Source organism: Meles meles, chromosome 5, assembly GCF_922984935.1.
Source record: "Meles meles chromosome 5, mMelMel3.1 paternal haplotype, whole genome shotgun sequence".
Taxonomy (NCBI): domain Eukaryota; kingdom Metazoa; phylum Chordata; class Mammalia; order Carnivora; family Mustelidae; genus Meles; species Meles meles.
Genome location: NC_060070.1, coordinates 84,071,421 through 84,359,778, shown reverse-complemented (window position 1 = coordinate 84,359,778; position 288,358 = coordinate 84,071,421). Strand labels below are relative to the sequence as shown.

At 40.3% G+C, this 288,358-nt stretch overlaps 3 protein-coding genes across 6 annotated transcripts; 2 read left to right on the top strand and 1 right to left on the bottom strand.

Annotated features, from left to right (window-relative positions):
- The first annotated feature begins 43,762 nt into the window (after positions 1–43,762).
- VGLL2 (vestigial like family member 2) lies at positions 43,763–50,458 on the top strand. Of its 2 annotated transcripts, XM_046006492.1 has the most exons (4): positions 43,763–43,846; positions 46,081–46,393; positions 48,456–48,983; positions 50,274–50,458. In XM_046006492.1, the coding sequence occupies exons 1-4, from the start codon at positions 43,766–43,768 to the stop codon at positions 50,312–50,314; spliced, it is 963 nt and encodes a 320-aa protein (XP_045862448.1). In that variant the 5' UTR covers positions 43,763–43,765; the 3' UTR covers positions 50,315–50,458. The 2 variants fall into 2 exon arrangements, with proteins under 2 accessions (XP_045862448.1, XP_045862449.1); XM_046006493.1 differs by lacking the exon at positions 48,456–48,983.
- Positions 50,459–64,730: 14,272 nt separating this feature from the next.
- On the bottom strand, positions 64,731–181,926 carry ROS1 (ROS proto-oncogene 1, receptor tyrosine kinase). Of its 2 annotated transcripts, none has more exons than XM_046005080.1 (44): positions 181,247–181,926; positions 174,181–174,225; positions 173,258–173,317; positions 171,448–171,474; positions 166,352–166,412; positions 158,686–158,834; positions 158,334–158,472; positions 154,770–154,971; positions 154,041–154,117; positions 152,465–152,587; positions 152,109–152,293; positions 151,095–151,192; positions 147,619–148,115; positions 146,059–146,271; positions 145,206–145,316; positions 144,064–144,242; positions 142,039–142,230; positions 138,298–138,398; positions 127,416–127,630; positions 126,745–126,905; positions 126,213–126,357; positions 123,090–123,352; positions 120,030–120,093; positions 119,509–119,711; positions 117,753–117,958; positions 116,975–117,261; positions 113,772–113,951; positions 112,477–112,679; positions 110,640–110,784; positions 109,428–109,660; positions 109,164–109,340; positions 104,937–105,105; positions 104,140–104,257; positions 101,061–101,251; positions 99,293–99,376; positions 95,911–96,046; positions 94,251–94,413; positions 92,338–92,402; positions 91,252–91,381; positions 86,009–86,106; positions 85,593–85,796; positions 84,531–84,665; positions 76,803–76,966; positions 64,731–68,001 (listed from the first exon to the last, which is right to left on the bottom strand). In XM_046005080.1, exons 1-44 carry the CDS (start codon positions 181,367–181,369, stop codon positions 67,691–67,693), a joined length of 7,032 nt encoding a protein of 2,343 aa, XP_045861036.1. In that variant the 5' UTR covers positions 181,370–181,926; the 3' UTR covers positions 64,731–67,690. The 2 variants fall into 2 exon arrangements, with proteins under 2 accessions (XP_045861036.1, XP_045861037.1); XM_046005081.1 differs by having other exon boundaries at positions 113,772–113,948.
- Positions 181,927–218,296: 36,370 nt separating this feature from the next.
- Positions 218,297–284,422, top strand: DCBLD1 (discoidin, CUB and LCCL domain containing 1). Of its 2 annotated transcripts, XM_046004382.1 has the most exons (15): positions 218,297–218,541; positions 240,757–240,969; positions 255,860–255,994; positions 257,619–257,670; positions 261,056–261,128; positions 267,819–267,952; positions 273,353–273,393; positions 274,595–274,804; positions 275,363–275,487; positions 275,749–275,896; positions 275,984–276,091; positions 278,008–278,089; positions 278,324–278,373; positions 279,264–279,383; positions 282,472–284,422. In XM_046004382.1, the coding sequence occupies exons 1-15, from the start codon at positions 218,322–218,324 to the stop codon at positions 282,972–282,974; spliced, it is 2,214 nt and encodes a 737-aa protein (XP_045860338.1). In that variant the 5' UTR covers positions 218,297–218,321; the 3' UTR covers positions 282,975–284,422. The 2 variants fall into 2 exon arrangements, with proteins under 2 accessions (XP_045860338.1, XP_045860339.1); XM_046004383.1 differs by lacking the exon at positions 218,297–218,541 and having other exon boundaries at positions 240,831–240,969; positions 255,844–255,994.
- The last annotated feature ends 3,936 nt before the right edge of the window (positions 284,423–288,358 follow it).

The following is a 288,358-nucleotide window of genomic DNA, read 5'->3' as shown; positions in this document are numbered from 1 at the left end:
TGCTGAGCAACAACCTTGTAGCATATGCTGAGAAGCCGCTTTACACATGTCCTCATGTAATTATCTCCCTTTTACAGAAGAGGAAATTGAGACTCAGAGAAGTAAAATAATTGACCACATATCACAGCACAAGTATACAGTTGAGCTGGAATTTGATTCTAGTTCTATTTATTTTCAAGTGACCTTCATGCATCAGAGGTCAGAAGTTATACAAGAAGGGGAGCCTGGGTGGTGCAGTCGGTTTTGTCTTGGTTTTGTCTCCAGTCAAAATCTCAGGGTCTTGAGGTGAGCCCCAAGTCAGGCACCAAGCTCAGTTTAGAGTTTGCTTGAGATTCTCTCTCTCTCTCTCTCTCTCTCTCTTCCCCACCCTCCACTCTGTTCCTCCTGCTGGAATGCTTGCTCTCTCTCTCTCTAATAAATAAATAAATCTTTTTTAAAAAAAGCTGTACAGTCATACACAATTTACTTCCAGTCACTTGATTAAGTAGAACAAAAAGCTAGCACATAAGCATGAATGTGTCCCAATCAAAATACGGGGTCTTATTATCTAAGACAGGCTTAGTGACATCTGTTTCTATCTTTCATAATAGCTTTATTGTGCCATAATTTACATACTACACAATTCACCAATTTAGATTTTATTTATTTATTTGAGAGAAGATAGGGGAGAGCACAGAGGAGAGTGAGAGGGAGAAGCAGACTCCCCGCTGAGCAGAGAGCCCATCCGGACTCAATCTCAGGACTGAGATCATGACCCCAGACAGGAGGCAGATACCAAACTGACTGAGCCACCCAGACACCCACAATTTGCCAATTTAAAATATACAGCTCAATGGTTTTTAGTATACTTACAATTATACATCCATCACACAATCAATTTTAGAACATTTTCATCACCCGAAAAAGAAACCCAATAACCATTAGCAGTCATTCCACATTTCTACACAAATCCCCCAAACCTAGCCATGTATTTCTTTTGTGATTTCATTCCCTGCTGAGTTCATCACTATGCTGCAAATAATATAAACCAAATAAATGGTTGCTCCCTGGGGTTTGAGTGAAAGTAGTCACAGAACATAACTATCGTTTTCATAACAGGTCACCAAGGTACATCAGCGTTTGTAGTAAACTGGGAAATCTTTGTTTCCCCCACTGATAATCCAGGCAAAACTGAGAAATACTCTGAATTAGCGTGAGTTAAAAAGTTGGCTACAGTTGTGCCCTAAATATTCTGTTTAGCAACAACCGCCTGCTCTTCCAATGATGAAAGAGCTGAGTACTGACCCAGTGGAATGTGTGGAGTGCTGGATGTGCAGGGTGCTGGAAGGCAGGAGATTAAGGAGGGCTGGCAAGTGTGGGCTGGAAGCAGAGGACAGCACTGAAAGACATGTGTGTGTCCTATGCAGGGAGGAGAGTGGACCACACATGGGGATTAGAATGACCAAATACAGGGGGCACCTTGGTGGCGCAGTCGGTTAAGAGTCCCACTCTTGGTTTCTGCTTAGATCATGATCTCAGGGTCCTGGGATCAAGCCCAGAGTGGGGCTCCCTGCTCAGTGAGGAGTCTGCTTGAGATTCTTTCTCCCTCTCCCTTTCCAGCTCATACTATCTCTCTCAAGTAAATACATAAATATTAAAAAAAAAAAAAAAGGACCAGGTAGAGTCAAAAATACCTGCTTAATCTTTTGAAAGGCAGACTGGCATTGTGGGAAATAGCCAACCCCTAAGCCACGTATCTGTTCACGACTCCTAACTCTTCATTTCTCACCAACCCTTGTGGAATGTCTAGATTATTTTCATACGTATTGGATCCCACATCTCACTGTGTCATAACTACTCCTGCTGATCTGACATGACCCTGAAAAGTGTCCCTTGTCATTCTGCCTACTCTACCCATCCCCTCCTCCATCTCCTCACCTCTCCGGCACTTTCTTCAGTTACACGGGCATGGTTGCCACAGCAGGCATTTGAGGTCTGACAGGTGACCCTGAGCTGTGGTGCAGGAGCCTCCATTATAGGCAAGTACTCTCTTCAAATGACCTCCTCCCCCTGAGGTGGGAGCCCTGAGAAGACAGTAAACATTGCTTGTAAGCCCATCGCCTCAAGACAACCAACATTAACATTTCAGTGATTTTTCTCCCAGACATTTTTATGACATTTTCTTTCAAACATATGTATATATATATATGTGTGTGTGACTACATACATATAACATATATGTGGATTGTATGTAGCTATAGCTGTATCTACATATTTATAGCTATAGATAGTTCGGTGTCTTTTTTCATTTTAGATTTTATATAATCACCATTTGCTCACATCAGTGAATATTCTTAGAAAAAAGATCTTTTTTTTAAAGATTTTATTTATTTGGTAGAGAGAGATCACAAGTAGGCAGAGAGGCAGGCGGTGGTGGGGGCAGGGAAGCAGTCTCCCTGCCGAGCAGAGAGCCCCATGCAGGGCTTGATCCCAGGACTCTGAGATCATGACCTGAGCCGAAGGCAGAGGCTTAACCCACTGAGCCACCCGGATGCCCTGAAAAAAGATCTTTTAAACAGCTGACTGACATAACTGATTTAAGTCTTTTCCTATTGCCAGACATTTGAGTTGTTTCAGGTTTTTATAAAAATAATACCATAGTAAATACTTTGTATATAAATTTAGCTGTGCATTATATCTATTTTCATATGTGCAGTATGTCTATTTTCTTGTAATAATAACAGCTACCGTTTGCCAGTTTCTTATTCTCTGGGTGACCCTGAGCTAAATGTCTTGTATGTGTATTATCTCATTTAATCTTCACAAATTTCTCTGAGGTAGGTTCTATTATTACCACTGTTTTCCACTGATGAGTGGCATACGGAAGTTGAGTAAGCTGTCCAAACTCACACAAGAAGAAAACAGAGGAGTCAGGATTCAAATGCAAAGAGCTGTATGCCAAGGTCTTCTTTAACTTGAAAGACAAAGACAAAGAATTACATGGAATCCAAGACTTCAGAGATTTTATTTGTGTGTTTGCTATATAAGAATAATTCCTGCAAGTAGTAAATGAAAGTCCGAACAGTACAGAGTGGTATTAAATGGAAAATAAAGGACGTCCACACTCTCCTCCCAAGTCCTACTCCCTATAAGTGGCAGTCAAACCTTCCTCCATCCTCCTCCTCCTCCCCCACCCTCTTCTTTTTGTTGTTATTTTGATGATTAGCACTATAATTTTCAGAAAAGTAGAAGCTTTTGGACAAGTAGTTGATCATTTAATTGCAAAGTCAGTTAACATGCAGAATTATAAATGACACGTATAGACCACCAATGCACACCCAAGGTCTTGTTTTCTATTAGAGGCAAAGCAGCCAATTTGAATGTTATGTGGCCTGTCTTATATCAATCACGACTTGAATGCCTTGGCTATGATTTCTAGTCTTCATTTCTTTAAAGCAGGGTGAAGAGTTAAAGCCACTTACAAAGCAAATGTGTGCAGACTCAGTGTAGATTGCTTTTCATTTTCCTCCAATCTTTTAATATTTCCTTCCCATATCTATTGCAATACCAGTATTTGTAGTGACTTGCCTTTCACAAAGCATTCAACAAAGCATTTTCAATATTCCACTGACTTTTCAGACAAAAACACCTGTTATTTCACACGTATTTTAGTAGTTTACTCTAAATTTAATTAAGTTAATGACAGTATTTACTTGATAATATGCATTTATGTAGTAATTATATTGGTCTTTTTTTTTAACTCTGTAAGACCTTATAAGGCAAAATAAATAAATAAATAAATAAATAAATAAAAATAATAAAATGCCAAAAAAATAATTGTGTTAGTCTGCTAGGGCTGCCATGACAAAAACCACAGACAGAATTAATTAACTAAATAATTAATTAATTAAAATTAAAATTAAATAAAGTAAAAATAAATTTTAAAACTATAGCTGGGGTGGCTTAAATAATAGAGATTTCTCCCACTTCTGGAGGCTGGACGTCCAAAATAAAAGTGTGGTCAGGTTTGGCTTTTGGTGAGACTTCTCGTACTGGCTTAGAGACAGCTGCCTTCTGGCTGTGTCCTCACATGGCCTCTTTTCTGTGTCCATGGAAAGATCTCTGTAGATCTTCTGGCGCCCTTTCCTCTTTCTCTAAGAACACTATTTCTATTGGCTGAGGGCCCCACCCTGATGGCCCCATTTAGGTCATAAATACTTTCCTAAAGGCCCTATCTCCAAATACAGTCACATTGGGGATTAGGGCTTCAACATATGAATTTGGAGGGGGGGACATAATTCCATCCATAACAATAATATACATATTCCACACATAGGTATGGGGTTTTTCTCATCATGTTTCATCCCACCTCTTTCCCTCCCCCCTTTTGCTAGTAATATTATTTCAATTCTCCTTTGTAACTTAACACTTAAATTCTATTCCTTGTTTCATATCTGAGAGAGTATATCTTCCCACCAGAATCCATCAGATGAGCAAATTCATACCACTATCATTGCCTCCACATTTCCCCCACCTCCATGTCCCAACCTCTGAAAGTTATACTGGTAGTTTTACAACGTCTGTGTTTCTAATATTTGTTTTCCAACCTGCAACTATACTAAACTCGTAAGTGTTTTATTTATAAAATGATTCTAAAAATTGGGAGGAAAATAAGCAGTAAGAGTTTGTAAGTATTGAAGTAAAACCAAGAGAGTGGATGGACCCATAAAGAAAGACATGTCACTTATATCTCCATAAATCTGTGTTGCTTTGAGAAGAATCATACAAAATATTACAAGCAAAGGGATTTTCATTTCTTCTATCCATCCAGCTTGACAGAAGAAAGCAACGGATGCTGGTCTGATTCAGATTCTGCTTTGATAACCTCTTTTTATTTTTAAAGCTTCTATGATCCCTTTCTTTTCAATGTTCTAAATTGAATAATGATGTATCTAAAGGTGAATCTTTTTTTCTATCCATCCAGCCAAGTAGTCAGTGGAATATTTTCAATCTAAAGATTTGCACCCTCCAAGGAATTTTTCTTTCCATTTTTTTTTTTTACTTCCTCTTCCCTTTTCTCTCTTTTCTTCCACAGTGAAGGATGACATGGAGCTCAGAGCCATCTAATTATGTGGCTCCTGTGTGCTTTCTAGCCCTGCTCATGCCCAATCCCAGAGGTACTTCTATTTTATCATGAATTCTGTTAGGCATTCCTCACCTTATAATTTGGTGTAGTTGACAAAATGCAATTTAAGAGAGGCAATTTAATGGTGAGGTGTTCCATGCTTCCCAGGGCTCAGTAGCATATCAGAAGTGATTTTAGAAAGATGCCAACATGTTATGTGTCTGTGTTATGATTTTTCTGTTGACATTTGCAATGAACTGTACATGGTATATTTTCCTACCACAGATACATCTAATAGAGTCTGCCAGGTTGTATGGTGTAAGAGGCAGAACTGCTTACAATATGGTCTGAACCTGCTAAAAGTCCTTTTCTGTTCAGGCCCCCACTTGAATTTGGCAGTTTTTTGTGCTATCAATATGTAATTCAGAACAGTATTCACAGTATGGAACTTGCTATCTCCAGAACCTAAAAGGCATTTAAGACAATGTCCTCCCTCCTTAGTGGTAGGAGGTACAAAATGCAATGTTTTTTTCTCTGTCCTGGAGAGGTTGCCCCAGCAAGCCCCATACTGGCCTCCTAAAAACTTCAGTTAGGTAACAGGCCCATGTATCTTCATAGGGTTTATCACTGCCCATCCTCTGGTGCACAGTTGTAGTTGCTGCTTCTTACTGATCTAGTCTGATTAAACTATTATTATCAATGCAGTGAACCATGTAATTTTCTGGGGGATTTGTAGATGGCTCAGATCCCCTCAGACTATATTGTAACAGAAAGCAGAGAATTAACATAGCCTGGGGCTAAGCTATAAATATGTACTATTGTCCTTCCTTATCCTTCTTTTTAAATTAACATATAATGTTAATATGGCATATATGTTATATATGTCATATATATGTTATATATGCCATATATATGTTATATATGTCATATATATGTTATATATGCCATATATATGTTATATGTGCCATATGTCATATATCACAATATATGACCTATTATATGTCATATGTTACTTATGTCATATGTAGCCTATAACATATATGTTATACGTGTCATGTTAACATATGTGTTATATACATATCATGTATTATTTGTTTCATGGGTACAAGTCTGTGATTCTTCAATCTCACACAATTCATAGCACTCACTATAACACATATCCACCCCAGTGTCCAACAGCCTGCCACCCAATCCATCCCACTCCCCTCCACTCCAGCAATCCTCAGTTTGTTTCCTGAGACTGAGTCCCTTATAATTTGTCTTCCTCTCTCGTTTCATCTTATTTTCAGTTTCCCACCCTTCTCCTATGACCTTTTGTCTTATTTCTCAAATTCCTTAAATCGGTGAGATCATGATAATTGTCCCTCTCTGACTGACTTATTTCGCTTAGCATAATACCCTCTAGTTCCATCCACGGCAGTGCAAATGGCAAGATTTGGGGGGTTTTGATGGCTACATAATATTCCATTGTATATATATACCACAACTTCTCTATCCACTCATCTGTTGATGGACATCTAGGTTCTTTCCATAGTTTGGCTATTGTGGACATTGTTGTTATAAATATCCAGGTGCACATGCCCCTTCAGATCACTACATTTGTATCCTTAGGGTAAATACTCAATAGTGCGATTTGCTGGGTGTAGCATAGCTCTGTTTTCAACTTTGAGGAATCTCCATACTTTTCCAGAGTGGCTGCACCAGCTTGAATTCCCACCAGCAGTGTAGGAGGGTTCCCCTTTCTCTGCATCCTCACCAACACCTGTCATTTCCTGACTTCTTAATTTTAGCCATTCTGACCAGTGTGAGGTGGTATCTCACTGTGGTTTTGATTTGTATTTCCCTGATGCCAAGTGATGTTGAGCACTTTTTCATGTATCTGTTGGCCATTTGGATGTCCTCTTTGCAAAATATCTGTTCATGTCTTCTTCTGCCCAAACTGAATTCTTGCATGAGTTCTAGCAGTTTGGGAGTGGGGTCTTTTGGGTTTTCCACATAAAGTATCACAGCATCTGCAAAGAGTGAAAGTTTGACTTCTTCTTTGCAGATTCAAATGCCCTTTATTTCTTTTTTTTATTTTTTTAAGATTTATTTATTCATTTATTAGTCAGAGAGAGAGAGTGAGTGAGCACAGGCAGACAGAGTAGCAGGCAGAGTCAGAGGGCAAAGCAGGCTCCCCGCCGAGCAAGGAGCCTGATGTGGGACTCGATCCCAGGACGCTGGGATCATGACCTGAGCAGAAGGCAGCCACCTAAACAACTGAGCCATCCAGGCGTCCCCCTTTATTTCTTTTTGTTGTCTGATGCTGAGGCTAGGACTTCTAGTACTATGTTAGCAGCAGTGGTGATAGTGGACATCCCTGCCATGTTCCTGATCTTAGGGGAAAAGGTCTCAGTTTTTCCCCATTGAGAATGATATTCGCTATGGGTTTTTCATAGATAGCTTTGGTGATAGGAAGGTATGTATACTCTATCCCTATACTGTGAAGAGTTTTAATCAAGAAAGGATCTTGTGCTTTGTCAAATGCTTTTTCTATTTCTCTATTGAGAGTATCATATAATTCCTGTTCTTTCTTTTATTAATGTAGTGTACCACATTGATTTGCAGATCTTGAACCAAACTTGTAGCGCAGGAATAAAGCCCACTTGGTCATGGTAAATAATTCTTTTAATGTACTGTTGGACCCTATTGGCAAGTATTTTGGTGAAAGTTATTGCATCCAGGTTCATCAGGGATATTGGGCTGTAATTCTCCTTTTTGGTGGAGTCTTTGTCTGGTTTGGGGAGTTTGGATTTCCATTTATTTTTGAAACAGTTTCAGAAGACTAAGTTTTAATTCTTCTTTAAATGTCCGGTAGAATTCCCCTGGGAAGCCTTCTGGCCCTCGGCTCTTGTTTGCTGGGAGATTTCTTATTACTATTTCAATTTCCTTACTGGTTATGGGTCTATTCAGGTCTTCTATTTCTTCCTGGTTCAGTTGTGGTAGTTTATATGTCACCAGGAATGCATCCATTTCTTCCAGATTTTCAAATCTGCTGGCATATAGTTGCTCATAATACATTCTTAAAATTGTTTGTATTTCTTTGGTGTTGGTTGTGATCTCTCCTCTTTCATTCATGATTTTATTAATTTGGGTCCTTTCTTTTTTCTTTTTGATAAGTTTGGCCAGGGGTTTATCAATCTTATTAATTCTTTCAAAGAACCAGCTCCTAGTTTCATTGATTTGTTTTACTGTTCTTTTGGTTTTATTTCATGATTTCTGCTCTGATCTTTATTATTTCCTCTTCTCCTGGTGGCTTTAGGGTTTCTTTGATGTTCTTTCTCCAGCTCCTTTAGGTGAATGGTTAGGTCATATATTTGAGACCTTTCTTGTTTCTTGAGAAAGTCTTGCATTACTATACACTTTCCTCTCAATACCACGTTTGCTGCATCCCAAAGGTTTTGAATAGTTGTGTTTTCATTTTCATTTGTTTCCATGAATTTTTAAAATTCTTCTTTAATTTCCTGGTTGACCCATTCATTCTTTAGTAGGATGCTCTTTAGCTTTCAGGTGTTTGACTTCTTTCCAACTTTCTTGTGATTGAGTTCTAGTTTCAGAGCATTGTGTGAGAATATGCAGGGAATTAACCCAATGTTTTGGTACCTGTTGAGACCTGATTTTGACCCAGGATGTGATCTATTCTGGAGAATGTTCCATGTGCACTAGAGAAGAATGTGTATTCTGCTGCTTTGGGATGGCATGTTCTGAATATATCTGTGATGTCCCTCTGGTCCAGAGTGTCATTTAATGCCTTTATTTTCTTGTTGATCTTTTGCTTAGATGATCTGTCCATTTCAGTGAGGGGGGTATTAAAGTCCCCTACTGTTATTGTATTACTGTTGATGTGTTTCTTTGATTTTCTAATTAAATGGTTTATATAATTGGCTGCTCCCTTGTTAGGGGCATAGATATTTAAAATTGTTAGATCTTCTTGTTGGACAGATACTTTAAGTATGATATAGTGTCCTTCTTCATCTCTTATTAGAGTCTTTGGCTTAAAATCTAATTTGTCTGATATAAAGATAGCCACCCAGCTTTCTTTTGATGTCCATTAGTGTGGTAAATGGTTTTCCACCCCCTCACTTTAAATATGGAGGTGTCTTTAGGTTTAAAATGAGTTTCTTGTTGACAGCATATCAGTGGGTCTTGTTTTTTTTTTTATCCATTTTGATACTCTGTGTCTTCTGATTGGGGCATTTAGCCCATTTACATTCAGGGTAACTATTGAAAGACATGAATTTAGTGCCATTGTATTGCCTGTGAGGTGACTGTTACTGTATATTGTCTCTGTTCTTTTCTGGTCTATTTTACTTTTGGGCTCTCTCTTCGCTTAGAGGATCCCTTTCAATATTTCCTGTAGAGCTGCTTTGATATTTGCAGATTCTTTTAATTTTTATTTGTCCTGGAAGCTTTTTATCTCTCCTTCTATTTTCAGTGATAGCCTAGCTGGATATAGTATTCTTGACTGCATATTTTTCTCCTTTAGTGCTCTGAATATATCATGCCAGTCCTTTCTGGCCTGCCAAGTCTCTGTAGATAGGTCTGCTGCCCATCTAATATTTCTACTGTTGTAGGTATAGATCTCTTATCCTGACCTGCTTGCAGGATTTTCTCTTCATCTCTGAGACTTGTAAGTTTTACTATTGGATGATGGGATGTTGATCTATGTTTATTGATTTTGAGGGGATTCTCTGTGTCTCCTGGATTTTGATGCCTGTTTCCTTCCCCAAATTCGGGAAATTCTCCACTATAATTTGCTCCAACATACCTTCTGCCTCTCTCTCTCTCTTCTTCTTCTGGGATCTCAATTATTCTAATATTGTTAATCTTATGGTATCACTTATCTTTCGAATTCTCCCCTCATGATCCATTAGTTGTTTTTCTCTTTTGCTCAGATTCTTTATTTTCCATCATTTGGTCTTCTATATCACTAATTCTCTCTTCTGTCACTTATCCTAGCAGTAAGAGCCTCCATTTTTTATTGTATCTCTTTAATACCCTTTTTGATTTCAACTTTGTTAGATTTTAGTTCTTTTATTTCTCCAGAAAGGGATTGTCTAGTATAGTCTATGCCTTTTCAAGCCCAACTAGTATCATTATAATCACCATTCTGAACTCTAGTTCTGACATCTTACTAATGTCTGTATTGATTAGGTCCCTGGCAGTTGGTACTTCCTCATTCCTTTTTTTTTTTTTTTAGGTGAGTTTTTCTGTTTTGTCATTTTGTCCAGAGAGGAATAGATGAATGAGAGAACAAAATGCTAATGTAACAATGACCCCAGAAAAATATACATGAAACAAATCAAAAGAGACCCACAACTGGGGACAAAAGAAAGGAAAAAAAAAAAGAATATGATCAGGTTGATGAATAGAACAGATGCATACACTAGATTTTGGTGTATTTTGGTTTGTTAGAAGAAACTGCCTCACAAACTTTTAAAGAAAGAAAAACTTATATATATACAAAGGTAGGGGTAAATATGATAAAGGGATGGAATATGACTTAAAGATGAAAATTTAAAAAGATATTAAAAAAGAAATTGGTAAGATAAGAAGTTGGTTGAAAAAAGAAAGAAAAAAAAATTTTTAAAGGAGTGGGGAGAGAATGTGATCAGGCAGGAGAGTAGAACAAAGCCATTCACTAGATTTAGGGTATATTTTAGTCTATTAGAAAAAAACTGTATTCCAAAATTTTTAAGAAAGAAATATATATATATATATATTAAATACAATGAAGGGATAGAATATGACTGTAAAAATGAAAATTAAAAAAGATTTTTTTAAAAAGGTGTTGACAAGATAAGATGTTGCTTAAAATAGGAAAGAGGAAAAATTTTTTTAAAAATGAAGGAAAAGAAAAAATAAAGAATATTTTAAGAATGCAACTTCCAAAGACTAAAGAATCATGGGGAAAAAAACATGAATCTATGTGCTAGCTCTGGAGCTTTGCAGTTCTCATTGATTGGTAAACTTAATCTTGGCCGGATATTCTTGCTGATCTTCTGGGGGAGGGGCCTGTTGCAGCGATTCTCAAATGTCTTTGCATGAGGAAGAATTGCACTGCCCTTGCCAGGGGCCAGGCTCAGCAATCTGCTTGGTTTTGATCTCAGGGGCTTTTATTCCCTGAACACTTTCCATATAGCTTTGGAAGACTGGAATGAAAATGGCAGCCTCCCAATCTCCGGCCCCATAGGAGCCGAGAGCTCAGGGCTCCACTCCTCAGTGTGCCCTCAAAGAAAAGCAGTCTATTGCTCGCTCCTCCCTGCTCTCTGGCCACAATCCGTGCTCACCCAGCCTGTGACCAAACATTTCTATCTCTGGTGCATGACCCTGTTTGGACTCTCCAAATCCAACAGATTCCTGCACCATGCTCCTGCTCCACTCCTCCCAGTGAAGAAGGGGAGGGTCTCCCCACATCTGCCACTTATGGGGCCCCTGCCCAAAGAACAATGGCCCGACTATGCTGGGGATCAAGGTTTATGGCAACCCTGAGCTGAGAGTCCCCTCCGAGTCTCTGTCTTTGCAGCTGGCTTCCTCACTCCAATACCTGGGAGCCCTGCTGCACGCAGGCATCCTCTGTCCTTTTGTGACCCCAAAGGTCCTGAGACCACAGTGTCCCAGTGAAAGCTACACACACACACACACACACACACACACACACACACACACACACGCTTAGCCACTGGAGGGACGTCCCTCAGTGGAGCAGGCTTTTGAAAGTTCTGATTTTGTGTTCTACTGCTCTATCACTTGCTGGGAGTGGGCTGACAGAAGCTCCTTCCCCCTCATGGTCCATCATTCCGTATATCACCCCAGATTCACTTCTCTACATGTCCTACCTTCCAGAAAGTGGTTGCTTTTCTGTTTATAGAATTGCTGCTATTCTTTTCTTCTCCTGTTGAGTTTATAGATGTTCAGAATGGTTTGATAACCATCTTGTTGAATTCCTGGGACCTGATGAAATTTAGGTCTCCTACTTCTCTGCCATCTTTCTCCTCCTCCTTCTTATCCTCCCTGATAGGGACAGAAAAGATCACAGTCATCAGATCGGTGACCACATACATGTACCTGAGCTGTTTATCTGCAATGGGCACAGATATTACACCTGATATAGCTGCTGTAATCAAGGCCACTAATTGATGAAATTTACTGTTATCTTCCAGAAATCACCTGATTTTTGTGGAAACCAGACTGGTGATCCATCAGGTCTTTAAGGAAGGTGATAATCTCTGCCATTCCCCCTAGACTGAATATTCGTTTTAATTTATTCCCTTGACCAGAGGTTTATTTTTGTTCTGTTGCACTATGATACTCATATCCCACATGCCAAGGAACAATTTCAAATTGTAAATACATTCCAATTATACATCAGGGACAGGAGTGTATATCTGACCTCCACTCTAACAGAGGATCTATCACAATGCTTCTGGTCCCTGGGATCAATAGCACTTAGGAACCCCTGTCCAACAATTCTTGGAAAATGAATTTATTTCCCTTTCCCTGTTGTCTGATTACATGACTAAATAGCCATAGATTCCTTTGAGGAAGAGTTGAGGAACCATATGCTATAATGTTGTAGTCTTTCCTCCTAGAGACCTGACTGCTCCTTCACCCTAATGGAGTCCAGGCCTGAAAACTAGCTTATGGCTAGCAACTGGACAAAGGTTTATAATTTTTAATTGGGCCAATTCCTTCTCCTACTTGATCATCTATTCCCTGATTTATTTTTATCGTATAAATTAACCAGTGTCCTTGGTGGTTGCCCAAATATCTTGCTCCTAGGAACATTGTGCTCTGTGAACCATCTTCATAGTTCTCTTAGGTCAGCCCCCTTCGGCTGCCAGTTTGAACTTGGTGTTCATTGCATGACTAGCACCCACCTTGCATCTGATGGTTAAGTGACACCACCTGACCTCTATTATTTTGGTATCCTGTCATTTCCATCGCCATCAGTGAGTAGAGTTCTGATATCACATCTTCCACCATTGATCTTGGCCTACAAACGACAGCTATAACTGAGATTCTCCTTGATGCTGGTGACCCTCCCACCAATGCAGATCTTACAGCTTCAGTGGCAGCCTACATCCAGGTGGTCAATAAACAGTATATTAAGACTCAGTTTCCTCCCTCCTGAATAATTTTGAATGTCCATCCTAGCTCCAGAGCTCCCTCTAGGATTCACTGAGTTCTTTGTTAACAACTTCATCAATCTACCTTTTCCCTCTGTTTAATCCTGCATTCTTCCATTCACTCCCCTACAGGCACTGACCCTATGAGCACTCTGCAGTAATTTCCTGAATGCAAATCTTTGCCTCAAAATTTTCTTCCCAATGACTGAGGATGCAGACCCTAAAATGAGATTTTGGCACTGAACCAACACTTATTGACTAGCGTAGAGGACCCCATTGTGATTTTGGACAACTGACTCTCTTCACCTGTAGTAAAGCTCAGAGAACTCATCTAAGAGCTATTGGCTGTCAACAATATACTAAAAGTTCGGAGAATAAATGTTTCTGTTCTAGTAGAATAAATCTGGGCAGTACACCAATAGAGTCTACTACCTTTATGTTCTCTAATTACTCCTTTTTCATAGTAGACCACTGTTGTTTTATGTTGCAGTATGTATTTTACTTTTTCACAGAATGCTAGCTAAAATTTTTAAGAATATTCTTGCTGTTCCTTAAATTAACTGTTTCTTTTAATTTCGGTGACCCTAATGGTCCATTTTGGTTTTATCTTTTTTTTTTCTTTAGTATCACTGGTTTTCCTCAAAATATAGTGCTTCTTGGTTGTTTAAGAATGAAATACCATGGCAGCATCTGGCTCTATTAGTCAATGGAGCTTAAGACTCCTGCTCTTGGGAGTTGTGAGTTCCAGCCCCACACTGGGAGTAGAATTTACTTTATGAAAAAAAAAAAAAAAAAGATTGTGTTGATTCGCATGGGAGTCTGCTGCTTTTCTATGTCTGTTTCCCAAGACAGCATGTCTTTCTCCTAATTGGGAGTATTAACCACAAGCCAGTGGTGATATTAACTGGCAGGTTTCTCTTTAGGTGATCTGAAGGGATCCACATGAGCATTCTAGGTGCCTCCATTACAAATGTCAAAACAAGTGCAGGTTTATTCTGGGGCACTATTTGCCACTTAAAACCCTAAATTTTCCCATGTAGAGAACAGTCTTCTGCTTTTATCCTGGGGGTTAATAGTGTTGCTACTCATCACTACACATGTGTAGGGGAGTCCAGAATATTTTTACATATTTTGATACTTACTGCTAAACTATCCTCTATAAAAGTTTGCCAGTTTGGGGCACCTGGGTGGCTCAGAAGGTTATGCCTCTGCTTTCGGCTCTGGTCATGATCTCGGGGTCCTGGGATCATGCCCCACATCAGGCTCTCTGCTCAGCAGGAAGCCTGCTTTCCCCCTCTCTCTGCCTGCCTCTCTGCCTAGTTGTGATCTCTCTCTCTGTCAAATAAATAAATAAAATCTTTTTTGAAAGTTCGCCAATTTATTCCCACCAATTTACCATACTCCTGAAAGAACAAGTATTACTGATTTTTAAATGTTTGCCAGTTCTATAAGTAAAATATTGTATTATCATTTAATTCACATCAAACTTTTTTCATACAATTTTTTAAAGATTTATTTACATGTGTGTGTGAGAGAGAAAGAATGTAAAAGCAGGGGGAGAGGCAGAAGGAGAGGGATAGCAGATGCAGACTCCCTGCTGAATATGAAGCCCAGGCCCTGCCTCAGGGCCAGATCCCAAGACCCTGAGATCAGACCTGAACTGAAAGAAAGAGCTGGATGTTCAACTGATTGAGCCACCCAGGCGCCCCCTTTCACATATTTATGAGGTCCTAGTTGTCAAATCTCTAGGAAGACTAGGAGGAAAAGACAAGCTGCAAAATTCACAGCACTGCATTTTTCTATTCACTTGCACATTTCAGAGAGGACACGGTTAGAAAAAAAAAGTTTATTACTGTGCCATTTTTAAAAATATGCAATTTTTCGCAGACTTATAATCCATTAAAGGGTAAATTAATCCGGTACTGTTTTTACAAGTCAGGTACATTTTGTAACAACTTGTTTCCTGTCTCAAATCCTTAACATTAAGGACATATTTAGGCAGCTGTATGAGTCTATGTCATTTTTCCCAAAATAACACCCTGCCCTAAACCATGCAGACGAATAATAAGGAATTACTGTGCAATGGCACACTGTAAACAGATGCAGTATTTCTGAACGTGACAAGGGATTGACCCATTGAAGGAGCACTGTCATATTCATATGCTCAATCATGGCAGTGCCTAGTTTTTCTTGCAAGCCTAAGCAATGATTTCTTCATTTGTCTGGCAGCCATCAGCCTACCCTGCCCGCAAGCAGGTCCTGCCTTTTCCTATTGGCCAGGAGAGTGATGGACAGAAGCAGCTGCGGCCTCTGGCAGGTCCAGGTTCCACCTTCAGCCTGCGGACATTACTGATTGAAATGCATCGGAGACTGCTCAGCTGTTCATGAAAGAACCCACGGAGAGGGCCAACATGTTGTGCCCTTACACGTGAACTGATTCTAAGAGATCTGGTTCATAGAAAAAAAAAAAATGGTATCCAGCCCTGCCCCCATTCCCCCCCACTACAAACATTTGTGTGCAAACTGGCAATTAGTAGGCCAGCCTTAGTTCCTGAGAAAAAAGTAGGCAAAACGGAAAGGGTTTGACCAAGCATTCTGGAGCTGGACTGGCACTAACCTGTATATAGTATTTCCCAAACAGGTGTATAATTCTTGCCAGGTATGTCTTAGGAACTCGCAGTCACTAAATCTAGAAGTAGAGTAATGTAATCAGGAGGAAGTGGGACAAGAAACAGGCAACATCCACAGTCCTAGGACCTCTCAGGGACCCTAGAACGAAGAGCTTGGTGAATTTTACCCAGCTGCTTTTCTGAGAGTGCAGATTTTGGGGTGTATACTTAACCTCAAATCTTGAGGTGATGACTGTCTGGATACTAATATTTCTTGCCTTGGGCTGAGGAGCTACTGCCTTCTAAAAGCACCAATATTCTGAATCTGAGACCAATATTGACCCCAGGGCACTTCCACGGAACAGCTGACTGGCGTCTATTGAGTATCAATAATCTCCGCAGGCCTAGTGCAGAGCGAGGCTGACAGCAGCACCTGCTGCTCGTCCATCATCCCTTCTGGCCAATAGAAACAGGGAATGGTCCCTGCGGCCTGGGAAGGCTGTCGTTCTCCCTCTCCAGTGGTTGTGCCAGATGAAGAAGTCATTACTACTCAGGGCTGAAAAGAAACCAAGGATGCCTAGAGGGAATAAAAGAATGAGAGAACAGGATACAGTCAGCCAGTTGGTCACTGGGGCACATTACAGCGTCTGGGCACTCTTTCCAGATGCCCTGCATTTTCCAGCATGCAGCCGCTTTCCCCATCCCATCACTGGGGGAGTTCAAGCTTTCAGCATGCTTGTACACTATAGCATTTGGGAGAGTGATAGGGCAATCTTCAGAAAGAGAAAGCACTGTGGCAGCCCCCGGAAGAGATTCGACGTTTCCTCCTCTTTTGAGACTAATTCAAGAAGTTCAGTGAGGAGCCATGGGTCAATGTGTGTCTTCTGTGGTTTCCTTTCATCACTATTTTCATGTCCTGTTTCTCAAAAGCCTTATGGTTATTATTAGTGATAATATCTCCCTTCTGAGCCATGCACAGCATTTACAAGGATTTTTCACATTGATGACTTCACCTGAAACCCTAAGAAATAAGGAAAGTGTGTTGTATCATGCCCACTTTAGAGAAGAAAACCAAAAATATCAAAAAAGGTGTGAGCAGTCCCAGGTAACAGAGCTGAGAAGAGGCCAAGCTGGAACTCGACCTCAGATGTTGTGGTTCCGAGTCCGAGTCCAGGGCCCTTCCCACACTTGTGGCTCACGTTACATCGGCCCTGTCTGCAACTCAAGTAACGCCAGTCAGTTGTGATCCAGAAACAGGGGCAAGGTGAACTACATAGCACCTAAAAGTTTGTCTGGGGTGTGTTTCTGTCATGATGTCATTTCCATAGAAGAAGCCACACCTATGTCACCAGTGTGTGTGGATGTATGTGCACACCCACGTGACAACTTTGTAATGTTCTTATCTCCAGATCAGTGACTCCTGAAATGGAGTCATTAAATAGTTTCGGTGCTTTGATGTAGAACATCACCTCTTATTTGAGATTTGGCATCATTTCCTCAAATCCTTAGGAACTGAAAGGGGACAAAGTAACTGATAAAGTAATTCAGTTGATTTTTTTTTCCCATTTTATTTTTTCAGCGTAACAGTATTCATTCTTTTTGCACAACACCCAGTGCTCCATGCAAAACGTGCCCTCCCCATTACCCACCACCTGTTCCCCCAACCTCCCACCCCTGACCCTTCAAAACCCTCAGGTTGTTTTCCAGAGTTCATAGTCTCTTATGGTTCTCCTCCCCTTCCAAATTTTTTTTTAATAAACATATAATATATTTTTATCCCCAGGGGTACAGGTCTGTGAATCGCCAGGTTTACACACTTCACAGCACTCACGATAGCACATACCCTCCCCAATGTCCATAGCCCCTTCCCCCTCTCCCAATCCACCTCCTCCCAGCAACCCCCAGTTTGTTTTGTGAGATTAAGAGTCATTTATGGTTTGTCTCCCTCCCAATCCCATCTTGTTTCATTTATTCTTCTCCTATCCCCCTAACCCCCCATGTTGCTTCTCCATGTCCTCATATCAGGGAGATCATATGATAGTTGTCTTTCTCTGATTGACTTATTTCACTAAGCATGATACGCTCTAGTTCCATCCACGTCGTCGCAAATTCAGTTGATTTATATTAAAATCTGAAAGGTAGAGTTCCCCATGCTCATGTGTGTGTAGACATTTTTTTACATAGATTTTTAAAACAATGATTCACTTTATTAGCCAGTAAAATACAACCTCTAGCATGTAAGAGTAGAATACATGCAGAAAAACATTAGATATGGCAAAGCATGCACAGCAGAAAGTTAGCTGTCCTCAAACTACTGCCAACTTCCAATAGATGATGTTTCTGTTTCTCTTCTTCAGGATCCCTAATTTTAAATGTTCTTTTCTTTGTCCTCTACCTCTTTTCATTGAAACAGAATATATGACAATAAAATTTTTTCCCTGATCCTTCAAAAAATATGTAAGAAAAAAATTCTGTTGCTAGTTTAAACTAAATAAAGTGAAACAGCATGATCAACCAGCATCTCATTATTTTGAGGACAATCTTTTTGCTGTTTTGACTTTCCACACTCATTAAGAGATTTGGACTAGACACTGAAGCTTGGTTGGACAGACTTTCACAAGCCCTCAGAGTAACTCTTAACAAACTTTAATTCATTAACCCTCAAGTGCATGACACCCCACAAAAACAATCCACAAAGGATATCAGTTAACAAAGAAGAATAACAATTCTTGATCTTTTTTAGATAGCTGTCATAAAGAGTAGGGATATGGGATGAGACCATTAAGAGGGTATAAAAACAGAAATTCTACTAAGATCCTAATTATACTCTCTATTAGAAAAGCAATGAAATCTCTGATCTTTTTCCTAACTTGCTCCCAAGACAGACTTTTTCTTCCACCCTCAAATCCATTTTCCTCTCAAGTTGTAGGAGCTGAAATAAAGAAGGGAGGAATAGGAAAAAGTAGGGAAAAATTAAAAACCAAACACCTGAAGCAGACCATCACCTCTTACAAGCACAAATAAACTATAAAATGTGTTGAACTAATTATATCATTTACTTGCTTATCAAGGAGCAGACAGAAGCAAAATTTTAATCTATTCCTTGAAGTATAATCAAAGGTTGTCTTCATGTTTGATTTTTTAATAAAATTAAGTAGAATTTCTAGAGTAATATGTGATCAATGCCATCCAAATTGCCCATACTAAAAAAGGAAGAAAAACCATTCTATCTATCTATCTACGTGACTTTAATACAAATCACAGTGGGACTGTAAAATTTAAAAAATAATTCACAACACCAACTCCTATATTGCATACAGCACTGGTTCTCAAACTTTATCATGCATCTGAATCACCTAGAAGGCTTACGAAAACAGATCACCAGGTCATACCCCCAGAGCTTTTTGATTCAGTAGGTCTGAGAATTTGCATCTCCAACAAGTTACCAGATTCTGCTGATGTGGCTGGTCTCAGGACCATTCTTTGAATAAAATTGTTATAGACGAATAAAGAAAACAAGAAATAGTAAAGGGCCTTTGGCTTTGGGCCAAAGAAATTTATTGATGAGCTAAAAGAAGTCTCGGAATAGATAGTACATTCATTCAACAAATATTTAAATTTCCCACTATAGGCCAGTAACTCTTCTGGATACTAGAGATACAGTGGTAAACAAAACAGGCAGGATCCCTGTCCTCCTGGGGCTTATGTTCTAATGGAGGAGAAGCATGATAAGCAGGTAGTCAAGAGTATTGTAAAAAGTGAGGGGTGCCTGAGTGGCTCAGTCAGTTAAGCGTCCAACTCTTGCTTTTGGCTCAGATCCTGACGTCATGGGTCCTAGGATCGAGCCCAACCTCAAGCCTGCATGGGACTCTGCCCTCAGCAGTGAGTCCACTTCAGATTTTTCTCCCTCTGCCCCTCCCTCTAGGAGCTCACGTTCCTGTTCTTTCTCTCTCTCTCTCTCTCTCAAATAAATAAACAAAACTTTTTTTTTAATGAAAAATGAAGTGGAATAAATGGACAAAAATGATGGATCTGGTGTTTGGGAAGAACCTCTTTGTCCAAGGGCTTGAATTAAGTGAGGAAGGAAGCTATGACCAGGAAGACTGCAGGCTTATTCTAGGCAGAGGAATAACAAAGTCCAAATACAATGTATCTTGCTATTGCAGCTATGTGTTTCACAACCAACCTTCATTCAACAAAGAAAGTGAATGTCAATGTAGATTATTATATTGTTATTAAAAGAAAAATATCATGTGAACATGATTTAGCCAAATGCTAGAGCTATCAGTATGGTATATACAGAAATCAGTGGAGATTTTCTAGGTTAAGTAGAAAGGATTCCAAAATTTGGTGCGAGAATGCCTAAACATTTAAGATAGGTGAAAGTAATAAAGCAATGAATCACTGTCTAGTGTGAAGATTTCAAAGTGGGATTAATTTAATGAGTAATAAAATGAAAAAAGAAAGTTATAGATAAAATCTGAAAAAGCAAGTGTTACTCATTTTATCTACCTTGTACCAAAAATAAAGCCACATTGAAAAATTAACATTGATTTTATGTATTGTTGAACTATTAGAGAAGAAAACAAGACTACCATAATTAATTGGTGTTTCCTGGGTTTTATACCTAATGTAAATAATAAAGTTTTCTTTTTTTGTAAAGGTTTTGACTAGGGGAAGAATGAAATAATAACTTCAAATTTTAGACATTAATTTTTAAAAGTTGGAGAAGAGAAGCCTAAGATAATGATACTAATGTTAGTGAAGAAAAAGGTGTACAAGCCACAATTTTAGCTGAAAACCAGAAAAGACTCTTTCTGCCAAGTTATAATGCATACTTTGAATTTCTTCCTTAGAGACATGGCCTCAACTATGCAGATAGTAATGACTTTTCTGGAACAATTTAACAATTATAAACAATGTATTCTGGATCCACTCAAAAGAGAACATCTTGATGAAACACACCAAATGTGACTTTAGAACTACTCATGGACACATGACAGGAATCCTGACCAAATGTTGTCAAAGCAATTAAACTTAATTTAGCCTAGATATAAGATGCAGACTGAGAATTAAGCCAAACCACAGAAGATTCTCAGAGAGTGAATCATGGACATTGGCAGGAAATGAAATTAATTTTGAACTTGTAGTAGCCACAGTGATCGGTATGAACTGTTGCTTGCTATTAATAACATTAGCAATATTTATCCCCCCAAAAAACCCACAAAAACCCAAAGATATAATTTTAACAGTTTCACTTTGTAAAGGATTTTTTAACTTTTTAAAAATTTGAAGATAATTAGGGGCACCTGAGTGGCTCAGTTGGTTAAACATCTGCCTTCAGCTCAGGTATTGATCCCAGGGTCCCGGGATTAAGCCCCAGAACGGGCTCCCTGCTCAGGGGGAGCCTGCTTCTCCCTCTCCCTCTGCCTGCCACTCTGCCTACTTGTGCTCTCTATCTCTCGCAAATAAATATATGAAACCTTTAAAAAAAAAATTCAAGGATAATTTTATATATATACATATATATATATGTAATATGTTACAAAAGTAACATTCCAATAAATTATATGGAAATTAAAACACGAATAAAAAGTTCTCACAACTTTAAAGCTGATGATTCACATACAAATAATTTTGAAAAGAATTTCCATTTATACTATTTTCTGGCCATTGTAGGTCAGGTTATAGTTGATCAATATATTGTTTTTCTTTTGCTTTGGAATGTATCAATATTAAAATTTTTTAAAGAAAATAACTTAATAAATATTGTGTTTGACCTAGATATTGCTTTCAAAGGTGACAGATAATTATGATATAAATGATAGTGATTTATATGAAATTAAAATCTCTTAATATTTTCTATAAACAATAATTTCTCATATGCTAACCCATAACAATGTCTGAAGTTGATTTACAAAATTCATGGTTCATTTTCAAAGCTAATTTTTCTTTTAATAATCTTATTGACAATTCCAGTAGATACTGCCTTGGTAGAGCAATTTTTCTCCAAATCAAAATTAATAAAAACTATCAGAGAAGTATAATAACATAAGGAAATCTGTTTAGGTTGACATCATTGTTAACAGAAAATAAATTATGTCAAAATCTTCATGATAACAACATAATTAGGAATTTTGCTGAACGAAAGCAAGAAAAACATATGTTTTGTCATATTTTGCTATGTTGTTACATATCCAAACATCACCAACCCATCAACAGAACGCCAGAATAAATGCAGGAGAATAAACATGTACAAGAATAATTATACGCAGTTGTCACTTATTTTTTTGCCTAATTTAAGCCATATAAATATATGACTTCACATATTTTTTATCTGTCATAAAGTATATTTTCAAGGTCAGATGAGAGCTTATTTGTCAGCTTCCATTTTTAACTCTTAAATGTTCACACAAGTTGTATGTGGGTTTCCATTCATGCTCTAGCCCTGGCCCCCACAAATGTTGAGAACAGACACAATTTTACCCAAAGAAGGGCTGAGCCCTAGGTTTCGCTCTTTCCTTTCTTGCTGCTGTTTTAGACTCAGAGGGATCACATCAATAATCTCCCCGGATTTTTTTTTCTCCTATTTATCTTTCAGATACTGCTTCTCAGACCACCCAATGTTGTGCCCTTCTTGCACCTCTGTACCTATGTTCCCACCCACACTCCCGCTTATCTCAAGGCTCTGGGTCTCAGGCCGGCCACTTGAGAATGCAAGGACGATCATAGTGGGAGTGATGACTCCTGGTTGATGTAATATTGTACACTTCCAGGGTGAAGGCAAGCCATAATTGGGGTGGGGGGAGATTGAGATGATTTTTTTTAAAAGGTGCTAAAGAAGTGAGGGACAGAATGAGAATGGTAAAGGAGCAAATGAGAGAAGGGATTAGTTACAGAGGGAATGACAGGCATTTCTTCCTCTGAAAAATAGTTGATAGGTCAATGATAGATGATAGATTGGTAGATGATGGATAGATAGATAGATGGATAGATAGATAGATGAGGAGGAGGATATAGATAGATACAGATGATAGATAAATGAGCAATTTTGTGATGTGGAAGAGACTAACTCAATTTTCTCAGAAACTCATAAAGGGAAATCATCTACTTGGAGTAACAGGGCAAGTATTAACAGATGCCAATAACACATATTGATAGCCTACTGTGGGCTCTGTATTGTGTTAAGTCCTGGGGTAAAAGTGGCCAGCCAAAGGAGACATGGTCCCCCTCTTATGGAGTCTAAAAGCAAGAAGGAAGCATACACATTGATCAGATGTTCATACCACAGAATATATTATCTCAACTTGAGTTCTGAGATAAAGTCATGCTTCCATGAAAAGAAGGTTAGTGAATTTGAGAATATATGGAAAGGTTTGAAGCAGTCTCAAGTGTAGCACACTATGGAAACTATTAAACTAAGTAAAGATCCAAAGAAAAGCAGGAAGATCAAGGCTCAGCACCATATCTGAGGGCAGCTCACAACTCAGGCCTAAAGGAGACCCACTGTGTGCCTGGGAAATTACCTGTCAGGAAGGAACTATTAACTCATATAATAACTTATATGTATGAAGCTAACAAGGAAGCTACACAAAGAAAGGCTACAAACTGCATGATTCCATTTACATGCTATTTTGGAATGAGCAAACCCACAGGGACAGAAAAGATATCATTGGGTGCCAGAGTCTGGAATTAGGAGGGTTCAGGAGGTGACTACAAAGAAGTGTGAGAGGACTTTTTATGTGAAAAAATTGTTCTTTATTTTGACTGCGGTGAGGTTTATATTCTTGCATGCATTCACAAAAATGTATATAACTATACACCAAGGTAACTTTTCTGTATGCAAATTATACCTTAATTTAAAATTTTATTTTAATATGCCCAAAGAGTTAGAGAAAGAAAGAAAATATGTGCAATCTTGTGATGCTGCATCTTGGTTAGTAATTTTTCTCCAATTTACAGCATCCTCGATTTTGGAGACACTACTCACTGCCTGTGAAATTTAGTTAGATCCTAACTACAAGTTGGAAGTTAAGAGTAAGTGTAAATAGTTATTTTCAGACTCTCTTGACAAACCTCAGCAGACAGAAGGGAAATGCAAATGCAAGTTAGGTCACTCTGGACAGTTTACTTGTTTGTTCCACTCCATTTAAATTTCTTTCTTTTTTTTTATTTATTTGTGAGAGAGAGAGAAAACACAAGCAGGGGGCAGCGAACAGAGAGAGAAGCAGACTGAGCAGGGATCCCCATGTGGGACTCGATCCCAGGACCCCAGGATCATGACCTGAGCCAAAGGCAGATGCTTAACCAACTAAGCCACTCAGGTGTCCCTCCATCTAAATTCTTTTTTTTTTTTTCAAAGATTTTATTTATTTATTTGACAGCGAGAGAGAGATCACAAGTAGGCAGAGGGAGAGAGAGAGGGAAGCAGGCTCCCTGCTGAGCAGAGATCCCGATATGGGACTCGATCCCAGGACTCTGAGATCATGACCTGAGCCGAAGGCAGCGGCTTAACCCACTGAGCCACCCAGGCGCCCCCTCCATCTAAATTCTGAAGTACACTTATGTCTCAGAGATAACCCAGAATAGAAAGGCATCTCACTTGAAGACTTTCTTGTTGGTGTAGAAATGGAATGTAATGTAAGTAAAATGTAATGTAAGTAAAACGTTTTGGAAGTCCTTGTTATGAGACTGAAGAACATAAATGAGCAGTTACTACAAACAGTAACCTAATCTTCTGGCAGTTGTAAAGGAGCTGAACTTTTATAATAAAGTTTTTATGGGAAATGTGTCTGGAATTTGTTGCCATAATAATCCATTGGGATAAATTGGTATGGTGGCCCAATTTAACAACTGTGGGCCCCAACCATGCTATAATTAAACAAAGAACACTTGCTCCTGAAGAAGACAATTATTTTCAGAGAAAACTTCAGACTTTCAGAGGAAAATGTATTTGATTACCTATAGTAAAATAGATTTCCTTCCTTTTCCAGCAGCTGAGGATCATAAGAGTTGAGGGGCAATTATTTTCCCAAGCCTCTTTCCCAAAGAACTTCCAAGTCTACTCATTCTTCCCAGGAAGGAAATCCCTGAATTTTAATAAGCAGGCTTTTTTTTTTTTTCTCAAATTGCTGGATACTTTCCAAGATGACTGACCAGTTAAGATATGGTGAATTACTATCTCTTTTTTCTCCTGTATCTAACTTTTACTAGACACCATATGCAATTAATATCTTCCTATTTTCCCTATATCTGACTTTGGTTAGATTCTTTATACAAATGTGAATTGCCCTATAGCACATATGTGAATTAACTCCATCATAAATAAGAATCCAGATAACAAAAAAAAAAAAAAAGGAAAAAGACAAGCAACACTAGATCCAACCCATGCATTTACTTTCTTTACTGCTATAATTGCCCCAAACTTAAATCTTTTAAAGATGAAAAGATTTAATTTTAAACAGACATATGCAATGTCTTTACATATGCAATGTCTTTCTAAGTGACTTTAGGAATAGGTTTGGCTGCTTTGATATTGACGTCTCAGAGGAATATTTGCTAGGATATAAAAAAAGAACATACTGATTTCTTTATATGGGGCTAGCATAGTCCTGGTAACAGAATCAGCTAAATATAATACAAGACAGAAAAACAGTAATACAATTTTACTCATGAACATAAATGAAAATCCTAAACAAGATATTAGCAACCAAATCCAAAAAAGTATGAGAAAGATGAGACAGCACAACCATTATGGGTTAATATTAGGAAATCAATTAATATAACTCATCACGTTCACAGATTAAGAAGAAAACTTGTCTGGTCATCTTAATGACCTCAGTGTGAGAAGAAAAGCTGCCATAGTTTACAGCTGATTTTACTGTTCACATAGAATATACAAAAGACAATCGATAAATAAATTATTGGTATTGATAAGCAAATTTAGATTTAAAATAATCAACATGCAATTGTACTCTCTTCACTAGCAAAAATAATCAGAAAATGTAATTTTTAAAATACCACTAACAAGAGCAATAGGAAATGTAAAGCACCTAGGAAGGTATCTTGAAAAACCTACATTTTCAAAGACCTAAATGAATAGAGATCTATTTCATGTTCTTTCACAGAAAGACTCATAGCAAAAGGCTACTCTAAAATAGATCTAGAAGATTTTTCAAGGAATCTAGCAAGCTAATTAAAAAATTTAAATGGTAATTCAAAAACCGAAAATAGCTAGCTACTCTAAAGATAAATAAAATCATGCAAGGACACCCTACCATATATAGAGACTTATTATAAAGCATACTTGTTAAGATACTATGGTATTTTCAAAGGAAGAAATAATTTAACAGAAGAGAAATACCAGAAATAAAATCATGCACATATAAAAACTTGATTCTTGTCAGGTATCAGGTAAGTAAGGAAAGAACAGACCATTCAATAAATATTGCTGAGACAATAGATTATACACATAGAAAAATATAAATTAGAATCTCTACTTCACAGGGGTGCTCAGAGGACTCAGTCAATTAAGTGTCTGCCTTTGGCTCAGGTCATGCTCCAGGGTGCTGGGATTGAGCCCCACATTGAGCTCCCTGCTCAGCTGGGAATCTGCTTCTCCCCCTCCCTCTTTGCCCCCCCCCCACTGCTTACTCTCTTTCATTCTATGTCAAATACATAAATAAAATCTTTTTATTTATTTATTTATTTGACAGACAGATATCACAAGGAGGAGAGAGGCAGGCAGAAAGAGGGAAGAGGAAGCAGGCTCCCCACAGAGCAGAAAGCCTGATGTGGGGCTCGATTCCAGGGCCCTGGGATCATGACCTGAGCCAAAGACAGAGACTTCAACCCACTGAGCCACCCAGGCACCCCAGAAATAAAATCTTAAAAAAAAAAATTCCTACCTCACACTCTACTACAAACCATTAAAAATCAATTTCTGGAATTAGACAATAATTGTGAAAAGAAAAATTCAAAACATTAAGTAGATAACATAGAACAATATTGTTATAATCTTGGGAAAGAAAAGAATTCAGTAAGCAAAACGCAACAAAACCAAAAAGGAAAAAAAAATGACAATGTTTTGACATTAAAATTAAGAGCTTCTATTCATTAAAAGAAACTATAAAGGAGCAGAAATACAAGTCACAAATGGGAAAAGATACTTAAATCATCTATAACAAAGGATTAGTATCCAACATGTATGTGAAACCTGTGAATCTGTAAGAAGATAAGCAACCAACTAGGAAAAAACGTGAAAAATACATTACAGACATTTCACAGAAGAGTAAACATTAATAGCTCATTGTCAACAGTGATCAGGAAAATGAAAATGAATATAAATTTCCAACACATACATAACACATTGGCCAATTTCAGAACAATAAGACCATCTGCTGGCAAGAATGTTTAGAGGTGGGAACTTTCTCATCCTCTATTAGTGGGAGTATAAATGATACAATCAATTAGAAAAATATTGTGGGGAGAAAAAAAAAGAAAAACATTGTGGCATTCCTTGGTAAGGTTGAACATGCACAAACCCATGACTAGCAATTTCATTCCCCAAGTGTATACTGTAGAGAGAGTATCCTTGTCCATTTAATACACCAAAAAACAAGTTTATAACTGCATTTTTCAATGTCAAAAATAATTATAAGCAACTCAATTATCCCTTCACAATAGAAGGAGTAAACTATCATTTTATTCCCTGTCCCACACTATTACACAGCAAGGTAGACAGCAGAAAATGAATGGACTACAGCCTTACGTTTCAATATGGATGAATAGCGAAATCATAAATTTGAGGGGAAAAGCAGGTCATGGAAGAATACATTCTTACATTCTATGAATCAATGTACATGAAGTTCACAGACAGACAAAACTAAACATTATATTGTTTAACCCCATCACAAATGGTAAAACTGAGGGAAATGGGTAAAGAAATTCATTAAAACCAGATCCTTTCCTTACTCTGTTAAAGCTCTAAATTTTATAAGCAGTTCTTCATTTCAGTGTCTCAGGATCTAGTTTATGAATTGTATACTTATGCCATGGGACTCTGACCCATAGTATTGTTTACAAAATATAAGGATATGTGGTTCAAAATAAACCTAGGAGAAGTGGCCAGTAGCCTCTAACTTCATGTAGTTGAAGCAGTTTCTAAATTTCAAGTTTCTTATTGTCAGACTCTAATGAGGGCATGCCTTACACACAAGAAAGAAATAAATGCAAAGAATGCTGCTGGGATAAACCTATTAGCACTGGGTGTTACATGCAACTGATGAATCATTGAACACTACACCAAAAACCAATGATGTACTATATGTGGGCTAATCAAACTTTAATTTAAAAAGGATAATAAAAAAATCAGTTAGTACCTTCAAGTTATTTGTACAGGTCGATGTTTATCAAGATAGAAAATATTAGTAGATGTTTAATTCTTAGGCCCTGCTAAGTAAAATAGGAATATTATATAACCACTAAGGTCTTAATTGACCATTTTTGTAGTAATTCCCTAGACAAAACCTAGATCTACAGTAAATCCTTCTTGTGACTCTGAGAAACTCTGCTTACCCATTTTTAAAGAAGAGGTCACAGAACAAGTAACATACGTGTGTGAGTACAGGCTCTCCCACTTTTTGGCTCTGTGACCTCGGAAGGGTTACTGAACTCCTAAACATCAGTTGCCTAACACTTAAATGAAGATAATAACAGGGCTGTTTAGAAAGACTGAGTAAAATACATGTAAAGTGCCAATGAAGCATGAAAAAATGTTACCTATTATTAATGCAATTATTAAAATGCTATTATCAGTAACATCTAAATTAATCTGGAGCCCTTAACATTTAAAATGTCCAAAAGACATTTTTGCTGTTGTTTGAGTTATAAAAGTTTTTCTTATTTGAGCTCATTGACCTAGAAGTTCTTTATGCAAACAAAATAGAGGTACAAATTAATCAACTGATTAACTGGAAAATTCACCTGTTTCTTTTGCTTCCTAAATAATGTGTATGTGCAGGTATAGTTTGAAGTGATAGAGTTTGTTTTCAGAAACTCCAAGGGACACATGCTTTCTGTCCATCTCTCAAAAAGATGCATTTTCAAACTTTAATCAATACTTAGAGAAAAAAATTACTTCATCTTAAGAAAGCACCCAAAACTTGCCTCTAAAGATATGCAATAATTTTTGCATATACATTTGTTGTAAAATATTCCAAAGGACAGAGAAAGAGAAAAACCATAATAAAACACTCTTATACTTACTCCCCAGCCCTAGCAAATTTCATGTATTTGTCTCAGATTCTTTTAAATTATAGAAATTTCCTGTGTACTCTCTTCATTCCCAGATCCCAGTGGTAGCCTTATCCCAAAATTGACACATATCTCTTTTTCTGTTTTCTTGTTATTAGCACCTATATATGAAACCCTAAAAAGCGACAGCATTGTTTCATAGGTCTTTAAGTTCTATAGAAAAAATATCATCCAATTTTGACAACAGTTTGTTGATAATACTGTTAGATTTAACCATGTTGATACCTGTAGTTATAAGTCATCAGTTTTATCTGCTATAGGATATTTCATTGTACTACTATATCACAATTCATTTACTCTTTTCACTTCTGTTTGTTTAGTTTTTATTTTACTTTGGGGGTTTCTCGTTGTTTTTTATATTTTGTTTTGGTTTTGCTGTTTCAAAATACAGTAATACCAGTTTTATTGAGCTTCACTATATTGTGCTTCACAGATACTGCATTTTTTGCAAATTGAAGATCTGTGGCAATCCTGCATCAAGCAAGTCTATAAGCACCATTTTTCCAGCAGCATTTGCTCACTTCAAGTCTTGTGTTATATTTGGGTAATTCTCACAATATTTAAATTTTTTTCATTATTATCATATTTGTTATAGTGATCTGTGATCCATGATCTTTGATATGACTATTGTAATTGTTTTGGGGACAGCACAAACCACATTTATATAAGATGGTGAACTTAATAAATGTTATATACATTCTGACCACTCTGCCAGCTGGTTGTTCCTGTCTTTCTCCCTCTCCTTGGGCCTCCCTATACCCTGGGACACAACAATACTGAAATTAGGCCATTTACTAACCCTACAATGTCCCTGAGTGTTCAAATTAAAGGAAGAGTCACACATCTCTCAAATTCAATCAAAAGCTAGAAATGATTAAATTTAGAGAGGACAGAATGTCAAAAGCCAAGACAGGCCAAAAGCTAGACCTCTTGTACCAAACTGTTAGGCACACTGCAATTCCAAAGGAGAAGTTCTTGAAGGAAATGAAGAGTGCTACCCCAGTGAACACATGGATGACAAGAAAGACAAACAACCTTATTGCTGATGTGAAGAAAATTTTAGTGTCCTGGATAAAAGAATAAACAGCTACAATATTCCCTTAAGCCACAGCCTAATCCAGAGCAAGGCCTTAACTCTAATTCTATGAAGGCTGAGAAAGGTGAGGAATCTGCAGAAGAAAAATTTGAACTTAGCAGAGCTTGGTTCCTGAGATTTAAGGAAAGAAGTCATCTCCATAACACTATCGTACAAGGTGAAGCAGAAAGGGCTGCTGTAGGAGCTGCAAGTTCTCCAGAAGGTCTAACCGAAATCATTAATGAAGCTGACTGCACTAAACAACAGATTTCCAACATAGACAAAACAGCTCTCTACTGAAAGAAGGTGTCATCTGGAAATTTTCATAGCTAGAGAAGTCAATGTCTGGCTTCAAAGCTTCAAAGGACAGGCTGGCTCTCTTGTTAAGGGTTAATGCAGCTAGACACTTGAATGCCAGTGCTCACTTACCTATCTGAAAATCTTAAGGCCCTTAAGAATTATACTAAATCTATTCTGCCTGTACTCTATGAATGGAATAACAAGGCCTGGATAACAGCACATCTGTTTATAACAAAGTTTACGGAATATTTTAAGCCCACTTTTGAGACCTATTGCCCAAAATAGAAAGATTTCTTTCAAAATATTACTGCTCATTGACAATGCATCTGGTAATCCAAGAGCTCTGATGGAGATGTATGGTGAGATTAGGCTGTTTTGGGCTGCTAATATAACACCCATTTTGCAGCCCATGGATCAAAGAGTAATTGCAAATTTCAAGTCTTATTATTTAAGAACTGCATTTCAAAAGGCTACAGCTGCTATTGATAGTGATTCATCTGATAATTGAATAAATTGAACACCCTCTAGAAAGGATTAATTATTCTAAGGTGCTATTAATCTTACATTTGTGATTCCGAGACAGGAATCACGTTGTCTGGAATCACATTGCTGTGATTCCTGTGATCACAAATGTTGTGATTCCGGGACAGGAGCAAGATGGTGGAGGAGTAGGAGACTGAAATATCATCAGGTCCCAGGAGTTTAGCTAGATAGTTATCAAACTATTTTGAACACCTACAAACTCAACAGGAGATAGAAGAGAAGAAGAGGAGCAATTCTAGGAACAGAAAATGGACCACTTTCTGGAAGGTAGAATGTGTGGAGAAGTGAATCTGAAGTGACGGGAAGATAGACCATGGGGGTAGGGCCCAGCCTCCAGGAAGTGAGAGAACAATGGAGCACAAAATCAGAACTTTTAGAAGTCTGCTCCACTGAGGAATGTTGCTCCAGCGGCTAAGCAGTGAGGTGGACACTTTGCAGGGTCAGTGTGGTCTCAGGACTCGCAGGGACACAAAAAGGCCAGGAGTGTCTGAATGTGGCAGAGCTCCCAAGTGTGAGAGTGGGGAAGCCGGTTGTAGAGATGGAGCCTAGAAGTGGGCTTTCAGCTCGAGATTACCTTAAACTGTGATCCAAGGCACAATTGGGCCACTGCTCTTTGAGCAGAGACACCACAAGCAGCAGATCCAGGAAGACTCACTTTCCTCTCCCAGAGGGAGTGGCATGGGAGCATTGCAGGAATCATCTGGGTTTGGAGACTCCAAACGGGGCCATGCACCAGAGATAAAAACACTCGGTCACAGGCCAGGTGAGCTCAGAGTGAAGCCAGAGACTAGGGAGAAGGGAGGGATTGACTATTTTTCTCTGAGGGCGCACTGAGGAGTGGGGCTCCAAGCTCTTGGCTCCTCTGGGCTGGAGATTGGAGGCCACCTTCTTCATTCCCATCCTCCAAAGGTCTATGGAAAGTGTTCAGGAAACAAAAGCTACCAAGAGCAAACCCAGCAGATTACATAGGCTGACCCCTGTCAAGGGTGGTACAATTCTGCCTCGGGCAAGGAATTTAAGAATAACTGCAACAGGTTCCTCCCCCAGAAGATCAGTAAGAACATCCAGCCAAGACCAAGTTCACCAATCAATGAGAACTGTGGAACTCCAGAGCTAGGGGAAAGCAACACATAGAATGCATGGCTTTTTCCCCATGATCCTCTAGTCTTTCAAAGTTAAATTTTTTAATTTTTTTTTCTTATTCTATTTTTAAAAATTTTTCTCTTTCCTATTTTAAAACTTTTTTTAACTATTTTATCTTACCAATACTTTTTTAAAAAAATCTTTTTAATTTACATTGTTACAGTCATATTTTAATGCTTCATTGTATTTAACTATATTTTTTGTATACATATAGTTATTTTTACTTTAAAATTTTGGGATACAATTTCTTCTAATAGATAAAAATATACCCTGAATCTAGCATATGGCTTTTTTCTAGTCTCCAGCCTGATCACATTCTTTGCTCGTTTTTTTCCTTTTTGTTTCAACCAACTTCTTATCCTATTAATTCCTTTTTTAGAATCTTTTTTAATTTTCATCCTTACAGTCATATTCCATCCCTTCATCATGTTTACCCTTATTTGTGTGTGTGTGTGTGTGTGTGTGTGTGTGTGTGTGTGTGTGTGTGTAAGTTTTTCTTTCTTTAAAATTGTGGGAGGTAGTTTCTTGTAACAGACCAAAATACAGCCAAAATCAAATGTGTGGCTCTGATCTAGTCACCAGTCTAATATATATATATATATATATATAACAAGGGAGCAGCCAATTATATAAACCAACAAATAACAAAATCAAAGAAACACATCAACAGTAATACAAAAATCATAGGGGACTTTAACACTCCCCTCACTGAAATGGACAGATCATCTAAGCAAAAAATCAACAAGAAAATAAAGGCATTAAATGACACACTGGAGCAGATGGACATCACAGATATATTCAGAACATGCCACCCCAAAACAACAGAATACACATTCTTCTCTAGTGCACATGGAACATTCTCCAGAAGAGATCACATCCTGGGTCACAAATCAGGTCTCAACCAATACCAAATGATTGAGCTCACTCCCTGCATATTCTCAGACCACAATGCTCTGAAACTAGAACTCCATCACAAAAGAAAGTTGGAAAGAACTCAAACACATGGAAGCTAAAGAGCATCCTTCTAAAGAATGAATGGGTCAACAAGGAAATTTAAGAATAATTTTAAAAATTCACAGAAACAAATGAAAATGAAAACATTAACTCTTCAAAATCTTTGGGACACAGCAAAGGTGGTGCTGAGAGGAAAGTATACAGCAATATAAGCCTTTCTCAAGAAACAAGAAAGGTCTCAAATATATGATCTAACCGTACACCTAAAGGAGCTGGAGAAAGAACAGCAAAGAAACCCTAAAGCCACCAGAAGAAGAGGAAATAATAAAGATCAGAGCAGAAATCATGGAATAGGAACCAAAAGAATAGTGAAACAAATCAATGAAACTAGGAGCCGGTTCTTTGAAATAATTAATAAGATTGATAAACCCCTGGCCAAACTTATCAAAAAGAAAAGCGAAAGGACCCAAATTAATAAAATCATGAATGAAAGAGGAGAGATCATAACCAACACCAAAGAAATACAAATGATTATAAGAACATATTATGAGCAAATATAGGCCAGCAAATTTGACAATCTGGAAGAAATGGATGCATTCCTAGAGACATATAAACTACCACAACTGAACCAGGAAGAAATAGAAAACCTGAACAGGCCCATAACCAGTAAGGAGATTGAAACAATCATCAAAAATCTCCAAACAAACAAAAGCCCAGGGCCAGACGGCTTCCCAGGGGAATTCTACCAAACATTTAAAGAAGAACTAATTCCTATTCTCCTGAAACTGTTCCAAAAAATAGAAATGGAAGGAAAACTTCCAAACTCATTTTAGGAGGCCAGCATCATGTTGATCCCAAAACCAGACAAGGATCCCACCAAAAAAGAGAACTACAGACCAATATCCTTGATGAACACAGATGCAAAAATTCTCAGCAAAATACTAGCCAATAGGATTCAACAGTACATTAAAAGGATTATTCACCACGATCAAGTGGGATTTATTCCAGGGCTGCAAGATTGGTTCAACATCCGCAAATCAATCAATGTGATACAACATAGTAATAAAAGAAAGAACAAGAACCATATGATACTCTCAATAGATGCTGAAAAGCATTTGACAAAGTACAGCATCCCTTCCTGATCAAAACTCTTCAAAGTGTAGGGATAGAGGGCACATACCTCAATATTATCAAAGCCATCTATGAAAAACCCACCGCAAATATCATTCTCAATGGAAAAAAATTGAAAACTTTTCCGTTAAGGTCAGGAACACAGCAGGGATGTCCATTATCACCACTGCTATTCAACATAGTACTAGAAGTCCTAGCCTCAGCAATCAGACAACAAAAAGAAATTAAAGGCATCCAAATCAGCAAAGAAGAAGTCAAACTATCACTCTTCACAGATGATATGATACTATATGTGGAAAACCCAAAAGACTCCACTCCAAAACTGCTAGAACTTGTACAGGAATTCAGTAAAGTGTCAGGATATAAAATCAATGCACAGAAATCAGTTGCATTTCTCTACACCAACAACAAGACAGAAGAAAGAGAAATTAAGGAGTCAACCCCATTTACAATTGCACCCAAAACTATAAGAAACCTAGGAAAAAACCTAACCAAAGAGGCTAAGAATCTATATGCAGAAAACTATAAACTATACTCATGAAAGAAAATGAGGAAGACACAAAGAAATGGAAAAATGTTCCATGCTCCTGGATTGGAAGAATAAATATTGTGAAAATGTCCATGCTACCTAAAACAATCTACACATTTAATGCAATCCCTATCAAAATACCATCCATTTTTTTCAAAGAAATGGAACAAATAATCCTCAAATTTATACGGAACCAGAAAAGACCTCGAATAGCCAAAGGAATATTGAAAAAGAAAGCCAAAGTGGGTGGCATCACCATTCCGGACTTCAAGCTCTATTACAAAGCTGTCATCATCAAGACAGCATGGTACTGGCACAAAAACAGACACATAGATCAATGGAACAGAATAGAGAGCCCAGAAATAGACCCTCAACTCTATGGTCAACTTATCTTCAACAAAGCAGGAAAGAATGTCCAATGGAAAAAAGACAGCCTCTTCAATAAATGGTGCTGGGAAAATTGGACAGCCACATGCAGAAGAATGAAAGTGGACCCCTTCCTTACAACACACACGAAAATAGACTCAAAATGGATGAAGGACCTCAATGTGAGAAAGGAATCCATCAAAATCCTTGAGGAGAACACAGGCAGCAACCTCTTCAACCTCAGCCACAGCAACATCTTCCTAGGAACATCGCCAAAGGCAAGGGAAGCAAGGGCAAAAATGAACTATTGGGATTTCATCAAAATCAAAAGCTTTTGCACAGCAAAGGAAACAGTTAACAAAACCAAAAGACAACTGACAGAATGGGAGAAGATATTTGCAAATGACATATCAGATAAAGGGCTAGTATCCAAAATCTATAAGGAACTTAGCAAACTCAACACCCAAAGAACAAACAATCCAATCAAGAAATGGGCAGAGGACATGAACAGACATTTCTGCAAAGAAGACATCCAGATGGCCAACAGACACATGAAAAGTGCTCCACATCACTCGGCATCAGGGAAATACAAATCAAAACCACAATGAGATATCACTTCACACCAGTCAGAATGGCTAAAATTAACAAGTCAGGAAATGACAGATGCTGGCGAGGATGCGGAGAAAGGGGAACCCTCCTCCACTGTTGGTGGGAATGCAAGTTAGTGCAACCACTCTGGAAAACAGCATGGAGGTTCCTCAAAAAGTTGAAAATAGAGTTACCCTACAACCCAGCAATTGCACTACTGGGTATTTACCCTAAAGATACAAACGTAGTGATCCAAAGCAGCACGTGCACCTGAATGTTTATAGCAGCAATGTCTACAATAGCCAAACTATGGAAAGAACCTAGATGTCCATCACCAGGTGAATGGATAAAGAAGAAGTGGTATATATACACAATGGAATACTATGCAGCCATCAAAAGAAATGAAATCTTGCCATTTGCAACGACGTGGATGGAACTAGAGGGTATCATGCTTAGTGAAATAAGTCTATCAGAGAAAGACAACTATCATATGATCTCCCTGATATAAGGACGTGGAGAAGCAACATGGGGTGTTAGGGGGATAGGAGAAGAATAAATGAAACAAGATGGGATTGGGAGGGAGACAAACCATAAATGACTCTTAATCTCACAAAACAAACTGGGGGTTGCTGGGGGGGAGGTGGGGTTGGGAGAGGGGGAGGGGGTTATGGACATTGGGGAGGGTATGTGTTATCGTGAGTGCTGTGAAGTGTGTAAACCTAGTGATTCACAGACCTGTAACCCTGGGGATAAATATACATTATATGTTTATTTTTAAAAAAAGAAAGAAAGAAAAAAAGATTAGGCTTCTATTCTGCAAGAGTTTGGGAACACAAAAGTATTCATTTTCAAGTAAAATTTATAATGTGCAACTTTTCAAGAAGCATCTTAGGTTGGAAACAACACCCGTTTCAGAAATGCATATAAGTATTGTGCACTATTTTCAAATCAAATGGGAATTTGTTCTGATTACAGAGTTTGGAGCCATAAGTATGCTTAAATAGAGATTGTCTAGTCCAGTTTCTTTCCTGTATAAATGAACAAACTACGGACTGAGGCAGTGACAGCCCTTCACACTATGGGTCAGAACGCTATGTCCTGATATCCAGCCCATCACTCCTTCCAAGCTACTCATCAGCCTTCTCCATTCTTAAGAAAGTCACTAAGATAATGTCATCAGGATGAGGCTGTATTGCTTTCACAGAGACGGCAGGGCAATGCCCCAGGAAATTTGGTCGGTAGGCTGAGTTCCCAAAGTATGTGACCTTTAAAGCTTGATGCACCCAGGAATTAAGAATGCCACTTCATGTGTTGTAAAGGTGGCAATCAGCAGCCTGGGCTTCCACTTTTCCCCTCCTCTTTGGAGAGCTGAAGTTTCCCTCCAGTTTCTCCAGCTACTTAGCTAGATAACTATTTGACAACGTGCACTTTGAAATATCTTCTTTTAGACACCTACTCTTGGGATTTCCCTTCTGATGAAATAACTCTGTCTAGCTTTCAAGCCTACTACCAGGGGGAAAAAAGGATCTTTGTTTCTCTTCAACTTGTTGGTATGGTGCCTTAATTTAATGCTTTATTTTAAGCGTACCTATTTTTCTAGCTGCAGTGGAATCATTACACTGCCTTACTGAAAGGCTGTTTTAACACAACCATTACTAAAAATAATTATAGGCAGTGCCTTGCAATAGCCACTCCCTCAAATACCCAGGGCCAAAACTATATACATTGATGCATATTAGGAGTTCAAATTTATTTTGCCACTCAGTACCCACAGAGAAAAAGAAAGCCACAGGGTAAGAATATGTGTTCATTTTTAACCGTTTCAGAATCACTGTCTTAAAAAATTTACAAAATCAACAGATATTTTTAAGGTCACAACCAGATTCTGAGCATACATACATTTGGAGAAAGAATTAGCTATGCTTAGGGTTATGGGCATTAGTTTACTAATATGGGAAGGAGTTTCCTTGGTGAAGGCCCACTCTGAGACCTGAATTTTTCACTTTGATTTATTCATGGTCATATTTAGCTGGTTTTCATTCCAAATTATCTGGACAACTGCCAGATTTCTACTTTGATTCTCTGTGTAGCAATATTCTGCACGAGACATGTAAGATGATGTACTATTCTATAAATTCAACATTTCAACTTCTAAAAACTTTTTTGAAATTCTTACATAATGTTAGAGGTTAGATTATTTTACAAATTGATCAATTCATACATCTTGTAAAGAAATAAGGAAAAAAATATCAGCTGCTAAAAATTTAAATTTCATAGCTAGCAACTGGAATTTTACTTTAAAATATAATGTAGATGATTTAGAGTATAAACTTAAGAACAAAAATTAAAAATAGAGTGAGCTTTGGAAGCTGTTAAGTGTCCTGGTGTGCCAGCAAACTTCATACTATGTATCGTACCTGAGGCATAGCTAAACCTAATTTATTTATGTCATCATGCAATCTGCTTAAAAATCAGTCACAACAACCAATGAAATTAAGACAGTCAGTGCCAGCCTAGCAGTTTGTGCTAAAAATTCTTCCACACATGCCAAGAGAAACTCCCTATGAGAGAATTTCTAGGAAGCTGTTTCAAGACCTCTTGAAGCATGTGACAAGACGTCACACTCAAATGGATATCCTCACCTTCTGTCTGTTATTGCTGTGGTGTCCTTTTAATCCCCTTAGCATCCTGCTGAAATGAAGTTTATAAACAGAAGTTTGGGAATGGATCAACACCAATACTGTCAAATATCTAAGTCACCAGTTTAAATCCTTCAGTCTACTTCCACCTTCTGAATCTGCAAATTCCTCTATGTCCCTGTATCTCACAAAAGAAGTTTCACAGTTATGTCAGCTTCTAGGATATCACCAGACTATGCGTCTTTAAAAAATAACTCTTTTCACTATTATCAGAAGTTAAAGACAATTAGAGTGACTTTTGCAGCCAAGTAAAGATGAAAACTTCTTCCTATTAAGATAGAATTGATACGTGCTCTCTGACTTAATTCTTTGTGTCCAAGTCAGACAATCAGAGAATGTAAATTTCCTTCGTTTACTCTCTTGTAAAAACATAGCAAGCCAAAATATTTCACACACAGCTATTCCAAATCTCTCTTCTTGCCATTTGTACGTTATCATTTTGAAAAGTATGAATCATATGAATTTGTGTAATGATATCTTTATATCAAGCATTTTAGAGACTCATTAAAAAGAACTTACTTCTAAAAGATGAATGTGGTATTAAATATATCTTTCAATCTTAGAACTGGCCATTGACATCAATAAGAACTTAAGAGAAAACTAAATTCAGAAAGCTGTGATTTCACCTAAGCTGAAGTTGATTTGTATGTAACATGAAAATAGTCTTTAAATTATGGAAGAGGAAATGTTTAATATTGTAGCAATTAAATACATGTCAATAGTTACAAAGTAGTCCCCTCTATTTATTAGGATAGACCATGAAGGTTTTTACTTGAAAACATTAAGAACTATTCTAAGTTTGTATGAAAATAATTGAATTTGGGCTCAGGAGGTTAAGTGTCTGCCTTCAGCTTAGGTCATGATCCCAGGTTCTGGGATGGATCCCACATCAGGCTCTTAAAAAAAAAAAAAAAAAAAAAGGAAAGAAAGAGTTGAATCCTCTTTGTCTTGGTTTTTCACTAAGTTCAACTGGAATTCCTCTACTTAGCTTTTTAGTGAGCTTTAGCACAGAACTGTCTCTTTTTTTCTTTTTTCTTTTTTTTAAATAAAATCACCATTCAGATTCCCTATTAGTTACCAGTGTATCAGTGTTAAATAATACACTGTGCCCCCAAAAAACTTGACATTCGCAGACATCTTTTCAACTAATATTGTTAATATTTAGAATCCACAAAATCTTGTCAGCTGCTCTCAAATTCCAAACACATCTCTGCTCTGTAAAACAGGCCAGGATGGGTTTAGGGGTTAAACAAAAGCCTATGAGATTACCACTGTGTTCATCTCCTTTGGTTGGCAGCATAAAGCAACATAAAATGCCAACAGTCAATGATCCAAATAAATCATGGGAGAGGGAGGGCCTGGGTTGGCTGCAGGTCAGTTCTCCAAATTTGTTCTATTCCGACATCCTTCCTTTAAAGTTGCTTCTTTGCAGTTTCCAGAATAATATGACACAGGTGGATGGAAAAATTCTGAAGGTATTGAAGTCAATTAGCTTAGGAAAATGATAAATAATCCTCCTGAAGACAAAATAAAGTATTTCGTTGTGATATCTTGAAACATGTAATCATTCAAAAGCAATTAACTTCACTTGTTAACTTCAAGAATAAAGGCACCTTTTATTTTCACACTTCTAGATATTGTTAGAATTGCACAGTAGGGGGAAAAAAGAATCAAACCCTAAAACGGGATACTAAAAGGAAATTTTGGTGGAATTAACTACTTTCATTTGGCAAATGCTCAATAAATTGCCATGAAGCTATCATAAAGTGGAAGTCATTTCTAAAAGAATATTCATTTCTAAAAGATATCCCCTCTGCCCCTTTAGGAGGTTAAAAGGCACTTAGAGAGCTGTCATGGTAACCGTGGACCTTTCTGAGAATGTTGATACATTTGTCAGGAGAGCCAAATTCAGGGACCTATAACTGTGTGTAGTCTCTTCTAAAATAACTGGAGGAAAGAGAGAGGAAGGAAGGAAGAGAATTTCCTCCCCAGTTTTCCGCAGTCCATTTCCAAGGCTCTGAATCAAAATCTCCCAACTTCGTTGAGTTCCAGTCCTGGTGTTTGTCACTTCTTTGATGAGTTCATGTCCTGGTGGTTTGAATGTCTTCGAGAGTAGGGGGGGCAGAGGGGATTAAATTTACTTTCCTACGTCAGCATGTAATCAAGACACAATCTCGTCTGATAGAGAAATACCACCTTTGTGTAAAGGACAGCTTTTCAGGTACACGGAAAAAAAATGACCTTGCTCCTATCAGTGGGCGTACTGTAAAGCTTCCGACTCTTCATTTTTCTTCCCTACCTTGGATTTGGGGGGAAGCCACTGTTTTCCTCCCTAAATTCAAATGGATAATTACTGGCCCCAATTCCCTGTGTTCCTTTAAACTCCTGAGCAGCCAGTACCCTTACTTAGCTTGAGCCAGGTTTTCAAAAACTGGTTCAAGTACGGGAGATTGAGAAATGTGAAAAGAAAGGAGCCTTGGGCAACAGGCATCACATTCGCTTCATTGTCTTTGTTGGAAACGTGGGATGTCACCGCTCCCATAATCCTCTTCAAACATAACTACCATTTTGCTGAACCTCGCTGGGTGGGAAGAGGTTGTCCTGATTTTCTCCTGAATTTGTGGGAAAACCAAAGTTCCTCTGGTCCCATGGTCAAAGTCAAGTAAAAATATCAAAGTGAGTGGGTGCAGGGGATAGGAGGTAGACCCGGGAAGGTGAGCCAGGACAAGAATGGAGATGCCCAGCCCTCTCTAGGCGCGCGATCAGGTGCTCACGTCGCAGCGATTTAACCGCGCGGTACTGCGGGCCGCCTGCCAGGACACGGGGCCTGGGTAGCGCGGAAAGGAGTGCGCTGCGGCGAAGGACGCTCGGTCCCCCCGGAAATGCTCTAGCTGGAGGAAGCCAAAGTAGAAACTCTGTGTCCACAGATAGACAGAGGACCTGTGCAGAAGGGGAGAATGTGACCCTCCGTAGTCGCGCCAACTGGCCGTGATCTGGCGTGAGCGCGGCGGCTGCGTGGGGACCTCCGCTCCCGCTCAGAGTTGACTCCGCGAGCTTGGGCCGGCGGAGCCTGAACCAGGTGCAGGGCAGGGCGCAGCGGCCCTCCGCAGCTCCCGCGCACCTAGGCGGCGAGGAAGACTCGGACCTACACGATCATTTCCCGCCTCCAGCAGGGCACATTGTGGCTCTTTGGATGAAGGTTCGCCCTTCAGCCTCCAGAGAAAACAAAGGCGACTCCTCCGAAACACCCTGGGCGGGAGGGTTGAGTTGGGGTCGGGAAGGGTTCTGCTCCACCCGCACGCCTAGATCGCCAAAGGCTCTAGGAGCCGGCAGAGCTCAGCAGGAGGCAACCTGGACCCTAAAAAAGGCTTGCGTAAAACTGGACTGAGTGGTGTCTTTGTTTTGTTTCGTTTTTTAATTTATTTTAACTTTCTTTAAAGTCGACATTGTACTTGAACTCTTCGGTCACTCGGGACACCGCACCATTTATAAACCGAACTGAGAGTTGGAGCCATTATGCATTTATTACTCGGGCAAAACCAAAACCTCAATCTGGAAACAATTTGGCATAAATATTCACGTTTTGAAGACAAATATATCTTTAAAGATTCGTTTGTTGGCAGTTTTACAACCTGGGAATCGATGTCAGAATTTTTGTTGTTTTTAAACTGGGTAATAACTGGAGTTCGTGATGCACGCTGCCTCTTCCTTGGTTCTGGGCTCTCGGTGATCCCAAGTTCTGCCCCCGCCGCCCTCTCAAGTCAGGCCCACCACTATTCCTGTAATGCCCTTTCCACCCCCTGATCCAGCCATACCGACAGTGTTGTCTTGATTCATCCCTAAACTTGCAGGTCGGAGGACTCCACTGTGAAACCCTGCTCCCCAGGAGCTGTGTTAGGAGTGGGCAGTGCTTCGGGAGGGATGAAGAGCGTCGCAGGAAGCCCTTTCGAGCCAGGAGAGCTCTCGGCAGGAAAGAGAACAGCGATGTACGTTTCACAATTGAAACGCAACCTTTCAGCCGTCTAAAATAAAACAAAATCGCAGCTCCCGTTTTACTGGTTGAAGAGGCAGCAAAAGTCCTCTCTGACTTCCTGCATTCCCTAATGACTCCTCTTTCAGTCAATTAGCCCTCGTCCCAGAAAGTTGCCATAACTTAAAAGGACTTCAGGCCGTGGAGACCCCGGGCTGCAAGGGGTTGGGTAGGACATCCCGGACTCCTCGAAAGCAACTCTCACCGGAAGCCGCCGGAGGCAAGGAGCGAACAGCGCCGACCGAGCGAGTTTGGGTGGAGGACTTCCAAGAGAAAGCGTCGGGGTCGAACGCTAAAGAGGCAGGAGGGATCGACCCCACAGAGCGGAATTGAGGTGTGGGAGCTGGCGGCGGGCGGACTGGGTCCGAGGAGGCGCATCAGGGCGGTCATTACCGGCTTCAGCCCTTGCCTTTTCCCCCGCAGAGGAAGCGCCTCCGCGCCCAGCAGGAGTCTCCCGACTCCCTCGACTTCCTGTCTGAGGTGACACGGATACCCTAGAGGATTCCTGGGGAGCGCGCTGTTCCTCCCGACCCTCACCAGAAGCCGAGAGCATTTAATCTGCCCCACCTGGCCACCCCCGGACTCACACACTCTCAACCCTCCAGTCTGAGGCCGAGGCTCTCCCACAGGACCTTTGCCACCACTCACCAAACTTCTTTCTCTCCCCAAGTGCGAGAACCCCCACTTTCCCCCTCCTGCACTCCTTCCTCCCTCTCTGCCTCTTCAGTCTCTGTCTCGGTTTGCTTCCCTGTCCAGCTTTAGCCTGGGAATCCTGCTTCTCTTGGTGCGAAGCCTCAGGGCTCAGGCTCGGAGTTGAGCAGTTCACCGCACCCTTGGCTACCAGCTCGCCGCGGGGCAGCGGGGGGAAACACGCCGGTAGCCCCTCGGGCCCAGTCCCTGGCTCCCCATTGGCCCCCCGGTCCCCGCCCCCTCCGCGGCCCGGAGTGGCGTCAGCACGCCAGTCCAGCGTGGGGTTTAAATGCCCACTAGCTGGAGCCCTGGCGCTTCCGTCCCGGAGCGCGGTCTGGGTTGAAATTGCCGGGGTGGGAGGGGAGCCTGCGAGCGGGATCCCGAGCCGCTGAGCGCGCTGGCCACCGCTCCGTCGCCGATGACTCGGGAGCTCGGGTCCAAGGGCCGCCCATGCAGCATCGCTGCGCTCCACCGACCCAGAGTTGATGAAAAAACACTTAGCAGTCTTCGCAGCGGGGAGCCATGAGCTGTCTGGATGTTATGTACCAAGTCTATGGTCCTCCCCAGCCTTACTTTGCAGCCGCCTACACCCCCTACCACCAGGTAAGTGTCTCTCCCGTGGCCGGGACCTTGGAGACGGGTGGCGCGCCCCTGCTTCCTGAAGCACCGCCTGCACCCCGGGGTCCAGGGCACCTCCGCACTGGTCCGGGGCGTCCTACCAGCGGTGGGAGCCCCGGGGATGCGGGGATTGCCGGCGCTGCCACACGATAGGTTGAGCTAACCCCTAGCTTGTCCACTTGCTCTCTCGCGAAGACAGCTAAACCCTGCTAATGCGTGCCCGGTGCTTCCGGGGAACGATCACACGAGGATCGCGCGAGCGATCTGTCGGACTCCACAGATTCTTCTGTGCGGGCGAGGGGAGATGAGAGCAAAGCTCGCGCAGGGAAATCCAAACTTTGATCTCAAAGGTGAGAATGGCGAGAACAAAACAAAGACCGGTCTCTGCCTTTCTGTCTAAAATACAAAGGCCTGCGTTCTCATCCTTCCAAGTTTATCTAAGGAGTAACATTTTTCCCGTTTCAGTTCTCAAGGGATCAGGCCAACTAATTCCGGAAACAGAGAATTCGTTACAAAGAGAACTGCGTGAAAGCGTGGGTTTTATAATCTTTGCTCTGCAAAGTTCTGGGGATTATTATTGGGGTGCAATTGACCTGGCGGATGCGAGCGTCGGAGATAGTATTTCGCCTTTCTGGAGCCTCAGTGGCTGCATCAGGCTCTCCTGTCATCCACAAACCCACCTGTAAGAAGACCACTTACCCCGTTTTGGCAAACTCTTGAAGTTTCGATTAATTATTCCAATTCCTCTCTTCTCCGGGCTGAGTCTGGTAGACCAGTTTTCCTTTTCGCCTCAAAGCCGATATTGTCGAAACTGAAGACCGTAGTCCAGTAAGAGAATAAGATCACACACCCAGGGAGGCTTAGGAGTCGGAAGCAGGTTCCAAAATGAGGGCCTGGACTCCTCCTGTTCAAGAGAGGCTGAAATACATCCCACCCTCCCCCCACCCGTCCAAGTTTTTGCCAATTTTGACTGCAAATTCAGAATGTCCATTCGAAAATTTCCTGATGCATTAATGATGGCAGGTGTAGGTTTTGCTTTTTGCTTTTTCTTTTTAGCCCCCTCCCCCTTTTAAACTTTCCATCTAGGACTTTGTTTAGTCTCATAATGTTAATTTAGGGAATCACCGGAGTTCCTCATTATAAGCCAAGCGGGGAATGTGGTGGAAGTGGCGATACTTACCACTAAGTAACTCCAGTCTTTTGGCTTCATGGTCTGAGATGGCTCCTTCCCAGGCTGGCACGATTGCAAGGAGGAGAGATGGGTTGGTTTTCTGTTTGGTCCTTTCTCCTCCCTGACCCTGGACCAACCCAACCTATTCCATTCAGTTCTCTGCTCATTTGTGTATGATCAGCCTGCTTCAAGACCATCTCTACCTGCATAAATGTCTTAACCCGGCATTCAGTCTATTGCTCATGTCTAAGAAAATATTTCAGCAGCTACATTTGGTTTTTAAAATTACTACAAGACAGCCACAATTTACCAATCCTTACAACCAAGATCTTCTTCGTTCCTTGTTATTACTTGTTTCCTCAATGTGCCCAGAACTGGTGAGGGTCGAAATGCTCATAGTCCACTGGTTTTTTCTTATTCGAAAGAAGAGCTCTTTAAAGACTGAGATAGACTTTCAAGTGGACAGTTTATGGGCAACCAAACAAATATCAGCTTGCGTTTATTCACATGATCCATATCAGAATGTTACACCACGTTTTTACCCCCACTAGATTCTTTCCTAAATGGAACTATCTCTGACCTCTGTAGCAGTTCTTCCTTAACATTCCTGGCTGCAATGGAGTGGATTTGGGCATTTTCTTGCTCTCTCAGGACAATGCTTAAATCCTGCATCCTGTGCATCTGCCCTGGAATCTTAGGCAGGGGACAGTCAGGCCCTAACTGGACTTGGGTGCCCTTTATCCCTGGAACCTGATTTTAAAAATATATCTGCCCCGAGCCTGGCTCTGTGGTTAAACTCCGCTCCTATCCTGGCATCTTCTGGGACTTTTCCCCTAACATCTTCACAAAGCTTTCCCTGTGGCCTGGCAGCAAGTCTGGGGAGATGGAGACACCAAGAAGGGCAGTTGGCCCGCTCAAGGAGTACAGGGCTTAGGGCCTGGATGACAGTTTCCCCCTGGATACCTTAGGGATCTGAAGGAGTGAAGTGGGAACCCAATTTGCCATCTCTTTTGAAATTGACCTCTCTGTTCTTTCTCTCTTGGAGCAGAAACTAGCCTATTACTCCAAAATGCAGGAAGCCCAAGAGTGCACCGCCAGCCCCAGCAACAGCACGGGCAGTGGCAGCTCCTCCTTTTCCAGCCAAACTCCAGCCAGTATCAAAGAGGAAGAAGGCAGCCCAGAGAAAGAGCGCCCACCCGAGGCCGAGTACATCAACTCCCGCTGCGTCCTCTTCACCTATTTCCAGGGGGACATCAGCTCTGTGGTGGACGAGCACTTCAGTAGGGCCCTGAGCCAGCCTAGCAGCTATTCCCCAAGCTGTACAAGCAGCAAAGCACCCAGGAGCTCCGGGCCCTGGCGGGGTGAGTGAAAGGCCCACTTCTAAGGGCAGATAGAGAGCCCTCTAGGCCTGGGGCCCACCTAGGAAAGGCAGCCAAAACAATACTAGGAGTTAGAGAGGAGGTGAGGACGGGGCTTGTGGAGAGGGTAGGTAAAAGGAAGGAAGGGGAAAAAAATCTCTCCTTGAAGAGGCAGAGCAAAGAAGTGACCTACAAAAACAACTAGCCTTGGAATTGAGAGACCTGCATTTTCCCGATGGCCCTGCATATCCTAGCAATATGACCTTGGGCAAGTCTTTTAACCCTTTTGAGGTCACTCTATTTACTGGTCTCCAAAATTAGAATAATACTCACCCTCTTAACTGTACCTGGAGATGGCTGTCCAGCAAATAGAAAAATGTATGTAAAAGTGCTGTGGGAATGTGAAACTTCCAGCATTGTCCCAAGCCACAAGGAAGGTCTTCACCTACAACAACCTCCAGGGTGCTTAGCAGTTCCTGAAAATTTGCTCAGAGGAAAAAGTCCTAGATTCAACTGGAAGCAAAACCTGCTGTTGAATGTCTCTTAAAACGTATGTATGTATGTGTTTTGCCAGGCTTCAGCTGCTTAGGAAAACTTGATGCAGAAAATGTCTTTCAGTAAGCAAGTAAAGTACCAAAGAAATAAAAATTTAGGTACAGTCAAAACATCTCTAAGGGTTTTCCCCAAACATATCCCCTCTTTTTTGTTCTACCCTTCTCACAAAGCACTGCTTTATCTAGCCTGGGACAATGATTTATTGGTCAAGTCAACTAAATTTCAGATCTGTTCTATTCTGAAATCTCAATCTCCTTTTAGTCCCAGGGCAAGGGTGGGGGTAACTATTTCAGGGTAAACTTTCTCACTAAACTTAATTTTTGATGTGTTGTACTAAGATGAGAAATGAGGATTTTGTAAAAAGAAAACAAATATTACACGGGGAGGTGGGATGACAACCCTCACCCTTCCTTTTTCTAAGAGTGTCTGACAGTTTGTGCCTAAACAAGACCCCAAATCATTAGTTTGGAATACAGAACATTCTTTTTATTCTCCAGTTCCCTAAATATTTTTAATAGGAAGACTGTTTGCTACTTAGAATGCATTTTCAACACATTTTTAATTCTCTAGTATGTGGGAGAGATGCCTTCCCTAGAGGAGGTCCTGGATCAAGTCCCTGGGCATTATATATCTCTTTCCCTCCCTTCCCACTAAACACAATAAATTTGATCTAAATGCTGTTGTTCTCTTAAAATGCTTCCCGGCGCTAGGGGTCAACAGTGATAACTGGCCATAAGAATTACGATTATTCCTGGCGTCCACACTTCAAGGGACAAATATTACTAATTAAAACTTTAAAGATCGTCCCTTTGTGTCCCTCTGCAAATAATACAACTGCCCCTTTAATGTGTCCAGTTTATTCTTTCGCTTGAGTTCTTGGAAAAAAAAATATTTGGAAGAAGGTTTCTAGAAAGGAGGCTAATAATAGCAAGACTTTGAAATATGTCGATGGACTTCCAGTCTATCAGAGGCATCGGAGGGGCACATTTTCTGGAGCGGGGGAGGCTGAAACGAGAGAGCGGGTAGTGAAATCGCTAGGCTGCTGACCAAGAGTGGGAAGAGGTATCTTTACTTGGGAAGAGGATGCGGGCTGGGACAGGGAGGCCGCGTCTACCCCGAGGCCGCTGAGGCAGAGCAACCTGGAGTCGGAGGACGCTCCCTGCGCCCCAAAACTGGAACTGAAGGGAGTGTCTCTCCTTTCTTCCTCTCCCAGTCTGTCCTGGGGTTTCCACACTGGAGACGCGTCGGCAAACTCCGAGGAAGCGGTCCTCCTTCCCAAAGGGTTTCCCCTATTTTGCTGTGCCTCAACCTCGTATTCGCAGGCTGCAGCACCCCCAAAAAGGCGCCACCCCCGAGGCCGGGCTACAGGTCCTCTCCCCGCCACGGCTTTCCCGCAGGTTGCCGGCCCGGCGCGTTCAGCTTTCCCGCGGTGCGGGGTTGGCGCTTCCATCTCCCCCGCGGTGACGCGCTCCTCTCTTCCTTTCCTCCCCTCCGCTTCGCCGGCCTGCAGACGGCTCCTTCCCGATGAGCCAGCGCAGCTTCCCCGCCTCCTTCTGGAACAGCGCGTACCAGGCACCGGTGCCCGCGCCGCTGGGCAGCCCGCTGGCCGCCGCGCACTCGGAGCTGCCCTTCGCCGCTGCGGACCCCTACTCACCGGCCGCGCTGCACAGTCATCTGCACCAGGGCGCGGCCGAGCCCTGGCACCACGCGCATCCGCACCACGCGCACCCGCACCCGCACCACCCGTACGCGCTGGGCAGCGCTCTCGGCGCCCAGGCTGCCGCCTACCCGCGGCCCGCTGCGGTGCACGAGGTCTACGCGCCGCACTTCGACCCGCGCTACGGGCCGCTGCTGATGCCCGCAGCCTCCGGGCGCCCGGCCCGCCTCCCGCCTGCCCCGGCGCCGGCGCCCGGCAGCCCGCCCTGCGAGCTCTCCGCCAAGGGCGAGCCAACCGGCGCCGCGTGGGCCGCGGCCGGAGGACCTTTCGCCAGCCCCGCGGGGGACGTGGCCCAGGGTCTGGGACTCAGCGTGGACTCAGGTAAGCGGGAAAGGGAGCTTAGTCTCCCCGGACCCCTCCTGCCCTGTGTCCGACCCTGGGCTGAGCCCCGGATCCCCCTTAGTTCTCCTTGGAGACCCCAGTGACCTTTCGGCCCAAAGTTCTGCGTGGCAGGGTTGCGCTTCAGCAGGCAGATGACCCAGTGTCATCGGTGTGGGCAGAAAGAGAAACAAAGACACTGCCCTAACCTGGCTAGTAGACATAATAGAGGATTTTTTTTTTCAAATTTAAATAAGCAAGCAAGCAAACAAATAGTTAAAACAGTTCTAGCTCTGCGCTGTTCAATTCTGTAAGCGCTAGCCACACGAACCTGTTGAGCACTTCAAATGTGGCTAGGAAGAATTGGGATGTGCTGTACACGCATACTACACACTGGATTTCAAAACTGTACAAGGAAAAATGTACAATTCATCTCACTAATATTTATGTTGACTGCATGTTGGAATACTTTCGACACATTGCGTATTGAACATATTGGGTTAAATAAAATATATTACTAAGATGAATTCTCACCTGGTTCTTTTTACTTTTTTTCCAATGTGGCTGCTAGAAAATTTAGAATTATGCCTGCGGCTCCCATTGTGTTTTTATTGGACAGCGCTGATCTAGAGTACCTAAAGCTAAAAGTGTAGTTCAAAGTCTTTTACAGCTTGGGGGATGGGGCGGGGGATATTGTGTCCTAGTGACAATTTTAAAGAAAGACAAATGTGCTTCTGATATCAAACTAATTGCCAAGTTAAATAGGTCTCTTAAAATGTAAAAATTAAAGAGAATGACTACATTGAGTTTCTGGCTTAAGGAGTTGAATTTGAAAAGTACATTCTTCTGCTTCTTTTATTTTTAGGGCATAACCAAAAAATGGTTATATTATAAACACAATCATTGGCTTATAGTCTTGCCCATGCACCCTTTCTTCAGGTGAAGATTTGACATTTCTGTTGGCTTTGCTTTTACTTTCATTCATGCCCTTTAAGTGAATTCTGTGACATTCACAATAAAACAGTGGTGTTTGTCTTTCTCTTTCCTTAAATACCTGTGCCTTCCTGCCCCCAACCCCTTCTCTGTCCCTCTCTATTTCTCTTCTCCCTCTTTCTCTCTCTTTCTTTTGTTTTCTCTCTGTTTTCAGGTTTTCAGCGTCAGGACAAAAGCAAGGATCTGCACTGGTTTTAGACTGCCCACCTTGTTCCCTGTAGGTCTCTGCCTAGCGCCAATTGCTGACGCTCAGAGCTGAAATCGAGTGGGTTTGTAATGGCTTCTGATCTTGGTTTGCAGCTCGTCGTTATTCTCTCTGTGGCACATCCCTCCTGAGCTGATCTGATGGCCCCGGGTTTCCCCTTCCCTTTCCCTTCAGACCAGCCATGGAGGTTCAGCATCTGGGCCTCTCACTTCATGGATGAGGATGTGGGGGAAGGCAGAGACTTCAGACATCTCCACGTGTTGGGAAAACCAAAACATGAATCTTCAGAAACTTTGTCTAACTATATTCCTTCTGCGGAAAGTGCAGATCCAAAGACTCTGACTCATGTTTAATGACCTTTGGGCAAATCACTGGAAATACCTGTGGTGAACTCACTTAGGTGATATGTTGTCATAAGTTTTCTTGAAAAGAGGAGGAAAAAAAGAGACTTTCTGGTGTGAATATTTTCTATGCTGATGTGAATTATGTCATTAAGTAGTGTGACCATCGCTCTCCTGATGTCTGTATCCTCACATTTAAAATGTATTTGTATTTGCATCGAAGACTGTGGTAGAGAAGTAAAAGAGGCCAATTCCTTCTTCCTCACCTCAAGGCCTCCAGCTCCCTTCGTGCCCACTCCCTCTCTGCAACACCCACTCCAGACACAAAGATACACTTTTTTCCTTTGGACTGTGAACATGGAAGCCTCAGCCTAAATGTGAGTGGCAAGTGGCTTATCTGGAGCCATCTGCCCAAGTCTTACTGAAATGCAGCTGTTGTAGGACAACTGTTGAAAACTCCAGAAATACATCGACCAAGGTGGCACTTCCCAGTGTTTGGCACGACAATTGCAATTGCACTGGATCTATTTTGTGTGTGTGTGCGTGTGTGTGTGTGTGTGTGTGTAGATATATATCATATTTTTTACGGGGAACATTTTACGATGAAAGAAGAAACCCTTCTCTGCCTTCTCTCCCACAAATTCCATCTCTCCTTTCATCCTCCTCTGGATGGTGGGGCGGAAGCAGCAAGAAACCCTAACCGTCTCCATGAAGAAGAACCAAGAATCAACATAAGGGGAAGAAATGTCCACAGAGTCTCTAATACCTCGTATATTCCTCTCAGTCTCTGTGGTTACCGTTTGGTCACTTTCGTTTTGGACAGGGGAAGGGATCTGTGCGTGGGCAAAGCTGAAGGTGATGAGGAAGAAGAAATGAACAGTAAAGATGTCTCTTTACTACAGGGTCGCTGTGTTATTTCATGAAAAGAAAATAAATGTCTTAGTCTTTCTTGAGTAGAATAAAATAATTTATAGTAGTACAATCTGATGTCAGTAACTAATACTACTTTATGTATATAGTGCTTCTTGTTTTTCCAAAGTGTTTGCCATTCTGTGAAAGCCGTTACCCCTTTTCCACTTGACATCAACCCTGGGAATGAGAAGTTAGGTATCCCACCTCTGTTTCACAAATAAGAAAATTGTGGCCCACAGAAGTCCAGGGCTTACCTGTCACATTTATTATTCTCCAGAAGAGAATTATTGTTGCTTCTTCCATTCTAGACTCTTAAGACAGTAGTCAGTTAAAAAGCATTTTTGAAGTATTTGGTATATTACAGTTTAATAAGCTAGGCTAAGAAAACAAACCTACTATGAAGCAAGAAAAAAGAAAGAGGAGAGAGAGAGATTGATATTTAAGAAATTAGTGGTCTGTTCTCTTAACTTTCTCTTGATGCCAAAATTGTGTTCATTCACTGAAATGCCGGAAAGAAATATTTTGTGTCATGTTCAAATTGCCCTTCTAGACTGTTAAAGCATAAAAATATTAGTTCAAATCTTGACCTTCATTATAACATGAGAAACAAATACAGTTTTTCTTGGATAATAGTCTTAAGAGTTGGGGACAGTAAGGGACCTTACTCGGAGTATGGCTCAGTGGAGGTAGCCATCCCCTCGTTCTATCATCTAGGCAGGTGTGTAGTAGATTATGGCTATTACGAGAACCTGTTACTGGTCTTGCTTCTATGGAAGGTACTCGATGATTATGCTGCATCAGATGTGACAGCACTCGTAATAACTGATGTTAATCGTTCCTCGGGCACTGGTCTGAGGGCTTCGTATGCAGGTTAACTCATTTAAGTCTCACAGCAATTCCATGTGTATTTATTATAACAATCCCCTTCTTAGCCATGAGATAACCGAGGCTCTCAGGGGAGAAATAATTTGCCTAGTCCACAGCCAGTGAGTGGCAGAGCCAGGACGCCAACCCAGGCCACCCGCGTGCAGAGACTGCGCTGTTACCCACCACACAGGCTGCTTGACCTCTTCTGATTCATCTTGGGAGGCTCAACTTTGGGTTTACTTTCTCTTCCACAGTAGATGAAGAAGGACTGGGAAAGAGGCAGGAAGCAAAGGCTGACATACCATAGAACTTACGGAATCCCCAGTCTCCAAGGAACTATCATAGGACATTTTCACACCTTTTCATCAAATGATACTATCTATAGACCATTCAGTCAGATGCACATTTCCATTCTTCTCCAGGAGGGAATTATTACCGCTTCTCTTATTAATTCATTTCAGTATTTAGCAGACTTCACTGCCCTGAAGCTCTTCACACCCAACCGACCGAGTGGTGTAAGAGTTAGCCTGAGGTTTGGACACTGAAGCAATAACTAAAATTAACTCTGGACTTCTCAGTGGATTTTTTTAATCCATGTTCCATTGGCACAGATCACTAGTATATACAAGCATAAATAAAATGTATTAAGTCCCAGCTCGCTTTGGAGAATTTGCCGCTGAGTATGCCATTGAAGAAGAAAGCACGTGGTGTGTTCTTTGCAGGACACTGTCTCCAGACAGTCCCCACTGGGAGACACTCTGTCCGTGCTCCACTGTGTTAGCACTCTCAGGATCTCTGCTCAGAACCCACAGGGAGCATTTGCCCAGCCACAAGGTTCTGACTCCTGAAGCCTCTCCCCTGAGCTGCATCTGACCTGAATATCAGGTTGCAGGTGAGGAGACTCATTCACTGGAACTGGCCTTTGGGGCAGTCCTAACCACACCATCCAGGCTGCTGAGCCGGGCTCCAGAGACCTGGCACATGGGACACTCGGATGACAGCATTTCTCTCCATGTTAGACATTCCCCGAGTAGAAACGCAAGATGTCCTAGAACTGTAATGATTTTGTCTGTGTCATAAAAACATCAGAGAGAACTTGGGTGAATTAAAAATCCTAACAGACATGCTGTAGGCCCCCCAAATTCATGCAAAATATGAATTCCCATGTCTGCCTTGTAATACTCATGAAATGGTGCAGATTAGAGAAGGCCCTGGTCCTTGATAAAAGGTCTTTCAATGAAGAATGACACAGGGAAAGCCCAACATGACATTTTCACATGTGTTCTATCTGTTTGGGGGGCCTGAGAGAAAGAAAAGCTTCTCCTCTACTCATCTCCATGGGCACTGGTGGCCTCCTCATGCAGTGTTCCCTGTGTGCTTGGCCTCAGCTGAGGGAGAGGTGATGAAAAGGGGAGAGACAGCTCTCCGCCACCAAGTAATCCTTCTGCCGATTGCCCTCTGGCTGAGAACTCAGTCACCCAACATCAGGGAACTCTATCTGTTCAACTCCTTTAGTTTAAAAGGAGTTGCCATCCTGTCTCATTTCCCCTTTGAAGTTCTATTTCAATGTGTGGCAAATCCTAGCAATGATTTAAGATTGATCTGAGCCTGGATGGGAAGGAAGGCAGAGGTGGTGGAGGTTAAGAGTTAGATCCCCTGAAGGGAAACTTCTCTTGCCACTCTTTCTGTGTAAGTACTGCTCTTTCTGTGCCCTTTTTTTCAGAGGAAACAACTTTTAAGATCGATTTAACCTCCAATTTGCTCAGAATCATAAACCCTGGGTTTAGGTGTGATCACCCATACCCTTTCTATCAAAATAAACAGGATTTTTTTTTAATACTAAGTGACTAATCACTTTGGGGTTGGAGGAGATAAAAAAAAATAAGACTTAGACAAACTGCTTTTCATATAAATGCTATGTCTATAAATTGCATTTTAAATGTATTCCTACAATGTCAAAGCATGAAAAGAAAATTGAAAGATATCTGAAAAGACTTTAAAATTAAATGAAACCCAAAAAATAGGATTCCTTTATAAAATTGTCTTAACATTCTGTTGACAAGATGCCTGCAAATAATTTACATTTTGATCATACTTATGAAAGTTCATATTCTATATATTCTACTTTCCCAGCAAGATTTTTAGGATTTATTATTATTCATTACCTATTACATAACCCTAAAATTTGGAGTGAAGGAATAAATGTCCTGAAGGGAGTATCATTATTAGATTTGCTGCTTGTACATAACTGAAATTTTTACATTTACACAAACAATGGGGTTAAGCAAACATAAATTTCACATTTCTCAACACCAGCTTTCCCTCATCTCTCATGAATAAATGAAATTCTAATAAGATAAATATGGTGCCTCACAATAGAATCCATCTATAGATGTCTCTCTCTCTCTCTCTCTCTCTCTCTCTGTCTCTCTCTCTCTCTCTCTCCCCCTGATGCAAGCCTAAAGGGAAATCAGAGACACAGTGCCCTCAGACAGACACAGACACAAATGATTATTCTCACTTGACAGACCAACTGTACTGCTCTTTCCTTGTATTTCACTCCAGCCCCAGAGGGCTGGATCAGGAAAGAGACACTTGATAGCTGCTGGTTCCGCGGCTGAAATATTTGTGAAGTTAACGCATAATCTGAAAGCAGAAGCTAATAAATTATAGGGTGCTAATTGGAGCTGGAGTGGAGCTGTCAATCATGTCATCCTAAACACAGAGAGACCCTCATACCCTAAAAAGGCAAAGCAGCCTTGAGGAACAGCTCCCAGTTGTTTGCAGCCTTGACCTGCACTCCAGCAGAAACATGGAGGTCAGGCAGCATGGCCTCTAGCAGAGTCGCCAGAGGTGGTTCTGCTAATCCAAGCTCACTTTAAGAAGAGAGACAGGTTCTCTTTGGGGGGAAAGAGCAGAATATTTTTACTAAAGAATTACTGTTTTGAGAAACATACTGTTAACAGAAATAAATATATCGAATTTACTAGAATAATTATTGCTTTGGTAAAACGTTACCCTTTATTTGGAAATTTTCGCTTTAAAAAACAAGTTTAACTCAATGAGAGAAAAATCTAAAAGTCTCCACAATACTGTCACGTCTACCTCAAGTTATATCATCTCTCTGAGTTTTCTGACGCACTCTTATGGTACCAAGCTCCTCTAGAACAAAGACAAGATGTCCAAATTCCCACTGCTTTACTGGAATTCATTTATCTCCCCCTAGAAAAGCAACAGTAGCATATTTCTTATTCCTTTGTTTTGTTCTTTTTTTTTTTTTTACTTTTTTTTCCCATTTTATTTATTTTTTCAGCGTAACAGTATTCATTGTTTTTGCACAACACCCAGTGCTCCATGCAAAACGTGCCCTCCCCATTACCCACCACCTGTTCCCCCAACCTCCCACCCCTGACCCTTCAAAACCCTCAGGTTGTTTTTCAGAGTCCATAGTCTCTTATGGTTCGCCTCCCCTTCCAAATTTTTTTTTTAATAAACATATAATGTATTTTTATCCCCAGGGGTACAGGTCTGTGAATCGCCAGGTTTACACACTTCACAGCACTCACGATAGCACTTACCCTCCCCAATGTCCATAGCCCCCTCCCCCTCTCCCAATCCCACCTCCCCCCAGCAACCCCCAGTTTGTTTTGTGAGATTAAGAGTCATTTATGGTTTGTCTCCCTCCCAATCCCATCTTGTTTCATTTATTCTTCTCCTATCCCCCTACCCCCCCATGTTGCTTCTCCATGTCCTCATATCAGGGAGATCATATGATAGTTGTCTTTCTCCGATTGACTTATTTCACTAAGCATGATACGCTCTAGTTCCATCCTCCTTTGTTTTGTTCTTATAAACTCCTAGGAATCTCTGATTCTACTTATCTTCCACTGTGTCAAATGGCTGACTTGACTTTGCTCAAACTATGCTCTTTTGTTCCATTTCCTGTCAACACTGTAATTATTACACATGCAATATGTAATTAATATATATTAGAAATTTTCAGTTAAAGGTAAACCCAATTTTTGGGAAACAAAACTAAGGAGTTAAAATTTTTTGATTCTTAATCAGTATTTGCATGACTCTGATGACCAAGTTACTAGGCAGAAATTTTTACCCAGGATTTATTTATAAAGTATATGCTTTGGTCTCTATGTGTATTTACAACTAGTAAAATACTCTCATAATTGGGGAATTTCTTTAGCATACTTATAAATAAAAATAGTTCTCACTCAGGAAAAACAAATCACGTATCTTAAAATTCTACACACACAATGGCTCAAAACAACAATTGTATTTGATGGGAATGTCATAAGTTTGTTTCTTTTCTGGCTAATTCTCACTGCTACAGGCTTGCCCTTATTTTTGGCAACTCAATAACTGGCCCTATGCCAATAACAGCACTATCAAGAAATGGGATGGAAAACAAAAATAAATATTTTGTTGTCGTTGCTGTTTATTTTCACTTGGTACAATCTTATTTCTTTTTTCTTCATCTGCCACATTTTACCCAATATGTAATGCATCCCAGAAAATAATGGATACTTTTTTTTTAAGATTTTATTTATTTATTTGACAGAGAGAGAGATCACAAGTAGGCAGAGAGGCAAGCAGAGAGAGAGGAGGAAGCAGGCTCCCCGCAGAGCAGAGAGCCCGATGCAGGGCTCAATCCCAGGACCCTGAGATCATGACCTGAGCCGAAGGCAGCGGCTTAATCCACTGAGCCACCCAGGCGTCCCAATAATGGATACTTTTTCATCTAGTATCATATGACATTTTTTATATTGTACCTGCTTTCTTAATGGAAGTTTCTGATATCTTTGGAAGCACTGCTGAAAAGTTCTGTATTATTAGTGTTATCCCATCTTGCTTGGTGAAGTGTGAAATCCCGTTTTTACTTCTGACAATTTCTCTTCCATACCCAGAAACTGATAGAAAGGCATTAACAGACTTTTGGTAAGAAACACGGGGAATATAGCTTATGATACTCATTCTTTCCTTATTCAAAGGTTCCTAAAAATAATTTTTTTTGCTTGCACTTTTTTAAAAGAGTAAAAAAAGAGTCTCAGGAAATGTCAGATTTATATCCTGAGGGAAAACCACAATGAAGGTGTATTCATAGGAAACAGTGAAAAGGAACATTATTCACAATTTTATACTTAACCGTTCCAAACTATGTAGTTAACAATAAAAAAAAAAACAACTTGGAATTACTGATACCTTCATCTAGCATTGCCATTTGAGATATCTGGTTATTTGATGTCCAGGGGATGGTGTTATTATAAATAAGACTGAATAATTTAAAAAAAAATCTAACTCTAGCTAAGCCTCATTCACCACTGATACGTAATATTCTTTAGCCCCTTAACTGGATACCAAATACATTGAGGCGGTACCACCAATTATTGTGAAAAACACAGATAGAATATTGCATTAGTGTTTTATATTTTATTATGTGCAAACCAATTTAAAAATATAAGTTGAGCTGAGGTTTGGGTTAAGAGTTAAAAGAAAAACTCTCTGGAAGCCTGCTTTGGTAAAGAAAATCGTCTTATTAAAAGGAGTGGGGAGGGGTTCTCAACTTTTAGTAGGAGGCGGGGAGTGTCAAATATCATTTTCCTGCACTTGTATCCCACTCCTTGTGCTCAAGACATCACTTCAACAATTGGCCTCTCTTCCTGCATCATCAGTTTGCCCGCGCAGCTGGGTCATTCCCACTAATATAAAACAGCCCGCAATATTCCTGCCTTTAAAAACAAAAAACAAAAACAAACTCTCTTGACTTCTCTCCTTCCAGTTGCTTCTCTGTTTCTTTTAAATGACAAAATGCCTTACAGGAGTCATCTTCTTGCTCTCTCCATTTATGTATCCATTTTCCTTTTATCCTCCCTAATTTAGCTTCCACTACACACACACTTGTCACGGCCATTGGTTATCTCTGTATGTCTAAGCCCGAGGATCAGTTCTCAGTATTCCTTGTATCTGTCTCACCAATAGGGGGATACCTCGGTTAAGATCCTCTGATATGCAGATGCCATGACACATACTGTGTACTGGCAGCCTTACCAATATGTTCTAGTAAAGATACTACATCTGGCAGAGCAACTGAATTACAGTTCTATTTGGTTTAACTCATGGTATGCAAGTCATACTCTGGGATCCATGCGGTTTCTGAAGGAACTCTGGTGAATTAAATGGAGATACGATTGAAGTCATGAACCCTACAACATTTAGCTCTTTAATGATGGCACTAACAATTGTCATAAAACCCCTGGGTTTTAATATTATGGTTGACTTTGTTTTGACATGGTTAGGGGAGAAGAGAGGAAGGCAGCAATTTCAGATGTTTACACTTGGCCTGACACCTGTTAAGGAGAGAAGGGACGATTGTGGGGGGGGGGTGTGAAGAGCCTCAGATTACAGTGCAATTCTGGGAAAGTCTCAGCTAAACCAAAAGGGAGCCTCCAAGCCAAAATGGCCTGTGAGGGTGCCTGGGTGGCTCAGTGGGTTAAAGCCTCTGCCTTCAGCTCAGGTCATGATCCCAGGATCCTGGGATCGAGCCCCACATCGGGCTCTCTGCTCAGCAGGGAGCCTGCTTCCCCTCCACTCTCTCTTCCTGCCTCTCTGCCTACTTGTGATCTCTGTCTGTCAAATAAATAAATAAAATCTTTAAAAAAAAAAAGACCTGTTAGTAGCCAATAACATCCACTCGGGTAGGAATGGCCCATTTCTTGTACCTCTTTGCATTCAGTCTTTGGAAGGAAATGGCCCAAGGGAAGCATAACCTGACATAAATATCATAGTAGATCTGGAAATACAGCAGCTGGAGATGTCAATTAGCCATGCTCCCCACAGCAGGTGCTCTAGAAAGATGATCTAAACAGCACACCTCTGTATCCACCACAGGGGACAATATAATTTATAGTCTGAACAAGATCAGTTTTAAGTGTGAAAGGGGCACCGGTAGTAAACCAGGACAAAGGCATAAACTGGGACAATCCTGGGCAAAGTGGTGTATATGGCTACCTTGCCTGTCAATCATATTTGACACAGTTCATAATTCCATCCTTCTTCAAACATCTTGTTCACTTGGTTTCCAGGATTCTACTCTCTTGGTCTTCATAACGCTTTTCTGAGCCCTCCTTCTCAGTCTTTGCTAGTGTTTCCTTAGCTCCCTAATATCTAAACATGGAGTGACTCTGGCCTCATGCTTAGATGTTCTCTGTTATTTATAGGCAGACCTGGTTGAGCTGAGCCCATCTCATGGGTAGTCTCAGCCTTCTGTCCATATGGAAAACCCTTCAGCCTGAAGCCTGGTCCTTCCTCCCTCTCCAAATGCTCATTTAGCGTCTCCCCAAAGATATCTAACAACCATCTCAAAACTAATATCCCAGGGACGCCTCGGTGGCTCAGCCAGTTAAGCATCCACCTTTGGCTCAGGTCATGATCCCAGGGTCTGGGATCAAGTCTCACATCAGGCTCCTTACTCACCGGAGAGTCAGCTTCTTCCTCTGCTCCTCCTCCTGCTCATGCTTCCTTTCCATCTCTCTCAAATACATAAATAAAATCTTAAAAAAAAAACAACGAATATCCCAAACTGACACTGTCATTGCTACCCTGCCTCTCCACATGAATCGTCTCTCCTGTCTTCTGCATCTGAGTAAGTGATAACTTCCATTCTTCCCACTGCTCAGGTTAAAATCTTAATCTTTCTTCTCTCACACCCCATACTTAATTTGTCAGCAAAGTCTCCCAAAAAAACCTCGGAATCAACCACTTTCATCACTTCCACCACTGTTTCCACTTTCACTGTCAAGCCACCATCATCTCTTGCCTGGCTGATTGTAATAACTTCTAGTTGATGTTCTTGCTTCTCCCTCAGCCCCACTCTACTCTCAGGCTCCTCTCCACACAGCTGGAATGATCCTTTCAAAACCCAAGTCACATCATATTTCTTGCTTGTTCAAAACTCTGGTGTTTTCCCATCAGCTTCCTAAGAGCCTACAACGGCCCATATGATGTTAACTACCACTACCACGCTCCCCTCCTTCAATTTTCTCCTGACCATGGTGCTCTTCCTTTCACAGGCCAAGTATACTTCCATCTCAGAGAGGGCTTTTGAACTTGCTTTTCCTTCTACCACAAATACATATGACTATTTTTTTTTCAACTCATTTCGGGTCTTCACTAAATATCTCTTTATCGGTGTGACCTTCCCTGGCTATTGAATGTAAAATAACAATGGTCCTCACTCTCTCTCTCTGTCTCTAGCTATGCCTCATCCCCTGATTCTTGTTTCTATTTATACTCAGCATCCTCTGACACATCATATGTATGTTTGTCACTTAGATATATTGAGTAGATATTTTTTAAGTTCTTATTTACAGGAGGAATGTTCTAGATTTGGGGACTATACTCAAAGATGGACCAAATATGTAATTCTCTGCATAACGACAAAAAAAATGAACTTTTCAAAGACAAACGTGGAAAAGTTAGAATGCGGTCTGCTGCAGCTATGGAGGTATGGCTCAGAATATCTATTCTGATTTTCTTCTGTCTTGACTTCCCTCTCCTGTGGAGAGCAGAAAACTAAAACAAATGTTTCCCCAATTCATGCTCAGCTGGTGATCCAAGTTTGACTTAGGTTCTATATCAGACACAATCACATGAGACTTGAAATTTGAACTGAGATAAATGGGATGATGGGCTTGTATTTTATCAATAGGTATTAACCAAAGGTGGTATAGTTCTGCAGCCTACCTCTGAGGCTTGTTGATTTGGCAGATATGGCTTCTAGTTACTAGAAAAGGTGGCATCATGTGGGACCCTGAAGCTTCCTAATTTTGCACTTGAGGTTTCCTGATTGGAGCATAGTGGTCCTGTTCCAGGACCAATAACTGTAGCTAATTTACCAGCTCTGACTGAGGCAGCCCTATATTTATATACATAATAAGGGAAGCCTCCTGATTTGACAAGATCATGGCAGGAGAAGCAGCTCCTTTGGCAGCCCCGTTCTGCAGTATAGACTTGAAAACAGATTCTGGAATTTCACGCTCAGATTTCTATTCAACCGTCTCAGTAATTCTGGAAAGCTATCTGACAGACTGTAATAAATTCTTTTATTCAAATTGTCTAGAGAGGAATCTGTTCTCTGCATCAGAATATTGACAAATATGAAACCCCAAAAAGAATATACTGAATACAGAAAAAGATATTTTTAAAGGGTATTTTTAAGTATATCAAGTAATTGATTGAATAATAATATTTGACCCTGAGAGTAGGTCTCCTGCTGTGACTTCTCTTTTTTTCACTCCCAGTTATTTTCTGCTTCTTCACTCTATTCCTCTCTGTTGCTTTGCCATTCAGAGAAAGGGTAAAAGTAGATTATACAGTCAGCTACAATATCTGCAGGGAAATGTTCTTTTGAAATGCAAATGCTATATTTTTTTTTAATTTTTTTTTTTTGACAGAGAGAGATTACAAGTAGGCAGAGAGGCAGGCAGAGAGAGAAGGGGGGAAGCAGGCTCCCTGCTGAGCAGAGAGCCCGATATGGGACTCGATCCCAAGACCCTGAGATCATGACCTGGGCCGAAGGCAGCGGCTTAACCCACTGAGCCACCCAGGCGCCCCGCAAATGTTATATTTTTAATTTGCATTTTTTACTCTCCTTAATATGGTACAAGATCTCTACTCAAATCAAACTTATTTCCCATTTTATTGTCTCTTAGATTTGTCTTAGATTTTTCTTTTCTCTTAGATTTTTCTTTTCCTTAAAAAATTTTTTTCCTTAAAAAAATTCTTACTGCTAAATTGTTCCTTTTTTCTTTCCTTTTTTCTTTTGAAAAATTATGTTTTTGTTTAAAAAAAATTCAATTTCTTTAAGGCTCTCCCATTAAAAAGAATAGTTCACTATCTCTCCTGCTCCCCCAACCCCACCTCTTGCACACAACAAACACCAATCTGTTCTCCATATGTACAAGCCTGGGTTTTTTCTCTCTCAATCTCTTTCTCTGTATTATTCTTTTTTAAAGAGTCCACATATAAGAGAGGCCATACAATATTTGTCTTTTTCTGTCTGACTTATTTCACTTAGCATAATGCCCTTGAGGTCAATCCATGGTGTCATAAATAGCAAAATTTCATTCTTTTTATGGCTGAAAAAAATAGCCCATCGGATATACATACCACAATTTTTTTTTCCACAAATTTTTTTTAATTGGGGGAGCTGGGTAGCCAACCACCACAACTTTTTTATCCATTCATCCATTGATGGACATTCAGGTTCTTTCTATATCTTGACTACTGTAAATAAGGCTGCACTGAACAAAGGGATGCATATACCTTTTCAAATTTTTTTTCTTTTGATAAATATCCACAAGAGATATTGCTGGATCATATGGTAGTTCTATTTTTAGTATTTTGTGGAACCTTCATGCCCTTTTCCATAGAGGTTGTGATAATTCACATTCCTATAAACAGTGCACAAGGGTTCCTTTTCTTCCACATCTTTGCCAACACTTGTTAGCTCTTGTCTTTTGATAATGGTCATTCTAACCAGTGTGAAGTGGTATCTCATTGTGGTTTTGAGTTTCAATACCCTGATGAGTAATGATTTTCCATCTTCTCATGTACCTTTTGGCCATCTGTATATGTCTTCTTTGAAAAAAAAGTCTATTCTGATCTTCTGCCCATTTTTAAAAAGTTTTTATTTTAATTCCAGTGAGTTAACATACAGTGTTATATTAGTTTCAGGTGTACAATACAGTGATTCAACAATTCCATACATCACCCAGGTTCTCATCACAACAAATGCTCTCCTTAATCCCTACCACCTAGTTCGCCCATCTCCCCCCTCCTCCCTGCTGGTAACCATCAGTTAGCTTGTTCTCTATAATTAAGAGTGTTTCTTGACTTGTCTCTCTTTCTCTTTCTCTCTTTTCCCCCCTCTGTGTACTTGTTTTGCTTCTCAAATTCCACATATAAGTGAAATCATATGTTATTTGTCTTTCTCTGACTGACTTATTTTGCTTAGCATTATTCCCTCCAACTTCAACCATGTCTTTGCAAATTCATCTGCTCTCTTTTTAAAGACTTATTTATGTATTTGAGAGAGAGAGAGAATGAATGAATGAGCAAGGAGAGGGAGAGAGAATCCCAAGCAGACTGCCAGCTGAGTGGAGCCCGAGGCAGGGCTTGATCTCACAACTCTGAGATCATGACTTGAGCTGAAATCAAGAGCTGGATGCTTTGACTGAGCCACCTAGGTGCCCCGCTTCTCCCCCCCCCCTTTTTAAAATCATTGTTTCTAGCTACTGAGTTGTATGAGTTCTTTGTATATTTTAGATATTAGTCCCTTATCAGATATATGATTTGCAATTATTTTCTCCCATTCACTATGTTGTCTTTTCATTTTGTTGATGGTTTCCTTTGTTGTGCAGAAGTTTTATAGTTTCGTGTAGTTCCATTTGCTTATTTTTGCTTTTGTTGCTTTTGCTTTGGCGTCATATTAAAAAAAAACTTATCAAGGAGACTTATGTCAAGAAGCTTACTGCCTATGTTTTCGTCTAGGAACTTTATGGTTTCAGGCCTTGTATTCAAATATCTACTCCACCTCCGCTCATTTTTATATATGACTAAAGGTAGTTGTTGTCCAGTCCCATTCTTTTCCATGTTGCTGTCCAATTTTCCCAACACCAATTATTGAACAAACTGTCCGTTCTCTATTGTATGTTCTTGGCTTCTTAGTCATCAGTTAATCAACCATATATGTGTGGCTCTCTGTTCTGTTCTGTTGATCTACCTGTCTGTTTTTATGCCAATACCATACTGTTTTAATTACCGTAGCTTTGTAATATAGTTTGAAATCAAGAAGCATGATGCCTCCAGATTTGTCTTTTTCAAGATTTCTCTGGCTATTTGGGGCTCTGTGGCTTCATACAAATTGGAGAATTGTTTATTCCATTTCTGTGAAAAATACCATTAAAATTTTGGTAGGGATTGCATTGAATCTATATGTTGCTTTGGGTAGTATGGATATTTTAACAATATTAATTATTCCAATCTGTAAGTACAGAATACCTTTTCATTTATTTGTGCCTTCTTCAGTTTCATTAATGCCTTGTAGTTTTAAATATATAGGTCTTTCACCTCCATAGCTGAATTTATACCTAGTTATCTTACTCTTCTTGATGCTATTATAAATGGGATTTACTTAATTTCTCTTTCTAATAGTTTGTTATTGATGTAAAAAAACACAACAGAGTTTTGTGTACTGATCTTTGTATCCTGCAACATTGTTGAATTTATTAGTTCCTACAGTATTTTGATGGAGTATTTAGTGTTTTCTATATATAATATCATGTCATCTGCAAACGGTGACAGTTTTACTCATTTCTTTCCAATTTAGGTGTCTTGTTTTTTATTGCTTTTGTTTTGTTTTGTTTTGTTTTGTTTTTTTGCCTTATTGCTCTGGCTAAGACCTCCAACACTATGTTGAACAGAAGTGGTAAGAATGGACATTCTTGTCTCATTCCTGATCTTAGAGGAAAAGCTTTTGGATTTTCACCACTGAGTATGATGTTAACTGTGGGCTGGTTATAAATGACCTTTATTATGTTGAGGTACATTCCCTCTATACTCACTCTGTTGTGAGTTTTTAATCATAAATGGATGTTGACTTTTGTCAAATATTTTTTGTGCATTTATTGATATCCTTACGTGATTTTTATCCCCCATTTTGTTAATGTTGCATATCACATTGACTGATTTGTGGATATTGAAACATCCTTGTATCTCTGGAATAAGTTCTACTCCATCATAGTGTAGGATACTTATAGTGTATTATCATATATATTTTTACTTATTTATTATGTCTTTTCCCCCACTTGGAATGCTAGAATGTAACCTCCACCAAGGAAGAGATTTTATTACTCCATTCCTAGTGCCTATAACAAGGCTTGCTATATGGCAAGCACTCAAAAAATATTCATTGAATGAGTGAATGAATAAATAGGTAGATATACAAGGGAGCAGTAAACCATAGCATATCCACCCTAAGAAATTTTAGGTAGCCATTAGATACATTCCTGAAGGCCATTCTGAGGATAAAAGTGGGTTTGACACAGGGAAGAAACTAATAATGGTAAAATAAATTATTGCCACCTCTAGCATATGCTCTCCAGAATTTCAAGGGCCTCCAGAATTTCAGGCCTGTCCTAAGTCTGGCCTGAACCTCAAAACACGCTCCTAACTTCTATAGTCTATCTAGGTCTTAGGAGATGACTCGGGATCAAAAGAATCCTCCTGAGCCCCTCTTGGCATTAGACCAATTTTCTGGTATCCTTTCTAAGACCTACAAGTGAAGACTTGTTATAAAATGTGTTGTAAGAAGCTGATGAGAAAATCAGCCAATTAATCCATCAAACATTACTTTGGCTGAGAGAAGATGCAAAGGGTTGAAAGAGGTCATCTTGTCCTCAGAGAGCTTGCTATTTATTCAAGTGGGTAAGATACATAGAAATTGGATAGAGATATATGTGGTTGCTGCTAAATAAGATGTAAGGACTTAAGGGCAATAGTAATTCTGAGAAAGGAGAGGAAAGGGAGTTAGGGACAAGCCTTTCCAAATGGTTGGAATATGAGCTGACCCTAAAGGATGAGTGTGATTCACACAAGCAAGAGAAGAGATAAGAAGAGCTAAGGAGTCCCACAAGGCCAGGCAAAACCGGTATGGGTGAGCAACAGAGCGAACCTGGGCCCAGAGACAGGCTCTTTTCTCAAGGGCATTTTAAGTAAAGCATTTTCTTCAGAATTATATCAACATAATGATTTTATCTAGGTAAATCTTTTTTAGTTGGTAATGTTAAATTATAAACAATATTTCTTTCTTTTCTTTTTTGTACTTCTGAATCCACTCTACTCCAGCCCAGGAGTCAGACCAGCTACAGTCGCCACCACCACCTGGGAAGGCTCACTGTGGGCCCTTTTTCTTTTCCTTACTTCTCCATTAGAAGCCTGTGTTGGGTGTGTCTGAGTGGTGGGGGTCACATGCCTGCCTTCTTGCTGCAAAAGGTCTTGGGGGAAACAAATGGAACATAGCTCCCACCCAGAAGATAAAGGTGGAGGAATTCCCCAGCATGGCAAGGGACCTCATATGCCGGGCTATCGAAAAGAATGATAAATGCCCATTAGAACCTCAGAAGATCAGAGAGAAAATACCTCACCTCGTTCTGTGGAATCACAGATGTAGCAGAGGCCACAGGTCCTGGACCTTTCCTTGGGGGCTGTCCCCCACAGAACTCACACATTGGACTTGCCTGGGTCCCTCATCAGGCAGCCAATCATCCGTGCAACCTCTCAGGCAATAAGTAAGTTAAAAAATGAACCAAATTATCCCCCGTGCCAATGGATACATGATCCTCTTCCAGGAGTAGTTTTTAGATAACTGTATAATCAAGGTATTTTCTATACCTAGCAAACATCCTGTCTACTGCAACTGATAACATACAGAATGCTTTCATTAGCATTGCTCTTAGAGCAACTGAGGCAATCAGATTTAAATGAGTGATTGCAAAAACATTGGCTTTATATCAGAGGGTTTCTTCCAAGAAAATTTTTAATAGATCCCATTTAGATACCTATTATTTCATGTTGGTGCTAAACATCAGAGAGCTTAAATTAGCATCGTATCATCTTCTATATTTAGTTTTAAGGAGAACTGATACTAAATGTAATCTTAAGTATTTCATGTATAAGACAGATACGGCAAATGAAAACAACCTTTATATTAGCTAATTTCCATTGCAGCACACAAGTCACAGAACGATTTTTACATAACCCAAAGTTCGTAGAATGCTAAACTTTAGGACTTAGAGCTCTCTTCACGGTCCTATTTTCAGTATGAATGAAGCTGCTCTTCCAAGCCTCCAAAATACAAAATACTTTAGGGTCGTCATTAAAGACAGTATTTTATTGCAGTAATATCATTCCAAATGATTTCCATGCCCTAAGTGCTGGTTCCTTCTGTACATAGCTATTTTGTCTCTCCGCATCTAACCAAGATGCTTTTGGCACAGCCCAGACTGAAGGGTGGGTAATGGACTAAGAGGCCTGGATGGGGGTGGGGCAGTTTCCCTTCCAGATTCTTGAGTCTTCCTAAGGCTTCCAAATGTTTAGTGGTTTACTTGGGAATTCTGCTGAAGGTTAAGCAGTTGTTATGGGGATTGTCACAACTGGAATCAAATGGCTCTTCAAACCAAGAATTCAGGAATTCAGGAACTTTCCAGTTTAATTTGGATCATAGACTACCATCACATCTATCATCCTACTAGAGTTTTCTTTCAGTAACTACTTAATGGGAGGGTTTATCTCAACTCTGCATTTCCCAAACAGAGCCATTAATCAGACCCAGCTCTATATCCACTGTGAGTGAGACGGGCATAGTTCAGGCCTTCGGGTTTGCCAGGAGGCCAGTAAGCCACTTGTTTTTCTTGGCAGAGATCTTTGTCCGCATGTGGTTCCTTCTCTTCTTTACTCAGACCACAAGATTCAGATTCCTCGGAGCCTAGAGGACCCTCAGAATTTTCTTCACCTTGGCTACATCCTGTAGCAAGTACCATATAGTTTAACCCTTCTTGGTTCTTGGTTTCCATTAAGGCTATTGACATCACGTCACCTGAATTCAAACAGATTGCACTGCCGTCTTCATCTGTGAAAAAAATGTAAAAGTTATACTGGTATCTATTTGACTTTCTGTATCTCTAATATACAGGCTGTATAAGAATTATAACACCACCAACCATATACAGTAGTTCAGCAAACATTTATGAGGACCACCAGGGAATACAAAGATAAAAAAAGATATGCTCCTTGTCTTTGAGGCTACTATAGTCTAGTAGGGGAGAAAAACATTACTATGGAAGACAATGTGTGCTGTATGTAACAAAGGAATATGTAAAATGTGGGAGAGAGCAGAGACAATAATCCTGCCATAACTGAACAGGTCATAGCCTTAGGGATAGGAATTAAGTGGTTTACAATGGCCCCTTTTGTCTAAAATGCTTACCTTTTAGTCCCACCAGCTAAAACATCCACCTTGAAAGATATATCCTTTTTGATTAATTTAATCATCTATTAAGATATTCCTTGGATGCTTAACACATCCCAGGTCAGGTTCCAAGTATTGATGAGACAACAATGAACAAAGCAAAGTTGTTTTTCTTTGGAGTTTACGTTCTAATGAGGGGAGACAGACAATAAACTAGCAGCCAACTAAGTCTGTTGCATAGCGATGAGTGGCAGCAAAAGTGGGCAAGAAAATAACGGAGTGGGTGGAAGGGGGTTGCTACTTCAGAGAAAATGTCAGCAAAGTCCTTTCTAATGAGGCAAATTGCAAGTAGAGCTTGCAATTTGAGCTAAGTTAGAGAATTCAACACATGGATATCTGAGGAAAAACATTCAAGGAAAAGAGAACAGTGAGAACAAGGACCCCAAGGCAGGAGTGCACTGAGTATGAATTGGTGTGGCTGGTCCCCCTCACCTGTCTATCTTCCTCGGTCACATCGCATTAGTACTACTTAGCAAATAAGTAAACTAGCATGCTTATGACCTCATAAGGCCGATAGGGAATGGATAGGCCTGGTAAGTTCTGATGACAAAGTTGAGTTGAGAGAGAATGAAAATGACATGAAATATAATAACAGTGATTATTATTGTTGTTGCTAACACAGAGAACATACTATTTGCCAGGTACTGTTCTAACTATATACATACATTAACTCATTCCTCTATTAAGTAGATGCTAGCATTATCCCCATTTAACAGTTGGGGAAACTGAGGCACGGAGGGGTTAAGTAATTTGCCCAAGGTCACATAGCTATAATTAAACCCAGACCATGTCCCCATATTCACCCTCCCCAGTGGGAGGGCAGAGCTGCTGTGCTCTGTGAGGAGCCAAGTAGGTAGGCAGTGTGCCCTAAAGAAGTCCTTGAAAGGCATAGACTCTGGACTCTCATGCTTGGGGCCAGAGTGATAGCAGAAAAATGGGCAGCCAGAGGGTAACCAGCCTTATTCACAATTAAGCTCACATTATTTTGTCTTTCTCTATTTAAAGACTGACCTTTTTACATAGAAAAGTAGAATAATTCTTGCTGAAACCTAATAGCAGAGCTTCTGAAATATTTCACAAAATTCTAGGTAATCAAAAGGGACAAATGCACAATATAACCATAAATATATAAATGTATATTATGGGGATTGTTTCTTGGTGATCACTGTTTTCCAATTGCTGAGTGTTATTACCTGGATGAAAAATTTATGATCAGAAATATTACTGTTTAGTTGTTTACTTAACTACTGCTCTTTCAAAATGATTATTTCACAAATCAGAAAAATTTCAGTCAACAGAGGGCGGCCCTTCCTTTGTCTCCATCATTCTTCCAACAAGAAGCATCCAAATGTGTGTCACTAAGAAAGGTGAGGTTGGCTGTGCTGCCAACCTTCTGCCCTTAGTCCTGATGTACACCCAGGTTGGGTTTCTTTGGAACGAATTTAAATGGAAATATGGGGAAAAGAAACAACTTCCAAGGACTGAGGGAGACACCACTGTAGCTATTTTTTACCAGTGGAATTTAATGATACGCCTGAACTTCAAAGCTTATTTTATTGTAAGAGCCTGTGAACCACTGGCCTTGCTCTGTCTTACGAGGTGCACATTTGTTTGCTGACCTTCCCACACTGTGGAAGGACAAGATGGCGGAGCAACAGACTCAGCCTCTTGGCCATTGTTTCGTGTTCCTCTTTGTCATTCAAACATCATGAAAGTCCACTGCAAACCACATGGATAGTCACGTAGTGTTATAAAATATCTACCCCATTGAAATCAGATGCCAACCTTAGTTAATGCCCAAGTGCTGAATATATTTGGAAGTGTCCTTCTGTTAGGATTATAGTCAGCATGGACTAAGAGCCATTGAAACACCCATACGAACAGTTTTCTACATATGATAATAGCAATCAACAACATCAAAAGGTGATAGGAAGAAATAAGATATTTGACTTGAAATAGTCCAGGGGCCCAGATTATTGAGGAAATTAGGATGTTCTTGAAAAGGCTTAAAGAAATTAGGCTAAAGGAAAGTTGAGAAAATGTCAAAACTTAAATCTACAATAAAGGCATAGCTACTCTTCTTATCAGCAGCTTCACTTTCATACCTTTAATTATTAAATAACATATTTGGAAAAGTTCCACCCATATGTGATTTTAATTTTTTTTCCTCTTGTTGAGTTATTTGGAAAAAACCTTTTACATAAGGCAGATAAATTCTTTTTATTAACTCTGGCACCATACATCAAAGGAAAATCATTAGCTAACTACTTCATTGGTTTAGAGTACTTAGAGCAATATTTAGTAACTTGACCCTGGCAAGATTTCAGCAATTAGTACATCTCCTTATTGCATAAAGAACTTAAAAGAGACAGTGGGAAGGAGGGTGTTTTGTTTGTTTATTTTTGTTTAAAACTGACAAGAAAGACTGCAGGTCAGACCTTAAAGCAGAGATCCTGAACAAAGCTACCATGTGCTCAGCAGCCCTTTCTTTAAGAGGGAAATATTAAAATAAAGACTTCCAAGCAAGACAGGGTATTTACAGACGAGACATATGCTGGCTGACTGGCTATGTTTAGAACAGCAGAGGAGCATTTAGATTTGTTTCCTGTAGAACTCTCTGGGACTGATGAGGTGATGTTTACAAAAATGTTGGGATGAAGTCACTGGGATATTTTTACTAGATGCCCAGATATGTTACTAATCTCTCTCTATCCCCTCTCTACCCCATTAGGTCAGTAGGACCATAAGATAAGCATGGTATTATTGCTCCCTATAATCCTAATGCCCACCATATCCTGGCTTTTTTTTTTCTTTCAAAAAAAAGTCTTTCCAATGACTTTTTTACCTTCTTATGTATCTCCAGTAATAACAGTCAAGACAGACATTTCACTGCTTTGCTAAATACACCCACTAGCCTGCAGAGCAGTAAACTATTATTAAACACATTCTCACTTATTAAAAAAGTAATTAAGTTTAGGCTTCCCTTGAAGGGACTGTGTTTTATGATTTCTATCCTTTGCAAATATGCCAATTCTGCCTGCCAGTCTGTTTCTTCTCTCTGCCCCTTTTGTCCAGTCACATCTCAACAATCAAGATTTTTAGTGACTTCCCTATCTCTTTCCATTCCTTAGCTTCAGGATTTACATTCACTATAAATAACAGAATGAGAATTTCTCTTTTACTAAAATTGAATTTCTGTCATGGCCCAGAATTGCTTGTTGCTCTCTAAATTATCAGAGTTTGATTATATTCCCTGTTAAACTTTCTGCATCTTATTCTGCACATTTGTCTGCTTCACTATTTTTTTTGAAGATTTTATTTATTTATTTGACAGAGAGAGATCACAAGTGGGCAGAGGAGCAGGCAGAGGGGGAGGGGGAAGCAGGCCCCCTGCCGAGCAGAGAGCCTGATGTGGGGCTCGATCCCAGGACCCTGAGATTCATGACCTGAGCTGAAGGCAGTGGCCTAACCCACTGAGCCACCCATGCGCCCCTGCTTCACTATTTTTTGCTTCACTGTTTTTTGACTACTATTTAGAATTTTAATTCAGTCTGCCAAAAACTTGGCACCTAAATGACCAGGACAGGTCAGGGTATCTTTTCTAGCAAGCCAGAAGTAATAAGTTTTTTCACTATCCCTAGCTGCACAGCACACTATTAACAACAAATTGGAGAAAGTGTGTGGGTATTTTCCTTACAACAGCCATGTTTCTGTGAAGGTTGAGAGCAGAAGCCATGCTCCACGCGTACTAGGACAGAAGCCATACTCCAGCCCCACCTCAGCAGTACAGCCACTGGCAAATTGCTAAATCTCAGTCTTCTCATCTGTAAAATGGTGATATAAAAATACCCATGTCATAGGGCTATGGTCAGTATTTAATGAGTTAACCCACATAGCACAGCGAATGGCACATAAAAAAGGGCTACAATAGATTAGCTGGACTGGAGAGTATTATGCTGAGTGAAATAAGTCAATCAGAAAGAGACAATTATCATATGGTTTCACTCATATGTGGAATGTAAGAAATAGTGCAGAGAGGGAGGGGAAACTGAATGGGAAGCCATCAGAGAGGGAGACAAACTATGAGAGACCCTACTATGGGACACAAACTGAGGGTGCTGGAGGGGAGGGGAGTGGGGGGATGGGGTAACTGGTGATGGGCATTAAGGAGGGCACGTGATGTGATGAGCACTGCGCATCTGAAACTAATGATATACTATTTGTTGGCTAATTGAATTTTAATTTTAAAAAGATAAGAAAAATAAATAAAAGCCATTCACAAAAAGGGTTTTATTCTCAGCACGCCTGGGTGGCCCAGTGGGTTAAAGCCTCTGCCTTCGGCTCAGGTCATGATCCCAGAGTCCTGGGATCGAGCCCCACATTGGGCTCTCTGCTCAGCGGGGAGCCTGCTTCCCTTCCTCTCTCTCTGCCTGCCTCTCTGCCAACTTGTGATCTCTGTCTGTCAAATAAATAAAATCTTTTTTTAAAAAGGGTTTTATTCTCTATATTAATGTGAGCATTTGTTTGTTACTTATCTCAGCCTCACAGATGAACTAGGTAATGCAATGTAGTAAAAAGTTTTCTTAAGCGTTCATAGAGACTTCTGGTAGGGGCTACAGTAAAGGTCAACTCTCAGGCCCTCTTAAACTCCTTATGACAGCCTCTGTGATTTTTATAAAGTATCTGAACACATTAGAAGTAAAGGACTCCATGAGCAAAGAGACAGATTTTAAAACGCAATACGCATCAACTGTAAGATCCTTGCATCCCCCTGGAGCTCTTTACCTCTGCAGCATTTGACCACTCCTTCCTTCATGAGCCTCTCTCCTTTGGATTTGACAGTACTCTCTTATGACCTTCCTGTCCCTTTCTGGCTTCTCCTCTCTGTGCCACCATCTTTCTTTGCCAGTCCCTAACATCTTGACTGTTCTCTAGGTCCCAGCCACCATTCACTCTTTATTCTGTACACTCTAATTGACTGACCTCATCTACACCCTTGACTTCAACTACCTATATTTAGAGGAGAGACCTTCCAACTGCATATTAGGCTTCTCCACTTCACCCATAGCCTGCTCAAATCAAACCTGTGCAAAGCTGTTCTTCCTCCGATGCCCCCCATCTCTGGGAAGAGCAACACTTTCAACTAGTTTCACAAATCACTGAGATGAACCATTGTCTCCTCTCTCTGTCACTCACTTAGATATCAAATCCTACAACATCTACCTCTGGGCTTCATTCCTTCCTCTCTATACCTGTTACCATTCAGTAATTCAACTTTCATCAATTTTCATTTTTTTAACCTGTATGACTATTCTCCCTCCAATTCCCTCCCTTGCCATCTCCCACCCTCATGTGTGATAAACTACATGTGGGTCCATATACACCCCATTCTTTATTATATCCTGCCTTTCTACGTACTGTGCCTCTGTCCTGAAATACTGTTTTTCTCACCTCCCTGCAAAACTGAGCTTGGAAGTTACCTCTCCCCAGTGGCTTTTATTGACTCTCTGACATATGATATGGACTTGGCATCCTTCCTCTGGACTTCCACAGTACAGGGCAAGTGAAAATGCCTCCTACTCCCTGAAGAAGATGAAGCATAAAATCATCTGCTCTCCAAACCCTTACACATCAGCTCGCTTATCAGAAAAAAAGATAGCATAGAACTGACCAGAGAATCTACTTCCCACTCGGTCCTCTAGATTACATCAACTTTATCTCTAAATCCAGCCAATATGTATATAAAATACATAAATGAATATTTCTGTAAATGGTTGTAAATGCATGTTAAATATCTAAAAGCATATAACCAAGTTGCTAACTATGGCTAGCACTGGAGAGTAAGGACAGAGAGGAAGTAGGAGACTTTTGCCTTTTATTCTGTTTCGATAATCTTATATGTTTTTAACCATAAACATAAACATAACAAAGATCTTTAAAATGTAGATACTGTTATAAAATAACATAACAAGAGCAGTCACCGAGATTAATTACTGGGAAAGTTTGAAAGAAAACTGGAAGGAAATCAGGAGTCATTTTTATGATTGATGTCAAATAACATAGAAACTCTTTTTTAAGGCTTTAAAAAAAGGTAATAATTGAGCGTAATTTTATAAGGTCTGCAAAAGGGACAGTCACAAATTTGAATCAGGGTCTTCTCAGTTAAGTGCTGCTTACAGAGGTAAGAGCAGTGATTTAGTAAGAAAAACATGCTTTCAACACCAGGCAAGCAAAGTTACACTCTGCTTGCCATTCATGTGTCTACACTGTGGGCTCTACCCAGTTACTGCCATTTATCTATTTTTAGGAACAAAAGATTTCCTTTTACGTATTGGTAAACAACCCCGTATTGTGGTTTCTCTCAAGTTTCCCTATGTGAGGTTATCACAAATAAGAACCAGGCCTAGAGGAACAGATTCAAATGGTTTCAACAGAATAAAAGGGACAGAGAGGCAGTCCTGTGACAAGGACAGCCAATAAAAGCAGTGCTCACAATTAGATTTTATATACAAAATTAAAGAAACTGACTCTAGTTGCTCAAAGGAAAGAAATATTCTTGCCTCCTTTTTTTTCCTTAAAACAACCTAATAGAACACATTAAATTTAGGTGCTTAACACTATGCCTTGCAACAAGTCAATAACTGCTGAAATAGTTGTTTAAAACTTTTATCAAAATTCCATTTAGAGAAATACATGAAGTAAATACTTAGAAAATGAAAAGGACTCAATAGTATCTAGAATGGCTTCTGGTCTGCTTTTCTTTATCCTGTGTGAACTTCACACAGCCACGGATATACACGGAACCCTCCAAAATGATGGGGCCACTGCCCCGGTTGGCACTCCTCAGGGCTCAGCCACTGGCACTTGGAACCAGCAGAGTTCCGCAATGGGCAGGCAGGTGGAGCCAGTGTGGGACAACTACCAAGGCTTATCTGATGAGGGCCCCGAGGCGTGCTCAAGACAAGCACAGCCCTCTCCAGTCCGTCACTTACTGCTCATTTCAAGAAGTCAAATGATCCATGTTATTTCCATGCATGTCATGGAACCTAAGTTACCCCCAATTCATATTCAGATATACAGCTTGCAAGACAAACAGGTGTTCATCCTGTGCTGTGTGGTCTTCCCTGCTGTTAGTCAAGAGCCTTGCTCCAGGCAAAGGTCTCACTCTGCACTCCGAGATAGCCAGCAGCCTCACCATCAGTCACTGACTTCGGAGACATTCTGACTTGTGGTCTATCTTGCCAGCTTCCCTTCTAAACAAAAGTGTCTGCATTCACAAAGGACCCTGGGAACTTATAATAGCCAGACGGAGTGCTAGAGCAGCTAGAACTGGATCATTTTAGAATTCATTTTTCTTCAGCCAAGTAGGCCAATGTATTATAAATCTGACGTTGGAAATGAATTAAGTGACTACTGGGTTTTAATTTCATTTTGTACTTTTCATTGAACTCGAAACCATTAGTCTGCCCATCATAGTAGAATGCTTTCAGAAGATTATTGCCTTATTTACCAAATTGCTGAAGTTGTGGTCTCAGACTAGACCTTAACAAGGCATGAGCCACTCCAAAAATCATGGCAAAATTACTCAGCAGTTAGACACATGATCAGATATATACATAGCAACACAGATGGCTCTTAAAAACAGTGCTCAGTGAGAAAGAAAAGAAGCTTTACAAATGCGGCAGCATCTGTGTGTCCAAAACGATACACATTTTGCAGCAAAACATACAAATAAAAAGATACACCTTAAAGGCATTAGAATGGTTGCCTGGCCAGAGGCGCAAGGAAATAGAACAGGAGAAGAACATGGAGATAAAGGGACTAAACAAACAAACAAGAGAGAAGCCCTGCATAGACCAGCGATCATAATGTACCACCAACTAACCGTCTATAATTAACTCAGCTCTGCACTTGAGACTGAAACCAGTATGAGGGGTGGGGGGAAAGGAGAACAGATCTCACGAAAACAGTCTAACACATTAATTCTCCTCTTACTACCTTAGATGATAAATCCAGGGGCCTTATCACTATTCTTCTTTTTTAATTTAGTGTACAACTCAAAATAATTTCCACAGAGGAGTACAACGAGCACTTCATTATTATGAAGATGGTGCCAATTTATTATTCTTCTGATTTACCATAAAATGTCTTCTATGTATATCCCGTTTTTTTTAAGATTATTTATTTATTTATTTATTTGACAGAGAGTGAGAGCGCACAAGCAGGAGGAACTGAGCAGGGAGCCCAATGTGGGACTTGATCCCAGGATCCTGGATCGTGACCTGAGTGGAAGACAGCCACTTAACCATCTACCCAGGCGCCCCCTGTATATCCTGTTTTTAACCTCTTCAATTCACACTGGAGAGAAAAACCAGAAAATTCTGAAAAAGAATCAAACTTACCTTCAAAGCCTTCATTTATGACTCCACTGCGGTCTGCTTCTTCTCTGCGTTGAGAAATACTATTCAAGGAAACATTTCTGAATAACTGAAGCTGGTCTTGGATTTTGTGGAAAGCAGGTCTTTGGTCGGGTTCTTGAGCCCAGCACTGGGTCAACAAATTCCACCTGGATACACAGGTAAAGATAAAAATGTAAATGGTGATTGGAGATCATTAGGCAACCAGAACTGATAGTCCATGGAAGGTCATTTTAGAAGGCAACACATTTGGCTTATCACCAGTTTTCCATAATTAATATAAATAAAACAGAACAAAATCTTTGGTTTCTAATTTAATAGTGCCTTGCAATATTACTAACTTTGTTACATTACACCTTTCTTTGGAAAAGCTATTTCTTTGAAAAGCTATTATTTGTAAGTTATTAATCCAAATAAAAAATAGAGTGGTTGGAATATTATTACTCAACACATAAGGGAATGAACAGCTATAAAAATTACTGAAGACTAGGAAGACTTTACATTCATACATGTAAAGCAAAATCTAAGATTAAGATTACTCCAAGCCACATAGATCTTAAGTGTGAGAACCCGGAGTATCATTATACTGTCGTTATACTGTCAGATGAAGTAAGAGACTCAGTTTCCTCAGACAGGAATAGCTGGCTTGTTAAACATTATTTTTTCCTTAACAGTTGTCTAAGAAATGTCTGTGTAGCACTCTTAACTGTGATCATCCATTCAGCAAAGATTTATCGGACACTTATTATATACCAGCAGTATATCAACAGCTCACAATGTGGCAGTGTGGCTCCTGTCCTCACAGGGAGATATATATAGTAAATATAAGAAGGCAACAAAAATTTACCCTACTAACAATCCTATGAACAGGAAAAAATATAGCTCTTTTATACTGTCTGCTACTAATTAGGTCTTTCTTAGAGCCCCCACCCGAAAGAAAAAAAAATAAATTCATTAAGTACAATACAGCTTAAAACCTGGCACAAGTCAATATTTTAAATAATCTTTTTAAGCAATGTTCAGTCTTTTCTGCTTAATAACTCAATCTCTGTTTGTAGGCTATTTCTACTCTCTCTGTTCTCTTCTACAAGACGGTGGCAGCATATCTTTTGGGTGAAAGTCTTATGTGGCTTATAATGGCACAGCAAAGAACATTTTGGACCCCACTGTGCCCTCCAGATCTTTGCTTATATCAGAGTAAGATGAAGAGGAACCCGGTGAGGAGTGACTAGTCTGGTCCATTCCGCCGCCAAGCAGCCCATGGTTTCTTTACCTTTTCTTTGACCCCAGCTCCCACTGAACTGCTCCTCCCTTTCCTTTCTCTAGCCATAACCTTCTCTGAGGCTGCATCACATCCTGTGTATGCTCACAAGGCCCAGGGGGATCCCTTCCCATTTCTGTTGTGTGCCTACAGGATGTTCCTTGGTCAAATGTCTAGATTTCAGCAAAATGTTCACACTGTGTGGGAAGCAAAGAAAGCTTGGAAGTACAAGCTTGACATTCTCTGTCTGGACATGCCCTTCTACCTTATTCCTGATGCTGGGTCTCCGTGTCAATATGGGGGAGGGGTCCCCTGCTCAAGGATCAACTTGCCATCCTTCCAAATTGGGAGAGGTGGGCAGTTGCCCACACTTGGCCTAACTGAAGCCTACAGGAGGTTTTTCAGAACCTAGATATCCAACATCGTCACCCTCCTACCTCTATCTGTCAAGGTCTCTTCTTCCTACACTTCCCCAGGGCTTAGAAGGAATGGGGTTTCTACTGCTCCCTCTTTTTAATTAGATTATCCTTACACAGAATTATAGGTTTTAGTTACTCAAACCTGGCACTTAACATACTAAGAAGGAGCTAAAGGATTCTAGATAACCTCTCCCTCCTTCAAACCTGGCTTTTGAGTCTACTGATTTACTAAAAAGGTCAAAGTATCTGTTTGTTTTTTTGGTTTTGGGGGTTTTTTATTTTGTTTTGTTTTGTTTTTTTACTTCCTGGAGCTAGAGGGCAGATTGGGGACAGGGAGAGAAAAACTGATGAAGAAGCATAAGTTGTGAAGTATTTTAAAATATTGGTACTACGGGTGGCGTCTTCTCTTAAGCATCTGCTTCTTGGTTTTGGCTTAGGTGGTGATCTCAGGGTCATGGGATGGAGTTCCATGTTGGGCTTTGTGCTGCCTGTGGAATCTGCTGGAGACTCTCTTTCCCTTTGCCTTGCCCCTTCTCCTTCCCCATCCCTGGATCACTGATCCTCACTCTTTCTAAAAATAAATAAGTCAATCTTTAAAAAATATTAGTATTACCATATGAGAGATTAATAAGCAGTTATAAATTACAAGTTCTTTTAAAAAAAGTACTAAAGAAAACCAATGTGAGCTCTAATAGAGATGGAACATTCTCAGTATGTTGCTTTCAGAAGTGTACTCTGAAGAAGTGACATTTGAGCCAAGGAACTTTGTAGGAAAATAAGATGTTATTCATGGGAACCGGGTGGCGACAGGATGCAGGGAAAACACTAGAAGAGGGGGAAAGCACAGATAAATTCCTAAATTTGGAAAGAGCCGTCTCATTTTAGAAACTGGAAAAAAAGCCAGAGTGGTCAAAGAGCCATCCTTGAGGGGGAGAATGTAAGAGAGGAGATCAGAAGAGGAAGGTGAGATCACGTAGGTCTCATAGGCCAGGCTAGGAGTTGGATTTTATGGCACGATGATTCAAAGCTGTTGAATGTTTTTAAGGAGGCATGATCTTCACATTTTTAGAGAATTACTCCAGCTGATATATGTGGAGAATGAGTGGACTGTAGAAAGGCAAGTTAGAAGCAAAGAAGTTATTAAAGAAGACAAGGTGAGAGGACTACGGTAATGGCAGCAGTGGTCGGGTAAACATATATTCAATCCTGGGTGACAATGACCAAGAAATCATTATAGGTATTGTATTTGGAATAGCTAGTATCTATGTTAGAAATTATAACAGAAAACCTCCATTCCATTAGAGTAGGGAATGCAAAGTCCACTTCCATCTGTTTCGTTTCTTGGCAAGCACTTCAGGTCAGAGTTGGTACTCAGTATCAGAGTATTATGGGGAAAACTAATACTGGTCTAGTTTCCAGTATTCATCTGACCTCAGATACATTACAAGGAATTTACATTTTTTAAAATTTTTTAAAAAGATTTTATTTATTTATTTATTTGACAGGCAAAAATCATAAATAGGCAGAGAGGCTCAATCCCAGGACCCTGAGATCACGACCTGAGCCAAAGACAGAGGCTTTAACCCACTGAGCCACCCAAGCACCCCAGGAATTTACATTCTTGACATAGAGTGCCCAACTTGGCTCTGTTTCTTAAAAATGAGACTCAAGGTTGTGAACCTATCTTTTACATGTTTCTTTGTACCTCTCATTTAAAAACAGGCATGACACACACACAAAAAAAATTGAACAAAGGATGATTAGACTCTGAAATAAGATACCATAATTTATATTTGATCATGTAATTTAAACCAATAGTTAAAGCAGAATCTTGATGATTCACCTAAGGATTGTCCTAAGAGATGCGAGGAGAAAAGTATACTTCACCATAGAAATCATATCCCTTCTGAAAATACAGTTGCAATTCAAGATACTGCCAAAAAGTAAATAAAACCTCTCAAGACTTGCTGTATGTTAATTATCAAGGTTTTTAAAATTTGTTTACAACCTACTTCATTACTTTTTTAAAGATTTTATTTATTTATTTATTTATTTATTTGAGAGAGAGAGAGAGGGTACACATAGGGGGAGCAGCAGGCAGAGGGAGAGGAAGTGGTAGAAGCAGGCTCCCCGCTGAGCAAGAAGCCCAAAGCAGGGCTGGATCTCAGGACCCGGGAACTATGATCTGAGCTGAAGGCAGCCGCTTAACGGACTGAGCCACCCAGGCACCCCTAACCTGTTTCACTTCTATAAAGTTCTCAAGATACTTAACGGAGATGATTCAGAAGGTGAGAAAAGAAAAGAGTGAGAAGGAAGAAGGTGAAAAGGAAGGAGGGTGGAAGGAGGAAGAAGCCGTTCTTATACACTTAGTCTGTTTCTCACCCATTCACATGACCCTCCAAAATTCCAGCCTCTTGTTTAATCCATGTAACTTATTTCAACAGATATTCCTATTGTCTTTTGTCTAAGGATCTTTCAGTTACATTGAGTTCAATCTTTATTCTTAACTTTCAGATGGCAAAAATATATGACCTGATAGTAAATCAAATCTTTCACTCCCACCATCCAGGAGCAAATGAGCAGGGAATTGCCCTAGATTAAGAAAAGAGGAGCTCTAGAAAGCAATAGCTATTTAAAAATGAGGAGCGCAACTTTCACTCTTAAACAGCATTGAGGTGGCAATGGAATGAAAAGGAATTGAATTTAACAATTCCTGAAACATGCATTTCTCATATCTTTCAGATAAATTAATAACAACTATATCTTTGGCATCGGGACTTCCCTTACAATCCTGCACTTGTCACAATTCAATATCACGCTTATGCTACATTAGAGTTACAAGTATTTGAACATAGTACTCTAAATAAACTTACAGGTCATTCTTTGTTAAAATTTCCCTAGGCTGGTTTTTCTAGCTCTACAAAATACTCACTCATACTTGAAATATTTCACTTGGCTAAGTGTTCAGGTTCAAATTCCTCCATTCACCATGCCAACCCTTTACTCTTCTTTGCCTCAGTGTTTCTTTAAGATAGCATGAGACTCATTATCCATGTTCATTATTGGTCTCTGTGAGTATTATAGTCCTTGAACTTATAAAGCAATTGAAATTTAACAGATGAAAATTTCACAGCATCATTCAGTATGAAGGAGATGAGTTTCTATAGGTATTAAAACAAAGCACATAAAATACAGATTTTCCAGAACTCCCTTACTTGTTACAACCAATCCCAAAGAGACAATTAGCATCTAGGTGTACATATTTTTAAAGAAGTGAAGAAAAGATGATGAACCTTCATGCCCTCCCATTGTCGCCTCCCACATTCGAGATTCTCTCCAGTAGTTTTCAATGCCACTGTGATACCTCTGTCAGAGAACCCCAAAGAGCTCTCACTTGAAGTAGATGGCCCTTTGATCCCGTTTCTTCTCAAGAGTGGCATGGATGTTGTGCAAACCGAGAGTTGAAGAGAACACTGAGGACCGGGCTTTCCAGCATACATCCCAGGCTATGGAAAGAAGGGCAGGAATGCTCTGAACTCCTGCATTCCATTAATAGTTGAGCACAGCGTAGCCCTCTCTGTGCTCACCTGACCCAGAGTGCACCCAGGTGCTGAGCATTTAGGCAGTGAATAGAAGGTGCTATGCGGCTCAGTGCAGACTTTCAACCCTTTAAGCTGGGCCTGTGATCTCCGAAAACTGCTTCAAATAAAAATCAGTTCCCTCTGTACTCTAAGGAGAGTAGTTAATCTTTATCATGACAACTTAAGGCCGTGGCCAGATTGAATGGCATGGCTGAGAGCTCCATTTACTAGCACACGTGTTTTCCTGGATGGCAATGGATCCTTAACCCTTCCGAGGGCCCTGACAGGGTGCAACGCTAAGGGGGATGGAACATGGCTTACTTTTTAATGACATGTTCACATCCACTTCAAAGCCATCAATGGAAAATTTGGGCTTTAAGTGAACTATAATTTTATAAAATTAGGGCAATAATGTATCCAAGCAATGAATTCTTCAACATAAAGTTATATAGAATATGAAGTTATATAGTTATAGAAGTTATAGAAATTTGTGTTATATAAATATAGAACACAAATGTTACATAGAGCATCTTTTTCTGCCTATAAACAGAAATGTTTTTCTGGTACTTTTCTAGCAATCCTTGTTCCTCCTCTTTCCAGTTGCATATTTGGCTACACCTTGGTAGAGCAAAGTTCAAAATACCTATATTTTTCTGCTCCACAACCACCCAGTAATCCTCTCCAAAATAGATGGACACATCCATCAAAATGTATAATTCAGTGGTTGATTCCTAAAGTGCCTATCCAAAAAAAAAAAAAAAACCCAAAAACTGTGTACTTGCCATGAGGCATATGGTACCCCCTGGGGGGGAGAAGAGGCCAGATAAAATGCTAACAGGATAACAAAAAATTGGTACAATTGAAATTCTGAGGAAAAATTCTTCTTAGCATTTGATAGATACATAAGAGATACGAGGAAGTGATTAGTTTGCTAGCCAATAAAAACATATTTCATGCTTAGGTATGTTGGGGTTTTTCCTCAAAGCCTAGACCAAAGGTTTTCAAATTCTGTATAATTTCTGATTTCCCATTTCCAGAATTTTCCCATCTCTCCCAAAAGGACTATGAATCCTTTTCAAGCATGGTCACCAAACGTGATTGAGTATGTGTACATCTGATCTCCCTATAAATATCCCAGAGTCTGTAAAAACTCAATCAGAAACAAGCAGTGATTCAAATATTCTTTTTCTTCTTCGTCTTCTGGCTGCAAGATTTAAATAATACAGAAACATTCACTGGTAGAACATCCAACCAAGGTGCCCAGTTCTTAATCATCCTTTGGCTCCTGTCAGAATAATCCTCTAAAATAACACAGCATGGTCAAGGCAGTACAACCTCGTGCGTATCTGCATACTGCTAATTCCTTCTGCACTTGTCTGTACCACACAGTTTAGCACTTTATTACATGTAGGCTTGTTATCCAACTGTTCCGGGTGCGTTTCTTTTCTTTCAAAACACATTCTGAGATGCTGAAGAGCTGGGTTTCTGGGTTGAACACCTACATTTTCCATATACTATATGGCTTGGAATTGTGCACATAACAGAAGTCTCTATACGTTTTCAGTATTTGTTACTTTCAAAACTTTTTGGGTCAAACATCCCTTAGGAAAAGTTTCAAGACCTGTTTTATCTGCTGAAGTTTTTCACAAGAAGGTAGATTTTACTCAGCAAAATAACTGGGCTTATTTTTCTTTACAGTTAGATCAAAATCACTTACTCTTTTGAGAATCACAAATTTATTAGACTTCGATAGTCACCAGGTCTGGTTTAATAGAGTCACTAATTCTTAGTCACTTTGTGTTAAGTTCATAAATAGATCGCAATCTGTGTGATTTTTAATAGTACTATGTCCCAGTATTAGCCCCATCAACAGAGACAATCTAATGTTTAAACAATATATTCCTATTTAATAGAATCTCCTAATATGCAAATCAAAATATTAGCCAAATTAGATCTTCCAAAATAAAATGAATACATGTGTATTTCTTCATCAGAATTCATCTATCAAGAATATAAATATATTCTACTCTTCTAAATTTTGTTTCTGAAGTGAACTACCATGCATACATAAAAGAGACCATCGTGTATTTAGTAAATTAAATGTTACAATCAACCTACATTTTACGTAGACAACACAAATATACAAATTCAAGTTTTTATTTTAAAACACCATGTCAGTGAGGCATAAGACTGCACTGGCAAGGGGCGCCTGGGTGGCTCAGTGGATTAAGCCGCTGCCTCCGGCTCGGGTCATGATCTCAGGGTCTTGGGATCGAGCCCCGCATCGGGCTCTCTGCTCCGCAGGGAGCCTGCTTCCTCCTCTCTCTCTGCCTGCCTCTCTGCCTACTTGTGATCTCTCTGTCAAATAAATAAATAAAATCTTTAAAAAAAAAAGACTGCACTGGCAAATGTTTTGGGTTTTTAGGTACTTATATTAGCATTATTAACTTACAAATCATCAGGACAATTTCTCGGTGGCTCCAGTCTCCCTCCCGTTTGCACATAGTTTAAAACATCAAGGTTGGAATGAGTTGGATAAGGCTGATGACCAAGAGTTAAAATCTCCCAAATCAGAATTCCAAAAGACCTAAGGATGTTAAAGAGTTTACTTTAATTATACTTATTACAAACATCATGTTTAGAGTAGTTTGTCCAATGTAATTATTCCTGGGGCTATTGGGATCTGCTTTGTGATTGGTATTATTGGCCCCATGAAAGGCAAATGGGAGACTTAAAAGTAAGTCGACCTCAAGAAAAAGTAGAAAAAGCAACTGACTACTAGCAACACTTCAAAGGTGATAGGGGATACACACACACACACACACACACACACACACACACACGAACACACACTTTGTTCCTCCTCCCAGCTGAAACTGCGCTACAGACCTCCATTACTTGAGGCTTTCATAGCATCGACGTGCAAACTAATGCAGGGGTAAGCAAGAAAGCATTTCACATTTTCCCCCATGAGTTTGAACGCTAGTAAACATGGAGGGGAAAGGCATGAATGTGAACTGGCAACACTGAGGTCCAGTTTTCTCTCATCACCAATTTTGACTGAGGCTAGTCCAGCTTAAAAGTTATTGAATAGATCTAATCAGAATCTGGGATTCACGAGCCAACATGAGTGCCCAATTCTAGTAATAAAGAGATGCCCAAACCTCCCCAATGTCATATTGTTTTTGAGATTCATGATTTAAACTCATACCTATAAATTAATGACCCCCATCCCAGAAGAGTAGGCATTTGGACACATACTTGGACACGGAGTCATATTTATGCATTCCTATTAGTCACAACCACTACGCTCTTGGACAGTGATAGAATCCTTGAAGTAAATGTATCTATTTCATATTTATGATTAAGATAATGGATCAAAACTGATGAGGGTGAGGGAGGAAAATACTGAGCCCCAGGAATAGTCCCACAAGTTTAGATGACCTTTCATTTCCCTTCTGGCTCTGACATTGGCTGGGTCTGCCTGAATTCCTCTGTGTACTGTTAAACTCACCATACGTCAGACTGAGTAGTGAAGATTCCATCCATCAAACTTTCTGGAGCCATCCACCGAACTGGGAGGAGGCCTTCCCCTGTTTTTCTATAGTAATCATTTTTATAGATGTCCCTCGCGAGTCCGAAGTCCCCAATCTTCACAACCCGTGATGGACTGGTATAGTCTTTCACAGACACAAGGCAATTCCGAGCTGCCAGATCCCTATGGCAAAAGCTATATTTAATACTAATAATAAAATTTCAGAGCTCAGACAAGGAACCTTAGTAGGTCTTTAGAGAAGAGAAACTTTTTACAAAAACTTTTGCTATTTTGAAGTCATGAAATGTTTAATTATCTTGCATGTTCTACCCAAACCACAGGTGATTATCGTGTCAATGTCCGTTAAGAACCTTGTATCTAGAATATCACCATACCTGTGAATGAAATGCATCTGCTCCAAGTAGACACAACCTTTTGAAATATCTACACACAGATCTACAAGGTCAACCAAGGTGAGTAAAGGACCATGAAACTGTAAGAAATGAAAGAAAAGTTACAAGTACTTTTCCAGTTTGTACAAAACATACATGTGATGTTTTAAAGGTATTTTTAGTTTGGGTTACAAGAATTCAAACAAGGAAGGAAAGAGCTAGATGTACTATTTTCTACTGAAATATACATAAGTAAGATTTTTTTAGTAGTCAGAGGCAATATAGGATCTTTATTGGAAGGATCTCAGGGTGTAAGTTCAGACAGACCAAGATTTGAAACCTAGTTCGCTACTTATGAGTTGTGTGAACTAGCTTATGTTGCTTAATTCACAAGCAACTTTCTCATATGTGAAATGGGAATAAGAAGACTGGTCATATAGGATCTGAGATAAGATATATATATATATATATATATATATAAAACAGGCCCATAATAAATAGTAGCTCCATCAGAAGATGTAAGAATGATAATTTAATCAGTACTAGCTAGGTTAATTATTGGCCCAATGTCACACTGTAATGTCAGGCCATGGCCTTGTTCCTCAGATGGGCCCCCACATAAATGGTTGGCAGCACTCTATTTCAAGGTCACAGGTGACTCCTCTCCTCCAGAGAGCCAGCATGCCTATACCAGCTTCACTGATTTCTACATAAAAAAGCCAGTGGAAGTTTTTATTGGTACCATCTGGAAAAAAATTTAAAGTTCCTTCCCCAAGGTTACATTCATATCTTGTCTTTCCCTTGCCATTTCCCTACAAATACCCTGGCTCAGGCCATTATCTTCCCTACCTGACACATCCCAAACTTAATCTTGATTTCCATCCACATCCTTCACTGAGCAACTCAAATGATTCCCAACCTTGAAATCCCTCAATTTCTCATAGATGAGCACTCTTAAGTGCTGCTCCCTCTGTCTCCCCCAACAAGTTCATGTTTTGTCCCCAAAATAGGAAGACCTTCCATGTTCTCAGACTCAACATTGTCATGGTCCCACTCGACCACACCTCAGTCTGATAGCGATGCTTGATCTTACTCCCAGGAATCAATCCCCCTGCAAGACAGTTCAGATCCAGCAGACACCCAGACACAGGCCTCTTGGCCTGTGTCTGAGTTCCTGCTGGGTATCCCAACTGGTTCTTTGGTTCCCCTGTGAGTGGAATCCTGTTCTGCTTTTGGCAAAGCCCACTCTACTGAAGATGCTCCTTGCTTAGAATTTAATCTTTCTTCTGAACTTCAGGCTAATGGCTAACATCATGTTCCCTGTGGACGGATTTTAAGGCTGCCTGCCTGCCTAGGTCTCTAACTATCCCTTGCTCCTGACAGCCCCTGTGACAACCTTTTAGGATACTTCATCACCCCATGTTGTGGCTCCTGGACTCCAGATGCTCCTGCCCTGGGCTTTCACCTGTCATCTCTTGCCAAGCCCCCAGACATATGGATCCTCCACCTGGGTCTGTTCCTGGTCATGGATTTTCATGTTGTTTCAGAGACTGTTCTCTCCCCTACTTTCATTGTGTCTCAAATGGAAGACCTCTTCCATGAAGCCTTCCCAGTTCTCCTGAGTTGGAAATCATCTCTCTCCTCTTGGCTTCCAAAATATAGTCTCTACTGTACTCCAAAGGCCCTCCCGCTTTCTATCTTAAATAGGTTATTTATATGTGACTTACCTCTCTACCGTGTTGCAAAGTCCTTGAAAGCAAGAGCCACATCCTTCACTATTGTATAATAAACATGCAGCAAAAAAACTGACGAATTGATTGTATCTGGCTATCTATTTATACTATTTTGATAGATTGGTTTTGGTTTTGTTTTTTACTTTCTTCTGTCTTAATAGAATCTTAGGCTATCAGAGCTTAAAAAGAAAGAAGAGCCTGAGAACATTTTCAATTCAAGATCCTATTTTATAGATGCAGAGACTGAGGTCCTGAGAATGAGAGACTGGACCAAGGTGTATGGGGCTAGATGCAATCAATCCTGGTGTATTTGACCCAGCACTGCCATCTTGGATCCGGGATAGGGAAAGAATGAGTGTGGCTGTTCTGGAATGTTACCTCTGAGCATTCTCTGTGGAGGAAAGGCTGGCTCCAAATGAACTTAGCATAATGTGGACTTAGAGCCTGTTGTGTTCTGGCACTCAGCACCTACCAGCATTCTACCCAATGGTGGGAGTAAGGGCAGTGAGACACAGAAGCTAACCTGCCCAGGAAAGGCCGTGGTAGAACCCTTGAGAACCAGTCAGTTCTTTAGTCAGGATCCTGACTAAATAGGAATAATTTGGAAAGAGCTGGCTTTCCATTTCACCCCCTCTTCTTGACCCCAAACAAACAAAGCACAATCTACAGATAAATGGTCTTGTTAAAGATGGGGACTAAGTGCATGCATTTTTAGTCCCACTCTCTCCCCAAACCTTACTAAGATGACAGTAGAGGGAAAACGTTTATAATCTTACGGGTACAAATACATCAGGAAAATAAGTTTAGTGCATGAAACATTTGGGGGAAGCGAAGCGGATGGAGGGGTGGTCCTTCAGCAGAGCTGAGAGACAGCTGGGCTGCCTGCAGGGGGAGAGGTAAGAATTAGGCTGTATTTCACTAGAAAACTCTCTACTGCAGTTGGACATAGCAGACATCTCTGAATTCAGGGGTGAGGGGCAAGCCTGGAAGCAAGAGGAATGTTTGGAAGTTTATTTTAGGAGCTAACTAGATCCCAGGTCCTCCCACCACAGCAGGAGACTTTCCACTGTAGAAAACACACACACACACACACACACACACACACATACACATACACACACAGGGAATTAGAACAACTCCAAGTTCAAAGATATCAGTCACACTCAGACACTGTGCTGAAAATGGAGAGGAAAATTAAATGAGAGCCCCTATACTCAGCCTTTGACCCTTCACCCTCTCCCCTCTTACCTCCCTGAACTGAGGTTTAGGCCCTGATAGTCCAGGCAGGACACCAGCAGATTCCTCCCTGGGGAAAGTGGGGTGTGCCAGGGAAGATACCCAGATACTGTCCTTAGGGGATTTGGGAACCCCCAGTGAAAAAGCAGAGTCCCACAGGACAACCAAAAGGAAGCTACCATAGACATACACGTTCCGGTCATCCTCTTAGACCTCACTGTTAAGTACGAAGACCAGCCACAAATCACCAAACTGCTTGAGAAAAGCTTCTCACATTACAAACAGATCCCAGGACAAAGAGGATAAAGGAAATCAGGACAATACAGGAGGCAAATTAATACTTTAAAAAACTATAGTTAGTGTCCTAGGAAAGATTAGAGAAGATTTTGCCCATATGAAAAAAAAAACAGTATTATTTTAAGAAGGAATCAAAACATAAGAATGATTCTGTGGAAAATTAAAATCTTAAATTCTATTCAAAAAATTACAGAAAGCTCCCACAATTGAGAGCACAAATACAGAGTTGGAAAATAGACAAAAACCACTAACAGAACAAAAGGATAAAACAAAGAGGTCCATTATCCAGCTAATAGAGTTTCGAGAACAAGGAAATAGAGAGAACAAAGAATTTTATTTATCAAAAAATAATATAGAAAAATACCCGGAACTAAAAGGGGTGATTTTCCAGACTGAGTGTCCAGATTGGTAAAAAGTACCACAGATAAGAAGTTCCTAAAATTTTCCGGAGAGGAGGGGCAGAAAGCAGGTCACTGATCGTAAGTCCAAGAATCAGAATGGCATAAAACTTCTTAAAGGCAACTGTACAAACTAGAAAACAAAAGCAAAGGGGTTTTCGGCCTAGAATACACCTAACTTATTCATCAAGTGTGAGGGAAGAAAAAGGACATTTTTCTCAAAAAGAGGGGTAAAAAGGAGACTTTTGCCGCACATACACGCTTTCTTGTGCTTTCTCTCATCCATAACAGAACAAAAAAGTCATGGGATAGAGGAAACTAAGGTCCAGCAAGGAAATCAGCAGGGTAAATCTGAAAGGAACCCCAAGGATAACAGATCTGCAGGGAGCCCAGAGGACAAGCACCTATATTGGCTCCAGGAGGAGAGTGCCCAAGAAAAAAACCTGTCAGGTGCTGGATCAGCGGATCTATTTAACCCCAGTGACAGAAGTGCTACAATTCTGTCAGAGCTGAGGTATATAAAAAATGAAGCAACTGGGGAAAACAAAAGAGGCGTTTATTATTCTCGCCAAAGGGGGGAAGAAAACACAATCACAGCATTTGAGTAACTCAGCTGTAAGTAATAGTCATAGCAATGTAAGTCTGCACTATTGATTAATTTGAAAATTTTGATAGCGGTCAGAGGATGGGGAAACACACTTGCCAATGTATAGGGCTGGTGGGGTGTTGTCTGGTCCTGAGTCGGTCCAAGACAGTTAAATTCTCACCTCTCATAGGAGGGAGTTAGGAGATTTCCCACAAGACTGAAAAAATCCATGTGCAGCAGTATACATGGAGTGTGCAGGAGCATAGAGGTAAACACCAGAAGAAACGTGTAGACGCCTGCCATGTGGGAATGAGGCAGTCTTTCACTATAAACCATGTTCCCTATTTCAGTGTTTTAGCCATAGAACATGTACTTCGATAGAAATAAAAACCAATTTTTTTTAATCTACAGATTTAAATATTAGTGTCTTATTTCGTCTCATGTGTTTCTTGTCTGAGATAGAAGTTCCCACAGGTGTTGTCACAGCTGGCCCTGGATTCCACAGTCTTTGCAGGTGAGCACTGAGGAGAGAAGACCCAGGAAGACCAATACAAACTTTTGGCCAACACAAGTTTGAAATGCCTATGAAAATCCAAACAGATAAGCCAACTGGGTAGGGACAGAGAGTAATCAGTAAAGACATGAGGACTTGCAAGTATCAATTTGGGACAGACGGGCACAGAGATTAAATATAGAGAAAGATGTGCCTTTCCAATGCCACACAATCTCTGTTCTCCAGGAAACATGATTTGGGGAGTGAGGTACCTATTTTCCCACTAAATACTAAAAACAGCCTCAAATAACCAGAAAATGCCAGAAGTTAGATCAGGATTCTAACTGTCATAATCCAACAGAAGGAAATACAAGAATTCTTTCCACAGAAATCTTCAGAGGTTCGACCATCAACCCAAACTGCAGCCTACTGAATTTAAAGAAACTTAGTGGGAAATTATAGGGCCTTTGCATTACAAAACCAATACGGGACGCATTTCCTACCTTCGTCATCCGGGCTTTACGCAAATAGGTAAGAAGGTCTCCTCCTTCCATCAGTTCCAGGATAATGTATTGGGGTTCGTTCAGCAGACAAACTCCAAGCTGCTTCAGGATGTTGGGATGGTTAAATTTGCTACAAGGTGGAAAGAGACAGGTAGGATGACATGACAGCAACAGGCACCCTGGCCCAGGGCCTTCGGGAAATAGAGCAATTCTTTATCTCCATTTTCCTTCAAAACTCCTGTTTGGGTTGGGGGGAGGGCAGGGTTGTTTGTTTTTTCCCTAATAAATGAAAGTCTCTTTTTCCAAGAGCTGGTCCATGTGCTTGCCTTAGAGAGATGATATGGCAACCCCTAGTGGCCAGCTCCTAGGGCTGGAAGAGGTGATCTTTAGAAAAAAACGTGTATAGGAAGTATTTTATGTTTTGGTAAAGAAAGTAATCTTAACTACTATCCTTTAGAAGATACTTGAAAGCATTAGATCTTCAGTCATCACAAGTATGTAATATAATTCTCTTCCTTTTGGAGAAACAATTCAGTCATGCAGGTTTGGCTTCCACCATTTTCTCAAGACATCAAACCAAGGAAGCCCTGATCTAATGATTAGAACCCACAGCTGAGACCCCAGGGGCTTCTGCCTCAGGCCCTCCCTTTAAGATGCCTCGGAGCAGTTCTCATGAGGAGCAACTGACTCTAACCTTGAAGACAAGTTTACTAAGACTGAGGGTATTTTCACTGACATCCCTGTACTTGGAGCTCGCTCCCTTACTCTGGATATTCGAGCCACTACCACACGTTTAGAAGAACATACACACGTTCAAAGCTGAGCAGCTTAAGACATCACTTGTGAAATACACTGCTTGTTGAAGGGCAAAGAAAGGAAGAACTTTTGCCCGAGGACTGCCTGTTGGAAGTCTGGTTTCTATAGAGCCCTTGTCACCACAGACATATTTATGTTTAAACTTCAGCCATGCTAATTTGAGGCACGAACTGTGATGTCGGGTCATTTTGAATGTTAAAAATTCACCGATCAGATATAAAAACTTTCTACCCTTCATAAGGGAAAATTAAGCCAGGACTACCCCAATACCTCATCAGATGTGCCTCTTTTAGGAATTCAATCTTCTCCTGGTCTGTGGAGCCCTTCTTCAAAGTCTACACAACATAAAAATAAGCCAGGAATCAGTATAGCAGACATTTCTGTGAGCTTAGTGGCTTAATGGAGATCATCTTTGTTTTGTTTTGTAATATTCACCCTCAAAGCTGGAAATAGATCATGGCTAATATATGTGCATGTGTTCTGTAAACTCATTCAAAACTTAGCCGGTGTTAGAACTAGTGTTCAAGTGGGAAAGCCTGAAAGACAAAAGATCTAGTAACATCTACTATTCCCTCCCTCCAAAATTCCCTCCAAAAATATAGAAATTTTTAAAAGTGTAGGTGTGTAGGCCAGTTTCTTAATTGTCAACGTTTTCTGCTCAATATCTATTTCTCCCTGCTTCCTTGTTAATGACACTATATTTGTCTCTTAAAGGCAAGATGCCCAGTTCCAGACAGTTTGGTCTACATGAATCAGGAAATGTGTGTTTTGTAATTCTCCAGCTGTGTTTTGTAATTTCCCTTGAAAATAGGGGTGACCATCTGAGTCGGTTCTGGTCAGTGAGATGTAAGGGGGAAACTGCTGAAGGGGAGAGAAGCTTGTGGAAAACTTCCACTTTTTGGAACATACACATCTAAAATCATTCTTCCCCCTTGCCCTGACCTGAATGAAGAACCAATGCCTGATCTTTGGCAACCATCTTGGGATCATGAGGTAACACACGTGTACAAACAAAGTCAAGAAAGTTTCAAATATCCTGGCTCTGACCAGCAGTCCTCTAGTTATGTGGGAAAAATAAACACTTGTTTACCCCAGGTAAGGCTAGAGTATTTAAAGCACTTTTAGATTGCACCATTTGGCAGTGGAGAGGACTTTGCCAATGTTTCTGGTTGTATAGCCCTCTCTCAAAGCAACAAATTCATAACAAGCAGTGGTCAGGATGTTGCCCAATTGCATAAAAGATTCATCATCGGGGTGCCTGGGTGGCTCAGTGGGTTAAAGCCTCTGCCTTCGGCTCAGGTCATGATCTCAGGGTCCTGGGATCGAGCCCCGCATCAGGCTCTCTGCTCAGCAGGGAGCCTACTTCCTCCTCTCTCTCTCTGCCTGCCTCTCTGCCTACTTGTGATCTCTGTCTGTCAAATAAATAAATAAAATCTTTAAAAAAAAAAAGATTCATCATCCCTCAATGGAAAGGTTTTAGACAAATATGAGGGTCTACCCAGCACTTCCTTAAAACTACATTCAACATATACCATGGGAATAACTGTGTCATACAGGGGTCAGCAAACTATAGCTTGGAGACCAATGCCAACCTGCAACTTTGTTTGTACAACTTGAGCTCTGAAAATAGTTGCTCAGTTTTAATTTTATATTTTTCCAGCTTTACTGAGGTATAAGTGACACGTTATATTTTCAAATGGTTGGAAAAAAGTTGAAAAGAGGACATTAACACGTGAATATGTTAGGAAATTCACATTTTAACTCTCATAAATAGAGTTTTACCAGAACATCGCCACCCTCTTGAGTTCACATAGGGACTAGGGCCGCTTCGCTCTGTGAGGGCAGAGCTGCATAGTTGCAGCTGATGCCAAATGGCCAGGAAGCTCTCTACTCTCTGCCCTCGTACCGGAGACATGGAGAACGTGCTTTACACCCCTGGTCCTCTTATAGTATATTCAAAGGGGAAAACCGCCTGCCAAGTCTTAGCTAATTAGTAACCTTAGAGGTAACGACACATTAGAGAGCTTATGGAAGAAATGGAAGAAACATTGTCATTTCTGTTGTTATGCATGGACTCCCAACTTTAGCTCTCTTTTCACTCATATTTTATTATAGTTTTATCCACGTAAATTCATATAAATGTGAAGATCCAATATGTCAAGGAATTAAAAGCTCCATGTTACCTTCACTGCTACTTTGGTTTCTCCACTTCCAGCTCCTAAGATGTCTACAGCCGTCCCTTCATACACTTCTCCAAAGGCCCCACTTCCCAACAGGAGGCGCAGAGTCAGTCTTTCCCGAGGGAAGGCAGGAAGACTTTCAATCTCCTCTTGGGTTGGAAGAGTACTGGAAAATAATATTTTTGGTGTCCCAAAATGCACTGGTTTACAAGTTGGTGTTGAGTGTTAGTGTTTGAGAAGGAATATGAGAAAGAAAGAGACATCCCTTGATTTTGCAACACTGCTCTATGTAATATAATGACATGGATTCTTAAGTTTCTATTCCTTCCCTATTCCACCATAAAGATATTCCTTCCTTATTCCAAAACACAGAGCCTGTCACGTCACTTCTAGGCACCATAATCTTGATAGAAACATGCCTTTGTGTGCATAGCCTCAAGAGTTTTTACTGTAGCTTGTTTTGTTAAAGTTTTGAGTTATTTGTTTCTTCAGGTAATCAACTTAAGTAAAAAGCTATTGCAAATAAGTAACAAATACATCTGGGATTATGAGCCTAAAAACTTTCACTTTGGGGCGCTTGGGTGGCTCAGTTGGTTGGGCGACTGCCTTTGGCTCAGGTCATGATCCTGGAGTCCCGGGATCAGGTCCCACATCGGGCTCCCTGCTTGGCGGGGAGTCTGCTTCTCCTTCTGACCTCTTCTCTCTCATGCTCTTTCTCTCTCATTCTCTCTCTCTCAAATAAATAAATAAAAATCTTTAAAAAAAAAAACTTTCATTTTAACCATTTCACACACATGATCTTTTGTGTAAAACAAAATTTAGTATGACTACAGTAATCAACTCTTTCTCCATAATTTTTAGAAGCCAGCTCTCACTTGGAATATTATGAGAGGGAAAAATTGTCTGCATTCAAAATGCTTTGAGTGCTTAAAAGAGAATCTTGAATATCAAATGTGCTGAGTATTTCCTCAAGGAAAATTCACCTCTGAATCACTAAATTAGATCACCCCTGTGTCTACTTCAAATCTTCCATTTGTATATCTTGGATTATAAACTTCAAGGCCTATGACTACATAATTCCTTGTAGCTGAGTCCCTAACACAGTGTCTTACATAAACCACAATACAGTGTCCTGCATAAAAGGACATTTAAGTATTGTCTTTAATTATTTTGGCGACATCAAAAACTAATGACATACTATAAGTTGGCTAAATCATGATGACAAGTTCAAAACTCAACTATCCTAAAGAGCTTTTGTAGGCAATCACCGTACAACTTCTGAAAACAGACTCAGATGGACTTAACGGCGCAGGCATGGCACCCTTGGGATTCCTCTCTTCTGGATGCTTCCAGTTGAACCAACCATGCTACCATGTTCTCTTCCATACAGTATTTATGTCCTTGTTTCATTTACTTTATAACTATGCAACAAAACACTGGAACATGATGGAATTTTGCTTATTTTCTTTAGGATAGAATAACCACATAGATTGCCAACAATCTCAGGTCACATTTGAAAATGGAAAGGGATGTTATTAATAATCATGCCAGAATAATGAGCATAGACCAGGACAATCGTGGGCAGCACAGGACCCATGGGCACTCTCTCTATAGTTGCCCACTTTCACCCAGGTGCCCCGTAGTGATGGCCCAGGTTACATACTGTATGGCATAGCAGGCGTTAGCCAGCCCTACTCCAGCCGCCAGACCGCGAAGCTCAGCCAACTCTTTGTCTTCGTTTATGAGACCCGTCAGCCCTTCTCTGGGAGTTTTTTGATTTTTTAATTTTCTGTGCCACACTATAAAGAGAAGAGGACATAGTTTACATAACAAAACATTGCTTTTTTTTTCTTCAGGAAATGTTAACACTTTAAGTGTTTACGTATAAGAACACCATGGGTAGAATAACAGAATTTGTTTGAAAAATGTGTCCATAGTAGAAAAACTAATCAAATCAGGTCCAAAGACTTATAAAAACTCATAACTTATACCACATAACTTCTTATTTCACATCTCAAACCAAAGCTTTATGCATTTCTTATTGCTGTTATAAACAAATTGAAGAATCTTAATATCAGAACTTATTTCTCAAAACCACCCTTAGAGTCAACATCAAACAAAATAAATTTGCATTATAATTATTGAATAATTATTTGCATTATAATTAAATCACAAATTTATTTCTGAGTCCAGATCTGTCCACATTCTACTCCTATAGGCAATCTGAGGAATGCTTTCAATTATAATGGCATGCATTTTTTTTTAAATGCAGAGTACAGGAATTTATACCATTGTTGTTCATGTACACATATCCAAGCCTACAGAAAAACTATTAGAATGAAACCCACCAAATGTTAGTAGTGGTCCTCTCAGTTGTGAAATCATGGATGATTTATATTGTCTTCTTCATACAATGAGAAAATACTATTTTCATCATCATAAAAATAAGCAATTTTTGGAAGATTAGAATACAATTATGTCATAGGATCAACCATCTATACTAGAACATTGTGTACCCGAATGTTTATAGCAGCAATGTCTACAATAGCCAAACTATGGAAAGAACCTAGATGTCCATCAACAGATGAATGGAAAACAGCAAGGATGTTTTTTAAGATGATCATTAAAATTTGAATTTTATCCCATGGTAGCCTTTATATCCAGCAGGTTAGCATTTAATTCAAGTGAAATTCCACCTGAGGGACCACGCAGGGAAAGATTTTAAATACATTTGCTAACACAATTTTTCAAACCTGAAAAGCTGTCCCTACTGCTTTTCATTTTTTTAAAGGCCCATTCTGGCCCCCATCCCCCGTGATCCCTTCTGAGACGTTCTGCTGATGTCTCAGTTCTCAATGTCTATGACCAAGTGTAACTCTCAGTCTGCATTTCTACCGTAGTGCCCGGCACATGTCGTGTCCTATATTGCCTTCCATATCCCACTATTTATATTTTCACACAGGTACATCTTACCTCCCTCATTAAATGGCAAGCGGCCAAGGTCAGCAATTGTATGTTACAGCTTCATATTTCTCTCTGCTCTCAGCAGGAGGCTAATACTGCCTGTTAGATGCGACTACTCACCAAAGCTAAGGCTGTCGATGTTTATTTTTAAATCATTGTTTCAATTTTATATTTATAAGTACCACTGCTGAGAGCCCTAGAGCAATACAAATATGTTTAAACAACTGCTTTTCCTTATTTTAATAAACTCAATCTTTTCTCATGCACTCACCCGCACCTACTAGTAAAACCACATGCACTGCTACTAAAGGCAAAGAAACAAATCAGCTTAGCTGTACTAAAAAAATTGTTAAGTTCCAAATAGAATAAAGACCTTTAAATCCTGAGAAAGTCAGATATCCATAGGATGCCTTGAAAGCACAACAGGTTGTCTGAAATTATCTCGTGCTCTCCCACTAGAGTGACAGGTTTGAACAATGGTGATGTACATGTAAGCAAGCAAAGGTCAGATGAAAGATTCTTCGTGTAATTCTCCTTCCCAGTAGGAAAGCAGACAAGCAGTCAAGCCTATATGCCAACTGCCAAATATACTACAGTGATACGTGTCATTCTGGAGGGGCTGGCTTAGTGGCACAAGCATCAGCTGTGCAATACTTAGACTCCCTGGAACCACAGGTTAAGATCCTGGCAGGGTCAGCTGAAATTTTTAGCTTTCCAAGTTAGCTGTAGGAGTTCCAGATATCATCTGGGTGGAATCCGTGAAAAGAAATCTGAATTCAAGCTTCAGCGTGCTGTCTGATAGTTTACAACTCCGATCCATTTGGGAAAAGAATAAAGATTTAGACTACTTAGTAAAATACTGGCTTTCTTTATCCTAAGAGAGTTTCGCTTTATGTTTGTAACTTTTCCTTAGACTTTCCCTTCTAACTTTCCCTTCTATATGAAAAAAACAGACCACAATTTCCTAAATACGTACTTGAGCATTCTTTTCTGGTAAATATCATGTCTTTCTTTCTTTCTTCCTTTCAATATTTTATTTATTTATCTGAGAATGAGAGAGAGATTGAGAGAGAGAAAGGCCAGAAGGAGAAGCAGACTCCCCACTTGAGTGGGGAACCCAATGTGGGGACTCGATCCTGAGACTCCAGGATCATGACCTGAGCCGAAGGCAAATGCTTAACTGACTGAGCCACCCAGGCACCCTATCATGTCTTTTTCATAATGCTTTTGCATGTCAGGGACTCATAATATCAGTAAGTTATAGGATGACCAAATACCTTATAATTCAAACCAGGACATTTGGGGCACTGAAAGTCCTATTAATGTTTATACTGAAACAACAGGAATGAACTAGGATGTATGAGCACCAAAATAACCCTATAGCCCATTATTTGGCCCCAATATTTCTGGGGTTGTCACTGTATTTTCTCATTAAAATAAATCTTAATAAAAAAGACTTCTAGGACCTGCACATTAGCATAAAATGAAGATTGGGAAATAGCTACCTTTTTATCTACTAACAAATGCTTCTGCTTTCCTGGACATTATAAATGAGCAAGGACTTAAAATAAGCAAGTCAGATGTCTGAAAGCAAGAGTAGACCCTACAAGCCAGAGATGGGTCATCTGCAAGAAAGGAACCCTGCTCCTTCCAAACCAGTCTGTCTATCTGTCTGGAGACCCAAGCTATCCCAACTAAGGACTGTCACTTGTCTCCTATTAACTAGCTGTACATTTTTTTTAAACATCCGGAGTTATTTTTCTTTTGTTTATTTTCACCTGTAAGACAATCTGAAACAAATACTGGTTTAAAGAAAGCTAAAAATTGGTGTCTTTGTAATTAGTTTTATACCAGTTTTATACATAAATACTATCAAGTGTAAATACAGATTATATTTTTCATAAAATAGTTACTCTAAGATCTGAAAACAATTCACAGAAGTTAGTGCTTATGAAAGTATAGCCAAAGGTAACTGTGAAATTTATGCATCTATTTCATGTGGGAGGTTAAATACACTAAGTGATAAGTTAACTAATATGATCAAGGTTACTACCTGTATTTTTTACAGCTATTATACTTACCAGAGACCACTGGGATTGTAACAACCAGAAATATTCCAATTATAATAGTAAGTACAATGCTTGTTTCTGGTATCCAAAAATCATCTAATGAAATAAATGAAAAAAAAGTTAATTTGCAGAATAAAGCTAGGTATTTTCAGGTATGCCAGATAAGCCTGAACTAGCTCCTACCAGATTTTCACAAGCCAGTTGTTAAACCACTGGTAGTTTGAAATCACCCATAGCAAAAGTGTTTAACCCCACAGGAAATCAAAGTCAAGGTTTATTTGGGTTTGGTTTTCCAAAGATCTGGCTTACCAATACACCATTGTGATATACCCACCCAGGTTTTACTTCAAAATAGCTGAGGAAACATCCATCTTTTTAAGGAATTTGGAACAAAGAAGTCTCCATCTTCATATATAATCAGGGTTATTATTTCTTCCATAATATCTTGATATACCTTCAGTTCTATGAGTATTAAACATAGAAACATAGTACCTTCTCTTGGGTAGTCTCAGTTGAGGAGAAGGCAAACATGGAGGGCAGAGCTCAGCAAAGCATGGCATGTGGGCCAAGTCTGGCCACAGTCTGGTTTCTACTGCCCCTGAGCTAAGAATGATTTTTAACTATTTAAAGTATTATTTGAAGAAAAAGCAGCAGCTACAGACATCAGATGCAGTCTGCAAAACTTAAAATATTAACAATTTTGGGTTTCCTCCAGAAAAAAAAATGCTGAGCTTTTATCTAGATAACAAATACAAATACAAATAAGAATGATACAAATATTATATAGAATAATATAGGTTGTGTATATGTAAAATGCAATAATTCATCTTGCTTAAGGAGCATTAGTTAAGCATCAACTGTGGGCTCATTTAAGTCAGGCCTTGAAGGATGACAAAAATCTCAGTTGACAGAAAGTGAGAGAAAGAAAAACCTAGCTGAAGGGTGAATAGCAGGTGGTGGGAGCCCACATTCTAGGCTGAGGGGCGCAAAAGCTAAAGACCTAGTGTCATGAAAAGCTTTTTACCAGTCTGATATGGCTATAGCATGGGTATAGATGTTAGAAACAATGAGCCACAACTGGAGGACAAATCATGGAGGGCCTTAAAAGCCACACAGAAGTTTGCACTTGATACTGAAGGCAGCAAATGGAGATCCATTTCAGGGATTTCAGAGAAGGGGTTAAGTAAACTAGCTTGTGCTTCGGCTAGATCAACTGTCAGCAGTGTGATTAAGCCAAGAGCACAGGCAAGAAATGATAACCTAAATGAGGAAAGCCAAAGTGGGAATAAGAAGAGGAGCACTCAACAGACCGAAATCAAGATGGTAAATCAACAAAACTTGGTGCCCAAGTAGAGGGAGAAATTAAATATTGAGATTTCTAGCCTATATGATTAGGCAAATGATTTTTCATAACCTAAAACGGGATACAGAGTGGAAGATGTAGAAAGCATCATTTTTAGTGCAGTTGTGTAGAATATTTGAGTATGGGGAGAAGGAACATAAGGCTGGATCCAGACCAGGCTGTGGACAGCCTGGGAAGCCTATCCAGAAGCATGGACTTGAGGCACTGGGCATTAAGAAGTAGCTAATCATTGCTAAGGAGAAAAATGACACAAGGATGCTGATGTTTTAGGAAGATCACATCAGATGAAATGAACAGTTCCATAGTCTGGATGATATACACTGTCATCCAATTTATTTCTAATGTTAAGAACTGACTTATCTTTATCTCTGAACCTTTGTGTTATCAGTTAGTATACAGACAGTCATGATAACATACCTCCAACTAATATAATATTCTCACTGATTCCACTGTAGTCACCAAATCCCAGATTATTTGCAGCTACTACTCTGAACTGAAATGTTCCTTTCAGGGTTTTGGTCTTCCACAGGCAAATATTACTGCAGGATCCATTAAATGCCATCTTCCACATTAAATTCTGGTTCTGTGAATCATTTGAAATGCCCTTTCTACAAAAAAAAGAGCAAAATGGTAAATATAAAAAATATGAGATAATATATGTGTTATTTCTAGATGCTCACATATCATTTTAATGACAGAACTCCAGAGCATCTCCTAGGGCACACTTTACCCTTGATCTCACTCCTCTCACGTGGTTTGGCTACAGAACACAGCATAACCTCATAAAGTCATTCTGGCAATGCATGGGAGCCAACCAGCTCAGCCCATCAGGAAACTAACAAATAATCAGTGGCCAAGACAAAGCTAAGGAGGTTTCTTCCCACTACTAGAATCTGTAAATTTTCTTCGGAATTTCAAACACATTGGACAATTAGCCCATAGTACCCAACCTGGAATTCTTTTTTAATTTTTTCTTAATTCTCAGTCTCTTAGGCCATCTATAACTTAAGTATACTACAGCTGAATAAAATAAAATACAGGACATAAAACTGATAAAGAAGGTATAATAATTGGACTACCAAAATTATCCTTATACTGGAGATTCCAAGGTGCATTGCTTCCATTTATATTGGTCTGCATGCTACCTCACGTCAACCCACATTATTCTTTTTATGAAACATAGAAAGAGCACAAGAGTGGGGCTCGAAAGATGTAAATGGAATGGATTTTAATGGAATCATAAACTGAAGGAAAGCTTGAGGCCTTCCAATTACCTCCTCTCTGACACTGAAGAACTTTTCAAAGTCTGGGACTTTTCAGACAACATTTTTAGGACTTGGTACCTACCCACAGTAGGCTTAGGGAGAGCTAGTTCTACTCCTACCAACTGAGTGGTCACCTGAAAGGGATGGAAAGGCTCAGCCTTTGAAGGACAGGGAATGGGCAAGAACATCCAGAGGACCAAGACAGCAGAGTTGCTCACAACCGTTACAGGAGCTACGTGTCCTAGGGACCATTCTGCATAAGACTCTTTATACAATGTTTTTGTACATTTTGTGAAGTCTTGTGTTAGGCATTGGCACTTTCATTGTTCAACCCAAACAACTCTGATCCAAAAGAAAGAGACCCTTAAAAATGTATAAAATGGCTCTTCCCAGTGACCAGCCACAGAGAAAGAAAAGAATTCTGACACTGGTTGAGCATCTTCTGTTTACAACCCACCACAGTGGTAGTGCTTTTTGCTTTGTTTCATTTCACTGAGTTTTCACAACAACCAAAGGAGGTAAACGCCATCGTCCCATTTTACGGATGGGAAAACTTTAATTCAAAAAAAGAATAAACAAGTATTTAAACATGACCCTGTGTTGAATAATGTCCCCCCAAAAGTCATGCCTACCCAGACTTGGTGAATGTGACCTTGTTTGGAAATAAGGGATTTTTAGATGTAATCAAGTGACGATGAGGTCACGCTGGATTAGAGTAGGCTTAAATCCAAGACCTGTGCCTTCTTGAGAAGAGAGAAATTCAGGCACAAATACACCCAGAGAACACCAGGTGGTGACAGAGCCAGAGACTGATGTGATACAGCTACAAGGAATACCAAGGATTGCTGGAAAGTCTGGATCCCCAGAGGCTAAGAAGAAGCAAGGAAGGATTCTTCCCTAGAACCTTCGGAAGGAGCATGATCCTACTGATAACTTGATTTCAGACTCCTAGTCTCCAGAACTGTGAGAGTTCTTTTAAGCCACCCAGTTGGTGGTACTTCCTCATGGCGGTCTTTGGACACTAATACAGTCTGTCCAGCTCCCAAGTTCACACACTTTTACTACCGTTCCCCCTGTGCCATCAGCAAGAATCTGGGTATACCAGTATTCTGACTGAAGATGGAACTTTGAGATACCAAAGGTACAGCAATTCATTCCATTATCCCATCATCCTTGTCCTGACAGTAGAGGCTTAGGGCAGGAAAATGCAAAAAAGGTACAGCGCTATGGGCTTAAGGAAACACATTTAAAGGGTCCTAGCAAGACGGTGATGTGGGTGGGCTGGTGAATATAATTATAGTCACAGACCACCAAGATGGTTCGGTAGACTAGAATGTATTTGACTCTGCGTGAAAAACAGTAATAGGAATTTCAAAGAGTTTCAGTTAGAAATGCGGCCAATGTAATTCTCTACCATGTGCAGGAAAATTTGTTAAGGTTATGGGAGTACCAGAAAAAGATGAAGCAAAAATAGATCTAAAGCTCAAGTTGCCAGGACTATAATTATGGAAGTGACTTTTGTCCTTGGAGCTTCTTAAAAGATAGCTTCATAGACCTGTGAGGGGAGTGTCAGTGGAATTTGGAATTCTCCCCTCAAGCTGGCATGAAATCAGTCCCTCTGAGCCAATTCCCATTTACAGAGCTCCCCATACTGACTGGCTTTGGGGTTGCTTATGTTCATTGGCTGCATGGTTTTCATTAAAGGCACATTTTCAGACTCTTGGGAGCACACTGCGAACTATAATCTTCACAATGGACGAAGAATCCTGTGTGACCTCTACAGGTCAGACCATTTCAGACCTTGACCTGTTTGTACATTCTGAAAATACCTAGTTCACTGCCAGTTCTCACTAGACATTATTCATCTTGCTAAAACAAATTATCATCAGAAATTCACACGCATACCATCATCTCATATCGAACATCAGCTCAGCTTCTTGAATGGAATAGATATTAAATAAATATTAGCTACATGTGCCAATGATTGGATTATTTCCATAAAGTTCTGACAAGTTGTTGCAGATTTCCAAGAACAATGATGTGATCTGCCTTATAATTGGAGTGCCAAGGCAGAGAACATAACGGTGCCCTCAAGGTCCTTCAACTAAAGACCCTTGGTATTTACTTATAAATACACGTTCATAAATATAGTTAATTTCAATCTAATAATACCTTATAATTAACTGCTTAGTTCTTTGTAGTTTACAAAGCACTTCTGCAAACAGACATACCTGATCTCAAGGATATAGTACACAAGCCGGCTTCCATTATCTTCGGCTTTTTCCCACTGTATTGAATCTTTGCTCCCTTCTAATACTTTTGGAATGCCTGGTTTACTTGGGACTCCAGCTTTGGAAACATAAGAAAATACTGACTAATAAGTCAGAAGTATAAAATATTCTGCATAGCATCTTTCTATAGAATACTTTTCCAAAGAGGAAAGCCAAATACATTAAAGAAATATTCAAAAATATTCTCATAGGAGTGTGTATTTTTAAATGAGTATCTGAAGTTTTTACAAGTGATGGATTAGATGGATTCTAGCTCACCACAAAATAAATGATGCAAAGAAAACTACTGTAAATTTGGGAGAATTTTTTCCTTGAGTCTATAGGGATCAACTTATAGGGATCACTAATTGACATTCTTTTGGATTTTTTATTTTTAGCATCTGGAAGATAGCAGTCAGTGAGTCAATATATGTTGAACACTCAATAACACTGTTTTCATTTCGTTCTCACTGCAAAATGTCACAGCCAGACAAAAAGCAGAGAATACTGAAAGGTGAAATAATCTTGCCCAGTTTAGGATTCTACAAGACCAGGTCAGTATTACCTCGTTAATGCCTGTAAGGACTCCTGGTTCTTTTCAGTTTCTTCACTCAAGCTCTAGAAATAGTAATATACACCCTTAAAAAAAAGGTTAATCTCGAGGATTGGTGAAAGAAGTGGTAAGAGAGGCATTGAGAAACTTACAGGAGTTTTTTTGTTTTTTGTTTTTTTTTAATAGTGAGGCTGTTAGGACTCACCTTTTGTCTTAAAGCTTTCTGGGAGTGAGGTGCTGTTTTCTCCTGTCCTATAAACCACCACTACACGGACAGCATAGGACGTGTAAGGCTGTAGATCTGTGATGTTACACACATAATCTGGGCCTTGGATGCATGAAGCATTAACACGGAAGAACTCATTGTCCTTCCACTGGAAAAAGAAGTAATATTTTTTGTTTCTTTAAGAAAACAACATAGAAATTCACAAGTCTATAGCAAGCAATTAAAAACTTAAATTCAATATATTTTCTGTTAAAAAATAAGAGCTTCTTTATGAACGTTTGATCTCAAACATTATCTCCACCACTGACAGCCATTTTATGTTTTTATGGGGGTTTTTTGGTTTTTGTTTTTCTGTTTTTGTGACAAGCTATAACTGACTTGAATCATGGTTCTTAGGATGAGTCCAATGTAAGACATGAACCTCTTACTATATATATTCATTATGGAAGATTCGAAGCTTATCTTTTTATTATCCCTAATGGGAGATACCTACCTTAAATCAGGATAGCTGAGAAGGCAAATTCACAGCTGAGGGACCATGATGGATCAAAGCAATGATATTCTCAATTCTGTGTATTTGCTAATTAATAATGTATTTTCAAATTAATAATATTTTTACATATTTTGATTCTTTCAAGAGGTTCACCGTGACTTATAAATTAAAACATTTAGTTTCTTCCTCCAAATCTCTTTTCAGACCTCTAACCAGTACTCCTTATTTTTATACATACAAAGCCTAGTTCCCTAAAAGAAGGAAATTTCTGTCCATCATCATTCAGCCACCAAGTAGCAAGGTTAAAAGTTAAATTTAGGAAATCTTACCTTCATTCCACTGTAGATACTGGGTCTCTATTTATAGCTATTTCACACTTTCTTTGTGCATGGCTTTTTAAAAATCTGTGTATTTGGCACTTAGTATCTTATTTGAAAATGGAGATTTTTTTTCAGTGTATGAGTACGGAAAGACAGAGAGGATATGGCATTTTGTCAAGGGTTCTTAGTGTATTTTCTCCAGTAGAGTTTCCTAAGAAGGTCAGTTTCCATAAATAAACCTTACTTTACATCTCGTTTTTCATTTCACGCTCACAAGGTCACATCATTTCATTGGATGGACACTTTATATTAGTTTCTATTCAATAAGGAATGATTCCTATGGCACCTTCAGGAAGTAGACCACCTTGTTACAAAAAGAAAGAGGCAAAGGGTGGATGAAAGGAATGGGAAAAAACACAGAAATTGTGATGTCTGAGCCATTGCCTACTAAATTCAGAAATGGACCAATCCCACTACGACATACAGGCTTTAGAAACAGATGCATTGGGTCCATAATATTTACTCTGAACCATGGGAAAAAGAGAGAGACAGAGAGAGAAACAGAAAGAGACAGAGATAAATATTGATTTCTGGCTCAAAAAATTTAGCCCTTTGTGGTCCTGGCTCCTTAATAATCTGCTGTAGAAACTATCATAAGTGAATAGTCTAGATGGCCCAACATTCCATACCACCCAGAAATGATCAAAGCTCCTTGGAAGGTCAGATGTGTGACCAAGGGTTCTGCTGGAAAACTGTCGAGTACTGGCCTCACCACAGCAATGAATGTTCTGGGCAGACCACCAACTTGGAGAGGAGCCACGGCTACCCCAGTAAATCACAAGAGAGTCAGGACCTTCCATTTGTCAGAGGCCAACAAGTGCAGGGGTGATTTTCAATACCACAGAGGGATTTTCAAATTATTTGGGTGGGGGTGTGGAGGAAATGGTGTAGACTATCATGTCTCAGAGAATGGAACTTCAAAAATGTTTGGTTCTGGTAAGAATTTTCCTGGATAGTTGAGAAAAACTCAACTTTTAATGGGCTTTCATGAAAATAATTTACCAAAGTGAAACTACTTGTTTCTCCTCAATCTTAAATTAAATATGTTCTTCTTCTATACACTGTTATGATTTAAAAAAATATAACTGTGGAATTTAAGAACTAGGTAGAAATTTAGCCATGTGGTCTAATTCCTTCATTTTCCATAGAAGGAAATTTTAACAACAAAGATGAAAACAGGAAGTTTATCCTTCTGTTTTCTTTCCTAAAAATTATTTTTTAAAAACTGTTAATCAAAAAGATGCACATTCATCCTTACCTCTCATCCCTCAGAGTTTCAGTATGGAGTTATAGGCTCACTCCTAATTGTCTTATCATTATGCGGTAGGTTCAAGCTACTCAAAAGATACAGAACTTTCTGACTAGATGTACTCGTCAACCCTCTCAGAAAACAGCCTTCCACTGGGCTCAGCAGTTAGTGCTGGTACTAGGTCACACGTGTGAAAATTACTGTATTTCACCCTCGGCTTCATAATGGTGATGGATTATGTGGTGGATTCTTCAGCAAATGCAGAGGAAGTTTTGAAATAAAAAGCATTGCATGAAAGTCACAAGGACTGAACCAGACAGGCTCAGGCAGCTGTCCTGGTCCCAAACTTTGAGGAGTGGGTTGAGTGCCTTAGTGACTCATATTCCTTCCATGGACAGCACCCAAGTAGGACTGGTGTAGGATGAGTCAGCCCCCAGGGCTCTTCCCTGCCTGGCTTGTGATTTCTGACTCACTATGGCACCTGTCTGGCTCTCCGACTTCTCATTGGTAGAAGGAGGGGCTTAGAGTCACCAACTATAAGGCCTTTCCCCATCTCCTTTCTTTGATGTATGAAATAAAGTTTACATCCCCCACCTTGCCTTTAAACTGAAGTACATTGAGCTTACTTTAACGGATGTCCAAAAAAAGGTGATCCTCCAATTTAATTGCATTTTGATAAGATGACCATTCTTTAAATAGGCAACAAATCATCATAAACATGCTCAACGGAAAAAGTCCAACTAAACTACGGCCGTTGGTTTTGCCAATTCAATATTAACTGCTGTTACACAGTTTTCATAGATTTTATCTAAAGGGTACAAGATCATAGAAAATATCTTACAGGGGCGCCTTGGTGGCTCAGTGGATTAAACCTCTGCCTTCAGCTCAGGTCATGATGCCAGGGTGTGGGATCGAGTCCCGCATCGGGCTCTCTGCTCAGCGGGGAGCCTGCTTCCTCCTCTCTCTCTGCCTGCCTCTCTGCCTGCTTGTGATCTCTGTCTGTCAAATAAATTTTAAAAATATTTTAAAAAAATCTTACATACTAAAATTTAAAAACATCCAGAGGAACAACTCCATTAAAAAAAAAAAAAAAACCCGAGGCCATGACTATACTGCTTCATTTTTGTTACAACTGAACAAAGGATTCTTACCCAATCTTCGCAAATGTGGACACACAAAATATATACTGCTGAAAATGAAATGTAGCAATTATTAAAAATAATCCATTTAAGTGTGATATGAAAATCAATATGAAGTGCAATATGAAAATCAACATAGACTTTCCCCAGCAGTGAATTAATTAGATTAAGTGATGCCTTCAAATTCAGTGGGTATTTTTATATTGGATAAAGCATGAAGATTTTGGGATGAAGAACCATTTAAAGTTTATCACCCAAGATGAAACTAGTTTAGAATAAACTCATTTAATGTTTTACTTCTCTCCTGTTTCTACACAGCCCTTAAATGAAGAAAGAACATTTCTAAACAAGGTTTTGGATGTTGTTTGTTTGCTTGTTCATTTCTTTTCTTTTTTTCATAGAAAACGCCAAATTGCTATGGACTGTAAGCTGGACAGCCGCGCTGATGATATCTAAACTAAGCGAAATTTATGAAAACCAGTAAACCATAATTTATACCCTTTTCCATGGAGCCTTTTAAGAGCAAACTAATCTCTCTGGAAATTGTTTCCATCAGAAATGAGTCTAGGGGCGCCTGGGTGGCTCAGTGGATTAAGCCGCTGCCTTCGGCTCAGGTCATGGTCTCAGGGTCCTGGGATCGAGCCCCGCATCGGGTTCTCTGCTCTGCAGGGAGCCTGCTTCCTCCTCTCTCTCTGCCTGCCTCTCTGCCTACTTGTGATCTCTCTCTCTCTGTCAAATAAATGAATAAAATCTTAAAAAAAAAAACTTTAAAAAAAAGAAATGAGTCTAGATAGCTTCTGTATATGGCAAACCTAAATCAATGAATATTGTCAAATATATTATTGATTTCTACAAGAGAACACTCTAGACATATGAGCAAGGTCTTCTAATTTATCCCATAGCATAAAACACAGATCTTCATGAAAAGTGTATGGTGAGATCTACCTTCTGGAGTTCAAACCAAAATCTGGTGAGGTTAACATCAGCTGGAGCCTTCCAATCGAACTGCAAACTCGTGTTCTTGGGAACCAAGGCATAAGGTTTCTCTGGTGTGTCAAACATTTTGACAGTGACAGGATGACTCTCTGCACACCACATTTCCTCGGCATGGCAGGCCAGAACCTTTTTGTAAAAAAGAACAATGGCTTAACCTTTTCAGAGCCTTACACTTGAGAACACCAATACAAGAGCCCAAGATGCTCACTATACCTTTAACACATACAGTTTTCCACTGGACAGTCTAGTGACAAGGAGAGCGAGTCTTCCATTTGGATATTCACTTTGTCTTAGAGGAGTCTCTGGAATTAGAGCCAGGTGTGAGATTGCCAACTGATAGCGGACTGACTCTTGAGGTCCATTTGGCTTCTGAGATTCTCTCCAGGATATGATGAGGCTGGTGTCTGACTGCACTGTTGTGTTAATAAGCCTGACTGCCTCTGGCACTGAAATAAACAGCAACAAATGACAAGGGATGTTGCATCAGTAAGGAATGAGGGAAGAAGGAATGGGGTCTTGGTTGTGGAATAATCATATTACGTGAGCAGAACAAATGACAGATGTTCCAAAGGAAAGCCAGTCTCTCATATCATGGTAACATAGAAAGTTAACAGGCTGCCTGAAAGGCTCTTGCTTATTTCTGCCTTAGGACTAACTCATTCTCTGGCTCCAGCTCAATGATATGGTCAATGAGGATGAATAAACCCATTCAGATTTGTTTGGGGAATATCATCAGAGATATCTGAAAGAAATGGCATCACCTCAAAATCATTGGCACCACTTAGAACATCTCTTTAGAGTCTAGATCCATTTTCTTTCAGGCAATGATTTTTTTTGAAGATTTTATTTATTTATTTGACAAAGAGAGATCACAAATAGGCAGAGAGAGGAGGAAGTAGGCTCCCTGCCAAGCAGAGAGCCCGATGCAGGACTCAATCCCAGGACCCTGAGATCATAACCTGAGCCCAAGGCAGAGGCTTAACCCACTGAGCCACCCAGGCGCCCAAGGCAATGACGTTATTTACTTTCAATCTCTGTGGCCTCAGCAAAATTCACAGAGAAAAGGCTGAATTCTGGGTCTCCACGCCTATAGAGACCGGTGGCTACATAGGAAAAGGGTGACACCCTGTGGTGAGACCAGAGAATGTGTTTCTTGGTGAAAAGTATTGATTCTGATATTTCACCTTCTTACTGCTTTCCATTACGATGGAATATTAGTCATCTTCTGTTGTTAGAGCACAGATCAGTTCATCCGGGTATTTTCAACAATATATTTTTCTTATTAAGCTTAAAATCTCACATAATCAAGATTACTTAGCATTCAAATTAAAAATATAGATAGATAGATAGATAGATAGATAGATAGATACGTCACATATATCACGAAATGCCACTCTAAAAACCCGTCCCAAACCCATAACTCACCTCCACTTTTAGTTTTTCCCCAAATCTCTTTTCCCAGAGGTAACCGTTCCAGAGGGTCTGAATAATAATTCTTTACAGCTGTCTGTATCACATACGTTGAAAATGGTTGTAACCCATCAAGTAGGACTATCCTCTCCTGAAACTCCTGTAATTCATATTTAAAAATCAATACCTGACTCTTATTTTTTGTACAAAGGAGAAGAAATTGTTTAACTAAAGGGAGAAAATAATTAAAGGATTTTTAAAAGTTAATTTGATATTGGATCATGGGAACGATCATGTTCATTGTTCTAATCTGCCCAGACCTGGGTTGCCTAATACCTCCAAAAATAAATGTCAAATGATGGGCAGCTCCTGGTCAATTCTGTGATGTGCTCATTTCACGTATGAAGCTCAGTTCTCAGAAGGAGATACTATTTCCTAGCACTGCATCAAACATTCAGCAAGATGGTCTGGTAAAGTTGTGACTCCTAAGTGAATATGATGAAAGATGAAGCTGGCTTAGCTCGTCATTCTTAGAGGCAACGCTTCAGAAAGTAAAAATACTTTCCTTAGACCAACGGTCCTCAGCTTTGATTGTATTTTGGAATCATCTGGAAGGTCTTAAGAAAACACTAGTGCCTGATTCCCCCTACCCCCAGAAATTATGATTGCACTGGTCAGAGGTGAAGTGTGGACCCAGAGATTTTTTAAAACTCCAATGTGTGGTCAGGTTAGAGAACCACTGCCTCGGACCCATATTCATCAGTGTGAAGACAATGGGATCAACCAGTAGTAGTAACAGAACTAGCCAGTGCCCAGTCTGGGGCAACCAAATGATCCAAGCTGTCTCTGATACATTGAGAAGTGTAAAGAAAGGTCAAAAGAGACAAAATAAAAGGAACTAACAAGAATTATGTGTCCTTTCGAAAAAAGTATATAGTGCTTAACCTCCAACAGATGATGGTCAATTTCACCTTTTGACTTGCTTAAATAACAAGCACAGAGAAAAATATTGGACACATATGACTCCATCACAAGGACAACTGAAACACCAATGCCAATGACAGAATGAATTGTGCCAATTAATTCATCCATTCAAGAACTATCTAGTGAAAGCCTCTAAAAGCCCACCACTATGCTAGGTGCTAAGAACAGATGACAAATAAATAGAAACATAATCCCTACATAATGGTGCATTTCACAGCATACGGGAAATAACAGACAAAAATAGAACATACCATTTTTACATTAAATATGCGCTATGGAGGAGGGGCATACAGTAATATTCTTTCCATCTAATCATTTCTTATCCCTCAACCTATAGTCTGCCACAGAGGCCACAAAAACACATCTCTATCCCTTTCTGGGGATAATTAGGCAGGGAGGGCAATAAACCCAGTTCTTACAGGACATTCAGGAAACTGTCACTGTGGCAATCCACCACTGGCCAGGGTTAATATACTTCCTTGAAGCTTAATTTCCAGACCAGACTAGAACACTATCTGCATGGATGAATCAGCTGTAAAAATTTGCACAGTTGTGTGTTTCAGAATATAATATACAAAATAATGTACTGTAAGAATTTTATTTTTTAAAGATTTTATTTAGTTATTTGGGGGGGAGAGACAGAGAGAAAGCGGGGGGGGGGGGGGGGGCAGCAGAGGGAGAGGGAGAAGCAGGCTCCGCCTCCTCAGCAGGGAGCCCAGTGCAGGGGCTGGATCCTAGGACCCTGGGATCCCGACCTGAGCTGAAGGCAGACGATTACCCACTGAGTCACCCAGGTGTCCCGAATGAGAATTTTATGTCAGAAACAGGTATCTTGTGAAAAGACAAAGACCACCAGGTCCAATCTTACCAGCATTTTATATTTCAGCTCAGAGCTGGTTTTCCTGCTGTTAATTTCTTTGTAATAAACCAGGTATGTTGGAGTTGGGTTGATGATGCCGGGGCACGAGAGGTTGGTCCTGGCAGGCGGCATCCTGATTGTGAAGCTGGTGTTACTGGTGTTAAGTATTGTCGGCTCTGCTAGATCTGAAGCTAGACGCAGTAATGCTTTATCTAAAATAATAGAAGAAGATTAAGAATATACACATACATAAATAAAAGAGGAAGAGCAGACTTATTTAACATCAAGGATAACAACGTCTTTTTTTAACCTAGCTGACAAGGTATGATATACTGAAGTGTTGGGTATGTTTTTAAGAAAAAGAAGACTAGGTTGTTTTTTGTTTTTTGGGGTCCCCCCCCCCGCATACATTTTGAAGTCCTTAAAAGCCTCAGAAAAAGGGAGCACGGTAATTGATCATTGCTCAAAATCTCCAGCAGGTGGCGCTAAAGTACACTGAATAATAGACATAGTAGCAAAATCAAATTTACCCTTTTTTTACTTTCAAAAAAAGTATGACAGCATTATATTAATCATATTTTTAAAATTAATTCCAGTTACAAAAACTCATGCTCGTTTTAGGGCTTTTATTTTTAAGGATGTACAGGTTTATGTGTGTGTTCAATTTCAAACAGCCGTTGCACGGACTTACTAAATTTTTTAAATTTCTCAAAGTGAAAAGTGAATTATATAGCTAGTTCTGCCATAGTGCCAGACATACATTCCTAAAAGGCACTGCATCATACAAAACTGCATAACAAAACCCTCAGGGTTTATGGAAGAGATAGAAAACACAAGTGACACATTACCAAAAAAGTTAGGAAGTTAATAAAAAAATCTTAGCACACATGTACTCGTGATAAATGGTTGACCTACAAAATGCTACAATAAATATAGTTCTTTACTTTGAAAAGGTCCTGAAATTTAATGTGGTGCTTTTTGATGGACTGGGAGGTCTAAAATATCCTCCGGGGCGGGGGGACAGAAAGAAGAGAAATTATGGGAATGAGAAGAGAAAGAAGACAGAATGACAGACAAGGATTTCCAATATCTAAAGTTGTCTACCACAGCCTGAGCCATGGATACACATGGAGCTAAATTATGATCCAGGGCAAACAGCAATCCTAGCATGCACCAATCCTAACCATTTGGAGTAATGCTAAGTGTAACAAAGGGCTTTGGGAGCACAGCCTGGAGAAGACAGTCTGAGACTTTTCTGACCCTAAACTGGGAGAACATGCTGATTACGAGTACAATCTTATTACCTGGAAAAGGCTGCAGAACTGAACTGTAAGCCAAGATATGCTTACTCCTTTGGGCCTTCACCTGAGAGACGATGGCCCCATTGCTTTTCTTTGCTTGGTAAATCTGCGTGCTGTCCTTTGCCGAGGAGATCCAGTAAAGAAATTCCCCATCCACAGTTAAGCTTTCAAGTGTTCTTCCTCCTCATGTAAAACATAGAATAAAGAACATAAAGAACAAAATATACATAACATATGTTTCTACTCTAAACAGTACGTGAAATACTTTTTCTGTATTGTAATCACTAAATTTTGAATCTTTCTATCATTTCAGTGTGGAAAAAAAATGCCACCTTTATTTTATGTTGTGAAGCTAAAGATTTTATAGATATTTTCTCAATTTAGCACCATCCTAAGTCAATAAGGTTAATACTATTATTATTAGCCTCATTTTGTACAAGTGGAAACTGAAGCTTTGAGGAGTTAAATAATCTCCTCAAGGTCACAAAGTTAGCTAAGTTGAGAGCCAAGATTTATAACCTAACTTGTGTGACTCCACATCAAACAATGCCTATTGGAAGAGAGATGTTAGATGATAGGCCCAGGGCTCAGTATCTTGCTCAATATTTTTTATCAATGATTAGGAATAATGCTGGGTAAAAATGCTTATCAAATTTGTACATGATACACGATTCTTACTGACACTAATATGTTTATTCACTGACTTAAAATTTGAAAATATAACAAAATCAGGAAATAGATTGAAATTTAATAGGAATAAATGTGACAACCAAAATTCAAGCTTAAAATCAATTCCATAAATAACAAATGAAAGAAATCTGGCTTAATAATAGTTAACATGAAAGACTATGGGCTTTTCAAATGGCAGGCAACCCAAAGACGTAAGGTCACTTTTAGCTCCAATAAGACGGAGGCAGTCAGAAGCTCCCTACACTAACCAGATCACAATGAGAGTATAGGGAGTTGTTATGGAGGCGACATTTAAGAGTATACCAAGCAACTGGAGTGAAACCACAGGAAGGTGACTAGGGCAAAGAAAGATCTAGAAGCCACATCATGTGAGGAGTAGTTAGAGATACATGAATTTTTCTTCCAACTTACTGTCATGAGCTGTGACATAGATTCTTTATAAAGTTAGAGGTCAGAACTCAGACCAGTGAATGGTAAAAACGAGGAGAAAACTTTGGCTAAATATAGGGGGGAAATTTAATATAGCGAATTATTCCAAAAAGTTTTAAAACTTCGTTATAAAGAAATAGATTTTTTTTTTAATAAGCAAGGGCTCAAGCAAGGCTGTTTTCACAGAGGGTATTGCTTCCACCATCATGCCAGCTAAAGGATCTCTAAAATCATTCAAATTTTCTAATTTTAGGGTTATAAACTTCAATTATGGATTCCTGCAAGACTAACCAGTTCTATACCTATAAGATAATGGCCCACTAAATAATTCTTGTGTATTAGACGATAGATTAGATTAGATTATTATTCTGATAATTGTTTAAATGGCAAGGAAGACTTTAGTTAAGACTATTGTAATATTATAATATACTGCAGGAGAAAGATGTGCTCAACTTCACATACAACAAAGTCAGCTGGGGATACAGAGCCAACTAGCAGAGTGAGGGGTTCAGTGGATAGAAAATTACTAAGAGGGGACAGCAAGGATAGAAAGATTCTTGCTAAACTGGCTTATTGCGATTTTTGCTAAAGGCAAGCCAAGAACATCGCTGGTGGGGAATAAAAAAACTAGATCAAATACTGGGTGTGGAGGGTTATCTCGAAACTCATTTAGAAGGGTTCCTGCTAAAACTAGACTCAGCAATGACTGACATGGAAGACCAATGTCAAGGTCTAGTGGAGGGAAGGGCTCAGAGGAATCCAATGTTTGATCAAGGAAAGAGTCTCTGTCACAGATTGAACAGAAACAAGTAAGCCTTCTAATAAGAGAAGTTCAAAACATTATCTCTAAAACCCATTGAAAGTATATTGGAATTGTTTCTCAAAGGCTGTAGGAAACATATCAACAAAACCATGTGTGCAATTATAATGCAGACACACATACACACACTCATTTGCAATTTCAAAACTTCACTATATAGACCAGCAATGTCCAATAGCACTTTTGATGACGGAAATATTTTATTTCTACTCTGCCCGACACAATAACCATGTGTTTTTGAGCACTTACAATGTGGCTCATGTGACTGCAGAATTATTTTTAATTCAGTTAATTTTAGTTAATTTGAACTTAAATCACATATGACTGGTGGTTACTACATTGGACAGTGAGGAGTAGACTCTTAAGAATATATGAAAGTAGGGGTGTCTGGCTGGCTCGGTTGGGTACGAGTCCAACTCTTGATTTCAGTTCAGGTACTGATCTCAGGGTCATGAAATCCAGCCCAGAGTAGGGCTCCAAGCTGAGTACAGAAGTCTGCTTGTCCCTCTCCCTCTCTTTCCCCTTTCACCCCTCCTCTCTCTGCCCATGCACATTCTCTCTCTCTCCTTCTCTCTCTCCCTGAAATAAATTTTAAAAAATAATAATATATGACTGTATCTAGAGTGCATTTTTTTCCTATTGCAGTTGCTCCTAATTAGAAGACCTCCAAATCCCTTCAGACACTTAAGTATTTCCTCTACATGCACTGTATTTCAACAAATAGACCTGTCAAGTACTGACCAACTCATGCTGAATGTGGAGACAATGGGACCATAACAACAGAAGTAAAGTGGGGTGCTGGTAATAAGATCATCGATACTATAGTCAGGCCTAGCTTCAAACCCCAGCTCCTCCACTAATCAAGGCCCTCTGGACAAGTACCTTAGTCTTTCTTGGCCTCAGTTTCCTCATCCATAAAATAAGGACACTAACATCTACTTCATCAAGGTGCTTTGGAAATTAAAGGAGGTAGTACATTTGGGAGCTTGCTTAGAATATATAGTTAAACTCAATAAACTGTAGCTCTACTGTTAATTATACAATAACAACAACAACAGCAGCAACAAAGAAACCCACAGATCCAGAAAATTTTGTGCATATCCATATACAATTTTCCTGGAAACAACTTGACTTATATTCTACAGAAACAGCTGGCATTGTCCAGAGCAAATACCATGTGTATTTTCTTTTGAATATATTCTTTTTAATGGAACAGGAGGGACCGCAATTGCAAATGAGCATCTAAGTACACGCACGGATGTCTTACCAAGCAGAGTGGGCACCATGACAACTTGCCAACACCAACATCCTTCCAGATCCATGGCCCAGATCTCTTGCCCTTTGACAAAGTATATCTGTGGTTTCTTCAGGTCAGAGGTATCAATCGTCATTGTTCCACTAAACTCAAATTGAGTAACACCACAAAAACACTGTCTCTTTCCATTTGAATGGTTTGTGGCTATAGGTGGAAGAATGTGATTCAAGGTCTGATTGATAATACTGTAGTAGAACAGCTGAGAGCCAAAATCGGAAATTTCTGTCCAATACAGGCGACTATAGGGGGAAAAAAAAGACCCTCCAACTTAACGAATAATGCTAGTTTCCAATGAGGATTAATCATTCCTAACAAACAGAGACAAATACAGCGTTTGGAGAGAACATGTCCAAGTGTCCAATAACCTTCTGAGATAAAGTTGGCCACAAGCGGTCTAGTTGATAGCATTTTCTCATGACTTCTCAATAACTATGTTTACAACTAAACCCTTGGACTAAAATGACCTTGAGGTGCTATGTGCAATGCTTTGGTTTCCTGTTGGTAATTACCATAACTTTAGGTTAGCCAAATTGTCAGTATGGGTTAAATTTACAAATTTGTGGCTCTGGGCTCATAATTTATGTGTAGAATTACTTAGTATGAATTAATACAGCTACTCAAGATCCCTAAGTATCTTACTTTCCCATCGATGACTTCTAACATTAAACCAAAGATATTATATTAAATGTCTATTTCATCAAGCAGAAACAGATAGTCACACTTTACATACCTTAAAAGAGGATATACAGAAAAAGAGACTATTGTTGAATTTCTATTGCAAATTTTCAGCTTTCTGGGGTATTTCACCTTATGTTCAAGATCAACATCAAATATTTGCATTCCATTTTGTGATGCTTTTTGCACAAAGTAGAGATGCCTTGAAATCCAGTCAATTGTAATAATTGTGATATCAAAAACCAGTGCACCTAGGAAAATCTTAACAATAGGTAGAAAACACAGCCAAGGAGATAGTGGTCATTTTTTTTGTTTTCATATTTGAGGACTTTTCTGTAATCTACCATATTACTTATTTACTGCACTTCTTTATAATCCAAAATCTCAATATCTCTGGACTGTGTATCATTGTATCATTGGTCCTCTTCCCACATTGTATTCTTTCTCTTGGTTAATTTCAACTACGTGACTTAAACTATAATTCATATGCCAGTGCTACAAGAACAGTAGCAAAGCCCTCACTGAGTTACTGACTCAAACTGAATACTGAACATCTCTGTATGAATGATCCCAGGAAATAATATTCATCACTTCACCCCCAAAACCTTCTTTTCTCCTGCATACTATATTTTTATGGATTTCCAACACTCACCTGAGGAGCAATTCTGACAAATGTGATTCATTCATGACTTCCTCCTATCATGACTGCCCATCATGAATAAATCTCACTTAAAATATGTCCCAAAATTGTTCTCTCCTTTCTCATCTCACTGCCTCTCATTTCCTGCCTACCATTTCCTGTCCGGGTTTCTGTGATGGCCTCCTAGTTGTCTAAGACTTAACCTTCTCTAAATCATTCTTGACATCACTAATAGAGAGGTCCTTCTGTAACATAACTTGATCATGTGAATGACGCACTAAGTTTCTTTAATGGCTTGGTGTGGTCTACAGGATTGGCACTCCACACCTTAGCAGAGTAGAAGAGCTCCATTACACTGAGGCTCCTGTCTACTTCTCCAGCTTTCACACCTGTCCTTCGCTCACCCTCACCCCCATCTCTATTCCAAGCTCACTCTATTTACAGCCTCCTAAACATGATATGGCTCTGTTGTTTCCCTGTCTTTACACTTACTACCCCCTCAGCTTTTCCCACCTTCACATGGATCATCTTCTTTGTACCCAACATGTCTTTCCATTATACCGCCACCCCTCCAACCTGCACTGATCACCCATTTTCTGTCATACCCCCACATCCTACCCTCAGCCTGCTATGATGCTGTCTTCTGTCTGCCTGCTGTATTCAGTGAATGCCACCACATTCCCAGCATTGTGCTCAGGCCTCCCCTAGATTATCTCATTTAATCTTCACAGGAGCCATATGACCAGATACCACATAATCAGTAGTTAAATAACTTGCAGATGGCCAGATCTACTAAGTGGTGAAGCGGGTTAAATTCTAAATTTCAGATCCCAAAGCTCACACGTTAATTGCTATACAGTACTATCTTCCTAGTGTTAGACTCATACCAGACTGGATTCGTACAAGGACTGTGATTTTTTTTCCCACCTCTATCCCAGGAAGTAACACAGTGCCTTAAACCAAATAACTATTTGCTAGATTAATCTTGAATGACATTTGCCTAAAATCTAATCTCTGTTTATCTGTGGCTAAATAATTAGACAACATCTGTCCTTATCAACCATTCTTATCTTAATGGCTCAACCACTGACCAGCCATTTTAATTACAGGGTAGTGTGGTATGCAAATTATCCATGTCTTTCCTTCCAGAATAGTTTACACAGTGAAATACCTCAGAAGTGGACCTGTTGTGCATGTTCAGAAGGTAAAGTGAGTCTCCTTGAGCATAATACCCCATTCCGTCATCAGCTGTGTAGCCCATGCTACTGATGTCTCTTTCTGTTGAAAACGTCCATACAATTTGATTTTGATCCATATCTAATAAAACTATCTTGCTGTCAGAAAGAGTTACAAGGTATGGAAATGGGTTGATTTCTGAAAACAAGAAACAAAACACTTAGAATATGTATTAGGAAAAAAAAATCTTTGGTTTGGCAAAAATCTCTTGATTCATGAGCAGACTATTCTGAAATCCATGGGTCTCCTCTGGGGTCACCTGCTGTTCCAGTCTTGGTCAACACTGCCCAGGCACCCTATGCTTAGGCTTATTTAAACATGTTCATGGATGATAAAAATTGATTATTTGACTTTAACTTCAGCTCAGAGACAGTATTCATATCCTGAGCATACCCAAGGTCAAGAATGTTGTTAAAACACTAGCTGTTTTTTGCACAGGTGTTTGGTAATAAATACCTGCTGTTTTGGACTTTACTATGCCAGAAAATGGTCCAGGTCCTTTGGATGTGAAGACTCGAACCTAAAGAAAGAAAAAGATACCAAGAAAACGGCATTCAATGGTGTCCTCAATGATAATAATTCCCTTCTGAAACTGATAGATTATTGAAGCTTTCACTTCATAATTCTGATTATGAATAGTTTTTTTTTCAAGTTTTTATTTAAATTCCAGTTAGTTTGAGATAAACCATGAGAGAATGTGGACTCTGAGAAACAAACTGAGGGTTTTGGAGGGGAGGGGGGTGGGGGGTTAGGTGAGCCTGGTGGTGGGTATAAAGGAGGGCACAGATTGCATGGAGCATTGGGTGTGGTGCATAAGCAATGAATCTTGGAACACTGAAAAAATAAAATTAAATTAACATAGAAATAAATAGGGGCGCCTGGGTGGCTCAGTGGATTAGGCCGCTGCCTTCGGCTCAGGTCATGATCTCAGGGTACTGGGATCGAGCCCCGCATCGGGCTCTCTGCTCCGCGGGGAGCCTGCTTCCTCCTCTCTCTCTGCCTGCCTCTCTGCCTACTTGTGATCTCTCTCTCTCTGTCAAATAAATAAATAAAATCTTTAAAAAAAATAGAAATAAATAAATAATATAAAATAAATTCCAGATAGTTAACATACAGTGTAATATTAGTTTCAGGAGTAGAATTTAGTGACCCATCACTTACATAGAACACCCAGCGCTCATCACGATTGTCCTCCTTAGTGCCCATTACCCATTTAGCCCATCGCCAACCACCCCCCATCCAGCAACCCTCAGTCTGTCCTCTACAGTTAAGAGTTTCTTATGGTTTGCCTCCCTCTCCTTTTTTTCCCCTTTCCCCTATGTTTGTCTGTTGTGTTCTTAAATTCCACATGAGTGAAATCATATGGCATTTTTCTTTTTCTGACTGAATAGTTTCAAATAGTTACTTCCATCCGAGTATAAAGCCATAAATCACTAAGAGGCAAATATTGCCTCACATTCATGCTGGTGGTTTGTTTTTTATTGTTGTTGATCTTTTTGTCTAAAAAAATATGAAGTAGGGGCACCTGGGTGGCTCAGTGGGTTAAGTTTCTGCCTTCAGCCCAGGTCATGGTCTCAGGGTCCTGGGATCTGGCCCCACATGGGTCTCTCTTCTCCCCAGGGAGCATGCCCCACTCTCCCTGCCTGCTGCCTCTGCCTACTTGTGATTTCTCTCTCTCTGTCAAATAAATAAAATCTTCAAAAAAAAAGTATGAAGTAATGGCACAAATCTCCACTGCAAAAGATTTGAATTTCTACGAAAAGTTTTAGCTATTTTCAAAATTTTCTGTAGAACATTTAACAGAAACAAAACTGCATATTATGGTAAATTTCCACTTACTGTGAAATAAACAACTAGAAGCTTTAAATAACTAAATTTACTATACTTTTTAAAAAGGAGATTTAGAAAAGGAAAATAATAAGAAAATAATAATAAATAGAATAAATAGAAATATAAATAAATAATAAAAATAATAATTAAAACTTACATTTGAAAATAAATTGTGCATCTCAAACCACTTTTACATACATTATCTCTTTAGATCCTCACAACTACTAAGAGCAGAAACCGGACAAAATCTCAGTCAAACCTAAGTAACTCATCCACAACAACACATGCAAAAACTGACATAAAAACCAAATCTTCTGAGGGCTGTATAGTTTCTTCCCACTGTGCCGCCCTGCATCCTAGTACCAAAGCTTTTTAAAAACAGTTTTTATTACACATCTTTTCTTGTGTAGTGAATTACTTCCACTTCCAACCATTGCATATGCACAATAGCCTGTAGAGAAAACTGACGTCCATGATGATGGACCCAAAGGGAAGATCCCCAAGTGCCCTTTCAATCAACAAAGCATTAGATTGTTTTTATATATTTCTAGTGTTAAATATATTTTACCATATTATACATACTACTCTCTGTATATGTGTGTGTGTGTGTGTGTATGATGCTACATACATATACCAAGCCATCTTCACTTTTGCACAAGGCCATGTTAAGTGAAACTCATGCATACCCATGCATATCACTTTGCATGGTTTTGTAGTGGCTGAGATCTGAAGCTCTATGTAACAGACAGATACACTTGACCAGGATATTTCTTTAACCAGAACACACATAAATCTTAACCAGTAGGAATGTGTTTTATCTTTAACTTTCATGTACAACTTTTTTGATTTGTCTATGTAGACCTAATATGTTAACAAAAATAATTATTAAATTAGGAATTTACAAAAAGAAACTAGATCCTCAGGAAGCTCAGATCTCTAAAACATTTCCCAAAGCATTATGTTCCCCCAAGAAGTGATGGAAAATGGCTCTAAATATGTACAACATTGTCACCCACTTTCTATTTAATGAAGATATGAAAATCATCAAGCCATCTACTGTAAGTAGAAAGCTATCTCATATGAGAGTTAAAAGGCAAAAATGGGGTGGGGGTAGCTTTTTATTCTTGGCTCCTATTCTCTCTCACTTTCTCCTCTATCAGCAGCCAGATAGTAACTTTGAGATGTCAACCACCTAGACCCTCAGTTTTTATTTCCATGGGTAACTCCAAGTTGGGACATCCAGAGGACTCCCAATAGTGAATGATCCAGTGGAAAGGACTCTAGTAGTTGGACTATAGCACACCACTTCCTAGCCACACAGCATTAGTAACTCACTGATACACCCAGGAACCTGGATTTTTCTTCACAGACCGTAAGAGGACCAAATGAGATAAGGAATATAAAAGTTATCTACTGTGGTCCATGGCCTATAGTGATCACAGAAAAAATAATGGTCTGTTCTGAATCTGAAAGCCAGAAAGTTGTCAAGATATCCTTTACCCTAGCTGTCCCCTCTCCCCTCTGTGTCCTCTTGACTTCCATGATCCCAATCATGATTCCATGATTCCAAGACCCACTTGACTTCCATGATCACAGTGGACCCCAAATTATTGACAGAGTGGCCAAATTCCTAACTTAGTCCTTTAATCAACCTTGAGACCCTCATTTCCCTGTTTTTATTCATACCTGGAAGGCGACAATGTACCCAGGACTCATGCCTTCAAGCTGAAAAGACATCTCCGAGGGAGTTGTGTTGACAGCAATCCAGTCTTCGAATGTTTCATTTGTGTCTGTCTGGTTGGATATTTGATAGAAAATTTCAAATCTTGTTAACACACCGTTTTCATGCTTAGGCTTATTCCATCGAAATTCCACCACTACTTCATTCTGGTTATGGTATTTTCCATTTGGTAATACAAATATCCTGGGGTTCTGTGGTGCTGACGGAACTGCAAAGCAGAGACACAGATAAGGTAGACAAGAATGAAAGGTTGACTTTTTACCATGCATGGTGAGGGTGTGGAGAAGCTTAGTAATAAGTACTTCTCATTCCGGAACACTGTAGTGCATCTATCTTATCCTTAAAGATCTTCAGGAGAGAATATTCCACAGATTTCTTCATGAACCTATCCTGATATTTTATCAAATCTTTCTTTTTTTTTTAAAGATTTTATTTATTTATTTGACAGAGAGAGATCACAAGTAGACAGGCAGGCAGAGAGAGAGAGAGAGAGGGAAGCAGGCTCGCTGCTGAGCAGAGAGCCCGACGTGGGACTCGATCCCAGGACCCTGAGATCACGACCCAAGCCGAAGGCAGCGGCTTAACCCACTGAGCCACCCAGGCGCCCCTTATCAAATCTTTCTTATCTTCAACCCAAATCCCTCTTGCCAGCACTTAGGTCCATCTTTCTCATCTGTGCCTCATCACCCTCATCTGGAGGATGGCTGATTCTCCTTATAAAATACAATATTTACTCTCATCTTGACACAGTGATTCAGCTGGTGGTGGAAATGGCAGTCACAGGAAGCAAGGCAGGAACTCGGTCCAGCCTTTGTCCAGTTCAGGATGTAACATGAAGTATATGACTGATCCACGCACTCTCACCTTGAATCCTCCCCGGCAGCAGGGAGTACCCCCCAAGAGTATGGTTTGGGTTACCATTAATCCTGGAGTCAAACCAAGAAATTTAGTCTCTCCCACTCCTTCAATGAATTTATCTTCCTCTTAATCAAGAGAAATTCCTCTGCCTGATGTCTATGTCATTTCATCCAAGATGCCTATCTTCTGTCTTCTGACTCCTCTACAAGGTCTCCTTCCACTCTCCACTCCAATCACATTGCTTCTCAATGTTTGACACTCACATCATTATGCAATCTCCAGGCCTGCTTACACTGTGCTCACCTGGGATACATTTTCTTGCATCATCTCGCAGAGCCCAGCTAGAATTTCCCCTCCCCAAAGGTCATCAGTGACCATACCAGTCCATGAGCACTGCGCTCTCCTTCTTAGGAGATGGTATAGATGAAGCTTGATAGAGATGAAGCTTTCCATCTTGTCTATTTGCTCTATGCCATTGCAACTCAATTTTCACGGTCTCATTTCTATTATCATTGGAAGCATGTGTTTATCTCAAATGTGTTACGTGCTCCATCAGAGAAAGCATCTTTTCTTATTCCTTGTTAAATCCCCTCAAATCTAGGGGCACCTGGGTGGCTCAGTGGGTTAAGGCCTCTGCCTTCAGCTCGGGTCATGGTCTCGGGATCCTGGGATCGAGCCCCGCATGGGGCTCTCTCTGCTCAGCGGGGAGCCTGATTCCCCCTCTCTCTCTGCCTGCCTTTCTGCCTATTTGTGATCTCTCTCTGTCAAATAAATAAATAAAATCTTAAAAAAAGAAAAATCACAATATCACACTCTTAAAAAAAATCCCCTCAAATCTAGTATAAGACTGGCACACAGTAAGTGCTTAATAAATATTTGTCAATGTGAATAATTTCCCAACTAATTTGTAAATTTCCTGAAGGCAAAGGCCAGATTTTTTCTTTTTTTATTATTTTCTTGCCCCCAACATCTAGCAGAGTGCTGATGACCCTAGCCCCCTGTGCATCCCCTGACAGATGCAGACAAAGCCATTTCCACAGAAGAATCCAACCAAAGCTGATATCCCAAGACAATCTCAAAGAGAGCATACCTGGATCCAAATGCTAACTGCTCCAGAACCTGCCCAGGCTCCACTATATTCCTGTTATGAGACTTATGGATAAATATCATTGAAAGAATCTTAGCAGTTAAAAAACCACAGTGGTGGGGCACCTGAATGGTTCAGTGGGTTGGGCTTCTGCCTTCGGCTCGGGTCATAGTCTCAGGGTCCTGGGATCGAGCCCTACATCAGGCTCTCTGCATGGCAGGGAACCTGCTTCCCCTTCTCTCTCTGCCTGTCTCTCTGCCTACTTGTGATCTCTGTCAAATAAATAAAGAAAATCTTTAAAAAAAAACAAAAACCCACAGTGATGAATGGATGTCTATGCTTACTGAGCTCTCACTGCCTGCCAGGTCCTGTGCTAATAAGTTGATATTAAATAAATCAATAGGATATTATCATTGACCACATTTGCAGAAATGACTGAAAGGAGATTTGATCAAACTACAGCAAAAAGTCTGGATTAAGTCCCAGCCCTGCCACTTAACTAGCTATGCAACATTGGGGAGCCACCGGGATTCTAGTTTCTCGTTTGTATAAATGAGATAATAACACCTATCCTACCTTCCTCAGAGCAGGGTGAGGGTCAAACGAAAGGATGAAATGATGTTTCTGACACATGATAGGTATGCAACAAATGTTTAATAAAGGAGTGATACATATAAATGTGCTTTGCATATTTTATAGCAATACACATATAAAAGTATGACTAGTATTCTTTTTAAAATATACACCAAAGAGAAACATTAAATTTAGACAAATCAGTTATTCATCTTTGGAAGACTCGAAGCTACCATCCATGAGAACTTCTACCGACAAGCCTGCCTTCCATGAAATTGTCTCTGCTGTTATATGCCCATTTTCCTTATCAGCTGTTTCACATATTTCCTGAAATTTCTGCATCCGATATATTATGATAAACAAGTAAAACGGTCTCAAAGAAATCTTTGAAATATGCTTTTGGAATAAATTATTCAGATTTATTTTAATGGTGCTATTCTAATCTCCAAAGTTATTAAAAGGGTCTTTTTTTTTTAAATTAGTAGCTATTTATTCTAGGTCATAGAAAGTGAGGTTCTGCCTTTTGGAAAAGAGATTTTGACCCATGTACCTGTTTCTGGTGCTCGAAGTGACAGAGATGTTTTGGGGCCTTTTCCCCAGTACGTATAAGGAGTGACAGAGAGATTAAAGAAGGCATAAGGCTCCAGACCTTCCACAGTAAATACAGATAAAAGCTGTTGTTCACTAGCCAGGAACTAAAATATAAGAAGAAAAAAAAAACATTATTTGCCTAGTGAGAGAATCATAAAATCCTTTATTCCTAATTAACTAAAATCCCCAAACTCTGGTTCACATGTAAAGTCAAAACCTGCAATTTTGGAAATGCTAACATTGGTCAGTTCCATGTGGTTCCACACAGACCAGTTAAAATGTATCTAACAAACCAGCTGTTACCACTAACCCCAAAATGGTCAGAGACTGGCTATAAACAAGGACTCTCGGGAAAAATAACCAAATGTATGGGAACAATAAAGGAAACAGACGGCTTAGCTAAATGGAAGAAGCACAAATCAGCACAGGCAGGGCTGATGCAGATGGTACGACTTCTTAAGAACTGGAAGCTACTAGAACCCACACTATACCTTAGATAGAGAACTGAATTCCACACTGTAGAAAATTACACCCCAGTCCACTGCGGGGGGAGCATTCCACAGAATTTGGAAACTTGAAGCATTCCCTTCGATCCTAAATGAAGACTCTTGAACAGAATCTGGGATAACCTTGGGGGTAGTGGAAAAGTTGCCTATGGGACGAAAGAAAAAAATAGAGGGGAAAAGAATTTAAGATTCTCAATCATCATAGAAAACATGGAAAAATAATGGAAGTTACTAATAATTGGTACCAAAACAAAATTTCCTTTCCTTTAATATATCCTAATTTTTTTTTTCTGTTACATGCTGCAAATTTGGTTAAGAGTGAATTGACCAATGGAAACTACTAAAGCCTTTTTATTTTTAAGACATAATTTTTGGGCACCTAGGTGACTCGGTTGGTTGAGTCACTGCCTTTGGCTCAGGTCATGATCCAAGAGTCCCAGGATCAAGTCCCAAGTAAGGCTCCTGGCTCCATGGGGAGTCTGCTTCTCCCTCTGACCTTCTCCCCTCTCATGCTCTCTCTCACTGTCTTTTTCTCAAATAAATAAATAAAATTTTTTTTAAAAAATACATAATTCTTAAGAAAAAAAATTCCAACCTAAATATTTATTTAATAAAAATTTAGAGGAGAGTGGATAAGAAGGAATAAATTCTTGTACCTGGCAGAGGCTTGAGGGACTTCTGAATAATTGTAAACTGATTAAATTTGGCTGGTTCCAAAACCGAAACACTGGCTCTCTGACTTATTTCCTGAGCTGTGATAATCTTAAAGCCATTGATCCAGAAGAGCCGACCACTATAGTACATCAGTGTGTTCTGGGAAATTTCCGAGGTACTCCAGGCTGCAAATTCTGTGATGTTGGTCTCCCCAGAGCTGCGAAGACATGACGCCAATTAGCATGTGTACCTAAAGTGAAGGGGAAGGGCTGGTAGATGCCTTGCTGGAGAGAATATGTGATTGTGAGAGTATGTGTTTGTGTATACGAAAACGAAAAGGAAATACTTTGCAACAATAATCATTGCTATCTTTAATTCCATAGAAAACTGATTTTTTTGCATTTTTGTTCAAGTATACCTAAAGCAAATTTTCTAGGACCTTTCTTCTTAAAGTGATATTGCAATGGCAAGAGGATACACAGGTTTTAACAAATACTTTCAATTTTGGAAGTACCCTCAATATTGACTGCTTTCGTGCCTCCTTCCTGTAGTTGGTTAGTTGCCTTTCTTATTTGCCATTCATCATTCTAGCATGTTTGGTCCTTCACTTTATACTATTCACAATTGTTCTTCAGTGATATTCATTAAGCTCTTCAGCTTATTCAAAATGCTTCTTTTCAGACTGGGGGATTCAAGTTAACAGACTATTACTTAAACTGATTTTACAGTTTTTTTTTTTTTCTTAATGACAGAATTTTACAATTTTTACTTTAAAAATCTGCTTGGTGGTTTTCCAAATTACTCCAGTTGCCTAGTACTCAAAAATAAAAATTATCTCAATGATGTTTAGCCTTTCAAAGTGGTGGTTTGACTTTTTTTTTTTAATGATTTTTCTAAAGCTTTTTAGCATTGACATGCCTTTCTTTAGAAAGTATTGAAGTACGGTGTTTAAAATCAAAATATATACAAATTTTGATCTCTAAATTTCACAATACCTCCCTGACAAAACTGAAACTACCTAAGGGTACCATAACGGTAAATTAGGAACCTTATGAAGAAGTATATTCACAAGGACTATTCTCATCATCCTTTTTCTAGTAAAATTCTCTATTTATATCTGCACAGTTATGAAAACAGTATCTGATTCGATTTTTGGACTTTCACCCACTAGTCTAATTTTACACCTTGTTATTTCTATTTCTCATTAGAACTTTCCAGCAACCTTGTCTAATACATAAAACCAAATTCCAAATGGAGGAACCTCACCAAGTGGGATGCACGTGGTCTGAAGAGGCTAGCCTCCTCTGGACCACCCACAGAACTGCTGCAGCCTGTATCCTGTGAACACATTTGTGTTAGTTTTGCTCACCAGGTTCTTTGTTTCAACATTCCCAAAATAATCCCCAGGACAGATTTCCCTGTCGGGTGAGACTAGATATCCCTCAGTTGCTACTGACTTAGATTGCCCACCCCCCCATATCCAGCTGACGTCTCCTCTCCTGTAAAAATCTCCTGAGCTAACCAGGAAATTCTTGACCTCCAATGTTCACAGCACAACGTCAGCAAAACCTCTTCACTTTCAGGAGGTCAGTATGGGGCTTCCTCCCACATGAAATTTTAAACCCTTTGGTCCTCAGCAATAATTGAAGCTGGATTTAAATCAAAGCTCAACAGGAAAGTCATAAAAAGACAAATTCTTCCATGATACTATGAAGTTATGTATGGAGATCAGCTGAGGCTACTAGGCTGAAGGTTCATTCCTTTACTCATTCATGCAACAAATGTTCTGTGCCTAGTTCTGTGTTAGTCACCAGGAATGCAGTGGTAAATAAAACAAATACAATCCCCGCCCTCACAGGATGCACAGGCTAGCAGAAAAGGCAGTCTGGTAGAAGATGAGCAAACAACAGCCCTGCTGAACAGCACTGTAAGAAGAAAGGTGGAGTGGGTTCCTGAACAAGGAGACCTACTAGGGTCTGGTCAGAAAAAGTGTTTCTTAAAGAACAATGTTTAAACTGAGCCATGCAGACGGAATACCAGTTAACCAAAGGAACTGAGTCTGGGAACATATCAGGTAGAGGGAACAGCAAGGGCGTTGGTTCCTTTGGAGTAACATAATCAGTCCTGACATAACTAAATACATCTGAAATTTTGATAGGGGCACCCTCTTGAACTTCCAAGTCAGGTATGTTGTTATAATTGTAACTGATTCATTCTTTTATAAATTGAAGGGAATGGACGGACATAGGAGAGGGAAGAGCAATTTTGAGAGTAGTTCCACTACAGTTGTTGAGTTCAGAATATACTGAGTCTCAGCCAAAAGCTCATCTCATCTTTACTACAAGCCAGAGCTGTAATTGCCCACTGTACTAGCCACAAACCACAAACCACATGTGACTACTGAATCCTGGATATGACTGAGGAACTGAATTTTTCATGTTATTTAATTTCAATTAATTTAGGTTAAGTTTTAAAACTAATATTTGACTCATATATTATGAATCATATGTTTGATTTATTAGAAAAATTTTAAGTATTTGAAAAACTTGGGCATATAAACCAACTTTTTCAACTGTAAATTTTATAAAATCTCAACACAGATCAAATATTTCCTATGAAAACTTAATCTACAAGTTGAGATGTGCTGTATATGTAAAATACACTCTGGATATTCAAGAACTAATATGAATTAATAATTTATCTGTATCTTTTTACTTTTTTCAATGAGTCAACCAGGAAATTTACAGTTACATATGTGGTTCATATTATATTTGTATTAGTGCTGAGCTAAACTAAAGAAAAGGAACTTAAAATGTAGAAGAAGGAATCTGGGCTATATATAAGAAAAAATTCTTATAAGATGTTCTGGAATCCCTGTCTTTCTGTACAACTTTTATTTCCTGATATGATAAAAAAGACAAGACTTGCTTGGAGGGCAAAAGTGCCTATCCATGGCCAAGCACTGCTGCACTTGATTGTGAAAGCATACACAGAAACTTTATTAACCTTTAGATGAGGAAATGTATTTTTAAAGGAGAAACCTCCTTTCTCTACCTGTTCAATGATATCAGTTCTCTGGATGCTCAAGGAGCTGGGCTCTCATCGAACACCAGCTAACCAGCCCTCCAGGATGTACAGACACAGAATGAATCATAATCCTTCAGGACACTATCACTTTAAATATATCATCTTAGATTCTTTTGGCAATCATATTACCAGTACCTTACATTTCCAAGGAAAGGAACAACCAGTTTTCTGTGGCTCACAGGCAGGAAAAAAGCCAAAGCTGTATGCCATAGTAGATATGAAAAACTTGGTTACTCAGATTGTTGTGTACTTGCTTATACACACTATATGTTTGTATACATATTCAGATGTGTATATTCCTTTCTCATTGTCTCTATGATTAAGAGTTTTTCCAGTAACCAAAAAAATGAATCTTCTAATCTAAAAGTAGTCTTGTCATTGTCTTCATGTAGCAAGAGTTCTTTGCCTTTTTAAGATTAGGCTCCCTGAAAATTGATGAAAAGCATGGATCCTCAAGTTCAGAGTACTTATACACATCCCAAAGCCCTCCAAACTCCCTGGGATCTAAGAACCCAATATTAGAAAACTCTACCCTAGAGCAGGTACATGCAAAAAATGAAACTGGACCACTTTCTTACACCATACACAAAAATGAATTCACAATGTATTAAAGACATAAATGTGAGACATAAAACCATAAAAATCCTAGAAAAGAGCACAAGGAGTAATTTCTCTGACATTGGCCATAGCAACATTTTTCTAGATATGTCTCCTGAGGTGAGGGAAAAAAAGCAAAAATAAATTATTGGGACTACATCAAAATAAAAAGCTTCTGCACAGTGAAGGAAATAATCAACAAAACTAAAAGACAACCTACTGAATGGGAGAAGATATTTGCAAATAATCTAATTATTTACCTAATTAAAGGTTAGTCTCCAAAACATATAAAAAGCTGATACAACTCAATACCTAAAACATGAATAATCTAGTTAAAAATAGGCAGAAGACATTTCTCCAAAGAAGACATACATATGGCCAACAGACACATGAAAAGGTGCTCAACATCACTTACCAGAGACACACAGATCAAAACTACAATGAGATATCACCTCACACTTATCAGAATGGCTAAAATAAAAAAACACAAGCAACAACAAGTGTTGGCAAGGACACTGGAAAAAAGGAACCCTCAGGCACTGTTAGTGGAAATGCAAACTAGTGCAGGCACTATGGAAAGCATATGGAGTATCCTCAAAAAATTAAAAATAGAACTACTTTAAGATCCAGTAATCGCACTACTGGGTATTTACCCAAAGAATAGAAAAACACTAATTCAAAAGGATATATGCACCCCTATGTTTACTGCAGCATTATTTACAATAGCCAAATTATAAAAACGGTCCAAGCATCCATCAATAGATGAATGGATAAAGAAGATACATATATCATGCAATATTAATCACCCATAAAAGGAATTAAATCTTGCCATTTGCAACAACATGGATAGACCTAGAAAGTATAATGCTAAGCAAAATAAGTCAGTCAGAAAAAGACAAATAACATATAATCTCATTTAATGGAGATTATGGAATTTAAGAATTAAAACAAATGAACAAAGGGAAAAAAGAGAAAGTGAGAGAGACAAACCAAGGAACAGACTCCTAACTGTAGAGAATAAACTGATGGTTACCAGACAGGAAGTGTGTGGGGGGATGGGTGAAATAGGTGATAGGGATTAAAGAGTATTCTTATCATCATGAGCATAGTACAACACTGTATAAAATTGTTGAATCACTGTATTGCACACCTGAAACTAATATAACACTAATATGTTAACTATAGTGGAATTAAAATTAAAAACCTAATACAAATGAAAAAAAAAAAAAAAAAAAAGAGGGGTGCCTGGGTGGCTCAATGGGTTAAACCTCTGCCTATGGCTCAGGTCATGATTCCAGCAAGTCCCACATCCGGCTCTCTGCTCGGCAAGGAGCATGCTTTCCCCTCTCTCTCTGACTGCCTCTCTGCTTACTTGTGATCTCTCTCTGTCAAATAAATGAATAATATATTTTTTAAAATGAAAAAAAGAAAAATAAATAAGAAAAAGTTTAATTCCCATAAAAAAATCTCTGCCCCAAAGCATTATCTTTTGTTTTACTTTAACCCTTTACAGTAAAAGATGAATATTCATTCCCTAAAGCAACTTAAAAAAAAATAAGTAGACATAATTAAAATGTCATGAGAGGAGATAAAATGCAATACTAAAAATGGTTTTATTCACTCTCAAAAATGAAAAAAAATAGATGCAGCAAAGAACTGATGAGACAAATGAAAGTCAAACATCAAGATGATAAATTTCAACCCAAATATATCAATAATTATATTAAATGTAAAGGAACCAAACATCCAATTAAAAGACAGAAATCATCAGACTGCATAAAAAAACAAAACCCTATATGTTGTTTACAAGAAACATATTTTAAACATAAAGACAAAAGCTGAATGAAAGTAAAGGGATGGATAGAGATGTACCATATAAGCACTAAGCTTAAGAAAGCTGCTGAGCGGGGGCGCCTGGGTGGCTCAGTGGGTTAAAGCCTCTGCCTTCGGCTCAGGTCATGATCCCAGAGTCCTGATCGTGCTCTCTGCTCAGCAGGGAGCCTGCTTCCCTTCCTCTCTCTGCCTGCCTCTCTGCCTGCTTGTGATCTCTGTCAAATAAATAAATAAATAAATAAATAAATAAAAAAGCTGCTGAGCAGGCGCCTGGGTGACTCAGTTGGTTGAGTGACTGCCTTTGGCTCAGGTAATGATCCCCGACTTCCAGGATCGAGTCCTGCATCAGGCTCCCAGCTTCTTGGGGAGTCTCCTTCTCCCTCTGACCTTCTCCTCTCTCATGCTCTCTCTCACTCATTCTCTCTCAAATAAATAAATAAAATCTTAAAAAAACAAAAAAAGCTGCTGAGCTATAGCGATTATCAGAAAAGGTGTTCCCTAAGATGAAGAGTAATACTATAGATTAATGAGGGTATTTTATCATGATAAAGGGCAATATAATCAAGTATATAAATAACAACATAAACACAAAGCATCCAGACATATCAACTAAAGAGAACTACAGGAAAATCTACATAGTTGGAGACTGTAATACCTCTTTCTCAGTGACAGATAATACAAGTAGACACAAATATTTTAACTACGCTGCCAACCAATTTATGTACTTGACAGTTATAGACTTATTATACCAAACAAAAGTGGAATAAATATTCTTCTCTAGTACACATGAAACATTCACCATGACATACCCAGTGGTGGGCCATAAAATAAGCCTAAATAAATGTCAAAAGACTGAAATTATATGGAATATGTTCTTTGGCCACAATGACAATAAATTAGAAATTAATAGAAATAATACCTAAATAATCCCAAAATACCTGAAAACTAAGCAACATACATTTTAAAAATACATGGATCAGAGAAAACTAATAAGGGAAATTAGAAAATATTTTGAAATCAATGATAATGAAACACAGCATACTAAAATTTGTAGAATACAACTAACATGGTCTTTAAAAGAAACTGACAGCTTTAAATGTCAATATTATAAAAATATTAGTGTAATGATTAGAACACAATGACTTCTCCTTTCATCTTAAAAAAGTGGAAGTATAAGAGGAAGTTATACCTAAAATAAGTAAAAGAAAAAACAGAAAAATAATACTGGAAAGGAATGAAATAGAAAAATGGAAAAACATAGAGAAAAATCAACATAACTAGAAGATAGTTCTTTAAAAAGATTGATAAATTTGATAAACCCTTAAGAGGAGTGATCAAGAAAAAAAAGTACAAATATCAGAGCTATAGGAGGACATCACTACAGATCTTATAGACATTAAAGTGATAACATGGGGTTATTATTAAATTTAATTTAACAACTCATTCAAAATGGATAAATTCATTAACAGACATAAATTACCAAAATTGATTCAAGAGGAAATAAAAATTTAAATAACCCTATATTCTCAAAATATATTAAATTTATAATCAAACAATTTTCCACAAAGAAAACTCCAGGCCCAGATGACTTTATTGGTGGATGCTATCAAAACTTAAAGAGGAATTAATATCAATGCTATAGAAACATTCAGAAAATTGAGGCAGAGGGAATGTTTCCTAATTCATTTTAAAAGACTACTATAACCCTTACTAAAGCTTTCTACATGAAACCAGAACAGTGAATTTAGCAATGAATAAAGGTACAAAGTCAATATACAAAAATCAATTGAATTTCTCTATACTAGCAATAAGAATTTAGAAAATGCAATTTTTAAAAACACCACTTACAAAGCACAAAAAAATCAGATATTTAAAGATTAATTAATGAAAGATGCACACAACTTCTACACTTCCACACTGAAAACTATAAAACACTGCTGAAAGAAATTAAAGAAAACCTAAATAAATGGTGAGCTAAATAAATTGACTAGAAGACTCAATATTTTATGATGTCCATTGTCCTTAAACTGATAAGAGATTTAAAATACTAGCAGGTTAGAGGCACCTGGGTGGCTCAGTTGGTTAAGCAACCAACTGTTGGTTTGGGCTTAGGTCATGATTTCAGAGTTTGAGATCAAGCCCCATACCAGGCTCTGCGCTCGGTCCAGAGTCTGCTTAACATTCACTCCCTCTCCTTCTGCCTCTCCCCCTGCTTGTATGCACTCTAAATAAATAAATAATAAAATCTTTTTTAAAAATTCCAACAGGCTTTATTTTAGAAATTAGTGAGATGATTTTTAAATTTGTTTGGAAAGGCAAAGAATGAAGAATAGCCAAAACAAAAATATTCAAAAAGAAAAACAAATTAAGGACTTAATATTACCTAACTTTAAGTCTTTTTTTAAATTTATAGTAATCAAGAAAATGTAGAATCCACATGAGACTAGACAAATTATCAAATGACTAGAATAGAGTCCAAAAATAGACCCAAATATGCTCAAATAATTTTGAACAAGGGCACCAAAACAATTAAATAATGAAAGGCAAATCCTTTTAACAAATGGTACTGAAGGGGCACCCAGGTAGCTCAGTTGGTTAAGCATCTGACTCTTGATTGTGGCTCAAGTCATGATCTTGGGGTCATGAGATAGAGCCTTGTGTCAGGTCCACACTGGGCATGGAGCTTGTTTAAGAGAGCTTAAGCTCTCTGGGGCACCTGCATGGTTCAGTTTGTTAAGCATCTGCCTCTGGCTCAGGTTATGATCTCAGGGTATCTTGGTGTCCTGGGATAGAGCCTTGAGTAGAGCTCCCTGTTCAGCAAAGTGGGCTTTTAGCTCTCCCTCTGCTCCTCCTGGCCTCCTTGCTTGTGTGCTCTTTCTCTCTCAAAGGGATAAAGTCTTTAAGGGATGCCTGGGTGGCTCAGTCAGTTAAGTTTCTGCCCTGGGCTCAAGTCATGATCCCAGGATCCTGGGATTGAGTCCTGCGTTGGGGGTGGGGAAGAACGGGAGGTGGTCCGTGCTCAGTGGGGAGCATATCTGATTTTTTTGTGTGCTTTGTAAATGGTGTTTTTTCCCCTGCCCCTCCCCCTGCTTGTGTGACTGCGTGCTCTCTCTCTCTCTGACAAATAAATAAATCTTTTAAATAAATAAAGTCTTTAAAAAAATTTCTCCCACTCCCTCTGCTCCTCCCCCGACTCTTGCTCTCCCTTTCTAACAAAGAAAACAAATGGTACTAGAACAATTGGATATTCATATAAAAAAGAAACATCTAAAAACCAGTATCTAAAAGTCATATCTAAAAAACAATTTTGAAAAAAAAAAACTAAAAAAAAATAAATTAAAAAAATTTTTGGATGGATCATATATTTAAATATGGAAACTAAAACCATTTAAAAAGCATTATAAAAAACCTTCACAACCTTGGGATAAAAAAAGATTTCTTACAGAGGACACTGAAAACACAAACCATAAAATAATTGATAAATTGAGTAAGTAAAAATTAAAACTCCTGCTGACCAAAACACACTACAAACAAATATATAGATAAGTCAAATACTGGGAGAAAATATTCACAACACATATATTTAACAAAGGACTTATATACAGAACACATAAATATCTCCTGCATCTCAAAAATGAAAAGCTATATAGTCAATTCGAGAAAAAAATATTTGAATGGCCACATCATGAAACAAAACAGAGGATCATAGGGGAAGGGAGGGAAAAATGAAACAAGATGAAACCAGAGAGAGAGAAAAACCATAAGTGACTCTTAATCTCAGGAAACAAACTGAGGGTTGCTGGAGAGGTGGAGCTGTGGGAGGGATGGGGTGGCTGGGGGATGGACATTGGGGAGGGTATGTGGTATGGTGAGTGCTGTGAATTGTGTAAGACTGATGATTCCCAGACCTGTACCCCTGAAACAAATAATACATTATATGTTAATTTAAAAGATGATATGTAAATAGTCAATAACAAATTAAAAAGTAGCCAAAACTGTTATTGTCATTATCAGCTGTAAATTAAAAAGCACAATGATATACTGCTACATACCACAGTGAATGGTGAAATTTAAAAGATTGCCAAAGGGTGCCTGGGTGGCTCAGTAGGTTAAGCCTCTGCCTTTGGCTCGGGTCATGATCTCAGGGTCCTGGGATTGAGCCCCTCATCGGGCTCTCTGCTTGGCAGGGAGCCTGTTTCCCCTCCTCTCTCTGCCTGCCTCTCTGCCTTCTAGTGATCTCCCTCTCTCTGTCAAATAAATAAAATCTTAAATTAAATAAAATAAAAGACTGCCAAAGCCAACTTTTGGGAGGATGTGGAAGAACCAGAACTTTCATACATCTCTGGTGGGGAGGGGGGGAATATAAAATATTATAAACCCTTTGAAAAACCAGGAAATTACTTAAGAAGTTAAGCATATATCTCTCCTATCACCCAGTAATTCTACTCATAGGTATTTATCCAAGAATATCCCCTCAAAAAACCTTGTATATCAGTATTTTTACAGTTTTATCCATTATAACCAAAACTGGGGAGCAATCCAAATGTCATCAAGAGGAGAATAGGTATGCAAACTATGGTCTGTTCATGCAATGGAATTCTACTCAGCAATAAAAAGGGAAGATTAATACACATGATAACATGGATGAATCATCAAGTTATTATGCCAAGTAAAAGAATCCAGACACAAAAAGTATGTATTTCAGGGGCGGGGGATGGGTTAGAAACTGATTGGGAAGGGGCACAGGAGAATTTCTGTGATGATGGATATTTCTGTGTTTTAAAATGTATTTGTCAAAACTGATATACTGGAATGCTGAAGGTCTGAAGATTTCATATTATGTATATTACACTTAATTTTAAAAAGCAAAGATGTGGGGAAAAAGTATAGGAAAAATACTAGAGGGGGAAAAAACAGACAGTGATATTAGGAAAAATGTGGCAACACCAACAAGACAACTGGGGGCTTAGTTTAAGGGCACAGATGGACAGAATAATTCATGTGTTTCTTTCCACTCCGGTTTGCATGTGTGCCATACGGGATGATTTCTGCCTAACTCCATCATATATACGCTGCCTTGTTAAGAAGAAAAAAAACACTTCCATCCATTTCTGGGCTCTCAAGAAGCATTCTTCTCAGTGTCTCCACTGTACTCTCTTTCTGCCCCATCACAGGATTCACCATATTCCACTGTAAGGATTTGTTTACAAACCTATCTTTCCCCACAAGCACAATGCCTGCAAAAACAGTGGATAATTCATAAATGTTTATTGGGAGAATAAATGAATTCTCATGCATTATCACATAACTGAGGTTAAATAAGTTCGTTCTCATTCAGAACCAATTATTTTCAAGGAGATTATTTACCTCTGCCCCCGAAGAACAGCTGCGTACAGGTGAATACATTGACTGTCTTGAACCAACCAATACAGGAGCCCATCGCTAAGGTCTAAAGTTAGAGCAATTACCTAAATAGAAAACAAGGTGAGAAAACAAATCAAATACATGTTTGGAGGATACCTTTGTGACTAAGTCATACTTAAACTATAGGTTTCTCTTTAACATCCTCTTTGGAATAATAAACTCAATAATTTTTACCTTTCATTGAATATAAAAATTACATGAGTGTGCCTAGTTCTATGCAATTTGGATAGACAGTGGTTTCCTAAAAATCCTCAAAAGGCAGAGACTTCTATAAATTCAGCTCTGATGGTTCTCAAAGTATGATTCTTGGACCCACAACATCAGCATCACTTGGAAACTTATCACAAATTCTCAGCCACATTTCAGGTCCTACTGAATCAGGAACTTTGAGTTACTGTGTTAGATTTTGCCTAAAGCTAGCCATAACTTTGGACCCGGTCCAAATAAGCCAGTGAATTTCATTTTCATTTAAATCTGTTGTGCTCAAACACAGATGCACATTAGAATCCCCTGCTGAGTTCTTAAAACCCCCTCAATTCCCAGAGTGCCTCCCATTAAATTATAACCTTTGCAGATAGAACCCCATTTCCAGTGTGTTTTCAAATTCTCCAGGTAATTCTAATATGTCACCAAACTTGAGAACCAAAGTTTTGAGCCATTTTAAATTATATTTTCTGTTCATTACAACCAAAACATCCTGACACGTTTTAAAAATATAATATACACAGGATTTTTATGTGTTATAATTTAATAGAGTCATGTATATATAAAGTTCTATTTCCAATACATCTGAAAACCACTGCTTGCTAATCTTCCCTCGTCTTCTTGTTACAGTGCCTCCTAATTTTATGTCCATTTGTCCAGGTGAGGCCTGAGAAAAGACTGATTCTCCTTTGAAATAGACTGCATGGTCAAAAGTTACAACCCAAGGGAACTCTTTTTCTTTCTTTGGTGTTAGAAGTATTTTTCAAACAAGCTGAGATTGCCAGGCGCCTGACCTCAGAATGATGGGCGGGTTCTAGAACAGACCCAGGGGCTAAGGATCAAGGCTTAAAGTTGACCACTATGTCTTTAACAAGACGCTGAAGCAGAAAAACAAAGATGATGAGCCAGGGAGAAATGTAAAAGAAGAATACAGCAAGGTATCCAAGAACTAAAAATCCTTGCTGACAGGTTCCCCAAGGCCAGCTACCAAGGCACATTACTGCGAGGAACCTCAGCTATCATACGCTACAGCCTTCAAGAAAACTCAACGTACTTTCCTACAAGATAAAAACAAATAAAAAAATAAATACTATTCTAGCAATCCCCAACCTTTGGGGAGTTGTAACATGCATGTCCTTGCCTCAGGCTAAAAGAAATGTATTGACTATTGTTTTAGTTAGAGTGAAATCGGGTTAATCCTGTTTGGGTTATTTATAATGAGATGCCCTCGAGTTTTCCAAATTAGGAAGTCCCTTTTATTTCTTGAAAAGGAATATTCTGCAACTCCCTGTTCTGGAATACAACAAAGGATTCAGGTAAGTAAGTAAAATTCAGGTGTTGGCATCAATCATTTGGGCCCATATTTAAACAGAGCTAGAGGATGTTCCGTTTGTCTTTGGTAACTATTGTTATATTTAATAATGTCCATGGCTTGGAAATAATCCCTGTGATCGAAACTAAAAGCTGGAAATTTAATCCTGTGGTAAAATGTACTACGCGCTAGGAGCTGGCCCGATCCATCAAATGTGGCAAAGGGTATCACTTTAGATGAATATCTCACAGCATTCTCCCTTTAAATCACATAAATATCAATTCTTTCTCTAAGTAATTGTCTATTTTTGAATCTGTTGATTGCAGAGTATCTCATGACTCCATGATAAATCTATGAGTAATGTATGAAGGAATGACAGTGAAACGGAGAGTTTTGCTCAGTGTAAATGTGTTACCTTCAAAAACCCACTAGCATTAATGGAAGCAGATGAGTAAGACATCAAACCATGGACCCAGAACACAGATTTGTACAAGCAGCAACACTCACCAGCCAATGAGAGGATCTAGAATGGGGATTTAAGGAATGGTGTGTTTCCCCAAACATGCTGAGTAATCTAATTTCTCACTCCTTTTCAGAAAAGTCCCCAGAGCCTCTTTAGAACTTTCCTGCATGAATATGTCTCAAATGACCAGATTGGAGTGGTGGGGGGAGATTAATGACAAAGTCCCAGGAATAGACAGAAAGTTACTCCTGAGATAATATTATTTTTCATATGCCTTTACAAAAATAAAAGTGCTTTGTCCTCTCACTTATTATTGAGACATAAAAAATATACTCTCCTGTATTCAGACTCAAGTGACTCCAAAGTAGAATTAAGGGATGTTTTCACGATTTGACAGGAATGACTAATCTCTGGATATGTATAAATCTTTATTTCTTTTAAATATCTGTTTTATAATCTATATATGCAAATAAGGTCTTCTAAATACTCTAGGAATTACAGCCCACATATTCTGGAATTGGAGATCATGTGGCTCACAATGTGTTTACAAATGATCTGGTATGTCTATATTATGTGTATTTTATCTCTACTGGCAGGAAAAAAAGATTAAAAATAAGAAAAATTTTAAGGAATATCCTAGGTTGAAATACTATGGACACTTTATTTCTTTTTCATGCTTTTCTGTGATTTCTAAATTCCTATAGTAAACATGATCAGGAAACACAAAAGTCAAATAGATGAATTACTACAGGGTCTCGAGAAAATAGGTATTGCTTCTAGAAGTTGAAGATCAAGAGAATGAAAGTAACATGTGTTTAGATACATTCCTATATTAGGTGTATTTTTCAGATTTAGTTGCAGTGATAAGGACTTAACTGTCGAGTGGTTACCCTGTCCCTGGAACTATTCTCAGTATCTCCCATTAATTATCTCATTTAATCTTTTTTTCCCTTTTTCTCTTTTTTTAAATTAACATATAATGTATTATTTTCTCCAGGGGCACAGGTCTGTGAATCATCAGTCTTACACATTTCACAGCATTCACCATAGTACATACCCTCCCCAATGTCCATAACCCAGCCACCCTATCCAACCCTCAGTTTGTTTTCTGAGATTAAGAGTCTCTTATGGTTTGTCTCCCTCCTGATCCCATCTTGTTCCATTTTTTCCCTCCCTACTTCCTACTCCTCAAGACCCCAATAACTCTAAGAGGTAGGACAATAGCTAATATTCCCATTTTTCAAATAAGGAAACAAAGACAAGTCAAATAATTTGCCTAGGAGCCACACAGTTTTTATAGCAGTCAGTACCCAAAATTGATTGACTCTAACAAAATATCTAAGCAATCTGTACCCAAAAAATGATGGAAAATAATAAAACATCTAATTACCCAAAAAGAAGCTCTATAAAATATTCAATACAATTCCTGAGGTCTCTAAAAACAGTCAGAAATTAAAATGCTTTTAAGTGTCAGTCCATTCAAGATAAAGCAAATTATAAAATTCTCCATACTATATTTTAATTTATTTAATCCATTATGACAAGTAAGTGAGACTGAGAGAAATTTTGGTTATACCAACATCTCAGTATTTCCTTTCAGATTCTACCTGAACTATTCACAATAGACAGAAACAGTATTGTCCTAATTACACAGTAGCACTATTTAATATTAGTAAGTGATCAGATCCTATTTTTAATTCATCACCTTTCTCCCAGAAATCCAAGGCTGTGCCTGTAGTACAAGGGAACTTTCTCCATTTAGCCTGGTGCTTTCCACTGAGTGTAGTGTGGTCCAATAGAGATAACCTCCAACTGAATCCACTACCATGTCATTCACCAACAACTTCACATGAGTCACAATGTCTGTATGCCCTGTCAACAGAGACTGCCTTTGTATCTATAAAACATAATTAGATGGTTGGTTAATAATTTTCACATGACATGGTTATTTCTGAGTAGTTTATTGCAATCATTAGTAAATTGCTGCAGTCATCCAATCACAAATATTTATTAGCACTCTGTGCTGGGTAATGTACAAACCCTTGCGAACATACTAGTCACAGGGAACACCCTTGTGGAGCTCATCCCTTTTCATGATGCTAGAAAAAAGGGGAACACATTGATTTTGAGTTAAAATTCTTCCTTAAATTCTTCTTATTCTTCCTAATTATACAACCAGACAACTGAAACACTTCTAGTTAAGAATGTATTTGATTGGAGTCTTGAGAAGATGTACACATCCTGATAAATGATGACGTCTCTCCTTGCTCATGTCTATCAGTATATTTCCCTGATAGTAGTTATGACCATTACTGTGTACCTACTATGTGTCAGGTAGTGTATACTTCTATCTTCAAAATATTAGCTTTTGTAACCCTAACATTATAAAGGATTTCTATCACAAGTTAACTGGGTTCAAAGAAGTAATTTTTCCTGGAATTAAGCAATTTTGTAAGAGACAGAGAAAATACTTGAAAGCTGTTTTTACATCCACTCTTCTACTTCTTCCTTCAAAACTATTTTTAAATTAATACATTCCAAGGAGCATTCTTAAATTTACTCCGCTCAACTCCATTCCACCCACATAACATTGGCGCTTACAGACTATACCACATTGCTCTATCTCTAAACATTGCTTTGTATACTACTTCTATTATTGTATATATGTATTTGATCTCATCAAAAGAACAACGGCAAGTGGCAATGGTTTTCACAACACTGAGTATACTAAAAAACAGTGTATTTTGTGCAATAAAAGGATGACTATGACTATGATTGTATGTGAATTGTATCTCGTAAGGTTGAATTTTTTAAAGCAGGTCCATGTCTGCTATTCACTTTATATTCCCTACCATGCCTATTCTCACGGCTCTCAACACATTGGTAATAGACAAATCATTGTTGAATGAATAAATGAATGGATTAGAAAATGATTCCAGTACCGTATTTCTTGATCAGTCAGACCAGTATTCTCATCATTAACCCTCTGTCTCTTCAAAGTGTACTACTACATTGATGTGCAGGATGTCTTCATTTTGCATCCAGCTACACTTCCCACCTACTCTGCCCTACTCTGTGTCCTCAGAAGCTGGTGCTGTAGACTGCATCAGCTGGACTCATTCTCTGACTTCCAAGGACATTCAGCCAATGGAAGCACCGGCAGAAGATCGGAAGGTAGAAGGAAAGAAGGATTGCGGTCCTTCTACCCCCAGGTTGCTCTTTGGCAGACCACACCTCCTGACAGTGGCTGGCTCTCAGGTCAGCAGCTTCTGTAGCTCCAGCCCTCACCAGATTCTTCCCCTCCAGCCACCACATGCCTGAAGGCGCTTCTATCTTCCCACACTTACTAGCACGGGACATGCTTCACCATCCTTTGCTCATTCTCCTTAACCCTCTCCACACCTTTGAAAACAGTCCCTTCATTGGGTTCCCTTTAATCATGCCTTTGGAGTGTGTCACCTTCCTCCAGGACACTGACCCACAGGTGAACATTTTCATATACTTAAGATATTATTGAAAATCCATAACTAGAGTACCAAATAGTAATCGAAAGCTTTCTTTACATATAAATCCCTTTTAATTAAAAAGTGAGTAAATTTGAGTAAGATGAATATTAAATAAATAATAGTTCAGGTGGTATACAAATATGAAAAAAATCATGAAAATGACATTTAAGTCACTGGAGGATAAGTATTGTGCTAAGCATCCAGAATGCTGAGCTTTAACTTACCACGTATGTTTTTCCAGCCCAGTAGAGAAACTGACCCAGCCAATCAACAGCTAAAGCCCCTGCTCCTGCAATGCTGGATATGTGATAATTTTCTGAGATATCCGTCCCATTCAGCAGCCACACGTAAACATCACCTTTCATGTCGCTGTAGTAGAGGCTGTTGTTATACCAATCCATGTCTCAAAACAAAGTGAATTGTAGCAGTTATTTCTCATGCATTCCGGCATAAATGCAGTGAGTCAACAAATCACACATATGCCTCCATATAATGTTAAGGCGCCCACTAACATGATACTCATTAGAACTTCAAGGATCTGTGAGCCATGTTTCAATAAGGTTCTTTCAAAATCTCAACCCTCAGGACTAGGGAGAGGAACTGATATTCACTGAGCCCCTCCTCTTTGCCAAACATGGTTCTGGGCACTTAATGTATCTCACTTAAATCTAAAAACAAAGATATGAAGTAGGAATTATCCCCATTTTAGACTTGGTAAACCTGAGACTCAGTGAGATCATATGTTCTGCCAGAGGCCTCCCAGATGAAAAGAGTAGGAGCCCAGATTCAAGACAACTCCAAAGTGTCATTCTTTCTGCTATCACAACTGTCCTCTACTGGTCAGAAATGGTTTACGTTGAGTGGCCCAGCAAATAGAACAAATACTTCCCATGATTAGAGAGATGTCATCTGCAGGCAAGCTCACTGGTCACCATTTCACAATGAAGACTTTCCTTCATCCTAAGATCTTCTAGGCAAAATTACCCATTTATTACTTAGTAGACCTCTTTGTCAAGAAATTATTTCTTCTACTTCACTCAGAACTTCATGCAACTATTCCTTGCTTCAGTCTTATAGCAAACATAATAAATTACTTAAGCAAGCTGTTTTACTGAAAGCAGATAGACTGTTACCTCGAGATAACATTGAGAGATTCAAATACAGGAGAACTATATCAAAGCCACACTGAAATGGGCATAAATCAATAAATAGCTTCACATTTTGTGGTTATGTAGTTCAGTCCATGTTTTTTCCTTTCATTATTGACCTAATACCAAAACACTCAGTTCTTTGGATGTACTGAAGAGCTTAGGAGGTCTTATATGTAGAAACCTGACATCCAAGTGAGCAAGGATTTGGTGTTTACCTGATACATTTCCTATATCAGAGGATAAGAATTTTCCTGGGCCAAAGCTATTCAGTGGCTTACTCCAAAGACCATCTTCTCTCACAGCCATGATAAATGGTGGTTCTGAAGCTGTTTGGTGAAAAAGAAATTAAAAGAAATATCACAGAAAACACACCTTTTAAGGCACACATCTTATACCCTAAGATTTTCTTTATAAAGTAAAAAGACTATTGACTTTGAAAAATACTGTGGAAGGATATGAGTGATTACATCTGCTTAACAGAATTATCTGTCATGTTAAATATATTTTCTGATTTTTACATAAAGAATTGAAATTGAATGTGAAGAGAACTGTGTGGCAATGTTGCCTCTATAGCAATGTCATGGTCATGGCACAATTTCCCCTCCCGCTTTGGCTGCTGGTTGCCATGTTTCCACGCAGAGCACCCAGAAGTCATTGTGATAACAACAGCAGAATAAATGGTATAATTCTCTTTCTGTGTTCTTCCAGGCAAGAGGGTGGAGTTCAGCATATTTCACCACCCCTCAACTTCTCTCCCTGTGACCTTCAGAGTTCAAGGGGTATTATTGCTTCTTAAACCATAAGAAAGAAGGAAGCCATAAAAAAGAAGAAAATTACATAATTTCCTTGAAAATATCTTGAAAAGGTTAAGATAATAATTTAGAAACATAAATTAAATATCACACAATGCTGTATTTGCCTTCCTCATCCAGATAATAAACACAAAATCAAGAGATCCATGCATCCTCCTTCCAGTTTCTTTACCACATTGGAGCTGAGGAGTCTTAAGGACACAGGGAATAAACCTATGTTGTCAGTATACTCCCTAAATCCAGAACATGTTCTCACCTGGCACCAGGGTTGTACCCACCGAGGGCTCTGACCAAGGGCCTGGCCCCTTGGGAGAACTGGCTCTCACAGAAACCTCGTATTTCGTAGCACTCTGCAGCTTGGGCACATGAAGCATGGTCCCACCGATGTTCGAGAAAACATGAGTGATTTCAGGAAAGTCTTGGGTTGATACTTTCACCTCATAAATCCAGTTCTGCCAGGCAGAAGGGCCTAATCAGAAGAGAAACAATAATACTCATAAGGATGCAACAGGCAAGAGCAAACAAAGGGTTACCAGTGACTTCATCTACAGCTTCATCTTGAGTGGAAGGGTAACAGGCCAGTAAAACACGCTACCCCACTAGGTTTATCTGATGATACGACTGGGACACCGTCCGTTCCAGCCATGCCATAGTTTGGGCTCCCTCGAAGGGGACACCGTTTCCAACAAATCAGAGTCAAAGCTCAGTCAGAGCTAGATGTGTGGCTGCATAAAATTATCAGAGGGGTGCCACATAACACCTCCAGGTGTACAAACACCACGCTCCTAATAAACAAATGTTTAATGACGATCTCTAATATAATTCTCAGTGTTTGTACAGCATCTTCCTCCTAGAAATACAAACTGTACAAAACCAAACAGCAACAACAAAAATTGTCTCTAGAGTAGTGCAAATACACAGCAAATGGGCATAATTAGCTTTGTCTTCAAGTCAAAAATGGCCCATGTTTGCTAAATACGCTAGGACCAGAAGTTGGCAAACGACAGCCCACAGGCCAAATCTGCCTGTTTTTGTCTTTAAAATTGTACTGGAACGGCCACAGTTCCTCATTTACATATTATCTAGGGCTGTTTGCACACGCAACGACAGACTTGAGTAGCTATGACAGAGACCATATGGTCCACAGAGCTGAGCATATGTACTATCTACTCCTTCCTTTAGAGAAAAAGTTTGCCGACCTCTATGCTAGATACCATTTAAGTGGTCTACTGATACACCTTAATTTAATCTGTGTGACAATCCAATGAAAGAAAGAATTAACGCTCCCATTTTCTAGGAGTGAAAACCAATGCATGGAACATTTAAGTATTGTGCCCATGGATTATTCTACTAAAAAAGGACAAGACCAGCCATTGAATCCATGCAGGCTGCCTCCAAAGCCCACCTGCCTACCTTCCACACACACCACCTGTCTGGAGAAGGAAGTTCAAGTTCACAGAGTTTTAGGAAGTTGTTCCAATTCATGCAGGGTCTGGATGGATACAGATCTTAACCCACCGGCTCTATCCCTCTGGCTAACATATTCACTCAGACCAGAATGTCAGTGCCTGCCTCCTGGAAGACATTCAATAAATGTTGCAACTACTGTGTTGGGATATACATGAGAAATATAGACATCCTCCTAGTGTAAAACCAATAAATGCAGAACAAATATATAAGTACTTTTTCTGGAGCTAAATAGCACTTCTGGTTGATGACTGAATAATCAGTCACATACAGGTTCTCAAAAGTGAGTTACAATGTCAAGCAATTCAAACTTTTCCTCCTTCCAGCAATGCTGGGGAGGGGCACTCACTGGCTCCTATGGCGAGGGCAGGGGGCTTCCACTGAACCAGGGCCTGATGGGAGCCAAAGAGCACGGAGAGCTGCTGCGGGCGGCCCGGCAGGGGGTGTGGCTGAGCATAGGAGCCAGAGATGACCAGGTTACCAAATCCAAACTCTTCTATGTGGCTCAGGTCACATCCCACGATGAACTCATTAAAAGAGAGAGAGTCCTGCTGGAAAATGGCCTTTCCATCTGTGACAAGGAAGTCGTAGTTTTCACACGCAAAGCTCTTCACATCAGCAAAGGAGACATGAGCTAGTACAACGTGGGAAGCGGAGCCGTCCAGAAACGTTGACATGAAGACACGAGTGGTGTCATTGAAGTAAATGATTCGTTTGGACTGGGGCTTCACTGCAAAGTCCTTCAATGTGCAACTCTCCACAATACGTAGGGCTTCTGAGTCCCGACTAGATGGCACGGGGAGGGCTACCCTATAAATGCCGTCTTTCAGGAGATAAAAGACATACCTGACATGGGATCAAAAGAAGCCTGATGTGATCCAATGCAAGCGCAGATGAATAACCTCAGCCCCCTGCTTTGTCCTGTGATGCGATCAGAACCATTTATCTCACCAGTCGCTAAGTGTAGGGTATCCCAAGGTGCACAACGGTAAAGGTACTTACTAAAGATATGCACTATTCAATTAAGTTAGAAGCAGGAACACTGGAGAATTTCAGCCTTGCTTACAATGCTTTGTCTTCCAATCAGATAGGTGACTTTATCAGGAATCAGAATTTAAGAACAGAAAGGGTCTTTAAGATTTTCTAATGAAGCCTGCTTTCAAAGGAAAGCATAGTATATAAAAATGACATGGCTAAACATGTCACTTACTGTAAAACACTTTTCTCCAAAATGCACATATTCTCAAATCTAATTCTTTCTATACATTTTCCCCAAGCATTGTGAAGGATAAAGTAAGGGAAAGCAAAAACGTTTAACCCATTTTTCAAAACCAGTTATTATTTTGCTATAAATATCTAGCAAAATCACCTTGCATTTTGTAGTGGGCTACATTCCTTGTTTAATATTTACAATTAAGTAGGTCAATAGAGCTACCATTTTACAAATTATGAAGAAATACCCCACAAGACAGCAAAACAGCTGGGATGGACCACCCAGGTGCTTGAAGCAGCCAGCGGAAGAATTTAAAAAAAAAAAAACTACCTAATTTGGAGCCAAATCTCATGACAATGGTGCAGGTGCATTATTAATAATGAAACAGAAAATATCACCAAAATATTTCATTGATAAACCAAATCTGTAAGCAGAATTTAAAAAAAAACATAAAACTATTAATTTGGTTGAAGCTAAGTTAGAATTTGTGATCATGGAAACAGATGTTACCAAAAGTACACTTCTGCTGGGGTACCTGGGTGGTTCAGTCAATTAAGCGTCTGTCTCTCTTTTTTTTTTTTTTTTAAGATTTTATTTATTTGACAGAGATCACAAGTAAGCAGAGAGGCAGGCAGAGAGAGAGGGAGAAGCAGGCTCCCCGCTGAGCAGAGAGCCCGATGCGGGGCTCGATCCCAAGCTTCCGAGATCATGACCTGAGCCGAAGGCAGAGGCTTTAACCCACTGAGCCATCCAGGTGCCCCAAGCATCTGTCTCTTAATTCTGGCTCAGGTCAAGATCTCAGGGTCATGAGATCAAGCCCCGCATTGGGCTCCACATTGGGCACGGAGACTGCTTAAGAGTCTCTCTCTCCCTGTCCCTTTGCCTCACCCCATCCCTCTCTCCCTCTCTCAAAAAAAAAAAAAAAAAAAAAGTATACTTTTTCTTAGTAAATCTCTCTTCTCACAACCCTGGGAACTGACAGGATTACAACCTCTCATCAAACTGTCAAATTATTTTCCTTGTCCTATTCAGTCCCACCCTTGTTCTCTTCCATGACTACTCCAAATCTTTAGCAATAAACTCCATCCCTGTGCTAAAATAACATACTGAAATAGAAATTTTATGTTGAGATGTGAAGCTATGTTCTTTTCCTTAAGAGAGGGTTGTAGCAGGCAAAAAGCAGAAAGAACTTGGCTCTTAACTGTTTGCTTTAGTTTCCCAAGTTCAAAGCTATTAAGGGAACATAGATGGACTTCAGAGTAGACAAGAGGAAGAAGATTTGGGGTGAAGATTACAATCCTTGCGCCCAAGCAGAGAGAAGGCAGGTCTTCAACCCTCATTGCCACTTTGGAGAGGGAAGGTGCACAGAGCTGGGGTGAGGTGGGTGGGGAAAAGGGCAGGGGTGAGAAGGAGAAGAAGCAGGGTGGGGAAGAAGGAAAGAGGTTTAGAGTAAGTACAAACTCAATGAGTGAATAATTCAATGGTGCAAATAACAGCATAGAGGAAACCACTTCTACTGCCAGGAGAATAAGTGATTTCACACATCTGGAATTCCTTAGGGATACTACACACAAAGTGTTGCTAAAAGTTATATGCTGAATCTTACAGAAACTCTATTAGTGTATACAGAGATGATCAGAAGAGGTCCTAGAGGTCAGATACTGGCTTCATTGCAAAAGAGCTTTGTGGTCTTGGGTAATTACTAACCTGTGCCTTCCTAGCCATAAAACTGAGATAATAAAAGTGCCTAGTTCATCGTGTTGAACAAGAATTAAATGAATTTTTGGAAGTAATACACTTAGAATTACCAATTAATATTATCATCATCATTTCTAGTCACATCTCAAAATTTAAGCACAAATCAATTTTATCTAATGGAAAAAAGAGCCACCAAAGACCTCACTGAGATGCATTTTGAGTGACTGATTTAATGGGTGAAGTTTATTACCTTTATTATGTTTATTATATATAATATTTTATTTATTATTATTTATTTAGTGGGTGAAGTTTATTTATACAACAAATCATTTGGGGTTAATGCCAGCAGCAAATTCCATCTCATAGGATCTTACACTTTTACAAATGAGAAAAATAAGATTCAGGGAGTCCAAAGGATTCACCCTATTGCATGCTGTTTGTAAAACATATTCTTGAATCAGTGATTCATTCAAACTTAAGTATCAAGACAAAATAAGACACAGTAAGACAAAATAAGTACCCAGTAAATTATGAGTGAATGTAAATAGAGAACTTGATTTCAGATCAATAATTAGCAACCTTTTTTTTTTTTAAGATTAATTCACTGGGGTACCTGGGTGGCTCAGCCACTTAAGCGGCTATCTTTGGCTCAGGTCATGATCCCAGGGTCTTGGGATCAAGCCCAGTGTCAGGCTCCCTGCTCAGGACAAGTTAGCTTCTCCCTCTCCCTCTGCCTCTCTCGCCAGCTTCTCTCTCTCTCTCTCTCTCTCTCTCAAATGCAAACTTTGCCTAGATTTAATTACCTTTGAAATAAGATACATAGATTCCCTTCTCTGGTTCTATGATGTTTCATTATCAAGCTAGTTTCCCAAAGATTCTTGCCAAGAAAGAGAATTCATAAGGCTAACACTTACCCATTGTACGAATCAGCCACAATTTTCTGAGGTGCAGTAATTGAGGGAGGAGTAATTTCTTCAGTGTTCCAGCAGTTTCCTAAATCACAGACATACACCTAGAGAATCAAGCATGTATCTGTAGATCAGTGTCTGTCTCTATTCAGTTTGGCCAACAAGCACTTCTTTTTTAATGTGTCCCCCAGCCCCCATCCCCTCCCTAAGCACATGTATTTCCTGAGCACTTGTTCTGTGCTTAGAATTATGCTAGTCACTGATCACTTTTCAAAGTATAAAAAAAAAAAACCTCATAAAAGTCTGTTTTATATCTTATATCCTAACAGATGTGCATCCTGTTTATATCAATAAAATACAAATACCTATTTTCCCGGTTTGTGGAACCAATCGAATTTTTTAAAGATTTTTTTCTTTTTTTTTTCTTTTTTTTTAGTGATTTCTACACCCAACATGGGCCCAAACTTAAAACCCTGAGATCAAGAGTCATAAGCTCTACCGACCGAGCTGGCCAGACACTCCTCAACTATTTTTTAAAATTTAAGCTGTATCCAAGTTTATAGACTTCCAGTCATGGTGATTGTAATAAGCCTGTCCCTTTGAAAGAAGGAACGTTGAAACACATCAGGACTCTCTTCTCAAAGATTTCAGTAATACGGTACTTTCCAAGACTACTGAAGTTACTCTTGTTTATTATATAACTTAAAGTGCCTACAGCTGATTTTCCTCATGATCGGTGGTCTTACCCAGTGATAGCACAGGTACCATGAAAAATGAATTATCATTAATGCAATAAATTCGTGGCTTTGAAAATCACAAATAAAGATGATTTAACAGTAGGTTAGGACTCGTCTTAGGCAAAGTCCAGACCTTCCTATAGACCAGATCTAGGACTCAGTGCCAACCTAGTGTCTAAAACCCAGTAAATACTGAGTGAAGAACTATGTTTCCATGTAGATACATCAAGATACGCATGTGAGTGTCAATATCTAATTATTCACATTAAATCCTCAGACTAACCAGTTCATCCATGATGAAATACATTTTCTGATAAAGCCAGTCTACGGAGATGGAAGAAATTAATCCTGAACCTCTGTAAAAAATTCTCAGGTCAGACACATCAGACATGTTGGCAACCCCTTTCATCCATATGAGAGTCCCTTCTGAGAAATAGACGACTTGCTGGTGACCATTAACGGATATTCCTAGAAGAGCCACGCAAACACATGTGTGTTACGATATCACAACCAAAAAGAACTTTATGTGACAGAAAATTTATTTCTTTAATTTTCAATAAGGAGATCAAAATAGAAGTCAGTCCGGGTCTTTTTTTTTTTTTTTCTCACGAAGGCAACATTTCTTTCAATCATACTGACCTGTAATATTATGGTGTATAGCCTCTGACTGAAGGCAATGGGCTTCATCTACTAAATGTTTTAAGGATCTCTTTCTTACAGAAGCGTTTCTGGATAAAAAGAGCCACTGTTCCTCTTCTTGAACTAAAACAATAACATGATTTATAGGCAGACCAACCACATGCACATCGACACACAAAAAAATCATTACCACCCTTCAAAGCAAGGCAACTAATGCTCAAAAGAGGCTGGTCAGATTTTTCTCTGAAGGCACCAGGGGCATTTCAACTGCAGCATAAATTACATCATTCCATGACGGGGGAGTGGGCAGTACAGGGTCAATCAAGTAGACTTTCTATGTATGTGCCCCTAAACGCTGACAAAATCACACCACGTAAGGGATAACCATTCTCAACAGCATTGGGCCAGCCAGAGCTCAGCTCATTATCCACAGCCCTGAGAATGTGACTGCTCCAGGGAGGTGGTCCAGCCCCGGCCAAACTGGGCTGTTGGGTAACACCAGACAGACATCGGTTGTCTCTGTTTGGTCTTCAATTATCTCTCCCTTTGAGACCAGAGAAAAGTCCTTAGATCAATGAAATCTGAGGACTGCAGAACTCTGCTTGACGTCCCACTCAGCTGGATACTGATGCAGGGTGCGTCCATGAAGGGCAATTAATTAAAGTTATGCAATAATTGCAGGAACAACAACCTTAAACCTGCTCTATATTTAATTCGTCCTTCGGATGCTTCTTGCATAACAAAAATGCCTCTCCTTTCCTAGAGTCCTGGAACAGCCAAAAAACCAAAGGCTGGCGATAGCAGACACTCAATACCAAAGAGGGGTGCAGATTGGGGGAAGGGGCCGTCCATTCAGCAAATAGGAATTCTGGTGAAAACAAAAAACAGATTCCTAGAATTCTGAATCTTTCTGTGTTGTTCAAGGCTCCTATTCATGTCCCCAGAATATTTCCAGTGCTTCTTAGAAAGCATTTTCATTTATTATTTTTCCCACACAGGCATCATACAGTAAGTATTCAATCTCTCAGGCACTCATTCAAACGCCAAAGTGAAAAAAAAAATAGTACTTACAAAATAATAACAAAAGCTAATGTGGTAGATTGAATATTTGAAATGGTACAATTTAAATTATTAAGTCCAATACATTTAAAAACCTGACGGAGAATGGAAGAAAAAGATACCTGATATGTATTAAATGATGATATATAGTACAAAATGGGGGAGAGGGCAGAAAGATGACACGTATCCCCAAGCACTTAAGGTAAGTCATAATCACGAGTGATTTTATCTGAAACTAAGGATTTGTATGAGGCCATTTCTTATCCCTAAATTTTTCATTCAAATTCTGAAATTCCTAAATGCTCATTTAAAACCTTTGGGTCCAATAACTTCTATTTGGTCAAATACTCAATGGGATTCATTTAAAATTGGAGCTTACCAAGTCCCAAAAGACAGTGTTGATCTGGGGAGAAGAGGTCGGGTTCTTGGGACCAACCAGATGAGCCAGGACTCTGAGATCGGAACCGACCCTTGCCACCCCCCCAGTTCCTGAGAAACAGAAGGGGCACTCCTGTACCTGCTGAGGATAATGTGGAAATACTAGATTCCGCTTCCGGCCCCTCACCAACTTCATTTACAGCAGCAACGGAAAACCTATTCCAAAAACAATTTAGAGATGTGTTTCACATGGCATGGTGTGAACATGAGATAAAAAGAGAAGGAGCAATAATATTTCTATTTAAAGAACAATGTGGCAATGCATGTATCTAGTTACCCATTCCCAGGGCTCAGCCCTGAAATGACCATCAATCACGACCTTGTTTGCATTCCGCAGAGAACAGCTCAGGGTCACAGGGGTCAAAAACTGAACTCTGCTATCTGCATGACCCCCATTCCTACCCTAATTTAAAGAGGCCTTAGTAAATGCTGGAAAAGCTAACAATAATAAAATAATCCCCCTAATGGTTAATGAAAAAACACCACTAACAGAATTTCACCTCCTTATTTTTTTCCTGTTGGGTTAAATGAAGAAATGGTATTTATGGTGTTCGTGATGTCTTTATGGGTACCTATTTGTGAGGATCCTCTGAATACAAAAGAAATACTTCAGAATGTTTTTGCTTAGGACACTGTAGTCCAACAAATATACAAACTTGAGGAAAATTACAGTAACATCAACCCAATGGCACAAAGTCAATGGGAGTTTTCCAAATACATTTAAATGACTTTGGGGCCATATTTCTTAAATAATGATCATGCCCACAACCATGCTGGCTCCATCTTTCTTGCCCTGCTTCATTCTTACCTGTAGGTGGTATTTGGTAGAGTGGAGTAGAACTGAAAACTGGTTCTCTGTGTCCCTGAATCTAATTGTTGATTTTTGCTGATCAGCCTCAAGTTATAACCCAAAATAGGTCCTCCTGGGAATTGGGGTGGAGCCCAACTGACTTCCACGGTGTGTGGACTCGAGCTCTCAATATTTCTAATGGAAGGCGCAGTCTCAGGAACTAGAAGAGGTAATGGTGACACGGTGAGCAGGAAACTGTACAACCCAAAAATGTAAATAGCACAGGGAAGAGTCTTATCTTTTGAAGGGTAAATTAAATATTTTTATTAATATTCAAAATAAGGGATAGAAGGTTGTAGGACAGCTAGGAACTGCAACTCTTGTTCCCTAAATGAGACCAGTTGGCTACCTTCCTAAGGGCCTCTACCGAACATTATTTCCTTTGCATCTAACTTATGAAGGTGCAGGGATACAAAGAGGATAAATGATCTAGAACAAAGTTATCCCAAGTCTGCAGAGATCTGAGCGAGTTGCAACTGTGGGGTGGGACCCAGTTCCTAATGAGAAAAGAATCTATAACAAAACAGGAGTCAATGATTAACAGGAGTTGAAGGAAGTAAATCTAAATTGTGGGCCTTTTCACTCACTGGAGTGCTTGCTAAAGCCTGACCAGTCACAGCTGAAGATACGGGCTCAGATAAGCCTGGTTTAGAACAGTGTGCCTCCCTCGTGCTGACGTCAGCTCGCTGACCCAGACTGCCTATCCTTCCCACAGCTCCCAAGGTCCCTAGGAATCCAAGTTCACTGTGCTTTAGCAGCATCCTCTCTCTTGTGAGGGATTAAAGGAACACATATTAATTAATTAAGCATTCACTTCTAGACTTAAGAAGTGACCAAAGTAGCAAAGAACAGAAAGAAAAACAGAAGATCTAACAGCCTGTCTGCCATTCCTGCCTCCACCTACTTTTCATACCTCCGGCCCCCTGAAACCACACCCTTTCATTTCCTCTTCCTGTAACAGACGTGCTCTGATGTCACTTCTTTCTTGGGTAGACTTCCCTCCCTTGAACACTATTGGCAAACAGTCTCCATCGGCCACACCTGACTCAGGAGAGTTGGTAGAAATAAGACAGTGCAGCCCTCACATTGGATGAGTTTTTAAAAGGCCTGTTTATGGGCACCTAGGGGGATCAGTCTTTAGTTAAAAGCATCTGCCTTCAGCTCAGGTCGTGATCCCAGCATCCAGTGATGGATCCAGGGGGTAGGTCTCCATGCTCAGTGGGGAGCCTGCTTCTCCCTCTCCCTCTGCCAGCCATTTCCCCTGTTTGTGCTCTCTGTCTCACTATCCCTCCCTTTGTCAAATAAATAAATAATTAAGATCTTAAAAAAAAAAAAAAGGCCATTTATTGATCTCTCAGCCTTTCTCCAAAATGATTTCTCCTTAACTCTCAGACCAATCTTTGGCAAACACAAATATCACTGTGTCCACTACTCTGCTCCCTGCACTCAGTCACCTTGGTGAACCAAGCGGTATGAATCATCTTTCACTAATTGAAATCAAGATGTCAAAAAATCCAATTCATTAGGGTCAATGCTCAGATACAACCCACTCCTCTTGGAGCAACTTGGATGCCACATAGAAGGTGAGCTGTGATTAATGTCCAAATCTCTCCCACAAAAATCCTTCCCAAAAGGCCGGTCAGGGTGGGCAAGATATTCCTTGCCTATTACCCATTCTACTTGGTTAAGAAATTATTTTCCTAAGGGCCTCAATTAAAAGATAATAATACTACCTAAATCATACATTTCCCATCATGAAAGGAGAAGAGGGCCATGAGGCATAGATCACAAAACAGGTAACTATAAGTTTTATGTGGCAAGAAAAGTGAGAAGAGGGGCGCCTGAGTGGCTCCGTGGGTTAAAGCCTCTGCCTTTGGCTCAGGTCAGGATCCCAGGGTCCTGGGATGGAGCCCGGCATTGGGCTCTCTGCTCAGCAGGGAGCCTGGTTCCTCCCTCTCTCTCTGCCTGCCTCTCTGCCTACTTGTGATCTCTGTCTGTCGATAAATAAATAAAATCTTAAAAAAGAAAAGAAAAGAAAAGAAAAGTGAGAAGGAATTGAGGAATGAGATCTATCCACGGAAATGTCAGCCAGTGTAGGTCTAGAATACCTGGAGGACATGAGGGCTTGCGAATCCAGAAGAAAGGCTCAGAACCAAAAAGCAAAATTTGCCTTCCTATTATTTTTGATTTGACTAGCCATGGGCCCTGTATCATATTACCTCTCCAGCATCAGAAAATCTCCAGGCACTATTGGAATACATGAGGCATTGCCTTGAGCAAAGAAGGATCCATGTATTCCACTCCAATCTGGAACATTTCAAATATTGTTCTAGCCAGTGTCTGACCCAAGCTTTGGAGGATGGTCAGGGAGTAATCAGGAGAGGTGGCCACACACAGCCTAAAATCTGATAAGCAGTAAAGAGTGTAGATCGGGAAAGAGGAAAGTGCTATCACCAGCTTCTCACCTGTCTAGCTGTGTGTAGGTCCACAGCCTAGTTCAGTGTGAGGCTCTGTGCCCACTGCCGCATCCATCTCCAGAACTGAGCAGTTGGGACACCTAACACCTGGCCTGGAGTACATCCCCACAGGTCCAGTCAGCTAACCCCGAGAGGAAGGGCACCACAGGACACTTCTGCAGTGTCCGCCCCAGACATGCATTCCCCTAAAATGCTCTAGGTTTGACCCCTTTACCCAGTGTGGAAGTCACATCTTCAAAAGAAAAAAATCAGGGGTGCCTGGGTGGCTCAGTGGGTTAAAGCCTCTGCCTTCGGCTCAGGTCATGACCTCAGGGTCCTGGGATCGAGCCCCACATCGGGCTCTCTGCTCCGCAGGGAGCCTGCTTCTTCCTCTCTCTCTGCCTGCCTCTCTGCCTAGTTGTGATTTCTCTCTGTCAAATAAATAAAATATTTTTAAAAAATCAGAAAACACTCCAAGATAGATGCAATGTTTTTTTAATATCATGGCTGATAAACTGTCCAAGTATTATCATAACCTCCAGGTTGGCTACTGTACCCCTGTGCTTTCTAGTCTCATTCTCTCACAACTATCTTTTTCAGAAGCATGTGAAACAATTACTTCTCTGCTTTCAAACTGTCCTTAACTGTTAATTGCTTACTGAGACTTATTCTGCTACCCTATTTAATACTGTGACCTGATCATCTGTCACCTTCGTGCCCTATTTGCAAGCCCCTAACGGACAGATCCTGTTCAAAATGCCCTTCTTACCATCGTACAGAGCAGCACTTTCCCACTTACAACGTACTTTCCTTATTATATTATGTTAACTGCTTAGAGCATGTCTTCTCCACCAAAAGGTGAGCTTCACAAGACCAGGGAGTGTGGCACTGATCACAGAGCCATGTTGAGCCCCTAGAACACTATGGGGCACATGGTTAGGTACTCAATTACTGGATGGATCAATGGACAAAGGAATAATTTATTTCATTATTTAAAATAGAAACAAACTAAACTTAAGCTTTGGGATCATCTCCTTATTTCATGAGCAACAGAGACATACCATACCTCCATAAGGATGCGTCCTGTAACTGGGACTTGGCGGAGAAAACCGCTGTAGCTGGGCTGTGAAGATCCAGACCACTCGGAAAATGTACTCAGTGAAGGGGTATAGGGGCTCCACCATGTATGAGAGCTTGGACACAGCCTATGTCAGGGAGAGATTAATAATCAGCATTTATAGAATTCCCACTGCACTGTGTGGCTCAAGACCACAGAGGAGTGCATCTAATCCAACCAGTCATCTCATACTTGAATCATCTCTAGAATGTCTTTATGCCTATAATAATCTGTAGCAATTGGGAACTTCTAGTAATTTGAAAAAAAATCCGTATGTATGTGCGTAGGCAACTTTTCATACCTCAGTATAAGTCCAGCTTCCGGGAAGTTGTGCGTATTTCCACTGAATGATGTATTTTACTCCAGAGATGTTGGCAGGTTTCCATCGTAAGGTCACACCACGGCTTCCAATGGAAGAAGCAAAGGGTGCAGTGGGGAAATTGGCATTTTCTGGGGGAGAAAACAGGACTTCATTAACCAAGTCCCTCTGTCTGTCAAGTCAGGAGAAAGGTGTCTGTTTCATGTCGGGCTCTCAAGAGTCTCTGGTCACAACTACATATTGCCACAATAACTTACCAGAATAATAAATGATGCACATACTCAGTTGGTTTATTTTTAAAAACCAGCTAGACAGTCTGGCATCTTGTTTTCCCCATGGAATTTACTACTATCATTTTTTTACAGGTAAGCAACATGGAATATTGTAGTTTGCTCTTACAATACGACTTCCTTGCTGGGTGCCAGGGGCATGGATGGTACCTATCAGAACCATCCATTGTTCCAGAACATGTATCCCAAGACATTTTTTAAATGTTACACGGCAATCCTGTTGCTGTTGCTCATCTTGTCAATAAATTATTATTTTTTTAAGATTTTATTTATTTGTTTAAGAGAGAAAGAGGCAGAGAATAAGCAGAGGGAGTGGGAAAGGGAGAAGTAGTCTCCCTGCTGAGCAGGGAGCCCAATATGGGATTCAGGGCTCAGTCCCAGGACCCTGGGATCAGGACCTGAGCTGAAAGCAGAGGCTTATGCAATGAGCCACCAGATGCCCCCCAATAAATTATTTTTATAAGTACAAGTAATTCTACTTCAAATGATTCTATATTCAGTTGTTTTATATTATAAAATATTTTGTGACTTCTAAAATCAGTAATGTTGATGTGGGAAACAAAGACAGAAGAAAAATTATTAAACTTCCTTAATACTTATAGCCCATTGGCAAGTCCTTGAAAGAGGTAGAATAACATTCCGCTAGGGATTCAACTGCCTCAATACTGACACTTTGGTAAGAGCAAAAGGCAGTCTTAGCCAGACCCCAGGAACCTGAAGGTCTTCTTCAAGTATAAAAATTCTTTTAGAAACTTCCTTTATCTCTACTCCCCAGGATACATGTTGGCACTCATCCTCCAAGCATATAATCCACTGATCTATATCTGGAGGGTCTCATGACTAAGATTTCAGTGGACAGTAATAAATGACCTTTTCCTAACAGTAGTTAACCCTCCTCAAGGTCATGAAAAACTTGTTTCCAAATTTCAGGAGAGACTTATGCCATCCTGAGCCCCCTCCCCACTTGAAAATATATAAGTCACCACCCCTCAGCTCTTTCTACCCATAGGTCCTGTCCCTGTGCTTTAACAAAACCACCTTTTTGCACAAAAGATGCCTCAAGAATTCTTTCTTGGCCATTGGCTTCAAACCTTAATGTCTTTCCTACATCAGTGTTACAACTGGCAACACACACCTATTGTTGCTACTTCCGGGCCATGAACAAAAGGCAAGAATTTGGAATGGTATGTTCCACTGGGATGAAGTTATTTTACTCTACTTCTTCTATCTTCCAAAATTGTGACTGATACCATGCTTCAGCTTGCTTTTCCCCCCAGTTTTTAATTGTGGTAAAATACACATGACATAAAATTTACTATCTTAACCATTTTTAGGTATGTTCGTGGTTCTGAGTACATTTACATTGTTGTGCAATGGTCACCACCACTCATCTCCAGAACCCTTCTCATCTTGCAAAACTGAAACTCTACCCATTAAACATTAACTCCCCATTCTGCCTCCTTGTAATCCCTGGCAAACACCATTCTACTTTCTGTCTCTATGACTTTGACTACCCTAATACATCATGTAAGTGGCATCAAACAATATTTGTCTTTTTGTGACAGGCTGATTTCACTTAACATAATATCCTTAAGGTTCACCCACGTGGTAGCAGGTGTCAATTTTCTTTCTTTTTAAGGCTGAAGAACATTCCATTTTATGTATGTATACATCAAATTTTCCTTATCCATTCTTCTGTCAATGGACCCTTGGGTGGCTTTCATGCATTAGCTGTTGTGAATTCAACGAGAGGTGTATATCAGTGTATAAATATCATTTCAAGATCCCACTTTGAGTACGTACATGCAGGTGGAATTGCAAGATTCTATGGTAATTCTGTCTCTAATTTTTTGAACAACCACTATGCTGTTTACCACAGAGGCTATATAATTTTACATTCCCACTAATGTTGCACAAGAATTCCAACTGCTTCACATCCTCATCTAAACTTTTGTTTTTCTGGGGGGTTTTTAAGGGTAGCAAGTCTAATGAGTGTGAGGCGGTACTTAGTTCTAGTTTGGATTTGGATTTCCCTAATCATTTAGTGGTGTGGAATATCATTTCATGTGCTTATTGACCATTCATATATATTCTTTTTTTTTTTAAGATTTTTTATTTATTTATTTATTTGTCAGAGAGAGAGAGAGCACAGGCAGGCACAGTGGCAGTAGACGCAGAGAAAACAGCAGGCTCCCTGCCGAGCAAGGAGCCTGATGTGGGACTCGATTTAGGATCGAGCCAAAGGCAGCCGCTTAACCAACTGAGCCACCCAGGCATCCCCCATTCATATATATTCTTTGGAGAAATATCTATTCAGATCCTTTGCCCATTTTTTAATTGGATTGTTTGTTTTGCTTGGTTGTTCAATTTTAGGAGTTTCTATATATTCTGGATATTAATCCGTTATCAGATATATGATTTGCAAATATTTTTTCCATTCTATTGTTGCCTTTTTGCTCTGTTGGTAGTATCTGATGATGTGTCTATTTTTTAAATCTCATGAAGTCCAGTCCATTTTGTCTTTCATTGCCTGTGCCTTTGGTGTCATGTCCAAGAAGTCATTGAAAAATCCAACGTTGAAAATCTTTTGCTCTATTTTTTTCTTCTAGGAGTTTTACAGTTTTAGGTCTTACATTTAAGTCATTAATCCATTCTGAGTTAATTTTTTCATATGATATTCTGTAAGGTCCAACTTCATTCTTTCACACATGGATATCCAGTTTTTCCAGCACCATTTCTTGAAAAGATTGTCTTTTCCCCATTGAAAAGTCTTGGCACCATTGTCAGAAGTCATTTGACCATCTATACAGGATTCATTTCTGGTCTTTGTTCTAGTCCATTTGTCTATATGTCTATCTTTATTACTGCGATAAGTTTAAAATCAGGAAGCGTGAGTAATCCAGCTTTCTTCTTCTTCTTCTTTTTAAGATTTTATTTATTTATTTATTTGACAGAGAGAGAGAGACAGCAAGAGCGGAAACACAAGCAGGAGGAATGGGAGAGGAAGAAGCAGGCTCCCCACTGAGCAGGGAAGCTGATGCCTGGCTGGATCCCAGGACCCTGGGATCATGACCTGAGCCGAAGGCAGCTGCTTAATGACTGAGCCACCCAGGCGTCCCCACTTTGTTCTTCTTTTTAAGATTTGGGGGTCTTTGGAGATTCTATATGTATTTTCAAAAGGATCTATTTCTGCAAAAGATACTGGGGTTTTGATAGGGATTACATTAAATCTGTAGGTTGCTTTGCTTTAAGCATTGACATATTAACTGTATTTTCTTTCAGTCCATGAATATGGGATGTCTATGTCTTCTTTAATTTGTTTCAGAAATGTTTTATTATTTTTATTTTATAAGTTTATCATCTGCTTGGTTAAGTTAGTTCCTAAGTATTTTATGTTTATTGATGCTATTGTAAATGGAATTGCTTTGTTAATTTCCTTTATAGACTGTTCATTATTAGCAAACAGAAATGTAACTGATTTTCATGTGTCAAACTTATATACTGCTACTTTGATGAATTTATTAGTTCTAACAGTTTTTTGTGCTATCTTTAGCTTTTTTAAAAAAGATTTTATTTATTTATTTATTTGACAGAGAGAGAGCACAAGTAAGCAGAGTGGCAGACAGAGGGAGAAAGAGAAGCAGGCTCTCTGCTGAGCAGGGAGCCTGATGTGGAGCCCCTGGAATCAGAACCTGAGCCAAAGGCCTGAGCCACCCAGGTGCCCCTAGCATTTTTTACTTGTAAGATCATATTATCTGCAAACAAGGATAATCTTCCTTCCTCCTTTCCATTTTGGATGGCTTATTTCTTTTTCCTGCCTCATTGCTCAGGCTAGAACTTCCTGTAGTATGCTGAATAGAAGTGACAAAAGCAAGCATTCTTGTCTTGTTCCTGACCTTAGAGGATAAGCTTTCTTTTTTAAAGCAACAATGACTACTCTGGCCAAGAAAACACAGTAAGTTTTTGTAAGAAGTTTAAAATGGCTAAATACAAACTTCCATGACCTCTCTCTTTCTGATTAAAAGCTGACACCATTCTGATCACTATAGATACTTAATCTGGAGTAATTAAAGTCTATACTATCAGAATACTCTGTGACCCATAGAGAAGAAAACCATTGTCATCTGAGGTTCTAGCCCACAGAGAGACTTAGCACAACACTTCTCTGCTGATTCTTCTATTTATGGTTCATTTTTAGCTATTATAACTATACAAGCAAAACACAGTTCTATTTTCCCACCTATTTTATGGTGTGAGATGCTTAATAGCAGATAGTGGACTATTCTGTGGGAAACCTTTATCAAAAATTAAAGGACACCTGGTTTAAAATGGAGTCGGGAAGTCCTGAAGGGGGCCTTCACACACACACACACACACACACATCCCTGGTTGCAGCATGCAGAATGAACACAAAGAAGGAAGTTAAGAATTATTTTGTCAAGGAGGACATTTATCACAGGGGAATTTCATCTTTTTTTTTTTTTTTTCAAGAAAAAGAAGGAAGAGCCCAACTTGCTCCAGCAACAATGCTCTAACCATCTCTCGCAGACAATGAGGAACTATCACAATCTTGAACTCTTGTTCTTCTCTGGTAAACTTTTATTCAAAACAACCATCCCCAATTTCCTCCTTTCCTCTATAAAAGCTGACCTTCCCTTTGTTCTCCAGACTTGCTGATGGTTTGCCATAGTTTGCTTGTCCTGAATTACAATTCCTTTGCCATTCCCAACTAAACTCATTTTGCCAGTAAGATAACTGGTTATTTTATTTTTAAGGTTGACACTTTAAAGAGGGGTCCAGTGTAGAGTTGTCAGCAGAGTAAGGAAGAAGATCCAAAAGAATCAGAAAGAACGGTGAGCTGAGAACTGGTAAAAGGGTACAAATAAATGTAAACTTCACAGCTAACTGGAGATATGTGTTTCAAAGCCATGGCAATATGTACTGAAAATCAGAGGTCAAGTAGGTTTGTTCTAAAACATCAGGACAAGAATTACCCAAGTGAGAAAGAGAAGCTGAATTGAGCTGTATACTACTTTCAGCACACTGCTGAATGGGTTAGAAAAGGCTCTGGAATTAGATCAGAGAGTTAAAATCAAATTACTCCCTTTCTAGTTCATCCCTTTCTATATGACCCCACGCAAATATATATACTTTGCGCCTCATTTTTCTCATCTGTAAAATGGGGATAATAATAGTATTTATCCCCCTGAGCTCAAAAAGAGCTAATACCTATAAGTTACTTTTACCAGTGTCTGGCTCATAAATGCCTAATAAATAATAGTTCTTTTTATTTTAATATATTGTTAACTATTACCATTTCCCCTGTGGAAAAGAGACATGGATGGTATCTAAAAGAGAATAATGTAGCAGACTCAGAGATAAATAGGCCAGGCACCAGATGTGTTAGAGACAAACATAATCTTAGGTGTATGGGCAAAAAGATTCAGTCTGAGGAAACTAAAGATATGGTCTATAAGCATAACTGCCTTTATTTAGACTTGGTACATCTCCTTTGTTAATGGTCTATAGACATTGATCCACAGTTGATGAGAAATTTTAAATAAAGCGTTGATTTCATTTTATTCTAACAGAGTATATAATTAAGTTGGTAGATAACTTTGGAATGTAAGAAAAGAATGGAAATCAAAGTTGCCTAAACTTTCTCCATTCTGGCATCTTTAGTTTCTCAGTTATTTTTTCATAACTCCTTGGACCAAAAGAATTACCTAACAGCTCCATTAATTAAGTATTGTAACTCAAGTATACATGTCCTTTCAACTTAGTAGATGTTTGAAAGAAATAACACACATAAATTGAAAGACAATATATGTATTTAATCTTTAAATAAAAATGATTATACACTAATGGGATCTGTGTGCCTATTGGGGATGGCACAATTTCTCAATATTATAATCAGACTGGGCACCATCATCACCATTTCCTGTTCCAGACTGAGTTTTTTATGATCTTTGCTTTTTATCACAGCAATCATCAGCATTGGGGTACCTGGGTGGCTCAGTGGGTTAAGCCTCTGCCTTTGGCTCAGGTCATGATCTCAGGGTCCTAGGATCAAGCCCCACACCGGGTTCTCTGCTCAGCGGGGAGCCTGCTTCCACCTCTCTCTCTGCCTGCCTCTCTGCCTACTTGTGATCTCTCTCTGTCAAATAAATAAAATCTTTAAAAAGAAAAGAAAAGAAAAGAAAACTCAGCATTGCAAAGATATGCTATAGAAAAGAATGTAGTGCACTTCATTGTTTATACCATAAACTACCTCCAACTGGTAGTTCCAAGGACGTCCAGAAAATGTCAACTATCCTATGTTTCCCTTGAATGTTCAAAATGCCCCATGCCTTCCTATGAGGTAGATATAATGCACTGGGGTAACTCAGTACACAGTTTGGAAACCACAGAATATAAATTTTATCCATATCTAACTCCCACTGCACAATAGGAAAAGAATATAAAATAGTGATACATCTCTACACAGAAATGTCAAGGTGGTTCTGTCTAAAGGACAGAAGCAAATCAGGACAGCAAGGCAAGATCCTCCCAATTTCCACTGGCTACTGAGAACAAGGAGCAAGCCTTTGAAACAAAGACTACAATTTATGGAAGAATCAATCATTTCCCTGTCTGAAAAGAGCTATCTATCTCTTAGTGGGAGGAAGATTCTGGAAATTTTGGAAGAGAAAACTACTAACACCGAAGTTATAACTTATCAAAGAGTTGGTCCTTCAGAAACCACTAGAGAATTAACACACTAGGATAAAGCCATTTAGACACACCCAACCTGCTCTGAAATCAGACAGAGGGAACTGGACACATACAGCTTAGTACCCTACTTACTCAAAATCTAAAAGCAAGAAGCATAGCTTCTATACATTCAGTGAATTTCCCGGAGCCTTGTAGGGATATATGCATGTTGTAGCTACTCTATTGACTACCTGGTAGCTGAATAATTAAATGCACATGAAATAAAATATTCCTATGTTTTGGGTTCATTAAAATAGTGGCATTTCCTGACATCAATCTGCTTAGGATCCATACTCGTTTCTTTCATTAGGATAGAAGTGATTTCACTTACCAAACTGAGGGCAGAACCTCAAATTCTAAACCTCAGTCAGGTGCTGTGTTCCCCCTATTTTGCCCTAGAAGAAGAGTCTTCCTGAGTTTCTATCACAATGGCTTCCACATTTGAAATCATATCATATCATACCATATCATATTATTTATATTTTTTCTAATGCTGAGATATAGAAGTCTAAATATTTTAAGAGATGGCCCATTCTCCTTACACATGCATGGGTCCCTAGAGTGGTATCAGGTATTTTGAATAATCATTGCATATGACTGCTTACCCAGCACTTCTTCCTCGAATGCACCTTCAGCACTGCTGCAGCCAACCTCGCAGGATTCTCGCTGTAGAGACATGTACCATCCCAGTCAGTGCAGCCTTCCTCCTGCTTTTGCTGATACATTTCAACTACATCGTGACATTCAAGTGCCTAGTGTATAAGTGTATACTTATACCTATCTATCAATTCTTTCAACTGCAATCCTTTAACTTTCCATTTGCTAGTGGGATTAGAAGAACATCTTTCAAACTTTTTTGACCATGTCCCAAATTCCAAAAGACATTTAACAAACAACGTAGTATACACATACAGGTTGGGGGAAAAAAATCTGGAAACAGTAATTACTTTTCCCCCCCTTTTTTAACACTGTTACTCAGACATATTTCATATGCTATAAAATTCACCCATTTAAAGTACAGGATTCGGGGCGCCTCGGTGGCTCAGTGGGTTAAGCCTCTGCCTTTGGCTCAGGTCATGATCCCAGGGTCCTGGGATCAAGCCCCGCATAGGGCTCTCTGCTCCACAGGGAGCCTGCTTCCACCTCTCTCTCTGCCTGCCTCTCTGCCTATGTGTGATCTCTGTCTGTCAAATAAATAAATAAAGTCTTTTAAAAAATAAATAAATAAAATAAAGTACAGGATTCAGTGTTTTTTAATATATTCACGGAACTGTGCAATCATCACTACATCTAATTTTAAAACAAGTTCATCCCATTAAGAAATCCCGCACCTGTGATGCAATCATACATGTTATGTTCTAGTCTGTTCTTTCATTTTGGTTGTTGTGACTCTTTATTCACTAACTTGATTTCATGATCCTCTAATGAGTGACATCCCACAATGTCAGAAAGCACTGAGCTCAACAATGCAATTAAATGTTTGCCATCTTGGTCAAAGGTTTAGTGAGTTAGTAACCGAAAACTCTAGATTAAAATGATGTCTATTTATTTTATATACTCATGCTTTCCTTCAGAAATTAAAAACTTACTGAATTTCATAGTAATTTGAACATTTTAATGAATATCTTAATACTAATGCTACATTTTAAGGTCTACAAAAACCTAGTAATGATTAGCATTTTACTTCATTAACTTAAAACAGTAAACATTTTCATGACCCAGACATAAATTTCCTGCAACTCTTAACAGATGCATTAGCATTCGTTAGAAAGAAGGAAGGAGGGAAGGAAGGAAGGAAAGAAGGAAGGAAGGAAGGAGAAGGAAAGGAAAAAGGAAAGGGAAAGAAGGAAAGGAAAGGAAAAAGAAGAGATAAAGCTTTTGGAGAAAAGACACAAATTTAAGACCATAACACAATCATGATCCATCTCTCTGCTTTCATTCAGTTTGCATTTATAACACCTAGGACAACATGCTATTGTTTCTCATGGAGATAGTGGAAACCATGACACAATACATTTGCCCTAAACATGCCAAGTAATTTGCAAATACTAGCTGCACAATGTTTGACATATTCACTCAAGGGAAGTGCAGACTGATAAACTCGGGTTTGCTTAGTTAAGGATTAATTTAAATACCTCAGTCTGGGCTCAGGATTATTTAACTTAAGGGTTTAGTATACTTTTCACATTCTTCTTGCAGGCTCCAATAAAATACTTGTTGAATAAATATACCAAGTGGCAACCAAATTATCATGTAACTGGAATTTTTTTCCAAGCAGTAGAACCAAGGAAGAAGAAAGGAAATAGAATAGAGTTTATTTGGAAATATTGCTAGTCATGACTATCCAGTAAATTGTGGGTTTATTTTTCCTGCATCTTTTCAGAGGAAAATATGTAATAAAATTCGGATCTATGTAGGCGTTTAACTATTTTGTTACCCTGTGAAGCCTGTATTGTTTCAGTTTTTTTTAAAGATTTTATTTATTTATTTGACAGACAGATCACAAGTAGGCAGAGAGGCAGGCAGAGAGAGAGGAGGAAGCAGGCTTCCCGCTGAGCAGAGAGCCCCATGCGGGGCTCGATCCCAGGACCCTGGGATCATGACCGGAGCTGAAGGCAGAGGCTTTAACACACTGAGCCACCCCAGTGCCCCTATTATTTCAGTTTTATTGAGACATAATTGACATATAAATTGTGTAAGTTTAAGGTATGCAACATGTTGATTTGATACATTTATATATTGCAAAATGATTACCACTATAGCATTAGCTAACATCTCCATCCCATCATGTAATTACCATTTCCTTTTTTGTGGTGAGGACATTTGAGATCTACTTTCTTGGCAACATTCAGGTATAGAATGCAGTATTATTAGCTATTAGCTGTACATTATAGATCACCAGAACTTGTTAATATTAAAACTGGAAGTTTGTATTCTAAGAAGTTTAAATGTTATATCAAGTGGAGGCAACACTATAAATTAGATTCTCTCCCTCTCCCTCTCTCTCATCTAACATTGGGCTTAGAATGACATTATCCAGTGCTCAAATTGCCTAGAGAGAATCTAAACGTGATCAGATTTAAGGAAATCAGAGAATCTGAGCCCAGAGCCCCTGGATGAGGCATGTTTACAGTGTATCCCAGGCCTCTGAGCTACCATTCCCATTGCAGAAGCCAAGTTCATGTTTCCCAGGGGCTACATCAGTCCGCTGTCTCTGTTCTAGTCCACACTCCCATTTCTCCCATAGTAGTAAAACCAACTTTCATCCCTCTGGCTCCACCCTGCATTTTTTTTAAAGATTTTGTTTATTTATTTGACAGACAGAGATCACAAGTAGGCAGAGAGGCAGTCAGAGAGAGAGAGGAGGAAGCAGGCTCCCTGCTGGGCAGAGAGCCCGATGTGTGACTCGATCCCAAGACTCTGGGATCATGACCCGAGCTGAAGGCAGAGGCTTTAACCCACTGAACTACCCAGGCGCCCCTCCACCCCTGTATTTATCAGACAGGTACACATGCTGGCAATGCCTTTTCTTACTCCTGTAACCCAAGGAGGACATACCCACCCCATCCTGGGATGCCCCTAGCATAGCCTCTCTGAATGAATTATGACTTCCTTTCCTTAAAAACCATTCATTCATTCAAAAAATGCTTATTGAGTACATACTTTGTGTGTGTGCCAAGCACTGGTATAGGCTTTAAGGATCTAGCAGTAAGCAAGACTGGTAAGTTCCCCACCTTCATGGAATTTACATTCTCTTAGAAGAAGAGAGACATGAGGTGCCTGGGTGGATCAGTCATTAAGCATCTGCCTTCGGCTCAGGTCTATGATCCCAGGGTCCTGGGATGGAGCCCCATATCAGGCTCCCTGCTCAGCAGGAAGCCTGCTTCTCCCTCTCCCACTCCCCCTGCTTTGTTCCTGCTCTCGTTGTCTCTCTCTCTCTCTCTGTCAAATAAATAAATAAAATCTTAAAAAAAGAAGAAGAAGAAGAAGACAACGACAGACAACGAGTAAAATAAATAAATAAAATACATTTAGATAACAAGAAGTGCTATGAAGAAAATAAAGCAAGGTAAAGGCATAAGGCATGACTAGGCAGGAAGGAGACTTTGTCTTCTCAGGGTACTCAGGAAAAACCATGCAGAGAGGATCCTGGAGCAGGACCTGAGTGACTGCAAGCATCTGGGCTCATAAAAGGTCTTAAGGACAAAAGCTAGGAGGCAGGAATGTTCCCTCTATATTCTGAAGAGGGAAAGGCCCTTGTGGCAGGCAGAGAACAAGGGAGAGGGGGTGCAAGATGGGGCCCAGCAAAGGGTAGTTCATAAGCTTTCTCAACAGCAATGCAAAGCCATAGAAAGGTTTTTAGGAACAATATGACCTGATTTGCATTTTTAATTAGGAGGGATAAGCCATCTCACTGGCTGACATCATTTTCCAAGTTATAGTTTGTTAAGCTAACTCTTCCAACACTATTTCCTCCAAGGAATGTGTGCAGAAATTACCAGCTTCCTAGGTTGAAGCATTAATGGTTGAAGAGTTGATTTCCTCCTGCAGGTGTGGGTAGCTGAGATCAAACATCTAGTCTCCATAGTTCTATCTCAATCTCTGTACCTCCATAGCCTGTATTGCTATTCAGTTCTACTTTATTTAAAGTGTAAAACAGCCCAGTGTACAAAGAAAAGAACAGAATAATAATGTGAGTTATAACAGACAGGAAAGCTTTATGTCATATACACACAGACAGCAGGCAGTGTGCTGATCACCAGGAAGCTACCGCATTAGCAATCCAATCTCAGGCTCGATCTCGAGGCTCGAGAGGCTTGAACCATCCCTGACTTTCTTAACACTATATTCCCAGGGATGGTTTTGGTAAGGGGAGGGTGGCAATGTTACTTGAACTACATAAAAAGATTCTCGGGCAGGTTTTGATTTTTTAAAATCTCAATTAGAAAAGACTTATATTTTTTTTTAAATATGGAGTGAATTCCTCCTGCCCCTCCCCCACCCCTGGCCCCATCTACTCCCAGGGGAAAATCACTCAGGCACAGAGAAAGCACAGACTATTGAGAAAATGATCCAACGTAACATTTTGTGTTGTTTATTTTTATTCTCTAGTAAAAAGAAACTTTTTTGTTTTACTAATGGATGGTAAGTTATATTCCTTTCCCAGGCAGAATAAAATAGTTCTGTCCTTTGGTTTCAAGGACATTTAAGTAGAATACAACATGGGCTTTAAACTGAGAAATAATATATTTTCTCCATAAACCTCTCTTGTTGACCTAAAACTAATTCTGAGGACCACAGAATCCAGAACAGTTGAAGAAGATCAAGTAGGGAAAAAAATCAAAATCCCTAAGGTCCTTCTGAAAAAGAGGAGAAAATCCAGTGCAGGGGAGGAACGCAGAGCTGAGAAAAGAGACCTGAGCAGCCAGAGTCAGCAGGAAGACACTTATTATCATAGTAGGGAAAAAACAATAATAAAATATCTTAAAAGCTGTGCTTTAAAATGTTGTCAAGGAGTTTGTTGAAGAATAAAGAAAATTGCAAATACAGTGTTCTTTTTAAATATACATATTAAATCATAGACTACTGTGATTTATTATGAAGGCTTAGGCAGGCTTCTTCATTCTTATTTTAATAGTTTTTTAAATCTAAGAGAAAGACATGGGGTTTGATGACATCTGTTTTGTGCTTGCCAACTCACCTCACAAACAGGGGCATAGGTGTCATTCTGCACAGGAAAAAAGAAAAGTGAAATTACTTAAAATCTTTAAGGTTGTAAATAATTTTAATGACACTTTATTTTTTAAATTAATTTCTTGCCCCACCATTGACAAATAACCAATAAAAACAATCAAAATCAAGGAGCCCAGAGCTGGGCCTTCAGTCCAGGCGGGCCACTGTATGAACAGCTATAAAAATTATGTTTGCAGGGAGCCATTGGTTAAGCAAGAGACTCCTGAACTTGGCTCAGGTCGTGATCTCAGGGTTGTGATATGTAGCCCACATTGGGCTTAAATTTTCCCTCTTCCCTTCTGTTTGCATCTCTGGAAAAATGGTACAGTTTGATGTCTACTAAAAAATCCCAGTTGACCAAGACGTGATCTGCAGTGGACGGGGTTAGAGAATGAAGAGGTGCTGGCAGATGCCCAGTGGAGACAGAAGCTGACATGGAAACCACCAACAGCTCTGGCTAGCAAAGATGCCCCTGCCCCTGTCTGGACTGGCTGCTCTGGTGCCGACGGTACTGCCTGGACTGTCTCCAGCATCAGATGGTCCTTCCCACTCAGTAACCTGGCAAGTGCTGTCTGAGCACCTGCTGGTTGCCTCTTACGGTGTTCTGAGAAACAGACAGTGGGAACAAGAGAGACCCCTCTGATGGGCTCACAGGTCAGAGCAAAAGACAGCAAACACAGACCAAAGGATGATTTCCATTGGAATTCATAAAAAATGGCACCAGAGAAAGGTAAAAGAATTTTTAGAATGGTTATAGTTCCCAAATCCAGAAAATGCCCGCTCCACTTTTTGGTAACTCCCATTTTATGGGGCACATTGTCACGAATGTGAGAGTAAGCCTAAGCCTGTTCAAGAGACTTGAGCACAAGACCATATAAGAAAAGCTATGAGCGCCATTTGGAAGGAGAAGTTAATGTCCTTATTTAAATCTCAAGGATAGAGCTTCATTCGTTAATAGGAAACAATATTAGAATTACCCCAAATCATCATGATTCAACCTCGGACCTGAACAAAGGAATCCACTCTTAAAGGACAAAATTCTTATTCACTATACCAGAGTAATGATAGTGTATCAGGCACGATACAAGATGGAGATTCTATTATTATCCTAATGTATTGAGGGGAAAAGTAAAGTACCAAGAGGTAAAGTTCCTTAACCAGTTACACACTAAGTGACAAAGCTGGGATTAATTAAAAATTTAAAATAAAGCATTTGGGGATGTATTTTCTACATAACATGGAGTAAACAAAGGGGTTTGTGACCTCTGGATTAGAACGCTGCCATGTTATCCACAGAGAAACTCCCAAGAGGACCTAGGGCCTTGCTCGCCAAAGTGTCATTCAGGAACGATAAGCATCACATCACCTGGGAGCTTGTTACAAGGACAGAATCTGTGTCCCATCTCAGGTCTTCAGAATCAGAATCTGCATTTTATCAAGATCCTTAGATAACTGAACTTTATTTAACATTTGAGAAGCACAAGACTAGGGAATTAGACAAATGCCTGACATTCTACTAAAAGGCCATTATAGTTTAGAGCACCTATGGGTATCTTTGGGTTCCACAGTTTGCATTCATTTCCCCGGGTCTCCAGTTGCATTAATAGCATTTATCTCAATTTTCCCTATTATTATGTATCAGTCAGGCTATCATACTTTTCCCTTAGAGTCATGCAAGCTCCTTGAAAGCCAATGAAAATTCAAATGGGAATCCTCTTAGATAACTTTTCTCTTGAAAGTGATATTAGTACCAAAACAGAAATATAATTAATACTTACACATTTTAAAGCACAGTTTTCCTGCTCTACAGAGTTCCAGAAATGACATCCTTGGATGCACTGCAAGAGACATAATAAGAGAAAATGGTGACTAGAGAAGGGTGACTTTTTCTTGCCACCTGATTAGTGCCACATAGTAACAAAATGTATCTACCCAGGAACCTGTGGTCTCAAAAGGATCAGGACCTTTGGAATCCTAAGCAGAGATCTCCTATTTCCAGGCAGAGTGGGGCTTGGGGTGACTCACTGCAAGCTAGCGGGGTTGCTAAGCAGAGGTGGCATGGGCAGGCCTAGAACGCAGAGATCACCCAGCCTTCAAGGAGCACCCTATCCCCTGGGTAGCTGGCAGCAGGGAAAGTCCTGGACACCATGGCATCAAGCATATCGTGGGTCCTGGTCATGTCCTTGCACAACAAGTAAAACTCAAAACTGGGGACTCAACCAGAAGGCAGCATACCAAAACTGGAAGAAGTCCACAGTTGGGGAAGTGTGTTCATTTTGAGTCATTACACACTAGTTGAGTAAATGGATACAGGTGCAAACCAGTAATAAAACCATAAATGTAATTGTTAGGAGAAACACTGGAGACCATCTCATCCAACCCTCTCAGACAACAGGTAATAAAATGAAGTCTCAGAAATATTAAATAATTTGCCCCAAGCCACATAGCCAAGTAGAATCAAAATCATGGAGTTGGATTAGTCCTGTGTGTTCCTTCCTCTTTGACACACCATGACTGGGTTCATTTTTGAATATTCTGTAATTCAGATTTCTTGCTATTTTCAGTTGAACTTCCTCCCATCAAGGACAAAGAAATGAGACTCTACTTAGGAATTATTCTTATTGTAATAAAACCTGACCATGGTCCCATTTTTATCAACGCAAACACTATAAACTTCCTGACAGTGGAAGTGATTACTCACCGGTTCACTCAGATTGTATGGCGTGCCAATGTCAAGCTGTTGGCCCTGAAGTGAAGAAGGAGATCAGAAACACCAGCTATCAATCTCGTGTCCAGTACGACTACCACAGCTTTTTTAAAAAAAGTTTCCTGGAATAGTGTTTTCTAACTATAAAGTACAATGTTTTAAAGTCATTAAATCAGTCATGAAATCTGGTAAAATGTCAATGCACATTATAAGATGGAATGCCTGAGAATTCTGCAGAAATTATCAAGGCAGAGCAGGGGGGCTGTAAGGAGTGTTTAAGGACCATGGACATATTCTCACACTGTATGAAGTAAGTCTGTGACTTTAGTCAACTCATCGAGTCAAAGGATTTGGGGGTTAAAGATAAATTACAGTTTTGTTTTGTTTTTTAATCAGTCTTACTAAGAATAGTGAAAAAATATAAATTCAGAATTTCACATATAGTAAAACATCTGATTACTCTGGTTTTTTTTTCTCATATTTTCATAAATTTTAAGAGATTTTTGTGCTGGAAGAATATAAAAGAAATAGGAACAAAGGGGGGAAATCTTATAAATTGTCCATCCTCTCCTGGTTGTTATGTGAGTAGAGTCCTTGATAAACTGAAAGGCTCACAAAGGATGACAATATTGGGCCTACGATGATCAGGTATGTGCCAATAGTGTACTATGGACAGATCTAATTGTCAGCATCCCTCACTGACTGACTTAGAAATATGAGTAGAGGATAACTAAGTGAATACACCTAGTACCTCTGGTACTGCTCGGAACGTTCCCTGAAAAGTCACAGGATTTGAAACATTGAATTGAAGAGATGATTAATCCAGCCAGGAGCATGCCGTCTGACCTTGGCTTACCCAGCACTATAAGCAAGATGTGTTCCCGGAGATGATAGAAGATCCAAAGGAGGCCTGGAGGCATTTAGTTTCATTTTTGTTTTTTAAGATTTATTTATTTATTGGGTGCCTGGGTTTTATTTATATATTGGGCACTCGGTGGATTAAAACCTCTGCCTTTGGCTCAGGTCATGATCCTGGGATCCTGGGATCAAGTCCTGCATCGGGCTCTCTGCTCAGCAGGGAGCCTGCTTCCTCCTCTCTCTCTCTGCCTGCCTCTCTTCCTACTTGTGATCTCTGTCTGTCAAATAAATAAATAAAACCTTAAAAAAAAGATTTATTTATTTACTTCAGAGAAAAAGAGAGAGAGCAGAGGAAGGCACAGAGGGAAAGAATCTTGACGCATACTCCCCACCCAGCAGGGAGCCTGGTGCAGGGCATGGGGCTAGATCCTATGACCCATGAGACCATGATTCTTGAGATCAGGACCCAAGCAGAAACCAAGAAACAGATGCTTAACCAACTGAGCCACCCAGGCACACCCCCACTCCAGGTGGTTGAAGCCTCTCTTGAGGGCTTCTGAATAGCCCTCGGTTTTCAGAGGGAAGAGAAGATCTGTTTAACACTAAGTTCACTGAGCGTTCTTTCCCCTTCCAGGTAAGAGCCATTCATTTTGGCCTTCATTCTGTATTTGGAACAGTCCAGAGGGATAAAAGGTCTTCAGTACGCACATACATAAGGAATAAACCCATGAACTCAAGATGGCCTATTACATAGGAATGCTCCAGAAGCCCTGTCTCTTGAAAGCCTCCTCTAATGGCCTTGCACTCTGGGGTTTCACTTAGGAAGTTATCAGACACAGGAACCAAAGAACCAAAGTTGCTTTTTCCCGGGCCATTTGATGTGTGAATGAAGATTGCTCTGGCCTCCATTCCCTAATTACATTTGTAGCGAAAGAAGAATGCTTCATGTGTTTTGATTTTTTATAAGAAATACTCAGAGAGTCAGAACTGAATCTTTTAGATTAATTTTGCAGCCATGGGCATAATAATGCTTTGTTTCCATTAAAAAAAAAAAAAGCTTTTGGTTCCCCTTTGTATGATTGAACCACAATCATATACAATGAAGTCTAAGAGGGAATTTGCAATTAAATTTTTTCAGATCCCTTCAAAAATCTGTTAGCTCACAAAAACAAAAGAGAGGTTGCTGGGTAGTTTCTGCATTCCATTTTAAACAGTGGGCCGGCAGAGATGTTTCTTGGTGACCATAAAGTCACACTGTAAGAGTCCTGAGTCCTTTCATTGGCAGCTCTAAAGACTAAATTTAACAGGCTGAAGAGAGAGCCACCACAGGGCCTTGGGCAAGGTAGCTTCAGGAGTCAGGTCTATGGGGTGATGAAGAAGATGCTGTCAACCGTCGTCCTCAACATTATTAGAGCTACCATTCAGCGAGTGATCCTATGTTCCGACAGGTTACCAGGGGTTTTACACTAAATCTTATTCAACCTCTCAACAGCACTAGTAGGTATTATTACTAACCCCCTTGTACAGCTGAGACCCAGGGAGGTTCAGTGTTGCTCAAGAGTTAAAATGTAAAGAAGGCTGAGTTGTCTCCAGACCCTGTCCTCTTAACCAAAGTACCATGCTCCCTGTGATCTGCACCAAATCCACAGTCCTCCCTTTGCAATGAGACTCCTCCTCAGTTTACCCTAGCACCACCTCCTCCAACGAGCTGCTTGAAACACACAATCCCAGTCCTGGATTCTAAATCTTCTTAACCCATTTCTACCACTTGGCACAAGTTTGTCTCTCCCGCCCCCCTCAGCCGGAACTGCTTTCATTTCTTTACTTCCCACCCTAGGAAATGAAACAGAGCAGTATGCTCTGCATTTTAATCCCATATAGGACACCTGCACCTGATGTGACATTGAAGTATTCTCATCTGACACATAAGTAAGATAGTATTTAGTGCATAAAGTTCTGTGAGGATTCAATTAAATAATGTACTATTAGAGTACAGTGCCAGGCTCTGGGGATCTATTAGTAGTATTAGGTGCAAACAACTTTCCCAAATTTATCTCTGGTGAGTGATGCAATAATCTCTTCAGATATATTTCTTGATGAGCGTGAGATCACTGGTTTATCCCACCTTTGCCAACTACAAATGTTTTTATCTTTGCCAATTTGATGAAAGCAAAGTCAGTCATTCTGCAATTCTGTGAGGCTGCATACTTATCAATAGGCGTTAGCCATTTCTGTTTTTTATTTTGTGAAGTAGGGCTTCATGTTCTAAAATTGTTTTATTTTTCCTTAAGATTTTATTTATTTATTTGACAGAGAGAGCGAGAGAGCACAAGCAGGGGGAGCATCAGAGGGAGAGGGAGAAGCAGACTCCCCGCTGAGCAGGGAGCCAGTGGGGGGATGAAGGCAGCCACCTAACCAACTGAGCCATCCAGGTGCCCCTAAACTTAAATACTGTTTTATATATAAGGTTTGGTTAAAATTCTGTTCATCCTATGTAATATTTTTCCCATTTTGGGGGCTTTTTCTTGTGCTCTGTTTATTGTCCAATAATTTAAGTTTCTAAGTAGTTAAATTATTCATAATTTCTTGTAGGGATTCTGTATTTTTGAAACAGCCTTCTTAGGCATTGCCACTCCAAGACTGTAGAAATATTCACTTCTAATTTATTCCAACATATCTAGGGGGTAAAGTCTTGTTTCGTTTTGTTTTGCTTCTGTTGTTTGTTTTATCTAAATCACAGTTATTTTTAACAACTCCTGGAATCTATGTGAATCTGGTAGTATTGTTAAGGAGTTAGGTTTTTAAAAATTTGCCTGAACTTTAAAAAAAAAAAAAACAAAAAACTTTATTTCTGGGGTGCCTGGGTGGCTCAGTCGGTTAAGCGTTCGACTCTTGGTTTTGATTCAGGTCATGAACTCAGGGTCATGAGACTGAGCTCTGCATTAGGTTCTGTGCTCAGCGGGGAATTTGCTTCTCTCTCTCTTTCTCCCTCTGCCCCTCTGCCCCTCCTCCTGCTCTCTCTCTCTCTCAAACAAATAAATAAAATTAAAAAAAAAAAAAAAACAACAAAAAAACATGTGCTCGCTTCGGTAGCACATGTACTAAAAAAACAGACTTCATTGTCAGATCCCACTCAGGCATAGCTGCCCTCATTATCCACATCAGTCACCAGAATGGTAGTTTTTACCAAGGATAGATCTACGTGGACACAATAATAATCCCCTGAAGTCCGTAGTTTACCTTAGGGCTCATTCACAGTTGTATATTCTGTGGGTTTGGACAAATGTATAGTGACATGTATCCATCATGATATTGTACAGAGTATTTTCACTGTTTCTAACAATCCTCTGTGCTCTCCCTATGCATCTCCCCACCACATACAAACCCACTCCTGGCAACACTGATCTCTTCATTGTCTCCATCATTGTGCTTTTCCTAAAATGTCATGTGTTTGGACTCATCCAGTATGGGGTCTTTTCAGATTGGCTTTTTCACTTAATGTATGTCTTTAAGGTTCACTCCATATCTTCTCATGGCTTGAAAGCTCTGATGTCTTTTCAGCTCTGAATAATATTTTACTGTCTGGATGTGCCACAGTTTACTTATTCACTCACCTCCTGAAGGAAGGTGTTATTTTTTATGGTAAATGAACAGCCCCACTTGGGTTGGAACCGCCATCTTTGTCATATTCCACACTTCCTTTTGTGCACGGCTTCCCTATACAAGAAAGGTATTGATGCCTGTTCTTTTTTTTAAAACAGGATAACCTCTGAACTCTAGTTTCTAATGCCTTGCATTGAATTGAATTGATGCTTCTAACAGAACATTTCTCAATGCTAGTTCCTGAGTCGTTGGGACTTGCTACTCAAAAAAAAAAAAAAAGGTTTTATTGCTGAAGAAGATCAGAAAATTATGATTAAACAAAGCCATTAATATGCTGTTGTGCCCTGTGAATCTATACAACGCTGGCAAAAAGCATTTCCATAAACTATTTGACTGTGGATATCTTTTGTTTCTTTTTCACGAAGGCTGCCACAACACTAGTGTTCTCAAGAACCTTCATTATTTTTTGTTCTCTGCAGCACAGGCACATATAACTCAAAAATATTGTCAGTTACTACATTCAACTAATACCTACAGATCCCTCAAATGATGTAAATTGTTCATGTTCAGCATAGAACTATGATCTGTGTACATTTGGACAGCAGTTCTAAACTTTCCTTTGTATAAGACTCTGTGTTTCTTTTTAAAAAGCAAAGATGCCTCAGGGTCAAGAACCACCCAGTGAAATCAAAGACGACCTTCGCAACAAACGTCGGGGCTGCAAAGAATGGCACACATGAAAAATGCGAACAGTATCATAAACTCGAGCACTTTACATACGCTTTCCCTTGATCCATGGCTATATCCACTGTTCGTTCACCTAGCTTTTGTCCCTCCAGGCCCTGTGTGGGAGGCCCAGATGGAGAACATGGATGACAGGTGCTAGGCAAATTGGCAGACTATGTCTCTCCCAGTGGCCACCGCATCGGCAGTGCCTGTGTCTGTGGGTGGAGAGCGGAAGGCAGTGCAACAAAGGAACAGACTGTCTGCTCCTACTGCCTGAAACGTAGGAGCCCACACAAAGATAAGACAAAACTAAACATAACTAAAAAATGAAACAAAATAAAATGGAGACTACAGTAATGGAAACAACGAACATCAGCTTTGACAGTAAGGGGAAATTAACAAATTATGGTGGACATTTATAGGATGGGAATATTCTAAATATACTGAAGATCCCATTTCCATAAAAACTTACAAGGTAGGAAAAACTTGCAAGGTCACGGTAGGTGAAAAAAACAGATGGACAACTGTATATAAAATGATATACATACTTGAAGAGAAAATGCATTTTTCTTTTCTTCTCTACTTCTACACCTCATAAATATTTTGCAGTGAATATATGTTCTAATCAGGGGAAATTTTTAAATTATTCAATAAAGAACACAAATGGGGCACCTGGGTGGCTCAGTGGGTTGAGCCTCTGCCTTTCGCTTGGGTCATGGTCTCCAGATTCTGAGATCGAGCCCCACATCAGGCTCTCTTCTCAGCGGGGAGCCTGCTTCCCCCCTCCTCTCTCTCTGCCTGCCTCTCTGCCTACTTGTGGTCTCTGTCTGTCAAATTAAAAAAAAGAAAAAAGAATACGTATTATAGTCTTATTTTTCCATGTTTAAGTTTGGATGAGGACTGTCAAAGCCTGATGCATACAATCCCACCTTAATGGCAATAAGGTCTTCAACAGTGATTTATATAAAATACCAAATTTTTTTTAAAAAACGCTACTATCCATAGAAAGCTTAAGTAGTATTTTAATCTATAGTTTAAATTAAGCCAGAAGAGTGTAGCACAGATAATTAGCCTTTTTATCCACCTGGGACTTCTACCCCCAACACTTTAGCATAACAAGGAGTAATTTTATTATTGGAAAAGGTAGGACTATTAGTAGCTCATAAGCTATCAAGCTATTTCCTTTGTCTCTAGATAAGAAGAGTACATCTTTCTGTGGCTAGAAAATATATGGTGGTTTTGTTTTTTTTTTAACAATTGATTCAGGGGCTCTTTGAAGCACAACCATGTCCCAATAACTGAAAGATATGGAACATTTTATAGGGGAAGGATATCCAGAAAACCCATTATTGAAAAAAATTACAAATGCACAGGTAGAAGTAAAGGAACTTAAAAACAAGGCTTGCTTTTCAAATAAAACATTGTTTTATCTGCATCTGCTCCCTTGGGCATCCACCTCCCCATACAACCCTCCATCCCCACCATAAATGTTACTGCCGTCTGCAACTAGGAGGCATGGCCCTATGGCCAACCCTATTTCTTGCTTTAAGACAAACAAATGGTTTGGAAATAGACAAGTTTAAATTGATATTTAAAAACATGCACAGTTTATCGCAAGTAAGCCTCTTTAAGCCAATTCCTATGCCCCCTCCCCCACAGGGGAAAAAAGAAATCTATGAGCAGATAACTTAAAGAAATAAAATAGCCCTCCCCTCCCTTCTGTAATTAAAAACATTCCTAACTTATTTGGGGGGGGGGATCTTTCTTGTGGTGCGACCACGTCTCATGAGAAAATCATTCACTCATTTTTAACAAGCTGAATTCTGCGCAATCCAGTTCCTGCAAAGAGAAGTATTAGAGCAGCAGAACTTACCAGGTTAGTTACACATGACTTTAGGCAGTGGTTTAAAACTGTACACTGTACCAGAGAAATCCATATGCCGCCAAGAGTCGCAACATTGACAAGTTTCAGAATAAGCCAGCAAATGTTCTTCATCACTTCACCGATGGCGATTTTTAGATGACCATTCTTCTCATTTTCTCCATCCCACTGTAACAGTTTCTGTTGAAAGAGTGGCTGGTGGAGGTTGGGGTTTTGGGGTTTTGTTTTGTTTTTTTTGACATGTGAGAATATCTTTGCCTTTTAAAATAACATTTAGACCATTTACTCTAGACTTTTAAATCCTAGATACTGTGTAATAATCACGTAAGAGCTATTTCATAACTGAGTTTCCTTTGACTCAGAAAGGATCTAGAGGTTAGATCCTAGCAGTGAGCTTCGCATGGGAAGTAAACAATGTAGTAAAGGCAAACTGCATTTCAGCGAGACTGTGACACTTGGCACCGTCTGAAACTGGAGCTCTTTGGACCGTCCACTGCTTCACTTCTCTGGGCTTGGTTCAGCTCGGCAGGCAGCTGGGTTTTTGACCATCTCTGCTGTAGCAGACAGCGGCACCATTATAATGAAGACCCATCCGAAAAACAGTCAAACGATGCTGCAGAGGGGAAAAACAGAACCCTTTGAGAGCCAATACATATTTCAAAATTAAAAAGCAAACAAAGCGGAAATTAATAGACAAATACTCCAAAGGTACGTTAAAGACAAGGAAGTTTGCTAGAGTACTTTGAGAACTTTGCTACATATTAACCAAAATACCGCCTTATCAAGTCTATTGAGACAGAGAGCTGAAACTAGCCACCACAGACCTGAGACATGCCCAAGTGTAGCTGTCTGGAAAAGGAAATATTGCACAAATTTCAATTAGCCTTGCATCAAAGTTAAGGATTTGAAATCTGCAAGGTACAGAAGTGAGTCATTCTGGAGAGCTCCTTTTTAGGTGGCTGAGGATTAACTCTTTCAGGCCAGATAGTTTTGTGTTGGTGTCCTTTTTTATGACTTAAGTATTAAATAAACTTCCATGTGGTCGTAAATAAATTTTGCTAATGGAACTTCAGCTTTCCTTATTGGCATGAGGTCTCATGTGAGCAATACAGGCATGGGTTTTTTGTGTGTTTTGTTTTGTTTTGTTTTCTGAGCTGAGCATCTTCTGGCAAATGTTAACGAAACTGGTGTACAACATAAAGACAAACGGTACCAACCCCAAAACTGACCCCTAAAGCTTGGTTTCATGAAAAACTTTCCCATTGTCCACCTAATATTTGCTCATTTTCTGTATTTTTAGGATTGTAGGTTAAAGAATAGACAACTCTCCAATTTCTCGGTCAGAGTAATATGACCATCTTTCTACAAAATATACATTTAAATCAGAGAGTAAATGACCTTGCCTACGGGATGAAATTATCTCCTTCATTGTGCTACCAATGTTTTTTGCCTTGTTGGCACAAATAATGTGTATAACTTCGCTAACAAAATGGACTACTAAGTACTTTCTTGTTGTAGCTTTATTGGTGGAATGTGAAAAAAGAAATATCCTTCCAATTTCAAGATTTTGTGCTGTTTCTGATTTTTGGAATTTAACTGGCACATAGTTGCACTCATGAAAAATGCACTGTGTCCTAAGATATTTGTTATGGAATTACTTATTTCAAAAAATTGGAGGGGCACCTGGGTGGCTCAGTGGGTTAAGCCACTGCCTTTGGCTCAGGTCATGATCTCAGGGTCCTGGGATCGAGCCCCGCATCGGGCTCTCTGCCCTGCAGGGAGCCTGCTTACTCCTCTGTCTCTGCCTGCCTCTCTGCCCACTTGTGATTTCTCTCTCTGTCAAATAATAAATAAAATCTTTAAAAAAAAAATGGAAACAACCTAACAGTCCAATAATATAATACTGGGTCAATAAATTCATGCATTTCCTCTTCATGTTTTCTCCACATGGGCATGTTTGGACTTCTTCCCAGCATGATGGTCTCCAGGTGATTGGAGAACTTATATGGTGGCTTCAAGCTTTGGAGAAAGTGTTTCAGTGTTAAGCTTAGTCATTGTCCTTAATGACTCAGTTGGAGAAATCACAGTTACTTTTGTTGCATTTTATTGGTTGCCAGAGTCACAAAACTGCCCTGACTCGAGGAGAGGGAAACAGGCCCCACCTCTTGATGTGAAAATAGCAAGGTCTGAGAAGAACAGGTAGGATGCAAGAGACTGTTGCACTACCTTTGGAAATTTATAATCTGCCACCAAAGAGGCAGTCATCATTTGCATGGTTCTAAAAGGCAGACATTTTTTTTTTAAGATTTTATTTATTCATTTGATAGACAGAGATCACAAGTGGGCAGAGAGGCAGGCAGAGTGAGAGAAAGGGAAGCAGGCTCCCTGCTGAGCAGAGAGCCAGACACGGGACTCCATCCCAGGACCCTAAGATCATGACCTGAGCCGAAGGCAGAGGTTTTAACCCACTGAGACACCCAGGTGCCCTAAGGCAGAAATTTTATAATTTTTTTCTAAGTAGCCTCTACCCCAACATGAGGCTCGAACTCACAACCCCAAGATCAAAAAGTCACATGCTCTATAACCACTAAGCCAGCCAGGCACCCCTGAAAGGCAGAAATTTTAGTTACCATAGTTTCACTAAATATCACCAGACCTCAAACAATACAATCCAAAGTTTAGTTACCACGATATATTAACTGTGAGGAATTTCATTAAGAACAAACTTCTCTGCTATTTCTTTATCAGAGTGAGTTTTACAATTCATTAGCAACAGTATAGATTGGATATGATCAAATATATCTAAGATTATAGTTATTGAAAATACAGAATGTACATCCTCAGACTCAGCTGTACTCCATCAGTATCATATAACTCCAGGAAAGTGAAATTTTATAGTCATCAAAACAAGCCCCAAACAACACCCTTTTGTACTACCAGACTGGAGAGGGGCCATGCCAATCTTCAAGGCCTGAAGAATTTGTCATACAAGCAAATTCTTCCTCATGCACATATCCCTGCCATCATCTCTTCCTGCTTATCAGGCCCACTAGAACCTGATCATGGTCTACCACAGCACATAAGCTGAACCTTGAACTTGGCCAAAAGACATATATTGGTCATCACCAGGGCAATAACTATTTCTCTGGTGGGATATTTGATGGTATCAAGGGGGCAAGAGGGCATTGTCTCTCACTGTCTGTTATGTGCTCCTTATCTCTTGCCCTCAGTGTTTCTCATCTTTATGTCTCAGGGAAGGTATGATGCTACAGCAGGCAAAGGAGGAAAAAAATTAAATAATTAGCTTTTGAGTTTCAAGGGCCAAGGTTCCAGCCTGGAGGTATGGAAGCTAAAAACACAAAGTTCAGTTTCTGGTCTGCAATTTGGTCTCACTACATTATTATTAAGTTAAAATTTTATTTCAGCCTGGAACCTTGGTGGTTGGGGAAATGCAAAAGCGGACTGCTAGATGTTCTTACCCCACATTCCCAACATTCTTGTTCTCTGCATTCTTTCCCTGAGACTGGAAGATGGAAATGGCATCCATCAGTGCGTGCCTTCCGCTTGGTATAATGAAAGATAAAAAGCACAATGTAAAGGTATAATTTGTGGTCTTCTTTTGGACTCTTCTCAAATATTTATTTACCTCTAAGTGCTCTGGGGATTTCATAACTGTTGTTATTGTTACTGTTGTAGTTCAGAGCCTTTCCCCTGTAGCGGGTCCATGTCTGGAGCTTTTTCAGAAGCCAGAAGTTCTAGAAGGCAGGTTCTAGGTGGTTACTCTTTCTCTGTATGAGCTATTGAATAATCCCTATCAGCCCAGGGGCACCTGGGTGCCTCAGTCAATTAAGTGTCTACCTTGGGCTCAGGTCATGACCCCAGAGTCCTGGGATCGAGCTCCCGGCTCCTTGCAGGAAGCCTGCTTCTCCCTCTGCCTCTGCCTGCCGCTCCCCCTGCTTGTACTCACTCTCTCTTAAGTAAATAAATAAACAGCCTAGACTTCTGCAAGGAGAGTTGACCCTTGAACAGCATGAGAGTCGGGGCACACCAAGCCTGGGGCAATCAAAAATCTGCATATAACTTCAAACTCTACAAAAACGTAATTCCTAATAGCCCACTGTTGACCAGAAGCCTTACTGGTAACACACACAGTTGATGAGCACATATTTTGTATGTTATATGTATTATATATTGTATTCTTACGATAAAGTAATCTAGAGAGAAGAACATTTTAAAATATCAGCCCAATGAACAGTTTTTAACGGTTTGAGGGAATTTACACCATAATATTAGGCAGAAAGACATGTGTAAAACTGTATTATGTATTTGGAGACTGGCTCAACTATGAAAAATAAAACAGAAAAAAAATGGATAGAAATACCAAAGTATTTTTCTCCGAGTGTGTTTTGGTTTTTTTTTTTAATATTTTATTTATTTATTTGACAGAGAGATCACAAGTAGTCAGAGAGGCAGGCAGAGAGAGAGAGGAGGAAGCAGGCTCTCCACGGAGCAGAGAGCCCGATGTGGGACTCGATCCCAGGACTCTGAGATCATGACCTGAGTCAAAGGCAGAGGCTTAACCCACTGAACCACCCAGGCGCCCAGGTTTTTTGATTTTTATTTGTTTGTTTTTTAAGAAAACCTGTTTCTTGACACTTTCTCTGTTCCACCTATCGCCTATGAGCCGTTCACTGCAACAGGAGTGTGTCCCTTCCACCGCGGTCTTCGGAGGTTTCCTCCTAAGCATTTCACAGCATCCTCCCTTGTCTGCTCCCCCGACTCCCTGTGTCCATGGCCCCCAACTCCTCCCAGGTGAACTCTCCACAGCTGACTCACCTGTGTCACCTAGCTGGGCTCTCAGTCCTACCATTGTCTAGAGTTTAGGGCACCCTCATTCCATAGATGGGGATCCTGTGGAGTCAACTTTTACTGGATTTCTCCTTAAACTTGTGACTCACCTCCCATTTACTGAGTTTCTGCCCAGAGTCTGGGGTCCCATAAACTTCAGACAGACATCTCTAAGTTTGTATCTTCGTAAATAACATGCTCTTGGACTCCTGGTTCCCACCGTGCAGTAACTGCTGGCTGAACGCCCTCCAATCCCAGCCACCAGGCTCCAGGGCTCACGTTAAGTGTTTAGAGCGCTGGCACTCCTAAGGTTTGTCCTGACCCTGCTGTCTAGCTTACCACCACTCCTTCCAGGCACCCAGTGCCTTAACCCTTGTTCTTAATAAAAACATTGCTTTTTATTTAATTCTCCCAAATGTTTTCATTTTTGAAACTTTTAATCTGATTGTAGGTTGAAAAACACTGGGTCTTCCTGGACAGTATTTTCAGTAATTGAGACCAGATATTGGATGACCACTTAGACATTTTACCTAAAGCCAACCATGAAGTGAAACTGCTTTAGAAATAAAGTGCAGAGTTTTTCAAATGCAAAATGAGGCTCCTAAAATGTTCTCTTCTCTCAGCCTCCAGAGGTCAAGGAGCCAGAGTCAACAGAAGATTTTCACACTTCTCCTCCCTCAGGAGTGCTGCGACCTTTGTCCTAACTGCAGTTTCTCCTTCCTGTGGGGCACAGAGGCCCAGGAGTCCCTTATCACAGGCATCACCAGTGACCCGGCAGATCTCCCCCCACACTCCACCACCAGCTATCACCCTAGCCACCACCCTCTGGGGCTACAATTGCAGTAGGCTCAAAACCTTACCCCCCCTCACCCCCCCCCCCACCCCACCCAGGAAATCTGGAACAGAGAAAAGAGCAATTGCCCAAGAACAGATAGTGGGCAGAGGTCCGGGGAAACACCCATGGAGAGTACAGAAGCAGGGAACTGATGGGAGATGGGGGCAGGAGAGGGGGGGACAGAGGTGGGAGGCTGGGACTTTGACCCAGGAGAGCCAAATCCCTTAACTTTCTTCTTCTAATAAAGTCACATATTTTAGGAAATGTGTGATCATAGTTGTAATTACTAAGTGACGTGAGAAAAACTCCAACATTGGCCTTTTTCCAGATATTGAGAAAACAATAAACGGGGTGGGGGGGACGACTAATTACATCACTTGTATTATTCTGTTTATGACTAAGTAGTCTGAGCACAAAATCAGTTAACTTTGAAGACCAACTTCAGACTTAAAAACATCCTCCCAAGAATACATCAGAGCTCACTCAGGAAAGAGAAGAACAGAAATCTTTAAGATTTCTTTGCTTCAAAAATTATCGCAATGATAAAGAGAGGTTCCTGGGATAGCAGGAAATGGTTCTTGATCCTCAATGCACATGGAGGGTTTACGAGGGGGTAGCCTTGGTAATAGGTTCTAGTACCTTTTATTTCTCTTTCCCCCAACACATGTAGCTAAAGCCAAAGCCCTCACCCTTTCTGTCTTCTGGAAATAGTACAGTAGTTAGAACACATACCAGCTATGCCGATGTCCAATCCAGGCTCCACCTGTGAGCTAAGTGACCTTGGGAGGCCCTGTGGTCCTCCCATCTCAATGATCCTGTCTGTAAATGCAGATAACAGATTCAATCTCAAAATTCTAGATTCTCCCCAGTAGTAAGTGCTTAATCAATTTCTCCATGTTTAAGAATCTTGTCGCATAATATACTCAGTTTGTTCCAGTTAAATTAGCCATAATGATTTGTTGAATGAGTACTCAACAGTTACTGAGTACCCACTATGCACCAAAGATCCTGGAAGACACTATGATAAGACAGCAGTGAACCAAACAGATAAAAATCCCTGTCCTTATCTGGATGAGGGCCGAAGGAGGACAAAGCAGATGCTCACAGCTAAAACACGTGCTAAGTTATTATATGGTGATAAATTCCAAAGAGAAAAAAGCGCAGGTTTGCAGGGATTGAGGGCTAAATCTGCAAGTTGCTATTTTAGATACTATAGCATTACGTAAATTCTATATAATTTTATTTATTATTAAGTGAGATATAAAATTGCAATTTTAATTGGAATGGTGAACAAGCCTTTGCTAATATAAAAAAGGTTATCTGCTCACAAATTACAAACATTTGTACAAACATTTTCTTTAACTATATATAATAAAAAGTGTTTCTCAATCTCTTCACCTATTTTCAATGAAGAGTACTTTGATCACTTACAAGTAAAGATTACAGCTGAGAGCAAAGCGCTTTCTTGAAGTTCTTCGTAGCTATTCTGAGAGACACACAATTTAAACTCAGAGAGAATGAAGAACTAGCAAACATGACTTCACATATAGCAAGGATCTACAGTTCCTCCTTAAGTCACCTGACCTGCTTTTGCAAATATTATAACCCATATGTCAGACAAAGGGTCCAATTGTGTCCTATGCTACAAAGAAATCCGACAATGCAAATTTATTGCAAAGCCCCTCTAAAATGGAGGTTTATAATAATATAATTTTACATTGAGAATAACTGATACTTATTTAAATTGTTGTTATTTTAAACTGTTATGTTTAAATTTTTAATTATTGAATTTAAAATATTGTAATTATTATTAAAGCATAATTTATTATGTATTACTAATTATAACAACAATATATGATATACTTAAGTATTAAATGTGTTAAATAGTATAATTTAGTATTAGTGAAAACATATTTAACAACGTAATATAATATAGTATTTACTTTCCTATTTTAAAGACTGGCTTTGGAGAAGGAGGTTAGTTCAAACCACCTGCCTCAGAACATTGGTCGCCGACCGCTGAGAGACTGGGCGCGCAGCAACACGACCCTGCAAGCATTTGCGTGATGCGGATCACTGCCTGAGAAGAGGGAGGTGAACTGCTTTGGGAGCCTAAATTAGGGTTCCTGTTTAAAAGCTAATCATTAAGGAAAAGAGAGTCTGCAATTAGGATTTTGAAGATATGCTATTTAAATTTTATATTTATGTATATCAGTTTAATTTCCCTCTCTTGAAAAACATGTATAATTCAGAGGGGTCCTGTTTTCTACTGCCTATTTTGAATTGACACAATCATAGCTGTTGTAAAACAGACATAAGGCACGTCCTCTTAACTCACGCTTAATGAATAGTGTTCATGTACTACACACTGAGAAATGGTTCATGCATATTAATTATCTCACTCTATTCTCTTAAGACACAATAAAGTAATTATTAGCATTATCTATTTTATAGTTGAGAAAACTGAGGCTTGCAAAGTTTAAAAATTTCTTGGATAGGACAGAGTAGAAGTGGGATAAAAAGACATATTTGTCTGAACTTAAAATCCATAACCTTGACCTTGACCTTAACATTAACATTAAACTGCCTTTAACTAGGTAGAGTTTTCAGTGGACCATAAGCATTCCTCCCTTTGTTTTTTGCTGTTGTTGTTGTTGTTTGGGGGGTTTTTTGTTTGTTTTTTGTTTTTTTGTTTCCATTCCTCCCTTTGGACTGGAATATCTAACTAGAATGGTTCTAGGAGAGATATATTTTATTTACCACTCTCAATTTGAATATTAAGTAGCCCCCACCCCCTGCCAAAAACAAACAAACAAACAATAATCAAACACAGGAGAGAAACAATCCCTGAACTACGGAGATGGTGTTCCATATCTAAGCATTTCTCAATTTTTTTAATTTTAATGAAGTTCTTGGGGGGTAATGGCAATGTTTTAAGCCCATTATTATCCATTGTAATCATAATATTCCTTAAATAAATATTTACACTGTACTAGGTATTTCTCAGAATATATGAAATATGCTACCTATTTTTCAAAGGGGTTACCAACAGCCATATAAGACTGAATAAGTTTTGGGCAGCATACTAAGCTTTAGTTTGGAAATTAAAATTGTCCTTATGGACTTGAACTTGGGTTTTCCTATTTAACTAAACATATGTCGGTAGGTAAATCAGTTGAACTTATCAGGTTGTTTTTCCCTGGTCTCTAGAACTGTGAAAAGTTGATCCAATTAAATCGCTTTAGAATGTGTGAAATGACTAGATCTCACTAGTCTATTCTAATCATGAAGACCACCACATTCACAAGAGCTCCCTGCCGTATCTGCCGTTTTGAAGCTTCCCCTGGAGAACCCCCACAGCAAAGCAGAATCAATGAGTTAGATGGGGATGATCGCTGTCACTGGACTTAGGCTTCAAGTTTTAAGCTTTGAGCTTTTCATGAGCTCAAATTTTCTTTGTGTCTCCAATTTTAGCTTTAAAATTCCTGCCTGTTTAGCATTTTACTCCATTACATGTTTTAAGATAAAAAGCAACGAAAAATTGAATGAGCACTGGGCCCAACTATTTCCAGACTCCTTTGAGATCATGTTTGTGTTTAAGACATTTTCAGTTTCTTCGTCTGATTCTTAGTCAAGACCTTCTAAATAGATACACTATAATAAATGTAAGAAGAATATAAAATGGTAACATAAAAATGAAGCCTTTGCTTCACCAGTACCTTGCAGATGATACAAAAATATTTGTGGGTGATGACTATGGGTATCAAATGGGAAAAGTTTTAATGTCAAAAATTCAAGCTTAAGAACTCTATATTTTCCCTGGTTGTTTATTCCAGCCACATGGGAAGGATGGGTTCTATTTAAGCCTCAGGAACACAGGGCTGGTATTCACTAGTAAGATTTTGTCCCAGATATTAAGCAGTCTTACCCAGCCACAGTGCACTGTCTTCAGGCAAGATGGCTGCGTGTTCTAATATTGCAGGTAGTATGATTGCATAAAGCATAACAGCTCCTGTAGTCATTACTGTGCTTTTCCAGTTGAATTTCTCCAGAATTCTCACGGAAATATTCACTCCAAAACCCTGGCCCAATTCTTTTCAGGATTCTTCTGAAGAGCCAAGCAATCCACTGCAAGTGATTTATTTCAAGTGCATTACAAGAGAACTGTGATGTCTTCCTTATGAAATCTCCATTCTGAATCTCTACTTCCATCTGTTCCTCTAAAAACAGAAGAGTCAGAGTTTCTCAAAGGAACAAGTTTCTCAGAGTCTGTAAATGAATCTCAAGTGAGCCAGCTGGAAGGAGTATGGTAACAGAGCTGTCTCAGTGGTCACCGGGACAAGTGCTGCCCTCATCAGGAGCGGACACTCTTGTCTAGAGGGACAGGTGCACAGTTTCGGGCTTGGGAGCTGCAGTCCCAGTTCAGACTTTGGACATTTCATCCTGTTCAGATTTTATTGCAGCACTTGGAAATGTCAACAAGACAGTCTACTGAAACTAATTCTATACCAACACACAGTGTGAAACTCAGTTGCTCCCTCTCCCTAACCCGCTTCGGTGCCTTTGAATTTCCCTTAGGATTATTAAATGAATTAAACAAGGAGGCCATTAGGCGGAAGTGGCTCCAACACTTTAGTTACCTAAGTAAGCAAACTCAAGCCTAAGCCAGTAAATTCTTCAAGGTTAAGAAATCAAAACCTAAGAACAACCAATCACAAACAGCCAAGGAGTCTGCTCCCAAAGAAGGCAACTGCTTAATCAAATAATTCCCTTGCTTTGCTTGTACACCTTCTCTTTAGGAGTCTTTTCCCTAAGTCCTGTTAGCAGAGTGCTCCTTACCACTTCTGGTATGGCACTGCCTGATTAGAATCCATATTTACTCAAATAAACGCTTACCTTTTAACAGTTAAATATCTAAAATCCCTAAAATGTATGTGTTTACAAAGATCACCTCAGCCTACCTATTGAGCTTCTCTCCCTCTGCTATCCTTCTCCTACATTGCCCTCCAATCAGCCACAAGTCCTTCCGGTGTCTTCTCTTTCTGATGGCCCGTCCCTCATCAATCCTCACTGCCGGGAAGACCCACCCCTTTCTCCCCTTGACTTATCCTCCTCATCCTTCATCTCACTTTCCCAGACGCAACTTCACTGACCCCTGAAACTAGGTTTGGTATTTTCATCACATGGTCTTGTGGCTACTTGCAGGTTTTGTTTTTGCTTATAGTTGGCACACTTGTAATTATTTGTTGATTGATTACTCTTTAATTATTTGTATAAAGGCTGTACTCCCTAGTAGATTACAAATCCCTTGAGAATAGGAGAGCTTTTCCACCATTGACTAAAAGAATCTTTTAAGTTACACTAACTTTTAAAAATTTCATTGGGTTTCACAGAGATTTTGCAAGTTAGAAATGATAATAAATTCCAAAATTGGAATGTTTGAAACACAACTTCAGCAGTTTCCTCAGCTGCTTTGATCTTAAGTCAATTTTCTATCATCTGAGTTTTCTTCCTTCCATGAGATTGAGCTCAAATAGTCGTCTCTTGCGCTCCCTGGAGCCTTTTAGGTGAGTTCTGCATTGATTTCCTTCTGACCTGCAGAAGGACCGGGATCTAGATTTTTGCACTGCTCTCCCCAATTCCCGTTCTGAGCATCAGGATACATAGTGGTGGCCAGAAGCCCTTCTTTCGAACTTTTCCCTCCCTGAGACTGATTTAACTGCTTAAACTCATGATGGATTCTCTCATAGCTCCTCTCCAGAAATGCCTTGCAAATTCCCCTAACATGCAGAACTCTAGAGAATGTCTCTGATTCAAGCACAACACAAACATTAGTGGTACAACAATGCTAAGTCTGAGGCATCTGAGCTACAGTCATTCTAAGGCATTTTAAAAAATACTCCGTTTTAGTCCTTTCGAGATTCACCACCTCAGAGACTTTGGATGAGGGGAATATTGAGAAAAGAAATCATTGAGGAGAATGGAAAAAGGCAGTAACAGGGGACAGGACAAGTACTGCATAGAAGTCTATCACCCACCCCAAAGGTCCATTGTTATACATTCAATGGTTGGCTCCCCTCAAGTAAGCACTCACGAGCACATCCTGTGGGCCAGCTCTGTGACAGGCAGTGCCCCGCCATACTGGCTTCCTACCTTAGGAAGCCCGAGTCTAGCAAAGTCAGGTAGAAAAAGATGATTTAATGATACAGAGAAAATAGGAATGGGCGCAAAAAAGGCAACCAAAACACCTTGGTACTAACACTTAAAATTAAACCTTTGTTGGGGACACCTGGGTGGCTCAGTCGGTGAAGCATCTGCCTTTGGCTCAGGTCATGATCCCAGGTGCTGGGATCGAGCCCCAAGGCGGTCTCCCTGCTCAGCGGGGAGCCTGCTTCTCTCTCTGCCTGCTGTTACCTCTGGTCCTACTCTCTCTCTGTGTCAAATAAATGAATAAAAACTTAAAAAATAAATAAATAAGTAAACAAACAAATCTTTGCTAATTGCCCAAACTTCGGCGTACTGGAGACATAATCACATTTTAAATATAAGGCAAGAGATAGTGGCATGAATCATAAAATAATACCTCACGGCAGACGGCAAGAAAACAAAGATGAAGGAAGAACAAATCCGTGCAAGCAGAAAGGAGCAGGCCCTTCAGGAGGAAGAGTCATGAGAACATCACACCGTGTCCAGCATCAGGCCTCAGGAGCTGCTCCTACAGGTCCCGGGCACCCGGGAGCCCCCACAGAGCTTGGGGTGAAAAGCTTTCCCAGTTCTCCCAGATCTACTGATTTGAATTTCTGATGAGTGGCAGCTCTGAGGAGCTCATCAGCCTACTCAGACCACAGCCACCCCCCAAAGGATAGAAGCACTGTGTGGCCTGAAAAGGGAGGCTTTCCCTTCCTTCCCCAAGATGTAGCACTTGGTCATACCTGGGCTGACAACAACGGGAAAGGTAGAACGGACACGAACAACAGTCATGAGAATCCTGCCTCAGGAGCCCAACCACATCACTCGATGAGACCCACACTTTTTTACTCCTTACAACTCAACTCAGCAAACATGGGGTCAAACCCATTTCACAGGTGAGGAACTGAGGCTCGAGCAGGGAGGTGATGGAGCCAGGAGTCCAACCCAGATGTATCTGATGCTAAATCTCCATACAGGCAAAACCTGTATTTGAAACTGATGGCTTCTTTTCTATTAAATAATTTACAACTTAACTGATTCCACAGTTTATAGACCTGAAAGGAGCCAATCATGGAAACTTTTACATATAAATTGGTTTTTCATGTATTTCCATACCACTCATCTTCTTTTTTGCTGATAGTCTCCTGCAGGAGAAGCCTGACAGCAAGGATCTATTTACTTAAAAAAAAAAAAAAAAGTTTGACTGAGGAGCGCCTTGGTGGCTCAGTTGGTTGAGCATCCCTTGCTTTTTTTTTAATTTATTTTTTTTATTTTCAGCGTAACAGTATTCATTGTTTTTGCACCACACCCAGTGCTCCATGCAGTACGTGCCCTCCCTATTACCCACCACCTGGTTCCTCAACCTCCCACCCCCTGCCCCTTCAAAACCCTCTGGTTGTTTTTCAGAGTCTGTAGTCTCTCACGGTTCATCTCCCCTTCCAATTTCCCTCAATTCCCTTCTCCTCTCCATCTCCCCATGTCCTCCATGTTCTTTGTTATGCTCCACAAATAAGTGAGACCATATGATACTTGACTCTCTGCTTGACTTATTTCACTCAGCATAATCTCTTCCAGTCCCGTCCATGTTGCTACCAAAGTTGGGTATTCATCCTTTCTGATGGAGGCATAATACTCCATCGTGTATATGGACCACATCTTCCTTATCCATTCGTCCGTTGAAGGGCATCTTGGTTCTTTCCACAGTTTGGCGACCGTGGCCATTGAGCATCCCATTCTTGATTTGAGCTTAGGTCATGGTCTCAGGGTTGTGAGGTTAAGCCCTGCATTGGACTCCACACCAGCGGGAGTCTGCTCAGAGTCTCTCTCTCCCTCTTCTTCTGCCCTTCTCCTGCTCTCTCTCTCTCTATTAAATAAATATGTCTAAAAAAAAAAAAACCATTTAAAGTGTGCCATTGAGTGGTTTTAGTATATTTACAGAGTTGTGGGTATTCTGTAAAAGTGGTAATGTGAATCATCACCATTATCCAATCTGAGAACATTTTCATCATCCAACAAAGAAACTCCTATCCCTTATCCCTTCATTCTCCTTCCCTGGAGACCCTTTAGCAACCACTAATCTGTCTCTGTGGATTTGCCTGTTCTGAATATTTCATATAAATGGAATTTATATTTGGCTTTTTGTGACTTTTTTTTCACTTAGAATACCGTCTTCAACGTTTATCCATTTTGTAGCATGTGTGAGTAGTTCATTCTTTTTTGTTGCTGAATAATATTCCATTGTATGAATATATCACATTCACTTATACACTCTATAGTTGACAGACTTGGGATTGCTTCCACTTTGGGGTGATTATGAATAATGCTGCTCAAGACATTGGCTCCATTGACTTTTAATTCATCAGACTCTCCTTTTACCCTAAAGAGGTCATTGTGAACTCCCAGAAGTCTGTGACAAATTACTGGAAACAAAGAAGGCTAAAATGCCTAGGCAAAACAGCAATTTGTGTGTCATACTTAGGGTGATGCATTCTTCCTGGTCTCCCTGGAACTTCCTCAGTTTAAGGCTGAACATCCTGTGTCTTGGGAAAACTATTGGTTCCAGGAAAACCAGGACATCTGGCCTTCCTAGACAGGGACTTAGTTCAGAAGGCAGTTCTAGAAAAGTCTGTCTCCTGAGATGAGTTTTATGATTTCTGGTGAAAATATAGTTATATTTTTAAAACTGGCTTATGCAGTAATGATCACTTTACATAGTTTTGTTTCAGAGGAAAACAATTATTCTTTTAATTTCTACACAATGAACAATGTCTGAAAATTTCACAAATATTAATTTTAAGGGTAAAGCATATATATATATATAATGCAGGATATATATATAAATAAAATATATGTGTGTGTATATATATATATATATATATATTTGCATGTGATATTTTTAAGACTATTTTTTGGAGCCATTTTAGGCTCAGAGCAAAATTAAGAGGAAGGTACAGCTTTTTCCCATACACCATCTGTTCCCACACACACGTCTCCTCCATTATCCCCAACCCCCATTAGAGTGGTATATTGTTACAAATGATAAGCCCTGCTTACTGTTTAAAATACCTCCCTAAAAGCTGAAAAGCCTCATGTCCACAGGGTGGCAGTGTAACACCCGTAAACCCAAATAGACTTGATGAAAAGGCTGTATGTATTAATAAAACCTAATCTTTGCTTGGCACTGTGTGGTTTTACAGGAAACTGAATAAGCCCAACCAACTACTTGTGAGATCCATGGCTTCATATTCTGGCAAATGGCCTCCTATGTCTCCAACCACAAGTTTAAGACAAAAAATACAAATTTAATTGAACAGTTCAAAGCCTATTGATTCAAGTGTTCTTTAGTCTTTTTTTTAATTGTAGCTGATAGAATTATAGAATTAGGAGCCTTAGAAATCACAAAATTCAATGTTTTCTGCCTTTTTTCTCCCACCAGGAAAAAAAAAAACAAAACCCAAAACATTGAATAGGTCACATTTTCAGATACTAGACATGCCCATGAAATTTCAAGGAATGAACTTTACCCCCTTTCCTCCTCTTAAGCAAGGATTTTAAAATCCAGGTGAGTGACAGGAATACTATAAGGATAATATCAAATCTTCTTTATTTTTAAGGTAGTCATTTGCTAGTTTCAATACTTGATTTTTAGAAATAAATTACTCAAAAAAAAAGAAAAAAAAGGAAGAGATCACTTTAACACGTGTGCCCAGTGTGGACACATGTATGTTACCATTCTTAAACTGAGCAAACGTGATTCTAGTACAATTTTCCACTGAGAGCTGAACTCCCTTTCAGAATGTCGTCGACAATTACCTATCTGGGAAAAGGGCCCCAAAACAATTACCTTTAGTTTCCCTTGGCTTCAGTAGCATAAACCCGGTGTTTACAGGCCTGATATTTATAAATTATATATATTTCTGCATTCACATTAAAAAAGGAATACAGAGGGCGCCTGGGTGACTCAGTGGGTTAAGCCGCTGCCTTCGGCTCAGGTCATGATCTCAGGGTCCTGGGATCGAGTCCCACATCGGGCTCTCTGCTCTCTGCTTGGCAGGGAGTCTGCCTCTCTCTTTCTCTCTGCCTGCCTCTCTGCCTACTTACGATCTCTCTCTCTCTCGCTGTCAAATAAATAAATAAAATCTTTAAAAAAAAAAAAAAGGAATACAGAGGGGTGCCGGGGTGGCTCAGTGAGTCAAGCATCCAACTCTTGATTTCGGCTCAAGTCAGGATTTCAGGGTAAAGAGATCCAGCACCATCTCTCACTCTGCACTCAACAGGGAGTCTGCTTGAGATCCTCCCTCCCTTTCCCTCTGTCCCTCCTCTCCCCTCAAATAAATAAATCAATCTTATTTTTTTTTAAAAAGGAATATAGAAGAAAATGTCTACTTTTTCCTACAAATAGCAACAGCCTTGAAATTTGGAGACATTTTATTATTTGCTTACATCATTAAAGGTAAGGGTGAAGAGAAGTGTGGGCTAGTTTCTTTTGCATGAAAGAAAAAGACACTTTTGGACACCTGGGTGGCTCAGTGGGGTAAGCTTCTACCTTCAGCTCCGGTCGTGATCTCAGGGTCCTGGGATCGAGTCCTGCCGGGCTCTCTGCTCAGCAGGAAGCCCCCTCCCCACCCCTTCTCTCTCTCTGCCTGCCTTTCTGCCTACTTGTGATCTCTCTCTGTCAAATAAATAAATAAAATCTTTAAAAAAAAAGAAAAAAGAAAAAGACACTTTCTCTTTCATGAAAACACCGAAATTACTGAGAAAAACAGTTTTCCTATAACAGTATTCCAGTTTCTAACTGGCACTCCAGGCCAGTGTTCACCTTCTGTTCATAAGAAGGCAGTATAGACTGGAGAGCTGAGTGAAGATAAATTAGCAACAGAGGAAAAAAGAAAAATGCAGTCGAAATATGAGTCTAGTGACATAGATTCACAGTCTCCTCCTTTCTGATGTCAGGTCACAATGTCAATGGAATATAAAGCAGGCCGATCTCTAGAGGCTCTTCATGCTGGAATCTGTCTGTTTCTAGGAGTCTTTGGTCCTAATCTTAGTTGTTTGTCTTCTGTTCGCCCATGCTGACTCCGTCATTCATCCCGCGCTGCTGAAGTTCAGACTGAGAGACAGTGAGAATCTAAGCTAATAGAGAAGAAGATAGCATATGTTTACATACTTATCCTGTTCTAGAACTTTTGTTTTTTATTCTAAACACGCCCTTCTACGACTTTTCTAAACACAACCACCAAATAACTGTAATCGAATCGAACAGAGTCATTTTTGTTTGTTTGTAATACTGTTTTAATACTAACAAGTGCCCTCCAGGGCTGCAGTCCGTTTGGTTGCGGGGGATCTTTGAGGCATAACACGTAGAGCTAGGACTGTGAAAGCTGCTTTCCTGGAACAATTAAGTCTCGTCCGTGTGGAAGGATACATGGTCTACATCATAAGGCCTGACACACGTGAAGCGATGGGCTGCTCTTTAGCTGACCCAATTACTCTCTCTTGTGCAAGAGGCCAGGGACTTCCTCTTCCAGAGTTTCTCAATAGATCCCAAGGTTTATCGAACAACTTCCTGTTTGATAGAATAGGTAGGACAAGCACTCTTCTGACATGAATGACGCTGTTGAGAGCTGAGTCTTTGAAGTTTCTTACAGGAGTGGTTGCTCACCTTTATAACAGATCTCACAGGCGCTTTAAGATCAGTTGCCGGCTGCCCACAGCTCTGGAATGCAAAGCAATCCTTCTGAGCTCATCAAGATTTGTCACTTGCATCCACTGTTCCGGCCATTAAGAGTCTGTGCTGCGTTCAGAGAGACCCTGGGTGTCAAACTAGAATGGCGTCAGTCCTGACAGCAGTCACTTACTGAATGCTTGACTAACAAGGCTAGTCTCCTAATCCTCCCAGCACTGCCAAGCAGACTTTCTTCACAGGTGCACTGAAGAAGCCGAGGCTGGGACACTCAGGGACCGACCCGGTGCAGAGCGTGCATTGATCCCAGGCCTGACTCCCCTGTAGCACACGGCTGTCCTGGGGCTCCGCGCCCAAGGGATGAAGGTGTAGTTTGGGAAACGCCTGTTTCTCTGCCCCAAGAGGCAGAGTGGCAGAGGGACACAGGTCCTGCCCTGCAAGTTAGACAGCGGGACTGCAGCCCCAGTCCTAGAACTACGAAGACAGAACACTTACCCTCCATGAAAATAAAATCACTGGGGTTTTCGGTTGTTGTCGTAGAGTAACTGGTTTCCCTTATTTACCTTGTTATTGTGGTTTAAAAAAAAAATTAACATAAAATTTTCCATTTTCAGTGCTTGTAAGGGAGGAGTTCAGTAGTGTGATCTATTGTACAACAGATCTCTAGAATCTTTTCTTCTTGCAGGACTGAAACTCCGTACCCATTAAACAACAATTTCCCCCTTCCTTTCTGCTCTGGCCCCTGGCAACCACTGTTCTACTTTCCGTTTTCTAAGAGTTTGACTACTTTAGACAACTCATACGTGGAATCATGCAGCATTTGTCTTTCTGTAGTTGGCTTACTTCACTTAGCATAATGTTCTCAGGGTCCATCTATATTGTAATATGATAGGATTTCCTTCTTTTTAAAGGCTGAATAATATTCTGTTGTATTATACCACATTTTTAAAAATTGGGATATAATTGACATATAACATGGTATATAATTGACATATAACAAGGTATACAACATGTTGATTTGATACATTTATACACTGCGGTATGATTTCCACTGTCCTGTTAGCTAGTGCCTCTATAACGCACATTTTCTTTATCTAGTCATCTGTCCATGGACACTTAGGCTGCTTCCACCTCTTGGCTATTGTGAATAATGCTGCCGTGAACATAGGCGTGCAAATATCTCTTCAAGATCCCATTTCCTATTCTTTTGGATACAGACTCAGCAGCAGGATTGGGGGATCATATGGTAATTCTGCTTTTTTTTTTTTTTTTTTTTTTTTTTTTCTGAAGAAACTCCATACTGCTTTTTATAGCAGTTCCACCATTTTGTATTTCTTTTTTTTTTTTAAGATTTTATTTATTTATTTGACAGACAGAGATCACAAGTAGGCAGAGAAGCAGGTAGAAAGAGAGGAAGGGAAGCAGGCTCCCTGCTGAGCAGGGAGCCCGATGTGGGGCTCGATCCCAGGACCCTGGGATCATGATCTGAGCCGAAAGCAGAGGCTTTAACCCACTGAGCCACCCAGGCGCCCCCACCATTTTGTATTTCTATTAACAGGGTACAAGGTCTCCAATTTCTCCCATGCTCACCCAAACTTGTTATTTTCTGGTTTCGGTTTTTTGTGTTTTTTTTGAGCCACATTATTCTTTATTATAGATATCCCTGACTTTTCTCCTTCTCTAGTCCTACCCTAAGGCTTTTTCTATTTTACTCATTTCTATGTTGCTTGAATTTTTATAAATCTATTGCTTTTATAATTTTTAAGACAGTAAATATACTTAAAAAAAATCTACTTCAAAAAGTTTGCCCAAAACCAACACTGAAGAGGGTTTGGTAGTTTTAAGTATACAAGATGACGTGGAATTGTGGGTTTTCTGAACAGTCTGGGGCTGAGACGAAGAGATGCGACTGTGATTCAGATATCCCTCCTGCTGTCATCGATCTTACCTATGGCCCATCCAGTCAGGCTAACACTGTCGGGAAACCTAGAGTCATGTAAGGCACTCAATGCCAAGTGAAAGTCAGAATGGCTTCCTCTGTTAAATACACAAATACATTCATTAATTGAAAGTAAATAAAAATAAATATTGTACCAGAAAAAGTGAAATTGTAGAACGTGAGCTGTAACCTACTGGAGAGAAAAGAGTTCTCACAGACTGAGGGCCATTCTTGGAGAAGCAACTGTGGTCAATGTGCTAGTGCTAGTCGCATGTACCTGACCCCCACCCACGCCGGCCCCTCACTGATCCCAACACCAGGGTGATTTGGCCATTGGCTGAGCCCTGGGTCTGTTGTACAGATTATTTAAAAATAAGAAAGGATAAAAATTGAATAATTTCTTTTTTAGAATTCTTAAATGGCCCCATATCAAACCAGTTTATGTCAAATTATTATATGTTTCTCCCACCAACAGGCTACATGACTTTGACCAAGTCACTTTAACCTCTCGATACTACTTCCTCTTCCAAAAATGGGAAGATTAGAATAGATAACTGTGCTACCACTCTGCCCTCTCTCATTACCCACTCCTGGTTTCTCACCCTACATCCCAGCACCTCCTCTCCCCATCCTTCCCTACTCCCAGACCTCCCCCCACGCTACACTTGAATCAAATAGAAATAGCTAGATGCAGGTTTATCTTGACTCATGAAAATTGACTGACTACCTCGGAACTGAAAGCCATTAGCACATAACAGTGTTTGTGAAAACTAAGAAAAGGGGTCAATACATCTGAAAATATTTTTACATCATTGTGTTACATTAAAAGTGACTAATACCTTGGAACTGTATTATACTGTGGAATTGCAGAGGCTGCTGTGTGTAATATCTCACTAAATAGTCCTGATAAGCTTGAGAGGTAGGTTTCATTATATCTCTACTATGGATGAGGAATCCAGCACTGAGAAATAAAGCTATCTGATCAAGAACTGATAATAACTGGCAGATCCAGACCTGCTTAATCAAGATCCTCCAGAGTGGGTATGTAGATTTTTACCTCTAATTTTAATTTCTGAGACAATTCTTGTCAGGCCCATGTAAATCCATTTTTTTTACTTCTTTCTTTTTTCTTTTCTTTTTTATCGGTACAACATTATCCAAAAAATCCACTCAGAATTTTATTTTATTTTTTATTTTTTAGTTTTTTTAAAGGTTTTATTTGTTTATTTGACAGACAGAGATCACAAGCAGGCAGAGAGGCAGGAGAGAGAGAAAGGGAAGGAGCCTTCCTGCCGAACAGAGAGCCCGACATGGGGCCCGATCCCAGGACCCTGGGACCATGACCCGAGCAGAAGGCAGAGGCTTTAACCCACTGAGCCACACAGGCGCCCCATCCACTCAGAATTTTAAAACAGAATGTTGGGGCGCCTGGGTGGCTCAGTGGTTAAAGCCTTTGCCTTCAGCTCAGGTCATGATCTCAGGGTCCTGAGATCGAGCCCTGCATCGGGCTCTCTGCTTGGCAGGGAGCCTGCTTTCCCCTCTCTCTCTCTGCCTGCTTCTCTGCCTACTTGTGATCTTTGTCTGTCAAATAAATAAATAAAATCTTTAAAAAATAAATAAAATAAAATAAAATAAAACAGAATGTTGATATTTAGCTTCCTGGAAATGTCATTGATGTTTTATGGGTTTTTTGGTCTGGTTTTTTTTTTTCTTTCTATTCTCTCACAATGTCATCTCCAGAGAAGGTATTCAAAAAAGCATTTTTGGAGAAGATGGTGGGTGGAAAGATGGCCAGATGGATGGATGGTTGGGTGCACTAACTGAACAACAAATGAGTGACTGAATTAATGAATGAACTTAGAGCCATTTGTCTTTTCAATTGCTGATGAGAAAATATTATAACCTGGGGCGCCTGGGTGGCTCAGTGGGTTAAAACCTCTGCCTTCAGCTCAGGTCATGATCCCAGGGTCCTGGGATCAAGCCCCACATCGGGTTCTCTGCTCAGCAGGGAGACTGCTTCCTCCTCTCTCTCCCTGCCTGCCTCTCTGACTAGTTGCAATCTCTATCAAATAAATAAATAAAATCTTTAAAAAAAAGAAAAGAAAGAAAATATTATAACCTTGTTAGAACCGTTTATCCATTTATTTAATGAGCACTTTTATCCACTTATTTAGTATTTTCTTACTTCAACTGAGCATTGATAATTGGAAATACAAAATTGAAAATTACTCTCCTACTTACACTGGCCCATCCCCACTTGATATGCCAAGAATTTTGGTTACAAATCAAGAGAGATCGATTATCTACCTCTTTACTGAAAAGTATGACATGACAAACTGTTAAGTGTTTGTATCTATGCAGGACTAAAAGAACTAACCATCCCAAAAACTTTTCTTATTTTGACAATGGCAGCTATTGTTTTCATTAAAGGTTAAGTAACTGGCGCCTGTCCTAGCTGACATTTTCCCTACACATTAGAGAGGTCAAAAAGTAACTTATCCTAAAATTTTTATTTTTTAAAAAATAAAAATATAAAGGTAATCCAAAAGTAAGTTTTAGCTGGGTGTATAACAATTTTTGCACAAAGCTGGATTGAGCCAATGAAAGATTGTGGGACCTGAGAAAAACAGGCCTAACTAGCTCTTCTTATACAAAGGAATGGGATCTAAAATGAATCAATCAAACACATAAAGTGATTTCTCAAAGTCTTGATCGCATTTTTGCATATGTTAAAACTGATTTTATCTGCATTTGGAAATTTTTCTCTATGTGATGGTCAATATAGACGTGATAGAATAATTATGCTTAGGGGCGCCTGGGTGGCTCAGTGGATTAAGCCGAGCCCCGCGTCGGGCTCTCTGCTCCGCAGGGAGCCTGCTTCCTCCTCTCTCTCTGCCTGCCTCTCTGCCTACTTGTGATCTCTCTCTCTGTCAAATAAATAAATAAAATCTTTAAAAAAAAAAAAAAAGAATAATTATGCTTAAATAACAACATTCCTGTGGCAAAATCAAGGCTCAGTTTTGGAAGTTCTGAAGAAAGACGCATGAAAATGTAACCATGGTTATCTGGTGAGGAAAAGAAATTAAGAAGACAGAAGACATTCTGTGCTATGTTTCTGAAATGTTTTTTCTTTTCACAATAATCGCATCTTGCATTTTAAGCAGAAAAAATAATCTAAAATTTTGTTTACATTTGACTTCTGGAGTTTATGTGATAAATTATTCCCAGAAGACTTCTAGTCTATATTATAAAGATGTCTACTCATATTCATATCAATCCTTTCTCATTCATTGTGCGTAAAGACATAACCATCTCAATGAATACAAGACTGCAGAGATCAGAGCACAGACACTAGAAGCTGTGTGTTATCGCCATAGTGGAAACATTATTGCCAGCCAAAGTTTTCACAAGGTCACGGTTTCCTTAAACTGGAACTGAAGAAATTAAAGGTCATTATTATTCTGAGTTGGAAAGCAAGTCTGCAAACCTAGCTATCTCTGTAATACAAATTTTTTAAAAGATTTTATCTGACAGAGATTACAAGTAGACAGAGAGGTGGGGGGTGGGGGGAAGCAGGCTCCCTGCTGAGCAGAGAGCCCACTGTGGGGCCGCTGTGGGGCTCCTATCCCAGGCCTCTGAGACCATGACCTGAGCCGAAGGCAGAGGCTTAACCCACTGAGCCACTCAGGTGCTCCTATAATAAATTTACTACAGATTACTATTTAACTGTGTGTCTCTGATCGAAGTCTACAATTACATTCTACACAACACACATACTGCAAATTCACAACATTCTGTAAAGCAACAGAGCCTTCAAAATAATGGCTTGAGTTGGAGACACTTCTTCATTTAAAGCTCTTACCTGTTTAACTAGTTTCCGAAAAGACCTTGAAACCCATAATAATAACTTGAGTTTATTGCTTAGATAACTGCAGAGAGGAATAAGGTGCACGTTTCTGAAGAGTACAAGAACTAGATTTTATGAACCTACTAATTATTTTAAAACAGTAACATCAGATCATCACTCATTTATCAAACACTGGAAATTAGATGTGGCACATGAGCAATTTTTCAAATAGTCGCAGTTAACCATTTCAAATGTCTTCTTTACTTTTAACAGCAATCTATGAAAATTGTGTCATTTTCTCACCTAGCTGAGCAGAATATATGGAGCAGAAACTACCTTTGTCCCAGGCGTCAGGGACATCAGTTATCACACTACATGAGACACTTCACAGTTACTAAGGTTTTTAGAGGTGGTTTGGCTCCTCTGCGGTCTGTTTTTCCCAGCATGCCTGCAGCCTCCCTTTTCATTTTTTTTTCCTAATACGCCACACCCTAGGAACTTAGTAATAAATGAAAGTAACCAGTGAAACCTGATAAGCAAGCTTGCTTAATCTGTACACTTAATTTTACACACAAGCCTGAGTTGAAAAGACTCTGATAGGAAACTCTGATAAGGACTTCATTCCACTCAAGTGGTTTACCTTTACCCCTCAACTCAGTACACTGCTCTGTGTCCAGTCCAGGCTGTCCCTTGATCTAGGTGGGTGAGATGGTAGGAAAATCGGTAATAAAAACAACCCAGTTTAGGTTATCTGTGTGCCTATGACAGCTGCAGTCGCCGAGAGTGGATCTCGATAGACAGGACCCCTCTTGCCCATCCAACTATAAACAATTCGAGTAATAAAGGAAAAATAGAACCATTGCCAACAGGCATTGGTTGGAAGTGTGAGACCCAACCAGGTCTACTGATGAAACTATAGTATTAGGAAGATTTTCCCACTCGATCCTCAGCAGCCCTGAACCTAAGCAGACCTGTGGGGATAAGGGCTCCCTTCTAAGAAAAGAAGGAAAGAGCTGAGCTGTGCATTCCTAGTGTGTCTTAATTTACCGTCCCACTGAGCTGATGTTTACAGCTTCAATTTCATGTACCACCAGCCTTCCATTGCTTCATCTTGTCGTCCTTCAGTCATTACAGGTGCCGAGGGCTGAACCAACCCTACTCATCCTGAGGCTGAGTCTCATCAGTGTCAAGAGTCCATAAAAAGCCCCTTTTTGGTTATTTATTTATACACCATCCCTGTTTTCTTTCCCGCCACAGGCAACAACATGAATATAGTTTATATGTTTTCTTGAGTTTGTATGCAACCACGTGAAAAGTATTCTTGTTGGAGTAAATATTTTAAAACTTTAGATATATACACATACTCATACTCATGGTCCATTCTGTGACTTACTTTTCTTACTTACCATGTTTTTAAGGCCTGTCTGTGCCATTATATGTACATAAGTTCATTACTTCTAAATGTTACACAGTTCTCCAAGACGTGCAACCGCGACACTTAGCTCCTTATTCCTGGAAATGATGGGCATCCTGATTCCTCCACAACCTCATGCTTGTCCCATTATGGTCCTGAGCACATCACTGAGCTGTGGGTACCTAATTTCATCGCACACTGCCAAATCACTGCCTAGAGTGGCTGAGCCAATCTCCATTCCCTCCAGCAATGCAAGGGGGTTTCTATTACCGAAAATCCCCACCAAATTTTATTTTATCTTTCTTTCTTTTTTTTTTTTTTTTTTTTTTCCTTTCTCATGGGTGTAAGCAGTATCTCATTGATTTAAAATTCACATTTCTGGGGCGCCTGGGTGGCTCAGTGGGTTAAGCCTCTGCCTTCTGCTCAGGTCATGGTCTCAGGGTCCTGGGATCGAGTCCCGCATGGGGGGGGGGTCTCTGCTCAGCAAGGAGCCTGCTTCTCCCTCTCTCTCTGCCTACTTGTGATCTCTTTCCACCAAATAAATAAATAAAATCTCTAAAAAAAATAAAATAAAATTCACATTTCTGATTACTGACAGTGTGGACAACTCTATATACGTGGGAGGAACCTGGATTCCTGTAAGGAGTATGTCATATTCTTTGCCTGTTTTCTGTATGTTCCCTAGAATTTTCTGAATGATTTGTATATGCAGATATATGCCAAATGTTGGTTCCTTGCCTGTTGAGGAGTTGCAAATATCTTCCTTTAGACTTTCATCTACTTCTACATTTTGTTCAGTATGTCCTTTGCAAAATAGAAATTCTTTTTTTTTCAATTAAATTCCTAAATTATTTTGCTTTACAGTAGTTTTGTTCTCTCTGACATCTAAATGAGCCCATACTTCTTCTTATGACAGTTCAGGGTAAACCACTCACAGGTACTGTTTCCCACACAACCAAGTCGGGAAGATTCATACAACCTATTTTATCTATATAAAAATAGCACCTTTTTGCTTCCAGTTGAAGTTGTTTTGTTTTAGTACTGGGGTGGTATAGGCAGACAGATTTATTAATGACAGAATACAAATTGAACAAAAACATTCCTCTAATCCTACAGCAACTATAAATCAAATTACTCTGGGCAGTCGGTTAACAAATGGCAAGAGAGGAAGTAGGTTGTCGACACCTGTCCAAAAACGCACAAATTAAGCCCCTCCTAAATCAGGCCTAAGTCCTTGGGTGCCTGGGTGGCTCAGTCAGTTAAGTGTCTGCCTGCAGCTCCGGTCATGATCCCAAGGTTCTGGGATCGAGTATAACATCAGGCTTTCTGCTCTGTAGGGAGGAGCCCCACCGCTCATGCTCTCTCTCTGTGTCAAATAAATAAGTAAAATCTTTGACAACAACAACAACAAAAAATCAAGTCTAAACCCAAATCTTGAGAGTGATGGTCCAAAATGATTGTCTATAGTTCAACATGGAGTCCCCATGTTCTTTTACCGTGGCCCTGCCTTATTGTGGGACTTCTGACACAGAAAAAGGTGTATCCTTAACAGGGGTTTTTGTTTTGTTTTGTTTTATTTAACTTTTTATTTTGAGAGAATTGTGGATTCATACACAGTTAAAAGGAATAATACCAAGAGATCGCATATACTCTTTCCCCAGTATTCTCATGGTAACAACTTGTACAAACAATTACAGTATACTATCATAATAAGCAAGATATTGACATTGACTCTATGTATGTATGTCAATGTGTTCTCCACATCTCCAATTTTGTCATTTCAAGAATGTTATAGTAATGAAATCATACAATGTGTGACCTTTTAGGCTTGCATTTTTTCCACTTAATCTGCTGCGAATCTGGAGATTCATCCAAGTTGTCCTGTGTCTATTTCCTTTTCTTGCTGAGCAGTATTTCATGGTATGGAAGTTGCACTATTTGTTAAACCATTCACTCACTGCAAGACATCTGGCTTGTTTCTAGTTTTTGACTATTATTAATAAAGCTAGTATCAACTTTTGCGTGTGGGTGTTTATGTGGTCATAAGGCTTTCATTTCTGAGGGAAATATGATCAGTAAGTTGTATAGTGGTGGTATATTTAATACATTAAGAAACTTGCAAAAAGGGGCGCTGGGTGGCTCAGTAGGTTAAGCATCTCCCTTTGGCTCAGGTCATGATCCCAGTGTCCTGGGATGGAGTCCTGAGTTGGGCTCTCTGCTCTGTGGGGAGCCTGCTTCTCCCTCTGCCTTCTACTCCCCCTGCTTGTGCTCTCTCTCTCTCTGACAAATAAATCAAATAAATAAAATCTAAAAAAAAAAAAAGAAAGAAAGAAAAAGAAGAGAAAAGAAAAGAAAAGAAAGAAAGAAACTTGCAAATGATTTTCCAGACTGGCTGTACCATTTCAAAATCCCACCAGGAATGTATGAGTGATTCAACCTTCCACGTCTTCACCAATATTTGGTGTTGTCACCATTTTTAATTAGCTGTTCTGATAGGTGTGTACTGATAATTCATAGTTTAAACTTGCATTTCCCTCATAGCTAATGATGTTGAATATCTTCTCATGTGCTTTTTTATTATCCAAATATTCTCTTTGGTGAATGTTTCTTCATGTCTTTCCCATTTTCTAACTGAAGCATTTGGGTTTTATACTGTTAAATATTATGAGTTCTTTATTCATTCTACATACTAGTCCTGTGTCAGATATGTGGTTTACTAGAGTTGCTTCTACTCTGTAACATGCCTCTTCATTCTCTTAGCTAGTTCTTTTTTTTTAACCTCCAGAACAAAAGGTTTTAATTTTAAAGTAGTTTAACTTTATCAATTTTTCCTTTTAGAGATTGTGCTTTTGCTGCTACATGTAAGAACTTTCTATCTAATCCTGGATTCCAAAGGTTTTCTGTTATATTGTTTCCAAAGATTTCATAGCTTTTATGCTTGACGTTTAAGACCATGATCCATTTTGAGTTAATTTTTGTATACGCTGTAAAACTTGGATTGAGGCTCTTTTTTTTTTTTTGGCCTGTGGATGTTCAGTTGCTCTGACCTCTCCCCTTATTTAGATCCTCTTTGATTTTTTTCACCAGTGTTTTGTAGTTTTCAGCATACAAGTCTTATACATGTTTTAAGAGATTTACCCCATGTATTTCATTTTTGAGTGGCTGTAAATGGTATTGTATTTTTAATTTTAACACCTATATTCACTACTAGTATATGGAAACAATCAATTTTGTATGTTTATATTGTATTCTGCAATCTTACTTATGTGTTCTAGAAGTTTTGGTAGATTCCTTGGGACTTTCTTACAGAAAGTAAAAAAGTCTCTGTTTCTTACAGAAAGTAAGAAAGTCTCTGTTTCTTACAGAGACAGTCATATCATCTATAAACAAGAATAGTTTTTTTTATCTTCCTTTCTGATCTGTATGCCCTTTATTTTCCTTCTTTTGTGGTATGAAATTGGCTGAAGTTTTCAGCATTTTATTGAATATAAACAGAAGAGCAGGGAGAGCAGACATTCTTACTTTGTTCCCAGTGTCAGTGAGAAAGCATCAGGGTTTCACATTAACTATGATGTTAGCGGAAGTTTTTTTGGTAGATGTTCTTTATGAAATTGAGGAGCTTTCTACTTCTATTTTCCAGAGTAATTTTCATGAGTGACTGCTAAATTCTTTAAATTAATTAATTAATTAATTTTGAGAGCTAGTGAGCCAGACAGAGCAGCGTGGGAGGATCAGAGGGAGGGAGAGAATATTTTTTTAATTTTTTAATTTTTTATTTTTTAGAGAGAGAGTGAGTGATCAGGGTGGGGGCTGAGAAGAGCAGGGGGAGAGGGAGAGAGAGAATCTTAAACAGGCCCCATGCTCAATGTGGAGCCCTCTTTGGGCCCTGACTTCCTGACCCTGAGATCATGACATGAGCCAAATCAAGAGTCAGATGCCTAACCAACCTAGCCACCAGGAGCCCCTGCACTTAAAATAATTTATTTACTTTTTTGATAGAGACTGGGGCAGAGGGAGAGCAAGAATCATTTATTTTTATTTTTTAGAGAGAAAGTGAGAGCGCTGTGGGGTATGGAGGCGGGGAAAGGGAGAGACTCTTAAGCAGGGTCCCTGCTGAGCGTGAAGCCTGAAGCAGGGCTCGATCTCATGATCCTGAGATCATGACCTGAGCCAAAAGCAAGCATCTGACACTTAACCGACTGAGCCACCCAGACGCCCTGTAACTGCTGAGTTTTGTCAAGTGCCTCCTCTGCATCAGTTAATGAATGGTCTGTAATTCAAAGTCCTACTGTTAATGAGGAAGAGAGTTGAGTAAGTTCCAGTCTTCAGGATATGCCTCTGGAATAAAGCCACCTGGGTTTACCTTCACGTAGGGAGAGAATACACTGGCCAGAAAAAGTTGAATTGACGTTGCTGTTTTTCAAGAACTCCCCTGCTATGGACTGAGAAATACGGACAGGGTAGAAAGGGTAGAAACTGGTTAGCTAATATTTTTACCAAAGTCACCAAACTTGTATCCTTCAGGATTTGCTTTGGCAAGTTTGCGGAGGCAGCAGAGTGGCTAAGGGTAGGGAGGGGGCGAGGAGGGCCAGACTGCCTGGCTCTCCACGCGGTTTGCTAACAAAGTGGCGAGTATTTTGGATTCCTTTTAACCTGACTCTCAATCTCATTCTATGTTCTCCGTTCAAATAAAAATTCCATTAACTAAGAGAATTGTTGTCTAAATAAAGACTTCAGAATCTAACCCATAAAAGGCTCTCTGTTTACTTAGAAATTTCTGTGCTCAGAAAAGATTACCCAACTTCTTAATTTCAAGATTTTTATCTCTCTTTTTTCCAACCTATGATCATCTCCCTGTGGTCTGGAATCACAATTTTTTTTTTAGTCATATGACATAAACGTTCAGATTTTTATGGAAAATGGAAAACATCCTCTTTGAACAAGCAAAGCCTGTGTCTTAAGCTGAAATTCAACCCTTCACCTATTTAACTAAATGAAGACCTTCTCTTGAGACAAAGTTTGTGAAGTTAGGAGATAAAAGGCTTTAGAAAAGAAGAATGGGTACTAGTTTTTAATAGGAGTAGTCCCATTTCCTACTCGTCATCAGGACTTCTTATTTTAAACTTTGCTGAGATTCTGCATTCAAGATATTTATTGGGATACAAATTGGTCAGTTTGTATGGAATTTACAAACTACTGTGTAAAGACAGGGCTAAAGGGATCTTAGGGAAGGCCAGCTACCTGGGCAAAGGTCTTCCTGCTGTTAACACTTATCCTGTTGCCGAAGAGAGACACATCTCCTGCTGAAATGGACTGGGGGCTGCGATGGTCTTTGTTTTCTTCCAACTATAAAGTCGAATCACGTGGAGGGATGCAGGGGAAGGAAAGAAGATAAACATCAGGACCTAATCTCTTAGCAGAAGTTGAGATAAATGGCTCTGGCTTTTGAATGGAGAGCCCTCATTTGTCCCAAGCTTCCTGATTTCCCTTCCGGTCCTCACTGTGAGGTGTTCAGTGGATGCTCTACTCTCCCCCCACCACAGCAGATGCCTGTTCTTTGTAACCCTTAGCCCTCGGGTCTGAGTACGTGAGAGTCATATGGGCAACCCGACGCATGGGGCCAATTCTCCTTAAAAGTTGTTTTATGTTTTCAGCTTCCAAGAATACTTTCCAGAGATCCCAAGGGATCACCTCCACTTCCCCAACAGCTCACATTAGCATCAAGACAGCATCCTGGATGTCCAAGCAGGAAATATCACAGACTGTCTAGTCTAGCCTGCTCCTTGTAGACAGGAGTAAATTAAAGCCAAGGCGGGCCCATGGGGAGTGACTTTTACCAGGTCCCTAGACTCAGTTCTCCTTGATCCCTGGGTAGGGTCTCCCCCCGCCATCCCAATATCAGAAGGGCATAAAACTTGAGGGCAGGGTTGGGCTGTGCTGGGGACTGGTCAGTTCTCCTTTCTCTTCCTCTCAGCATTCCCAGTTCTGACCAATTGGTTTGGAGCTCTCAGTGGTCATAGCCTAAAGGTCTAAAGGTTAGTTTCAGCCTCAGTATTGGGAGAGCCCGCAGCCCTGTACCCTGGGCTCCCTCCGCCTATAATGGCATCCTCTGATGCCCGTTGTCCTCTCCTTGTTAATTCTTTGCTCTCCAAGCAATCTCTCCAGCTCTTTCCCCTGGTTTTCGGCTCAGATGGAGGATCCAGCGGGGAAAAGGGAAGGCACTGGAGCATGTTAGCTGAGCCTGAAACTCAGCTGCCAGGCCTGATTTCAACACTCAAGTCAATAATTGTGTCTGTTACCGGTGAGTGGAGGGCCCTCCACCTTTACCTTGGGGGTTCTGGATAATAGCTATTACAGACATGCATAACTCCAGGAGGATGTTCCCAGAGTACAAGGACTCTGGCTGGGCGGAAAGGAGCCTCCAAGTTCCCCTCCCTCCTCTCCTCACTCAGGCAAATGGCCCAAGGTTCTGGGCTGCAGGTGGGACCTGTGATGACAGCAAAGCTTGGAACTCTCCTCTAGTGCCTGCACTTGACTGTTCCTCCATCTCTGTCACATACCAAGTTAAAGAGCATGGAAATGAGCAACTGACTGGTCAGTAATGGGCTCTCTCTCTCTCTCTCTCTTTTTTTTAAGATACTATTTATTTGAGAGAAAGCATGCTAGAGAGACAGAGCATGTGTGGGGGCAAGCAAGCGTGCACAAGTAAAGGGAGAAGCAGACTCCGGAAGGTCAGAGAGCCCAACGCGGGCCTCCCACTCCATCCCAGGACTCTTTGATTGTGACCTGAGCTGAAGGCAGACAATTAACTGACTTAGTAACTCAGGCTCCCCTCAGTAATGGGTTGATGGGTTCTTTAAAGGCTGGGGGATGAAGCTGACCCACCATACCTCTTCTCTCTACACTGAATGTGTTTGGTAAAAACAAAATCAAAACTATGCAATTACCTACCTTGTGCCCCACACCACACACAACGTAGAAAACAAAAATGGGATTTCAAGTGTGTTGGGAACCAAGGTTCAAGTAAATACATTTCCTTGCTTCACAGCTTAGTGGGCTTTGTAAATCTCCCAGTGGAGTAAACATGTTTCCTGGGGACACGATTAGGAAACAGCTGTCCTAGAGCTGTCTTAAGAACTGATTCAAGGAAGTATGCAAACGTTCTTCAAGGACTACTTTTTTAAAACTATGCACATGTATTGCAGGCAACTAGAACTTGAAAATAAGGTTGCCCCTTGAAAGTTACACTATATCAATAAATAGGGAATTGGAAACAGAATTAGGGAACGTGGAGAAGGTCTGACTAAAACATTAGCGTATCTAAAGAAGAAATGGAAATTAGAGCAAGGCCAATTAAGGAGGCTAGTGTGACCATAATCACACTTTATGTGGGATTATCTACTAATAATCTCTGCCACTGGAAGAGGGTGTTGCCTGCGTAGTCCGGTGTTTGGTGCTGGTGGCAGAAATACCCACATGGAGGAGACAAAGTCTCTCTCCTTGACCCAACTAAAGTCAGGTTTCTCTGAGCTCCTTTTCCAAGGAGGTCTCATCCTCGGGCTCTCTACTGCCTGCTAAGTCAGTTTAGAGAGAACCCTGCACCATACTGGATCACCACTGATATCTGATCAAGTTTCTCATCCTCCACCTTTGATGTACCAGTCTTGACCTGTATTCAGCAGGAATCCTGTTAAGTGAACTTAGCAAGAATCCCCCTATCCTTGATGTCTCCTCTTAATAATTTTCCATCTGTTTGTTGACTGGAAATCCCCAGATATCTTTGCTGTATTCAGAGTGAAGCCTGATCTCTCTCCCCTGTTGCCATAGTCTTGACCCCTGTTGCAATATTCCCCAATAAAGTCTTCCTTACCGTTCGAATAAGTGTCAGAATATTTTGTTTTGTTTTGTTTTTACTTTAACAGAGGTGAGGGATGGGAAGGATCCAGTACTCCTACTTGCTGCCTTCAAACATTGGAACCACTAAAAGGATCAGCCTTGTTTTTCTTTCATGCTTATCTAACTACCTCTGGTGGTCCCTACCTTCCAAAGTTGTTCTCAGGATGAAGAAAATGCCCATCACCATTTTATAGTTCTCGGTATTAATAAATGGGCATTGATGCTGGTTTATATATTTCTGTGATTAAGTTAAGCATGGAGCTTTATCCCCAAATTCAAGCACGTTGACAAAAGTCAAGTTTCTAGGGCTGCAAAAGAGACAACCAGAAGGTGAGATCTGGCCACAGTGAGCTACAACATTGAAGAATCCATGCTAGAGCTGAGATGACACAGCCACCTAATGAACTCCAGCCGCCAGAAGTCAATAGGGAGTTAGAGACAGGAGATAATGTGGGTAATACCAACGATTTGGGCTGCTGCACTCAGAACTGAATCCTCCTTCTCTCTCACCACCTACATCCCAAGACTCCATTATATCTTGTGTTTCTAACCTCTATCTCTCAGATCTACCAATGGCTTTATCCTGACTTGGAAATCTTATTAAAATGCAGATTCTGTTCAGAGGTCCAAGCAGGGGTGGGGAGAGGAGTCTGCATTTCTATCAAGTTCACAGGTGTTTTGATGCTGCTGGTCCACTGATTCCTCTGCCCCTTTGAGCACAAGAGGCAGGTGCCATCATCTTTAGTCTTGGAGTACTGCCACAAACTCCTAATTGGCCTTTCTGCCTCTTCCCAATCCATTCCCCACCCCACCGCCAGTGTGGTCTTCCAAAGATCAAATCTGAACAAGTTCCTCCACTTTTCCTTGTTTCCCATTGCCCTGGGCGCCCTCAGATCCTGCTCCTTCCTCCCACTGTACCTTCAGGCTCCCACTCCTATCTCACGCTCACTGTTCCAGCCCTGGTGAATTAGGCTCAGTTCCTGTGAGCACCGTGTGATCTGTGTTTCTGAACTTTCCCAGAAGTTCTTCTCATTTTACAAACATTATTTTCCTTCTAATTCCCGTCTTCATCCCTCCCAACCCCTCCAGGCTTTTGCAATCCAGTTATACACCCGTCTGTTGTGATTCTATAAGACCCTGGACTTTCATCATTGTCCTTATGAACCTATATAATTGAAGTTTCTATCATTAGGTTATGAATGAAGGAGAGAAAGAAGTACCTGTATTTTTCCCATTGTGTCTCTATCCCATTGTTTTGCAGTATAGACATGTTTAAAATATACTTATTAAGTTGAATTTATTGAATTGAACTGGAAAAAGGAGAGCATTCAAGAAATAGAAGCCTCCATGGGTTTCAAACTTATATCCCGTTTGGTCTTCTTCATAGTCCCATCAAAGTTAATGTAGGCAAAGGAAAAAATTGATTGGGTTATCAAACTGAACCACAGTCTAAAGCTTTCTAACTACTTTAGAATAAAACCAGGCTTGCAGTTCTGTTTAAGTTCCATCTTACCTAAGCAATACAGAGTACATATTTTATATATAAAACAAGGCAGCTCTGACCAGCTGTTCTTTACTTTTACAGAAGAGCTAGCAAATGTAAACAAAAATGCAGTAAGATTGGCAAAGTAAGGAAAGACTGGATGGCAAGTGGGGAGACAGGTTAAATGTGAGGCTGCTCTGTTAGGGGCCCTTCCAGAGAGGTTTCACATGATAGCTAAGCAGTTTAATCTTAGTATGTGAGATGCTGTAAATGAGTCTTACCTCATTTAATTATAATTTTTAACAAAATCTTCAAACTTTACATTACGTTCTGAGATCTCATAATGTATCATTTAAAAAGTCATAATGGGGGGTCTGGGTGGCTCAGTCGTTAAGCATCTGCTTCAGCTCAGGTCATGATCCCAGGGTCCTGGGATCCAGCCCCGCATTGGGTTTTCTGCTCCACCAGAAACCTGCTTCTCCCTCTCCCACTCCCCCTGCTTGTGTTCCCTCTCTCGCTGTGTCTCTATCTGTCAAATAAATAAATACAATCTTTTAAAATTTTTTAAAAAAATAAAAATTCATAATGGAATCTTCTCAAGAGTAAAACAGTGGCTCAGTTCGTTAAGCATCTGCCTTCTGCTCGGTCATGATCCCAGGGTCACGGAATCAAGGCCCCTGTGGGGCTCCCTGCTCAGGGAGAGTCTGCTTCTCCCACTCCTTCCTCCTCCTGCTCTCTCTCTCACTATCTCTGCCTCTCTCTCCAATAAATAAAATCTTAAAAAAAAGAGTAAAACAGATACACATGCTTACCATAAAGGTCTATGTTGTTGAAGTATAGCAATGCAATGAGGTTGATTTATATCATTATATACAAAATTATAATTAGCAATCTGTTGTATTTTCATATTTTTTTCACTATGCTTTGCTTTTATTTTTTAAAGGAAGGAATGGCATAATGAAAACACTAGGATATAACTTGCCTTCTTGTTTTCTCATTGTTACCAGATCCTAAATCTCACCTCTGATGTGGCTCGGGACTCTGGTGTAGAATATATTACTTCATTCCCACGAAGGTATTACCTGACATGGAAAAGGTCACCTCTGGGAGCCCACCTGGCTCACTGGGTGAATTCCTCACTAGCAAACAATATGCTCATTGTCTTTCCTCGGTCCTTGCTCCAGACCCATGCCTACTGGAGGCCAGAAGCAGGTGCCCTAACTCACCTTCTAGGAAGGAATGAAGAGAAAGAAGAAACAGAGAAAGCTTGAGTTAGGGAGTAATTCAATGTATCAGAGTATCTTTCATGTTTTCTGTGTGAGAATATTGAACATTTTCATGGGTGTGAATTTACTTTTTAACACAAATATGATAAACCTATTTATTGAGTACCTCGGACATGCTGAAACTTTAAATATGTATTTTATTTTGTCTCTGTGACAGGATGATTAGGTGTTATACGCCCCAACAAAACTGAGGCCCAGAGACAATCAGTCGTAGTCAGTGGCTGGTCCGGGATTCAGCCTTGGATCAGCCTCATTTCTAAAGCCCGAGCTCTTTCCTCCAAGCTCTGCTGCTTTTGAGAAAGCAAAGCACCAAAGACAAACGCATAGTTAAAAACTAAAGACAGAGCTAAAAATGAATATGCAGGCATGAACAGAATCTATCCGAGTATCCAAAGAGCACGTGAACGCCGGGCACTGGACCCCTGCGGGATTGCTGTCCTCGCTGCCGCCAGGAGAGCTCCTCTCCGCACCTGCTGCTGTAACTGTGGCTGCGTGTTACCTATGAAAACCGCAGAGCGCCGTGTGGAGGGAGCGCGAGAGAACTGCAGCCGGATTTAAGATGTCAGAGTCTTTAAATATGTATTTAGTTTGTCCAGTTCATTTCCACTGCCACTTCCCCCCTTGTAACTCTCCACTCTTCCCCGCTGCCCTTCTCTACACCCTCAGGAAATAAGATCCTGCGTCCCAGTCTTCTGTGGCTGCTCGCTGGTTCAAGGATCAAGTCAAGCATCCTTAACGCGGCCTCTCAGGCCGTCGACGTTCCGGCCCCTGCTCTGCGTGCACACTGGCTTCCACTTCTTGCCGTGTAACCACCTGTGCTAAGCGCTCGGAACGCCACGGCCTCTTCCTCCCTCGGCGTCTTCGCACACCGAGGCTGTTCTCCTGTCTCCCGCCTTTAGCTTTCCCAAGTCCCACTCACTCTCCCAGTCTCGGCTTAGAAGACACTTTTTAAGGAAAGCCTTTCCTGGCTGATTCCTTCCCCGCGGTCTCCTCCCCCGCCATCTAATTAGATCGTCCAGACGCTCCACCAGTACTTTTCATGTCCCCAACCGCAGTATGACGTATTATACACTTGCCTGATTGTTTTTAACGTCTGCAAGTGTCACAAGGGCTTAGCACTGTGCCTGGCTGCCACTCTGCTGGACCTTAGTAACTTTTGAATGAATGAATGAATGAATGAATGAATGGAGAGACCTGAAATGGATTTTCATTGTCACCATCATCAACCTATCAGGCAATATTTGCGTGCCCCACTGCTGCTATCACGGGCATGCCCGCCCCTGTGGGGTTGGCAAAGCCCTGGTGGAGAGCAGCCCCTTCCCCCACCTCGCGCTCAGGAGCTCGGGGGAGGATCTGCACACAGCGGGGCTCGGGGTAGGTCTCAAGGCCAGGTGTCCTCCTGGCTCCCAGGTTCACATGCATTGGGGGAGGAGCGGCGGAAGAAAAAAGACAGAAACAGGGCACGCCCCGTACCTAGAGGGGACCGCGGGCGGCGCCTAGTGCGCCTCGGGCCTCAAGGCCAGCAGCCGCCGGGGACCTCGACTTCCTCCTTTGGGGGCCGGCGCGCTGGGCTGGGCTGGGCTGGGCTGGGCTGGGCTGGGCGGGGCGGGCGACGCCTCCGTCGGGCTGGGCTCCCGGCCGCCCCAATGGGATTCGGTGCGGGGCCGCGGCTGCGCCCACTCCCGGCGGCGCGCTCGGCCGCGGAGGAGGCGGCCCGACCGGGGCAGCGGAGGCGCTGCGCTCCGCGAGGGGAGGCCGAGCGTGCCAAGCTGGCGCCCGGCGGGGCCATGGTGGCCGGCTCCCGCGGCCTCCTGGCCCTCCTGTTTGTGGTCTCCGCCCCGCCCCGGCTGCAGGCGGGCGAGCTGGGTGAGTGGAGGGCGGGTGGCGGGGCAGGGCGGGCTGGGCCTGGAGGGACCCGGCGCGGGAGGAAATGGGTCACCACCTGCTCCCCGTGGGGTCCTGCTCTTTCTGGCCGACGGCGGCTCGAGTATAAAATAAGTTATAGAATTCCGATCGTTCCCCTCCCAGCTCCTTCCTTCCCCGCTCGACCTGAGAAGGAACTTGACACCTCCCGCGTCCCCTCGGCTTTCCCCGCAGCCGGGCTCACTCTGCTTCCAGACTTCCTGACTCCGCCGCCCCGTGAGAAGTGACATGGCCCGGGGGTCGCGCGCTGAGAACCCCGGCCGCCTTAGGGGAGAGTCGTGAGCGGGGACAGTGCTCGCAAGCCTCCTGTGACGGGGCTGCTCAGCAGCTGGGCGGCTGGGCCCTCCCGGTCCCCTGTCTTCCCTGCACGGCTGCGACCCGAGGGTGTGTGTTTGCCGCTCGTAGGAATGGGGGGCGGGGGGAGGGGAGAGGTTTCCCCGAGGTTGGGGAGGAGGGCCGCCTCACCTGTGTGCTGCTTGCGCCCCAAGTTGTCATGTGGCTCGGCTCTTTCCTGGGTGTTTGAGCGAGTCGACTCCCGACCAGGCTGGTCTTTCTGGGGACCTGGTCCTTGGTTTCAGGTGGGAAGTGATTAGCCCACGACCGACTTTACCTCTGCATAGCCACCTGATTAAAGCAATAAATCGTTTTACCACCCCCAGCAAATCTTTGTTAATTAGTTCTTTACTAATAGAGCAACTTTCTGCAATTTTTCAGTTTTTTTTTTCTTCCCTGCTTGTGCCCCTATACAACGGAGGGTATTGAATGGCACTATCCAGAGTATTTTGACAGCTCCCCCCACCCCTACCTTGTGTTTTCTAATGAATCCAAATGCTGGCATTTTCTTCACCGAACCAAGTATCTATTCCCAGTCCGAAACATGAATACTCAAGATGTCAGTAGTGGTTCCTGAGTTTGCTTACATACCAACTTTGTTTGTTTGTTTGTTTTAAAGCTCAAGTTTAGGCCAAATATGTCTTGCCACTAACAGAATGCTACGCATATCTTAAAATTTTAATAAATGTATGTTTTTATTAAATGTAGGATTTTGATCATAGGTGTTTTAAACATTTAAAAAATGTTTCTCACCTCACTGTTAGAAGATGGGACCTCTATGAATGTGTCCAACAATGTGCCCCTGTCCTCGTCTTGCCACAACTGTCTTCCATTTTTCCAAACGAAGTTTCAGATGTTGGACCTTCATCTAGGCTGTTGAGTGGGTGCTTTGTGGAGAGAGCAGTTCTCTGGAAACAAGTGTGATTGCTTAGATCTTACTGAGTTTCAAATCTGAGACTTGGTAGCAGCTGACTGGCAGAAGAAGATGTTGTCATTTGAGTTTCCACAAAACATCCTATGAGTTTAGGATATTAAAAGAGCCAATGAAGGCATAAGTATTCAATCACACAAAAAAGCAAATCTTAGATTTGGGACATTTTACTGAAAAAAAAAAATTCTACGAACTCTGGTCTGATACCTCTGGAGTGATAATCAGTGATTTTTTTTTAGTATTTCTCACATCTGTGGTTTTCTCAATCAGCCCTTGGTCACTTGTTTTGCAAGTTTCCATAAATTTAAACAGGCACTCCCATTTTAGGTCTTGAGATAGGCTACTGGCTACATAGTCAAAGGGTGGTCAGAAGTGATATCAGCAATCTTGATGCTTAGAAGAGGGCAGCTCTAGAATAACTTTGGTGAGAAGTTGACCCCATTTATTACATTTTACCTTAATCATTCTCGGAGTCAGCTTAGTCTGTTCTTCTTGGGTTCCAACCTGCCTCATCACCACTATCTCTGGAAGCTTTGTAAAGCCCCAACCCCATGCTATGAATCAGAATTGCAAGTGGGTTGGGCCTGAGAATAGGCACTTTAAAAAAAATTCTCCCAGGTAAATCTGATTCCAATCAGCCTTGAGATGGTGGAAACATTTTATAGTTTTAAGATAATAAAATGCTACCATCTGTGTCATAGACAATTTAATATTACACTTTTATTCACTGGATTATGTTTAGGAAACAAACGTGATAATTTAATCTAAGTTTTTATAAGCCTAGTCAATGAAATTATTCCAGTTTTTTATGTCAGAGTCTGGGGAAGCTATACTGGTTCCTTTGTAAGGCTTCTGTTTACCTGAAGGTGCTTTTGCTCAGTTTATTTTTTAAAAAGTGGCCACCTTTTCTAGTATTTATAGCATGCCAGGCCCCAGGACTAGATGAGCAGAATTTGGTCTGATTTCTGCTCCTTTTTATGTCCTTCCTCTGGACCAACTAACTAAATTTAGATATGGTTTCACATGGTTTTTGATCTTATGTAACATTACATATAAACTGATCTTTAGTATTAATGCAATTAGTATAAATTCGTAGGCTTGGACTTAGATCTTTGTACCTTGATTCTAAGTTTTGAGAACAAAATCTCCTAATTAGTGTGATGAATTTGTGCTAACTAAAAATCCCTGATTCTCTCCTTAGGAGAATATTCGGAGATGTATATTAAAAATTTCCTCTGTGTGATTTAAGTTTTAATGAAGAATAAAAATAAGCATTCAATCTCTAAGGAAACTTTAAGCATAGAATTGGATGCTTTAAAATTGCCTTAAAAATTCTGCCCAACTCTCATTTGTTACTATCAGAAGGCCTGATATATAAGATATATAATATATATAAGATCTATAAGATCTCTCCTACATATTTGGTTAGACATGGGACAGTGGATGTCTGATGTTCTGGGTGAGTGACTACCTAAAAAGTAAGCCCAAGCTTATTCTGGTACCTTCTGTATCAGTTTGTACCCTTGCCCCAGCCTTTCCATCATCACCAGGGTCTGGGATTCTGTCTACCCTGTTGGACTGCCAGTTCCTGAGGGAATGACTGGGATTGTCCTTATCCTAGCGCCTGACAAAGGTGCTTAATAAATGTTTCTTGGGTTAAACTGAACAATCTTTTCATGTTTAGACGATATCTTCAAGTTATTTCCTAATTAGTAGAAACTAAGTAATAGGGGTGCCTGGGTGGCTCAGTCAGTTAAGCGTCTGCCTTCAGTTCAGGTCATGATCCTGGGATGCTGGCATCGAGTCCTGCGTCAGGCTCCCTGCTCAGCAGAATCTGCTTCTCCCTCTTCCTCTGCCTCTCCACCACTTGTGCTCTCTCTGTCTCTCAAATGAATAAATAAAATCTTAAAAAAAAAAAATCCAGAAACTAAGTAACAAAGAGTCTATTGAAGGTCTTTATGAAGGTTCCTCTGGTGCTTCCCTTAACTAATTGTGTTTAGCAAGCCTGCTCTCTTGGCATACTTATTTCTCTAAGTCTATATATATATATATATCAAATAAAAGAACAGCAAAAAGAAGGGAACGTGCCAGCAGACCAGAATGTACCATATCTTGTGGCTGTAGTAGATGTAACACTCAGAAACATTAAGTTGTATCATATAGTTCAGGGAAAAAAAGATGTTAAAATGCTAAAGGCTTCATTAAACAAACCAAAGGATGCATTAGGATTTGAACTCTGAATAGTGTCTGAACTGAAGTTAATAACTTTTTACTTTGTAAGTTGAACTCTTTAACTTTGTGGCATTGAAACAGACATGAACTATCACATAGAGAACATAACTTGGAAATAACTTAGACATCTGACATTTACAAGGAATTATGACTTTATTTTTAAGATGCATGGAGAGGTGAAATTAATTGCAGCATTTAACAAAGGTTTTAGTCATGTTAAGGCAGAAAAACAAAACAAAACAAAACTTGTTCAGGGAAATATTTCGTGTCGAGTTCTGGGTTATTGCTGTGTGTCCTGAAGCATAGAGTCAGCACTATACATGTTAGAGTAACCAGTTGTTTTGCATTTTTTAAGGAGATAATACACATAACCTATCTGGAATTGCACCTAGCCCATAGGAAAACCTCAATAAATGCCAGTCATCTTCCTGTTCATTACTGTTTATTACGACTTATTTGACAAGTATGGGGACCCTTGGTTCTGCCTTCCCCACTTCCTCTAGGACCTTGTTTTCTACCATGCTTCCCCATATTCCCAGCCATTCTGGCTTCCTTATTCTTTCTCAAATATATCAGACACTCTTTTCTACCTCAGAGCCTTTGCATGTGTTGTTCCCTTTGCCTGGAATAGGCTTGTCTCAAATATCTACATGACTCCCTCCCCCTTCAATCTTCTCAGGGAAAATGGCCCTAACCACCTGTAACCCTCCTGCTATCCCCCAGGACTCCTTATTCCCCTTCCCTGCCTTCAGTTTTCTCTGGAGCACTACCATCCTCCACCAGAGTGTATCAGTTAACACTTTTATTTGATTTGTCTGTCTTCCCCCTACAAGAATGTAAGGCCCAGGAGGAGCTTTATGCTTTGAACAGTGGCCAGCCCATGGTGGGTGCTCAGTCAGGAATATGTGCTCAGTGAGGATGGGGGAGAAGGCAGTGGAGACCTAGTTCCTGCCCTGTTGAAGACTCAGAGCTGACTCAAGCTGAGAATCAAAACCAGAACAAGACAAAGTAATAAAATAGTATGTCTAGTCCGAGTGTTATTTATAGACAAAAAGTCTGAAAAGGTAGATTTATACTAGAGCAATTCGTTCTGATATATTTAAAGCTTGGTTTTGTGGATAAATGCAAAAATATTGCCAGACTCTCAAGTTTTTATTTTTCATTAGACTATGGTGTAATTTTGCCTTTTTGCAACTGGAGAGTCATGTTGGTGTCATTTTCCAGATGTTTGTTCTCTGCTTTGTATATAGTTGTTTGCCTGGAAGATGGGGGAGTGGGAGAGACTTAACTGACGGAAAAAAACCGACATGGCGATTTCTAGCCCAGTGTAGAAATAAGTTCTCATTGTGAGCCCTTGCATGCTGAATGCAGACCAGCTGTCAAACTTGACTTCCGGTGACAGCCAAGAAGAGAGGGTTTTGTTTTGTTTTCATTCTTGTTTTTGTTTTTTGTGGGGGAAAGGGAGGAAAATGAGGGAGAGTAGAGATGAAATGAAGCCTTTTAGAGTCTCCACCAGCACCTGGTACAGTGCCTGGTAGAGAAAGAGCTCCAGATAACTATTTCCTGCGTCTGCACATGAATGGTGTGGCTGAGGTTTGAGAGAATGAGGTGAAGGGTAATGTTCACTAAGTTGTTTTAAACAGAATTGCATGCATGACTACCATGATGCCTTAGGAAACATTCTCCATGTGTTTAAGAAAATCGCTAAATTCAGCTCTGAGAAGTTTGGGAATCTCTGAGACTCCTTTGCAGGCAACACCAGGAAACTGCCAGGAGCTAGGAGCTGGCAGTCTGGGGAATAATAGAGCAAGTGCTATCCTGATTTGGATCAGGTGAGTCAGTATCCCCCAAGATCTCCAGCTGCTTATACACTGAGGGTGTCAGGGGCCCCAAAATCATTGGGGATAGTGTTCATCTATTTGTGACATTAACATTATATTAAGCCATATTGTCATCTATGTCTTAATGACATAGATAACATTTCAATTTGATCTATTAGTCTGGTTTTTATGAACCGTCTTTTTGGGAGTTTTATGCTGTATGAAATTATACCCAATACTTATAGAAAGGTCTTGTGTCTTCTCTGTGGTAATTTTAGCTTAGGCGGACTTTTTTTTTTTTTTTTTTTTTTTTTTTGTAGGAAAAGCTGCAAAGAATAACATTGAAACAAGGTAGTAGCTAAGTGATTTTGTTTTATCCCTTTTCCCCTAATTTTTATAAAGCTATACTGGAGCTTTTTCTTTTTCTTTTTTTTTAAAGCTAAATTTCACTTAGGGCTTTCTTTTCTGACTGCTTTCATGAACATATTTCCTAATGCTTACAAGACAGAACAGTTATGCAACAAAGCAGAATATTGATAAATAATGTTGTACTGACATAGCATAATCCTGAAAGGAAGAAGTTACATACTCACACACGTATACAAATACAAGTATATATCCCTACAGCTAATGTACGTATACACATACACTCATACACTGTCTACTATTCGCTTTTTCTAAATATCAAGTAGACAAAATTACATATATATAATATGTGTAAGGTGTAAAGAACAATAAAACTGATACCTGGATACTCCTTCTACGACCTAATCTCTATATGCTTTGACATTCTGCTTTTTTTCAACTTAACATTTTATTAAAAGCTTTCACCATACTAATTGGGGAAAAATTCTAAGTTTATATTTATTTTTAGGATTAGCCTTCAGGTTTTAAACTGAAAACGCATTTTCTAGTCATTTATTGCTACCGAGGAATATCTACTAGGAAAATGGAATTTTGTCTTGCCCAGTCGGCTATGGGTCTTGTCGAGATTTTTGTCTTCTGTGTGATTCAGATAACCCTTCTTTGCTTTGGAGTCAGAAGTAAGTTGCTTGTCCTTACTGTATTTGGAAAAACTATTACTTTAAATGTACTAAGTGTCTGATGGTAAGGTAATTCCATCTTACAAAGATGGTAAGTACATCTTACAAAGGTAAAATGTATTTCTTGGTCCTTCTTGGATGAGATTCTTTTTTTTTTTTTTAAAGTTTTATATTTTTATTTCTTTGACAGACAGAGATCACAAGTAGGCAGAGAAGGGCGGGGTGGGGGAGAAGCAGGCTTGCCGCCCAGCAGATAGCCGGATGCAGGGCTCGATCTCAGGACCCTGGGATCATGACCTGAGCCGAAGGCAGAGGCTTTAACTCCTTGAACCACCCAGGTGCCCCTTTGGATGAGATTCTTAATTTATACATACAGGTGTCTACCTTGTCCATGATTAGACTACTTGGAATTTATGTTTATTGATAACTGCATTTGTTTTATATGGTTTTATAGTCATCATTTTCCAACTCAAATCATTGTAGCCTTTTAATTCAATGTCCAGAATATTTACATTTTACCAGAAGGGAAAAGAACAGTCTCTCTTTCATTACAAAATTAAAATCCTTGGAAATTAAAACTAATCTGGCTCCATTTCATGATTGAGTGTGTTTAGTGGATGTGCCTAAAAGTTGTATATAAATGATTTTTTTTCTTCTTCTTTTTTTTAGAGAGGGAGGGAGGAGGAGGAGTGACAGAAGGAGAGGGAAAGAGACTCTAGCAGGATTCCACCCTCTCCCACCCACCCCTCCCTCCCCGCTCAAGCACAAAGTCCAACTCAGGACTCGATCTCACAACCTTGAGATCATGATCAGAGCTGAAATCAGGAGTTGGACACTCAACTGAATGAGCCACCCAGGTGCTCCCAAATGATTGTTTATAGAACACTGTATTCTTGAAAAAAGGGAAAGAAACTAAAACTTTATTTCACTATTAGATCTGACAAAGAACAAGGCCAATGGATATTAAAAGTTAAGAAGTCCAGTAAGTTTGAATTACCAGTGCGTAAAACTTCCTACAGGGAATATAGGTAAACATCTCTGTGGGTCTCATTTAATTTTTTAAATGGCTCGGTGGATTTAATTCAGCCTTTTTATGGCTTTTCACAAAAGCGAGTTTACCTCATATTGAAATGTAGTTGATTAAAAGTCTAAAGGAGGAAACCTTTGAGACTTGCTGGTCCATAGGACCACTGAAACATGAAATCTGCTTATTGAATTGCTCCCACCCTGAAGAGTTTAGAACAGAAGCTCCTTATGCTGAGAAGTACATGTACCGTGACTTGCCTTTTCTCCCCTCAAAAAGCCCCTGCTTTACCAACAGATTAAAATTGAAGAGAGTCCACAGATAGAGAAATGGGCCTGTACTGGCTGTTTCTGTGAGCTCCAAAGGGTCTAAAAATCTTTGAAATCCTCTTGCCTTGTGGGTAGGAAATTCTTTTTTCTTTCTGTTTTTCATCTTCTTTTTTCTTTTCCCTTTTTATCCTTTTTGCTACAGTTGCTGTGCTATGTGACCAAGATCTTTTTATTTATTTAATGTATTTATTTTGTTAGTCATCATACAGTACATCATTAGTTTTTGATGTAGTGTTCCATGATTCATTGTTTGTGTGTAACACCCAGTGCTCCATGCAGTACATACCCTCCTTAATGCCCATCACTGAGCTAACCCATCCTCCACTCCCTCCCTTCTAAAACTCTCAGATTGTTTCCCAGAGTCCATAGTCTTTCATGGTTGGTATCCCCCTCCAATTTCCTCCCCTTCATTTTTCCCTTCTTTCTCCTAATGTCCTCCATGCTATTCTTTATGTTCTACAGCTAAGTGAAACCATAATTGACTTTCTCTGCTTGACTTATTTCACTCAGCATAATCTCCTGCAGTTCCATCATGTAGATACAAAACCTGGGTATTCATCCTTTCTGTTGGCTGAGTAATATTCCATTGTATATATGGACCACATCTTCATGCATTCCACCAAGATCTTAACAGAAACACTGTTTTCCCCCTGAGGTATTTAAAAATCTATTAAAGACTTAATGGCATTTCTCTCCTAATATTTCATTTGTGTCTCTAAATATTCTCTTGCATTACCATGCCATGAGCATACCTGAAAATATTACTAGAACCATCTTAATATCATCTAATACTCAAGTCATATTCAGATTTCCCCAGTTGACCTAAACATATCTTTTTACTGCTGCTTTGTACAAAGAAAGATCCAAACAAGGTCCACACATTACAGTTTGTTATTCTGTCTCTTAAGTTACCTGTAATGTACCATTAAGCCCCGCCCACATGGTTTTTATTTTCCTGGGAGGACATCAGTTATAGTGTGACACAGTTCACCCTTAAATTCAACTAACTGGCCTCTCCATTTCTTATCTTTTCCTTGGGGCACTATCCACTGTATTTCTCTATAAACTTGAACATAGACCTAAAGACTTGATTAGATTCAGGCTGAATTTTTTTTTTAATATTTTATTCATTTATTTGACACAGAGAGAGAGGTCACAAGTAGGCAGAGAGGCAGGCAGAGAGAGAGGGAGAAACAGGCTCCCCACTGAGCAGAGAGCCCGATGTGGGGCTCGATCCCAGGACCCTGAGACCATGACCTGAGCCCAAGACAGAGGCTTAAACCACTGAGCCACCCAGGCGCCCCCTGAATTTTTTTTTTTTTTTTAAGTACCACAAAGGAGTCATATGCTGCTAACCATATCTCAAGATGCATATATTATTGTTGCTGTTTTTGGCCCACTTTTCACCACACTGAAAATGCTCAGTGAATTCAAGAAGTAACAACTCTCTCTCCATTTTGAAGTTGCCTTTTGCCCTTATGACCTGAAAATAACCTATGAAATAGTAGCCGCTTACTCAATAAAGCTACTCTTCCCCATCAAGGTTTCATTCAGTGGTTTAAGCATCCATGGAGTGTTGCTTGTCCACCCAGATTTTTTTATGTAAATAAAAATGGAAAACCCTACCTTCATATGTATTTCGATTTAGCAAGTGTTTTTGCATCTAATTCAATCCCAAGAGTTCTGAGCACTCTGAAGAGAACTGAGATTCAGAAAGATTGAATCATTTTCCCCAGGTGCACTCACCTTGAGTGTCCAGAGTCGGATACAGGCGCATGCATGTCTTAGAATCCTAGATGCCTTCTAGGATGGTCTCCTGCCCTTCATGTGTCTGGGGGAGATCGAGTTAAAGAAAAAGAAGTCTTAGAGGAACATAATTTCAGAAGGTTATTTATGCAATAAATTTTTAAATTAATAGTCTTTGATTTCTCTTAGAGGTGTTCTTATAAGACTTTTTAAAATCCTGATTAGTAGCTAACCATGTGCTTTTGTCGCACTGTGATAAACTCAGTGATGCCCGATGTGCCATGTGCAAAGGCAGACTAATTTGGGGGACTAGGCAGTGTGATAGGAGTTTTATAAGGTTTATTTCTTCCTCCATCAGCTCTTCTGTTTCATCCTTCAGTAGAAGCATGATAAAATACCATCTCTTTCCTAACTGAGATTTGCTTTTTTTCTGGTCAGTTAACATTGATTGCTTTTTCCTTATATATGGGACATACATGTATGCTCCCAGAAACTTTCTCCTCCTATTTCTTCATATATTTTCCACCATATGCTCAAATAATTCCTAAATTGATACTTTTTTCCAAAGGTCAGAAATGTCACTCTGTCTTAAATGTAGGTCCTAAAATTTATTATTGCCTGTCCTAGACTTATAAATGAACTGTAGATGAAAATCAGTGTGAAAGAATTGAGAATATAGACTTGTTCTAGTTTTAGGAATAGATATTAAAATAAAAGCATATAAAAGTGGTATCTCAAAGGTTTGTCTTTTTTTTTTTAGTTTTTAAAAATTATTTATTTAAGTTCAATTTAGTTAACATGTGATGTATTGTTAGTTACCAGGATAGAACTTAGTAATTTATCAGTTGTATCTAACACCCAGCGCTCATTACATCAAGTGCCCTCCTTAATGCCCATCACCCATCTAGCTCATTGCCTTCTCCTCTCTCTCTAGCAACCCTCAGTTTGTTGCCTAGAGTTCAGCATCTCTTATGGCTTATCTACCTCTCTATTTTTATCTTCTTTTATTTTCCTTTCCTTCCCCTATGTTCATCTGTTTTGTTTCTTAAATTCCACATATGAGTGAAAGCATATGGTATTTGTCTTTCTCTGACTGACTTTGTTCAGCATAATGCCCTCTAGTTCCATCCACATCATTGCAAATGGCAAGATTTCATTCTTTTTGATGGCTGAGTAATATTCCATATATAGCTCTGTGTGTGTGTGTGTGTGTATGCGCGCGCGCGCACCACATCTTCTTTACCCATTCATCTGTCAATGGATATCTGGGCTCTTTCTATATTTTGGCTATTGTGGATGTGCTATTATAAACATTGGGGTGCATGTACCCCCTCGAATCACTATGTTTATGTCCTTTTTGATAAATACCTAGAGTGTAATTCCTGGGTCCTAGGGTAGCTCTATTTTTAACTTTTTGAAGAACCTCCATACTGTTTTCCAAGGTGGATGCACCAGCTTGCATTCCCACCAACAGTGTAAGAGCGTTCCCCTTTCTCTACATCTTCAACATCTGTTGTTTCCTGAGTTGTTAATTTTAGCCATTCTGACTGGTATAAGGTGGTATCTCCTTGTGGTTTGATTTGAATTTCCCTGATGGCAAGTGATGTTGAACCTTCTTCAGAATTTTAAAAAAGGATCTAATATTATCTGCAGAATATGATCATCTTAAGAAGATTAAATAAGATAACATAAAATCCCTTACAATACACCTTTTACAATAAATGCTTAGTAAATGCTATGTGTTAGCATTTTCACATTTTCATTTTTTTTAACATATTGGTTCTTACTGAGTTTTTAAAAAATGTATCTGGGAAAGTGAAAAGGTGTGTGTGTGTCAGTGAGAGGGAGAGAGAGAGAGAGTGAGGAGAGAGAAACATTTTAATTTCTAAAACTCAGGTTAACTTTGTGTATACTTGGTGATATTGGATTTTTTTTTTAATCCATAGGGAAAATTCAACATCCAGTTACACTTTATCTGAATATTGGCAATATGTTTATTTACTATGGAGCCGAGATTCGAGAGTATAGCACATTGTAGAGACAGGAAAGATTTCTTGCGTTTGTCTTCACCTCCAGCAATGGCAGCCTGGACATTACATCAACATCCTGACATTATTAGTAAAGGTCAATGGCTGCTTTTCTCTGACTTCCTTATCCTGAGCATCTATTTGACAGAGATAAAATAGTCATCTTAGATGTGTTTTGCTGCACAAGCATGTTTTCCCCCCTTTCATCTGTGAAATTAAGAAATTCTCTGAAACAATGCATCCGATTTGTTGCCAGTTCCCCCAAAGCACTTGTAACCTAACAACAGTGGGAAGAGTCTTCCTTCTGAATATCAGATTCACATAGTATAATTTCAGTAGTGTTCTTAGAACTCTCAAGGCCAATATCCACTTCTCTGCATCTGAGCCTGAGTCCCAGAAGCCCCATCATGCGATCTCCCTCGCCTGGGAGTTGGCTGGCCCAGAACGCTATACCCAGGAGACACCCACTGAGGAAGGGGTTCCCTAGGAATATGTATCTCCTGTGAGAGCTTCACTGTGCACTGCAAGGGCTTCGAGATGTCCAACAGTAAAGAAGAAGGTGAGATTCTGCAAGCTTATTTATCTTGCAAATCTTTTTTGGAGATGAGGGTTTGACTTCTTTTAAGTTTCCCCAACACTCAAAAGCACACAGTGCCTGCTTTGGGAGATGCTGACCCAGCTGTTAGTGGGCCCTAGATACATACTGGGGGCCAGGGACAGCCTAGTTAGAGTTTCTGGCAGTTTAGGCTTTCCAGCGCTTAACACAGCCTCATTCATCTTTACCACGTCCAGTTGTAGTTGAGATTTCTAAAGATGAGGAAGACTGATACGCACAAAATGGGTAATTTCTTATGATCCAATGAGTGGGGGAATTTGGACAAGGTCAGCAAATCCAAAACAATATTCTTGGTGCTTTAATATATATAATAGTTTTAAGTAATGCTAATATGGCAGTTAAAATATTTTTAATTCTTACTGGATGCTAATTTCTGTGCTTAATACTTTCCCAGCATTATCTCACTTAGTGCTCATGATAACACTGTGAGTTGGGCATTACCATTGTCTCTATATTACAGATGATGAATTGTGGCTTGGAGAGGTAAAGGGACTCACTCAAGGCTACAACAGCCGGTTCTGGGCAGGAGCTCACTATCAAAACCAGTGTGCTCTGTCACTGCCCAAGTATGTGGAAATAATTTATGAAATTAGAAAAGCAATAGGTATGCAAAGCCTCTTCCCCCAGCCTCATACCCCTGTCAGTGATCTTTAACTTTTCCTTAGGAATCACAGGACTGGAGAGTGACCAAGAACCAAAAACCATGGTTTTACCTATAGCAGATTAAAGGGTAGCATTAAATTAGGCTTCAAGATTTTTTTTCTTTCCTCTTAGGTGTAGATGATGCTTCTTATGTGGACATTATAATTTTTTATTTCTTTTTAAAGATTTATGTTTATTTGAGAGATTGAGAGAGAGAGAGAGCACAAGCAAGGGAGGAGGGGCAGAGAGAGAGGGAGAAGCAGACGCCCCATTGAGCAGGGAGCCCAACACAGGGCTCGATCCCAGGGTCTGAGCCAAAGGTAGATGCTTAACTGACTGAGCTATTTAGGCGGCTGATTTTTGACATCTTTGAACCCTGATGGAAACAGTCTCACATTATCTAAAGAGTTTTGGATAGGACCTCTTGAAATGACTTGTTTCGTTTTCATGGATTCAAATAGATTTATTTTAAGTGAATCTTTTAGCTGATAGGAAACACTGTGTTGAGAGTTTACATGGAGAGACTTTTGACAATAAGTACCTTGTGTTTCCTTTTATTTTACTGCCAAATATCTTTCATCGGCTGAGCCAAAGGTATCATCTTCTTTAGATCGTTAGTCATGTCATTAGCATCTATTTTATGCGTGGTGACAGGGTTTAAAGAGATTCTACGACAGTTTTGCCGAAAAATTGGCCCATGTGCTTTGAGTTTATCACTGTAATTTCTTTCAGCATATATTATCCGTTTTCCTTTTGTGAATACTAAAGATTTTGAATAACTGGAGTTTCATCACCGTAACTTCTGTTTTACTGGTTTTATTCTCACGTAACCACATGGACCCTGCTGTCCTGGTTCTTCCATTCCTTTTCAGGCAACATACAGCATAAAAAAGTTAAGCACACTGGGAGAAAAGCAAAGTTTATGGGAGAGTATGACAGACAGTGAAATTAGTAATACCTTGAGAAATCTGTTCACATGGCCATCAGACAAAGAAGTCTGTAATAATTGCAGGCTCTTCTTTGTGGCTGAAAAGATTGTAGTCATCAAGAGCTCACTTGATCTTACACATGGGAAGAAATTTTCTCACACCCACACATGGATGATTGCATATGCGTTGAGACCTGTTGTAACTTGAATATTAGAAGAGCAAGGATCCAACTGTAATGAAATCATTCTTCTAGAAATGGTTTCACTCATGAGACATTTCAGAGCACTGGTTCTCAAATTGCAGGTTGTGACCCATCAGTAGGCAGTAAAATCAATTCAGATGACAAAACCAGCATGCTTTCAATTTAAAAAAAAAATGCAGTGGAATAGAAAATATCACAACCCATTACATATGATGGAAAGAATTGTAACATTAGACTTTTTTTTCCTGTTTCTGCATGTTTATGCACATGTGCTTACTTAGACCGCAATGAAAAACCTATGTTCTAACTATGGGTCATAATTTTTAAAAAAGTTTCCCATCTGTCGTTTTATTGTACGCATTAGTTAATAAGTGAAGGAATTTTTGCATTATTTATTTCATGTCATCCAAACAATTTTCCACAAGTGCAATTTAGTTGGAAGTGTTCTTTGGAATCCTAGATCCTAGATCATGCTTTGTAGTGTTACAGTGTTCCTCCCAGGTATATCTTAATTTCACTTTTCTATTAGTGGAACATGATTTCTTGTCAAAAGGGAAATAGTCTTTTAAGGAAGTTATTGTTTTCCTTTTGTAGTGGGTGGAATTAGAGTAGACTAAATAAACAGTTGATATGTGTAAAAAGCATCTAGGATTTGTTTTAAGTTTATTTAGAAAATACTGTGGATATCCATACTTCCGGAACAGCTGACATTAAAAGCATAAAGACATATGCTTTCAGGCATTTGGAGAACAGATACTGAGCCCATACTCTGTTTGGACCTGTCACTTTACTCTCAGGAATTCCTTGTTAACATACCCCTCTCCTCTTCCCTGTGAGCCTCTTTAAGTGGGAACTACATTATACTAAGTTTCCAGCTGTTTGTTAAGTGTGTGTGTGTTTTTTTTTTAATATTTTATTTATTTATTTGACACAGAGAGAGAGAGAGATCACAAGTAGGCAGAGAGGCAGGCAGAGAGAGGGGGGAAGCAGGCTCCCCGCTGAACAGAGAGCCCGATGCGGGGCTCGATCCCAGGACCCTGAGATCATGACCTGAGCCGAAGGCAGAGGCTTAACCCACTGAGCCACCCAGGTGCCCTGTTGAGTGCGTTTTTAATGACAGTTTGTGTTTACTGGCCCAAAGGGACTTTTTCTAGTCTATACCTTAAGGTGAATACTGAAAATAAACTATGTTACTGAAACTATTAGGTAAATATGGTATTTTTAGTTATATTGTTTTTCTGATTTATACATAATGTGTTTATATTGTAGAGAATTTAGAAAATAAATGTATAAATAAAATGAAAATCCCTTGAAATCCTACATCATAGCACTTCAGACACTTTCCCTTTATATCTATATGTGTACATGATATTCTGTTTTTAAATTAAATAGAACTCTAAAACATGACTTTAACTTTTCCTTAATAGCACATTGCTTAGAGATACTGTAGTTGGACCAGCCTTTTCTAATGTGGAGTGTTGTCAAATGTTCAGAGTTAAAATACTTAAATTTTGAGTAGAGATTACTTGAGGATCTATAAAATACCAAGTATCTACAGCTTTTTCCAAAATGTAACCTTCATCCAGTTTTGTTTGTGTAAGTTGTTTTGAGAAGTGGTTTGGTCAATCTCACAAACCAGTTGGGGTTCCAAGAAGAGACCAGGATATACACCCATCATGGAGTGACCACCCTTCACATACTCTGCAGAGGAGAGGAGCTTTCAGCCTAAGGAGAGAGGAAATGACGCATAGTTTAGTCATCATGTGCTTTGACGCTTTGGCAATTAAATTACTGTTCAAAGGAAGAAAAAGATAAACATTGCACTGTAGCCAGTTTTGAGGAGTAGACAGGTTTCTTGTGGCAAAGTTTCCTCCTTCCCCCTTACATCCACGACCTCCGTAGGTAGGTGGCCGTTGAAACTCGCTGTCTCACACCACGCCACTGTATCACTGTGGCGCACTGCCCATCAGGTCTCCCAACACCATGTGGAGCTTAATCCTCCAAACCAAGGTTGTATTGTTTGCCCTAAAGACTGAGCTTCCTTTCTTTTCATTTTGGTTTAAAAACAAAAACAAAAACAAAACCTGTATGCCCTCGGGGCACTCTGGTGGCTCAATGGGTTAAGCATCTCCCTTTGGCTCAGGTCCCCATCCCAGAGTCCTGGAATGGAGCCCCTCCTAGGGCTTCCTTCTCAGCTGGGAGTCTGCTTCTTCCTCTCCCTCTACTGCTCCCTCTGCTTGTGCTCTCTCTCCCCCTCTCTTGCTCTGTCAGTAAATAAATAAAATCTTTAAAAAATAAATAAATAAAATAAAAATTTTAAAATGTGTACACCCTCTTCAGTCATAGATTCAGTAACCATCAACCTCTCCCTGCCTCTTTTTTCTTATCTTGCTTCCTCCCTTTTCTTACTCTCGTATCTTAAGGCAAATCCCAGACCTCATGTCATGTCATTTCAGCCCAAATTATGTCATTAGGCCTCCTTAAAAACAGACACTTCTTACATAACCTCAATACCATTATCATACCTAATAAAATGAATTAATACTTTCTGATAGCAATAGCTCACTCACCTTCTTTAAATGGTTTTGTAAGGTTGGTTTTTCAAATCAGGATCCAAACAAAATTCACTTGGTTGCTGTTTACCTTTCCTTTAATCTGACATAAATACTTTCTTTTGTGCCTCTATACAGTTCGTTGTTGAAGAAGCTCGATCTGTTGCACCTAGAATGTCCCAGCCTAGATGCGGCTAATGGCTTCCTTGTGGTGTCAGTAAACTTGTGCATTTCCTATAGCTCCGAAGTTAGGCCTAAAGGCTTGATGAGATTTGGAGTTAATTATTGATTCACAATTTGCTTTTTGGCAAGAGCGTTCATGGGTGTTGGTGCCTAGAGCACATTTTATCCTACCTAGAGACACATAGTATCTGATTACCTTACTCTTTGTCATGCTAGGATCCATCAGTGAGTTTAGCTGGTTCTTCGACTTTGAAGTTCTTCCTCAACCTTCTACCCAGTTTTCCATCTGTTTATGACCATTGCAGGAGTCACTTACCTTTCATCAGGGAACTGTTCATTTTAATAGGAGAATGTCATGAAGGTATCCAAAGGAATGTCTGATAGGGCAACAGTTCAGATGTTTTTTGTTTGTTTTTAAGATTAAATACAAATATTTGTCACGAAATCGAATAAAGAAGACAGACAAAAATGTTTTTAAAATCCTAGAGCCATTTCTAAATCCCCACCATCAGTAAAGTAACCTAAAGGAAAGCCGATATACATTGTATTTTCTCATCTGTAAACTGGACCATGTATGAGAGCCCCCCTCAGACATAATACCCCATGCTCCTCAGACACATAAGAGAAATGTGGGTAATGAATTTGGTACAGAGAGATTTTTAGAATAAAAGTGGCCTCCTTTATTGATTGTCATTCAGTATATATCTTTTCAATGCAAATGTGGATAGTATTTTATTTAAGCATAGTTTAAATAGTTTATACAGAATAACAAAATCCAGTTAGTATAGAAAAGTATAAAACAGAAAACGAAAGCCTCTTCATTTTCACCCCGTCAGCCAAACTTAACCAGACTAACACATTTTTTTAATTAAACTTTTTCTGAGACAACTGTAGAATATATACAGTTGCAAGAAATAATAGAGAGGAAAGTTGTGTACCCTTTACTTGGTTATCCTCAATGATAACATCTTGCCAGTCATAACCAGGAAACTGACATTGATACTCAAGAAATGTAACAGGAAGTGATAGATTTTTAAGCAACTTCTGTTGCCTTCCTTGTCAGTGATTCTTCACTAGAGCTGGGTGATGAGAGTAAGCTACCTAAGCGTTAGGATAAGGTCTTGGGAATATTGCTTCCCTACTGTTGATCATTTGCATGCATCTGCCTGATACAGTCCATGGTATGGTGGGCATTATCTCTCCCTCCCAGTTCTCCATTTTCCCCTTTGGCATATTTCTAGTCCTTTTTTTCCCTCCAGCTTTATTGAGGTATAACTGACATATGATGTGTTAGTTTGTCTACAGTGTGTTGATCTAATACACTTACATATTGTGAAATTATTACCTCCGTGATGTTAGGTAACCTCCCCATCACCTCCCGTAATCCCCATTTCTTTTTTGTAGTGAGAACATTTGAGATCTACTCTCTTAGCAACTTTCAAGTATCTATTACAGTATTATTAGTATATCTAGTTTTTTGAATTCATCAAGACCATGGAAGGACAATTGGAAGAAAATTCCTGATGTAGTTAATACCATGGAATAAATGTATTATATTAGTGCTTGCCACAGAAAACTCCCTAAATAGTCTCCTTGCACAGACAGGGGTGAAATTACAAACTTCTGATGACCACTTGCTTTTTAATAAATTAGGACTCAGCAGTTCCTTTCAGGTTTTTTGGAAGAACAAAGGCTCCTAGAGTATCATTCTGATAGTTAATGGAAAAGAGAAATTTTTCCAAGGAGGCACTGATCACCCAGGCAAAGTAATGATGGGAGAGTTGAAGCCAGACCTGCTTCCCTTCTGCTGGTATCACTGGGTGAAATTAGTTTCCTCCAGGGCTTCAGAGTAAAAGTGATTGGAAAGAAGTATAATTACAAGATTGAATAAATGTGATACCCAGGGATTTTCCTTTGTCATGACATGTCACTTAAGTAAAATCAAGAATATAGTGATCAAATGAAAGTTGATTCGCATGTAATTACGCCTCATTTAATATTTAGCTGTGCTTTCAAGAAAGAGTTCACTTTTTCTTCTCTTATTAAAGGAGAGAATTTCCCCATAAGAAGAAAGGTGTTTAAATGTTTGACCAGGTGATATCTTGGTGGGTTAGAGAGGGTAATGTGTGTATTAACACTCACGATTGTTTGTACGGTAGTTACCCTACCGTTGCCCTGTCAGGATGCTCCAAATCATGGCCTCCCAAGGTGGGGCACGTCCTAGAACAGCTAGGACAGGGTGGGGACCTAGGGCACTTTTCTCCTTTAAAGGGGCAGTATCACTAGCTGGGTGAGATCACCTGTTGCCATCGTTTCCATGTCTTCCAGTCTTCAAGAGAAACTATAAACTGGACTTTTTAATGAAAGACTTTATAAGCAGGCAAATAATTCAAATTTTAAATCAAAACCTTGTGCTCTATGTGCTTCTGCACCATATGCTTCCCTCTGGTATAATTTTCATTTAACTTTCAACAATTTTGTACTTACTGCCAGAGATGTCAGGAAAGATAGCTGTCACCTCAACCTTAACCAGACTTACAACCTTTGCCCCCAAACCTGCTCTTTCTCTGGTCTTCTCATTCTGTCTATATTAGCCTTAGTGTTTCAGTCATTTCTGGACTCAGAATCTCAGTGGGGTTTTGTTTTTTTTGTTTTTTTTTTTCTTCTCTCGTCTTCCCCATTAAACCAAAACCTAAGTCTGTTGATTTTTTTTTTTTTAGATTTTCTTTAAATTTAAGTTAGTTAACATATAGGATATTATTAGTTTCAGGGGGTAGAATTTAGTGATTCTTCAGTTGCATACAAGACCCGGTGTTCATTACATCAAGTATCCTCCTTAATGCCCATCACCCAGTTACCCCATCCCTCACCTGCCTCCCCTCCAGCAACCCTCAGTTTGTTTCCTAGAGCTGAGTCTCTTATGTTTGCCCACCTTTCTGTTTTTACCTTATTTTTTTTCCTTCCTTTCCCCTATGTTCATCTGTTTTGTTTCTTAAACTCCACATATGAATGAAATGATATAGTATTTGTCTTTGACTGACTTATTTTGCTTAGCATAATACTCTCTAGTTCCATCCATGTCATTGAAAATGGCAAGGTTTCATTCTTTTTGATGGCTGAGTAATATTCCATTGTATATACATCTTTATCCATTTGTCAGTCGATGGACATCTGGGCCTTTCCCTATTTTGGCTGTGGTAGTCATTGTTGCTATAAACATTGGGGTCCATGTACCCCCTTTGAATCACTGTTTGTATCCTTTGGATAAATACCTAGTAGTGCAATTGTTAGGTCATAGGATAGTTTCTGGGTTTTTTTTTTTTTTTTTTTTGATTGTTTGTTTTTTGTTTAAGGGTTATTTATTTATCCAAGAGAGAAGGAAGTAGAGAGTGAGAGTGCAAGCTGGGAGATGGGCAGAGGGAGAGACAGAATTCCAAGCAAGTGCCACGCCCATTGTGGAGCCCAACTCAGGGCTCAGTCCCAGGACACCATGATTATGACCCCTGCTGAAATGAAGAGAAGAGTCAGATGCTTAACTGACTGAGCCACCCAAGCACCTTAGGGTAGCTCTATTTTTACCTTTTTGAGAAACTTCCATACTGTTTTCCAAAGTGGCTGAACTAGCTTGCATTCCCACCAACAGTGTAAGAGCATTCCCCTTCTCCGCATCCTCACCAACACGTGTTGTTTCCTGAGCCTTTGATTTTTTTTTCTTGTGAATTTCCCTGTTTTTCTTTCCTTTCCCTTTCTAGCTGCCCCATTCCTAGCCCTTGTATGGCTCTTCTGATCCAGATTCTCCCCACATTCTAGGTCCTGTAGCATTGCTCTACCAGGTTGATCATCCTTTTTTAAACATTTCTTTCATTATTTCCCTTCTCAAAAATGTCTGTGGGTCTCTATAGTCTTCCATGTAAATTCCACAGGTGTCCAGTGGTTTTATCTTAATATCATCTACATTTCTGCTCATGTTGTTGGTAAGTTAACTCTTATCCTCCATCCATCCATCTGGCCGGAAGGGTTGGGAATCTTGTGGCAGTTTCTGGGTTATGGGTGGATTCTTCTTCTTAGACTTGTCTGCTGAGATGGGATATTTCTGGAGTTCTATGCCCTGACCCCCTGCCAGGGTTGGTTTTTTTTTTTTTTTTTTTTTTTTTTAAGCCTCCATTATCATTTGGGCCATAAGCCTCAGGACCAGAGAAGAGTGGGATAAAGGAAAGCCCCAGGCCAATCCTTCTCCAGCTCAGGAAGAGGTTGGAGGAGGAAGAAGGCTGCCTTGGGCTTTAGAGTCCCACTATGCCCAAATTGGGGCTTCTTTGTGGGAAACTTTGGGATGCAGAGGCCTTGTTTTATTACTCAGAGAATTCCTTCTCCAACCAATTTCTGCTTTGTCTGCCTCCAGTTAAGAACAGAAATTCTTGCTTTTATGTGAAGCCATACTGGCCACAAGAATTTGCCATCTGAACGCAGTGCATGCTCATTTACCTTGCAACCCCCCAGCTGCGCATGCCATTAGATATTTGAGTGAGTGACTCAGTCACTTTAATCCACTGGAGCAACATGTCGGTCAATTGATGAACTTCCCTATTCAGAAAAGTCTTAAGGAAATGTCTTATTTTAGTGAAGTAGTGATAATTCAATGAAATAGTTCCTTTCCTGCCTTCCTCCACACTTTAAGCTCCCTGTATGACACACAGCACCCAGTATTAGAGTTAGCTGAGCATATGATTGTCTCCCATTTCACTCTGAGTTCTGTGAAGCTGCCATTGCTGCTTTTTTGTGTATCCATCTGTACCAGTTCTGGTATGCACCAAGCACTCCATGCACTAGACCCTCGACATTCCCTAATGACACATCCTGGGTCTATTGGGATCCTTCCAGTCTGTGAATGTCGAACAGTTGGAAATCTCCAGCTGTAACAGGCTCTTACTCTCCTCTAAGCCTACATCTCAATTCTACCAGCAGCACGCGGCCCATGCTGTCTTGTTTAACTATATGGTGACCCTCTGGAAGTTACACGATTCTTTTCTCCACCACAAATTATTGCACGGCGTTGCCTTGCTAATAGATGAAACCACAAATGGCAAATCTGTGAATGCCAAGGGCCTGCTGTGCAAGTTTCCATGGCAGATAAATAGGTGATTAGAAAAAGTGGTATGATCAAATGGTGTGTTTGCTGAAGGCGTTCCATTCTAATATGTGAAACACTTTGGTCCAAAATAGTCAGAAGATTAAACTGGAAAACAAGATGAAATAACCTGAAATAATACAAAATTTAACCTCCTCATCCTGCTGCTGCTTTTCCTCCTCTTCCTCCTCCTTCTTCCTCTTCTTCCTTCACCCTCTTCCTTCTTTTCCCTCTTCCTTCTTTCCCTTCCTCCTTCCTCCCTCTCCCCCTCCCGCTCCTCCTTGTCCTCCTCCTCCTCCTCTTTCTTCTTCACTTTTCCCTCTATGAAGAAGGAATAACATCCATGACTTGGCGATTGTACTAGACTCTCTCAATCCTCAGGAAGAATTAATGTCACTCCTCTTATTCTCTTTTTCTTTACCAGGTGATGGCTGTGGGCACATAGTGACCTATCAGGACAGTGGCACCATGACGTCTAAGAATTACCCAGGGACTTACCCCAATCACACGGTTTGTGAAAAGACCATCAGAGTACCAAAAGGGAAGAAACTGATCCTGAGGCTAGGAGATTTGGATATTGAATCTCAGACCTGTGCTTCTGACTACCTTCTCTTCACCACCAATTCGGATCAGTATGGTAAGAAAAGAGGTCTAGGTTTCTGTGAGCATGAAGTAATTTGAATCTTGGGAGGGAGGGCAAGTTCGTGTGTTGTTGAGTGTTATAGCCCGGGAAGAATTGAAGAGAAGTTTGCTTTTTGTCAACTCCTAGGGTAGCTCACGTGGATACACTTGCTTCCCAAGCTGTGGTAAAGACATCTGAGCAGATTCAGCATTGGCCTCGTGTGTGCCCCAGGAGCACTGTTTGAGTGTGTATCTCGCTGGGAAGAGAATTGGAGATGTATGGCACTTGGCTAGAACATCTACAAGTCATTCATTCGTGTGACAGATATTTATTGAATGGCAAGCGTGTATTCAGGAACTCTATGGGATACAGCAGTGAAAAGAACTAAGTTCCTCCTTCATGGAGCTTGCATTGGTGGGGAGGGGAGATGGAAAAATCAAATGCATCTATCATATGAGAGGCGGTGAGAAAGAAGAATAAGAATAAGAAAAATAGGGCATCCGAAGGTTGTATAGAGCCTGTTTTTGACTGGGTTTCCACTGCTTCAACTGGGATGGTCAGGAAGACTTCTCCAGTATGGGAGCATTTGAGCAAGAAACCCGAATGACTCGAAGGAATGGACTATGTACATATGTCTGATGTCAGAATTTTCTGGATAAGGGAACAGCAGATGCAGAGGACAGTTTCCAAAATAATCTTTTGAAATCAAGCTTTTTTGTGCTTTGGGGTGTGCAGTTAGCATACTGGAGTCTGAAATCACTGCAACAGTGACCCTGTGATCCTGGGTCCAGGGAAAGAGCTTAGGTTTAGACAATTCAAAAATAAAGACAAAATCTTAAATACAGGTTCTTTTGAGGTTAGAGGTTTATGGAAATACTCTATACGAACAGCTCCAAAAATGATGCAGGTTTTATCTGCCTACTAGCTCTGCAGGCAGTTTCTCAAACACACATACCTTTCAATGTTGTCTTTAGCTTTGCATGCAGACATGTTTCCTCTCTTCTGGTGCCTCCTCCCAGTGTGGAGCCCCAGACTAGCCCGCAGACCATTCAGAGGTCTGTGCTTATCCAGCCCCCATGGGAAAAACAGATCTAGAATTTTGTATCCCTGGGATTTTATGTCGTTTTAATGATGGCTGAATTACTCTGACAGACTAAAGACAGTTGATTTCATATAATTGGTTGCAACTTTTAAACTCCGGTTTGATTCAGATGGGGAAAATGAGGGGTGCCTGGGTGGCTCAGTTGATCAAGCATCTCACTTTGGTTCAGGTCGTGATCTTGGCATCCTGGGATCAGCCCTGAGTGGGGCTCTGTGCTCAGTGGGGAGCCTGCTTCTCCCTCTCCCTCTGCCCCTCCTCCCACTCATGCTTTCTCTTTCTCAAATAAATAAAATCGTTATTAAAAAAAAAAAATGAGAAACATGAGCATTCGAGGGATGCTGGAAGCCCTGGGAATGCTTACTAGTGATCACATGTGTACTAATTTGTGAAAGCATTCTTCAGGGAATCCCTCATCAGCCAGGAAATGTCATTCACATTCAGAGGGAAGGACTGTGGATGAGAGAGAGCCCTCCTGTAAGATGTGAGGCAAAACACTGAGGGGCCAGAAACAGCTTTCCCACACTGCTGTCTCCCAAGGACCATCACCTTTTCTGGAAGGGGAGCAGTTAATTCCGTCTGCTGACAGAGAAGCTGAGTAGTTGGCTCTGTTGCTGTCAGCCTCTCTCAAATCAGAGGTGAGGTGAGAAGAACAGGAAAGGGGAGCAAATCATCCCAAAGCAGGATTGGAGAATGGATGTTGCTTTCCAACACCGTGAATTTACTTCATCGTCTCCCATGTGTATTCACAAATGTACAGAAAAGAGAAAACACATAGGATTAATGACATGGTAGGAGCTAGGTTCTGAGGTGATTGTGGTTGGCTTCAGGGCACTGACCCCTGTATGTCTAGATTTCTCGAATTTTCAAGGCTTAGAACCTTCACTGGGAAATGGGTACTGAATTACAATTCACCTGTAGATGTAAGCCAGGTAAATTAATTTTTCTCTTTATAATTTTTTCTATATACCAGTTAGGTTTATCTTTTAAAAACAGAATTTGTGCTCATTGTAGAAATTAACATGTTCAGTGTCTGTTTTTATGCCAGGCACAGGGATGACCCTTACATAGATTTTCTGGAATCCTTATATCCACCTTGGAGGTAAATGTTATTAACTCCTTTCTACAAGCAGGGAAACTAAAGCACAATAAGTCAGATTTTTTTGTTTTTGAGTAACACGCCAAAGATCACACAACTAGTTAAGATATGAAAGGAGAATTTGTATCCATATCTTTGTGGCTCAGATACCTCTGTTTCCAGATGTCTACTCCTCTGTCCCAGTCCCACAACTCAAAGAAAACCACAACACATTCTTAGCCCAGTATTATATTATAGAGCAATTTTGTCTAAAATGTAGGCAGAACTAATAATACTTTTGGCTAGGGATGTTCTTGAGATAAAATATTTAATGATGCTCAGAATTTTTCTTTTGTGGCTGCTTTAAAGATTTCCATGCCTAGACAAACCCAGCAGACAAGTGTAAGAGAAATAGCAATAAAAGAAATATCTGGAAAGATAATTAGGGTATTTTAGTCCCATAAGAATATTTTTTAAAAATTAAATGCTTATTTTTAAAAAATTAAATGTTTTTTAAAAATTAAATTGAAAATTAAATGCAAGATATAGAAAGTGTACACTATATGTTGTGTGTGTTGCATATATATGTTTGTGTCTTTTGTCATTTTGAAGAGCATTCTGAGAGGACCTACTTACTCGTATACATGTACTTATAATATTTAACCCAGTGTTTTGAATGTTGTAGATCTACTTAATGAATAAATGATTTTTTAATAAAGTGAATCAACAAATTCAGTGATGAGGAAGCAGTTAACTAAAACATGTTACAATTACTTGGCATATTAAACATGTATTAGGTTTAAAGATTATTAAGATGGGAAGCTGCTTATGATACAGTGTTAGGTAAAATATGAATATATGCTAATGTTCTGACAATGGGAAAATACCTTCCAATAAAATAAGACAACATAACTTCAGCAGAATCTTATGGTGAGACTTTAGAAATTTTAACTGCTGGTATTGTTATGTCTTCTCTCTATTTTCTATTTTTTCCCTCACAAACATAAGTTGATACGTTGTTAATACAGGATGCCTGGGTGGCTCAGTCGGTTAAGCATCTACCTAGGACTGGGGTCATGATCCCCAGGGTCCTGGGATCCAGTCCCACATCAGGCTCCCTGCCCCTATTCCCCGCTCATGCTTGCTCTCTCGCTCTCTCTCCCTCTCTTGCAAAAACAAAGAAATAATTTTTTTAAAAACTAGAAAAAAGAAATGTTAATGCAGAATAGATTTCCTTTGTTAACTTAGTTAAAATAGTCCCCTGGTCAGTTTGAACTTCCCTAAGGAGTGCGGCCTCCTTAGGAAGAGGGGGAGGTAGGAGTGCTTTGCCATCCTGTGTCCCAGCTCAGGGTGGGCGTTGCTGTGGGGCTGTTGCCCAGTTCCCGGGACAGTGGGAGGCCATTCTGCAGCCAGTGTAGCCACAGGACCTGGCGTGCCTGCAGAGGGGGAGCCCTAGTGTTTGTGCAGGGTCCCAGGGATCCACAACACTAGTCTGGGCTGGCGGGGTTATTGGAAAGTGCCCACAGTGGTGGGGAAAGAATGTTGTGGAATACCTCTCTGAAATTCCCATCTATGATGGTTCTAATGATTACATGTGTGGCTGAAATAGCCAAATAGTTTTAGTTTATCCAACTCAATTTTTTTCATTAACCACTTAATTATTAAAACCCATGCCAAGAGATTTTAAGACTCAATGCTATCACAATTTTGAATATGGAGTTAATGTTTTGAAAAAGAGTAATGTTTTTTGGCATTAGTGTTGGTAAGCTTTGCCAAGAATGGAAGTACTTGGAATGTGATTGCATTAACAATTGTGAATATGCTGGAGTTGTATGCTTTTAATCATCGTGCAGTTCGTGTGTAATGGTTTTCCCGCCTGCCAGTTTTCTTTTAAATGTTTGGTTCGTATACTTTTGGGCGCTATTCTAATCCACACTCACGGTAGTAAAATGCACTTAAACAAGTGTAAGCTATACCAACTTTCCCAGTAATCAGGCAAAATACACACTTGATCTCATAGCTTTTAAAAGGCCTGATACAGACAAGGTGGGATTATTATTCTGTTTGTCAGGTATTACAATTATAGTTGATATTTCAGATTCAACATCAGGTAGAAGGATTACATATATGTTTATTACTGAGTGAAGACATTGACTCTTCTTTCAAAACACCCTTGAAACAGCCAGGAAGCGGTAAAGTTGACCAAAAAAACAATATCAACCTTACTTTGGAAAATGTGGGTTGTTTTTTTTGTTGTTGTTGTTGTTTTTAAGAGCAAAATGAGTTTTGGGGGCACATGGGTGGCCCAGTCAGTGAAGCATCTGCCTTAGGCTGGGATCTTGATCTCAGGGTCTTGGGCTCGAGCCCGGCATTGGGCTCCCTGCTCAACAGGGAGGCTGCTTCTCTCTCTCCCTCTGACCCCTGTTACCCCTGCTTATGTTCTCTCTCACTCATTCTCTCTCAAATAAATAAATAAATAATACCTTTTTTTAAAAAAAGAACAAAATAAATTTTTAAAGATATTCTTAAACACAAATTTTCCTTTTAACAAAACATTTTGAATCTAAAACACATGTAACCAACATGTGTGCTTATATCCTGGCTACAAAAAAAAGTCTGTAAGAAGTATCATAGTTTGCTTAGTAGAGGTTGTTTTTACTATAACTGAGGGAATTCTGGGCTTTTGTTTGTTTAGGAGACCAAAGAAGCTGAGACTACCTTCCAAAGGAACATTCATGTCTCTTTTATGTTCTAGGATTCAAGCTAGGGTCGCAAGCATTTTACTGTCATGACTCCTCATTCTGCTTTAACCTGGGAGAGTTCCTCATCTTACTTTGTCTCTTTACATAGTTTTGAAGAGTTCCAACTGTTTATTTTGTAGGATGCCTGTTGCTTTGGGTTAGTTCAGTGTTTCCTCATGATTAAATTCAGATTATGTGTTTTTGGAAAATAGAACATGATCCCTTTTTTTAAAGTGATCTTTGAAAGGCTTGTTTGCAAAAATGTCCAGCATTAGAAATTGTGAGGTCTCATGTCTCCTGAGGAATGCGAAGTAAGTCTGCATTGTTTTGTTTGGTTCCCTTTTCACAGCTTTCCTCAAGTGGACTTCTTTTGGCTTTCAAAACTACATTCATTTAAGTTACGTCAGGTGTCTTCCCCAAACAGTTCTGCCTTGTTCAAAGAAGTCAGTGTAATATGAGACGTGAAAAAATGTGAATTTAAGGTGCTACCTTCTTTACAGAGTTCACCTTATATTTGGACGCATGAGGCCAAAGAGGATAGCCAATGCTATCCTAGGATTGAACGGATTCATTTTAAGCCTGAATTTGAAGATAAAAACAAAGAATCTATTTACATAATATATCTTAAGATTTAAAATTGTTGTAAAATACAGTTCAGATTGCTGCTTTGGTACTGATTTCTCAATTTCTGGACTTTTATAGTCATGATGTAAAATAATAACGGGTTAATTATATAAACATTAAAATATCTTGAACTTGGGGGAAAAGCAGATGCTAATTTAGACACTGTGTTGTACCAAAATACTTACATTTCAAGTATAAAATATCTAACTTTTATTTATGACACTGAGGAGGGAGGGCTGTGAATTCATACTGAAGGTCATTATTCTCAACTCTAAAACTCTTTATGACTCATCCTACGGTTAAGTTTCATTTCCAGTCATGCTAGCCAGAAAGGGCCTGCTCTCAGGGACCCCAGAGGAATTGTCATTTCTGTTTTCCTGATATTTCAAGAAGATTGACTGGATTCCAGTTTCCCCTGAAAGTTGGCCTTCCCTTGATGTGTGGAGTTCAGGATTGTCCCTGGACCCTCTGAAGGACTTGCTGGAAGAAGGTGGGTGGAACCAAATACTGGCTTCTCAGACTCCCCCGCCTGGGTCACTGAGGATCGGTGAAAACAGGCTGGCCTTCAGCATGCGTTGAGATTGGCACTGTCATTTCTGCCGGGATTCTTCACTTGTGCTGAAGAGTGCAGACTCTGGAATTAGACTGCTTGCCTTCAGATTGCTGCTGTACTGCTCAGTTATTAATTGCTTAACCATGAGCAAATTATGTTATCTTTCCATATCTCCATTCTCCTATCTTTAAAATGGGTAAAATGGGGGGCTTAGGTGGCTCAGTCAGCTAAGCGTGTGCCTTCAGCTTGGGTCATGATCCCAGAGTCCTGGGAACAAGTCCTGCATTGGGCTCCCTGCTCAGCAGGCAGCTTACGGCTCCCTCTCCCCTAGCTCCTCCCCCCTGCTCGTGCTCTCTCTTTCTGTCTCTCTGTCAAAGAAATAAATAAATAATCTTTAAAAAATAATAAAATGGGCAAAATAGTGCTATCTACCATCTTTGGGTGATGGAGGCACATAGTGTAACTTAAAAGAATGATGCCTGGCACAAAATAAGCACTCAGCAAATGTTGGCCACCATCACCCTCCCTCCTCTCCCTCCCCTTCCTCCCCCTTTCCTCTGCCCTTCCACCCTCCCCCCTTCCTCAGTGGCCTTGCACACAGCTTATTCTTTGTCTAAGAGGTCTAAGAGTGTAGAAACACATTGGTCCCCTCAGTGCCCTGAACACTTCCCTGCCACCGAGTCGAGGCTGAGCTGCAGCAGCACGCCCTGCCCTCCCCGTGCATTCCTGGTCACTTGAGTTTGCCTGAATCATTCTAAGCATGTGGCAGGGGTTCCCTGAGCTGGAAATAGCTCCCTGTACAGATCTCCATCCAGCCTCGTGAGATGAGCAGAAAACACATATTCTCCAAGCCCACAGGTTGTTTTGCTCAATTTGGCTTTTTTATTTCACTGCCAGCCCATGTCTTTGTATCTATTTCTTATGGAAAGAGCCTCCTGATGTTTCCCTCTCTCTTTTCGCCAGTCTCTGGTCCTGCCAGGCTGGCCAAGGTTATCTCGTTGAATATAATTATAATTTCTTTCTTTCCTTATTTCAAAAATTATTAATTGTACCCTCCTATCTGCAGAAACTCATCAGCGTGGCATTCAAGGCTCCCTGACTCTTCTCCCCATCCCCATTTCCAGCCTCATCGCTGAGTCTCCCTGTATGTGTGCCTTTTCCTGGACATATCCTACATACAGCTTCCTGCAATGGTATTTTTATTGGCACTGTTCCTCCCATAGGTCTCTTTTCCTTCCCCTGAATTTCCTGCCCCTGCTAACACGGACACACACACATACACACACACAAACCAGATCCATTGCTACTTACCCCGGAGCCCCAGAGCCTTCTCGGACGTCCAGCAGCATCAGTTACTCCCTCTCTGGCGCTTGTGTTGATTCTCTAAGCCTTTGCTACTGGAGACCAATCTCAGTTTGAGATCATTATGTTAGCTTCTCTACCAGATATAGGGTTCCCTGAGCAAGGAATTGCATTTTATTCATTTTTTTCACTATCTGGAGTATGTTTAGCACACTCTAGCATTTGTACGTGCTCCCTGAATTAATTAATTCATTAATTCATACGATTCATTAATGATTCTGATTGCACGTAGCTTGATTTCGGCAAACATATATTTTTAAATATCTGCATTTTGGGGGCGTGTGGGTGGCTCAGTTAAGTGTCTGACTCTTGATGTTGCTCAGGTCATGATCTCAGGGTCATGAGATGGAGCCTCATTTGGGGCTCCCTGCTGGGTGTGGCGCCTGCTTAAGATTCTCTCTCCCCCTCTCCCTCTGCCCACTCTACCCCCACACCTGCATACGCATTCTCTCTCTCTCTCAAAAAAAAATCTGGATTTTCACAAAAGATAAAGTATCTTTATTCACACTGTATTCCTTGATCTGTAAGTATCTCTGCTGCATTTAAAAAAAAGACTTGATTTACATAAAATTTTAGGATTCTACTTGTTCTGTAGAAAAGACCATGAAGAGCTGTAGAAGGCTCTTACACTTGAGCATTCAATATATGCTCTACACTGGGCTTAGTTCTTGAGACTAACTAACCCATTCGACTGTCCTGATAGCCCTGAGGTTGGGCCTGTTATTAACATCCATAGCTAAGAACACCGAAGCTCAAATAGGTCAAGTAACTTGCTCATCACTTTCCTAGACCTGGGATGTGAATGTGGGCATTTGATTCCAACGACTCCACTCTTAAACCCAGTAATGTCCCTGAAACCATCTGACCCAGCAGCTTGTGTATAAGAAGACCTCAGCTGTAGTTTTATCTGTCATTTACTGGAAGAGATGGAAACTTCTCCAGGCCTCCCCACCAGGGTATCCTGAGAATAAGATGGAGTTCTGAGAAATCACTCACATGACAAGTACTAGTATAAATATAAGCTTTTAAAGAAATGCTTCGTAGCCAAAATGCTTCAGGAGGCATTGTGGTCAAGGGTAGGAAGAAACCAGCTTGCCTCGGGAACCTAATGGTGAATTGGTTGAATTGGTTGAATTGATCTGCCGTGTGATTTGAGATATAGAAAAACCAGGAAGTTCAAGAATTGTTCTCTTCCACTTCCTGTACTTCCACTTCCACTCCCAGTATTTTTTAAACCATTGTCAGTGATCTAGAAGTACAGCAGTGGGAAGCCAGCCATTACATTGCATTATACTGGGAACAAGAGAAATGGGAAATGAGGCTAAGTGTTTTGATTATAACAAGTTTTCTGTGATAATTTTTGGAATGATACATATCGGGCACACTGCATTAAGATCTAATCATTATGCTTTGTCTGTTGATTTTTAGAAAAATCCTAAATAGGGAAAAAACACAAGATTGGTAGCGTCTATTTTCTAAGTGGTTTATGTCTCCCAGACATATTTTGAAGAATGCAAAATTTTCACAACTTTTAAAAATAATACTAAAAAGCAGCCTTTAAAGAAATTCCTAGCTTGTGCAAAGTTGTTTTGGGCCTCAGAAGTACATTCATTCTCCTCCAATTGGGTCTGCTTGAGAAGGACTGCTTTTTGTATATTTGTTTTTTTATTTTATTTTGTTTTGTCTTTTATGCCATGATAGAAGTCAGAAAGCATCCTAAACTTCTATGGGCCAGACCCTTCCACACATAAGCCTCAAGGAGAAAAAGCTATGGGCCTCCTCCTCCTCCTTTCTGCCAGACCCTTCCCTGGAGACACTGTCTTTTCGTTTCAGTTGCCATCTTTTGTTGAGAGAGGAGTAACGGCCTAGGTGGGTTCTGAGCTCTAACTTTAAGGCGTTTCTTGACCTGAGCCCCAGAGCCTCAAAAAAAGCCACACCTTTGTCTTGGAATCTGCCTGATTCATTTATCATCTGTCACTGATTTTTGTCTGGGAACCAGAGACCAGAACTCTCCAGGGATGCCACTTACATTCTTACGTGACTATGGTTTTAATAGCACTGTCCAGGAATATCCTTTTTTTATGCTAATTCCCCTCCTTTTCAAAGAAAGTGGCCCTGAAAATTCTGTAATTTTGTACGATGACCCTATTTCAGTCTGCGAGCAAGGACAAGCCGTGCCGTTTGACTGCAATGAAAAAGCAAGTGGGAAACGGACGCCAGTGTAAAGGCGTTTGCAGCTTCAGCATTTCTAGAGATTGCTTCATCAGCACGCCTCCCAGCACAAACGTGGGCCACGCCAGCGGCCACTTTCCTGGTCGCCGGTTATGTGCCATGTGGCTGGGACACTCCTGAGACGGGTCACTTAGGCTCATCAGCAGGCTCTTATCTCTCATGAGAAATTACATGTGTGCTGCAGAGGGTGTTCATAAGGTTGATGAAAGTTTTTAGGATGTTGTCTTGTTGTTGTTTAATTTGATTTATGACACATCTCTCAAGAGTCAGGTCTCTTGTTTCTCACCACTGAGAGTATGCGTTGGGATGGGAAGGGGGTCCCTGGGTTTGTGTTTATTTTTGCTTCTTAATGGCATGTACCCCAGTTTTTAAGTACATCCTTCTCGCAGACGAAACAATAACTTAGTGTCATCCGTTTCAAGATGAAAAGCACACAGCCGCATGACATGGCTTGGAGCAGTCATTAACCAAACTGTTATTGCCTTGTAATGTGGCGTCTGCGACAGTCCACAGAGAATGTCGTCGTGGCATAAATCGTGGTACGGAATGGACTGTCAAGACTGCCAGAAGAACAAGAGGATTTGGGCTTGGCTCGGGGCAGACAGTTCATTCTTCCTTGTAGGACAGTTTTCTTTTATTCACACATGGAAAGATGAAAGGTTTCCCCCACAGCTGCTCATGGAACAGTAGCTCCAAACAAGGGATGTGTTGAGAGGAACTGGCCTACTGTGCTCAGTGAAGGCAGCTCCTACGGTTCCTGGCCCTTTCTTCCTTTGTGCCTGGAATCAGTGCATTGTCTGCTAGGTCTTGGTCTCACGTGCGGTGCCAAATGCCACAACACTATTCCATTTGGCATCACTGAGGCTCTTCCCACAATCCAGGGCTACCAATTTTATTTCACAAAAGGTAGAGGTATTAATTTTTCCTGATTTGTCTGCCTGCTTGATGAACTGCCTTTTCCGCGGTGCCCTAGTCTGATGGGAACTGAGGACGGCAGACTGAGATGGAACACGCCTCCCTGACTGGGACCGAGGGGAGGAAAGGTGGAAGTTAGCAAGTCCAAGTGCTGCAGAACACACAGCACGGCCAGGTGTGAAACACACTTGCATCCAGAACTGGGAGTCCTCTGTTCAGGTCTGCGATGTTAAGACCCCTTCCAGAAAGACGGGGGCCCAGGACAGAGACCACAACCATGATCCAAGTTAGAAGTTACCAAGCCAATATTAGGTTTCCTTTGGAGTTGTCGTTGGGAAATTGGAAATACAAGCTAGCCCTTTTTTAGAGGCCTCGATGGAGAATACTAACAGAGAAATACATTGTATGGCCCGGCGTGGGCGGAGGATGGCTTTGTCATAAGAAGAGCTATAATCCCACATAGAGTTTGGCTGAAAACTGAAAATGTTGATTGGGACAGACTGGCCGGTTCCTTCAGTGCCTTCCCATTCATTATTTTTCCCTCTTACTGCAAGTCAGTCACATTTTTCCATTTTCATCTCTTTTCCCTTTTAACTCGAGGAATGCAGTTATTAACTTCCATTCTGTGAAAAGGAATCTGTCTATCTGTCAGGCCTTCAGACAGGAAATAATGGATGTTTTGCCACAGGCGATAGATACAACAGGAAGTGTTGGACTTGGGCTTCGAGCCTCCCTGCTTGCTTAATGCTGCCTCTGGCCCTTGTGATGGTTGAACCGTGAGGACCCTAAAAGAGTAGCTTATAATCATGGGTTGATACGGAGAGGGTATATCGCATCCCATCTAGGGTTTACTTATAGTGGGAGAGAGATTGGTGCCTGAGGGGGTAAAAGTGATTGAAGGAGTGTGTGTATTTACATTTTATCTTTGAACTTCTTCCAGGAATATTTACATTCCTATCATGACTGTGGGAGGATACAATCAAATTAGAGTTTTACTATATTTTTGTGTTTTGGGGGGGTAGGAAGTTATATGTATTGTGTAACAACCTAGTTTGATGACATGCACTCTTGTCTCTTTGTGGAAGATACATGCAATGTTGCAACCTTTCCTTTCAAATATTCCATAAAAATCTAAAAAAAAAAATTCCAGTTATTCAGCCATGAGAAAGAAGGACATCCTGCCATTTACAACAATAGGAATGGACCTTGAGGGCACTATGCTAAGTGAGATAAGTCAGACAGAGAAAGATAAGTACTGTATAATATCAGTTATATGTGGAATCTAAAACAGCCAAGCTCATAAAAACAGAGTAAAAGGGGGTGGTTACCATGGGACTGTGGTGCGATGGGGTGGGTAGATTGATGTTATTTAAGGGTACAAGCTTGCAGTGAGGAGTAAAAATGCCTCAATCTAATTCACGGTATAGTGAACATAGACAGCAATATTGAAATCGACTGTTGAACAATGCAGGTTTGAATTATGCAGGTCACGTACACATGAATTTTTCTAATACAGTACTGTAAGTGTGTTTTCTCTACCTTATGATTTTCTTAATGCTTTCTTTTCTCTAGCTTACTTCATTATAAGAATACAGTATATATATATATAATATACGAAATATGTGTTAACTGATTGCTTCTCTTACTGGTAAGGCTTCTGGTCAACAGTAGGCTGTTAGTGGTTAAGTTTGTGGAGAATCAAAAGGGACACATGGGTGGCTCAGTCAGTGGGGTGACCAACTCTTGATTTTCGGTCAGGCCATGACTTTGGGGTCCTGGGATTGAAACCCCCCATCCCCCACCCGCCATTGGGCCTCATCCTCGGGAGTCTGCCTGAGAGTTTCTCTCTTCCTCTGCCCCTCCCCCTCCTTTCTAACCCCTGCCCACCCTCCACCCCCCTGTGGGCCTGTGCTCTCTCTAAAATGAATAAATAAATTCTTAAAAAAAAAAAAAGTTTTAGAAAGTCAAAGGTTATCCATGGGTTTTCAGCTATGCGGTCAGCTAGGCGGGGGTTGGCATCCCTAACCACCGCATTGTTTGAGGGTCAACTGTATAATCGCCAAACTTACTAAGAGACCAGACCTAATTATTCCAACTACAAGAAATAATTATGTAATATGATGGAGGTGCTAATTATCCTTATAATGACAATCATAGTAAAGTATACCAGTGTATCAAATGAATATACAGTACACCTTAAAATTACATATATAATTTAGTTCAAAATGTATTTGAACTAGAAAAATCCAAACAAGTTCTCACTGATCATCAGTTTAGATTTGCTTCCCTCACTGTTTTTATTAGGACTCATTGGAATGCTACAGAAACTGGAGGAGAGATTTGTATCGTTATCACGTTTTGGAGAGGAGTATATACACTATTATTTCCTCCTGGGAAAGATAAGTGTGGTTAGAAAAATATTCTGATTTACCAAGAGCAACACGTACTTGTTATTTCATTTTTATTCTTAGATTTGCACTGATCTGTGCAGAGAACAAAGGAATTTCAAGCATATGTAAAACAAAGTTGCAAAAGTCAAGTATAGTAACCTGACTCACTTTAATTGTGAAAAATGTTTATTCTACATAACTCTACCAAAAAATGGATTTAATATAAATTGCTTCTCTACCATGCTGCAAGCACTGTTAAAGTTTACAAACAGCCATATATTTATTACAATAATCATTTTCTTTCCTTTCTTGTTTTTCCACATTTCTCTTCCTGACTTCTTCATGATTTTTTAAAATGCCAGGATTAAATCTTTCATGCATCTTTATAACCAGGTTTGGCTTTTCAAAACTGTTACAAAGAAGAACATATAACTTTATTGCAGTTCTAACAATATTTGAAAGGCCACCACATACCAGGTCTCATATAAGCTGCCGGCAATAAAGTGATGGTTAGAAAAGTTTCTCATCCCATGGAACATAGTCTAAAAGGAAAATAGAAATTATTTATTTGTTTCTCTTAATGTATTCATTCATTCATTTATTTATTTAACTACTTATACTAATTAATTACTAAGTACTAAGTAATTAATTTACTAAGTACTTCTGCAGCTCTCATTATATGCTAGGTGCTATTCTAAGCAGTTTGCTACTATTTCATGTAAACAATTGTATAAGATGAGTAATCTCTAAAGAGGTAAGTCATCATTTTTAATTTGGATTTCACTATAACTTAATAATAGGGAACAACAGAGAGTTGAGGCATGAAGATAAACATACAACATTTCTCTTTTATTCAATTACATCTTCCAAATGTGAGACCTGGACAGGACAAAAGAGAAGTCCGGTCCCATATAGCAGGAGAGAGATGGTTAGTGGGGGGTTCCTGATGCTCTTCCAGACCTTTTTCTTTCCCTCCTCCTTCCTTAACCTGTTGTTGACACTGCTGTCACTGTGGACTGTTAACCTGATGTTGCTGTTGACTCCTTCCATACTGTTTTATTTGGGGAGAAGTTAATGAAGAACACCTGTCTTCAAACTTTGCTTGTTAATCCCTATTTTCTTAGAATTACTATGTCTTACATACATGATTTTCAAGATGACAATTTACAAACTAAACTTAAACTTGAGTAGTTTGAGGAAGGTCTTTTTTTCTTTTTCAGTTCCAAATCTAATTTTGTCCTTTGAAAGTTCATGGAGCTTCCTATTGCTTTTCAACTAACTTATTCTCGAAATGATGTACTGTACTCTTAATTGCATAAGTTATACTACAGTATTTCAAAAGCTTTTAGAAATTTCTTCTGGTTTTTTAATAAACTTCATTTTGCAAATCAAAATAAATTATATGGGTTAACCAAAAGGTACTGTAAGAGAGAAATAAATGTATAAACTGCATGAGAATAAGATTGTTATCATGCATTGAACAGTCTTTTAATTCTGGAAACCTCCTTGAAAAAAATATTTGTGAGTTTCTTCTAGCAAATTCAGGAAACCCTTAGAATATCACCTCTGTGAAAACATTTTCTTGACTACCTAATGTGTTTGACCTTTGTTAATCTTCTTTTACAAAAACTGAAACCTATCTCTTGGGTTGTTCACAATCAGCTTGCTCAGGCTATTGCTTATCTAGAGTTAGCCACACCCTCACCCCTTGGCTTGTCAGTATCATCAAGTCCACATTTAGGCCCCAATTATAAGTTCTAATAATAAGCAAAATTTCAGTTGGGTAACAACTGCAATCATAAATATGTGTTGTCTTCTAAAATTCACCTTTAAGGAAAAAAAAAATACCATATACCAATTCTTTGTGCTGGTCTAAATTTTGAATGTGCCAAAAGTGTGCTTTGTTTTTAGGACCATATTGTGGAAGTTTGCCTGTCCCCCAAGAACTCCTATTGAACACGAATGAAGTCACTGTTCGCTTTGAGAGTGGATCCCACATTTCGGGGCGGGGATTTTTGCTGACCTATGCCAGCAGTGACCATCCAGGTATAGCAGAAGATCTGGTGGTACAGATCTAGGTGGCCAGATCTGTCAACTTGTGTCTGTCTTAGAATTCCTCTTGCTCCTTTTATCACCATCATGGAACAGAATTGTGACCTAGTATAGAATATGTGAAGAAAGAGAAGGATGCAGTGTCTTTGTAAGCAGTTAGGTCTGAACTTGGAATACTTTTATCAAGCATGTTAGGTTGATCAGCTGACCTATCTGGGAGAGATTTTTTCCTAGAAACCTTGGATGATCTTTGGGGCTATTTTAAGGTCTGGTTATTCTCTGGAGCCCTTCCCAACATTTCTTAGCCTAGGGAACAAGCCTTTTAACCAGTGGCACCTCTGCCCTCCACGCCCTGCATCCACTCACATACACCAGTGCACCAGCATGGAGGAAGCATGGGAGTGTGAGTCACATGTGAAGTCACTGTCATAGTGTGCCTTAACCTTGGAGCTGACACTTGAGCAGGAGAGAAGGGGAGTATGAAAACTGATGAGGAAGGAAAGCATGACCTCTTGTCCAGACCTCTTGTGTTCCAGGGTGATTCCTATACTCACACTCCATGGCTGCCCAGGGTCACAGAAGTACCCAGAGTTTCTGCTCTGGGTCCCTGCTGGCAGATGTGCTCTAGAAAGGGGGTACACCTTCATTTCTCTCTCAGTCAATCAAATCTGGCCAACCAGACCCCAGCAGGTTGAGTGTTCACCATATGTTGCTCCCTAAGAACTACTGAGTATGTTAAGGAAAGAAAGAATTTTTGCAGCAAGTGTGGAATATTTTGGAAACTATCCTAGGTTGATATAAACGCATTAAAATCCACTGCATTTTAGCATGCCCATTGCTGGGTGTTCATTCAGTTCTGTGTTCCAAAGAGCATTTTCTTTTTTTAAGTCCTTGGTCCTGACTGATCAGAGTGGAAATGTTATATTCTCAATAAACATGTGGTTCCATGGTCACTCAGATGCCTCTAGCTAAATTGCTAGGTTAAAATGTTCCCACACCTTCTCTATGAACTACATCAGGCTTTTGAAATTGTTTTCCTCTTGCCAAGGGAGGTTATTATACACATGATCTTTGTAGGCATGTGGTAGACAGTAATGAACCAGTGTTGGTTTTTTCTGTTTGAAATAGTTCCTGTTACCGTTCACTGGGCAATTGCTGAAAAACCATGGTTGGTGGTAGAAATGAGAAATGGAGGAAATTGGTTAAATCCTGAAGAGAGTATTCTCAATTTTAATTTACTTTTAAATGGACAAATTCAGATAATAACTAGATAGTGAATAAATGCTTTTTAAAAATCCATTTTTAGGGGTGCCTGAGTGGCTCAGTCAGTTAAGCTTCTGCCTTCTGCTCAGGTCATGATCTTAGGGTGCTGGGATCAAGTCCCACATTGGGTTCCCTGTTCAGCAGGGAGTCTGCATCTCCCTCTCCCTTCACTTCTCCTCCGCCACCCCCTACCTTGTGCTCTCTTAGACCTCACTCTCTCTCAAATAAATAAAATCTTTAAAAATTTTTTAAATCCTTTTTTATTTAAAATTACTTAAAATTCTTTTTTTTTTTTTGGAACATGAGTATCCTTCCATTCAGTTTCCTAATTGCAATTATCTTTTTTTTATGACAGATTTGATAACGTGCTTGGAACGTGCTAACCATTACTTGAACACAGAATACAGGTAAATACAGTGTCCAGGCTGTGCTGCAGGCGTATGTTGCTGGACATTATGTTTTCCTTCACATTAAACCAGATAAAGTATCTTATTTGTATTTAATGTTTTTAAAATCGTTTATTTTGTAAGTAATGAATACTTGAAATGCTTTCCTATACAGCAGAGATCAGCAAACTTTTTGTCCAGGGACAAATAGTAAATATTTTCAATTTTGCAGGCAATGTAGTCTCTTTTGCATCTGTTCATAGTTTCTGTTGCTGCTGTGATACGAAAGCAGTCATGGACAATATGTAAACAAACGTGTGTGGCAGTGTTCCAATAAAACTTTATTTACAAAAACAAACAGCAGCGTGGATTTGGCCATGAGCTACAATTTGCTGACCCCTGAGTTCTACTATGAGTACCAATGAGCCATAGTGGAGTCCAGAATGTGTTTTTTTACTTGGCCAGCATTTGGAAGTGACTTTTGGTAATTCCTTCATGTTCAGAAGGAGTTCATTTTGTCTTTCTCGCAAAAGCGAAACTTACTGAGAATAGGAGATGAAATTTTTGATTACAGCTTTACTTCAACTGGAAAAATTACTGAATCTCTTTCATGTACCTTTCCTCGTCTATAAAGTAAGAGCAGTTTGGAGCAGAATTTCTCAGCCCTGCCACCATTGTTATTTTGGGTTAGATGATTCTTTGTTGTGAAGAGCTGTGCTATGCATTGTTGGATATTCCCCGTCACCAGTATCCCTGGCCTCTACCCTCTGTGTGCCGGTCGTGATAACCAAAAATGTCTCCAGATGTTGCCAGATGTCTTCCAGGGCAGGCAAAATTCACACCCTGTTGAGAACTACTGGTCTAGAGGGGTCTGTCAGTAACATCACTAACAACAGCCAGAACTCCTTAGAGTGCTTTCTTCATGCCAGTCACAGCTTCCTAGGCTTTGCATATAAATAACTCAAGTGAATGTTCCAGTGGGCCTGCAAGGTAGGTTCTGTGAGACCCTGAAGACAGAAGCACAAAGCAGTTATGTAGCTCTCCCAGGGCTCCACACTTCATGAGTATACCCAGACAGTCAGGTACGAGAGTCCATGGTCCTGACCATCTCGAATATGCTAGTAAATGAGATTATTTTATATGCAGAATCAAATCTAGTGTTAACTAATATTAAGTCTAGCAGATAAACAAAAAAGAAAATGGCCAATAATATAAATAATTAGACAATAATTAAAATGACCAATAATTACATTTGCCCTACAAACTTGCCGTTCATTCATCATGGACAAATGCCAGCCTTCTCTGAGATCTTTCCACCCATACCTATAGAGTCCCAATGGCAATAGGGCCTCTGGGCATCAGCGGTCATTTCCTGTCCTATAGAAAAGAATATTCTCAGGCCTGCGGGCTTATGGTGCCAGACCATATATGCTATAGCCCACCCATTTTGTAATGTTAGGTAAGATGAGGTGTGTGACTAGTACAGGTCCACATTCCCTCACCTGTGATTGTGAAATGTAGAAAGCTTTTAAAGTCAAAAGGTTTTGGGGCTCCTGGATGGCGCAGTTGGTTAAGCACCCAACTCTTGGTTTTCGCTCAGGTCATCATCTCTGGGTTGTGAGATCAAGCTCTGCCCAGGTTCTGTGCTCAGCGTGAAGTCTGCTTAAGAGTCTCCCTCTCCTCTGCCCCTCCCACTCGTGGTCTCTCACTCTCTCAAGTAAATAAATAAATCTTAAGAAAAAAAAAAAGTCCAAAGGTTTTTGTTACTCATTCGATGGCAATACCTGATTAGTGCAAACCTAAATTCATTTGACAGCAAAATTGAACTAAATTGAGTCTATTTAATCTTTATGCATTAGCCTTGATATGACTGGTCATGTATCTGATACAGAGATATTAATGTTTTTGATTAATAATATGCAGCCATCAAGTAAATAAGGTCTGAAAATCTAATGTGTACCATGACTATAGCAGATAACACTGTTTTCTATAACTGAAATTTGCTGAGAGTAGAACTTAAATGTTCTTGCCAAAAATATATATGTTATATATGTGTGTGTATATATTTAAATATATACATTTATATATTAATATATGTGAGGCGATGGATATATTAATTTACTAGTTGGATAACATATACCAAATCATCATGATATACATTTAAAATATCTTACAATCTGTCAGTTATATCACAGTAAATCTTAAAAATATATGTATACCTTTTATTCTGATTACAAAAGTAATTTATAACTAATGTAGACCATCACTAGCTATGCGTGGCTTTAAAAGACTTAAACTGTGACTAGTCCAAATTCAGATATGTTATGGGTATAAAATAAACTACATATTTTGAAGACTTAATACAAAATGAAAAGGCTGGAAATATCTTGTTGAAAAACTTTATGTTCATTACATGTAGAAATGGTAAAATTTGAATATATTGGATTAGCTAGAATATTTTATTAGTTCTTCCTTTTTTCTTTACCTGTTTAATGTGGCTGCTAGAATATTTAAATTTACATATGTGGTTTCCATTAAGTTATTATTGGGGAGTGAGTGCTAGTAGACTGAATCAAGATATTACAGAGTCAAATGGCACAGAAAGTGAAAGTTTCTCAAAATACTGTTCTTGGAGAGAATCCAGAGATAATCTTCCTTGTCTTCTTTATATTCATGAAAAACACAAGTTGTTGTTTTATATATTTTAAGCATATCTTTTCATAAAAAAAAGATCATGCTATGTATATTGTTTAGAAACTTACTTTTTAAAAATTATATCTTGGAGGGATGCTTGGCTGCTCAGTCCAAGGGGCATGCAACTCTGGATCTCCAGGTCTTGAGTTCAAGCCCCACATTGGGCATAGAGATTACTAAAAAAAAATAATAATAAATGAACTTTTAAAAAATAAATAAATAAAAATAAAAAATAGGTACCTTTGAATCAATTAAGATGCATTAGGGAAGCTCGTTGTTTAATAGAGTTAATAATGAATCCTTACATAAAGCAAATAATTATTGTGTAAAACTTGCCTTCAGGTTTACATTTTAGATTAATCTGTTTTCACAAGTCAGGTTTCTGATTTTTTATTAAAACAAAATATGCCTGGGGTGCCTGGGTGGCTCAGTTGGTTAAGGGGCTGACTCTTGATTTTGGCTCAGGTCATGATCTCAGGGTCCTGGAATCAAGCCCATGTCAGGCTCTGTGCCCAGTGGGGAGTCTGCTTGAGGATTCTCTCTCTCTCCCTCTCAAATGATTGAATCTTTTAAAAAAATTAAAAAATAAATAAAACAACATATTCCCTCCTGCATGTTCTATGGAGGAGAGAAAATACATTTAAGTATAATTTATACTTTTTAGTTTAAATGTAATTTAATAAAATATCAATTATTTATTTCCTTTTTCCAGCAAATTCTGCCCAGCTGGTTGTCGAGACATTGCAGGAGACGTTTCTGGGAATCTGGTGGATGGATATAGAGATGTAAGTAATTGAGGGTAATTTTTAGGGCAGGGAGGAAATTAAAAAGTGTTTATTGCTCTGCCCAATTCATCATAAGTCACGTCAGATAAGATCTAAAACTCTGTGGGTAAATGCATAATTCTCTCTTTTCTGAGAATAAATGAAAAAAGTGTAAAAACCAAGGTATATTAATGCATGCGTTCCTATTTTTAGCATTTCCAATTAAGCATGGTGTAAGTGAAATGGTAAATAAAACCCTTTTCAAAGCCTATGCTTGTAATTACATTTATTTTTTTATAAGAGGTCATCTGGGTTTTTTTGGTAATTTATTTCTTTGTTTTAACGCTTCCATTGGCTCATGTAATAGCCAAGGACATGACTGTTCACATCACAGAGTAACAGCTTCGCATCTGGGACCAGGGAAGCTGGCAGCCCTGCACTTCTGTACTAGTCCTTCCTTCCTCGCACCCCCAGTTTCTTCTGCAGAACAAGACTCTCCAGTTGTATATGTTGTTCCCAGAGAAAAAAATACATTCTTTTTTTTTTTTTAAGATTTTATTTATTTATTTGACAGAGAGAGGGGGAACACAAGCAGGGGGAGTGGGAGAAGGAGAAGCAGGTGCCCTGCTGAATAGGCAGCCTGATGCAGATCTCGATCCTAGGACCCTGGGACCATGACCCATGGTGAAGGCAGAGGCTTAATGACTGAACCACCCAGGTGCCCCGAAAAAATACATTCTTAAGAAGTTGTTTGTCTAAAGTATATATCCTATCTCCAGATACACAGTCCTTCATGGGTCTTAATCCTGGAAATTTGGTATCCGATTTTTGAATATTAACATTGCTACTTAAACTAGTTGAGTTTCTAGCACAAGAGAATTAGCTTGAGTTATTAGAAATGTGAACATCTGTGTAGTGATAGAACTTTTCTGAGAAGAGTTACTGACTTGTGTCCTCGTGCATCGAAAAAAACATACATATTCCAGAAGATAGATAATTTCTTCTCCAGCAGGCAGGAAACAGACCCGGCTTTAATTTTTGCTTTTAATAGATCCTGATTCTGGAAGTAGCATATTTTGCTATTTTGCTCTTTGTTTTCTTTTTCATGTATTGTCTTTATTTGCAAGATTGACATAGGTTATTCATTTGGCCTATAAATTGTTTGAATCTTTTTTTTTTTAAGATTTTTATTTATTTATTTGACAGAGAGAGAGAAATATCACAAGTAGGCAGAGACAGGCGGGGAGGGGGAGCAGGCTCCCCACTAAGCAGAGAACCCGATGTGGGGCTTGATCCCAGGACTCTGAGATCATGACCTGAGCCAAAGGCAGAGGCTTAACCCACTGAGCCACCCAGGAACCCCAAATTGTTTGAATCTTAAAATGATTTCTTATACCTCAATCTGAGATATACTTGGCACAGGCTATTTCTAAATGACTTCAGGAAATTAAGGGAAATAGTATAGTTTTTCCCCCCAGCAACAGAAAGTTTCTTTGTTATTTTTGCATCCCATACAAGAAACTTCAAAATTATGTGCAGTATTCTTGCTTTAGTTGTTTATCTCACTTGCTCTTGATAGAGCTCTGTATTTTAGTACAGCAGGTAAGTAAACGGCCTCCTGCGTGTAGACCTGAGTACATGATCCGTAGGTGCTAGCAAACAGGTTTCCTATTCGACTGTAGTTGGTTTTTCATATCATTTGCTTTCAGAATGACTTTATCTGGAGGGAAAATTTGTATTTTGAAAACTAATCTTCTCCAAGAAGCCTTATTGGTGCCTTTTCGTATATGTTGATATCGTGGCTGTATGAGTTACCTGTTGCTACATGACAGTATGACTCCAGACTTCAGTTAAAACAACCCATGTGTTATCTCTCATGTTCTGTGGGTCAGGAGTTTGGGTACGGCTTAGCTGCGTTCTCTGCTTCAGGATCTCACAAGGGTGCATCCAAATTGTCCGCTGGGGCTGCATTTCATCTGAGGCTCCGCTTTGCCTCTCGCTCATGTGGTATGGGCAGCACTCAGTTACTAATGGATTGTTGAATGGAAGACCCTGGTTTCTTCCTGGATTTGGGCTGGAGACTTTCCTCAGCTCCTTGCCATTTGGGCCTTCCTGACGTCCCTTCTTGCTTCTTCAAAGCCACCCAGGGAGACTCTCCTAACAAGGGAGCCTTCTAGTAAGACAGGTTACAACCTTATGTAATGTGATCCTGGGAGTGGCATCCTGTCACCTTTGCTATGTGCTATTAGTAGAAGAAGGCAGCAGGTCCCACCGACACGGAGAGGGATTTCATGGTGGGAGAATGCCAGGAGGCAGGCATCCTCGAGGGTATCTTAGAGTCTGTTCTCCATGGTGCCTTCATTTGGAAATGTGTTCAGTGGTGGCATGTCCTTCCTGGAATCATCTTTGCAAAACCAAAGCATATTCTGTAGGTCAGGATGACAGAATCTGTAAAACAAGTTACTAGAGAAGCTGTTAACGAAACAGGTGCTCCGTCTCAGGAAAGAAATATGTTGTCTTAAGGAACAATGACAGAAAAGGGATTGGTTCATTCTGTGTTGTTCCAAAAGGCAGGACTAGGATCAGAGGATGAGGGTTATAGAGAAGCCAGATTCAGTTGCCTACAAGGAAGAACTGAGCAGTGTAAGGTGGGATGAGATGTCTTGAGAAATGGTGAGCTCTAGTCCCTTGAAGTTTCAAGTGTGGGTGTTACAACTATTTGTCCGATATGGCAGGTATATGTCTGGGAAGGTGCTGTGGGGTAAAGAAAGTAACTGTCAGGAATATCAGTAGAGAATTTTAATGGTCTTTTTGAATTCTTGAGGTTATGTGACTCTGCCTCCCTGACTTGCATATTAGTACGTGCTTCCCATGCCAATTACGTAGCATGGGCTTCTCTTTGAGACCTGCCTCACCTGGAGACCAGAAATAACAAGCCCCCAGGACAGTTTCTCTCTTGGCACCTTCTCCCAAGCCTGTTCACTGTACCATCTGGTTTTAAGTGGAAGACATCCCTTAATAAGTTGTTTTAGTAAATTCTCCATTTACCCCAAATAGTCAAGAAGTACTTTAAAATAAAGGAAGACAGTACACAGTGTGCTCCTGGCTTAGGAGAAGAGGAGAAGCCAGGCCTGTTGTACACCCACAGAAAGCCAGAGGGAAATATGTTGTAATAGCGTATGACTGTCTCCAGGTGATGGCAGTGTGAGTGACTTCTTTTTTTTAAATATTTTCCAACATTTCTACAATAAATGCACGTTACTTTTGTAAAGAAAATGTTGCCGATATGGTAATTACAAAGACTGTAGCAACATAGGAACAATTCATATGATAGAATGTGGAATTACGTTTTTATAATTTAACTTTTTTTTTTTTTAAAGATTTTATTTATTCATCTGTCAGAGAGAAAAAGAGAGAAAGCGCAAGCAGGGGGAGCAGCAGGCAGAGGGAGAAACAGACTCCCCGCTGAGCAAGGAGCCCAATACAGAACTTGATCTCAGGATCCTAGGATCATGACCTGAGCCGAAGGCGGATGCTTAAATGACAGAGCCATCTAGGTGTCCTATAATTTAACATTTTACCATCATTTTAAGATATGTGCTTTATTCATGTTTTATTAAATGCAAGCTAAATTATTTAATCTTACATTAAACTTTATTTTAATACTGTGTTAATACTTTTTAGTATAAGTTGACTTTTCCTAAAGGAAGATAAGAAAATTCTCTGGTTTTGGGATGATTTGATAACTTCTTTGAAAGTTGATGCATTCTTACTTCATGCTGATCTATTTGGCCATCTTTTATGGCTTAGTGAACTTCAGAAGTCGTTCATACCATCAACCTGCAATTTCATGAGCCAGGCAGGTGTTCTTCTCGGTGTCTGTTGCATTTCTTTTCCTACAGAATTACATTTAAATTATTTCATTTGGGCCCAATGCAATTCACTAATTAACACAGGCCAGTGATGTGGCTTTCCTATATTTACATATCAGCAAGGCTTGGACCTCGAAAATAGCTAGAAAATCAAAGTATAAATTCTGCTGCTCTTCAAAAGGGAATTTTAAAGAGTCAAGTACAGTGAAAGTAAATTTTTAAGATTAATAACAAAAATCTCCAATTTAAGTGAACATCAATTTTATTTAACTTGGTTAGCTAAGGGAGGGATTTTTTTTTTTTTTTTTTAAGGAAACAATCCTGGAAAGGGCTAATAATTTTATCATAATACTGTAAAAGCCAGATCTGATGGTTAGTCTCTTGGAGTTGTATCCTATGGCCCATTTTTGATATTATGGAAAACATGAGCTGCAATTGAATAAATTGCATTAAAAGGTTATATACATATCATTGGGGTCCCTCAGTAGTGGTCACTGTGGAGAATGGGAATGTATGTTGGTCCATGATGCTTGTATTAGGTCCTATTGCTTGTTGACCTGTGAACCTGGCCTTTTGTAACCAAGGAGGCCTTGGACATGCCAAGTCCAGTGAGAGCTACCCACTAGGCAGGGCTCCTGGGATAAAGACCATCCCATCCCCAGAACAAATTCCAAGGAAGATAGATGATCCCAGGGACAGTGGGATTATCTGCCCAGTAGACCACTGGACCAATTTGTTTTTCATTTTAGGGCTGAGAGAGCTGGGCAGGTGTGTGTGGACCCCTATAGTAGGTACATAAGGGGCCCATTAGAATCACAAGATGACACCCACTAGAAAAGATACCAGACATCATGCAGTCCAGCCTTTTTATTGTACAGAGAGGAATTGGGAAGCCAGGTCCAGAGTAGTGACATGACTTAGTCACACTTGGTAGAGTTAGAGGCAAAGCCAGGATGATGAGCTAAATTACCAAATTTAAATTCAGAGCTTTTCCATTATAATTGGCAGCTTCATTTTGTACCCCAAGAATTTAAAACAATGATAACAAACCTATTTAAGAAAAGAACATTCCAGAAAAAACAAAAAACAAAAAACACCCACAAGCTGCCTATTTAGTTTAAAGATCATTATCTTTTTTGCATCTTCTTTTTTTCTCCAAACTCAAGGAGGGTAGTATCTGTATCTGTCTTTCAGCATTTTCATATTTCTTTTCTGTCAGGAACTCTTCCCCTCTTTTGGCTGTGATAGTCATTATTGCAAACCTGACTCATTTTCCCAGATTTAATCTAGTTTGGGAAATATATGCTCTCTCAATCAAAGATCACAGAAATTTTCAGTTTCATTGCAACCACGTTATTATACAATATGGTTGATCTCCTTGGTGCCCCAGATATTATAACCTTAATCCAAGAGAATTGTTTTATGGCAAATTAAGGTAACAGTGTTGTCATTAACACAAAGAGAAATTCCCAAGTCCACTTACTGAGACACAATTTCATGAGCTGCTTTTCTCAGTTTGTCATTAGCCATCATGGAGAAGGGAGGCATTGCTAAAGTTTATTTAGAAAATGCTGTTCCTCAGCTCCTCAGTCCTGGGCTGACTGCCTAATCACCTCCCCACACAGGTCTGTGCCCACAGGGACCTCGGGGTCTGGGCACCCCATGAACAAGTTTCAGTCCTACCCCAGCCCCACTGCCAGTGGGCCAGTTCCAGTCCCAGGGCCACCTGCTAACCTAAGCCAGTCAGGTGCTCCCGCTTGGTTGGTCACTCCAAGCAACAGTGTTGGAGGACTGAGCAGATGCCAGCTGTTTGACAGTTCTAGAAGAGACTCAGGAAATGAGATGGAGGCCGTGGGCTCTGGGTTGCTCATCCTCATAGCTCTAAGACCTTTGTGAAGTTTTTTGTTCCATTTAATATTCTGTGGTTGACATCACTGTTTTCTTTTTTGGTACCTTGTTCAATCTCTGAATTAATTATAAAAGGAAATTGTGGTATGAAACGTTCACATTCTCAAATAATCCTTGATATATCTGGGAAAGCATATGTAAGAAACTGATGAGTTATCTGTTCCTGCTTAACCAGCCACCCCAAAATTTCATGGCTTAAAATTGCAGCCATGGGGTGCCTAGATGGCTCAGTTGGTTGGATGCCTGCCTTCAGCTTTGGTCATTATCCCAGGGTCCTAGGAAGGAGCCCAGCATCGGGCTCCCTGCTCGACAGGGAGCTGCTCTCTCTCTCCCTCTGCTACTCTTTCCCCCTCTCTCTGTCAAATAAATAAATAAATAAATCTTTAAAAAAAAAAAAAAAAGGCAGCCATGTTATTTGCTGATGAGTTTGTGGGTCAGCAATTCGGACTGGTCAGTTCTTAATCTCCCCTTGTCTACAAGAGCTCCTGCAGTCATGTGGTATGTCAAGTGGGGCCAGAGGGTCAAAGGTGGCCATGATGACATGTGTGGGAGTTGGTTGGGCTGTGTCATCTGCAGCAGAACCAAGCAAGTTACGAGGTCCATGCCATCAATTGGAGTACCTACACCGGGGCGTGACAGTTGGGAGGCGTTATTCCCTGGGGGGCCACCACGACTGTAAATTACCTACTTCCCTCTCTAGTGGATGGGTGCCCAAGTTGGTGTAAACGTGGGAACTCCGAAGTCATTTTGAGATGGCTATACAATAATTTTTCCCCCTCCTCTTCTACTTTTTATTTAAATGAATTATAACCTAGCAATGTCGTGGGTCAAATAAGGATCCTGACCACATGTTATAAGAAGATGGAAACCTCCCACCATATTTTAAATGTGTTCTTGAGTAGCCGTGAGTGATGACGTTGCTGTATTTCAGACCTCGTTATTGTGCAAAGCTGCCATCCATGCAGGAATCATTGCAGACGAGTTGGGCGGTCAGATCAGTGTGCTTCAGCGCAAAGGGCTAAGTCGATATGAAGGAATCCTGGCCAATGGTGTGCTCTCAAAAGAGTAAGTACTTTGTCTTTTGTTCTGAGTAGAAGGTTACCCCAAAGGCATAATTTATCAGCTCACAATTTGGAAGGACAGTGGGCTTATGATACCAAGGGTTCATCAACTTCAAAGAATGTGTGTGAGTGCTTCAAGCAGCATTTACCGTGTCTTTGTGGAAGATCAGCGTAGCGTAAAGACGCTCACTGGTTGTGCAGACAAGTGAGTTGAAAAGGCTCATCTCTGAAGGTCTGGGGCGAAGGAGTGTTTCTACTCTCAGGTTCTTTGGGAGGAGAAAATAAAGGCAATCCATTTTCAGTTTTCCCAGTTTTAATAAATTACTGGTTATCTGCAATATTGCCAAAGGTACTGAAGGGGACGGGGAACTAAAATAAGCCTCCATAGAACTGCCAAGCTCCCTAGAAGATCCCCTAGAGACAAGCTCCTAGTGATGAGTAATAGTTGGGAAGTGAAAAAAAAAGAGGGCTTTTGTTAACATATACCATCTCTGCTTGCTGGTATCCTCTGCTCTTTCAGCTTCATGAGAAAAAAGTATGTCAATTGTTCAATTGTTTTAAACATTTCAACCTGAGCTTTTAATGCTTTTAGGTTTCCTCAGCTTCTGGAGTAGAAAACAAGAGCTGTTAGAACTAAATACAAGCCTGCCTTGTGGTCTAGGTTGTCTACCCATAGAAACAGGCAGCTTGGAATGGGCCAGAGGGAAGCTTTCCTTGGGTGGATGCCTTGTGAGAGAACAGTGATCCTCAAGCCACTGTGTTTATCTCTTGCTCCCTCCCTATCGGTCCCAGAAATGTCTTCCTGCTACCATGACCCCGTGTTTCTTGGACAGGTTGTCACATAGTCTTGGTCCCAAAAATACGGCACAAGAGAGACTACAGGCATTTCAGGATCCAGAAGTAAGAAAAAGGAGGTCAGGGCCTGTATCCTCTACCACTCCCTAGACCATGTGCAGATCACCAACCATCCCTGCTCTAACCCCCCACCGTGCCATTTTGCTGCAGTCCCTGCTTGTGTGCAGAAAAAACACAATCATGTTTCTCTGCTCTGTTCTCTCAGTGGGTGTGGACCATCTCAACTGGTGAAAAGAAATTACATAAGGGGGTTGATAGCTTCCCTGGTTAGCATAAATACAGTGACTCTGATGTCATTTTGGGTAAGTTATACAGGAGGTTTTTTTCCTTCCCCTCCTCCTTTTTATTTAAATATATTACAGCTTAGTTTAGCAATATTGTAGTTCAAATGGGGATTCTGACTCTGGGTTATAATACTGTTTTTTGTGAAAGTATTCCAAAGAACCAGTTGATGAACTTGTGAGTGAACTTAGGGACCATCACCCATTTCTGGATTGAGTTGTTGTCTTAAGTTCACAGGAGAGGGGATTTGGAAGCCATGGCTAAAGTTGGGGGAGAAATTGGTTAGGTCACCTTCATGAAGGAGGCAAGTCTTGGGTTTGGTGGGAGGCAGGAACCAGGCATATGGGGACACGAGAGCAGAGTCAAAGCCCAGAGAGGGACACAGAGGAGTTGTGGCAGTGAGCACGCCATGCGTGAGTCCAGGGCCCTGGCTGGTGGGTGGCTGAGGGAAAAGGCAGAGCTCCCATGGGCATTCCTGAGTCGGGGCTGCAGGTGGGGTAACTGGACAGGGTTTTCCAGTCCATGTCTTTCACAAGCCACGCAAGTGATGCCGTATGTAATCTACAGAAGGCAGCCATCCACTAAGGACTGGGTGCATACGTCTGCCCTCTGATGGGCAGGCTCACCGCTCTGTCTTTGTGTTCCTTGCTTACTGTGGATCGGACGCCCCTCTCCTTTCCCCCTGGATAAGACTTTTAGCTTTGAGAGTCCCCAAAGTGTTCTTTTCCTATTGTGTGAACGTTCAAAGACAAATCAGTCCCAAATTTAAGATCTAAAAGCTTAGTAGCAGAGTACCTATAGAAAGTAAAATCCTTACTCAAATAAATAAAATGTATATATGTGTGGATTATATTTCATTTTATATACGCACACATGTATTTTATACATACATGTATGCACGTACACATATGTACTATATGTAAAGAAATATATGCGTGTATGTATTATATATACGTATGTGCCACATGTGTATGTACGTGTATTTTTTCACTTATGTATTTTCCTCAAGGTTTTTGGAACATAAATATTATATTCCGATTTATAGTAAAAGTGATGACTTATACACACTAAGCTATGTCAGCTTGATCTTGACTTTTGAGGATCTGTTTTTGTTTTTTTTTTAAAGATTTTATTTATTTATTTGACAGAGAGAGAGATCACAAGTAGGCAGAGAGAGAGAGAGAGAGGGAAGCAGGCTCCCTGCCGAGCAGAGAGCCCGATGTGGGGCTCGATCCCAGGACCCTGAGATCATGACCTGAGCCGAAGGCAGCGGCTTAATCCACTGAGCCACCCAGGTGCCCCTTGAGGATCTGTTTCTGTTTACATCTTTTATTTATTTTTTAAATTTTTAAATTTTTTTTTATTAACATATAATGTATTATTAGCCTCAGGGGTACAGATCTGTGAATCGCCACACTTCACAGCACTCACCATAGTACATTTTTTATGGTCTGATATATTGACACCAGGGCACTATTTCAGGAAGATGCCGTGCTGTGGCCTGGATTTGTTGGGAACCGCATCTCCGGATAGGAGCAAAGAATTGCTCTGGTTTTAAATCTATTTTTTTGGAATCTCTTGCCTATGTTTGTATACATTTCAGTGCTTCTTTTGTAGAAAAATAGGATCATAAAAAGTTGAGCTTGTACTACTAGGATTTTATTTTACTTTTGAAAAAACAATTATTTAAATCGTTCAAGAGAAGTAGATATGTTCTTAATTACTTCTGGGCTTGATACAGATGAAGTCGCTTTATGTAATTGGAAATTAAATGTCGATGCAAAGAGAAGAGTCCAGAAGTGTCCACCTTGAATGAATGACGAAGTTTTACTTCATATTGCATGTGGTTTTTTTTTTAACAAATTGTTGGATTTTTGTTTTGGTGAGAAGAGAAAATCCAGAATTATTTTAAGGTCCCTTCTTCCTTCTAGCTCTGATTTTGCTCTGGCTCTTTGTCCTGAGCAGAGAAGAGTAAACGACATGTGAACACATCTCTTGCACTCATCCCAACTCCCAGGTTTTTGAGGGGCAGCTGTTTTGATCTGTGCTGGTTCGCTGGCGGGGAAGCAGTGCGCCTGCAGTCATTGAACTTCTGTTCCCACACATGATTGTTTGGTGTTCAGGAAAAAACACAGAAGGAAGCGCTGCTGCTGAGGAAGAAGGAGTCCCTAAAGTAAATAGCTAGGGTTCTTCTGGGATTCATCCGGGTCGGGTCACTTCCTTGATTTGAGGAGACCAGAATGGAATCAGGAAGAGAGCCTGACCTCAGCCCGAGGGTGAAGGCTCACACCACCAGCAAGGAAGGCTTTTCTTTTGGTTTACATCAGCCTCCTCCTGATTGCTTCTGGAGAGCCCTCGGGGAAGGCTGGCAACTCCAGTAATCAGATCGAATTTATTCACCCTGATATGTGACCACCTCAGAACCTCTTCATTTCTAAAGGAGGAGGCTCATTTACCGATAGAATTCTCTGAGGGGTTGTATTTAGCTTATTAGAGGGCAATGGAAAAAAACATATTCTAGCTGATCACAGAGAAGAGCCAGGCAGAGAGCTGTTCCAAGCAGAGCCTTCTTGGCGGTGTCTTCCCAGGGCCAACTCCACAGCTATCCTTCTTTCCCTAGCTTCTCTTTTTCAACAACAGCCAAATAAATATTTTAGTGTCTTGTGGCAGCGGGAGCAAGTTGAGGCCTTCCGAGTTACCCCAATATCAGGTGGCTTTAGTTGGGCAAAATTTTAAGTGTAATACTTAGTGCAGGAACATGAGAAAAAATGGAAAAAGCACTCACATAGAGGCTCTAAATAAATTAATGAAATTGCGAATGTGAACAAGGTGCACCTTTCTTTAAAAGTTAGGAGAGCTGGATCTTCTCCCCGGCTTTGGTGTGATTGTGAATTGAGGCAAGTGCCAGGCCCCCCGTGGGTCCACCTTTTCCCGGGAGAAGTGGTGGGTGGCTGCACTGAAGTCAGTGCAGAGGTTATACAAGAACCTTATTCGGAATGGCAGGGCTGTGGAGTCTCCACTGGAGAGTGGACAAGGACCATGGACAAAAACGTCCATTCCAGGGAGTTAGATTGCCTGGTACTTTGAAACGACAACAGCCACAAGAGCTTTGATGGGAAGGTTCTTAGACTCTTGTCCAGATGCTTTCTCGGTTCTCTGAGGATTTCAACATTCAGGACTCTTTCTGTCCATTGTTGCCGGATATAATTCAGAGTTAGACATTTAAAGAACAAGGAGTACGCTCAGATTGTAAAGTAATTGAGCACAGCAGTGACATCTACCTCTTGGGCTTTCTCTAATATCAATATAGTGAGTACTATGCATGCTAGATTCATCTTGAGAACTCTGGATTTTCTGCGTATTTTTACACTGTTGAGTTGGTAAGGGATTTACAAAAAAGTAGATATGGTCTTGGGCCTTATGAATCTCTTCCCCATGGAAGAAGACAGCGGCAGAACAAGGCCGATAGGATGTTTGCCTGTGAGAGTACCGCATGCTGTAGAAATCTGAGAGTCCACAGGCCCAGGGATTAACACCAGCTCAGCCGTAGGACTGTCAAGGCCCAGCGCAGGCCAGGTCCGTGTGATGCTGTGAGTTTTCTCCCGCCGCACCTGTCATCCAGTATCAGGATGGCTCACGGCTGTGTGTTGCTTGCCATAGTAGGGAGCAGCATGACTGGAGGGCGAGGGAGCTGAGGCTGCCCCAGAGTGGCACCGATGGGGCAGGACCCCTCGGGGAAGGAGCACAGTTTGTGGAGAAGACAGCTAGCAAATGACATGGTCATTCTTCTAAAAGTGGCCGGTCTTCTTCATTTCTCTCCATGGTCCTTGATGATGGACCACTGCTGAGGTGCGTCAGGGTGGCTACTGAAGCAAATGGGAGCATTCAGGGCTCTCATTTTTTCTGCCTCCATTGCCAGGGATTAATTTACAGGGTCTTAAGGTTGTTCCCGAGACTGTATGTGTGCACCTCCCTTCCCCACACAATGTGGCAATGATGGAAACCATGCAAGATGTTGACCCTACAGCAATGAATCACAGTCCTGGCCACTTGCCACCTGGGTGGCTTGAGGAACATTGCTTCCCTTCAATGGTGCTGAGTTTCTCTCTAGAAGGCCAGTGACGAAGAAGCTATGAGCCTTGCCAGGGTACGGCGAGGATCCCATGAGGTGCGGGAAGGTTCTGTGGTGCTTGGGCTGTGGTGCTGTGTCCATCATTGCGATCCAGGTGAGCAACTCACCCCCTCCTGTTTGTGTTTATTGTTGCAGTGGTTCCCTGTCCGACAAGCGATTTCTCTTTACTTCCAATGGTAAGGATCCTGTTTCTCTTAAGAATTTGATATTTTAAAGTCTTCAGTGGTAGCGTATCCTCCCAGACCCCTCTGATGATATAGTTTAAAGGATTTTATTTTTTCCCCCCACAGGTCACACAGCACCAAGTATGCTGTAACTTAAAAACACTGAGACAGTAACTCAATTAGCATGAAGTAGAAAGTATTTTTCTTTATAATCTAAGCTCTGTCAAACTTTATGCCAAAAAAGTGAAAATTCAAAATGCCATTTATGTTAAGATAAATGCCTTTCTGTTAGATTTTAACAGGAAAATCTTTTATTTATTTTTTTTAAAAGATTTTATTTATTTATTTGACAGACGGAGATCACAAGCAGGCAGAGAGGCAGGCAGAGAGAGAGGGGGAAGCAGGCTCCCTGCTGAGCAGAGAGCCCGATGCAGGGCTCGATCCCAGGACCCTGGGATCATGACCTGAGCTGAAGGCAGAGGCTTTAACCCACTGAGCCAACCAGACACCCCAGGAAAAGTTTTAAAATATTACAGTTTGATTTATGTTTATCTTGAATAAAGTGATTGAACAGGAGTGTGCGAAATAAAGGCTTTTTAGCCCCTCCGTCACAAAATACATTCTGTGAAAATATTCTCTCAACATAAAGTAAAATGTTTCCAGGAGAACAATATGAATATGTCTTCTTTGTCCAGGAGAGGAGTGTAGCCTTTATTTGCTAACCTCCGCATTGTCTTGGACATGGTAAAAGTAAGGTCCTAAGGACAACGTTGAGTACAATTTACTGGTCTTCAGAGCACCCGGATGTCCCTTCTCTTCAAGGACACAGACAATAAAGTCCCCTCTAATCAAATGAGAAGAAACTTCAGTATTTTAAACCTTTAAGACACATTGTACTTTGCTGAAGTAAGGGTGAATTTAGAGATCTCAAAAGGAAAATCTATAGTGTTAACAAAGAGATGTTATTTATAGGGGATGTGACTTCAGTGAGGGCCATTAAAAAGAAAAGCAGCAAGTGGAAGGGACCACAGTACAAATGAGTCAGATGAAAAGTATAGATTATTAAAAAACTAGTAATTAAACAATTGATTTGATACCAGAATGGAAATAAATCAACTGAATGATTCTCGGTGAATTGGAGTACTTTTTTTTTTGCTTTCATTTTGTGTTTATATATGAAAAACTTTCTTGGCTTTTTTTTTTTTTTTTTTAGGTTGCAGCAGATCATTGAGTTTGGAACCTGAAACACAGATCAGAGCTTCTTGGCAGTGGGTCAGTGAGATGGGAGAAGAGATTCACTGGTCTCCTGGCCATGCCCAAGTTCAGGGCCAAGACCTGTCATGGGCTTCGAGGGACAGTGGCAAGAACCGCAAACAGCGTGAGTGGCTGGAGACCGATTTGGGAGAGAAAAAGAAAATAACAGGTACCACAAATGCAAAATGACAGGCTACTGAAATTATATTTCTGAGCTACATAGGTACCTCTTTAGTTACCTCAAAGTATTCTGTGTGTTTTCTAAAAGTAACAGGCCTTCATATTGTCTTGATGGGAAGAGTCTGTGTGCAGATTATAAGTGTGGATATATGGATTAGATTAAACTTTTTTTTTTTAAGATTTTATTTATTCATTTGACAGAGAGAGAGCACAAGCAGGGGGAGCAGCAGAGGGAGAGGGAGAAGCAAGCTCCCTAATGCAGGGCTTGATCCCAGGATCCAGGGGTCATGACCTGAGCCAAAGGCAGATGCTTAACTGACTAAGCCACCCAGGTGCCCCTAGATGAAACCCTTTTTATGGCATGTTGTCATTGTGGAAACACTCAGCTGTGGTCAGGTTTCAAAATGCAAATAAGAATAATTGGTCTGTAAAATGATTTAAGATTTCAAGGAGGAAACAAAAAAAAGAAAGAGAAAAGAAACGTGGAATTGTACTACATGCTATATATATTGTAAAATCTAACCCATCAGTAATATTTTCTTACAAGGAATTATGACCACAGGATCCACACAGTCAAATTTCAACTTTTATGTTAAGAGTTTCGTGATGAAGTTCAAAAACAACAACTCCAAGTGGAGGACCTATAAAGGAATTGCGAGTAATAAAGAAAAGGTAAGAGAAACTTTGGAGGAAAGAACTGAGTCGCCAAATGTTTTATCAGTGTGTTTCCAGAAAACAGATCTGCAGCACCGCCTTAGTTAAGTAACTCAGCCTTTGTTGGCAAAGCCTTGTTGCTTCACGACCAAGCGTGTCTGCAGAACTACAGTAGACCTGGGTTCCTGGCTTTGGTGTCCTACAACCAGCTAGGAGTTGGGTGGGAAAGACAGAGGAGCTAACTACCAGTCTTTTCAGGTCAGTTATTTGATTCTACAGGTGTTTCAGGGCAACTCTAATTTTCGGGATCCAGTGAGGAATAATTTCATCCCTCCCATCGTGGCTAGATACGTGCGGGTTGTCCCCCAGACGTGGCACCAGAGAATAGCCTTGAAAGTGGAACTCTTTGGCTGCCAGATCACACAAGGCAAGTCAGCGAGTTACTTGGCTCTGCTCATGCCGTCTCACAGATGGTTGTTACTCAGGGGTTCTTCCAACATCTCCTTTGCCTCAGGTAATGATTCGTTGGTGTTGCACAAAGCAAGTCCAAACACTGTCGGTGCCACTGAAAGAGAAGATGAGATGATCACAAAATCCGTCCCCTCTCCAGAAGTGCCCACAGGTAGAGCACTAACTGTTTTGTGGTTTCCTCGGGAGGATAACTGGACTCTATGTGATGATTACAGTAACTTCAACAAAAACTTTTTTCTCTGTCATATGAATGCCTGGAGTCAGATGGTCCACAGGTAGCTGGGTACGTGTAAAATGATGTATAACCACAACTCTTCTGTGCAATATTGTAAGTAGAAAAAGTAGTATTTGCCCCTCAAACACGAGGTAAAGATTTTATGGAAAAATCATATCACCTCCATACAATGGAATACTCTGCTGCCATGAAAAATAAATATGTTTAGTAATAGGGGAAGCTCTGGGATAGAGACAAACTTAAGGAAATATGCAAAGGACAGGACAATCCATGTAGTACTCTACCAAGTGTGCAAAAAAGGAAATAAAGAGGGGTGCTGGGTGGCTCAGTCTGCTAAGTGTCTGCCTTCGGCTCAGGTCATGATCCCAGAGTCCTGGGATTGAGCCCCACATTGGGGTCCCTGCTCCACAGTGGGTCTGTTTCTCCCTCTTCCTCTGACCCTCTGCCTGCTTGTGCTCACTCTCTCTCTCTCAAATAAATAATTTTTTTTTAAAAAAAGGGAATAAAGAATGAATATATATAGATAATCATTCCAAAATCTCTGGAAGAATGTCAAGAAACATAATCTGGCTTCTTGTAGAGGAGGAACAGAAGTAGGAGGGAGACTTTCGCAAACTTTTTGAAGTTTGAATATGTAAACATATAACCTATTCAAGTAGTAAACATTAAAAGTACATTTATTTTTTTCAGAATATAAAATGATTTGTATAATTTTATAAAATTCAGAAAGATTAGAGATCTAAATATGAGAGTAAAAATAAGCCATAAATTAGCATCCACAGATAATCACCGTATTCCACTGTATCCACCCAACCATATTTATCTATAACTTTGAGAAAAAATGGTAGCATACCACATATTTTGCCCTGTAGCATAGATTTTTTTGCTTAACATTGTATCATGAGCATCTGCCAGTGTTATTAAGTAGTTAAAAAACACAGTTGCTGTTTTATCGTATTTTTTCCTATGGACATACCATCACTCGGTTAACCATTCCCCTATTGTTAGAAGTTTAAGTTCTTAGATTTTTCCCAAATTTCCACTCTGGTAAATAATACCCCAGTTATTTATGACTTTTGTTCCTTTTGAAGGTCCTTATATCCCTCCTCCACCCCCACCTCCCCCCCACCCCCCACCATTTCATGAACTACACATTTCGACTCCTGATCATCCCTTTGTTGATGATCCCTTCTCAAGGATCACAGATAAAGGGTGAAGAACAAATATTCCTCCTTTAGTTTGCATAGTGTGTACAAGGTTGGGGACTGCTTTAGTAGCTGTTAAAGTGACTTCCTTTTTTAAAGTAGGAAGACATGGTGTTCCGTAAGCAGAGTGGAAATGCTCTCTGAGGTCATCGGGCTGCATTTCCTCTTAGCCCACTGCTCCAGAGCCCTGGTAACAGGAAGCCCAGGGCTCTTCTCCCCTTTCCCCCAACTCCTGTTAGTGCGCACGTGCAAAGCCTCCCACCATCTCGGGGAACTGGTTTCTTGACCTGATTACCTCCCGACCAGCGGGGTGGGCCAGCATGAAACCTTCCCCCTCAGTTCTGATTGTGAAGCCTAATGTTGTCCCAAAAACAAGTTCAGAGTAAATGTTAATCCCTGAAGATCACCAAAAATTGCCATTTTGGGGGAAAAAAATTATTTTCCTAAACTTGAGCCAGGATTTTGTATCCTCTCTGTTTACTTTCTGGTATCAGGAAATGCCTAGCACATATTCATTTTCACCATATTAAACCATTGAAGACCTTTCAAATCAATGTTGAGTTTTAGATTGTGAACTTGGGCTGCAGCTCATTTCTGTTGTAATATGGCGGCTTTCCCTCTTCCTAGGAATAAACATCACAGCGGTTATAATTCTGCCGGTGCTCCTTGCCCTGCTTGTTGGAATAGGAATCTTTGCAGCCTTTAGAAAGTATGTGCCTTGGCATTTTTAAGTTTCTTCTCTAATTATGCAAATAATCACAAAACCAAACTGTTTGCTTTTCCGATGTTCATGTGTAGAGAAGCAGCCTTACTTTGGCCAAGATAAAATGTTAATACATGTTTTTTAAAAAAGTTGGGTAGGGGTAGAAAGTAGCACGTATTCTTCTATAATAACACTTATCACTTAGGAATCTTTTCAAGTAAGATTCTTCTGTCTCTGTAGGAAGAAGAAGAAAGGAAATCCATATGGATCAGCTAAGGCCCAGAAAACAGGTTGGTTTACAGAAAACTCTATCTCCGGTTTTATTTTGTCTTAGAGAAAGGACAGGATCTACAGATTAAAAGCATGATTAGGTCTGTGGCCCACACTTAACATGGTTAAAAAAATAAGCTCTATAGCCTTTAAGTTAGCAAGCCTAAAAGGGATGGAATATTGTATCCTATCTCTTTATTTCAACTGGAAGTTTTCGTGGCCAGTTACTTTTACTTTTGTTTAGCAGTATCCCATCATTTATCAACATTCTTTTTTTTTTGGAGGAAGGGTACTGGAGTTTAGGCCACCCCATTGCCTGTCACCCAGGAGAAGTTATAAAAGCCCCATTTTCACAAAGTACGTTGTCGGGCCCGCATCTCCAGGCTTCCACGGTATTTCCCATCCTGGGAAAGCGAAGGAAGTACCAGGCAGGGTTCAGGTTCAGTTGCAGAGAATCCTTAGGACTACAGGATGCCCATGCAATGAGTCATCTACAGTCCAGAGAGACGGCAGCAGGGCAGGACACCTCTGAATCTTAGGAGCCCTTTGGGACACCACTTCTGCAGAGTCTCAAGAGCCAGAAGTGTTGGTTCCCGAGACACGAGTGTCGCATCTGTGCAGATGATGGGAAGCCATGCCACCGTGTGCAACATAGGGATAATCTGGGACACGAGGGGTACACAAATACATCGTGAAGGCAGGTGGAAAGCATGGTTGGAATGGTGTTCGCTGTTGTAACAACCGCAGTATGCTGTCTCTACTACATATATCTGAGGAGCCATGGCCACTCTCTTTACACGTAGGGCCAGCCGGCAGGAGGTGGCCTGACCCTGACTCATCGAGAAACATCATGGACAATGTGCGTTATGCTTCTGAGATATTAGTTTGTTTCGTGTTATCTTTATTCCAGACTGTTGGAAGCAGATCAAATATCCCTTTGCCAGACATCAGTCCACTGAGTTCACCATCAGCTATGATAATGAAAAGGAAATGACGCAAAAGTTAGATCTCATCACAAGTGATATGGCAGGTAAGCGGCAACCCCCTGGGACGGTGCTCTCGGGTGGGAAGTGCTGCTTCTGGGAGAAGGGAGACCAGGAGGGAAGTAAGCCCATTCAGAAGAGGCCGGTACACTGACAGGGGCTAGAGCAGACCTATAACAGTGGCCCCAAGGTACCACGAAAATCTGGAAGCCCTGAATTAATCTGTTGCTAAGGTTTTGGTGAAGTCACTAAGAAAGAGGGACTGGAAAGATGAATTAAGCATAGCTCCTGCCCTTGTGGAAGATGAGCTGGAAGATGAAAGAAGCTGTCCAGTGTTAGAATGGCCTCTGTGTCATGATAAGTCATCCCTGAAAGTCAAGCTTCTCAAACTGTCCTGGGGGAAGGATCCTTTTTTTTCTTCTTTTGCCTTTTAAAAATTATTTCTAATCCATTGAGAACTAATACTTTTGTAAAATACAATACAGTTGGCCCTTGAACAACAAGGGGGTATTAGGGTTGCTGGCCCCCCTGCATAGTCAAAAATCCATATATAACTTCTGACTCCCCCAAAACTTAACTACTCATAGCTTATTGCAGACAAGAACAACCTACTGTTGAATCCATCCTTAGAAATAACATAAACAGTTAACATATGTTTTATGCATTAGATAGTATACTCTTTTTTTAAAAAAGATTTTATTTATTTGAGAGAGAGAGAGAGAGAGAGCATAAGCGGGGGAGGGGCAGAAGGAGAGGGAGAAGCAGACTCCCCACTGAGCAGGAAGCCCAATGCGGGGCTCAACCCTAGGACTCTGGGATCATGACCCGAGCCAAAGGCAGCCACTTAACTGACAGAGCCATCCAGGTGCCCGTATATATTATATTCTTAGAAGAAAGTAAGAGAAAATAAAATGCTATTAAGAAAATCATAAAAAAGAGGAAAACACATTTCCAGTACTATGCTGTGTTGAAAAAAATATCTGCCTATAAGTGCACATACATAGTTTAAACCCCTGTTGTTTGGGGTCAACTGTATAAATTAGGAGAAAACATTTTTTAAAAGACATACAAAATACAAAGCTCTAATTCTTTTATTAGATCAATGGACATAAAGTTAGTCTCGAATTGCTGTGAGTTTCTAAAACACTTGCTCTCAATTTGTGTACTCTTTCTGCAGACCTGTCTCGGTTCTCAGATAGTAGGCATCACCAACCGCACTCTAGGAGCACTGCTTAGCTTTTCACTCCCCAAAGTGCATTCTGAGAGCCAGCAGCATCAGCGAGCTTGCTAGAAATGTGGGCTTTCAGGCCATGCCCGGGCCCACTGGCCCAGAAGTTCCCAGGTGGTGCATGTGTGTATCAGTCAGAAGACTACCAGTGGAAAGGTTGCTTGAGCTACTTCAGGGCAAAGAGAGCATCTCTCCACCCAAAATCCATCTTCTTATTTTTTTCCCCCTTGGCCCCCACCAATTCTAGTACTACCCTGTAGATAAAACAAGAGAAGGAAGACCCCCTTGTCTGTCCTCTTCTTCCTTTCATTGTTCTTTAGCTTCTGGTGCAGCCTGTCCTACTCCCCCACTGTGTGGTCCTTCTTGGGCACCTTGACTAAGAGCCCCCAGGTCTCGCTCTTCCCCCCGACTTAGCCACAGTCTCTCTCCTCAACAGCTGCACCCCCCTGCTCCAGAGCTCCCAATAGAGAGCCCTTCCTTGCATTTTTGTCTGCTCTGCTGCTAAGCCCCGACTTCCCTCCCTATCCCCCAAAAGTCAGTAATCTCACCTGCTGGACACCTCTATCTGTGAATGTCACCAGTTCCTCAGTGGGTCCAAAATTGAACCCGTTATTCGTAACTCTCCCCATGACTGCTCCATACATTCTCTTCTGACTGGCTTCCTGACTGTCTACCTCAGGCATCTGGGCTTAATTCTGGGAAGGGGCCTTGGCTCCCCTCTTCCCTCACTCCCCACATTGTTGGTAATACATATTGCCTGAGTCATGTCTCCAAGGGATAGCCTTCCCAAGGCTGCTGTCAGACCTCTTGCGTGTGACTTACACTTTTTCTTTTTTTCTCATTTTTTTGATCTTTCCCTCTTTAGTCAGCTTCCTGGTTACCTTTAACTCTGCCAGTCTCTTCTTAAGAATCCTCTGTAGGGGGGCGCCTGGGTGGCTCAGTGGTTTAAGCCTCTGTCTTTGGCTCAGGTCATGATCTCAGGGTCCTGGGATCGAGCCCCGCATCCGGCTCTCTGCTCAGTGGGGAGCCTGTTTCTCCCTCTCTCTCTGCCTGCCTCTCTGCCTACTTGTGACCTCTCTCTCTGTCAAATAAATAAATAAAATTAAAAAAAAATAAAAAAAATAAAGAATCCTCAGTAGGTTTCTTTTATGGAAGTAAACCAGACTTGCTGGTAAGGCACTCAGTGTTCTCTATGAGGGAGTCTACACTTAACAGTGTGCACTTGGGACCTGAGCTCAACCTCTGGCTCCATTGGGTGCTAACTTTGTGATCTTGGAGAAGTTACTTCATCTCAGCCTGCTTGTTTTCCGTTTGTCAGATGGAGTAATAGTCACTACTTCATTGTAATTTTTTTTTTTTTGAAGACTTCATTAATTGATACCTTAGTATCTTAGAATAATGCCTGGCACAGAGTAAGGACTAAGTAAATGGGAGGTTCATTGGTATCAACCTATTCTTTTGGTCTTGGTTTTCCGTTAAAGTACCCCATGTCCCTCATACTCTGACCACATCAAACTCTCTTTCCATGGTTTTTAATAGGTTGTTTAATCACCGGTCCCGTTCCTAATAGTATTTATTGCCTCCAGCTCCAAAATCTGGCATCTCGAGAGCCATTTTGAGAGCTCCAAGAGGTATTTCCCTCCCCTTCCCCAGATGTGGGGAAGCGTCCTCTCCGCCTTTTCCAGGTTCCCGCCACCCTCTGAGGCTTCCTAAAAGCACGAGTTCGGTTATGTAAGCCCCTGTGTGTGGCACCTCCGCCTTTTACACCTCAGGCTTTCTCATCCTGCCTGCTATGTGGTAGGCACTCAGGGAGCTAGTTCCGCAGGGCACCTCCTCCGCAAACAACCGGCTCGTCCGGGCGTCCGGGCGGCGCACACACGGTGTGTCTCCTGCGTTTCTGATTGCAGATTACCAGCCGCCACTCCTGATCGGCACGGGGACCGTGACCAGGAAGGGCTCCACCTTCCGCCCGATGGACACCGAGGCCGACGAGGCCGTGCCGGGCGCCGAGGCTGGCAGGCACTACGACTGCCCCCTGTCGGCCGGCCGCCACGAGTACGCCCTGCCCTTGACCCACCCCGAGCCCGAGTACGCCACGCCCATCGTGGAGCGGCCCTCGATGCGGGCACACACCTTCTCAGCGCAGGGCGGCTACCACGTGCCGGGCCCCGGGCCGGCGCACACGCCCTCGCCTTCGGCTGGCAGCGCGCCCTACCAGACGCCGCCCCGCCCCGCGCTCGCAGCCGAGGGGCCCGGCTACGATCAGCCCACCGCCGGCGGCCCGGCGACAGAGCGCGCCCACCCGGACTACCAGGAGCCGCGGGCAAAGCCGGCCGCCAGCGCCGCCTACGCGGCCCCCAGAGACTGCCTCGGACCCCAGAGCCCCACGGCCATGACCGCTCTCCTGTGAGCACACTGTGACAGCACCCTGCTGCGGTACCGAGGGGCGGGCTGTGTGCGGCCCTGGCAACAGGAGAGGGGGTCAAGTGTGCGTGTGTGCGCACGCGTGTGCCTGAGATTTCATAGGATCCTGCGGTGGAGTCTTAGGGCCCACCTACTGTTTACAAAGTAGTGCATCTGGTTTCGTTCTGACCCCTCGGGCAAGAGCCTGTTGGGTTTTGTTGGGCTAGGAAAATGACAATTTTCAGATGGCATTTTCATTTCTCTGTGACACTGAGCTGCTTTCGTATAAAATGTGCAATCTGTACAGAGTTGTATTTAACATGAATTAGAGTAACTTAAGTTTGCTGGATCATCTTTTCTGCACAGAGGCTAAGTGGGACAATGAAGCTGTTGCAGAAATGTGTGTAATAGTATGTTCGCCTGAAGTCTATTTTATCTGATAGTGTGTTCGCAGCAGGTCTGTTTAAACTTAATCTTGTTGTTATTGTGGCTCATTTCCTTTCCTCTGATAACCAGAACTAAAAGCATTGCTAACATTCTTTTGGAAGGAATGAAATTACTTGAAGCAGGAGAAACACACCACGGTGGTTGTTAGCAATTATGATTGTAGATTAAAACACAGTAGCACACAACCACCTCAGCAGCTGCCTGTCCCTTGAACGCCACTTGGGATAGGTTCCTGCGGGCCGCCTGCGGCTTACCTGCCTGACCGGCCTGAGTCTCCCGAGGTACCGGCCTTCACCTCTGCCTGCAGACGAAGTCTGGCTTTCACATGCAAATCCACCTTTCGAAACTGTCTGCAAAGCCAAGTGCGGAGACGCGGGGGCCACCAAAACTCTCCCAACAAACTGAATGAAGGTGGTGCAGTGATGACAGCCGAATTACTGTGACAGATGCTTTTGTACCTCAGATTAAAAATATTGCTGAGGTCAGACGCCCATACTTTGCATGACTTTCTTCAGAAATAACACATTGTCACTATGAAAGTTATTTGAGATGTGTTCTTGCAAAAGGGACTGTGGCCAAATCCACATCCAGCTTTTCTACTGAGATGGTGGGGAACTGAACTGATTTTGTTTCTTACAAAATCAGCATTCTCTCTGATTCCAGATTAGCCCAGACCTCAGCTATACCTCGTGTTCAGTGCTTTTTATCTGTTTGTGTTGAGTTCACTATGCAGAATTTGCCCTCTTTTGCCAAAGAGGAAAATGTGTGTTTGTTTAACAAAATGTGGACCAAAAAAAAAAAAAAAAAAAAAAAATCCTTTACCTAAAAAATATATTATGATTCTATTTGTATAACTATGACTTTGTGTGGAACTATAAATCTTAAAATAGGGTGCTGGAAGTTCACAGCAGACTGTTTGGTTATTTTAGGGTATAAACTGTTTACTTTGTGGAGTTTACATGGTTTTATATGCATACTAATTGTAATAATAAACTATGCCAAATCGCAGTGCCCCTGCCTCTCACTGGTGTCTGCTAGCCAAGCTGTTGAAGGCATCTGAGGCTCAGTCTTCCTAAAAGGGCAGGTGGTTACAGTGGAAAGAGCTGGGTTTGGAGTCAGACAGGTCTTGGTTCCAGACCCTGATCAGCCGCACGATAGCTGAGGGATCTTGAGCCAGTTAGTCTGGAAATAAATGAAGACCCGCCAAGGAAGTGAAGTCTACTCAAGCTTACTATAGCACAGGAGTCCACCATCACTTGCATTTTGGCAGAGAAGCCGAAGGGCAGCAGAGGGATGGAAAGCTTCATATTGGAAAAGAAGGGGGGCTGCAGGTGTGCCTTGCTTGGAGGCTCTGCCATGGGGAGGCTGTAGGATGGATTGACTAGATAATTGGTTAGGGATGTATATTTGGCCTTCTCTGCTTGGCCCTAGGTTGGAAGTGCGTACAGAAAATGAGAGAGGCTATCAGTAATCACCATAGCAGACATTTTTGCTTTGCTTCCTGGTCTGACTTGCAAGCCTGACTTCTAGCGGGCTCGCCTTCTGGGCTGGTTCCTGTGGATAATGGGTTGATTTCCTGCGCTTATTGCTGTGGGGTGTGAATCAGAGTTCTGTTTTTATGCATGGCCTCTGCATTATCCATTTGTATATTTGGTCTGTCATGTCTAACCCTTAGCCTCCATTTCTTCTTGTGTAAAAATGATGTTAATGCGCCTTCCTCCAAGCCTTACAAGTAAGAATTAGTTGGAACAACATTTATCAAAGTTTTTGTTCTATAATTAGCCGTTTGTCTAATCCAGGCCCTCAGTGGGCTGCATGTAGCCTTCTAACATTAAAATACTAGTCCACAGGAATAGACTTGTTTACAGTGAATTAAAGTTATTTTCATCCACATTTCTTGCCCATACTCATGATCTAATCATGACAGAGAGAGAACAGGACTTTGTTTTGTAACAGCACTTCCCCAGGTGGACTCGCTGTTGTGGTTGAGTGGAACATGCTATGTCCTTTTCAGTGTTTTGCAACATCAGCAAATGTGATAAGGTGAGAATGAGATCATTCTGTCTGGTGTCTTCTGTTATCAAATCCCGTTGGGAGGCCAAGATGGCATTCTGTCACTTCTTACAGTTGTGACTGCAACATACCTTTCCTGACAAACAAGACTACATTGACCACAGAAGCTGCTGAAATGGCACTGGGTTTTGTTCCTATTTAAGGTTTCATTAATATTTATAATCAGCCTAGAAAACATCGAGGAAGGATGTGATCTGTTTCTTACGCTGGCTTTTGACTCTTAGCAGAAAATGAAATCACAGTTATGGACACAACTAGAGGCAGCATGAATAGCCTTCCAAAAATATTTCCTGCATGGCCTTTTAGAAATACATCAGCTCAGTGGTCCTAGTGTAAGTACCAGGTTGGTCTCACTTTTCTCAAAATGCCTCTCTCTCTCTCTTTTTTCTAATATTTCTTTCTCATTTTTTAAAATTTTTTATTTTTTATTGACGTACAATGTATTATTAGCCCCAGGGGTACAGGTCTGTGAATCGCCAGGTTTATACACTTCACAGCACTCACCGTAGCACATTCCTTCCCCAGTGTTCATAACCCAACCACCCTCTCCCTACCCGCCCCCCTCCAACCCTCAGTTTGTTTTGTGAGATTAAGAGTCTCTTGTGGTTTGTCTCCCTCCGATCCCATCTTGTTTCATTTTTCAAAATGCCTCTCTTTGGGGCGCCTGGGTGGCTCAGTGGGTTAAGCCTCTGCCTTCAGCTCAGGTCATGATCTCAGGGTCCTGGGATCGAGCCCCACATCGGGATCTCTGCTCAGTGGGGAACCTGCTTCCCCTTCTCTCTCTGCCTGCCTTTCTGCCTATTTGTGATCTCTGTCTGTCAAATAAATAAATAAAATCTTTAAAAAAAAATGCCTCTCTTTCATTTGCACACCAAATAATTGCTGAAGGTCTGAGAGCAACATTCACGCTGTACTTACTTGAGAGAGCATGCCTAAGCTTGTTGGGATCTTGAGACAGCTGAGTCTTCGAATAGAGGCTAGGGCTGAGTACAGTCATGCCAGTGGTCCTCACCCCAAACAGTGCAGCCCAGCCCTGCCCAGCCTCTCCCCTGCGCTCTCCCTGCAGCCAGCCCCACCACTGTATGCACCGCCCAGATCTCTCCTCTCCCACCACGGGTCTTTCTCCCAGCTCTCCCTCTTCTAGGAATAAATTTACCTAGAGGCTTTGAAAGATGTCTGCTCTGCCTTTGGTGTGCTGCTCTTTCACTACTGTGTTGGACTATGAATTCTGTGAATTTATTTGTATTCATGTTACTTGGGACTCCTGAATTTTGAATCCTAGGATACCCCTTTCTCCACCATAACAGATTCCAGCCATCCTGTTTTGCACTAACTACTTGCCTCTGCTGTTTTTGTTACTTCCTCCTGGAATTCCTATTGGATGTTCTTTGGACCTCATTCCATTTCCATCCCCGTCTCTTGGTCCCTCTTACTTATCGTCTCTTTATCTTCCTGTGCTGAGTTCTGGGTCAACTCCCGAGAGACAATATGGAACAGTGGTTGGGTACACAGACTTGAGATTGCCTGGGGGAGAAGGCGTCACCTCTCTGCACCTGTTTCCTTGCTTGTTCTGTGGGGAGAAACAATACCATCCACCTGCCTACGCCTGGTGCGAAGATGAGTGAAGCTTCTTGAGCATTGCCTGGCCCACATGAAAAACTCCAGTTTACTAATTCCATCTTCTATCTCATCTGCTTAATTGAGCCACTGAGGTTCTAATTTGTTTTTAAAAAATGTCTAGGTCTGTGGTTTCTTTTTCAGATCTGTCCCTTTTTTACACTGTCTTGGTATCTTCTAGGGCTTTGATGCCTTCTTTTAATCATTTGAATCATATTCAGTTTATTATTTTTTTAAATTTTCTTAAAGATTTTATTTATTCATTTGACAGCACAAGTAGGGGGAGCAGCAGACAGAGGGAGAAGGAGAAGCAGGCTTCCCACTGAGCAGGGAGCCCAGTGCAGGGCTTGATCCCAGGACCCCAGCATCATAACCTGAGCCGAGGGCAGATGCTTAAGGACTGAGCCACCCAGGCGCCCAAAACATATTCATTTTATATTCTCTTTCTGATTGTTTTGTTCATCTCACTTAGAGTAGGAGCCGCGATGCAGTGATTTATAAGGCTTTGGCCGCGCTGTTCAGTCGAACTTTTGCAACAAGAGAGACATTCTCTGAGTTGCTCAGCATGGTACTCATTAATTACACATGGCTGTCGAGCCCTGGAATGTGGCTGGACTGACTGAGGAATTCTTTTTTATTTTACTGAAGGTCACTTATTTAAAAGTAACCAGCCACCTGTGGCTGCTGGCTCCTGTACTGGACGGGACAGATCTGTGATTTGTGCCCTCCATCACTATGTCACCCCTCAGACCTTTGTTCACCCGAATCCAGCCACATGAACCTCTGCACTATTCCTTGAACCTGCTGGGGACACACCCATCCTGAAACCTTTTGGGCTCACTGATCTCTCTTCCTGGAAAACTCTTGCCCCAGATATCTGTACAGCTCGTGCTCTCACTTCCTTCAAGTCTACACTCAGAATCTCCAGGAGGTCTTCCTTCCTTTCTCTGTCTGAAAACCAGCATTCTTCTCGACGCATTTTCTCTCTCCTTTCCTGCTTTGCTTTTCTTCATAATGCTGATCACCATCTGAAACGGCGCCTGTACTGATGTTTCTGGCTCTCCGGCTAGACCCCATCCCGTGAGGGAAAAGAGCTTTGTGTGTTTTGTTCCCTGCAGATCCCCAGCACCTTGAGCACTGCTCCATAAATATTTGCTCAGTGAATGAATGGCCAGAGTTCTTGAGGCTCTGTCCTCTGTCCTGTGTGTTGTTTCTCCTGACTCTTGTTCAAGATGGTTTGTGTCTTTAGATGGT

Bases quoted from the DNA above. Each gene is read 5' to 3' on its own strand.
- DCBLD1 (XM_046004382.1), top strand. From the start codon at position 218,322: ATGGGATTCGGTGCGGGGCCGCGGCTGCGCCCACTCCCGGCGGCGCGC. The intron at 240,970-255,859 runs GTAAGAAAAGAG...CTTTGTTTTTAG, and splicing joins CACCAATTCGGATCAGTATG to GACCATATTGTGGAAGTTTG. The intron at 276,092-278,007 runs GTAGAGCACTAA...CCCTCTTCCTAG, and splicing joins CTCTCCAGAAGTGCCCACAG to GAATAAACATCACAGCGGTT.
- ROS1 (XM_046005080.1), bottom strand. From the start codon at position 181,369: ATGAAGAACATTTGCTGGCTTATTCTGAAACTTGTCAATGTTGCGACT. The intron at 86,107-91,251 runs GTAGGAAATGCG...CATTTCTTACAG, and splicing joins GTAAAGCCCGGATGACGAAG to TTTCATGGTCCTTTACTCAC. The intron at 85,797-86,008 runs GTATGGTGATAT...CTTTTGCCATAG, and splicing joins CAGATGCATTTCATTCACAG to GGATCTGGCAGCTCGGAATT.
- VGLL2 (XM_046006492.1), top strand. From the start codon at position 43,766: ATGAGCTGTCTGGATGTTATGTACCAAGTCTATGGTCCTCCCCAGCCT. The intron at 43,847-46,080 runs GTAAGTGTCTCT...CTCTTGGAGCAG, and splicing joins CCTACACCCCCTACCACCAG to AAACTAGCCTATTACTCCAA. The intron at 48,984-50,273 runs GTAAGCGGGAAA...CTTGGTTTGCAG, and splicing joins GGGACTCAGCGTGGACTCAG to CTCGTCGTTATTCTCTCTGT.